General features: G+C 43.0%; 1 protein-coding gene and 1 non-coding gene across 7 annotated transcripts; one reads left to right on the top strand and one right to left on the bottom strand.

The window, feature by feature from the left end:
• Positions 1-43443: 43443 nt before the first annotated feature.
• PLD5 (phospholipase D family member 5) lies at positions 43444-254103 on the top strand. 6 transcript variants are annotated; one of them, XM_060259184.1, is made up of 10 exons: positions 43444-43672; positions 120707-120843; positions 149802-149970; positions 178270-178384; positions 212962-213089; positions 226586-226783; positions 230873-231012; positions 245122-245287; positions 251614-251728; positions 253414-254103. In XM_060259184.1, exons 1-10 carry the CDS (start codon positions 43484-43486, stop codon positions 253650-253652), a joined length of 1596 nt encoding a protein of 531 aa, XP_060115167.1. In that variant the 5' UTR covers positions 43444-43483; the 3' UTR covers positions 253653-254103. The 6 variants fall into 6 exon arrangements, with proteins under 6 accessions (XP_060115167.1, XP_060115191.1, XP_060115175.1 ...); XM_060259208.1 differs by having other exon boundaries at positions 43557-43672; positions 120707-120850; XM_060259192.1 differs by lacking the exon at positions 43444-43672 and adding an exon at positions 99507-99609.
• Positions 103394-103460, bottom strand: TRNAP-AGG (transfer RNA proline (anticodon AGG)). The gene has a single exon. It is a non-coding gene; the product is annotated as a tRNA-Pro (tRNA).
• Positions 254104-286085: the final 31982 nt, after the last annotated feature.

The following is a 286085-nucleotide window of genomic DNA, read 5'->3' as shown; positions in this document are numbered from 1 at the left end:
TATGTTGTAGGTTGTGGATGTGGATACCCTTCAGGCCTGCGCAGAGGAATTTTTAGGTGAGGCGCAGTGTGCGCAGTACTGGCTCCACCCTTTCACTATGGGGTCATCTGCCATGGCCCAGTAAGCCGGGACGCCGGCAGCGAGTCCTCCAGGTGGTAGATGTTACATTAACGAGCTCTGTCTGCCCGGGCTTGATGTTAAAGTTTTCCTTCTCTTGGCTGGCGAGGTTGGTGAGCCCAGCCTGCCCATCCAGTTATACCGCCGGACATTTGGTCGCACCATGACGTGGCAAACTCTGTGAAAATGGGGGGGACCAGAGAGAAGGTGTTGCCATGGATGCAGTAATGTAGGAGAGGCCATTGCAGTGACCATCTGCCAGGCATAGCCAGACAGTAATCATGCAGCGTTCACTACACCGGGAAAGGAGAGGCGATGTATTGCGTATGCACTTTCCCATGGGGGGCAGGACACCCAGAGGGAGCCCACCCCCCCACCCCCCACTGATAATTGATACATTGGTTAATAATGCATAAGGTTTCTGCACCCCAGCATTGGTTGTTGTGAGTCCTTAATTAGGAAGCAGCATGTAGAGGACTTAAAATAGCGGATACAAACACACAAGGGCACTCTGCATGTCTGTTTTAAAGCACAGTCTTTTTCAGTTACTCCAGTTAAATGGGTTTAGACTGTGTCCTAGGTTTTCCTTCTCTCCTGGGAAAGAGGAAAGCCCTTTTAACACAAGGCAGGGACAACATTTTATCAAAATCCTTCAGAGAGTCTATATACTCTCTTTAGGTGTAACTGCCACCAGGCTCTAAATTATTCCCAATAACTCCAGAGGAAGAGCCAACCTCTGAGCCTTCCAGGGAAATTATTCCAGAAAATCAACCCTGCAGCACTGAGTTTCCAAACCAAAACTTGAACATATGAACATATGAAGCTGCCTTATACGGAATCAGACCTTTGGTCCATCAAAGTCAGTATTGTCTTCTCAGACTGGCAGCGGCTCTCCAGGGTCTCAAGCCGAGGTTTTTCACACCTATTTGCCTGGACCCTTTTTTGGAGATGCCAGGGATTGAACCTGGGACCTTCTGCTTCCCAAGCAGATGCTCTACCACTGAGCCACCGTCCCTCCCCTACACCGTCCCTCCCCTAACCATAGGTGAGCAGGCTAGCAGGCTAAGCCTTCTAGATTTAGCTTTGAGATTCTAGAAACAAGATTCACACAAGTTTATATATATATATATATATATATATATATATATATATATATATATATATATATATATATATATATATATATCGGCTTGGCTTCGCGAACGAAGATTTAAGAAGGGTGCAATAGTCCACGTTTGCTGCAGGCTCGCTGGTGGCTGACAAGACCAATGTGGGACAGGCAGGTCCGGCCACAGCGGCTGCAGGGAAAAGTCTGATTTAGGGTTGGTCCTGTAGCAGTGCGATTCTTCCTCAATCTCCTTTTGTCCTCAAGACCAGCTATGCGTGTGTTCTCAAAGGAAGAGACAGCCTGGTGGATGGTGTGCCTCCATGCTTTGCGATCTGAGGCTAGGTCAGACCACTGGTGATGGTTGATGTGACAGGTGCTAAGGGATTTCTTCAAGGAGTCCTTGTACCTCTTCTTTGGTGCCCCTCTATTTCGATGGCCGGTGGAGAGTTCGCCATACAGGGCAATCTTGGGAAGGCGGTGGTTTTCCATCCTAGAAATATGCCCTGCCCAGCGCAGCTGCGTCTTCAACAGCAGTGCCTCGATGCTGGTAACCTCTGCCCGCTTGAGGACTTCCGTGTTGGTCACAAAGTCACTCCAGTGGATGTTGAGGATGGTGCGAAGGCAGCGCTGATGAAAGCGCTCAAGGAGTCGCAGGTGATGACGGTATAAAACCCACGATTCGGAGCCATAGATGAGGGTTGTCATCACAACCGCTTTGTAAACATTGATCTTTGTGCCTTTTTTCAGATGCTTGTTGCTCCACACTCTTTTGTGCAGTCGGCCAAATGCACGGTTTGCCTTTGCCAGCCTGTTGTCAATCTCCTTGTCGATCTTGGCATCTGAGGAGATGATGCACCCCAGGTAGCTGAACTGCTGGACTGTCTTCAGAACTGATTCACCCACAGTGATGCAGGGAGGGTGATAATCTTCCTGGGGTGCAGGCTGGTGGAGAACTTCTGTCTTCTTCAGACTAACTTCTAGGCCGAATAGCTTGGCAGCCTCTGCAAAGCAGGACGTCATATGCTGCAGAGCTGATACCGAGTGGGAGACGAGTGCAGCATCATCAGCAAACAGTAGCTCTCGGATGAGTTTTTCCATTGTCTTGGAGTGTGCCTTTAGTCGCCTCAGGTTGAACAGGCTGCCATCGGTGCGATAGCGGATGTAGACACCATCGTCCTCATCTAGATCTACTGCGGCTCTTTGAAGCATCATGCTAAAGAAGATCGTAAAGAGAGTTGGCGCGAGAACGCAGCCTTGCTTTACACCTGTGCCTATTGGGAAGGGCTCCGAGAGGTCGTTGCAGTGTCTGACTTGGCCTCGCTGGTCTTCGTGTAGCTGGATGATCATGCTGAGGAACCTTGGGGGACATCCTAAACGTTCCAAGATTTGCCACAGGCCTTTCCTGCTAACGGTATAGAAAGCTTTGGTAAGGTCGACAAAAGTCACATACAGACCCTTGTTCTGTTCCCTGCATTTCTCTTGGAGCTGCCTGAGAACAAATACCATGTCGGTGGTGCTCCTGTTAGCTCTGAAGCCGCACTGGCTCTCTGGGAGGAGTTCTTCTGCAATGGTGGGCACCAGTCTGTTCAGGAGTATTCTGGCAAGGATTTTGCCTGTGATGGAGAGCAGGGTTATCCCCCGGTAGTTGGAGCAGTCTGACTTTTCCCCTTTGTTCTTGTATAGGGTGATGATGATTGCATCGCGAAAGTCCTGTGGTAATTTGCCTTGTTCCCAGCAGGTGACAAGTACTTTGTGAAGTGAGCTATGTAGTACTGTGCCCCCATGCTTCCAGATCTCTGGTGGAATTCCATCAACTCCTGCTGCCTTGCCACTTTTCAGTTGCTTGATGGCTTTAACAGTCTCTTCTAGGGTGGGGATCTCATCCAACTCTGTTTTCACCGGTTGAAGTGGGGTGAGGTGGATTGCTGAATCTTGAACTACGCGGTTGGCACTGAAGAGAACCTGAAAATACTCTGACCACCGGTTCAGTATGGATGCCTTGTCTGTGAGGAGCACTTGGCCGTCTGCACTATGCAAGGGACTCTGAGCCTGATATGATGGACCATATACTGCCTTCAGGGCTTCGTAGAACCCTCTTAAATCACCAGTGTCTGCACACAGCTGGGTTCTCTCTGCAAGCTTGGTCCACCACTCGTTCTGAATGTCTCGAAGCTTGCGCTGGAGGTTGCTACATGCAGCGCGAAAGCTTGCTTTTTTCCCAGGACAGGAGGGCTGAGCAAGATGTGCTTGGTAGGCAGATCTCTTTTTTGCCAGTAATTCTTGGATCTCTTGATTGTTCTCATCAAACCAGTCCTTGTTCTTCCTTGTGGAGAACCCGAGGACTTCTTCAGAGATCTGCAGGACGGTAGTTTTTAGGTGTTCCCAGAGTGCTTCTGGAGAAGGGTCTGTGGGGCAACTGAGGTCCTCAATTCTTGACTGGAGTTTTGCCTGGAAGGCAGCTTTAACTTCGGCTGACTGGAGGCTGCCAACCTGAAACTTCCTCCGAGGGATACCTCCTCTCCTGGGTGTGGGTTTAAAGTGAAGACGGAGATTGCAGCGTACAAGACGATGATCCGTATGACATTCTGCGCTGGGCATTACTCGGGTGTGTAAGACATCTCGAAGGTCTCTCTGGCGCACCAGAATGTAGTCGATAAGGTGCCAATGCTTGGACCGTGGGTGCATCCAGGTTGTCTTCAGACTGTTCTTCTGCTGGAAGATAGTGTTGGTGATGGTGAGCTGGTGCTCCATGCAGAATTCTAGCAGGAGGCGCCCGTTGTCATTGCAGTTGCCAATGCCGTGTTTGCCAAGTACTCCTTTCCAGGCTTCCGAGTCTTTACCTACTCTGGCATTGAAGTCGCCAAGGATGATCACCTTGTCCTCTGTAGGGGTCTTCCGTACGAGGTTGTGTAGATCAGCATAGAACTTGTTCTTTTCTGCAGGATCTGCTTGAAGGGTTGGGGCATACACACTGAAGAGTGTTGCATGCTGCTTGTTTTGAAGTGGGAGGCGCATGGACATGATGCGATCTGAGTGACCTGTTGGAAGGTGTTCGAGTTTGGAGGCAATGGAGTTCCTGACCATGAAGCAAACGCCAGAAAGGCGGCTCTCAGCCTTTGACTTACCCGACCAGTAGAGGGTATAGCCAGCACCGTGTTCTTGAAGACTACCTTCCTCAGGGAAACGGACCTCACTGAGAGCTGCTATGTCGATATTCAACCTGAGAAGTTCGTGGGCAACTAGAGCAGAGCGTCGTTCAGGGCGACCACTGCCTACTGTGTCAAGCATGGTTCTGATGTTCCAACACGCAAGCTTTAGTCTTTGCACACTTTGTGAGGCAGGTGCATGCCTTTTCTTTGTTGTTATTTTTCGACCGCAAGTAAGGATGCCCGTTGACCGCGGCTAGCCAACTGGGGTGGGGGAGACGAGCTTTGTTTAGGCCACCTTTTCTAGGCCCCTCTCCGTGTGGAGCAAGCAGTGCTGTCCCTAGATAAGGCTGCTTGGTCGTTCAGGGTGCTGCCGAAAGATGCTTTCTTCTCCGGGTTAGCATCAGGCGACCAATATCCTGAACCGCCTACATGCAGGATCGGGACTGCGGCTTCCAGTGGCAACTTCCACCTGCCGTTTCGCCCCTTGCCTATCGCTGCAGGACTTGATGCGTTGTGAGTTATGTGTGTGGATATGCCCTTCAGGCCTGCGCAGAGGAATTTTTTAGGTGAAGCGCAGTGTGCGCGGTACTGGCTCCACCCTTTCACCTGGGGGTCATCTGCCATGGCCCAGTAAGCCGGGACGCCGGCAGTGAGTCCTCCAGGTGGTAGGTGTTACATTAACGAGCTCTATCTGCCCGGGTTTGATGTTAGAGTTTTCCTTCTCTTAGGCTGACGAGGTTGGTGGGCCCAGCCTGCCCATCCGGTTATACCGCCGGACAATTCGGTCGCACCATGACGTAGCAAACTCTGTGAAAACGGGGGGGACCAGCGAGAAGGTGTTGCTATGGATGCAGTAATGCAGGAGAGGCCATTGCAGTGACCATCTGCCAGGCATAGCCAGACAGTGACCACGCGGCGTTCACTACACCGGGAGAGGAGAGGCTATGTATTGCGCATGCACTTTCCCTGGGGGGGGTAGGATTCCCAGAGGGAGCCCACCCCCCACCCACCCCATATATATATATATATATATATATATATATATATATATATATATATATATATATATATATATATATATATATATATATATATATATTATATATCTTTTGTGAATCTTGATTCTAGAGTCTTATATTATAAAAGGTAAAGGTAGTCCCCTGTGCTTGCACAGTCATTTCTGACTCTGGGGTGACATTGCATCACAACATTTTCAGGGCAGACTTTTTATTAGGTGGTTTGCCATTGCCTTCCCCAGTTATCTACACTTTACCCCCAGCAAGCTTCCTCAAGCCAGCTCAAGGTTGACTCAGTCTTCCATCCAGTGCCTACCAGAAACTACTACAGACCAAGAAGAAGGTATTGGTCCATCTTGTATATTTATTTCCAGTCTTTCAGTGGTGGTTTCTCCTTAACTACCCATTTTTATTCCATAGAAGGACCCATACTTTTATCTCAACCAAGGCTGCTAAATAAACTTGTGCTTGGGAGTGCATGGGAGTTAATTTTGTTTCTGGGGCCTTCCCATATGCTTCAGTAAGTAGAGTGTTGCAGATGGACTGTAGAGTGTTGCAGATGTGGGGAAATGCAGTCGTGAGGTCCTGGAGGAGAAATTTAGGCTGCTAGGTGGGAGACTTAAGGCCAGGACCTCCAAGGTGGCCTTCTCGGAAGTGCTACCTGTTCCACGTGCAGGGCAGGAGAGACAGGCGCAAATTAGAAGTCTCAATGTGTGGATGAGACGATGGTGTAAGGAGGAAGGGTTTAAGTTTGTTAGGCACTGGGATGCTTTCTGGAACAAGCCGGAGCTGTACAAAAGAGACGGTCTCCACTTGTCTCCGGATGGAACCAGGCTGCTGGCGCTTAAAATCAAAAAGGTGGCAGAGCAGTTTTTAAACTAAATCTTGGGGGAAAGCCGACAGGAGATGGAATGTCTCTGGTTCGGGAGGACTCGTCTCAAAGAGATGAAGGGTTGGCTTCTATTTTTCTACCGAGTAACGGATCAGAGTTGTCCACTGTGATGGTGACAAACAGTATGGACTGTCTGCTAGAGTCTCGAGGCGGCAGGAGAGAGGTGGCGGGCCTAGCTTGCTTGGGAAATTATAAATGTTTGTATGCAAATGCTAGAAGTGTCCGAAGTAAAATTGGTGAATTGGAATGTTTAGTGTTGGGAGAAAACATAGACATTGTGGGAATTTCAGAAACTTGGTGGAATGAGGAGAATCAGTGGGACACGGTGATTCCTGGATATAAGTTATATCGGAAGGATAGGGAGGGAAGGGTTGGAGGTGGGGTGGCTCTGTATGTCAGAGAGGATATACGGTCCAGTAAGACTGAGGTCAGAGAATTAGATTCCCTTTTAGAAATGCTTTGGGTTGAAATAGAGGGCTCAAAAGGAAATTTAACTATGGGAGTTTGTTATCGCCCACCAAATCAAAAGAGAGAGGACGATTATAATATGATGGAGGGATTAAAGATAGCGGCTAAACGTAAAAACTGTGTCGTAATAGGTGATTTTAACTACCCGCAGATTGATTGGGTCAATATGTGTTCTGGTCGAGAGAAAGAGATTGAGTTTCTTGATGCTCTCAATGACTGTGCTATGGAGCAGATGGTCTCAGAACCTACCAGGGGTGGGGCGATCCTGGATCTGGTCCTAAGTAATGCCCAAGACTTGGTGAGAGACGTAAAAGTGATTGCGCCGCTTGGGAACAGTGACCATAATGTTATTGATTTCACCATTTGTATAAATAGGGAGTTGCCCAAAAAGACCGCCACAACCACATTTAACTTTAAAAGGGGTAAATTCTCTGAGATGAGGAGGCATGTGAGGAGGAAACTGAAAGGAAAGGTAAATACGGTCAAAACCCTTGGGGAAGCTTGGAGACTATTTAAAACTATAATCCTAGAAGCTCAGATAAAATACATACCACAAGTTAGGAAAGGCACAAACAGGTATAAGAAGAGGCCAGCATGGTTAACAAACAAAGTAATGGAAGCTGTAAAAGGTAAGAAGGACTCCTTTAAGCGGTGGAAAACCAGTCCAAGTGAGATTAATAAAAGGGAACACAGGCAGTGGCAAATCAAATGCAAGACTGTGATCAGGCAGGCAAAAAGGGACTATGAGGAGCATATTGCAAAAAACATAAAGACCAACAATAAAAATTTCTTCAAATATATTAGAAGTAGGAAACCAGCCAGGGAAGCAGTGGGGCCCTTGGATGACCATGGGGTAAAAGGATTACTGAAGGAGGATGGGGAAATGGCTGAGAAGCTGAATGCATTTTTTGCCTCCGTCTTCACCGTGGAAGATGAGAAGTGTTTGCCCGCCCCAGAACCACTAATATTGGAAGGGGTGTTGAAAGACCTGAGTCAGATTGAGGTGACAAAAGAGGAGGTCCTACAACTGATAGACAAATTAAAAACTAATAAGTCACCGGGTCCGGATGGCATACATCCGAGAGTTCTGAAAGAACTCAAAGTTGAACTTGTGGATCTTCTAACAAAAATCTGTAATCTTTCATTGAAATCTGCCTCCGTTCCTGAGGACTGGAAGGTAGCAAATGTCACCCCCATCTTTAAAAAGGGTTCCAGAGGAGATCCGGGAAATTACAGGCCAGTCAGTCTGACTTCAATACCGGGAAAGTTGGTAGAAACCATTATCAAGGACAGAATGAGTAGGCACATTGATGAACACGGGTTATTGAGGAAGACTCAGCATGGGTTCTGCAAGGGAAGATCTTGCCTCACTAACCTGTTACATTTCTTTGAGGGGGTGAACAAACATGTGGACAAAGGAGACCCGATAGATGTTGTTTACCTTGACTTCCAGAAAGCTTTTGATAAAGTTCCTCATCAAAGGCTCCTTAGAAAGCTTGAGAGTCATGGAGTAAAAGGACAGGTCCTCTTGTGGATCAAAAACTGGCTGAGTAATAGGAAGCAGAGAGTGAGTATAAATGGGCAGTCTTCGCAGTGGAGGACGGTAAGCAGTGGGGTGCCGCAGGGCTCGGTACTGGGTCCCATCCTCTTTAACTTGTTCATAAATGATTTAGAGTTGGGAGTGAGCAGTGAAGTGGCCAAATTTGCGGATGACACTAAATTGTTCAGGGTGGTGAGAACCAGAGAGGATTGTGAGGAACTCCAAAGGGATCTGTTGAGGCTGGGTGAGTGGGCGTCAACGTGGCAGATGCGGTTCAATGTGGCCAAGTGCAAAGTAATGCACATTGGGGCCAAGAATCCCAGCTACAAATACAAGTTGATGGGGTGTGAACTGGCAGAGACAGACCAAGAGAGAGATCTTGGGGTCATGGTAGATAATTCACTGAAAATGTCAAGACAGTGTGCGTTTGCAATAAAAAAGGCCAACGCCATGCTGGGAATTATTAGGAAGGGAATTGAAAACAAATCAGCCAGTATCATAATGCCTCTGTATAAATCGATGGTGCGGTCTCATTTGGAGTACTGTGTGCAGTTCTGGTCGCCGCACCTCAAAAAGGATATTATAGCATTGGAGAAAGTTCAGAAAAGGGCAACTAAAATGATTAAAGGGCTGGAACACCTTCCCTATGAAGAAAGGTTGAAACGCTTAGGGCTCTTTAGCTTGGAGAAACGTCGACTGAGGGGTGACATGATAGAAGTTTACAAGATAATGCATGGGATGGAGAAAGTAGAGAAAGAATACTTTTCTCCCTTTCTCACAATACAAGAACTCGTGGGCATTCGATGAAATTGCTGAGCAGACAGGTTAAAACGGATAAAAGGAAGTACTTTTTCACCCAAAGGGTGATTAACATGTGGAATTCACTGCCACAGGAGGTGGTGGCGTCCACAAGCATAGCCACCTTCAAGAAGGGGTTAGATAAAAATATGGAGCAGAGGTCCATCAGTGGCTATTAGCCACAGTGTGTGTGTGTGTGTATATATATATATATATATATATATATATATATATATATATATATATATATATATATATATATATATATATTTGGCCGCTGTGTGACACAGAATGTTGGACTGGATGGGCCATTGGCCTGATCTAACATGGCTTCTCTTATGTTCTTATGTTCTTATGGACTGGAGAGACCCAAGGTCAAATTCTCACTTGGTAGGCTTACCATTCCCCTGGTCTCAGTGGGGTGTCCCTAGGTTTTGCAGGCTCCTCCCTGCTGTCAGCCAGCTGGCCAGTGGGGGGAAGCCCCACCCCAACAGCCACTATGTGCCTTTCCACCTTGGAAGGCTTATAAGAAGTTTGAGGAAACTGCTTGTCTTTTGGAAGGTGTGTGTGCCTTTAACTCTCAGGAGGAAAGTTAGATGGGGAAGACAAGCCAGCAGAGCAATATGGCTCTTGCCAGGAATGTGTGAAGCATGGGAAGCTGATCTCTGCCATCTGAAGATCAGTTGTAAAAGCAGATCTCCTTTTGTTTCCCTCCGTTATTCTGAAGAAGTTGGTTACAATACAGCAGATAGTTACATTCAGCAGCTCCTGTGAATAAATTGTCCCAGTAAGATCACAAAAGCGTGGGCTTGCAAACAGTGCTTATTTTGTCTGCTTTGTGAGTGTGTTTGCTCTCATTTAGTAGAAATGCAGCAGATGGGGGACAAGGAAAAGAAGACTGTATTCAGGGGAACTGCACAGCGGTATTTTTATTTGTTTATTTTAGGGAATGGGAAAGTCTCCTGGCTCCACCCGCAAAGTCACCAGGTATTTTTTGAGTTGGACCTGGTACCCCTATCACTTGGGCACAAAACTCATTGGGAGACATTGCATTGCTAACACCATAGAGCTGAGGAGGAAGTCCAAAATATTGCCTGGCTTTGTGATGTCACATCTTAGGTTTCACCTGGAAGAGATAATGGCTCATCACACAAAGTCATTTTTGCACCTTGCCCTGCCTTCTGGCATCCCTTCTGTAATTCTGTTTAGAATTGCATGGTAAGTCAAATTAGTCATGATGACTAGCACATTTATATTCATTACAGGATTTAAAATCCACCTCTCTCAAAAAAACAAAACAAAACAAAAACAAAAAACAAAACTGCACAGAACTCAATAGGATTAAAGCAGAACTAATTTTAGCTGGATTGAGAATTCTGAGTTTAGAACAAATTTCTTCTCAACTTAAAAGTAAAGCTATTTTTGTAGAGCAAACAATGTTTCAGTCTTGTTAATTTGCTTTGTGATCTAATTAATCTAAAAATTCTATATATACATTTTACTAGCTTCATTTGAAGTCCTACAATTAAGAGAAGGGACCGGAAGTTTAAAAATTGTCAGAACAATTTCTTTGCCTTTTTATTATGCACATTCAAATTCCAATATCCACTCTGATTACTTTTAACAGTCAGTTTTCACTTTTTGTTTTTAATTTGCTTTTTCAAAAATAAGCAGTATGATTTAGCACTTTGCCATCTTCTTTCCATTTCTCATCTAAACTGAGATATAATTCATTTTATCTCCACCCTACCTTAAAAGAAATCTTCTTTTGCCATGCTACATTGCATCCGGTAATTCCTTATTCTGCTTGCACAGTTCCTTGTTGCTGTATTCAGCTCCTCTTCAGGGGCTTCATTAAAAGTACCATGTCTTCTAGTGTTTTTCCTACACTGTCATTCTGAAATAATTTTAACTGTTTGCTTCTGTTACTGGATCACACTTTGCTTTTTAGCCTCCATCAGCACCATCATTCATCTAATAGTGTAGGGGTCTCTGCCAACAAGTAAAGCTGTGAAGTTGGGGGCTGACTTCTGCATATTGAGAGCCACTCTAGGTATATATTTTATCATGAATGGGAAAAAATTGAAAGATCAAGAACTGCTCTCATTGTGAGCCCCTGGGTCAAGGACACAATCCTGGGTCCCTCTGAGCTGCCACCCCTTGGATTCAGAGATGTAGTTTCTCAAGGCTATATGTACACAAGAAACTAGACCTTGGTAAAATATGTGAAGATTTATTACATACTTAAAGAATAAGATAATACTTGGCAACACAGCCTCTACAGTCTTGCAGTAAGAAAATAAGAATGCTAACTTTTCTATCTAATACTTCAGTACCTGGTATTAGATGGCACACCTTTTAAATATCACTGCCTGTGTTAGAGGTTCAAGTGTAGCTGTTTATTGCAATGAGGCTTGACATAGTCAGAGCCACTGTCCTGTAGAATCACAAAGTTAGCATGGTTTCCCTCTCATCTATGGCTTAATCGTAGTATCTTGCCATCAGGTGTCGGGTAGTCCTTCAGTCCCAATCAGGGCACTCGCTCACTGGAACCCTCTTGAAAATTACATCACTTCTTTCTTCCCCACAGATTCTCATCATGAGCCAATTACCATATTCCTGAATCTGGCCTTGAAAGAAATAAGCACAGTGCAGGCAGTTATGGACACTGCAATTATGGACACTACAAACTGGACTAGGCCTACTAGTATTCACATTAATACTTGGGAAGAAACTGGGAGCTTAATCCTCACACCTAGGCAGAATGAAAACAGAGCTCAGGCATACAACTTCATTGTACTGGGTGAATTCTTCAGCTTCAGGCTAAAGGAGAGAGAAATTGGGATTGGGGATGTCTCCTCTCCAGGCTAAACATACCCAGTTCCTTCAACCTTTCCTTGTAGGATTTGGTCTCCAGACCTCTCACCATCTTCATCACCCTCCTCTAGACACATTCTAGCTTCTCTATATCCTTCTTAAATTGTGGTGCCCAAAACTGAATACAATACTCCAGATGAGGTCTAACCAGAGTAAACGAAAGGGATACCATAACTTCACTTGATCTGGATACTATACTTCTATCGATGCAGCCCAAAATCACATTGGCCTTTTTAGCTACCACATCACACTGCTGACTCATGTTCAGTGTACAGTCCATTAAGATCCCTAGATGCTTTTTGCATAAACTACTGCCAAGATAAGTCTCCTTCCTCCTATAAGTATGCATTAGATTTTTCCTACCAAAATGCAGAATATCACATTTATCTCCATTAAAATTCATTCAATTTGTTTTAGCCCAGTTTTCCAGCCTGTCAAGGTTATACTGTATTGTGACTGTCTTCTACCATATTTGCTGCCCCTTCCAATTTAATATCCTCTGCAAATGTAAATTGGCCCCTTCCCAGCCGGGCTGGCTTCGCCGGCTAGAGGCTGGGGGCTGCTGTTGCCCTCCCGGAAGGAGGGAAGGCTGGCCCCTGTCATCTCTGGCATCCGGGGATGTCTTGTTGGGTGTGGCGTCAGGGCTATAAAAACCCTGGCCCCGCCCAACTCCATGCACTTGTTCTTCGGCTCTCAGAGGGAGAGCACCTTCTGAGCTGCTGCAATCGCGCGAGGGCCTCGGCGTGGCGGTGCGTGTGAGGAGCATCGGGAAGATGCGTGCGAGGCGTTGCCAGCTTCTGTGCGAGCGGCGTTTTTTTCTTGAGCGCAGGTATTCCAGACGGATCCCAAGTTGGGAGGTGCTTTTAGGGGAAGGCTAGAGAGGGGTTGTTGGGCATGGACGCCAGGCCAGTGGCCTAGTCACCCCCCCCCCTCCCATGGGGGCAGGAGTTCCAGCTGATTGCAAGTTGGGGGGTGCTTTTGGGAGAAGGCGGGAGAGGGGTCGTTGGGTGCGGACGCCAGGCCGGAGGCCTATTCACACACTCCTCCCCCATGAGGGCAGGAGTGTATGCTCACTCCCACCCCCCCTCTTGTTGGTTAATAGGGTAGTGGGGCTTAGTTTAGGTGCCTGCCCCCCCACACATATAGCAGCTCTGTGGTGCAGAGTGCTTAAGCTGCAGGTCTGCAGTCCTAAACCCTGAGTTTATCCCGGGGGAAGCTGGGTTCAAGTAGCCAGGTCAAGGTGCTCTTTTTATATTAATTTCAGAACATTGGTTGCCCGTGTGTGGGGAGCTAGGTTACTCAAGGCGTGGACAGGTAAAAGGGAGGTTAATAAGGGAGGGATGGCTCCCAAGAAGGGTCAGGCCCCTCTAAGGGAAAACAGCCCACTAGAAAGAGGGGGCAGCAAGCTAGGCTGCCTGGTGACTTGGGTGAGGAGGCCCAGCTATGGCAGACCATAATTGGATAGCTGGACGCTTTGGAGCAACAAAGGGGTGCTGTAGGGGCTCCCACATGGGAAGGGTGCCGTAGGGCAACAGGCCATTCATCCAAGTTGACTTTTGAAAAGGAGGTGCTGGCTCGCCTTTCTGCGTTACAGGGCGTGGTTGTCGGCTTGGATATGCAGCAGGAATCGGATCTGGAAGCAGAGATAGACACGAGAGAGGCCCCCGGCAGGGAGCCTGTGGATCCTGGTGCAGGAGGGGTGGTGGTGGAGACAACCCCGGCGGTGGCGGTTGCTGTTACCCCTTCAGGGGTAGCGGGTAAGTCCCCATTGCAACATCAGCTTCCAACTTGGCCATGGGGCCTCCCCCAGCCGTCGGTTATCCACAATACACCATGTATGGTGGTGTCATCGCCTGGGCAGTTGCCCCCTTCTGGGCAATACAGTCAGGCGGGACCTTCTTGGGCTTGGGGTGCACCTTGTACCCAGCTTCAAAGCCAGAACACGGTCGGTTCAGCCTCACAGCCCCCTTTGCAGTCGTTGGCTATGCCGGCGTTGCAAGGCACCTCTACTTCACAGGCAACCCTGGGCATGCTGCTGTGGGGCGGGCAGCAGAAATTGCTGCAACAATGGGCGTGGCTGGGGCATCCTTGGGGTGTGTGGCATTATCCACCGAATCTTTATGGGTCCATACCGTTCAGAGTTCTGCCATATTGCAACACCGCATTGCCCTTGGGTGATCATTTGGCAATGGCCACCTGGGAGAAAATACTGAGGGGTGAATATGTGGATGTTTTCAGTCTCCTATTTAGAGAACTAGAAAAGAAAGACAAAGAGGAGCTAGACGACAAGGAGAAGGAGAAGCTGAAACGTAGAAAGGTGGACAGGACTTGGGCCAATTGGCTGCCAGGTTTCCTGATCTAACCTTTACAGGCTTCAGCCCTTTTCCAATATTGTGACATAGTGCACCGTGCATATACAGACTTCGTCGGGGCTGCGTGGTTGCAATATGACGAGGCCTTCAGAATGGGATCAAATTAATCAGCAGCTCTGGCTGCAGTTGATGTCCCCGACAAAGCCCAATATAGGTGATAGGGCAGATAGTGGGCATTTGGTGCACAGGCAGCAGAATACAGTTGGTGCCCGCAGTACGGAGGGCCAGTCGGTTCAACCCCGGATGCTATGCTGGGAATTTACCTCCAAGGGCGTGTGTGCTAGAAAAGCCTGTAAATTTAAACATGAGTGCCTGCTATGCGGAGGGTTGCATGCCTTCTCAGCCTTCAGCAGGTCAAAAACCAAGGGGAATGCCAAGCGCCCCAGTGGTGGGAGCCATCCGCAGCCGCCTGGAAAAGCGACACAGCCCCATACGTCTGAAGGTACTTAGACGGTGGTTGGGTAATTATCCCTTGGTTGCCAACAGGGCCTATTTACTGGAGGGATTTAGTTTTGGATTTTGGATTCCATATCAGGGACCTAGAGTCCCTTGTATGGCCCCTAACCTTCATTCAGTGGTTGGGATGGAACATGTGGTTAGGGCAAAAATAGCCAAGGAATGTTTGGAGGGGAAGGTCCTTGGCCCCTTTGACGCTCTGCCAGTGCCTAATTTAAGAGTGTCTCCCTTAGGGGTGGTGTCAAAAAAGGCCCCGGGGGAATACCGTTTGATACACCACTTGTCATACCCCAAGGGTGGCTCAGTGAACGACATTCTCTGTTCGGTCAGGTATACTTCCTTTGACCAAGCGGTCAAAGTGGTACGGGGTTGTGGTGTGGGGGTTGAAATGGCAAAATGCGACATTAAGTCAGCATTTCGCCTGTAGCCAGTACACCCGGAAGATTTTGATCTCCTGGGCTTCTCCTTTGAGGAAAAATATTACATGGATAGGGCCCTGCCACTCAGAGTCTGGTGGTATGCTTTGTCCCCTGCTGGGATAGAACGCGCCAGGAGCAAGGCCAATAGGGCCTTGCAGAAAGTCATGGAAGGGGGCTTAGGGATGTTTCTCCCCCATCCAGCCATACTAGATGAGGATGCCACCTTGTATAGGCCAGAAGGAGTGCATTTATCTTAATTGGGTAACCAGGCCTTTTTGGAAGAGATTAGGCTGGGGTTGCAGTCGGCTCTGGGCCGTCCGATGGGCGCTAATGCCTAAGCAGAGGCTTGGCATTGGCGGTGGCGGTGGCAGGATGAGGTATGGGCTACAGTGTTTGTTCAGGGGAGCACCTATGGCCCTGCACCAGCAGGTGCAGGTGGTCTGTATGAACTGCAGATGGGCTGTACGGCTCAATGCGGGGAGTGCAGATCACGGCAAAGCCTCACCAGGGCAAATCTTTCCAGAGGGATTGATGCTGGCCTAGGTGGAGGTGGAGTTTGGGCCTGGCCGCACAGCACCAGCCAGAATATTGGGCTCGTGCTGGGGGCAGTGTGGCTTGCCCTTTAAGGACAAGGCGGGGTCCTGTGGTTGACCCCAGGGCTTGTCCTGTTAGGCCTATACCCCTTGCCATTCTAGTTGATTAAGTTATCTTTAATAAAGCGACCCAGTTTATCCAACATACTATGTCAGCCTCTTTATTCCAACTTGGGGGGGGGGGGGGCAATAAGCATTCCCTCTATTCCTTCATCCAAATTATTTATAAAGATGTTGAACAAAACAGGCCCCAGGACAGATCCTTGAGGCATTCCACTGGTCTTCCCAAGAGGAACCAATTAACAAGTGCTCTTTGTGTGTGATCTGTCAACTAGTTACAGTTCCACCTAACAGGAACAGATCCAGAGGAGTTAGCCATATAAGTCTGTTGCTGCAAAATAGTAAAAAGTCCAGTAGTACCTTTAAGACTAACAAATTTTATTGTAGTATAAGCTTTCGAGAAACACAGTTCTCTTCATCAGGTGCAATAGTAACAGTAACAGGATCCAAATCACATTTTACTAACTTGTCAACAAGAATAGTATGTGGAACCTTATCAAAAACCTTACTAAAATAAAGAGAAACTATGTCTACAGCATTCCCTTGATCCAGTAAGGTAGTAACTTTCTCAAAAAAGGAGATAAGGTTAGTCTGACATGACTTGTTCTTGAGAAACCCATGCTGATTCTTAATTATCACAGCCATCTTTTATAAATGTTCTACGATTGACTGATGATTTGTTCTAAAACTATTCCAGGTATAGACATCAAGTTGACAGGTCAGAAGTTACTTGGATCCTCCTTTCCCTTCTTGAAGATGGGGACAACATTTGCCTGCCTCCAATCTTTTGGCACCTCACCTGTTCTCCAAGAATTCTCAAAAATAATGGACAAGGGCTCAAAAATTACACCTGCAAGTTCTTTTAGTACCTTTGGATGCAGTTTGTCTCACCCCAAGGACTTAGCTTCGTTTAAATAAACTAGGCATTTATGTACTACCTCTATGGTGAATCTGGGCTGTTTCTCCCTTCCCTCATTATGTGTTCTGTTTTTGCCATATTGAGCACCTTTTTCCTCATAAGAGAAGACTTAGGAAAAGTAGATACTGAGCAGTTCTGCCTTTTTTTCATCACCTGTTAGGATTTCACTTTCCTGTCCTCACAATGAGCCTACCATGTTCTTGCTCCTTACTTTGAACGTAAGAAAAGAACACTTTTTGTTGTTGTTTTAGCATCTCTCGCTAGCCTAAGCTCATTCTGAGCTTTAGCTTTCCTAACTCTTTCTCCACAAGTAGTCTGAGAAATTGTCTGTTTTTCTTTCCCTCTGCCTCCTGTTCTACCCCCTCCCTCACTTACAGAGCATCACAGTTTTTCATTGGCTGCTGTAGGAATTTGTATACACACCCTGGGATTGAGGCTTGTCAGTTACTTCTGAAGGATGGGACTGGAAGCTGTCAGTCACAATGGGATCAGACATTGAGTCTGAAGCGTAATATGAGCACATTCTTATGGAGTACCTTACTTTTGGGTGTGAACTAGTGGTTCTTGGACAAGTATATGTATTCTTAGAGAGACTTAGAGCTTCACAATCTTGTTTAAGCTTATCTAGGAGTTTATGGGAGGGCTCAATAGTCTGGAAGAAATGTGTTACTTATTACAATGGAATTTCATTTTGGAAGGAGTTGTTTGGATTGTTACTTGTTTTATTCTCTTACCTCAGCCTTGTAGCAGAAAAACCAGTGTGGATCAATGTTCCCTCTAAGCTGCAAAGCAAAAATTCTAGTTTGTGAACTACTGACATTAAAGTTGTGAGCTACTGGCAGTAAAGTTGTAAGCTACTGCATAAATTAGTGTGCTCTGGATCATCCTTCCTGAGCTAAGACAAAAATGTGTAAGCTGGGGGTTAAAAATCTGTGAGCTAGCTCGCACTAACTCAGCTTAGAGGGAACACTGGTGTGGATGTGGAAAAACATCAGCAAAGGAGGGAGTGTAGGGAATTGCCTGGAAAAAACCATCATGGCTGATCCCATGTCATGTCTATTGCTTTTAGCTGAAATAATCAGATTACACCAACAAAAATGAGACAGACAGTACCAACCTAACTGGTAAACAGAGCAGTAGAGAGTCATTTTTATGCAAGCTACAGAAACGTTTGACTATCTCAGACAGCCAGCTTGTTGAAGATTGATATAAAATGTATAGCTCCAATATATCCTACCTTTACTAACTCAATTGAAACACAGCTGTCTTAAGCCTATGATCTCACTGAAAATATAGTGGTACAAAAAGTTTTAGAACATAAACTTTCTGTTATGCTGCATTGGGTCTCTTTATTTGCAGTTTTCTATTCGAGAAATTCTGTTTGAAATTCTATTTCTTTATCTCAAACAGAGCGACGGATCCCTGGATCAAATAATCATTCAGAGGCATTTAACATGAAAACAAAAACATTTATTTCTACAGGGAAAGGGTACTGGGAGATAAAACAACAAACACTATTGAACTACATGCTTACACTAGAAGATCATGTGCTTAATGGAGGCTACTTCCTCCTTCTTCTTGACCTCTCTGCCTGAACAAAGAAAGTCACCTGACTAACTGACCAAACAGACAAAACAGGTTTTCCTGCTTCTAGACCTTGATTGACAGCAGTCAGTATCTTCTTCCTAGGTCATGCAGACAATAGGTAATCAGGCACAGTGTTAACCCTATAACGACTGGGACTTTAGAACATTGCAAAGGACATACAGATACACAACATTTTCCAACATTTTCAACTACATGTTACATGGGAGATCCATCATTTTCTTCAACATTAAAAATTATATGCTGATAGGGATTGCAACAAAAAATGGAATAAAAACCCAATCAGAAAAGACAGATTGATTAGGTAACCCTTTGTGCCCTGCTTGTGGGTTTCCTGGAGGCTTTTGATTGGCCAGTGGCCACTGTGAGAAACGTGATGCTTGATTATATGAGTCAGAATTCTGTCTCATTTTGTAATATGTAAAAAACTATAATTTCTTAGGTGAAATGTATAATTTCTTAGATTTTCCTCTGCTATTCTTCTACCATATTGGGAATAATAATTAAGCATGTGGTATTCAGACTGTGGTAAATTTCATACCCATCTCTTTCACTCTTTTTAGCTAGCAGTTTGGAGAAAAAGAGAGAGAAAAGCTAAATTTGGTACTCTGGCTGTAGACAAGAGCAAGAGTCCAGTACCACCTTAAACACTTTCATGAGCCACTTCTCACTAGCTTTTCAGTTTTGTTATTAACAGCTTATTTGAAATGTATAAGAAGGATACCAGAAACTGTTGTAATTCCTTATCTATATATTTTTTTAAACTTCCCATTCTTAATTTTCCAAAGAAATTGTGAACAGCAATACCTAGTAGGGGTTGATGCTCTGAAATATTGTGAAATAGTAAAAATCTAGAGAAATAACAGTATGACACACCTGACTGAAGGACAATCAACAGTCAACAAAATAAGATGAGAAAGAGAGGCACTGAAATGCAACTGAAAAGGTCAAAGCTCACCCTTTATCTTGAAAGGTTAGACTCTAACAGAAGAACACTGAACTGGTTCTAAAAGCTGAAATCCTGCCATATTTTAAAAGTAACAATTTATATCTATTAAGCACAAACTGCATTGATTAAAAAATAGAGCGACATAATAATCTCCTTTCACTGTGTATCTACAGCTGCTCAGGGCTGGCTTTAACATTATTTATTGCTTGAATCCACTCCCCTAAACACACTACTGACCTGTTCAACTTGTTCCAACCTCAGTGGTGGTAGAGGGTAAGGAAAGCATGTTAAAGACCTAACTGGAGGGAGAAAATAGAGCTGGTCAAATGTTTATGTCAGTTGTATACAACATTATGCAAGCACAAAGACTAGTTTTGGTGATCCAGTTGGGTGTAGTGGTTAAGAGCGGTGGTCTCTAATCTACAGAACCAGATTTGATTCCCCACTCCTCCACATGCAGCTGCTGTGTAACCTTAGGTCAGTCTTAGTTCTCAAAAGAGCTCTCTCAGCTCCACCATTTTCACAGGGTGTCTGTTATGGGGAGAGGAATGGAAGGAGATTTTATGCTGCTCTGAGATTCCAAGTGAAGTGTAAATCGAGTCTCCTCCTCTTTCTCCTCCTCCTCTTCTTCAATCTGCCATCTTGGATGTGCATCCTGTTCTCACCACCAGCTCAATAGCACTAGAGGTTACAGCTTTTATAGCAACAGAAGAATGCTGTGGAGTTTTGTGTTAGGGAGGCACAGTAATGTGTGATAAATTATGGGTGAATGCATCTTTATAGTCAAATTAATTATACTTTGACACATGACATGCACTCCATGCTAATGATATAAGTGCCATGGTGACTTTGTTGGTACAGTTAACTGGGGACTGAACGAAAACAGATGAGCAAGCATATTTACAATTAGTGTAAAAGGAGTGACAATATTTTAGTACAGGCAAGTGTATTCAAGGACAAACACCAGAGTGGTCGACATGTTAGTCTGTTGCAGTACTTTAAGGCTAACAAATTTATTGTGGCATAAACTTTTGTGGACATGAAACCCTTCATCAAATACATGAACTATTAATTTCAGAAGGCAGAGTCACACACATACACATATATTACTCATAAGTAAAATCCCCACTCCTGTCTTAATTCCATTTTGTTGTGAGCTAGTCTTTATCAGTCTCTAGTGAGCCCAGTTCTGAGAAGCAAACTCTAAACATGACTCAGGAGATCCATGATTAGGATCTCCTCCTACAATTTTTAAGAGCTAAAATAGTGGGGGTTATTTGTGTAAGAGCTGTTGTGCTAGGGGGGGAGTTAATTCTTTATCTGTATCATTTTTCTAATGTACATCCTCTCTACAAGCCACTAGTGACTGGTGACTGGTGGGAAATTGTTACTGAAGGAAATGAGGGGACCAAGTTGGCACTGAAACATACTGCAAGGCTACATCCTGGTTTTATCTCTTTTGGATGATCCATTATTGCTGGTGAATAGAAGCTTCAGAATTATAGAAGACTCTCTATAAGTAAGGAAGGCCTTCTGCTGCTTTCTTTGAGAGATGAGACAATTTTCTAGAACAGTCATCCCAAGGTGGTACCATGGCACCCATTTCCTGGTACCCACTTCCTTCTTACCTAAAGTATCTCTTCCCCAAAGTAAAGAACAAAGCAGTTCTGACTTTCCTTGAGCTCACTGGAGGTGTTTCAAAAGAATTAACTATCCATCTCTATAGGTAGCACTCAGTGGTCTCCATAAGAGGAGGATGCTTTGATTAGAACCAGTCAATATTTTGTGATTGGCCTCAGTCCCCATGATAGCCATTTTGTTGTTGACTATGACCCTCATGGCACCCATTTGATAAGATAAGGGTCAGCACACTTAACCACTCTGAGAAAGGCAGAGAGTGATAAGCCATCTTATCTCTTCAACCATAGTGGACTATTCATTTACTTGAAAGTTTATACCTCACCAATCCATATAAATATAAATAAGACAATTTAAAACAACATCAGCAGTAAAACTGGAAAGCTCTTAACCTCCAAAACAGCCATCATAAAGCTAGAAGGAAAGGAAAGGAAAGGAAAGGAAAGGAAAGGAAAGGAAAGGAAAGGAAAGGAAAGGAAAGGAAAGGAAAGGAAAGGAAAGGAAAGGAAAGGAAAGGAAAGGTAAGGTCCCCTGTGCAAGCACCAGTCGTTTTCGACTCTGGGGTGACGTTGCATCACGACGTTTTCATGGCAGACTTTTTTACGGGGTGGTTTGCCATTGCCTTCCCCAATCATCTACACTTTCTCCCCAGCAAGCTGGGTACTCATTTTACCGACCTCGGAAGGATGGAAGGCTGAGTCAATCTGGAGCTGGCTACCTGAATCCAGCTTCCGCCGAAATTGAACTCAGGTCATGAGCAGAGAGTTCAGACCACTCTGCACTACAGGGCTGCTAAAAGAGCCCGTTAAAAGATGGATAAAGGCAAGTAATATAATCTACAAGGAAGGGGGAATCTAAAAACCTTGGAAGAATAAAAAATGCCTGGTATCTAAAAAAAAAACTGGTATCTAAAAGTTTGTAAATTTGGCATGGGCAAATTTCTACAGGGAGCAGGGCTCTTTTTTTAGCAGGAGCTCCTCTGCATATTAGGCCACACACCCCTGATGTAGCCAATCGTCCAGGAGCTTAGAGTAGGTCCTGTACTAAGAGCCCTCTAAGCTCTTGGAGGATTGGCTACATCATGGGGCCGTGGCCTAATATGCAGAGGAGCTCCTGCTAGAAAAAGAGCCCTGACAGGGAGAGAGCATCAGAGCTTGGGCTACCAGCATGTCCCACTGCTATAGCCACCACCCCATCTTTAGCAGTGCATTGACAAATTGGTAGGGTGAGAGGTACTCCAAATGGCTTTGAGTCAAGTGGGCTTTGATGGGGAAAGTAATGCTCAGAAGAGAAGGTGTTTCCTGAATAATAAACACCTTACATCCTTCTGGGTCCATTGAAGTCAGCCAGCTTAGAAAGGGTGCAACTCTATTTAGGATTGCCCTGTAAAGCGATTTAGGGTAGACGAGTGTTATGTTTCATGTGCTTTTAAAGATCACGTCTGAGATCATGGAATGTGATAAACTTGAGCTCACATGTTTATAATAATAATAATAATAAGAACATAAGAGAAGCCATGTTGGATCAGGCCAACGGCCCATCAAGTCCAACACTCTGTGTCACACAGTGGCAAAAAATTTTATATACACACATACACTGTGGCTAATAGCCACTGATGGACCTGTGCTCCATATTTTTATCTAAACCCTTCTTGAAGGTGGCTATACTTGTGGCCGCCACCACCTCCTGTGGCAGTGAATTCCACATGTTAATCACCCTTTGGGTGAAGAAGTACTTCCTTTTATCCGTTTTAACCTGTCTGCTCAGCAATTTCATCGAATCCCCACGAGTTCTTGTATTGTGAGAAAGGGAGAAAAGTACTTCTTTCTCTACTTTCTCCATCCCATGCATTATCTTGTAAACCTCTATCATGTCAGCCCGCGGTCGACGTTTCTCCAAGCTAAAGAGTCCCAAGCGTTTCAACCTTTCTTCATAGGGAAAGTGCTCCAGCCCTTTAATCATTCTAGTTGCCCTTCTCTGAACTTTCTCCAATGCTATAATATCCTTTTTGAGGTGCGGCGACCAGAACTGCACACAGTACTCCAAATGAGACTGCACCATCGATTTATACAGGGGCATTATGATACTGGCTGATTTGTTTTCAATTCCCTTCCTAATAATTCCCAGCATGGCGTTGGCCTTTTTTATTGCAAACGCACACTGTCTTGACATTTTCAGTGAGTTATCTACCACGACCCCAAGATCTCTCTCTTGGTCAGTCTCTGCCAGTTCACACCCCATCAACTTGTATTTGTAGCTGGGATTCTTGGCCCCAATGTGCATTACTTTGCACTTGGCCACATTGAACCGCATCTGCCACGTTGACGCCCACTCACCCAGCCTCAACAGATCCCTTTGGAGTTCCTCACAATCCTCTCTGGTTCTCACCACCCTGAACAATTTAGTGTCATCCGCAAACTTGGCCACTTCACTGCTCACTCCCAACTCTAAATCAGTTATGAACAAGTTAAAGAGCATGGGACCCAGTACCGAGCCCTGCGGCACCCCACTGCTTACCGTCCTCCACTGCGAAGACTGCCCATTTATACTCACTCTCTGCTTCCTATTACTCAGCCAGTTTTTGATCCACAAGAGGACCTGTCCTTTTACTCCATGACTCTCAAGCTTTCTAAGGAGCCTTTGATGAGGAACTTTATCAAAAGCTTTCTGGAAGTCAAGGTAAACAACATCTATTGGGTCTCCTTTGTCCACATGTTTGTTCACCCCCTCAAAGAAATGTAACAGGTTAGTGAGGCAAGATCTTCCCTTGCAGAACCCATGCTGAGTCTTCCTCAATAACCCGTGTTCATCAATGTGCCTACTCATTCTGTCCTTGATAATGGTTTCTACCAACTTTCCCGGTATTGAAGTCAGACTGACTGGCCTGTAATTTCCCGGGTCTCCTCTGGAACCTTTTTTAAAGATGGGGGTGACATTTGCTACCTTCCAGTCCTCAGGAACGAAGGCAGATTTCAATGAAAGATTACAGATTTTTGTTAGAAGATCCACAAGTTCAACTTTGGATGTTGTATGCCATCCGGACCCGGTGACTTATTATTTTTTAATTCGTCTATCAGTTGTAGGACCTCCTCTTTTGTCACCTCAATCTGACTCAGGTCTTTCAATACCCCTTCCAAAATTAGTGGTTCTGGGGCGGGCAAAAAGTTCTCATAATAATAATAATAATAATAATAATAATAATAATAATACTTTTTATTTATATCCCACCCTCCCCGCCGAAGCAGGCTCAGGGCGGCTCACAACATATTAGTTCAATACAATACAATAACATCATATAATTCAATAACTACTACATTATAAAACCATCGTTTAAATCAACATTCCAATTAAAATTAACATTTATGGTGCTAAATTTCAGGTTTTTAATAAATTGATGGCGGAATACAACAGCAGCGAATCTATCATTAACTCAGCAAAGGCCATCTTAAAAACATTTAACACACAGACTACATTCCTCCCTCTCCCTCTCCAGAGGCCAACAGATGACATCTAAAGAAAAGCAAATAATGTTGAATCTCAATATTGTACTCTTCACAAGGTTAGAGTCAATTGATCAACTTGTCGTTTCTTTCCTAATCTTTGTATTACATCTTTTATCTTAAACCTTTCCTTTCAAATACTTATCAATTTTATCAGTGATATCACTTCAATCATTTAAATCACTGACTGAACTTCTTTGATTTACCGTAGTCTAGATTTTTTTCATTGTTTGCACAATTTCTGTAGAAGTAGAAATATTTTTTTCTCCCCACCAACAGCAGAATGATTAAACAATATATATTTTAGCAAAAAGGTACATGCTTGTTTACACTGAGAAAAGCATGGTGTAATGATTAGAATGTTGGACTGTTGTCTGGGAAGCCCAGACTGGAATCACCACTCTGCTGTGGAAGCTTGCTGGGTGTCATTTGGCCAGTCCCACACACTCAGCCTAACCTATCCCACAGGGTTATTTTGAGGATAAAATAGAAAGGAGAATGATGTAAGCAACTTTGGATCTGTAATGGAGAAACAAACACAGTATAAATGAAATAAATAAATAAATAAATAATACCTCTCAATTTATTTATTTATTTACTTTTGATTTATATCCTGCCTATTCCAAACGGACCCTGGGCAGCTAACAATCTCAAGACAAGCCTTTATTGGCATATATAAAAATATAAAGTAGAGGGTCGGGCAGGTTACAGATTAGGACAGTTCAGAATGCATACAGAATAAAATTAGAATTACAAGATATAAACAAGGTAGCAACATAGTAAAACCTGATACACAGTACTACTTAGCTCTATAAAGAAACTTTGCTACTATTTCAGATATTTCTGAACCAGAATTATCAAGCAGGAAAAGAACCTTAAAATCATCTGGAGTGTCTAAAATTTGTGCCAATATGGAATACAAAAGACTCCAGCGGGATGCCAAATAGAGAGAACACTGGAGAAGAACATGGGCGACAGTCTCAACACAATCCATCTGACATGGACAGTACCTACTTGAATAGGGAATCCCTTGAAATCTGCCAGATAAAATGGCTGATGGAAGGGCATTGAATCTGGCCAAGGAATCTGGAGCTATAAGTTGATAGAGGTACACAGCTGGAAGGTTTACATTTGGGACAATTCCAACAGATTCTGTTGGCAAGACTACAGAGAGTTTGAAGCTCTGAGCCCAGTAGACTAGATTTTATTTTTTAAAAAAGCCTCAGACTCAGAGAACAAGGATAAGGATTCTAAAGATAGATTCAAGGAACTTATTTTTGCTTCAATGTAAGATAGCCAGCTGGAATGATCAGATTCAGAAAATAGCTGTTATAGAAAACTAAGCGGGTCAGAGTTTAAGTGGAGTCATAACCAGAATTTACGAGTATGGACCCATGCCTTAGTAGCCAACAAATTCTGACCACACTCCAAACATAAAGTGGCATAAATGGCCATAAATATGATCTTTCTCAAAAAGATAAGAGTGGGGTGACTTCTGGGTTTTGGTGACGCGGCGTTGAGAGCGGCTCGGACCATCACATCCTTAGCCACTCTCAAATCGGCACTTCAGAGCAGTCGCCCACAAAGGACGACCCGATTCTGGGAGCCAGGAAGGTTTCCAGAAGGCGGGAGGATTGAGCAGTAGATCGGGGAGACCAGCGGAGGCGGCTACTCCCATGATCCTGCTTTCCTCAAGCCTCTTCGTGCCAATCACCATTTTTAAATGGCACAAGGGTCAGCCACCAGCTTCTTCTTTTACTTTCTTCCACTCTGCATTCTGGATCTTCAAGTTTTATAAAGGACAGAAGCTTCTTATTACTGTAAGTGTTTTTTCCTCACTTTTATTTTACTTAGGACTGGTAATGAAGGGAAAAAGAAAATCAGGAGCAGATTTTCAGTAAAGCAAGAGACTGAGAAAGAGGAGGGACGACCCTCCCTCTTTCTTTTGCAAGGCTTGAAAAAGTTTGCACAACCTGATATATGGCGAGTACATGCATCTAAGAGATCTCATCAATTTATAGTAGATGACTGAACTTAAATGGTTTCCTTTAAACCCCTGTGGGCGAGGAAAGTTCTTGGCTTCTGGGGAAAAGATCTCTGCTGATAGATCTGAGAGCTGGATGGTTTAGACGTGCTTTGAAGATCTAGTTCAATTGTTTTGATGGAATTTAGAAGCATGTCAAGAACTATTAAAAGCTGGTGGGGATCTGATATTGACTATAAGATACAACAGGATCTCTGGTGACAACAAGAATACTTTGCAAAACTTTTTGGGTTTTTTTTTCAAAAATAATAATTGCTTTTTGTATACTTGTGGCTGGATTATTTTTTGGATATAGTTGCAAAGATTTTTGGTTTGGGTTTTTATTTCTTGTGCACCTGTATGCTTTTATTTTTGGATTTATGGATTTTTCTTTCTTTATGTTTGGATCACTGATTTTTTATTTATTTTTGGGGCATCTGTTTGGATTACAAATAGGGCATTCAGCCCTGGATTACAGATCTATGGTTTCTCTACCTGGATTATTGAATTTTTGTTGGATGTATCTGTTTTCTTTTTACCTTTATTTTTGGGTGTTGATTCTTCTCTAATGTGGTCTGGTTTATTACAATTTGAATTTGGGTCTCACCTCTGGATAACAAATAGGGTATTCAGCCCTTGGATTACAGATTTATATGTTGCATCTCTTATACCTGAAATTTAGCTGGAAGATCGGTTGGTGACTTGGATTACAATTGAACTAGTCTAGCTTTACACAGCAGGCAATGGCTGCATCTTCAGAGAACTGAACTGAACTGTTTTTCCTACTGACTATCTATTGTGCTGAACTGAAAAGAGGTGTTTATTATTGTTTTTAGTATTGTTTTGACTAATGCAAATTGCTGATAGAAGCCAGAAAATTGTTTACATTTTTGAACTGTTTGATAGTAAGGATATGCAGTTTAGTTTATCTGATACAAACAAGAACAAAGAGTTCCAAAACAAATGTGGAAGAAGTGTTATTGGATTTTTGCTGATGAGTGTTTTTACTTTCAGCAAAAATGAGTGGGCCTCAGGACTCTGTAAAAAAAAAAAGACAACAAAGAAGGAAAACAAACGTTTCCTTCACCTAATCCTCCATCTGGACCAGATAAATTTACGGCCATGCAAGGAGATATGAAAGAGATGCAAGCTGCCTTAATGACTGCTATAGTACTACTAACTAGCAAAGTAGACAACATTGGTGAGCAGATGACAGAGATTAAAAAAGAGCTTGCAGAGAATACTAGACAGACAACTGAGACTAACAAGGCCTTAAAAATACTGGAGGGCCAAGTGGCAGAGAATACCCAGAAGGTGGAACATATGGGAAAAGAACAGAATATACAAGATTCTAGACTCCTCCAACTGGAAGTAGACAGAGCTGCTTATATGTTGAGGTTCCAAAACATACCAGAAGAAAAAAAAATGAAGATTTACAAAAAAATTTGAGGCTTTGGCTGAAACTTTACAGGTGACCCCTGAGAGGATGGAAGAAGAATTTGATCATTAGATGGGTACCCTCGAGCTATACAAGGCGAAACAAGCTGCCCAGCGAAGTACATCTGAAATTCACAAGAAAGAGGATCAAAGATGATATTTTAAAACAAGTAAGAGATAGACCAATGATGCTAGCTGGAAACATGGTGAAAATTCTGAGGGAGGTTTCCTGGCCTGTGCCAGAGGGCCTTCTTTTTACATACCAGGAGACCAGATATAGGATCAACTCCATCTTTAAAGCGCAGCATTTTTTGGAAAGAAGGCAAGGAAAAGAAGGATGAAGAAGAGGAGGAGGGTGAAGTTTCCGGGGAAGAAAATCCAAATGAACCACAGAGATATCATACAAGGCAACACTCCAAAAAAGATAAAAAAGATAACAATAATTCAAATCCATAATAGCTTAAATAGTCTCAATTAATGTGAATGGAGTTAATTCTCCTGCAAAAAGGAGGAAGACATTTAGATATTTGGCAAAATTGGAAATGGATATAATTTGTTTACAAGAAACTCATATTCTAATGAAAGACCAACATCTCTTGAAAAACAAAAAACAAGGTAATCTATTTACAGCAACAGACAACAAGAAGAAAAGGGGAGTGGCAACATACATTAAAGATAAATTCAATCCACAATTGACATTTGCGTCTGAAGATAGAATAATCCTACTAGTGGAAATCACTGTGGACAATAAAAAAATCTTATCGGCAAATATCTATGTCCTAAATGACCATCAAGAGAAATTTTTCCAAGACTTGCATTCTAGATTAACAAATTTGGAATATGCAGAATATTGTTTAATAGGAGACTTTAATGCAGTTCCGGATAGACAATCGGATAAAAAAAGTCCAAACAGATAAAATGTAAAGGTTCTCAGTTGCCAGTAAACTTTTGGAAATTAGCAGAAGAAATGGATCTGGTAGATGTATGGAGAACAAGGTATCCTAATTCTAAAGATTTTGCCTATTATTCTGCCAGACACCAAACCTTGTCAAGAACTGACATGTGTTGGCTTTCAGCAAGTTTGATTAAAGATTTAGTTGACACAGAAATTTAAACAAGAGTTATTTCAGATCATAGTCGTATAATGGTAAAGTTAAAAGGTCTACGGAAGAGAAAAGTATGGAATCTAAATACTTCAATTTTGAAAATTGAAGACTTTCTTAAAGAATTCAAGGCTGAAACTGAGTATTTCTTCAAACAGAATATAACACAAGAAGTAAAGATGCAGGTAGTTTGGGACACTGCTAAAGCTTATTATAGGGGTCTTGCAATTAGATATAGTAGTAAGAAAAGAAAAGAGAGAACTGAAAACTTTCAAAATTTAATGTCACAAGCTGGAGAAGCTGAAAGGAACCTTAAAAAACAACCAACAAAAGGTGAATTTAAAAAAAAAGTGAAAGAAATGCAACATAAATTGAATTTAATTCTTATGGAAGAGATGGAGATTAAATTGAGATATGCTAGACAAAAAAAATTGAACATGCCAACAAACCTGGAAAGTGGTTGGCTTATAGGATGAGAAAAGAGAAGGCCAAAAGAATAATTATGTCATTGAAAGATGAGAACAATGAAGAGGAAAGTCAAAAACAAAAAATATCTCAAATTGTGGAGCAGTTTTATAAAAATTATATGAAGAGAAGCAAGTTCAGAAAATAGTTAAAAGAATACATCAAACAAAATAATCTCAATAAATTTACAGAGGAACAACAAAAAATTTTAAATGAGCCAATAACAATAAGGGAACTTGGAGAGGCAATGACATCTCAAAAGAATGGTAAAGCTCCTGGTCCAGATGGTCTACCTGCAGAATTTTGCAATGCTTATGAAGACTCTTTGCTTCTACCATTCAAGCGTCTCATAGAAAAGATTCAAGAAGAAGGTCAAATACCAGTTTCATGGCAAGAAGCTACAATATCCTTGATTCAAAAAGAAAACAATGACCAGAAAGATATTAAAAACTATCATCCAATTTCTCTTTTAAATGTGGATTACAATTTTTTTGCTGCAATATTGGCACAACGTCTGAAGAAAGTTCTACAATCTATAATACATTATGACCAATGACAGAGTTTGAATGCGCAGGAAGGTGTGGTCCCCTGAGTGAGTAGATAGTTGGGTGCACTCCAGAACACTGTGGTAAAAACACAGACTCCACAACAGCCAGTTAACAGATATATTTTGGGATAAACGGAAGAGGCAGTCAAGACAGGCAATGGTCATACACAGAATAGCAGTCCTCCAATATGCAGCACCAAATCACAGTCCAATAGAGAAGTCAAAATCAGTCCAATACATTACATGAATCCAGCAAGTCAGTCAGTAAGTCACTCCTTCCAAGAAACAGTTCAACAGAGTTTCTCCTTCATATATGTCATTCATACAGCATCGCCCAAGGCCAAGGCACGGCATGTAACCAAGGCAAAGTGCTGTGGCTAATGCTACCACAGATATAGTGCAGCCACCCAATCCTAGGCCTGATTGGTAACATGGGCCACACCTGTGCTTCTCGTGACTTCCATTACAGCTGTATAGTTTTAGTTGCATAACCTTGACTCAGCAGTTTAGTTCTTAAAGGAACTCAACCACTGACATCCTCCCCTTATGGAACTAAAAACATTCTATACAGGTAACATAAACTATTTACATTCATAGTTCACATATATATCAACAACATGGCAGTAATATTGCATCTTCACTTCAGACCAAGTTTTATACAGTTGTCTTTATGTTTAAATGGTGTCTGAGCTTTTGTGAAAATGTCTGCAATATTGTCACTCGTTGCACAGTATTCTAGAGTGATTAGCCTGTCTGTTAAGCATTGCTTCACATTGTGGAACCTGACGTCTGTGTGCTTGGATCTTGATTTAACTCCAAGATTGGTTGCTAGCTTTAGAGCCGCCTGATTGTCCTCAAACACAGTGATAGGTTCTATGTAAAACAAACCAAGGTCAGCTAGTAGCTGTTTGTACCAGGTTAACTCACTACAGACTGTACTGAGTGCGGAATACTCTGACTCGCATGTCGAGAGAGCCACATGTCGTTGTTTCAGAGATCTCCACCCTACCAGGACACCACCCATGAAAATTGCCAGACCGGTGGTTGACTGTCGGGTGCTCTGATCACTAGCAAAGCTTGCATCTGCGTAAGCATGCACCTTTAGATCCTTAACAGGTGTTATATACAAGCTTAACTCTAGAGTATGCTTTAGGTATCTAAGGACATGTTTAGCAGCAATCCAATGGCATTGTCTTGGCTCCTTTACAGCCCTTGCCAATTGGTTAGTTGCCATAGCTATATCAGGTCTTGACCAGTTAGCTATATAAGATAAACTTCCAATCAAAGACTGATAGATGCTTTGGTCAAACAGTGGACTGTTACTATCATTTAAGTCAAAGTTCTGCAGCATAGGAGATTGCACTCCCCTGCATTGGTCCATTTTATAGCTCTTTAGCAACTGAGCTATTTTACCCTTCTGTGAGACACGATACCCACCATTTACAGGTTCTATGTCTAAGCCAACATATTGTCTGATGTTGCCCAGATCCCTCACAGTAAACTGTTCATTCAAAGTTTCAACAACAGATTTCATCATCTTTTCAGTTCTACAAATCAAAGCTAAATCATCAACAAAGACCAGGATTAAACATTGCTGCTCCCCTTTTCCTTTGAGAAATATACAGGGGTCAGCTATGCCTTGCCTGAAACCAAGCTTCTTTAAACATTCAGTTAAGAACTGATTCCATTGATGCCCAGACTGTTTTAAACCATACAGTGATTTTTTAAGTTTCCAGCAAACATTTACATTGTTATTTCCACCAGAAACACCAGGTGGCAACTTCATATACAATGTGTGTTCTAGAGGAGCGTGTAGGTAAGCGGTCTTAACGTCTAGATGTTTTACAACACAGTTATGCCTGGCTGCATAAGTCAGAGCACAAAAGATTGATGTAGCTTTGAGTGTGGGGGCAAATGTTTCGTCATAATCTTGCATGGACTGCAAGTACCCCTGTGCTACTAGTCTAGCTTTATAACACACGTTTCCGTCTGCCCCAGATTTTAATTTGTAAACCCACCTACAACCCAAGAGTTTATGATTAGGTGGTAGTACAGACTCTTCGTAGACTTGTAGCTCTTTCAACGACTCAAGCTCCGCCTTCATGGCTGCGTTCCATCCAGCCTGTTCGTCTTGCGTGAGATGCTTGATGCTGTCGTAGCAGGAAGGCTCAGCAAGGACGACACACGCCTGACCAGGACTGTAGCGATCTGGAGGATGAGTTTCTCTCGTAGATCGTCTGAGAACAGGTTCTGGTTCCTCATCTGACACTCCATGCTGGCCCACCGGCTGCTGCTGCTGCTGCTGTGACACTCCCGCTCCAGAAGACGCAGGTGTAACAGGTTCCGGCTTGATGGCTCTGCTGCTGGGTGAAGGACTCCGCCTCTCGCCTCCAGTTGGTAGTGGCGAATCAGTTTCCACTGCTGTAGGTAAGGATACTGTAGAGGACGTTCTCTCCCAACCGACAGAGGTTTCCAGGAACTTAGCAGAGCAGGACGTTGTTATCTTCTTGTCACCTACTTGGGAAAATCTATAAGATTGGTGATTGTTGGAATACCCAAGAAATAACAACTTTACAGCCTTATTACTCCCCTTTCGTTGTAGCTGTTTTGGGATGTTTACATAGGCTGGTATCCCAAAGATCTTTATATGGCTAATGGACACTTTCCTGCCGTACCAGACCTCAGCAGGGATCTTTCCAATAGCAGAAGACCAGGAATAATTCAGCACATGGGAAGCACTCATGATACTTTCCCCCCAATAACTCATGGGAAGGTTACTGTCTCTCAACATAGAGATACACATATTGTAGAGGGTGGCATTCCTCCTCTCGACAAAAGCGTTATGCTGTGGCCTATAAGGTGATGTCCGTTGATGGCTGATGCCATATCTCCTAAACAGAGAAGACATGCGGTCATTACAAAATTCTGTGCCGTTATCAGAAATAATAGCCCTTGGAACTCTCCCAGTTTTCCTGTTGACAAAACGAAGCCAGTTGCTGATGTTTTGGTAAGTCTCGGCCTTGGATTTAAGTAAATAACAAAAACCATAGCGAGAATAGTGATCTTCTATGTGTAAAGCAAACTTAGCTCCGCCCACACTTCTGGTTGGGAATGGTCCAATCAGATCCATGAAAACTAGGTCCAAGATTTCTGCAGACTGGAATTTTGATGGAGACACTGTGGGTGCTGCCTTTGATTTCGTTGCTTTGCAGATCTCACAGTCAACAAAACAATGACAGGCTCTGGGGGTAATTCCTGCAGCTTGCAAGGTTCTCTTGACAGCTTGGAAATTTATATGCCCCAGTCTCCTGTGCCACATGTGTATGCATTCATCATGAGGGGGTCGGTTCATACTCACATGTTGCACAAGGTTTTCTTTCTCCAGAAAATATAAGTTGTTTCTCCTTTTAGCCACCACTGAAACGCCATCACCACTAATCAAGCAGCTCTCAGCTGTAAAAGACACTTTAAAACTCTGCTCAGTTAAAGTGGAGACAGATAACATGTTGTACTTAATGCTGGGCACGTGAAGCATTTGGAACTTTCTCCTTAGACAAGGAATGCTAACAAGCCCAGTTCCTTCTACATTGGCACAAAGCCCATCAGCTAACATAACACACTGACCTTTAATTGGTGTGTAGGTGTTGAAGAGACTCTTGTCCTTGATAATGTGCACAGTCGCGCCGCTATCAATTAAAAACTGATTGCAGAAGGAAGAATAGTTAACAACAAGGTTCACATGCCTGCCTCCCACCGGAGGTACAGAAGACTGTTTCCTTTTGAAATGTTTACAGCTCCGCTTGAGATGATTAGGGCTGTTACATATAAAGCATCTCCTCACTGAGTAAGTTTTCCCAGCTGCTGCATGACTGTCGGCCCCTTTAAATTCCTCCCGGGCGGGAGACTTGGCTGAATGAGCTGGAGACACACCGAACAAAACTGTGTTCCTTCTCCTCATGTCCTCATTCAACAAACGTTGAGCGATGTTAGACATAGTTATCTCAGCTTTAGGCAAGATATCCAAACAGGATACAAACTGATCATAACTAGCATCCAGGGAGCAAAGGATTATGTAGGCTTTCTGCTGCTCAGAAAAAACCACCTCCTTCTCCTGTAACTGTTGCAAGGTACGTTGCATAAACTCTAGGTGGACATTCATTTCCCCACCAGGCACATATTTTGCACTAAGGAGTTTCTTCATTAAGTATATGTGGGAGCCCACACTCTCACTGACATAGAGAGACTTTAAAGCGTCCCAACAAGACTTTGCACTGCTGGAGGACTTTATGTGGATAAGCTGGCTGTCTTCCAACGTTAGACCAATTAGTGCGCAAGCTTTATCCTCATTACTCCTGTGTTTTGCTATAACAGCTGCGTCATCAGCAGCGTCTAACACGGCTATATTGGGTGGACTCGTCACGTACTCCCACAAACCATGATATTTGAGGATCATTGTGACCTTCTCCGACCAGGTGCAATAGTTCTCCCCGTTCAGCCTCTTGATGAGGAATCCGGAGACTTGGATACTGGACTCCATTCTGCCTGTGTAAAATACAAAAAAACTGCCACGCCCAAAAATGGCTGTTACTCACGAGTAGACCTCGAGTAGACCACAGGAACTGATGGCACGTAGCGCTCTTACTCTCCAGGAGACCTACGCACTGGGCCCATAACCGATGACAGAGTTTGAATGCGCAGGAAGGTGTGGTCCCCTGAGTGAGTAGATAGTTGGGTGCACTCCAGAACACTGTGGTAAAAACACAGACTCCACAACAGCCAGTTAACAGATATATTTTGGGATAAACGGAAGAGGCAGTCAAGACAGGCAATGGTCATACACAGAATAGCAGTCCTCCAATATGCAGCACCAAATCACAGTCCAATAGAGAAGTCAAAATCAGTCCAATACATTACATGAATCCAGCAAGTCAGTCAGTAAGTCACTCCTTCCAAGAAACAGTTCAACAGAGTTTCTCCTTCATATATGTCATTCATACAGCATCGCCCAAGGCCAAGGCACGGCATGTAACCAAGGCAAAGTGCTGTGGCTAATGCTACCACAGATATAGTGCAGCCACCCAATCCTAGGCCTGATTGGTAACATGGGCCACACCTGTGCTTCTCGTGACTTCCATTACAGCTGTATAGTTTTAGTTGCATAACCTTGACTCAGCAGTTTAGTTCTTAAAGGAACTCAACCACTGACATCCAAGCAGGATTTCTTCCTAAAAGGTATTTAAAAGACAATGTAAGGACAATTTGCAATGTTTTAAGAACATAAGAGAAGCCATGTTGGATCAGGCCAATGGCCCATCCAGTCCAACACTCTGTGTCACACAGTGGCCAAAAAACCCAAATGCCATCCATTCAAACACTTGTATACAGACACACACTATCCATACAGACCCATCTACACGGACACACACCTTCCACATAGACACACCAGGGTGTATCACAGATTTACACAGAGACGTATGCCAATGCAACAAAGACACTCCCAGGTTCAACAGACATGCATCTACAAACACGCATTTCCCAGTGTGCTTGTGAGCATACACACACCCAGGGGTGGAATTCTAGCATATTTTGGAATATTATGAGAGACATCTAGAGAAACAATTGGCCCTAATTTGTTTGGATGCTGAGAAAGCTTTTGACAATGTTTGTTGGTATTTTATGTTACAACAATTGAAAGGTATGGAGTGTGGTGAAAATTTCTTGAGAGTAGTAAAAGCAATATATTCCTCACAAAATGCAAGGATGACAGTGAATGGCAGGCATTATTAAAATTCAAAAAGGTACAAGACAAGGCTGTCTTGTACCTTGTCACAAAATGCAAGGATGACAGTGAATGGCAGACGTTATTAAAATTCAAAAAGGTACAAGACAAGGCTGTCCATTGTCACCTTTACTTTTCATTCTATCTCTAGAGATGTTGAATAACCAAAGAAAGATTCAAATATAAAGGGAGCTGTTATAAAAAATGAACAATACAAACTCAGAGCCTTTGCAGATGATTTAGTCTTCATATTAGAACAACCAATGGACTCAATTGACTGTCTTATAAATAAGATCAAACAATTTGGCCAATATGCAGGATTAAAGATTAATTACCACAAAACAAAATTTTTGGCAAAGAATATGACGGAACAAATTCAATCCTTCCAGCAGAAATCAGGATTTTTGTATGAAAAAAATTAAATATTTAGGCATCGTTATTTCAAATAAATGTAGCAGCTTAAAAGCAGACAACTATGACAATCTATTTAAAGAAATTAAAAAAGACTTGGAAAAAATGGTATGATTTAAACTTATATTTACTGGGAAGAATAGTTTTAGTAAAGATGAATATTTTACCAAGATTATTGTTTCTATTTCAAACTATTCCAATATTTTTAAATGGTGGATTTTTTCAGGAATTGAACAGGATGATCGCTAAATATGTCTGGCAAGGCAAAAAACCTAGAATTAAACTCAAAACATTGCAAGAGTCTAAGCTAAGAGCAGGCTTGGCCCTACCAGACTGGCAGTTATATTATAAAGCATCTGCACTGTTATGGGTAAGAGACTGGATACTCCGGAATGACAGGAGACAACTGTTATTACAAGGACATGATTTGACTATGCGATGGCATGCATATTTGTGGTATCAAAGACTTGAAGGCCACTCTTATTTTAAAAACCATTTGCTTTGAAAATCTTTGTATCATACCTAGTCATGGTTGAAGACGAGGATTTATCAAAAAATTCCAAGATGGGTCTCACCAGTAGAAGCATTTACCCATCCAAATCTTTTAAAAACAAACCAGAATTATAAGTATGATGATTTGTTGGGAAAAGATAATCAACTGAAAACCAAAGAAGAACTGGAAAACATGGGTATCAAAATGAACTGGTGGCTGAGAATGCAAGTTGAATCGAGATATGCCAAAGACAAGATGATAGGTTTTAATACAGAACAATACGTATTTGATACAATTTTGTTGGGTCCACAAGAAAAGTTAATTTCTAAATTATATGCATATCTACTTCAAATGAAGACACAAGACGAAGTTGTAAAGGACTGTATGGTTCAATGGGCAAAAATTTTTGGATATAATATTGCATTAGAAGATTGGGAAAGACTTTGGAAATTTAATGTTAAAATAACTAGGTCAGTAACTCTTAAAGAAAATCTATATAAGATGTTCTATAGATGGTATCTGACACTACAGAAATTGTGTAAGATTTATACTAATATGTCCAACAAATGTTGGAAATGTACCAAACAGACCAGTTCCTTTTTTCATATGTGGTGGACATGTGAGACTGTGAAAGGCTATTGGAAAATGGTCCATGAAATGTTACAGAAGATCACCAAGACACAGATTAATTTTAAACCAGAACTATTTTTATTGAACATATTTCCTGAGGACTATTCCAAAGAGATGAGACATTTGTTGGCGCATTTTAACACAGCAGCTAGGATCCTTTCGGCGCAAAGATGAAAATCTCAGGAGATTCTCACGAAAATTGATGTAGTGGGAAAGGTTTTGGACTTCTTATCCCAGCTGTTAACTGGGAAATCTAAAGAAGAAGCAAGAAAATATTGGATTAAATGCTATGTCTGGTTAGATAAACAAGATTCTTAAGATTCTCTGATGTAAACTAATTTTTTTCTTTTTTCCCCTGTATTCTATAGTATAAAATTTGTCTCTATTGGAATTGTCAAAATTATTGGTAAATTTTAACAAAAGGAGCATACTATAAAAGGTGAAATGGAGTTGGTGTAGTTGAGTTAAAACAGTAGAGGACAATTTATGATAAGTTACTGTAGAATTATAATTTTTGAAAGAATTTCTAGGTAAAATAATATCGGAATGTATTGTGTTTTCTATTCCCCAATCCCCTATTCCTATCTTTTCCTAAGGGAAATCAACCCAGACTGTTCCCTGGAAGGTCAGATGCTGAAGCTGAAGCTCAAATACTTTGACCCCCAAATGAGATGGGAGCACTCACTGGAGAAGATCCTGATGCTGGGAAAGACAGAAGGCAAAAGAAGAAGGGGACGGCAAAAGATGAGATGGCTGGACAGCATTACTGATGTAACAAACATGAATTTGAGCAGACTTCAGAGGATGGTGGAAGACAGGAGAGCCTGGCATGACTTTGGGGTTGCAAAGAGTCAGACTCGACTGTGCGACTGAACAACAAACTCATGTGACTACAGCCTCAGTTACTAGGAGTTCTAAAGGCAGCAAGTGTATAGGCTTTAGGTTCCTTCTCATGAGGTGAGTTTTGTGGTGTGCAAATATATGGAAAAAACTGAGGCAGAATTTTAAAATAAACAACAGAGCATATTTATTTAAAGGGTTCTTTCAAAGAACAGATCAACAGCACAGCTAAACCACTCTGCCCCACTATCAGGCAGGGCTGCCCTTCATTTTGCATGCTCTTTTTTTGAGCCAGACCTGAGCTATCACTGTGCTCTCCCTGAGGAAGAACACAGCTCTAATAAGAACATAAGAAGAACTCTACTGAATCAGACCAATGGTCTGTCTAGTCCAGCATCCTGTCTCACACAGTGGTCAATCAGTTCCTCTGGATGGCTCACAACAAGGCACAGAGCACAAGAACTTCCCCTAATGTTGCCTTCTGGTTCTGGGATTCAAAGGCTTATTGCCTTTGAATGTGGAGGTTCCCCTCAGCCACCATGGCTAGTAGCCATTGATAGACTTATCTTCCATGAATCTCTTTAATCCCCTTTTTAAATTGTTTATTCCTGTGGCCATCATCCTCTGGCAGCAAACTTCACATTTTAATAACTCTTTGTAAAGTAGTATTTCCTTTTGTCCATCCTGAACCTACTGCCCATCAGCTGAATTGGATGCCCTTGAGTTCTAGTATTTTGGGAGAGGGAGGAAAAATTATCTTTGTTAGCTGTCTCCCTGCACTCTCCATGAGGCAGACCTGAACTAACTGCTCCTGTGCTTCCCTCTAGCATTTCATCCCCCTTCTCAAAGATGATTGGATGCTGGAACAGCACTCCCATAAGCTCAGATGAGTGGCTGTTTTCCCCTTTCGGGGCAGGTCAGCCTCCTATTCATTATATGTAGACTTGATTATTAATATTATTAGTTTATTTATATTCCCCCATGGGGGCTCAAAGTGGAGTACATCAAAGTAGATTACATCAATATAAATAACAGGACAATCACAATAAAATTACAATAAAAACACAATAAAATCAGTTCCAATAACCAGTTAATAGTACAGCAGGATGGTCCATCCAGGTAGTATAACAAGACAGCCGTGCATATATGATATATGGGGGGGGAGCCAATCTAACATGTAGATGCCCGCCACCTCATCCGAAAGCCTGGCAGAACAGCTCCATTTTACAGGCCCTACGATAGGCTAACAAGCGAGGTAGGGCCTGGATCTCCATAGGGAACTGATTCCACCAGGTCAGGGCCAGGACTGAGAAAGTCCTGGCCCTGGTAGAGGCAAGACGGGCATCTCTCAGGGGATGGTCAGAAGATCTTGGGAGGTCATCTTCTTAGATTCTTAGACCAGTTTGTAATTTCTTTGCCCAACTCTGCTGTGTCAAATGGTGAATTCAGATGATAATTTTTCCATTGTGCCAGAAAGAATGAAATGGTAAAGTAAAAGGAATATTTGGAAATGTAGGGAACCATGATAACACAGATTTTCTGAGTTTTGAGATGATTAAGTACTGATGTTCCTCTGTTGGGAAACCCCATGAGTCATAAATAGAAAAAAACTCAAGTTCAGTGTCTGGGGTAGTAAACAATCATACCGTATATCACCAGCTGATATGATAAGCAAAATCCCTTGATATAAATGAATCTTTTGGCTGGTCTTATTGTATAGACTTTATTTCCAGTTTGGAATTTCACTAACCATACAATCCAGACATTATTCGCTCAAAGCTATTACTATGGATCTGAATCCTGAAAACATTTATTTTCAAACATATTTATAGGCCATAAATCCAGAAGTCACTTTAGCTGTACTACCCTGTTAGAATTTTACCTTCTTTCCCACTTCATGCCATGCTATTAAAAGCTTTTGAACCTCACTGGGTTTCAAAGCTGTTTGCCATGTTGAGTGGGAGCTGCTACATTCAAGAAATACGCCCTAAGCAGATTGAGCCTGCAGAGACAGTCATGCCTTTCTCAGCAGTGCCCATAGATATCAATGAATGCAGTCATTCAGGTGGTCTGCTAATAATGAACAGCTAAACTACAATGCTGTATCCAGATCACAAAATAAAATTGCTCCAATGATTACAAGCAGATCAGAATCCTCCATTACATGCGCTGAATAGCAATGACCACTAAATCGTCTATGATCCAGTGTGGCATAAAGTTAGACATAATAATTTGGAAAGAGCCCCACTATTCCGCAGTGGCCTTTATTTCTGAAATGTTGTTTTGTAGTCTTCTACTTGGCCTATTACACTTCATTGCCAGAAACATCTGCAGTTTTCAGTCTACTGGTCCACAAATAAACAATTTACAATAATGAAGGGGTGAAAAGACAAGCGGTTTGCTTTTGAATGGGTGGTTAGGGCTCAGAAAAGGAGTGGAATTGGAATTCATCCTGCTGGTTTTACATAGCATGAACTACAACTCTCTCTCTGTTTGTGTGTAGTGTTGTCACGTAGTTGCAGCTGATTTATGGCAACCCCAGCAATGACTTTTCAAGACAAGTGAGAAGCAGAGGTAATTTGCTATTGCCTTTTTCTGCAGAATCTTCCACAGCGGTCAACCTTTCAAGTGCTGACCCTGCTTAGCTTCTGAGATCTGACAAGATTGGGCTATGCCATGCAGCTTTCCCTCTCGAGAACTGTAACTACTACTCAGCATTTATGTCAGGCTCAGCCACATTGAGGATGCTCCTAACTGTGATGTCTTCAGCACTACAGAAAATCCCATTGATAGAAATTCATTGCAAAATGTTTGTTTCATCATTTTGGGACATAAAGGAAGAATTCTATCACATATTAGCAAAGAAAACTCAGTGAATATAAACCACTGCTGATGGAGTAAACCAAGTCAAAGAGGGTAAGAGAAACAGGGGGGAAGCCTCAGGGCTGTGAAAGAGATCAATGTGAGAAGAATGGGTGACAATGGGGAGCTGTTGAGAGGATTTGAAAGACCATCTGAAACTGGCATTTGAAAGAAATTAAAATAGTGGCAGGTTTTCATAGTTTCCATTCTACTATCAATTTTTGCCTCCGACTCCTCTCCTTCCAGCCTGCTGTCATTCCAAGTCAGTTTAATTTCTGCGTCTCTAAGGCATTCCCTCTGGTCCCATGGCATTAGGATTGCCACCCTACTTTGCTGGTAGGGTTGCTGTGCCTTTAATAATGGTATGCCCGCAACTTCAGCACATGAAACCTTCCACATCAGAGCAGCTTAGCACTAGAAAGAAGCTTTATTTGGTGAACTACTGACAGTCACATAATGTTTAAAAGCATAAAGAGCCCAATGCAAAAAAAAAAAAAGGCAATAGTACTGCAGCACATAGTCACTGATTTTTTTAACCCATTCACAATGGGTAAGATGTATAAGAATATAAGTTGGCTTGGATGCATGCAGAGTTTGACATGAAGTATAGAAATTGTGTGATTGCGGTTATTATTATTATTAATCAGCCATATATTAAATCCATGCTTGAACTGCCATTTCATTGTTACTTCAGGCAGCTTTGTAATCACAGGACTGCTTCATCCCATGCCACTTCATGGGAAGAACCACTTGCCTAGGAGGTTTGACATTCTGGCTGTGCTCCCTCCCCTGTACTTCCAGAGTCTCTTCTAGTAGTCCTAGAGGGCAGGCAGCTTCTGTCAGTCATCTGTTGACTGATAGAACCATCCTGCTGTCTGAGAGTTGTGACAAAAATTCATCATGTTGTTAATGATGGGAATTCCCAGATGGGTGTGAAAACCAGACAGATGGAGGTAAAATTATACAAGGAGCTGCAACAAATGCTCTAGCAAACCCCGAGAGAAATACACCTGCAACACAAGCAGAGCTATACAGGCCCTCTCTTTCTGGAAATGCATTGTCTGGAGAAAACCTCTTCCCTTTCCCCAGCTGAGAGAAGCCCTGGGGCAGTGCTGAAAGGATGGGTTTCCTTTGGACGAGAGACTGGGGTTTTCCTTTGAACTGGAAATCCATGGTGTCTTTATTTTATGTAACAACAGATATAAAAATCCTAATGGAAAACAGCAGACTCTTCAGAATTTCCATCAAAACTGGCGCAATGCTTCAGCTGAAACCTCTGATCCTGCCTCCAGATTCAAACTTCAAAACTGTTTCCCAAAGTTTTGGGATGGATGGATCTGGGAGAGCAGGTTTTAAATCACCACATGCTATGATGCCTCCTGGGTGGTTTGGCGTTAGCCCCCTAACTTAGGGGGATGTTGTGAAGATAAAACAGAGCCAGGCAGCACCCTGCGACGTGCCCTGATTGCTTTGTCCTGGATAGCAACAGCGCACACACATCCCCTGCCCATGCATCAGTTGTCTCACCTGACGGCACTCCTGGCTCATAAGCGAGCAAGGCCGCTCTGCTGCTTTTCCGAACCAAGGCAGCGGAGCGGACAGAGCCAGAGAGCCGCGGGAGAACGCCAGCGTCGGCATTGCGGGGAGCCTCTGGGGCCAAGCAAGATGCTGGCGAGGCGACTCTCGAGAGGACAAGTGTTGAGTTTGGTAGGACTCTAAAAAGTGCCCCTGGACTTAAAATGTGTTCTACTGCTTCAGAGCAACACGGCTGCCCACCTGGACGCGAGAGAGGGACTTTCAGCACCAGCTTCTTCAGCCTTTGTACTACCTGCGCGCTCGCACTTCGCCTGCCTGAGCAGAGGCCCTAAGTTGGGGCAGGCAGCGACTCTCTGGCAGCCGAGGGAAGCTTCCAAAGAGCAGGAAAGGACGCGGCGGAACTTCTCTTTAGCGGGGGCGGGGGCGGGGGCCGATGCAGGGAGGGAGAGGCCCGGTCTGGATGCGAGGGACGCAGCTCAGCCACTGCGCCAACCTGCAGGCGAGCGGAATCCGGGGAGGGCGCGCGCCCCTTCCTGCCAGCCGCCGCCGCCGCCGCCGCCGCGTGCACCCCTCCCTCTGGCTCTGCGCGCGCGAGTCGCTCCCCGCCAGTGCCGCAAGAAGCCGCTTTGCCCAGCAGCAGGCAACAAGCGAGCCCCGCCGCCCGCTCTTGGGCTTGGGCGCCTCCTTTCCCCCGCCCTCGCTTCGGACGCCGCTCCCCTTTCCTTTGTTTCTGGCCCCAGCCCGGGGGTCGCCCTTCCTTGGGGCTCGGCGCCCCCCTCGCCCTCGCCCTCTTGGCTTCTTCTTCTGTGGCTTCCTTGAGGGGATCGCCTTTCTTTCGGCTTCCCGCCGGCTTTGCCTGGACTTCGCCTTGTCATGTCAAGATGGAAGGGAGGAGCGACTGGCTCGCCTCCTCTTCCCGCCATGAAGGCTTCGAGCAGATGAGGCTGAAGAGCCGACCCCGGGAGCCCTCGCCCAGCCTGCCCCGAGTGGGCTCCAACTTCTACAGCGCTGTCAAGCAGCAGGACTACAGTGCTGGCGTCTGGCTGAGGCGGAAAGACAAATTGGAGCATGTAAGCCACTTTCCCCCTTGCTATCCTCTTGCCCGCAATCAGCTCATCCAGCAGTTGGCTCAGTCTCACGACAGCCCTGCTGGGCAGGTGAGGAATTAGACCCGTTGCACAAATGGGGAGCTGGGGAGAAGCCCGAACTTCTTGACCACTCCAAGGTTTTTTGGTTACGTAGGGATTTGGACTCCTTGTGGTGCAAACCCAATGGAATACCAATGGCTCTCTGCCTGACTCACCTAAAGTGTCCATCTCCAAACTTAGAGAGGAACAACAACATGTGGTATTCCTTTCAGGTGGGTAAAGAAAAAGACACCACAGACTGCAGTCCTATGCACACCGACTGGGGAGTAAGTCCCACTGAATTCATTGGGGCTTGCTTTCAGTTAAACATGCAGAAGACTGATCTGTGACACAGAGCAAAGTTAGCTTCTGAAGGCTATCATGAAATCCAAATGATTTAAACCTCCATATCTGATACTTCTGTATTTAGACATGCTTTGTTTCACATTGTTACATATTTGTGTGTGTTCAGTTTTATACTAATTTCACATTTTCAATAGTGCCTGTACCTGAAAAGAACAAATTCCTTATGGCTAGCTGGTTTATGTTTTATGATCTTGCAGAATTCCTAATGCATGTTGGAATAGTATAGTGGCTAAGAAGATAGGAGTGCCTTTAAGTTTGCAGTTGTTTCATTCCATATTTCTAATGGGGAGGTACAAACATTTTTAAAAATTATTTTTGACAAGCTTTTCCCTTCTTGTTTCCTGTGTGGGATTTTAAAGTAGTGTGAAGTAGATTTTTTTTCCCAACATCAATTTCTGCAGCAGCAATACATGACTTAACTAAGTGGTGTGGGAACCAGGGAAGAACTGCAGATGTGGCTGACTGCAATGAATATTTAATGCTTTTAAAAAGGTGCCTGGGAGTATTCCTTTGGTTCATGCATTTCAAAGCAATGGGATGTGTTTCTTCTTATGTCATTTGTAACATTAAGGAACTTGATCAATGATATCTTGGGCTGGAATTTTCTGAGTAGAGTATTAGAGGAATTCCTTAATCACATTTTCTCTCTAGCCCTAGTATGAAATTTTGCTTCATGTACACTGAGAGACAAAAAAGTATTGGCGGGTTTTGTAATGTAACAAATTTATTTAAGAAAATGTATAACTACATACCATTCAAAACTGACTTGGAACAACAGATAAAATTGTGCTTTTTATACTCTTCCCCTCCAAATATACTACTTTAAAGATAGGCCTCTTGAAGGAAATCACTGTATGAAAGCAAACACTCCTTTATTGCATGGAGCTTATTGACACATTGCTAGGAACTGAAACAGTGCCAAATGATGTAATCTAAAATAAGTGCAAGATTAAGCAGAAAAAATACTAAAGAGGTATTTTATTACTTGGCTACAATACAATAAAAGACTTTTTATTTTGAAGTGGGTGTTAAAAGAACCAGTGTAAATATGTGAAGAATTTGTAAGATTTGGTTGAAGTTTTAAAAATAAAGTTATAAAGATCAACTCTAGAAAGGGGAACTCTTACAATATTCTAGAAGTACTGATTTGGGGTTGCTTTTTTCCTGTACATGTCTATCTCACTTCAGCAAGGGCTCTCAATATAGTAGCCTTTTTTTAAATAAAGGAAACTGGTTTTAGGGATCAGTTTTCTGAAATTTGGCTTTAGTGTAAAGCCTATATATGTTGACAGATCAGCAGATCCAATGTCCTTCCTATATTTCATACATAGTTAAATAATAGCAACACAGATCTCAGAACTGAAGTAGCAAAACTGGCTTATTACATTACATTTGTTATACAACCTATTACCTTATGGCTTTATCATTTTCATCTATTTGGATTTATAATGTTCTGTATCTAAGGTTCTGAAAGTGGACAGAAATTTATGAGCATACTGTAAGACTGTTTGTAAAACTTTTTTATAATATTGAAGGCCAAATGTAAAAGTAGGTGCCTATAGAAGACAACTTTGGTCTTTGACAAGAAATTACATGCTAGAAAATTAAGAGAAGATTTCTTTATTTGTGGTGCAATCCTTTGTAAAGTTATTACACTCTAAATCCATTGAAATTAATTGTCTTAGACTGGAGTAAGTCCCCATAGGGTTGCACTGTTAGCTTGTAATCTTTGTACACTTATTTGGGAGCAACTTCAAATAGTCTAATGTTTGTAAACATCCATAGATTTGATGTGACACTGGTTATAGTATAGTAAAGTTTTAAATGAACAATTCCATCTGAGTCTAAAGGAGTAAGATTCCAGCCCAATAACAGGCAGAATTATTCATGCAAGTTTACACTGAAGTAATTGTACACAGGATTGCAATCATAGTTTAACCTTACATACTGCAGTTGAAAGATTGGCCTGAGATGCAAAATATATACATTGCAATGATATTTTTAAAAAACTGTTACAAATGATCTGTTTCAGATTGATGTATTAATTCTTTTAATTACACCGTAATAATCAATGCTGCTAAGAACATAATACTGTAACTTTAGATCACCAGTAACATCAAACATCTTATTGGAATAGGTTGATAAATACAGTGTGTACAGCTTCTCAATGTACAACTTGTATTTCTTGTGTTTATACAGTGTTATGCATGTTCCAGATGTTTATGTAATATGTAGTAGTATATGGTGACTGCATTGAGGCTGGCACTGAGCTACATTTTGGTGTCATACCCAAAAGGAACAGCGATGAGCCTTTTTAATGGTCCCACCCTGGAATGGCCAGCCTGGCTTGGGGGGTAAGGGTAAATTATATAAGTAAATCCCCCACCCCCAGCATTGTAGTTGACTAAAAACACCAGAGGAAGAAGATCAAAACCAAGTATGCTACATCATCTCTTGATCCACTCATTAATACATGAAAGCTGTACTTGAGACAACCAACTGATTGGGACCTCCCCACAGCAGTGATGGGAGTGGTAAGATACCCTGGGATATTTCAGGCATGGGTAATCAATGCCTAAGGTTTATCCACCATGTTAGATCTATTTATAAATATTATCCTGGACTTTAGGTGTGCCTGGAGCAAGGTTTGGGGCATTCTTCTTTTTCTCTCCCCATAGGGTTTGGAGGAAGACAGAAATCTTGGAGCAGATTCTGGCTGTTGTGATAGCATAGGACACAATGTCCTTGTGTTTATGGTGAAGCTACTGATGATGCATTGCTCCATGAATAGTAGACATGGAACCTGGTGGATTTCAAGGAGCTGCTGACTCTTGCATACAAGAGCAGGAATAAAACTGATACAATAGCAATTTTGCAATCTTCATATTATAAGAATAACAATTTATGTAAGTAAATAAACTATGACTTTGAATTACATGTAAATATATCTGCAGCAACGTACATTTGTAGTCCTTCTGTACTAGCATTCTGGTTCCATACAGACAAAGGTTGGGCCCTTCCATTGATCTGGGGAGATCATTATGGCCCTTGCAACACAGAGACACTCACATTTATGTACCTATATAACCTTCAGTGAAGGATTTCTGGATGACAGGTACATCTCTCTACTTCAGATGAAAAAAAGAAAACCCTCTGCAAATCATGGTCAGAGTAAGCTATTTTTAGATAATTAGGATGATTTATTGACCTGACAGGTTTTAGTATATAGCTTGCAATATGCTTATTGAATTGTGGGATCAATATATATTCAATAGAAGTACTTATCAAGCTATGCTTGCTACCTTTGGAAATCCGGGGCTGCTAATGCGAAATTGGATGGAAGCATCGGGGGGGGGGGGGGAAGAGCTCCAATGCCAGAACAAGCATAGTGGGGAATTGGTCAAGGACTATATTGAGGCCTGGTGGATCATCAAACATTATATGGACTGTATTTGGTTTGATGGTAAGAGTGTAGGCCTCTAAAATAAATGCCTACAAAGAAGCTTGAATCTTTCATCTTGGATAGGAACTTTTTTGGGGGGTCAAAGAGTCCCCCTCCTCCAACAGGCTAGAAAGCATGCCAGAAAGCAACCATTTGGTCTTGGATGCTATTCCTTGGTTTCATGAGCACAGGTTCACTTCTGCTGGCTTCATGAAGAAAGGGGCAAATTCACCTGCTTCATCTTCCACCCCCCAACCTATTGCATGAGGCTTTTGGTCCATATGGATTCCACAGTTCTTAGCATTTGTATTGGTTCCAAATAGTAAATACACTAGATATACTAAACATAAAAAATACAATACTGGGTTAAAATATTAAGACTGAGTTGTATGTTTCTGTCTAATTAGACATTGCCTGAGCATAAAACCTTTTAAAGCATTATTTCATTACAACAATCTCCAAGGAGAGGAGAAATATAAGATTGATTGGTTCTACCTGGGAAATTGGATAAAATTGGAGAAATATAAATGTTTTGGATATTCTGGTAGAATAAAACAGTACAATAAAACATGCTCAATTGTTTCTACCGTATCTGAGAGGCATGGGCAGAGACATTTCTCATATGGAATTCAAGCAAATCTCCCTTCAACAACAGCAGATGGAAGGACATTCAATTGGGCAAGGGTAAACCCCCTGCAATGTTACTATAATTGTAATGAAAGTGTTGTGATAATGGGTAGTGAATTAATGTAAACTAGTACTTTGGTGATTATGTCTTTTTGAATATATGTCATGAGTTTGGATTCTGGTTACTATGGGTCAGTTTATCCTATGGGCTGGCCCAAAGTGACCAGCCTGGGGAAGGCACAGCCAAATGGAATGGCAATGTTTCTTAATTATTATAGAAATTTCCTCAGTGGACATTAATTGTTAGGATATGGCTTTGTTCAAGCACCCATCAGGGCTTGAAAGAAGCTCCTCCGGAAGAAGTTCCTCTGTGTATGAGAAGGAGCAGCATAGGAGTAGGCAGAGACTGTTTTAAGTTGGCTGAAGCACCTTGGGTTTGCAGGATCTCTCTCTGAGATCTGGGAGGAGTGTGCCATATTGGATGCTCTACAGGGGTTCCATTTTGCATCTCCCTGTGCTCTTTAGATTTGTAAATCAAGCAAGTTCTAAATAGGAACTGTATGTGGCAATCATCCTAAGAAGTCTTGCCTCTCCTCAAGGGCTCTGAACCAATCACTGTGATGTAGGCCTCTTGCAAATCCAAGTGATTGTTAGCCAGTTGGAGCCCTTGGAACTCCTCTGGCTGGGAGGGGTAAGAAGAGTTTAAGAAGAGAGGGGTAAGAACAGTTTAAGAAGAGTAAAGACACTCCCCCCCCTTTGGATAGGGATTTTATGGCTTTGGGATGGAGTGTCATCTTATCCTGGATTTTATTTGGCTTTTTACCTTGGGCGTTTTCGCACTGACCTTCTAGTGGCGCGACCACCCTCTTCACACCGGAGGATCTGCCCGGATTTCGCACAAGACGCGCCGGCGCACCCAAAAGAGCCGGCGACTTCCGTCGCGAAACCCGCTCAAACGGAAACCGCCAAGAAGCAGGAAAACGTTTGAGCGGGTTTCGCGACGGAAGTCGCCGGCTCTTTTGGGTGCGCCGGCGCTTCTCGTGCGAAATCCGGGCAGATCCTCCAGTGTGAAGAGGGTGGTCGCGCCACTAGAAGGTCAGTGCGAAAACGCCCTTAGTGTTTGGGAAGTGGTTTAAGCAAAGAAAACGTATTTTAGTGTGAGAAATAGGCATCTTGTTAAGGACCCATCATTTCTAACTAGTGTGTGTAGGTTCTAAGGTAAGGTGCTCTGTGAGTGAAAAAAACAGCCTTGACCATGCAGAAATAACCTGTCCTAGAGAAGGGGAAATGAGATCTTCCCTCAGGGGTTATTTGCATTGAGAGTCAGCTTTACTTTATATATTTAAGTTATCCACACATCATTTGGATAATTAAGGTATCTCACATACATCTCCTGGTGTGTGGGGTTCCTCAGGGAGCAATCTTCTCCCTGATGCTGTTTAACATCTATATGTTTCCCCTTGCCCAACTGATGCGGAGTTTCAGGCTAGAGTGCCAGTTAGTATGCTGATGACACCCACCTATATCTGTTGATGGGTTGGCCAGATACCACCCCAAATGTTATGGCTGAGGTATTGAAGGCCATGGTGGGATGGCTGAAACAGAAACAGCTGAGAGTTAATCCAGTTAAGGTGGAGGGTCTGTGGCTAGGCAAAGAGGATTCAGTGTTGGGGTGCCAACTTCTGGCTCTTGATAGCATGCCTTTAACACTGGCACCAACTGTCAAGAGCTTGGGTGTGATTCTGGATGCCTCCTGAGTTCTTATCAATGGAGGCCCAGATCACAAATGTTGCCAGGCTGGCGTTTTCCCAGCTACACCAAGTCAGGCAATTGGCCCCCTACCTGTCCAGTCCTGACCTTTCCACAGTAGTCCATGCAATGGTCACCTCCAGACTGGACTACTGTAACTTGCTGTACATGGGCCTACCCTTGAAAATGACTCCAAAGCTTCAACTGGTCCAGAATACAGCAAGGTGGGTTCTCACAGGAATCCTGTGATCGGCACAAATTCAACCTGTGCTGTATGAACTGCAGTGGTTACCAGTTAGGGGTCCCAACCCTCCCGCTCTAGCGGGGGACCCCAGGTTTTCGAGCCTCTTCCCCCGCTCCCCCAAAAAACGGAAGCGGGGGGGGAGAAGCGGCGTCCTCCTGGTGCTGCTGCTGGCGGCGTCGGCGGCTGCCGAGGAGGATGCTGGGGGTGAACAGCATCACCGGCGGGGGTTGAGGGGGCCGCCTGCGCTCGCGCTCCATGTGCTCCTCGTCAGCGGCTGTGCTGCTGGAGGCGGCTGACCACGCGGTCGGTGTAAAGGACGGGCTTGAGGGTGCACGAGCACTGCGGCCAGCCGTAGCAGAAGGTCTCCACGCCCCGCCCGTTGCGCCCGTAGCGCTCGCGCACCCTCAAGCCCGTCCTTTACACCGACCGCGTGGTCAGCTGCCTCTAGCAGCACAGCCGCCGCCGCCCCCGCTGCGGTGCGTGGTTTGGGGGGCAGGATCGTGGGCCCTCCGGAAGTGCAGGGCTGGGCCGGGGAGGGAAGCCAGCATCAGACCCTTCAAGGGGGCAGACCCTCCCCACCCAGCCCCGACCCAGGAAGGGCAAGCGGAGGAGGTCTCCCCGGGAGTCAGGGGGGCAAAACATGCGCCTCCTGCCCCTGAGCACCACTTACCAACGGGGGCTGCCCGAGCAGGCAGACGGCGGGGCGCAGGTTCCGGCCCGAAGGGGCATCCAACTTGGAGCAAACTTTCCCTGGCGCCGCGCGCCTCCTTCTCCGCCAGGTGATCCCTTTGGCCCAGGTGAGCCCTTCCTCTCCCGCGCGGCCGCCTCCTGGTGAACCCCTTCACCTCTGGGCCCTCCCTGGAGAGCCTGGGAAACTCCCCGAGACCGGGCAGGCCAGCTGGAGCCGAGCCGCTCCCCTGCCTGCCCCCCCCGCCTGAGTTAAGGCTTTGGCCCAGGGCTGGCCAAATTGTGGCCACGCGTGGCTCTTTCGCACATAGCGTGTGGCTCTCAAAGCTCCCCGCCCCATCAGCCAGCTTGGAGAAGGCATTTGTCTCCAGAGGCTCGGAGAATGCATTTAAAGTTAAAGCTGCTTTCTTTCTGCCTGTCTCCCCCATAGGGTTGCCAATCCCCAGGTGGGGGCAGGGGATCCCCCGGTTTGGAGGCCCTCCCCGCACTTCAGGGTCATCAGAAAGCGGGGGGAGGGGAGGGAAATGTCTGCTGGGAACTCTGCTATTCCATAGGGAGATTTATTCCCATAGAAAATAATGGGGAATTGACTTGGGGGTATCTGGGGCTCTGGGGGGGCTGTTTTTTGAGGTAGAGGCACCAAATTTTCAGTATAGCATCTAGTGCCTCTCCCCAAAGTACCCCCCAAGTTTCAAAAAGATTGGACCAGGGGGTCCAATTCTATGAGCCCCCAAAGAAGATGCCCCTATCTATTATTTCCTATGGAAGGAAGGCATTGAAAAGGTGCTGTCCCTTTAAATGTGATGGCCAGAACGCCCTTTGGAGTTCAATGATGCTTGTCACAGCCTTGATCTTGGCTCCACCCCTAATGTCTCCTGGCTCCACCCCCAAAGTCTCCTGGCTCCACCCCCAAAGTCCCCAGATATTTCTTGAATTGGACTTGGCAACCCTATTACCAGTTGAGCACTAGATCAGGTGCAAAGTTTTGGTGATTACCTTTGAACATATGAACATATGAAGCTGCCTTATACTAAATCAGACCCTTGGTCTAGCAAAGTCAGTATTGTCTACTCAGACTGGCAGCGGCTCTCCAGGGTCTCAAGCTGAGGTTTTTTCATACCTATTTGCCTGGACCATTTTTAGTTGGAGATGCCGGGGATTGAACCTGGGACCTTCTGCTTACCAAGCAGATGCTCTACCACTGAGCCACTGTCCCTCCACCTTTAAGTCTCTTAATGATTTGGGACCCATGTATATTTGGGAATGCCTCTCCCAGTATACCCCTTGGTTTCCCTGGCAAGTCAGTTGGCTGGTGGTGGATAAAAATATGGAGCAGAGGTCCATCAGTGGCTATTAGCCACAGTGTGTGTGTGTGTGTGTGTGTGTGTGTGTATATATATATATATATATATATATATATATATATATATATATATATATATATATATATATATATATATATATATATATATATATATATATATTATATATATTTGGCCGCTGTGTGACACAGAATGTTGGACTGGATGGGCCATTGGCCTGATCTAACATGGCTTCTCTTATGTTCTTAAAAGGCCCCCCCCCCCCCAATTCAGGATTCGTGAAGAAGAAATAGAGCATTAATATGAAGTCTGATTTTCATGGCTGGACAATTACTAAAATAGGAAGATGCAAAAATGCAAAAAAGTTGTTGGTGGATAAATTATGGGAAATTATGTGAAGATTATAGAGAAACAAAGATATGTTGAATACATGAGAGAAAAACGTATAAAGCTTTCTGGTACAAATTAAGTGTTTCTGGTACAAATGTATAAAACTCTTATGCTTACAAATGAGTTTCATACATTTGTAAGGATAAGGAATTTTGAGCACACTGTGTTTTTAAAGTATTTTTCTGATTGATTTGACCAGGGGTCATTTTGTAGAAAAATAGGTGGTTGAGCTCATTAGCATAACTCATTAGCATATGCCACCTCCCCAGCCAAAAGCAACCCAATGCAACAAAGAAGAGGCCTGGGCGAGTGAGGTCTGCTTGGGATGGCTAGAGATCTAGCCAGCCCAAGCAGGCCACACTCTCCTGAGCCACTCCCCCAGTCAAAAAGCCAGCAAGCCACCTACTGCCCAAAATCACATAAGAAGTGGAGAAAGGGTGGTGTGGGCTTCTCCAGGGGTTATTGAGGGCTGCTGGGGGCATGGCAAAGCCCCTGGTGGCTGGCTGGCTGCCAGTTCTCCTAATCCAGGCATTGTTATGCAGTTGTACCTACTATTCAATGGACAAGGTAGGTGGGGAAGAAGAGGAGGAACCCTCATAAAGGTTCAGGAGGTGTGCTCCTGTGAGCTCCTGCTGAATCTGAGACCTGGATTTGACTGAGATGTGTTAATTTGTACCAGAAAATGGTTCCAGCTCTGAGAAAGCTTTTGTGAAATGAGGTTTTCAGTGCCAGCTTGCACATTGCTGCTACTGAAGCCAGAAATTGTTCAACTGAGATCACTGGCTAAGAACTTTACTACTTAAGGAAATGATTATTCCTTGTTGATTCTGCTAAATGGGATCTCTGATCAAAGTGGACTTTGTATGGAAGACTTTTTGCATTATTGCCTGTCATAGGTTTTTTTTTGTAGGAAAAGCCCAGCAGGAATCATTTGCATATTAGGCCACCCCCCCTGACATCACCATTGTTTCACACAGCAGAAACTCATTTGCATATTAGGCCACACCCTCTGGCACCAAGCCAGCCAGAACTGCATGCCTGTGTGTTCCTGCTCAAAAAAGCCCTGCTGTCTGTTTGCTGATTTGATATATGCATTTGTTAACCCTTGTATTTGCTATGTATTTAGTAGCTGAACTTGAAATGATCTATCTTTATAAATAACACAAACCGTATTGTTTTGCATAATTCCTTTATTGCTTGTATGATTTATTTGACTTTTTTGAGGCATTGTGGCATTTTGTTTTCTTTTTCTAGTTGAATCGCAGCAAGCAGGCAAACCTGGGTGACTGATGCAAGTTGGGTGGTAGCAAAAGTTGGGTGGTTGCTGCCAGGCCTGGTCCCTGAGTCTCCCCTCAAAGGTCAAAAGAGCCATGGAAAGGTTCCTGACCCCCAGGGCTATAGAGAACCACCATAGGCCCCTGGACAAGATTCCATATGATCCTGATCCAAACAAAATATTATAACAAAACAAATCACTTGGCTGGCTGTGACTATCCATCTATAATAATAAAGGAATCCACATGTCTATCTGTTCATTTGTGACTGGCATACTTAATCAGAAAATAAAACTAGGAATCTCAAAATTGGCCACCAGTTTCAGGAAGATCACAGGAGTTCCAGGGTCCAAAATGAAAGGAACCAGAATAGTCAGGCCCAGGTTATCTCTAGACACTCCCCCATGCTATTTGCAATGGAAGGTAAGCTAAGTTCTAACTTCTGTTTCTCATATATTGCCACTAAGATAGATTAACATTCCATTACTGGGGGGTGGGGGGTGGGTCGTAGGATCCTGTTAGTTCTCTGATAGATTATAGGGAAATGTTAACCCCCGTCTTATGTTCATACTAACAAAGGTTTGCTACTATATTACCATTAAATACATTCTAAATTGCTAACCAGGATAGATAAGAAGGAGCTGAGACAAAGATTGAAAAATAAAGGAGAGACACAGAAAAAATTAGGTGGGGGAGAGAAATGAAAGCAGATCATGAAAGAGAACAAAATAAAGGAAGAAAAAAGAGAGAAGAGGAGGGAAAGAAATTAAGAAAAAGAGAAAGAAAGATTGTTTTATCTTGCTGCAACACATTAAGTACCACTTTGCAAGATGCAGCTGGACAAAGTTATGAAGCTGGATGCAAAAAGGAAGAGGGAACACAACCTTGTTAGCGGGCTGCAGCCTGGTAATTACTTTAGCAGTCATCAGTTATCCTGGCTTTAGTCCTTTTTTTGGCCTTATTCCAGTGTTGGCTTGGTTGATGGGCTTAGCCAGGGTCTTTTTTGAGCAGGAACGCACAGGTACACAATTCTGGCTGACTTTTTCTCCTAGAAAAGCCCTGGGCTTAGCTGACCTGTTAGGTGAAGGTTTACTTCAGCCTAATGGAAAGGCAAGGTTAGCTGACAGCAGGGCATTTTGGGTAGAAAAAGCACAGCAGGAACTCATTTGCATATTAGACCACACCCCCTGACACCAAACCAGCCGGAACTGTGTTTCTGTGTTCCTGCTCAACTCCCCCCCCCCCCAGGCTGACAGAATGAAAGCCTTCTACTGTGGCCCTTTTCACATTACCATTGTAAACTAGATGTTGTTTGTTGTTGGCCCAATTTCGAGTAAAGCAATACAGGGACAAGGGTTTTCTATAGTGATTTTCCTTCCATTAATGAGCTGTCTCTGAAGAGCTATGGTAAATAGTGCCAGTTTCCCAACCTTGCCCTTTTTAACCATGTGGGCTTCCTTGGGCTTCTAAATTTTATTTTAATGTTCTAAGTTTAGTGATATAGTGCTAAACCCATATAGCAGTTCAGTGCTATAGCGGCACTATTGAGATACCTTTATTTCAGTTACTCTTGGTGGCCCTGCTGACCTTTCTCCCTTCCTTTTACTGACAAAAATCAAGGCTTAAAGGCTGGCAATACTGTTGTGGTTGCCTAGCAACAACCAAGGAGGGCATCTGTTTCTTAAAGCTACAGGCATTGCTTTTATCATTTGGGGGTTTATCCCCAAATGTTGCTTTGGGTCTTCTTTAAGATTTCAGACTTTTCTCCAAAACTGAGGCTTTTCTCAGGTTTCTAGAAATATTTGACTTGTCTGATCATGTCCCTGATCTCTGGATTTAAGTATACGCAGATGGGGCCATGTTGAGAATGCTAAGATGTTCATTCTTTTTATTGTTGGATTGTAGGAACCATGAAGAGAATGGATTTAGGGAACTGATCTCTCAGCTTCTTCTCTTCTTGATGTAATGTATGCCTCTCCAAAGTTGTTCCTGTGGTTGGGAACAAAGTGGGATGTGGCACATGAACCTGCAGTTTAAGGGGAAAACAACAGGAATCAATCGCACCTCTTTTGTGTGAACCCTTCTCCAAACAGAGCAAGAGCTCACAAAAGCATGTGAAGGAGTAATTTCTGCAAATTCTCCCTATTTGCTGTAGCCACTATAGCATACCCTACTTTTCCCCCAAGGATGCCCCAACTCTCAGGAATTGCTTTTTAGAGGTGCAGGAGGCTGCAGAGGAAGGTTATGAACATTAGATTTGTGAATTATTTGTGTCATAACACCCCACTATACACTATTTGATTTTGTGTGTGTGGATATTACTTAATAATAGGAGAAAAGAAAATGATTTTTCCCCTTTACTAATTATATTAGTCCTTAACTTTTTGCAATTGCTTCTTCTTAAAACATCTGCAGCATATTTCATTTAGAAAGTAATGTCTTGGAAGCAGTTACAGTATTCTCATTTTTATCAATGATTTCTCATCACTCTGACTTGTATTCATAAAAAAAAAAGTCATAAGACAGTCTTGGACGAGAGTGCTTCTTTGAAACATCTAATGTGCAGGGCTGGCCCAAGCCCTTCTGGAGCCCAAGGCAGCACAGCTCTGCCCCTGAGTCCCTGGGCCTGCCACTTACTTGTGAGTAGACTTGTGAATCAGTGAGGAAGAGGCAGGATAGGCAAGCGGAGGATGGGGAGGAGGAGAGGCAGGTGGGAGGACGAAGGGAATTGGTGGGAAGGAGGCAGAGTGGGCAAGTGGAGGACAAGAAGGGGTGGGTGAGAGGACGAAGGGAATCAGCGGGGGGGAGGCAGGGTGGGCAAGCGAAGGATGAGAAGAAGCAAGCAAGGAGGAGGGGAATGGGTGAAGGAAGAGGCAAACTAGCATTTTGTCTATGGCATGGGGAGGAGGGAGGGCCAAATTCAGCACCCCCACCCTGCCGGCACCCTAGGCAACTGCCTAGTTTGCCTAGTGGAAGGGCCAGCCATGCTAATGTGTGTCCAAGATATTCTACCATGTTCAAGAAATTAAAACAAGCAGCAGACTTTATGTCTTTCCATAACGTCTTAATATAATAATGACCTTTTCTGCAAGTAGCAGTTGCTCTGCCTTCAGGCGTCTGCTTTCCTCAGTTCAACCAATCAATTCCCATCAATTGCAGCATGGCCACATTTTGACTCATGACTCAGTTCCCCCTGTGTCTTCCTGATCTTGTTTTTTAAAGATCTTGTTTCTTTAAAGATCAGGAAGATGTGGGAGGGGGAATTGGAGGGAGATGCGAGTCAAAATGCAGTTGTGCAGCAACTAGCAGTGAATTGATCAGCTGAGCCAGGAAAAGGAGAAGCCCAAGAGTGAAGCAGCTGCTACTGTGGAAAGGTCTTAATCACTTTTCCATCTCCCCATTTTTTGTATTAACCCAGGCAAAGTTTGCCAAGTCCCTGCTGGTTGCCAGACCATCCTAGGCTAGTCTGATCTTGTCAGGTCTTGGAAGCTAAGTAAATTTGGACCTGGTTAGTACTTGGATGGGAGACCACTGAAAAAGTTCAGGGGCATGATGTGGAGGTAGGCAATTACACACCACCACTGTTTGTCTCTTGCTTTGAACTCTCCCCAGCTGCAACTGAGTGGATTAAAAATCTAGATATTAGTATTCAAGATTGCCCAATCTGTCTGCAAACACATTGTATTAACTTGGTTACATATTTTATATTATTATATACTTCCTGTGTGTAATTCTGCCACATGATAAATAATATGTGACTGCCATAACTGCTATGACTTGATGGCACTTTACGCACATACACTCACACTTAGCATGATGAAGAGTTTTGAAGAACTCAGAAGCATGCACACTTGTATGATATTTTGGTTGATCCTAATAAAAAGTACTTATCTGATACCTACAATATTTGTCTATACAGATGGCAGACACTGTAGTTCTGCCAATTTTTGAGTTAATGTATTTAAATTCTTTCTAAAAGACTCACAATTTTGTGTGGATTGTTAAACCAATGTAGACAAAGTCTAGGTTTGTTTAAATTGTTAATACAGTTTAATAGATAATATAAGAATAATAAAAACCAGGACAACTATAAAAGAAAGGTGAGGAATATATTGCCTTTTCAATGCTAATTTAATGACAGCCTGCTGTTCTGATAAACTAGAGATACCTGCTCTGATCCAATGCCTTCTTGTGGATGCAGAAATATTAATGCACATGTATAGCATATCACTTTGGCCAGCATGGTGTAGTAGCTAGGGAGTGAACTAAGATTTGGGAGACCCAGGTTTAAATCCCCACTCTTCTATAGAAAGTTGCTGGGTGACTTTGGGCCAGTTACACACCTTCAGCCTAACCTAGGCTTGCCAGTCTCCAGGTCTGGGTGGGGGATCCCCCAGTTTTGCAGGCTCCTCCCTGCCAGCAATCAGCAGGGGGGAGCCCCCCCCAAAACTTCCATGTTAATTTAAATTTTGGCAGAAACTCTTTCTGAATATGTATGTGCCTTTAAATCTCAGCCGAGAAGAGTTGCAGTTGCTGTGTGAGCAGACAGAGCCATGTGGCTGTGAATCAGCCTTTGAGAAAGTCAGAGGAACCAGCACAGTCCCTCTGTTTGTTTTGGATTTGCTTCAGAAGTCGTTCCTATAGTAATGGATAGTAAGGAAGTAGCTAAAACCTGATTATGGGAGGGAGGAAAACTCCATCCCTTGGGCTGTTCTCTGTTTGTGTTCCAGTGTTTGAAGAAGCTGGTTGAAATGCTGCACACTATTACATTCAGCAAATCTCGTGATGAGTAAATTGCCCCAGTGAGATCACAGAAGTGTGGGCTTGCAAACCACCACTGTTTGTCTCTTGCCTTGAACTTTCCCCAGCTGCAACTGAGTGGATTGAAACTCTAGACATTAGTATTCAAGATTGCCCAATCAGTCTGCATACCCATTGTATCAATGGGTATGATTTTGGCTGCTTTGCGAAAGTGTGTGTGCCCCTTAAAAAAGCCATGCTTGGAAATGATTCCAAAGTCTGACAAGGGGACTTCTGGGAGTAAGACAAATTTCACTTTCGTTTGGTGGATGTGCAGCTGCCAGGGTAGGCAAAAAAAAGAGGATGAGGAAATTAAGACTGTATTCAGGGGAAATGCACTGCTATATATTTATTTTTTTTAGGGAATGGGAAAGTCTCCTGGCTCCACCCCCAAAGTCCCCAGATATCTCCTGAGTTGGATCTGGCAACTGTAGTTTAACCCTATCTCAAAGGGATTTTGTGAGGATAAAGTGAAGCCGAGAAGAATGATGTAAGCCACTTTGGGTCTCCACTGGAGAGAAAGGCAGGGTATAAATGAAGTAAATATAGAGCCTTTCAGTTTATGATTGCTACGGCTTTAATATGCTCAGACTCAGACTAATGTGTATATGAACAACTACCCTGAAACCTGTGCTTCACTCTGGCATTTAACTACCTTTAATTTTTGTTTGTTTGTTTTAGGTAGGAAGAGTGTTTCAGTTTCAGAAGATTTATAAACTCAATTGCCAAATGAAAAATACTTATTCTGGTTTAGAGCTGACTTCCACTTTTGGTTTGCGCAACAACCCGGTGAGGCTGAAAGCATGTGAGTGGTCTGAAACCATAATGTGGGGGATCAAAGCAGGAGGAAAGCAAATTGTAGGCCATTAAAGCTTTGAATTGTGCTCCAAAACAGATACTACTCGAAAGTTCCATCAAGTTGCAACAAACTTAGTAACCTCTTGCAATTTTTAAGACAAGAGATGTTCAGAGGTAGGGGTGTGCATTCGGTTCGGCTGAACTGAATCAACCGCCGAATCACCCCTGATTCAGCTGTATATGGAATCGCATACAGCCGAATTCAATTGGGGCCCATTATGCGGGAGCCGAGTATGGCTCCCCGTATACTTTTGTATAGCTATTTGGAAGTATACAGAAATCCATGGAAAAGGTGGGAAAGGGGCTTCTGCAGCCTCAGGGGAGCTGCTTGCCTCCTTTCCCGCCTTTGGTAGCCTTTTCCCGCCTCTCCCATAGCCTCCCTGGGATCAAGGAGGGGGGGAGGGGGAAGAGGAGCCCCAGCAGCCAATCCAAAGCATGCATTTGCAAAATGCATTGCAAATGCATGCTTTGAAGGGCTGTTGTATAGCTGATCCCCCAGCCATCAGCAACATTGTTGTTCTTTTGATCTTTTGCTTACTTGGGTATCCAAGTAAGCACTGTTGTCTGGCCAATCACAGAGCAGTGCTATTTTTTGAAACTGCTTTCTGTAGGGTCAGAGAACCTTTTTAAGGAGTCTGCCTGGCTGGACTCCTCCATTGCTGCTGTGTTGGTGTGTGTTGGTGTGAGAGAGAGATTGTGCTGTGCTGGCCCTCGGCCTCAGCTGCTGCTGCTCTCTCTCAGCCTTACCAGACTTGCCTGGAGTAGAGAAGACATTTAAGGTAAGACAGTCTTGGGGTTCTTGTTTTTATTTTAGTTGGTAAAAGGACTTTTAAAGACAGAGTCCCTTTACTTATCCAGATTTGGGTGGTGGGTAGCTTATTTGGGGTAAGGTTAGGGGGTTCCGCTGGGGGAGGGGGCCTGGGGTAGCGGGATTTTTGCCAATTTGCCCATATCTTACTTTAGTGAGAGGACTTTTAAAAGTGCAGTGTCCTTTTACTTTTCCTGATTTGGGTGGCTTGGATTTCTTGGGGTTAGGGTGAAGGTTTTTTTTTGGGGGGGGGAGGGGTTGGTAAAGTTCCTGTATTGTTAAAAGTTAAGTTTTTCACTATTTTAAAAGGATTCTGTGTTTGATTTGTTGCTGCTGTGTTGTGCTGCTGTTGTTCCTTTTCTCCTCTGGTTCTGGTTCTTGGGGGGGGGGGTGCTGTTTGGCCTAATTTTCATTGTTTAAAATGCCACTTTTTAAACAGTTGAGTTTGTGTTGGCCTTCTGTTTGGATCTATTCTCTGTTGCTGCAGGTTTTGCATCCTCCTGTCCTGTTGTCCCCCTTTTCCTGGTTCTGGTTTTAGGGGGGGTGTTGTTGACTGATTTGACCTGAGGTTTCTTATTGGTGAAAAGGCCACTTTTTAACAGTTGAGTTTCTTGGCCTTCTCCTGTTGTCCCTTTTCCTGGTTCTGGTTTTTTTTTGGGGGGGGGGGAGCTGGCACCTGGGTGAGAGACCCAGAACCAGCAGGCTTGTTTTGCTTGGCCAGCTCTCCCCATGTTGTTTGGGGCAGGGCTGGAGAGCTGGCATCTGTAGATTGTGTGTTCTGTGGCAGGGAAGCTGGCACCTGGGTGAGAGACCCAGAGCCAGCATACTTGTGCTTGGCCAGTTCTCCCCGCGTTCTTTGGGGCAGGGCTGGAGAGCTGGCATCTGGGTTTGCTGCAGTCAGGTCTGCAAAGCAGACCTTGAGCAGATTGTGTTTTGTGTGGCAGGGCTCATAGAGTAGATAGATGTATATAGTGCATTTGGGTCCTTTAGAGATTCTCTGGTGTGAAGTTAGGTTTGGCTTTGGGTGCCCCAGGAATTGGACCCCTGGCCCAATCTTTTTGGGACTTGGGGGGTTTGTAGGGGAGAGTCCCCTGCAGGTCCCCTGCAAATTTGGGGGCTCTCCCTCAAACCCCCTCCCCTCCAGGCGGCTTCAAATATACCCTATTTGCCATTGATTGCAATGGCCCATAGGGTATAATGGGGCCGTATATTCGGAAATAGCCGCACATCTACCATATATGTGGCTATTCCGACTACGGAATTCAGAAATATACTGGATTCCGTATCCCCACCCCCCACCCCGTATATTTCCAAATCCGTGTACTACCGAATTTTTTTTTTTTGCACATCCCTATTCAGAGGTGGTTTCCCATTGCCTGTCCCTACATATCAACTCTGGACTTCTTTGTTGGTCTCCCATCCAAATAGTAATCAAGGTTAACCCATCTTCATTTATAAGATCAAATGGAATTTGGCTAATTTGGGCAATCCAGGACAAGGTCGATAGGCCAATGGTTATCTTTTGCCACAGGGTATAATTCTTGCACACTGCCGCAACAAAAATCTGGCTACTGTATCCTGCATTACAAGTAAACTAATCTAGATGTGATCAAAGCATAAATCACCATCAGGGCCAGATCTACACATTTTTTGAGCGGGGGCAAAACTAAAAAAAAAATGGCGGCCCCACTAAAAAAAGGTGTGTGGGGGCCACCCCAAGCAAGGCACCCTCACCTCCACAAAGCAGCCCGAGTCTTCTGCCCCCCACAGGTGCCTGCCCCCTTTTTCCTTCCTGGGTCTGTGCATAGACCTGGGAAGGAAAAAGGGGGTGGGAGGTGGCACTATGGCATTTGCTCCATCCTCAGCTCTGAGGACGGCACATATGCCGCTGGGACACCCTTTCTTCTCCCCAGGTCTGTGCACACAGACTCAGGGAGGAGAAAGGGGTGGAGGCAGCGTTTGTGCTGTCCTTCGCTCCATGAATGGTGCACATGCTGCTGGGGCACCCTTACTTTCTCCTTCCTGGGTCTGTGCACACAGACCTAGGGAGGAGAAAAGTAGTGGGTGGGGTGGCTCCCAGGGTGGGTGCCCCCTCTGCCTCCCCTAGATCCGACCCTGATCACCATTACCAAATCAGGTATGAGGCAGACTCATGCAGCACATCTTGATATAATTCTATGGTCTATTGCTGAGTATTATGAGTTATTTTTGGTATGAGTTGATCAGCTGCAGTGTTAGAAATAATTTTGTCTTTGACATGATTATGGGGACGACTCTAGGTTTCCCCATGCAATTCAATGTGAGTGTTTTAATGTTTGCAGTTTAATATTATGCTATTGTCAGAGTGATGTGGACCCCAGAATTGTCATAGGATTTTGTCTCTTCCATTACTTTCCCATTGTGCCCCTCTGTCAACTTTTTTCTGCTTGTGCTGCCAGAGTTGTATTACTATAACTTCCATACACAGTTAACACTATGCCACCATAATTTCTTCTTCCAATACTATCCAATACACAGAGATTTTATAGCAATCCTGCCTAGTGGCCATAACTCAAGGAGAGGAATAAGCCTACACATGAAAACCTGGTATAATCAGGAATAATTAACCTCTCTGAAGGCAACAGGCAAAATGAAAGCATGAAAGAAAAACTGTGATGAAAGAGTGTACCACTGTGAAGGACAAAAGAATTGAGGAGAGGCAGATGTTTTGATTTCCACATGGGAATTGCATTTCTTTTATTACTGCAGTTTACTCTCTGTGACTGATTAATTAATGGGTACTTAAATTAAAATGCTACAGTAAATATTTACTGATAAAATTACAATTTACTCTCTCTGCTATTCTGGTTTAACTTCTCATTAAAAAGTGATTGTTGGATGGAAGTATTGTCTTTACCCTGCCAAAGCAATAGATGGTTGCTTCTACACTGTCCAGAGCTTACATACTTTGTTAGTTTTCATGTTTTATTCTCTTTAATTGGAAATGAGCACCTGCTCATACATTACTTAAGCTCCCAGTAACAAACAAATAGCAGATGCACTGTTTCCTCTTGCGATGAATAAATTATGTTAGCAAGTGAAAGAATGCGTATGTGTGTGTGTGGCTGCACAGCTATGTTTTTTACTGAGTGATATAAAAGACAAAGCCTCTGCAGTTAAGCTTCTGTTTCATGCTGTTGATATCATAAGGGCGGGGGAAGGTGAAGAAACATATTCAGTGAGGGAAGGATGGAAGATTTAAGATTCTAAATGCCTGATTTGGTCCCTTTCTGTAGCTGTGTGGCAGAAGCAAAGAATTCCAGCAGTATTCCAGCAGTGAGGTATGGTACTTCCCTTTCTGTGTGCAGAGCAGAGCAGAGATGGACTTCTGTGTTAGTGTGAGCCTGAAGAGGCAGTACAGAGGAGTAGCCATATGCTGTCTTTGCTGCTTCTCTGCTCCCCCCTCCAAATGCCTGCAGAGCCATCTCATCCTATGGTAGGGATACCAGCCTCCAGGTGGGGCCTGGATATCCCCTGGAATTACAGATCATCACACTACCGAGAAAATGGATGCTTTGAAATGTGGACTCTGTGACATTGTACTCCACTGATATCCCTGTTCTCACCAGGCTCCACCCCCAAATCTCCAGGAGCTTCCCAACCTGAAGATGGCAACCCTTCTCCCCCCATCAGTGGTTGGGGGGACCAGGCAACCCTAAGCTGTGGTACAGTTCCTCCTGCTGTTCTGATTGAAGCAACAGTTTGCTCTGGTTTGCAGGGAACAAAAGCTCCTGGTTGATGATATTGGGTGCCCTGGTCTATTCCTGTGCTCTGGGCAGAGAGCACAGCCAGAGACCCTTGTTTAAGATCCTTTTTTAATGTTGTTTCATGCTCTGGCTATGTTTGAATGTGTGAATGGATCCTTGAGAGCAGGGCTTTTTAAATTCTCCTTTGGAGAAACTGTTTATACTGAGATAGACAAATAATTATGTTGTATCTTTTTAATTTGTTAAGGATAAAGATATGATTTTATGTGCTTATTAAGGATATTGTTAAACCAACAAATTAGTTTGTGCTTTTAACATGGTTAGGCTAAATCAGCCAGCTTTGTGTTGAGATGGCTTTGAATTTTTTTTTATACTTAATTGTGTTTAAGAAGAATTGTTTAGATTTATATTGCTAGTAATAGTTTAGTAAAAAATTTCTATAATGAAAGACAAGGATGGTAAAATATATGGAAAACTTCATACTCGCAGGTAGAATGATCTGGGTATTTTATTTGGAGGTAGAATTATAACTGAAATATTTGTACTTTTCTTTGTTTCTGTTTTTCCCTCTCTGTACATGTCCTTTCCCCCCTTTTATGTATCTTTGCTCTTGCTTCTCCCTTTTGTAGTTAAAATCAATAAAATTATAAGATCTGAGAGCAGGGCTTTTTTTTTTTTTTTTGAGCAGGAATGCGGTTCTGGCTGGCTTGGCATCAGGGGTGTGGCCTAATATGCAAATGAGTTTCTGCTGGGCTTTTTCTACAGAAAAGCCCTGTGTGAAACAATGCTAGTGTCAGGGGGTGTGACCTAATATGCAAATGAGTCCCTGCTGGACCTTTTCTACAAAAAATGCTCTGCTTGAGATCAAGTAAGTAGCTACATTGGAGGGGGCATTTGGAACAGTCCTCTACCAGAAATATGTTTTGACCCATCTTTGAATTTCCAACTTTCATTTGTAAAAATGAAAGTCTCACTCTTTATATTGCAGAGATACAAGGGATAACGTGCAAGTAGTTTTTGTCCAGATTGCCTGGAAAGAATGGAGCCAACCAAAAGAGGCAGTCTTGTAACTCATAAGCCAGAACAGCAAAAAAATACGCACAGTCCCAACGCCTATAGCTGTTGTTCAACATTTCTGGGCCTGCAGTGGGCAAGGGCAGGGGAGTCAGCAAATGGGAGGCCAGAGACACTGAGTGAGCAATAATGGGCCAATTATTTGTTGAGTGCATGGAATGCACCTGGAAGGAGATATTAGATTTATATCCCACCCTATACTCTGAATCTCAGAGTATCAGAGTGGTCACAATCTCATTTACCTCCCTCTCCCCACAGCAAACACCCTGTGAGGTAGGTGGGGCTGAGAGAGCTCTTACAGCAGCTGCCCTTTCAAGGACAACTTCTACAAGAGCTATGGCTGACCCAAGGCCATTCCAGCAGCTGCAAGTTTAGGAGTGGGGAATCAAACCCAGTTCTCCCAGATAAGAGTCCATGCATTTAACCACTACAACAAACTGGTAAGCCAATTGGAGAACTCCATTTGGCCACCACCATAGGGGAATTATATATAATGATTTAAGAATTATAGGCATGACTGCTTGTGATAATTACTGCACATTTAAATCGGAGATAGGAGGCAGTAACTGACACTAAAAGCACAACTACAGGTTTCATTTAGAACATAGTTAATTTTCATTTTATTTTTTAGTCTGGTAATTAATCCATCTCTTCAAAGCTACTTCATAATAATTCTATATAGATACCATGTGGTGAATAGCTAATGGTGTGTGTGTAAATATTAGTATAACTATTCCATGTGACAGAAGGTTCCACTCAGTAAGTCTCAGGATTTAGGATGATGTACACTTGAACTCTAAGCCCTGCTCCTCTGTGTACACATGCATCCTCACTATGAGGGACAGTGGCTCAGTGGTAGAGCATCTGCTTGGTAAGCAGAAGATCCCAGGTTCAATCCCCAGCATTTCCAAAAAAGGGTCCAGGCAAAGAGGTATGAAAAACCTCAGCTTGAGACCCTGGAGAGCCGCTGCCAGTCTGATTAGACAATACTGACTTTGATGGATCGAGGGGCTGATTCAGTATAAGGCAGTTTTATATGTTCATGAAATGTCTGTCTGTGGGTCTACTCCAAACTTGTTTCCAACAAACATCTTCCTTTATCTGAACTGGAAGTGAAGATTTAAATCTTTACACAGGCTCAAAAATATATAACATTTAATTTTAATTCTTTTTTAATAAGTCAATAAGTCAGAGAGGAGCCTCTATTTCTACAATAGTACTATTATTTTGGTTTTTCTTTCAAAGCGTATGGATGATCCCACCTTGGGTAGTAACCTATTAAGATTTAATACCATATGACCCTAGGTTAATAACACAACATGTTGAGGCTTTGTATGGAATGTAGATATTCAGAGACTGCAAAACACCTTAGCAGCAGCATCTCTAAAGAAGAAACATTTTGTAGCTGCTATTTTAACCTCAAAGGGTTTTCAGATTTGTTTTTTTTGCCAGACTTTATAGAGTTATCATCTCTGCACATTTATTTGATTATACTTTATAACACTTTATAGAGTTATCATCTCTGCACATTTATTTGATTAAGCTATAAGAAGCTAATGGACAACAATACCATTTAAAATAAAGTCCAGTATGCACTCTAGTCCCATTTACAGGTATTTGCATAAAGATCAAACTTTTTTCAGTACTTTCATTTTCCTGTGTAAGTCTGAAGAAGTTGATTGAAATACAGCAGATTGCTACATCCAGCAACTCCTGTGAGTAAATTACCCATTTCATTTTTAATTTTATTTTATTTATATCCTGCCCTCCCCCCCGAAGCAGGCTCAGGGTGGCTCACAGCATAAAATCACAAACAAACAATAGATCAAAACATTATAAAATTACGTTACATATAAAACACATTCTGTAATTAAAACAATCAAATTAATTCGATGCTAATCTCTTTGGTAATACATATTTCTCCAGTGGCAATGATATGTCTTCAGCTTCCTACAGTATAAGCGCCACATCAATTAAACACCAACTGGAAGAGAGCAGTCTTGCAGGCCTTGTGGAACTGGGCAAGGTTCCACAAGGCCCTCACTTCCTCTGGCAGTTGATTCCACCAGTGGGGGACTGCAATCGAGAAGGCTCTCTCTCTGGTGACCTTTAATTTGGCCTCCTTTGGCCTGGGGATTACCAATAGATTTTGAGATCCTGAATGAAGTACCTTCTGGAGAACATATGGGGAGAGACGGTCCCTAAGGTAGGCAGGTCCTAGGCCATATAGGTAATAACCAGCACCTTGTAATGAATCCAGTATACTATTGGCAACCATTGCAGTTCCTGTAGCCTTGGCTGTATGTGCTCCCAACTGGGAAGCACCAATAGCAGCCTGGCTGCCATGTTCTGCACTAGCTGTAGTTTCCGGGTTCAGCACAGGGGCAGCCCCAAGTAGAGGGCATTACAGTAGTCCAATCTCGAGGTGAACATTGCATGAATCACTGTTTCCAGGTCACCACGCTCCAGGAAGGGGACCAACTGCCTCACCTGCCTAAGGTGAAAGAAAGCAGAGTTAGCAGTGGCTGCTATCTGGGCCTCCATTGTCAGGGCAGGCTCCAGCAGCACCCCCAAGCTCTTGACCTTGTGCCCCATTGTTAATGACACGCTGTCAAATGCTGGTAAGGGAAATTCCCTGCGCAGGCCGCCACGACTCAGGCAAAGAACCTCTGTCTTCACTGGATTCAACTTCAATTAGCTCAGCCTAAGCCATCCTGCCACAGCTTGCAACACCAGATCCAGATTTTCTGGGACACAGTCAGGTCAGCTGTCCATCAGTAGATGGAGCTGGGTGTCATTAGCATACTGGTGGCAACCCAACCCATACCTCCGGGCAATTTGGGCAAAGGGGCACATGTAGATGTTAAACAACATCGGGGAGAGCACCGCCCCCTGAGGCACCCCACAATTAAGTGCGTGCCTCCAGGACAGTTCTCCCCCAATTGCCACACTTTGTCGCTGACCATCTAGGAAAGAGAAAAGCTATTGCCAGATCAACCCCTGGATCCCCGCGTCGGTGAGGCAGTGGGTCAGTAGCTGATGGTTGACCATATCAAATGCAACCGATAGGTCTAACAACATGAGCACTGCCAAGCTGCCTTGGTCCAGATGCTGCTGGAGGTAATCCACGAGGGCAACCAGCACTGTCTCCGTCCCATGACCTGGGCAAAAGCCGGACTGGTGGGGGTCTAAAACGGAAGCATCATCCAGAAAACTCTGTAACTGTAGTGCTACTGCCCTCTCAATAATTTTACCCAAAAAGGGTACATTCGAGACCAGCTGATAGTGTGCCAATTCGGCCAGATCTAATGTAGATTTTTTCAGGAAAGGGCGGATCACAGCTTCTTTAAGAGGTGTTGAAAAAAACCCTTCCAAGAGGGATCTATTTACAATATCCCGTATAGGATATCTGAGCTCCCTCTGCAAGCTTTAATTAGCCAGGAAGGGCAGGGGTTCTGATCACAAGTTGTTGGGCATACAGTGTAGAGGATTCCGTCAACGGGCAAGCCAAAATATACTCACCGCCTAAACGGGCTTGGGGTGAGACATCCACACAAGCCTTAAGGGCATAGTGGTCCAACCATGGCACTGCTTCAGCAGCAATACTGTCCACTAAAACCCCCGCTGCAAAGATGAAATCTAGCATGTGCCCTGCCTGGTGAGTGGGCGTTGTAACAAGTTGGGAGAGTCTCAGTGTTGCCATGGATGACACTAGGTCCATCGCCTGACTGGAGGTTGCGTCATCGGCATGGACATTGAAGTCACCCAGGATCAAAAGCCTTGGGTACTCCAATGCCCAGCCTGTTATGGCCTCTATCAGGGATGGTAAGGTGCCAGCTGGTGCGTTAGGCAGACGGTACACCAGCCATATCGTCAACCCCTCCCCAATGTCCCACGCCAGAATGGCACATTCAATGCCGTCGATCTCTGGGACCAGGAGAGCCCAAAAGGAGTAAGCCTCTCGTATGAATAGAGCCATCCCTCCCCTCAACCTGCTAGTCCATGATTGGTGAAAGACTGAGTATCCTGAGGGAGCCATTTGGGAGAGAACTATAGTCTCCCCGTCTTGCTTCCCGTCTCGCACCCAATGAGATCACAAAAGTATGGGCTTGCAAACTGTTTATTTTGGCTGCTTTCATTTAGTGAAAGTGCAACTCCTGGGGAACCCTTTGGGGGTTCCACTTCCAAGTTCTCAGATATTTCCTGAGTTAGACCTGGCAACTGTAATGTATAATTGGTGTTTTCTAGTATAACATGGTATAACATTAAGACTTGGCTACTAATGTTAAATTGCACTGTATAAATTAATCACACAGGGTAGATTTAAATCCCTACTTTACTCTGTTGGCTGTAACTCCTTTAAAGTTTTGCATAAAAACCCAGATCACTTGATTGCTTCATCATTTTTGCTCTTCAGTCGCAACCCCCATAAGTCAGACCAGCTCCAAGGAATTGAGAACATAGTGACAGCATTAGAGTCCAAAGCAACACCTTTCACACTCATCAGTCATGGACTGGCATGCCAGCAGCACACTCATGTTTTAGAAATAGCCAACCAGTGTGCAATATTGCTGACACACATCCCTGATGTCACTTTGCCCTCCCGCACAGAACACTAGAAAAGGAATAAAGGAAACCCAGAATACTCACAATATATTCACTGTGACATGCCCAGTAGACACCCTGTATTTACCACGTTCCTGGGAGTTCCATATATGGAGGTTTAAATCCTGTTTTGCAAATTTTGCATCATTTTTACAGGATGGGGAATGAAACATGGCCAAACCAACACTTACTCAGAGATCTTCACAAGTCATTTGGCAGACAAAACCGGATACTCTGCAGATCTTTCATGTAACCATGAATTGAACTGGGGTAACAGGAGAAAAACCACTTCATTTGGAAGTTTCTGTTTGGGCTGCTTCAAGGGGCAGTGAGTCTGCAAGACAAATGGGGTAATGAGCATTTGACCCACAGTGGCAGTGGTTGGAATGGTGTGGTGGTAGTCATCCAGAAATGTGATTGTGTATGTTTTCCCACTTGCATATGGGATTGCTGATTTTTTTTTTTTTTTAAGTTACATGTATAGTTGAGGTATACAGGGCCAGGAACTTCAGATACATATATGCACACACACACACACATTTTTAATTTCCAGCATTTTTACATGAGGAGTACACAATTACTATGACTCATATTAAGTAGATTCTTGTAATTTTGTCTGCATTTGATATAATGGTATCTAACTCTCCAAATGCTTTTTTGTTGTTGTTGTTTATTAAAAAGTTATATGTATAGTTGAGGTATACAGAGCTAGGAACTGAAAAGATTAATTTCAGTTGATGCACAAATTAGTGTAAGCAAAATGGAGATAGTTTTATCTAGTGAGTATTCATATGAACACACATAAAGTGGCTTTATCAGACTTTTGGTCCAGAAAGGTCAGTATTGTCTACTCAGACCGGCAGTGACTTCCTAGGGTATCAAGCAGAGGTCTTTTACAACACCTACTACCTTATCCTTTTAGGTGGAGATGCCTGGGATTGAACCTGGGACCTTTTGCATGCCAGGCATATGCTTTATCTCTGAGACATGGCCTCTCCCCCAAATTCCCCCTTTCGTCCAGATCGAGAGTTTCTTTATCTTCTATATTCTGGTATTTTCAAAGAAGGCAAGGGGCATGGGTAGTTGTGTTAGTCCAAAAATCCAAAATCAAAAGTCATGCAACATATTAAGAGCATCTCAAATAAACTCATATTACAAGCTCCAATTGTACCATGCAATTTGGAGTGTCTGGGAATGAGAGCTTATACTCCTGCAAGACTATATAGTGAGTTCTTCAGAGAGTAGAGGTGGACATTTTAAAATTCAGAATGAAACTAATATCTTTGGGAATTTCCATCCAATTAACTAACTCAGCTTTCATCTGCCTCAGCCTCTGTGCTCTTAGGTCTTTCTGATTAATTGCTTCAGCCTGTTCTGCTGGTGTAGTGTTTTTAAATTTTTGTGCTGATACATTTGATGCGGGATTCACCATAGAGTTATGAGTACAGTCTTCCCAGAGCTTCTGTTTCACAGGACTAACAGTGTCAGTAGAAAGGATTTAACACAAAGTGGCACTTAAAATAATCAAACCACTAAAAACAAAAACTGTATGTGAAGCTTTATAATCACCTAAACATCATCTTTAGAGCATGAACAAGGAATCAGATAATTTTCTTTCACCAGAAAACAGAAGTGTTTATCTTCCTGACATTTCTGCTGTGTGAATTTGCTTTTTAAGATAGATGATGGGTCTTTATTCATTAAAGGTCAGAAGGATAGAGACATCCCAATATTTGTTAACAATAGGACTAGGTGCCTAAATATTTTAAACACATTAGGAAATCTCACCCTATAACCATTGAATCTTCCTCTTAACTGCTCTCTCCATTTTCACAATGTGATATTAGTATATTAGTCTTTGACACTGCACAGTGTTTCTGTTTGTATATGGTAACAGTAGGAGCTAAAAATTACCTGTAATTCCTGTCAGCTATAAGCTTCATGAACCTGTAATTAGTAGGGTTGCCAGCTGTAGGTTGGAAAATACCTCGAGATTTAGGGGGTGAAGGCAGGGGACAGTGGAATCTGGGGAGGGGCCTCAATAGGGTATAATGCCATACTGTCCACCCTCCAAGGCAGTCATTTTCTCCAGGGAAACTGACCTTGGTCATCTGAAGATCAATTATAATAGCAGATCTCCAGGTGCCACCTGCAGATTGGCAGCCCTAGTAATTAATTATGCTTGATCACCCAGTAGTTCACCTTGCATCCTGCTTTTTGGTTATGATCAAGGATCTGAATTCTTGAGAGGTGTTCAAGTGCATCAGAAGGAATTTGATTTTGTCCGTTTGTCTGTCCCTACTATTTGATTGTCAAAGCATAAATCTGAAGGTTCTGTCACAGAGATGTAGATACACAGATAACTAAAAGGAGATGCCCATAAGTTCTACAGTTGTTCCTCTGAAAGAAATTGTGACCAAAAGACAGAAAAGGAATCAGAGTCACAAAGGATATAGATGTGGTGATGAATGTGATGGTAGTGCAACATAAAACTTTATTCTGTCAGTTGATAGTGGACAGGGCAAAACAAAACTTTGCAACTGGGTGTGATGCTAGTAATGATTTAGGTATTACATGGGGAAGAAATACAAACCTCTGCACCCCTTGGATGTATTATGCAATACCAATAATTGCCTAAGGGCTATGAGACAATTCAAAGACATGGACTTTAGGAATCAGAATAGCGAAAGCATGAACTTTCCCAGCTATTACCTTGCTGTACAAAAATTGCATAATCATTCAGAATGATAGTCTTATTAATAGTTTAATTGTGCTGCAGGCTGCAGACAAATGCTTATTCTACTATTGATCATCCAAGAATTACAGGGCAGCCTTAAGCAGAATTACACACTTCTAAGCTCATTGGCAGCAATGGACTTACAAGGTTGTACTTGTAACTTTAGGACTGCACTGTTAATGACACAAACGAGATACTAAGAAATCTTTCCATAGAATAGTAATTTGATTCCTTGATGGGAAACTTGAGGGGAAATTGAAAAACCATTATTTGCTTGAATTCTAACAGCAGCCATCCTCACTGAGAAACTGACGTTGTTGTCATCGTTGTTGTCATCATGATTGTAGTTATCATCATCATCTTAAATTTATGAATCGTCCAGTTCCTGCTACTGCAGAGCTCTGAATGATTTACAACATACAATAAAACACCAGCTCATAAAAACAGAATATGCAAATAGAACTAATACAACAACTCTAAATGTCAGATGGCAAATTTTATTTCCCATTCTGAACTGCCAACCTCACAGGCAGGGAGAAAAAGGAAAAAGTAAGTCTGGAGGGTAGGGGGGTGCTAGCCAGTTTGAAAACCATTGTTGCCCTCAATCAAAAGCCTGGCAGAACATCTCTGCCTTACATGTCCTGTGGAATTGCATAAGATCCCTCAAGGCCCTAATAGTATTTGGCAGAGAATTCCACCAGACAGCCAGATGTCCTTGGGACCAGGGACCACCAACAGATTGCTATCTGAAGAGCACAATGCTTCCCTGGGGATATACTGGAGGAGATGGTCCTGTAGATATGCTGGTCCCAGACTACTCAAGGCCTTAAAGGTTAACACCAGAATCTTGAACTTGACTCAATGGTACGCTAGGAGCCAGTGCAGCTGGCACAGCTCAGATTGTATATGTGCCATCCATGACTTGTGCTACGGCATTCTGGATCAGCTGGAACTTGCGGGTCAGTCTCAAGGGCAGGCCAGGGTAAAGCTAGTAGTCTAGCCTGGAAGTGACCATTACATGGGCCATTAAATGGAATTCACTGCCACAGGAGGTGGTGGTGGCTGCAAGCATAGACAGCTTCAAGAGAGGACTGGATAAACATATGGAGCAGAGGTCCATCAGTGACTGTTAGCCACAGCATATTGTTGGAACTCTCTGTCTGGAGCAGTGATGCTCTGTATTCTTGGTGCTTGGTGGAGTGGGGGGCAACAGTGGGAGGACTTCTAATGTCCTGGCCCCACTGATGGATCTCCTGATGGCACCTGGGTTTTTTTGGCCACTGTGTGACACAGAATGTTGGACTGGATGGATCATTGGCCTGATCCTATATGGCTTCTCTTATGTTCTTATGGATTACTGTGGCCAAGTCCAGGCATGACAGCAAAGGGGCCAGTTCCCAAGCCTGGCATAGATGGAAAAATGCCAGCCTGGCAATATGTACAACTCGGGCCTCCAGATTCAAGGAAGCATCCAAAATACACCCAAACTCTTGATGGACTGTGCTGGTGTCAATGGTGATCTGTCAACAGCAGGAAGTCTGTGCCTCAGCCTTGAAGCTCCCTCCACCACAGAACCTCCATTTTAGCTGGATTCAGTCTCAACCTGCTCTTTTAAAACCATCCCACTATGCCCTCCAAACCCACGGTCAGATTATGTGGGGCAGCATTTGGGTGGCCATCTAATAACAGATACAGCTGGGTGTCATCAGTGCACTGGTGACACCCATGTCCAAAATTCTGTGCCAACTAGGTGAGGTGATGCATAGAGATGTTAAATAACATTGAGGAAAGAAGTGCCCCTTGAGGGGCATGACTAAAATAACACTACTGTGGACTTTATATGATTTTGCAATTGGCAAAAAGAACACAAAAGCAAATATCAAGAATTTTTGATGCTTCCATTTAGGAATGGGCACAAACTAAAAAATGAACTGTGGTTTGAGCATGAACTGGGCTGGTTCATGGTTTGTTTTGAACTGGTTTGTTTGGCCATATCATTTTCAAACTAACATCCCCCCCCCCTTGCATTTTTCCATGGTGATTCATTTGTTTTGTTTTTACGGTTCATTCTCCAGTCTGGAGCCAATTCAATCAATTCCGAGGTAACACTGGGGGTGGACTTGTGGAGAGCCCTAGAAACACCCAAAGCAGTGGTCCATAGCTTGATTGGCAGCTCTGGGAGCTAACTCTGGGGGCTCCCATTCTGCTCTATGGGAGCAGATTATATACTAGTTTAATACAACACCCTGCCTCAGCTGCTTTCACTTTGCAGCACAAAGAGAGAAGAGTTAATTCAGTTGTTTGCTGTGTGGTTGATTTAGGGGAGTCTTTGAAGGACTCTTCCGCCCCACCACCACACACAATGGGACAGTTTTTTAAATGTGTCTCCCAGCTGGGAAGGTGTTCATTGCTGTGGTTTCAGGGACCTAACCTGAAGCTAGATCTGAGTTTTCCTGAGGGCACCTGTTTTTTGGGGGGCTATAACTCAGACATCCCAAATTTAATCTTTGCTGAACTTGGAGGACTGGTAGAGGAGAGCCTGCAGAAGTCTTCCTGTGAGTTTGGCATCTTTATTCTGCAAGGGGGCTGTTCTACCACCTCCAAAACCAAGTGTACTATGAACCAGTTCAGGAAATCAAATGAACCTCATATCAACATGAATCACCAGTTCGGGCAATAAAATTAACCATGAACCAACACAAACTATCATTTTCCTGGTTCGTGCCCATCTCTACTTTTAATAGCTTGAAAATGAGATTTTGTCTTTTTGCTTTGAACAGCAGAATTTGTGGGGGAAATTGCTGTTCAAGTAACATACAGTCCACAGTTGCAGAGTTGGAAAAAGTACAAAAGGGGGTAATTAAGATGACTAAGGGGTAAGAACACTTCTCAAGTGAGGAAAGACTGGAAACTCTGGGCCATTTCAGGGCAGAAAAAAAACTGCTAAGGGGAGACATTTTAGAGGAGATGTGTTCATGGTTTATAAAATTATGCATTATGGTAGAGAAAGTTGATAGAGGAAGCTTATTCTCCTTCTCCCCTAATACTAGGACTAGAGGACACTCAATGATATTGTTGGGAAATTGGTTAAGGATAGACAAAAAGTAATATTTCTTTACTAATGGAGTAATTCAACTGCAGAATTCACTGCCAGTGGAGGCAGTGATGGCCACAAGAATAGATGTCTTTAATAGTTGTCTAGACAGATTCATGGAGGAGAGATCCATCAATAACTACTGGCTGTGGTGACTGAAAGGAGACTCTACTGTGGCAGCAAACCTCTGAATACCAATTCTGGGAGGCTGCAGCAGGGGAGGGCCTTGGCCTGTATGCCTTGTTTTGCAACTGGAGAGCCACTGTGTTAAACAGAATGCTGGACTAGATGGACCACTGGTCTGATCCAGCATGCTGTTCTTATGTCCTTGGGAGCTGAATATTTATTTATTTCATTTATATGTCACTTTTCTCCCCAGTGAGGGCTCAATGGGGCTTATGACATTCTTTCCACCTCCATTTTATCCTCACAACAACCCTGTGAGGTAGACTAGTCTGACTGTGTGCGACTGGCCCAAGGTCATCCAGCAAGCTTCTATAATTGATTGGGGATTTGAACCTGGGTCTCTCAGATCTTAGTCCAACAGAACTCAAATTAGGGTTGCCAAGTCCAATTGAAGAAATACCTGGGAACTTTGGGGGTGGAGCCAGGAGATGTTAGGGGTGGAGCCAAGATCAAGGCTGTGACAAGCGCCGCAGCCGCAGGTTCCCGCGCCGCAGCCGCCGCCTGAGGAGGAAGCTGTCCCTTCCTCCTCCTCCCGCTCGTCCTCCCCGCCCCTCGGCCCTGCCTGAGGCTGGAAGCCTGGGTGAAGCAGGGCGGTGGCGCAGGCATGGAGAGTGGGGCCGGGGGCTCGGGGCCTACTCCTCAGCCTCCGGTGCTGCCGCGCTGGTGCTGGCGGGGCTGTGCTGCCAACGCCGGAGGCCGAGGAGCTGCCTCCGGCGCTGCCGAGGTGCTGCCTCTGGCGCTGCTGCGCTGGTGCTGGCGGGGCTGTGCTGGCGGGGCTGTGCTGCCAACGCCACCAGCCAGCGAGGCCCTTGGCCGACAGCTCCTCCGCCACCGCCGCCTCCTCCTGCTGCTGGGCGCCGGCGGGCCCGCCGCCTGCGGCCTCACTGGGCGGGAAGGGGGCGGCAGCGGCGCGGCGCGGCGGCCTCGCACGCTCCGGGACGGGGCGGCTCGCCATTTCCCCCCTCTCCCCCCGCTTCCATTTTTTGGGGGAGCGGGGGAAGAGGGGGGAAATCCTGGGGTCCCCCGCCAGGGCGGGAGGGTTGGGACCCCTAACTCAAATCCTAACTACTACACCATGGGCATTTTTATCTGGATCCATACAAGTAACCAATGTTCCCTCTAAGCTGCAGAGTCTTGTGAGCAAAAGTTCTACTTTGTGAGCTATTGGCATTAAAGTTGTGAGCTGCTGCATAAACTGGTGTGCTCTGGGTCATCCTTCCTGAGCTAAGACAAAATGTGTGATCTGGAGGCTAAAAATCAGCTTAGAGGGAACATTCAGTTTAGAGGGAACACTGCAGGTAACATGCCCTTATTTTAACTCTCTGGGCCCATATAAGTAAGATGCACTTATTGTAACCCAGATGGGCAAATAATGTTTTTATTCTCTCATTAGTGAGCTTAAAAGCAAACTTCTAAATTCTACATACAAATATTACATACATTAAATATTTAAATACTATACATGTTAAGTATTAAATTATAGGTGTCTTTCTTGTATTTTTCCTCTCTAAATAACCAAACATTAGGATCCACTTTCTATTCCAATAGCTAACGTCTAATACTTTGACCATGTTGTAACGTAGCTAATGTCAACAATTTTAATGTATTGGCACCTGTCAGTGCACTATTAAGTTATTTGTAAGCCAGATGATGTATTGATTTGAGATGAATGCATAGATTTGAAAGGAACTCAGGAGTGACATATCTTACTGATACATCAATACATATATAACAGTTTTAATCTGTGGCAGCATAATGCAACACATGCATTGGATAATACAAATATATTAATTCTTCCCATTGTTTACAGTAAACCATGAATTTCCTTTAAGAATAACATACATCCCTGGTATCTCCTCTCCCTTCTCATCACTAGCATGCCATAAAATACGACTGCCTTCATTCCATCCGCTATTTAACTATTAGCCAAATTGGTAGGCACGTGTTGAGGTCATAACATGCAGAGGCTTCCCTGGGCTTTCATGGAACAAATGTTTGTATCTGGGGCATTTAAAACACTTGGGATTATTTAGCATATGTATATAGAGGTGCAGATTCAGATCCACAGATAAATGAGGGAAATAAAGGATTGAGCACTGGGTAGCCAACTTTCACCTGAGAAATTCCTGGAGATTTGTTGGTAGTGCCTGTATAGGGGAGAATTGGAAGGGGGTTTGTCCTAGAATTTATGCTATACCATAGAGTTTGCCTCCAAAAATGCTATTTTCACCAGGGGAACTTATCTCTGTATTCTGTAGTAATTCCAGCAGAACTCAGAGTTCCAGGTAAAGTTCCACCTGGAAGTTGGCAACCCTTGCTGAGCAGCATCTTCTGCTGTCACTCCACTGCTCTTCCATTCCAATGGCAAATGTTGAGCCTGTTTTATTTTTACAAAAAAACAAAACAAAATCAGGGTGTGCCTTTGAGGGGTCATATAGAACCATGTTTATATTCTGTTGGCAAAGAAGCTGCTGGATTGTGAAACAGGTCCTTGTGCCACCTTGTGGTCTTTAGATGCAATTTCAATTTTGAGGGGAGGAAGCAATAAAAAGTTGCAAATTGAGTGGTGGCTCCTGTGTTCTTACATCATGTTTTCTGTCACTGTGTTACCGGCAAGGCTTTTAAGTCTCTTATTTTTAATGAGGAAATTAGCTAAGAGACTTGGTAGAGCGAATTTAGGAGCGAGGTTCTTTGCTTTCAATAATACGGAGTTCAGGTTTTCAGCCAAGAATAGTCCAAGCAATTGTATTTTATAATGTTTTACTCAAATAAACGTACGTGTTGCGATACAATAATTCCTTTACACATAAATAATATATGCACACATACGAGACCTAAGAAATAAAGAGGTGAGATATAGCAGAGTCAAAGGGAAGACACACAGGGCATACTACCTTTCCAGGTGTGCAGAGGTCCATTTGGGACCTTGAAGATGAAGGCATGCACGGTCATTTGCCATGACTGAAAGAGCCCCCCCCCCTTTACTTAGGGTAATGGAGGGGGATCAACCTGGTTACATGGTGTCCAGGCAGGAAGAGAGAGAGCAAGCATGGGTTGCAGTCCTGTATAATCTTTGGAGGGGGTGAGACCAACCCAGAAAAGGGGCTGGCTTGTGTGGTGGCAGTGGTTAGTCTATTCTGGGTATCTGATTGGGTGCCCACCTTAAGCCAATTAGTAGAGCAGACTCTGGTCACCTGGATGGATCTTCAGGTAACAGTAGTGGGGCTGATTTACCAGTTTGGTGTAGTGGTTAAGTGTGGGGACTCTTATCTGAGGGAGCTGGGTTTGAATCCCCACTCCTCCACTTGCACCTGCTGGAATGGCCTTGGGTCAGCCATAGCTCTCACAGGAGTTGTCCTTGAAAGGGCAGCTGCTGTGAGAGCCCTCTCCAGCCCACCCACCTCACAGAATATCTGTTGTGGGGGAGGAAGGTAAAGGAGATTGTGAGCCGCTCTGAGATTCTTCGAAGTGGAGGGCAGGATATAAATCCAATATCTTCATCTTCTTCTGATTTAGTAATATCCTCCCAATAGGTTACAAAAAGTCAGGATGTGTTAATGGTTTGGGTGGTTCAGCAAAGATACCCCTGGGGAGAGGCAAGCATAGAAAATGAAGAATCTGCCCAGATGTCAGACATTAACATAGCAGTAGACAAAAATAAACCGATTTGCAGGAAGAACCAAGGAGATGACTGATTGATCAGTAGCTGAGGATTAGGGTGTGAACAATACTTACTAGCAATTCCCATGTTATTATGCATCCTGTCTGGGCGGAGGTGTTGTTGGGGAGGGGATAGGCGAGACTACACTGAGAGACAGAATTCAGGCGCCTACCAGAACAAGCTCTCTGCAGGGTCCACTCCACCTTTTTAGATGGAGTGTATTCTTGGCCTGTTTTCAGTCGGATTCCACTTTGTTTAACAGAAATAGGAGACCCACTCTCTAAGCACTGAGGTGCTCCATTTTATCAGGCAGCGCCTCTCAGTAACAATTGTGACAATCAGTTTTAAAGCAAAAGAGGTTGATATTATTTAGTATACAAATATTAAGCATGTTTCAGAGAGTTGCTGTGTTGGTCTGCAGAAGGATACTTAGATTTGAGTTCAATGGCACCTAAGAGACCAACAAGGGATTTTCAGATACCTGGAAAAGGGAGCTTTAACTCTTGAAAGCTTATTTTATTTATTTATCTAAGATTTATATCCCGCCCTTCCCACTAGGTGGCTCAGGGCGGCTTACAACATATAAAACTAACATAAAATCTAAGATTAAGCATTAAAATTAACATTTCATAATTTACAGTTAAAAATCTAAACATTTGTTATATACATACACTTTAAAATCAAACGGCGGTCCTACAGCTACACTCATCGGTTACAAGTTCAGTATTTGATGTTCAGTATTCGGTGTTCAGTACTCAGTACTCAGTGCTCAGTGCCGATTAGTTGTGGGCCAGCCGGAAGAGGGATGTCTTACAGGCCCTGCGGAATTGGGTAAGGTCCCGCAGGGCCCTTACCTCTTCCGGCAACTGGTTCCACCAAGATGGAGCCATTACAGAGAAGGCCCGGTCTCTTGTAACTTTCAAACGGGCTTCCTTTGGCCCGGGGACAACCAGAAGGTTTTGGGTTCCTGATCTTAGTGCTCGCTGGGGAACGTGTGGGAAGAGACGGTCCCTCAGGTAGGCAGCTCCTAGGCCATATAGGGCTTTAAAGGTAATGACCAGCACTTTGTATCGAACTCGGTAAGATATTGGCAGCCAGTGCAGAGCCCGAAGTCCTGGCTGAATGTGCTCCCACCTTGGGAGCCCTAATAACAACTGGGCGGCGGCGTTCTGCACCAGCTGCAATTTCCGGGTTCAACACAGGGGCAGCCCCATGTAGAGGGCATTGCAGTAGTCCAACCTCAAGGTGACCGTAGCATGGATCACCGTTGCTAGATCGTCGCGCTCCAGGAAGGGAGCCAGCTGCCTTGCCCGCCTAAGATAGAAAAATGCGGACTTGGCAGTGGCTGCTATCTGGGCCTCCATTGTTAAGGAAGGCTCCAGAAGTACCCCCAGGCTCCTGACCCTATGCGCCGCCTTCAGCGGCGCACCGTCAAAAACCGGAAGGGGTATTTCCCTTCCCGGACCCCGTCGGCCCAAGCAAAGGACCTCTGTCTTCGCCGGATTTACCCTTGGCCCGCTCTGCTTGAGCCACCCAGCCACAGCCTGTAATGCCCGGTCCAGATTTTGTAAGGCGCAGACCGGCCGGTCGTCCACAAAGTTTTTTCATTTTTTGTGTGTGATAGTTGATATGTTGTCTCAATCAATAATAGATATTGTATCCGTCGATCAGATTCCTCCAAAGAATTCAGAGAACTACACTTGGTTTTCTCCTTCTTCATGATAATTCCTGCATCAGCTTTTCAAGATGGGCTAAGTTAAGACAGTGACTAGCTCAACACCATCCAGTAAACTTCATGGGCATTCCCTGTCATAACATTCTAATAATTACATTACATCAGTTGTCTGTTATTTCATTGTTCTGATATTTTATTTACCAGTTAGCCACCTACATGGAAGAAAAATATTTTAATCCTTTCTATAATAAAAGCCCTGTGGTGAGGCCAAATCCAGATCTCCCATTGGCTTAGGGGTGCACTCCATAAACCATTGGCCAATCACACATCAGTCACCACCTCTTGACTCCCCTCTCCCTCACCCAGGAGCAGATGAGGATTGGGCCACTGGGTAAGCTACTAGGCAGTACCTGTTGCTAGGCAATCAACAGAAGCTGTTGCTTCAGTCAGCAAAATGCAACCAAGCTTGGTTCTTTCTGTAAAAGATGAGGGGGAAGGCCCTTTCCAGGCCCACTTTGGCCTTTGAGGGAGAACTCATTGGGCCCAGTCCTGAATAGGGCTGCCAGTTCCAAGTTGGGAAATTCCTGGAGATTTTGTGGTGGAGTCAGAGTTTGGGGAGCGGAGAGACCTCAGCTGAATATAATGCCATAGAGTCCACCCTTCAGGAGGAGAGAGATCTGTTGTCTGTTCAGTTGTGATACCAGGATATCTTTAGGCTCCACCTGGAGGTTGGCTACCCTAGGCCTGGCAACACCCTCTGGATTACTTGATGCCACTAGCCTGGCATGACTTAACTAGGCTTGGCTGCTTGCTCGAGTTCAGCAGCAACCCCCCTCTAACAGCCAGTGTGACTTAGCATTTGCCAACTCCAGGCTGGGAAATTCCTGGAGGTTTGAGGGGTGGAGCCTGGAGGGGGTGGGTTTGAGGAGGGGTGGGACCTCAGACAGATACAATGCCATAGCCTCCACCCTCCAATCAGCTATTTCCTTCTGGGGAACCACTGTTGCCAATCTCCAGGTGGTTGTCTAATCTCCAGGTGAGGGCTGGAGATCACTCAGAATTACAACTGCTCTCCAGATGGCAGAGATCAGCTCCCCTGGAGGTGGGAGGGGAGTGAATGTGTTCACTTGGGTGGGTGGGAAGACTGCAAGAGTGAGGGGGGCACTCGCCAAGAGCCTCTTTCTAGAGCCTGTTGTATTTTTCTTCCCATGGGCCTTATTCCTAGTGTATACATATAGTGGCTTAACAGTTTAATAAAGCAATTAACTTTGAGTAGTACTGGTGACTAGGAAATAGCTAAAATTGTACTTTAATAGTTGTGTGCTAATTTTAAGGGAATTTCATTTCTGTCAACTATTTCACCATGAATGTCTATCCCATTTGGGAGAAACTGACCCCCAAGATAACTTTGGTTCCTTGGAACTTTTGTAAAAATGGATCTTGTACTAAACTCATTGTATTCATCCTCACAACAACTCTATAGGAAAGGTAGGTAAGCTCAAGCACTTTTCATTCTATAAATAGAGAAATGAACTGTGATCTGACAGTACCTATTGCCTTTCAGGTTCTTTAGCATCAGTATTAATAGCTCCTACTCAGGTATTTCAGAAACCATTCTCCTCTCCTCTTTCCCCACCTTCTCTGAAGCGGAACTTGCAATGGTTGGGAGGAGTGGAAAATAGTCCATGTCACCAGTGTTACCTCTAAGCTGAGTTAGCATGAGCTAGCTCACAGATTTTTAGCCTCCAACTCACACATTTTTGCCTTAGCTCAGGAAGGATGGCCCCAGAGCACACTAATTTATGCAATAGCTCACAACTTTAACGCCACTATCTCACAAAGTAGAATTTTTGCTCACAAGACTGTAGCTTAGAGGGAACATAGCATGTCACCATGGCTTTTTTTTTTTTGCAGGAATGCAGTTCCGGCTGGCTTAGTGTCAGGGGGTGTGGCCTAATATGCAACTGAGTTCCTGCTGACTTTTTCTACAAAAAAGCCCTGTGTGAAACAATGGTGACATCAGGGTGCCTGGCCTAATATGCCAATGAGTTCCTGCTGATCTCTCTCTCTCTCTCTCTCTCTCTCTCTCTTTCTATATATATATAGAAATGTCACCATGTCTATCTTGCTACTTCAGAGCTATTAAACTACAACATTCATAATGCAAAAACTCAGCAAGGAAAAATACCACTGAGGATATAATTTTGCTGGCTGCAGCTCCTGCACAATTAACATTGTCTGGCTTTATAAAAAGGGGGTTGAATATTACTGACTCCATACCAGTGGAATTCAAATCAGAAAATTATTTTGGGTAGCTTCCATAAGAACTAACTTTAGACCCCTTAAAAAACTGCATGATTAAAACACTAATGAATTTTAGCTGTGTTCTGAGAAGAAGAAGAAGAATGTAGATTTATATCTCGCCTTCTCTATGAATCAGAGTCTCAGAGCGGCTTACAATCTCCTTTATCTTTTTCCCCCACAACCCTGTTGAGGTGCATGACCAGTTCATATCATTGTAGAATATTAAATACATAATCACACTGCACACATATTATCAAACTGCAAAAATGATTTTGTTGATTAAATATTTTATGCAAATATCACAAAGGTGAATTTAGATGATACCATGCAAATTAATACTTTCACAATATTAAAAAGTTAATGATGACTAACTATTGATACTGACATATACTGTGATTTTTGATGTTGTTCTGAGGGGGAAAAGCAGAGTTTAAAAACATGATAGAGAAAAATGTACTTTATTGATTTTTAAATTATATATAGTAAAACATACAAATATGCAAACACAAAATATGAATTTTGGACACAAAATTATACTTGAAAACATTTGGTAGATCAATTAAGAAATTTTGCAGCGCTATATCTCCCCCTAGTGGCTGAAAAGAAAGATTTATCAATTTCATATCTTGACATATATCTCATCAGACAAAAAGAGCTGTTTTTTGAAAGCTTATGCTACAGTAAAATTTGTTAGTCTTAAAGGTGCTATTGGACTCTTTAATATCTTGACAAAAGATCAGTGAAAAAAGATACAAAAAAGCATTGATTAAGGAATGTCAGTTTAAAAAAATGCTATATTGTAGCTTTAAAAATATGGTATCAGCAGCTGAGATCAGTGATCTGCAGAAAATGCAGCTTTATTAGCCAGTTTTCATAGCAATTACACAAAGCTCCCTGCCTGATACTATAACAGTATACACTGCAAAGTGAGAAATATCTTCAGGTCAGTTTCTGCAAGTCCAAAATTCTCATAAACCTAGGAAATACCATAGAGCTTACGTTAGTTGTGATGGGGTTTGGAAGGTTTGTTTGCTTGCTTGCTTGTTTTTTGCAAGTGTGCCACAAGCCAAGCACACAGTATGAAGTCTACTTTCATAATACATCTCCTTCCCTCCAACTAACGACCTGAATGATTTCTATGTAGGCTGCCAAAGTTTTCCCATTTGTTCACATATATTCTAACACTTCAAAAATAAAAGTAAGAATCCCTTTGTACATGGATGGTTGGGGTTGTGGATGCGTCTGGCACCCCCATAGTATCATTTGGTGGACAATGGCAAGGTGAACATAATGTAGATTTGATATAATTTATATTTCACACTGAGCCTTTGAAAAAAATACTTTGGAGGAAAAAACAGTAATTGCATTTATAAGATTGTGAATGATTTACATGTTATAGTGAATGGAATTAGCTATTTGGGGTCCTCAGAGCCTACCTAGCATCAAAACACAGGTAGACATATACACAGGGCCAGCGTGTGGGAGTAGGCCAAGAGGTGGCCGCCTGGGGTACCACTTGGCTGAGGGGTGCCATGAGGCGCCCCCTCTCCCCACACTCCACGTCCACCCTAACTTGGCAAAGTCTGGACTTTGCCAAGGCCTCCTGAGGCTTGGGCGACCTTGGCAAATTTGGGGGGGGGGGCGTGGCAGACAGCGAGCGCACTCTGAGCACGCCCATTGCCTTCCGGACTTTGCCAAGGCCTCCCGAGGCTCAGGTGGCCTCGGCAAAGTCGAAGGGGGTGTGGCAGGCACCGAGTGTGCCCGTTGTCTTTTGGACTTTGCTAAGACCTCCCAAGGCTCGGGCATCCTTGCCAAAGTTGGGGGGTGGGGCAGGCAGCAAGCATGCTCTGAGCATGCCTGCTGTCTTCCAGACTTTGTGGAGGCCTCTCGAGGCTTAGACAGTCTCAACAAATTGGGGGGGCATGGCAGTGATGTGATCGTGATGTCATTGGCATGCGCACTTTGCGCGCACACATTTAGCCATGGTGGGGGGTGGAGAATCCGACATCAGGTGCAGGAACCCCTAGCACCGGGCCTGCATATACCGTATTTTTCGGACCATAAGATGCACTTTGTGCGTCTTATGGAGCGAAGGTATGTGTGTGCGTCTTATGGAGCAAAGGTATGTACCTTCCGGGGGGGGGGGGCGATCCGCTGCCTCTGCCTCCGATTCGGCGCTTCCCCCGCGCCTCCCTGTCTGGCTCCATCTTCTTCCAGCAAGCGCTGGGGGCAGCGTGGTTCCTCCTTGCCTGTGTGCCTGGCTCCACCTCTGATGCTTAAAGCAAGCGCTGGGATCGCTCCCTCCGCCCTCCGATCCCAGCGCTTGCTTTAAGCATCACAGCTGAAGCCAGGCACACAGGCAAGGAGGAAGCATGCTGCCCTCTCCACAGCCGGCGCTGCTTCCTCCTTGCCTGTGTGCCTGGCTTCAGCTGTGATGCTTAAAGCAAGCGCTGGGATCGGAGGGCGGAGGGAGCGATCCCAGCGCTTGCTTTAAGCATCAGAGGTGGAGCCAGGCACACAGGCAAGGAGGAAGCACGCTGCCCCCAGTGCTTGCTGGAAGAAGATGGAGCCAGACAGGGAGGCGCGGGGGAAGCGCCGAATCAGAGGCAGAGGCAGCGGATCGCCTCCCAGGAGGAAGGTGCGTCCTATCGTCCGGAGCACCTTATGGTGCGAAAAATACGGTACATCTTTGTAAAACTGTTTTTATGTGGTGACTGAGATGTCCTTAGGCCAAGACTCAGAAAACAAAGCTGCCCTGTCTGAAATGGGATAGTTGGAGGGTAAGGACTCACCATATAAAATGTGCAATCCTGGAACTAGAAGGAATAAGCAAACTCACTACAAATTACACAGAGAAACCAGAAGTGGAGGTAAGATATTGATCTCTTGTGCAACTAACTGACACCCAACCAGTATTTTCTCTAAGCAGAGTTAGCATGAACTAGCTCACAGGTTTTTAGCCTTCAGCTCAGACATTTTTGTCTTAGCTCAGGAAGGATGACCCCCAGAGCACAGTAATTTATGCAATAGCTCACAACTTTCATGCCAGTAACTCACAACTTTAATACCAGTAGCTCACAAAGTAGAATTTTTGCTTACAAGAGTATGCAGCTTAGAACATTGCGCTCAACTAGTTTTCTTTTCAGACATTTCCGCCAAGGCTTATACATTTGGATGGACCATGACTGTCTGAAACAGAGTTGTTGACAGCTCATATGCAGGAGTTAGCAACTTTACCTAGCACTGAGGCTACAGCATGTAGAATTAAGTATGTCTCCACAGAACAAAGTTTGAGGTCTCCACAGTTGAACCAGACTGGGGCTGTTAAGGATTGCTACCTTGACAGCTGGTTGAAGTCAATAATTTGGCACTGTACATGAATTTTATGACTATAATAGCCCACATTTATCTCATTACATATACTAACCCACTTTCCACTATACTTTAATGCACCCTGTTTTTCTAAGGGCTAACTTATATTATTTCTCTTTTAGAACAGTGTATCAGAATATTTGGAGTTTTTGTTTTTTTGTATTGACATACTCAAATGGAGGATATTGGCTGTTTGTCTTATTGCATATACCAACCCATCCTATGGCAAACTCCTGAATGGATGTTATGATCTCTTGAGAAACCATGCCCTCTGTTTAAATTAACAAGGCCAGAATGTTACCTAGATTTTTGGCACCCCTACAACAGCAGTCTGCTTTTTATCACCCTTCACTCCAGTGTTTTTTCAACACAGATCCCTATTTGTGATTCTTTTAATCTGCTAATAACATTCCCATGATTCCACACTGCCCAATCATATTAAGAATTTCTGCTTCCATTCCCACTTGTCTGATGAAGTCTGCTTAAGAGCATTCGAAAGCTCACATTCTGAATAAAACTTAGTTGGTCTTAAAGGTGCACTTGTCTACTGCTTTGTTCTATTGCTTCAGACCAACATGGCTGCCTACTGAGAGACATAGTTTCCTTGATTTAGTCAATCCATTTCCATTTGAGTCTTCCTTTTTTCCTGCTGCATTCAGCTTTCCAAAGCATAATTGTCTTTTCCACTAAGACTTGTTTTCTCATAATCAGGATTTTTTTTTCTGGAAAAACAGGTGCCAGAACTCTGAAAAGAGAAACACATAGGTGCCCCTCATGAACTTTTAAACATTTTTTTTTTAAGAATTGTTTCAACAAAGAGGTTCCAGAACCCTGTTCAACTGTGTTCTCTCAGAAAAAAAGCCCTTCTCAAAATGTGACCAAGGTATGGTGGCCTCAGCTGGTCATTTTAGCTTCCTGTCAGCTTTCTTCATTGTCCAACTTTCACAGCCATACATAGGGGTCATTTTGTAGAAAAATAGGTGGTGGAGCTCATCCAGGGTTTGTTATGCAGCTGCACCTACTAGTCAATGGACAAGGTGGGAAGGAGAAGATGGAACTCTCAGAAAGGTTCAGGAGCTGCACTCCTGTGAGCTCCCACTGAATCCGAGGCCTGGTAATAGGTAAGAAGAAGAGATTGGATTTATACCCACACTTTGCTAACCAAAGGAGTCTCGGAGTGGTTTACGAATCTCCTTTCCCTTCCCCTCCCCACAACAGACACCCTGTGAGATAGGTGGGGCTGAGAGAGCTTTCCCGGAACTGCTCTTGAGCACAACAGCTTTGAGAGAACTTGTGGCTGACCCAAGGTCACATCTGCAGGTGTATGTGGAAGAGTGGGGAATCAAACCCGGTTTTCCAAGATGCACTTAACCACAACACAAAACTGGTAATACAGTAATATGAATTATCTTGATTTTAGTTGCCAGCAATACATCCTTATGCTTAAGGATCCTTTAAAGCTTTATTATGGCTGCCCATTATATTTTCAATCTCCTGATTTTTTGTGTGCAGTTTCCCTTTTAGTTGATGATTGAACCAAGGAATAGACAATCTTTATTCCATAGATTCAGGTGTGTAATCAAAATATAGGTTCTTGTGTGCCCCTGGTCCAATAAGACACAAACATGAGGTTTTTTAAAAAAACAAAAACAGCAGGAACTTTTTCAAAATAAGGGAAACACTTAGCAGCAAGAACCAAGCAGTTCATCCAAATAATGACATTTGCTTGTATAATAAGAAACAAAAGATTCCTTCAAGCATGTGCGCTACAAACTTTGACACCCTTTTATAGGCCCCCATTCTCTTATCTACTCTGCTTTTGCCAACAGAAGTTATTGTGTCTTTTAGGATGGCTGCTACGGAACAATGGCTTCAGTTTTCCTAGTATGTTTCTATTTGAAAAAATAAGAGGAGGAGGAGATCGGATGTATACCCTGCCCATCACTCAGAGTCTCAGAGCAGTTTACAATCTCCTTTCCCTTCCCCTCTCCACAACAGACAGGTGGGTCTGAGAGAGCTCTTTTGAAAACTACTTTTGAGAGAACAGCTCTGAAAGTGCTTGCGACTGATCCAGGGTCACACCAGCAGCTGCATATGGAGGAGTAAGGAATCAAACCCAGTTCTCCCAGATTAGAGTCTGTGCTCCTAACCACTACACCAGACTGGCCTTCTTACATGTCAGTGGGCCTAATGTTAGCTGCAGCAGCTTTAGAATCAATGCGGTGTTAGTTTTGCTCATAAACTCCAAACAGACAGATCAGCTATAAGTCATAGAGAAATAAAACCATAGATAGATAGATAGATAGATAGATAGATAGATAGATAGATAGATAGATAGATAGATAGATAGATAGATAGATAGATAGATAGATAGATAGATGATAGATAGATGTCTGTCTCACAGGTGGATAGCTGTGTTGGTCTGAAGTAGCAGGACAAAGCTTAAGTCTTCATGATGTACAGCTGTAATCCTGCTTTGGCACTTTCTGCTTTAAACTTTATAAGTAGATATTTCAAATCTTCCTTACTTTCTGCTAGTAATTTGAGTATCTGAGTATCTCAAATTCTTAATGTTCTTTCCACCAATTTTCACTTCACCTGCATGAAGCTTTCCTTATGATGTGTTCTGCATATATATTGAACAGATGGAGAGATAAAATACAACCTTGTCTGACATCATTGTCTGTTGGGAAGCATTCTATTTCTCCATGTTCTGTCCTAACAGTAATCTCTTATTGAGATAACAGGTTATGTATCAGAACAATCAGATATTATAGCACACCGGTGTCGTTTAAAAACAATCATAGCTTTTCCTTTTTGGGAATTAGGGCTGGATTGAGCTTCAGGCCCCTGCTAAACCTAGTACTTTATATAGTAAATTAGCCTCCTGTCGTTGAATCGTTGGTTCTTTTTCCTGGGAGGCTGCAGAACTGCTGGTGCTGTTGCCTTCTGGTACTGATAACCCTGTACATGATTTGTGCCTTAAAGGATGCTTATACATTCCAGGAGTTAGTAGAGCCACTGTCAAAGTTTAATTAGATAGAGTATCAGAACCTAGCTTCCTTGACGTTCTGAGAGCTTCCTTTCTCCAGTGATAGAAAGAAAGGGAGGGATTTGAATCGATACATCAAGTCAGTTCCAGCTTATCCTGTGTCACATCTACCGCAGCCAGGCCTCATTTTGGGCAGAAGCTCACAGGAGCAGAGCTCCAGAACCTCCAAATTTTATTGTGCTTTTTCTTTCTTACCCCTCCCCCCCAATAATTGCTTCTGGGCTCCATTGTTCAAACCCCCGTGAGAATTTTGATAAACTTTCTAATATTTTCCCTTCCAAAAAATGGGGGAATAACCAAAATATATAAAGCAAACAGATGGAAGTCTTCATCGTGCCACTGTGGCCACATAGGAGTGTCACGTTCTCAGGGTGCAGGCAGGCAGGAGTCCAAAGCCAGTTCAAAGTCCAGGAAGTCAAGCAGGAGCCAAGTCACCAAGGTAGAATCACAAACTGGAATCAGAAGTCAATGTCCAGAAGCCAAAAGGTCAGGGTGCCAAGGAAATCAAGCAGGTCAGGATCAGAAAGGAGTGTGGATGCAAGCCAGAGAATAGACTTGTTGCTGCCACAAGGTTACCAGGTCCTGGGATGTCTTTGCTCTGAAAATTCTTTCCGGAGCCTGCTTCGAACTCTTGAGATGGGAGAAGGAGAGCTTGGAGGAGATTGATCGTCAACAGCTGACACTGGTGCCTGGAGAGTGATTGATGGGCCAGCTACTGTTTGCTCAGCTGAGGAACTGGCTGGCAACTCTTCCAGGTCTGCTAACCCTTCCAGCTCCTCCTCATCAGGGCTCATGACAAGGAGATAGTAATTTAAAAAGTATTATGAGAGTAAGGTTTTATTACGACAATTATAATTCAAGAAACATTTCAAGGTAGATGCTGAGCTGATATAATTTAATGCACGTTCTGGTGATATCAGGGATGTGTGGCATATGCAAATGAGTTGTGCTAATGAACTCTGGCACCTCTTTTTCTATGAAATTACCCCTGACCAAAGCTATACATCAGTAGGTACATTAGCAGCTATAGGTCCAAGAAAAATATATGCCTCTGGTTTACTAATGGTTGAGGGTGCTCATCAGTGCCACATGTTGACACTGGGCCTTTTTGTGTAGCCAAACTATATTTCTTAATCTTATTTGTCTAAGTGTACATTGTATATATTTTTATACGTTCTGTGTCTTTATAACGTTCTGCTTGGAATCTAATAAACTGAATTCACAAAGTAGCATTGGCTTGTGTATGTCTCTCTCTCCCTGGCAAGGAGAGTGCCCAGCCAGCCCTCCCTGCCAAATTGAGTCTGGGAACTGAGGAGTTCCCCAACATTCATGATCCACACAGTCAAAAAGCTTGGCTGTAATCTATGAAACTCAAGCTGATTTTCTTCTGAAATTCTCACATATGCTCCAACAACCAAATCTGCAATATGATCTTTAGTGCCTCCTGCTTTTCTGAATCCATCATGGATGTCTGACATTTTTGTTCCATATATAGTAAGTCTTTGCTGTAAGTCTTTGAGCATTATTTTACTCTCATGAGAAACCAATGCAATGGTCCAATAGTTGCTGCAGTCTTTGATGTCTCCTTTTAAAATTAGAATGTAAATTGAGCATTTCCAGTCTATGGGTCATTGTTTTTTTTCCATATTTGTTGGCATATTGAAGTTAAGATGCTGTTGGACTAAATCTCTTTGGCTTGAAATAGCTCTATTGCTATCCTATCTACTTCTGGTGATTTGTTTCAGTGAGGCTTTCACTTCACTTTCTAAAACTGCATATTCTTAGTTAAAAATTATTCTTTGAAGGAAACTATCATCCTTTCATATCTTCTCTTGTATGGTTTTCATCTTTTCTTTTCATCTGTTCAGTGACTGTGTTCCCATGTTGATCTTTCAACATGCCTAAGCATGCTTTAAATTTTCCCTTGACTTCTTGGACATAGTGGAACAGATCTCTTGTTCTTCCTTTTTTGTTGCTGTGTGGTTATTATAATAGTTCTCTTTGTCTCTGTATGCCAGTCACTGGAACATGGCACTTAGACTTCTGATTCCGTTTTTGTTACTTTTTGCTTTAGCAATTTTACGAGTTTCATCAGTCATTAATCAAGGTGTTGGCATAGCTCAAGAAGTAATTCAATTCCATGCTTGGGAGTCTGCTTTAAATGACCTTTACTACTACAGGATTTGTGAAAAAATAACAGACTGCAGGCCACTGATATAACAGACAGGCCTTCAGAGTACAAGCACTATAATGCACAGCCGAGAAAGAAGACAAGAGTAAGCTGAACTGCAAGAGAAAACATCCAATAAACAGGCTTGGCGCTAGGGGTTCTTCTGACTCAAGCAGAACCTTGCCTCCGCCCTCCCAGGTTGCTAAAAGTGATGTCATCGCTTGACCTGCCCCTCGCCCAGCCTTCTCCCCCCTTCAAAAGGAGCTGTCTGGGCAACAGCCACCCGTGTGCTTTTTCCTGCGTTCCCAATCGGAATACAGGAAGAAGCATGTGGGTGGTCGCTGCCCAACCAGCTCCCTCTGAAGAGGCAGAGGGCTGGGCGAGGGCTGGTTAGGTGGGTAGCCTGCCCATCGTCAAGCCCTCTCCCCCCCTTCAGAAGGAGCTGGTAAAAGCAGTGGCTGCCTGTTAGCCTTTTCCTGTGTTTTGATTCGGAATGCAGGAAGAAGCGCACGGGCAGCCGCTGCCCAGCCACCCCTCCCCCAGCCCTCTGCCTCTTCAGAGGGAGCTGGCTGGGCAGCAGCCACCTGCATGCTTTTTCCTGCATTCCGAATTGAAATGCAAGAAGAAGTACTCAGGCGGCTGCTGTCCAGCCAGCTTTCTCTGAAGTGAGCTCCCTTGGTGTGAGCGGGGATGGGGAGGGGGCACCTGCCCCCGTGGCAAGGTGGCACCCCAGGCAGTCACCTAACTCACCGACTCCCATGCGCCGGCCCTGCCAATAAACCCTAAACATTAGAGAATACATCACAGCTCCCCGTAGGGTAGAATGACTCAATGGACTAAATGACTCAACAGTATTTACATAAATTAGACTCTTAGCAGGCTGTTACTTCTCCAGCATGAGGCTTTTTATTTCTTTTGGCTACCGGTATAGTCTTCATGCCTTCTTCCTTGATGATATCTCTGGTTTCAACCCATAGTTCATCCAGTTTCAGTTTTGGGGTAATAGACTTGCCAGTCCCTAAGTCCTAGTGGGGGATTCCTCAGTTTTGCAGGCTCCTCCCCAGCACCTGCCAGGAAAAGCCCGACCATAACAGCCACCATGTGCCTTTCCACCTTGGAAGAAGCTTGGAAACTCCTGTTTTGAAAGGTGTTTGTGCTAGAGAAAACTGTATGGGAGCAGTACTAGCAGGCAGAGTGACATGGGTCTTTCTTGTGAGTCTGTGAAGCTGTGAGAAAGAAAGGAGCCCAGTTCCTCCATTTGTTTTGCATTCATTTTAGAAGTCATTTGCACAGTAAAATAGATAGCAAAGAGTAAACTAGAACTTTTTGTTTCCTATAGTCTGAAGAACTTGGTTGAATTACAGCAGATGGTTACATTCAACAACTCATGAGTTGCAAAACTTTTTGTTTTGTCTGCTTTGTGTGTGTGTGTTCAGTTCATTTAGTGGAAGTGCAGATAGTGGGAACAAGGAAATGATGACTGTATTCATGAGAACTGCACTGCTGTATTTTAGGGAATGGGAAGTCTCCTTTATTTTAGGGAATGGGAAAGTCTCCTGGCTCTACTTCCAAAGTCCCCAGGTATTTTTTGAGTTGGACCTGGGAACCCTAGGGGTAAACTTGAACAATGGTTAATTTGATAGGCTTTCTGTGAAGTCTATTGATATTATTTAGTCAAACTTTGCATTATAGCTCCTGATTGCTCATGCTATATCTTGCTGCACTATTAAAGCAACTCCATTTCTTCCGTGCTTGGCATTTCCAGAGTAAAACACTGTATTTTTATGGCTGAAAATTTCATAATCCAGTCCCCTTTAGTTCACTCATTCCCAGGATTGCAATGTTTAAATCAGAGGTGTTGAACTTGTTACAAGGGCTGGATTTGACATAAATATCACTTTGTTGGGCTGGACCATGTATACCATAAAATGAAATGTGAGGTACTGGAGATATAAACTTTATAAAGGTGATGTTGAATGGCAACAGCAGGTGAATGACAATAGCAGGCTTGATTGGATTGGATTAAGTGTGATATACAGAGGGCTAGTAGGTGGGAAGATACTAGTGTTGGTAATGAGACAGAAAACCTAGGTCTCAATTCAATCCCAGAGGATTCAGTCCAGGAGGATCCAAAGAATAAGTGGTCACAAGCAGGGCTTTTTTGAGCCAAAACGCACCGGAATGCAGTTCCAGCTGACCTTGGCAGCATTCCAGCTGTCTTCACTAGTGTTCCAGCTCTGTCCTGGCTCCTGTCGGGGGCAAGCTAAGCTCACAGGGCAGCATCCCAGTGCCTGGGTCATCTGCTGCATTGGTGGGGCCCAGCTGCACTCAAGCAGAGGCCACCTGCACCCAGAGTCACCTGCCACCTTCGGGGGGCCCAGATGAGTGGCTGCCTCCCAGCACCCAGATCATATGCAGCATACTGGGGGTTCCTTCCTTCCTTCCTTCCTTCCTTCCTTCCTTCCTTCCTTCCTTCCTTCCTTCCTTCCTTTCCCCCCTTCTTTCAATTTCTTTTCTGCTCGTTTCATTTCTCCCTCTCTTTCCCCCCCTCTTCTTTCCATTTCTTTCATTCAATTTCTTTCCCCTCCTGGTTCCATTTCTCCTCTTTTTACATTTCTCCTCTTTCTATTTACCATTATGGTATGGTATTGAGTTGATTCCTACAGCATCACAGAAGGTTGTGATGACACTTCAGAGTCTTCACTGGGACATGATATCACAGCATCAGCACCATTATCCCTCCCCCATTTTTTCTCCCTCTGCTTACTGGATTGAGTGTAGACAATGGAGGGTGGGGTGGTTGTTCTCCTTAGGTAGAGGAAAGTGGGTTGTAAAAAAACAGTTCTTCTTCCACATGCCCATTTGTTTTTTTCACATACATTATTATTTATCAGCATTATTTTTTAAAGTGGAATGCCAAACCAACTATAGTTTTTGAGGGGTTTGTACATGCAACTGCTTGATAGTAAAAAGCATTTAACTTGCAGTACTGTGATACCACCAGGGCTTTTTTTGAGCAGGAATGCACAGGAACACAGTTCCAGCTGGCCTGGTGTCAGGGGTGTGGCCTAATATGCAAATGAGTTCCTGCTGGGCTTTTTCTACAAAAAAGCCCTGGATACCACTAATCTGATTTGGCACCAGAGATAAGAAAGTTGTACATCTGCAAGATCAAGGAGATGTTGGCTTCTTATGAAGAAACATTTCTCTGTTCCACTTACAAAACAAACAAGAGATTGTGCATTTCTGTGATGGAGTTTTTTTTTTAAAAAATGGCGAAATGGTATGACATATTGAGGCAGTATTGTGGAAATGACTGGGATTAGCCTTGCTTATGTTTTCTACAGTTTTTAAAAAATGCTACATGAACTACTGTTTAGTAACAACAAAAAAAGCATATCAGGGGAAACCTTAAAAACTTCCAAAATGATGTGGGCATGATGGGTGAGGGTCATTTTAGCTTTTATTGTCCATAAAAGCAGTCCTCAAATTCAGCAGGAGCTCACAGGAGCGCAACTCCTGAACCTTTCTGATGGTTCTGTAAGCCAAAATGCCCTCAAAACCGAGGTTGGGGAATTGACAGGTGGGCACTTGACTTTAAAAGGAACAAGAGTCTATATATACAGGCTCCATGTCCAGAAACTATTGCTCAAATATGCCAGGGACACTAATTAAGTAAAAACAATTAAAATTTATTCCAGAAAAATATAGATCACACACACAAGATCAAAATACTCATAAAATCATACATACAGTCCTAAGAAAATTAGATAGAGATATAGAGAAACACATGGGTAGACGAACAGGGTGATATTTACCGATCGTGGTCCTCAAGGAAGGCTCCAATGGCGACGAGCGAGGAAGTGGGAGAGGGGACCCGAAACTTGGCCTTAGAATCGGGGATGGATCTAGACAGTGGAATTGGGATACTGCTAGAAGCATACCTGTGGGTAGCTAGTCCACAGGTTATAAGGACTATCTTGAGCCCTTAGGGGATGGGGATCAGCTGATGCATGACCTCACAAAAAGGGGAGGCTTCACAGTGACCATAAGGGCTGGACTACTTTGATAGCCAATAGCAAGTTAATTGGTGGCACCTAATTGGGTGCCCGTAACTGACCAATGAACAGGCTTGGGTCCTGGTTACCTGAGTGAACTTTCAGGTTGAAATGGATCAGGGTGGGGATGCTCCAAGGTGACAGTCCAGAGAAGAATGGGGAAAATCACTGGGGTGGAGGATCATGGGAGTGGTTTGAACTAGGCCAAGGTGATGACAATAGATGGCCAAATTGTTATCTAAGGTAACACCCAGTCGGTAAAAAGACACTTGGCTCCGGGTAAAGATGCTCTTCCACTTCTTCAATCTTCTATTGTCACCAGTGTTTTGTCCAAGGTTTCGCTGGACATTGAATTTCCCAACAGTGATCACCAGCATTCTATGTGATGTCCGGTGGCAGCCCTCTTTCCGTCAAGCATTGAAGGCCTGCTTGAACAATTCGCTGGACAAAGACAGTGGTGGTTGGACAGTTGTCCACTCCTGGGGTGGGTCGATTGCCTACTGTTACAGGTGACCAGATACAAAGTTGTAGATCTACTGGGAAATTAAAGACCAACACGTCTTCAGGTCCTGATGGGACACACTCCAGAGTTCTTAGGGAACTCAGATATGAGATAGTTGGTCTACTAGCCTACATATGTAACCTATTTGCATCCCTTTGAGGCAAAGGAATGTTATACTGACTGACCTGTAATTTCCTGGTTCCCCTCAGGATCCCTTTTTAAAAATTGGTATAATATTTGCTAATCTCCAGTATTTTGCTACATCATCTGAATTTAGTGATGTTGTTGTTTTGTTGTTGTTCAGTTGCACAGTCGAGTCCAAACTCTTTGTGACCCCATAGACAAAGTCACACCAGGCCCTCCTGTCTTCCACCATCCTCTGAAGTCTGCTCAAATCCATGTTTGTTACATCAATAACACTGTCCCACACCTTGGCAAATAGAAGTGGAAGACATGGAAGCAGTGACAGACTTCACATTTCTGGGATCCAAGATCACTGTAGATGGTAATTGTAGCCATCAAATTAAAAGACATTTGCTCCTTGGGAGGACAGCTATGGTGAATCTGGGCAATATAATAAAAAGTAGAGATATCACCCTGCCAACAAAAGTCCGTATAGTCAAAGTGATGGTATTCCCAGTAGTTATGTATGACTGTGAGAGCTGGACCATAAAGACGGCTGAGCGCAGAAGAACAGATGCTTTTGAGAGGCTGCACCATAGATCCATACCCCATAGATCTACTAACTTATATATGTATGGAATTTAGTGATAGGATACTTATATAAGTTAGTAGATCTATGGGGTATAGATCTATGGTGCAGCTTCATTTGGAAAATTGTGTACAATTCTGGTCACTGTATCTCAAAAAGGACACTGCAGAGCTGGAAAAAGTACAGAAGAGGTTGACAAATATGATTCAGAGGTTGAAGCTCCTTCCCTATGAGGAAAGGCTAAAGAGTCTGGGAGTTTTCATTTCAGAAAAGAGATGACTAAGAGGTGGATATGATAGAGGTTTATAAAATTATGCATGAGGTAGAGAGAGTTGACGAAGAGATAATTTTCTCCCTCTTCCAAAATATTAGAACTCAGGGCCATCCAATGAAGCTGATGGGCAGTAGGTTGAAGGCAGACAAAAGGAAATACTACTTCACACAAAGATTGATTAAAATGTGAAATTTGCTGCCAGAGGATGTAGTAATGGTCACAGGAATAGGTAGCTTTAAGCGTGGATTACACAGATTCAGAGAAAGTAAGTCTATCAATAGCTATTAGCCATGGCTTTTGAGGGGAACCTACACACTAAACCTCTAAATCCCAGAGCTGGGATGCAACATCAGGGGAAATTCTCCACCTCTATGCCCTGTTGTTGTTGGCCATACAGGGGAACTGTTTGGCCACTGTGTGAGACAGGATGCTTGACTAGATGGACTATTGGTGTGATCCAGCAGATTTCTTCTTATGTTCTTATTTCTCAGGAAACTCAGAATAGCAGATTTCTGTCCTACTCTGCACTCAAGCAGAAGCCCCTGCCAGGAGAAACTTCTGCTTCTAGTACTCTCACCAAAAGCTGAATGTGATCCACTTGAGCCCTGTGGTGGGGAAGGTGGTGCACAGAAGGCAATGGTGGGAAGGGGCTTATGGCACAGGGTCTCTCCTTTCCTTTTTGGTGGGCTGGGGACAAACCCATTTTCTGGGCAGCTTTTTCCTCCAAGACATCATGTGGACCTTCTCAGGTAGGCTGTTTCACAAGGTGGGGAGCAACCACAGAGAATGTGTGTGAATAGGAAGTTGCAGATCATACCTTTTTGGAAGGTGCCACCTTCTAATGATTTTGTTTTGATAAGTGGAGCTGTTGTAGCAGAGCAGAAGGGATGGCTCTGCAGAAATGTGGGTCCAAGACCATTAGGGGCTTTGTAGGTGATAACCAGAACATTGAACTGAACCTCATAACTGTGTCTGCAGAATCTGTAAGACTTTCAAGTACTGCCTAACACTTGATAGTAACACAAGGCAAGTCCCACATCAGCAACAATTGTCCGGAGGTATGGGCTGGGTTGCCATCAGTATGCTGATGACACCCAGCTCTATCTACTGATGGATGGCTGGTCTGGAATCATCCTTGCTGTCCCATTGTGCATTCCGTATGCTTTGGTCATAAATGTGCAAAATCAGTTTACATAAGTCTGCTGCTTTGCAGTCTAGTTGCTTTTTAAAAATAACCTATTCTTCATATTTCCTTGTGGTGTAATGCTGTTGTTTTGCACCCAGACTCTTCCTGTATATATTAGGCATCTAGCTGACTCTGAAGTTTCCAGAGGAGAAATGTGATACAGTCTTACAATGCCATTTGGCTTTGTACAGCTAACATGCTATCTCATAGCAAAAGCAGTGAATTGCATCCAAAGTTGTTTGGTATTAAAGTTATTTATTGTTCCTTAAATTTCTGAGTCACCTAATTGCTTTCATTTGTCCTGAGAAATATGTTTATATATTTGAAACTGACGCGCATTGCAAAGAAAAGAGATTCCCCCCCCCCCCCCTTGCCAGCACCTTGATGTACATTTTGCCTGCAACATAAGCCATTCTGTTTTATCAGTTACAGGCACTAGGGGTTTAGGAGAAGCCCATGATTGGAATAACAAGTATTGCAAGTCAGGAATCAGGTAGTGTGGAAGACCTTTGTATGTTACATAGTATAGTGCACATCTGCAAAATGCCTGTGGTTTATCTAGCCTCAAAATAAGCTTCAATGCTACATGTAAACACCTTTTGAATAAAGAGGGTTTTATTTTCTACTGCTTAGAGATTTAAAATGTATCTAAGACAGGAATCTTTTTACAAAAAAAGCTACGAGAACAGTTGGTTTCATGTTGCAAGCCCTCCTTTTCCCTTGCTGGGATTGGCTGATAATTTCCAAAGCTTCAAGGCTAGCATTTGACTGACTGAAATGTAAGCAGTAGTGATACATTTTCCACACACAAAACACTCCATTCGTCCAAACCTGCTGGTGTCTCCTGTAAGCAGTACTACAGCCACAGCTCCTTTGGCACTGCTTGCCTGTACAGGACCAGAATGGTAAGAAGCTCTTTGATTTTCTTAAAAATCAGATTAAGGGAAAATGTTGCTACTTGGAGATGAAAATGATGCATGAAACCTGCTGATGAAGTCAGCAGTGTAATATTTGGATCAGGCTGCAAGTGGCTAACAATAGGAGTGTCAATATTTTGCTAAAAACAAAAGACCAGATGGTGAGAAATATCATTGGTTCTGATAAAATCGTGCAGTTTAACAAAAGCCTTTTGGTTATGACTCCTGATTAAATAGAGAATCTTTGCTGTCAGTAAAGAGAGTTGTGTCCATGTTTTCATTAGCATAGTCAGGGGCAGATGTGCATTCAGATGTAAATAAAAGAGGTGCTCCAAGAATAGTGCAGATGTAGAATTGCTCAACAGCACTATATGGATCAAATGGCCATGTATTTGCTATCCTCCCCTTTTTTCTAAAGAATTAAGGCAAGATATCCCAAAAGCAGGAAAAAAAATACTGTTTTGGATACATGCATTAAAAATGTTCAAAACCTGAAATCAGTGTCTTTCACAATGCAGGAGATGTTAGCCTTCTTTGTTTTTGTTTTGTTTAAATTAAAGCATCACATTGTTGAGATGTTAAATAATTACTAATGGCAGGAGAAGGAAGGCTGCACAGCCTTTATTGTTAGCATTTGGATTCATCTTGGGTGGAAAAAGAATAGGCAGTATTTCTCAACTAAACATACAAGTCAGTGTTTGAGAACTAAACCCTTCATTTTAACCATTTATCTGAATAAAAGGTTAAAATGATAATGGAAATAATGAGTTCACCAAGGCAAAAGAGGGATAAACTTCTATTATGTGCCTTTTTGACTGCTAATGAGTGAAGTATTGTAATTTACATTAAAGAAGAAATTACATGACTTATTTTTAAAAATCTGAGCAAGTTGTGTTATATAGCCCACAGACAACAAGTCTTTTAAAGAATTTTTTGATTCTGACAAGCTTTTAATTTTTAATTTGGAGCAAAAAAAAAAAGATAGAATACAAACACACACACACTTCCAAATGTGTTTTCAACAGATACCGGAAATGTGATGCCCCTTCTCATATCCTGCCTTAGCTTATACATGACAAGGTATGACTGAGTTCAAGAATCATACTTGTAGTATGTAGCACAAGCAGAGAAATCAGTGACAGACTTAAAAGGTTGCTGATGTTCCAACATGCTGTTTTGTTAGAACTTAAGTTTTTTAAATTGTTGATTCAGAGTGAGGAATGAATATGGAGAGTGTTTTATACTTAAGGCTTCATGTTTCCAGTTCCACAACAGAATTTTACATGGTGAAGATTGGCTACTTATAAACATGTTACTCTTCCTGAGTGTTGTACTTGATTGTTGTTCTAAATAAACAGCTAAACTCCTACAAAGTAAGTTAAATAAAATACATATTGATTTGGATGCAGAATTAATTTTGATGCTATGCAAAAAGTAAGGTGTGACTCTCAGAGGTAAATCAAAGGAAGAGAAATTCATGGCATGGACAACATTTAAAGGAGCAATGCTTACAGGATCAATTTTGGCAGTAAAATTAATATGATATACCATGCCAGTAAATCAGGGCCACCTGCGTACAGTATCAACCCTGTCAATGTGTACAATAAAAGGAAAACATGTGGACATGAAATCATCAGAATCCAAATGATTTTTTTACACATGTGTCATAAGAGATAAGAAATTATGCATAATGAGGAAATCCCAAAGTATTTCAAATCGTTAAATTCTATGAAAAATGTTTTACTATGCTATGACTGTTCACAGCAAAAACAAAATAAGTTGGAGCCTGCTGCAGTGAAGAGAAATTCCCTTCCTCTTCCACTAGGAGCGAGCTTGCTCTGCTGAGCTAGCTTGGTTAGCAGAAGGGGGTGATTTTGTCAGATCCCCCCTTCCTCATTGCAGGCCACCTGTGCCATACAGCCTAAGGTCCATTAAGTTCTTCTTTCTGTGTTCAGCTTTAGAATGGTCACAAGGAAGTGCTGGAGGAAGAGGAAGATGGAAAAGCTCTGCTTCCTCATGCTCCTGATTTATAGGATCCAGCCCTATGGATGATGTAATCTTGCAAATTACTGTATGAGCATCACAGAGGAAAAAATGGTTACATTTTATTATATAATATAGATACAATTTTCTGAAAAAGAAATGAAGAGGAGGTTTTTATAGCCTGCTTTTCTCTGCCTGAAGGTGTCTCAAAGCAGCTTACAATCACCTTCTCTTCCTCTCCCCACAACAGGCACCTTTGAGGTAGATGGGGCTGAGAGAGTTCTGAGAGAAGAACTGTGACCGGCCCAAGGTTACCCAGCAGGCTTCATGTGGAGGAGTGGGGAATCAAACCCATTTCTCCAGAATAGAGTCTGCCATGCTTAACTATACCATGTTGGCTCTCTTTCTTGTACCTTAAGCAGATTTAAATGTCTATGGCTGTCCAGCAAGAGATGAATTTAGGGGATGGATTGCCTTCTGGTTAGAATTACAGTATGTGCGGAAAGCCTATGAAATTGTCCCTGCTCTCATGGCTGCAGTACTCACATACTGTCTTGTGTGAGAGTCAGCATGGTGTAGTGGTTAAGAGTGGTGGACTGTAATCTGGAGGACCAGATTTGATTCCCTGCTTCTCCACATGGAGCCTGCTGGGTGACCCTGAGCCAGTCACAGTTCTCTCTGAACTCTCTCAGCTCCACATATCTCACAAGGTTCCTGGTGTGGGAAGAGGAAGGGAAAGCAATTGCAAGCCACTTTGAGACTCCTTAGGGTAGAGAAAAGCAGGGTATAAAAACCAACTCCTTTTCTTCTAGTCCTATGGGACTGTATCATGTGGTGGTACATGTAACAGGGGCCTATGGTTCAGCTTGCGTTGGAAGTCTTAAGCTATTTGAGTGAGATTTAGGTGGCTCAGTTTTTAAATGGGCTTTTAAAAATAAATATTAATTTTCCTGAGTTTTTAAAAGCTTAATTGGATGTTTACTGTCCCTTTCAGTATTCAGGTTACAATGCCATAAATAAAATATCTATCTATCTATCTATCTATCTATCTATCTATCTATCTATCTATCTATCTATCTATCTATCTATCTATCTATCTATCTATCATCTCTTTTTTATTCAGAATTTATTCTTGGCAGGGGTGGAATTCTAGCAGGAGCTCCTTTGAATATTAGGCTACACCCCCTGATGTAGCCAATCCTCCATGAGCTTACAAAAAAGAGCCTTGTAAGCTTTTTGAGAATTGATTACATCAGGGGGTGTGGCCTGATATCCAAAGAGTTCCGGCCAGAATTCCACCCCTAATTCTTGGTAAAATAGTTGTGTTGAAAATGGTACAGCTATCATATATTAAGTTTCATAAGTAACTTACATCATAGCAGTTATTTATGTTTATTTATTGTCTGTCTTTCTCACTGAGACTCAATGCTCATTAAGATAGGAGAAACTCTTCTTTTTTCTTCCTTATATTTTGTGTTATAATGAGTTATAAAAAGTTGCCTTATAAAGCAGTCCAGCATAATAAGCTGTAGTACTTCGGACCCTTGCCCCTCCTGGCTTATTAAATCTTGCCAGAGGGAGCTTAGGTATCCTATACGGGATATCATAAATAGATCCCTGATGGAAGGGCAATTTCCAACACCTCTTAAGGACATATGAACATATGAAGCTGCCTTATACTGAATCAGACCCTTGGTCCATCAAAGTCAGTATTGTCTTCTCAGACTGGCAGCGGCTCTCCAGGGTCTCAAGCTGAGGCTTTTCACAGCTATTTGCCTGGACCCTTTTTTGGAGATGCCAGGGATTGAACCTGGGACCTTCTGCTTCCTAAGCAGATGCTCTACCACTGAGCCACCGTCCCTCCCCCTCTTAAAAAAACCAACACTGGATCCGGCCGAATTGGCACACTATCGGCCGGTCTCGAATTTACCCTTTTTGGGTAAACTCATTGAGAGGGCAGTGGCGCTGCAATTACAGAGTTTCCTGGAGGATGCTTCCGTCCTTGACTCCCATCAGTCTGGCTTCCGCCCGGGTCATGGAACGGAGACAGTGCTAGTCGCCCTGGTGGATGATCTCCAGCGGCATCTGGATCGAGGCGGCTCGGCGGTACTGATGTTGTTAGACCTGTCGGCAGCGTTCGATACGGTCGACCATCGGTTGCTGACTTGCCGTCTCACCGACGTGGGGATTCAGGGGTTGGCTTTACAATGGCTTACCTCTTTCCTCAAAGGTCGGGGACAAAGAGTGGCGATTGGGGGTGAATTGTCCCAGAGGTACCCGTTGGATTGCGGGGTTCCTCAGGGAGCAGTTCTATCCCCGATGTTGTTTAACATCTATATGCGCCCTCTTACCCAGATTGCCCGGAGATATGGGCTGGGCTGCCACCAGTACGCTGATAACACCCAGCTCTATCTACTTATGGACGGCTGGCCTGCCTGTGTCCCAGAAAACCTGGACCTGGTATTGCAGGCCGTGTCTAGATGGCTCAGGCTGAGTGGGCTGAAGCTAAATCCGACGAAGACAGAGGTCCTTTGCCTGGGTCGCTGTGGTCCGGGGAGGGAGATTCCCTTACCGGCCCTCGACGGTGTGCCTCTGTCAGCGGCGCACAGGGTTAGGAGCCTGGGGGTGCTACTGGAGCCTACCCTAACTATGGAGGCCCAGATAGCAGCCACTGCCAAGTCCGCATTCTTTCATCTTAGGCGGGCAAGGCAGCTGGCCCCTTTCCTGGAGGACGGCGACCTGGCAACAGTGATCCATGCAATGGTCACCTCGAGGCTGGACTACTGCAATGCCTTCTACATGGGGCTGCCCCTGTGTCGAACCCGGAAGTTGCAGCTAGTGCAGAATGCCGCTGCCCGGCTGTTGTTAGGGCTCCCTAGACAGGAGCACATTCAGCCGGGGCTTCGGGAACTGCACTGGCTGCTGATAACATACCGAGTTCGGTACAAGGTGCTGGTTATGACCTTTAAAGCCCTTTATGGTCTGGGACCTGCCTACCTTAGGGACCGTCTCTCCCCACATGTTCCCCAGAGAGTGCTGAGGTCGGGGTCTCAGAACCTCCTTGTAATCCCTGGGCCAAAGGAGGCCCGTCTGAAAGCGACCAGGGACAGGGCCTTCTCGATTGCAGCTCCCTGTTGGTGGAATCAGCTCCCGGGGGAGGTGAGGACCCTGCGGAACCTGGAGCAGTTCCGCAGGGCCTGTAAAACAACCCTCTTCCGGTTGGCATATAATTAATTGTGATCAGAATGCCGAATACTAAATCTCAAACATCAGATTACTGAATATTGGAAATTGAAGGACTGATTTAAGGAAAATGTAGCATAGTGTATACCGATGCGAGTTTTATGTATTTTTAGGTTTTTATGTTTTTATTGTATAATTTTAATCATATTTAAACCGATTTCTGTTAGCTTTTACTGTTGTAAGCTGCCCTGAGCCCACCTCGGTGGGGTAGGGCGGGATATAAATAGAATAAAATAAATAAATAAATAAATAAATACTTGTTCTCCAGGGTTCAATAAAAGAATGCTCTCTGAGAAAAAAAATGTGTATAGTTTGAAATTGAGTTCTGAAATGACATATCTTTCAAAGTAATAATTCTGTTGCATTGATTACTTCAATTTCAGATTCATTCTTTCTTACCTTTCCTAGTTTTCATACATGAATCAAGTTTGTGCTATGGTACTATGAGAATATAGAGTCACTATGGTAACCAACACTTACCTATTGTGCTGGGGCTCCTTTTAAGTCCATTCTTAGGGTACTAGAAAAAGAATAATAAAGTTGAGATTGGGGTCAATAAAAACAAGATTTAAGAATACATCTGTGGGTAGGAGTCAATTATCTTTGTAATTTAAATAAGTTGTTATCACAATTTGCCCTACAATGTATTTTAAACTACTTGCACAAAGTATTTAAGATGTGAATTGAATGGTATGATGGACTGCTCCTTTAAGAAGCTTAGAAGTGCTGTACAAACAACTGAAGGACTGTGAAGGGCTAATGACAGGCTGCTCCAAGGAATCTGAACTGGATTCTGAGGAGAATTGAGTCTGATTTCAGTCCTAGCTGAGAAGAGTCGAGTACTGACAGTTTTGGAATTTAGCCCTGACTGAGAGTAGTTTAACACAGGCAGTAGAACTGCAGGAAAGTTGGTAAGGAAATTTGGGAACTAGGCAGAGACTCCCATTCAGGCCAAAGAAAGGGGATAAATCAGGAGTGTCAAATTTGTTTGTTATGAGGGCCAGCTCTGACATTAATGAAATCTTGGGTTGGGCCATGTGTCATCATAATATGTAATGCCAGTTAGTGGAGATGTAAACTTTGACTGATTTCACACTAGGCTTGTTCTGGATGGAGAGCCATTTTGTCCCAGGTGCTTCTCTCCATTTTCACAAAAGCTGCTGTGGAGCTGCAAGTTGGCGTGCTGCTTTCCTGCAGCAAGCAAGATCCTCTTACAAGCGGTTTCTGCTTTCTGTGGGAAAGCAGTGTGCCAACTCGCAGTTCTGCAGCACCTTGTGCAAAGAATTTTTCAACAAATCAAGGTGGTTTCCATGGGAAGCCCTTTTGCCCTGAGTGGTATTTTTTTTAATGGCAGCTCTGGAAAAGCAGTTTTTTTGCAACCCTGAAGTGAATCCATTTTATGGCAAGGTGGTATGTTATTATCGTTTCATTAATGATGTGATGGCTGTGTATGAGGAAAAAGAGACTGTGGAGGAATGGATGACATGGTTGAATAGTGTACATGAATCTATTAAATTTGAAGGGGGTTGGGATAAGAATGAGGTTCAATTTCTGGATATGATGTTGTTCAGAACAAGACACAACACAATGGCAGGAAGTAATTTTAGGAAAGTGACGGATAGGATCGTGCCACCCTTTACATTTGAGAAATAATCTGCCATACAGTCAATTTTTAACACAAAAGGAATTTGACTGAGGATGATTTTAAAATGGAATGTGAGAATTTAAGTACTCAATTTAACAGTAGAGGTTATTCTGATCATGTGATAATGGCAGCCAAACAGTGAGTGGAGAAAGTTAAAAGAGAAGTGTTTTTGAAATACAAGAAGGTAGACAGATATGGAAGGTTATAACATGGGCTATGCAATTTTCTCCAGTAACTCAAATAATAAGCAAAATCATTTAAAAACATTGGTACTTAGTGCGTGATCTTCCAGAGTGCCAACAACCACCAACTACAGGGTATAAGAGAACGAGGAATTTAAAGGAGATGTAAGTTAGGGCTGACATAGTGAAAAAAACACTGCGGAGATGACATTTTAACGGGAAATTTTAAATGTGAATCTTGTCTTGTGTGTCAATTCTGCTTGCAGATAAAAGAATTTGATGGCCCACAGACTGGAATTAGAGTAGTATTGAGACATCGGGCTAACTGTTCTATGAAAAGAGCAATTTACGCAATAATCTGTCCTTGTACATTTGTCTACATAGGCAGTACAATGTGAATGGTAAAGATATGTGTCTTGGAACACAGGTCGAGACTTAGACATGGTGTGGCAGAGGCTCCACTAATGGAGCATTTTTCAAGGTTCCAACATGATCCAGAGTCAATAAGGTTCTTTGTTTTAGAAAGATTTATTTCCAAGGAGTGGAGTTCAGTGGATGTAGAGAAATTCCTCAGGTGTCAGGAAATGTGGATTTTCAAACTTAGGACTCTGGAACCTAATGGTCTTGAATAATGAACGGGACCTTCGATGCTTCCTGTAAAATTATTAATACATTTATGATCTATATGTGAGGTAGAAATGAGAGATGTGTGTAACTTTAACAGGTATTGGGACAAGTTAATTTAATGCACCTGGAGAACCATATTTCAAACAGCATCTCTTTGAATTATTTTAAGTGTAAGGATAAGCGGGAAGCATAGTGCTATGGAATAAGTGGAAAGTGCATTAAATTATTGAGAATAGAGGTAAGAATTCAAAAGGAGAATACGCTTGGATATGGGGTTCTTGGGTGCATGTAATTATAATGAAGTAATTTGATGTTTTATAACATGTTAACAGAAGTTGGAAAAAGCTGATGTGTGAAACAGGACATTTTTGCCTGTTGCTATACAGGTTGAGTGGAATAAAATTATTGGATGTCAATGGGATTAATATTATTGCCTTTGGTGGAATATCACTGGTTGAATACGATAAACGCTGGGATTGAAATTTATTCTTTTTGAGGTGATACCTGTGTGCTTGGGCACATTGAGAACATAAGTAAAACTTTATTATTGGCATTGAAGAGTCTTTGGTGTATTATTGGAAGAAATTGGCTGATGTCTTTAAGAGGTTGTTTATATGCAGAGCCTTTGGGTTTTCTCCCCAGTTTCACCTGGGAATTGGCAACCCTACTGGTAAGCTGTTTCTAAGAGAGGAGAGCCTGTTTGCCTGGAAGTGGTTGCTGGCCCCACCCGCTACTGTTGCTCTGGCTGTTGAGTCAGAAGTGGGTGAGAGCTTGAGCCTTTAAATTGCAAGGCTCCTCCTTGTCAAAGGCAGAAGTGGTTCAGTTTCATTAGAGGAAGGTGCTTGGAGCTGGGATAGAACTGTTGGTAAGGTGAGTGTTGATTTGTTTTTCTAAAACTGCTGGGGAGCATTACCTAGGGTTGCTGTGAGAGGGAACTGTGTGAGTGGTTAGTGCCTTCTGGAGAGTGGTTTCTGATTGCTTTTGTGTAGCTGTTGCTGAGAGAAGAGAGCCTGCTTGCCTGGGGGTGGTTGCTGGCCCCACCCTCTACTGTTGCTCTGGCTGATGAGTCAGAGGTGGGTGGGGGCTTGAGCCTTTAAATTGCAAGGCTCCTCCTTGCCAGAGGCATGAGCCAAACGGCTCTTGGCCTATGACTCTTAGCCTGGAGGTTCTATAGGAAGGTGGGTAGTTCCTCATGAGTGGTCTCAAGTGGCAGTTAGTAGTGGAATGTACAGGGGTCAAAATAAAGAGAATTTTGAAATGGATTGCAGAAGCATAGCTGGTGAGGGAGCTGATTCAGTGATGTGTAAAGACTGTGGGATGTTTGTATTTCTACCTGAGTAACAGCAATTACACTTGCAGCCAGTGTAAGTTAGTAACCCTGCTGGATGAGGAGATACGGGGACTGGAAACACGATTGTCCATACTGCGGTCTATAAAGGAAGGTGAGGATTTTCTTGCCAGAACCCATTCGTAAGACTTCCTGGTGCTGGGCGCAATGGGTAGACCTATTGCTCTGCAGGCCTCGGCTCTCCAATCAGCCATAGCTCCTGGGGCATTGGCACCGGCTCTCTGTCGGCACCTGGGGCAAGCTGATGAAACCTCTCCATCTGTTTATGAGATAGAGCGTCAGCCACCCTGTTACTCACCCCAGGAACATGCTTGGCTAAAAACAAAATGTTAAGCCGCAAACAGCGCAGAGTGAAGGCCCTTACCAATCTCATAACCCGGCCAGATTTGGATGAAAGGAAATTAATGACGTGGACCACCGCCATATTATCACACCAAAAATGGACAGTGTGATTGGCCATATCCTTCCCCCACAGCCAAACCGTGACTAAAATAGGAAAGAACTCGAGAAACGTAAGATCCTGGTTCATACCAACCTTTACCCAGGAGTCAGGCCAACTATCTGCGCACCAATGTCCATGGAAATAGACTCCAAAACCCAAGGAACCAGCAGCATCAGACATGACCTGAAGCTCAGCTTCGAGCCTCAAGTAGTCCCTCCAAAAAGAGACTCCATTAAAGGACTCCAAAAATTCCTGCCAAACCCTCAAATCATCCCTCATGCTGCAGGTGACCCTAGTTCTATGCTGGGGCAAGCGTAACCCTGCCATAGCATCGCACAGCCTTCTAAGAAAAGCCCTCCAAGAAGCAACCACTTTGCAAGCAAAGTTGAGGTGCCCAACTAGCTGCTTCAACTCCAACAAAGTAACCTTCCTTTTAAGAAGGAAGGTAGAAATCCTAGCCCTCAGCTCCACTATTTTCTGAAGAGGCATCCTAGACAACTGCGCAATAGTGTCAATCTCAATCCCCAAAAAGGTCAACCTCTGGGTTGGACCTTCAGTTTTCTCAGGTGCTAAAGGAAGCTCCAAGCTCCACCGCCAGCTCCACCCAAGCTCCACCCAAGCTCCACCGCCAGCTCAACAAAGCCAGACAGCAACTGCCCACAACGCCCAGTCCCCTCGGGACCCACAAAAAGGTAGTCATCCAAATAATGAACGACATCCTGCAAACCCACTTTCTCCCGCACAGCCCATTCCAAAAATGTGCTGAAACGCTCAAAAGCCGAACATGACACAGAGCAGCCCATTGGCAATGCTCTATCCATGTAAAATTGACCCTCAAAAGAAAACCCTAGAAGTTCAAAATCATCAGGATGGACAGGTAAAAGGCGAAATGCAGACTTAATGTCGCATTTTGCCAATTCTGCCCCCACCCCGCAACGCCTCACCACGGCAATAGCTTGGTCAAAGCTGGTGTACCTAATAGAGCATAAGTGCTCCGGGATCCCATCATTCACAGACTTCCCCTTAGGAAAAGACAAATGGGGAATCAAACGAAATTCACCAGGCGCCTTTTTAAGCACCACACCCAAAGGTGAGACTCTAAGAGTACTCACTGGAGGATGGAGTCCTATGAAGAAAGGTTGAAGGAGCTGGGCATGTTTAGACTGGAGAGGAGGCAGCTGATCACCATCTTCAAGTACTTGAAGGGCTGTCATATAGAGGATGGTGTGGAATTTTTTTCTGTGGCCCCAGAAGGTGGGACTAGAACCAATGGGTTGAAATTAAAACAAAAGAGTTTCCGGCTCAACATTAGGAAGAACTTCCTCAGTGGAACAGGCTTCCTCAGGAGGTGGTGGGTTCTCCTTCCTTGGAGGTTTTTATACAGAGGCTACATGGCCATCTGATAGCAATGAGGATTCTGTGAATTTAGGGGGAGGTATTTGTGAATGTCCTGCATTGTTCAGGGGGTTGGACTAGATGACCCTGGAGATCCCTTCCAACTCTGTGATTCTATGGATTCTGATTGGTTGCTGCTGCAACCATTGCACATACCTCTAGTTTTAGGTATTGTAAGCAGGGCTTTTTTTTAGCAGTAAGGCACAGGAATGCAGTTCCGGCCGGCTTGATGTCAGAGGGTGTGGCCTAATATGCAAATGAGTTCCTACTGGGCATTTTCAATAGAAAAACTCTGCGCAGAACAATGGTGATGTCAGGGGGTGTGGCCTAATATGCAAATGAGTTCCTGCTGGGGTTTCTTGTATTAAAAAGTTCTGATTGTAAGTCACAGCTGACGTGGAAGTGCTATGTACAGCATGTGGGTGGCCACCACAGGTACACAGGCTAGGGCTGCCTAGTTGATGCTATGGCTTCTTTCTTTTGTTTTCTCTCTCTTGCCCTCTGTAGATCAAACACCTCTCCATGAGCACTCTCCAACAGTGCTGACAAACAGTATATAATCTCCTGGGTGAGTGGACACATGGAAATTGTTGAGCTATATTGATGACCTAGATTTAAAGCTGGTTGGTTTTCACTGTTCTGAAAATATGATCTACTAAAGTTAGATGCCAGAACAGGAAAGCTTTACTGTTTTTGCAGGGTGGCCAACGGTAGCTCTCCAGATATTTTTTGCCCACAATTCTCATCAGCTCCAGCCAGCATGGCCAATGGCTGGGGCTGATGGGAGTTGTAGGCAAAAAACATCTGGAGAACTACCGTTGGCCACCCCTGCCATATTGTAAGTGATTACTGCTTTAAAGATTGTCCCGAAACTCAGAAAAAAAACGCACCTTTCATATAATATACAGATTATCACTGGGATACATGTATTCTGTTGTTGTTATTGTTGTTAGATACATGAATGTTCTGGAATGTTTAGGAGCACTGAATTGGGGATGTGTGCACAATAGGGATGTCTGTTATTTACCCACACTTTTTAACCCTTGGAAAGAGTTATCTCAGATAGTAAGAAAAGCATCCCCTTCCTGAGCTAGCTCTCCCTTGAACAGAAATTACACTGATCCCATCCAGGGCCTACTATATGCAAGTTCTCAAGGCTCCCTCCCATTGATCTGTGGTGAAACTCTTCAAAAAATTGCATACAAATTGTTCTGTAATTGCCTTGTAATTTAAAAAGTCAAAGATAATGGCACTGGTCACTGCTTGAGACAGGATATGCAGCTTAAAGAAATGCCAGTCAAACTCATTCCAGTTCATGTTCCTAAAATAAAGTAGAAGGGTGATTAAAGGTTACAAAGATTGTGAACAGATCCTATATGGAATGAGCCTAACTGTAAAACTATTTATGGCAACTGCAACTGCACAGACTTATCTTATTGTAAGCTAATGGAATATTTGAATTTTCAAAGGTTCACTTTCTTGCTCCAAAAGGGTGCTTTTACTGTAATCTATTTCAAGGCCGGGGGTGGGAGGGGATGCAAACTAATATTTAGGTTGGGTGAAGATAATTAAACCATATTAGAATTGATAATGAGTAAATAAACTATTCTGTAAGTTATTATTCAAAAAACCTTTGTTAAAGAATTGTGCAGCTGTTGGCACTGAAAGTTGGGAGAAGAGAGTCAAGCCATGAGCTAAGATCATATATATTTTTTTCTATAGATATTACACATGACAATTTTCATCTAGAAATATTACTTCTAAGGAAAAAGAGAGAGTTGTTTTTTCTGTGAGTTGACCTGTACGTACATAAGATATATCACTATTGTTATATATGGTAGGATACATACACAGTTTATATGAAATTTTCTATATGGAAATGAATAGGTATAAGGAATCTTTCAGTATATTGAGGTTACCTTATATAATTATTTTTATATAATTGTGCATTTTAGCAAGAATAGTGCTGATTTTAGATCACCATTGTGACGTTACAGTAATTCAATATTCTTGTAGTTTTATGCATTGTGTCTTCATAAATATGGTACAAGATTAACATCTTTTCATCTCCTAGTGAAGTCAATCAGGAAACATCTGTTGAGTTCACTGAGATCCATAGTCCCTGGAATTCCTGTCTAACGTGCACCTTTTACTATACTGGCTAAAGTGAATGGATATGAATATGAGACACTGGCATTCTGAAATTTTCCTTACGTTAAATGTGTTTGATTTTGACTTGAAGTCTTTCTCATCCCCCCCACCCTTCCTTTCTCTTTTGCACGGAATGACATATTTGATTGCCTTTGCATCTATTTTATCCACAACCACCATGTAAAATAAAAAATGAGTCAAATAATTTTGTTTATTTATTTATTTTTATTTTATCCAATTTATATCCCGCCCTCCCTTAAAGGGCTCAAGGCAGCCAGCAACAGTTACACTTTAATAACACCTTAAAGACTAACAAAATCTGCTTCAACACACTTAATCCAGTTTTTTATGAGCACACTTAATCCAGTTACGAAGTACATGTCCATAGCACGTATATTTATAACTGAAGTCAACAAGCAACAGAAAAGTATTACAAAGAGAGGCTAGTGGCATAAAGTGCCATGTAGACGCAGCTGATTTATGGTGACTCAGTAGAGTTTTCTAGGCAAGGAACAAATAGAGGCACTTTGCCATTAGCCTGCCTCTGCATAGCAACCCTGGACTTGCTTGGTGATCTCCCATCCAAGTACTAACCAGGGCCAGACTGCCATAGCTTCTGAGATCCAACAAGATCAAGATCAGGACAATCTGCCATTTCTACGCAAAAGTGATTGTGAGGGCAGTAGCAAACTAACTCCAGGTCTTCTTGAATAACTCATCTGCTGTAGACAGTGCCGCCCAAGGGTGTGTGGTGCTCCAGGCATGCACCCACCACCCCATCAGCCCCTCCTGCGGTGCTGCAACACAGCGCCATGCTCCATTGCACTCCCTGTGCCACGCGGCGAGGTGCCGGCATCCCCTTCCCTTCGGTCCCTCCCCCTGCGTGTTCACAGCTAGACGAGGCGTGAATCTTATCTTTAGAATGACAAGGCTGAGATGAAGCCTTGGCTCCCTCCTCCTTTCCAGAACCAGAAGGGAGGGGGAGCCAAGCCCAAATTTCAGCCCGGTGGTTGTAAAGATAAGATTCACCCACGTTGGGCTGTGAACACGCGGGAGGGGGGAGTGAAGGGGGTACTGCCGCCTCGCCATATGCTGTGATCATGGTGGTGGGGCAGGGAAGGGAAAGGAGGGGTGGGCCGTGGGGGAGGCGAAGGAAAGGGGCAGGCGGCAGCAGCAGTGGTGGTGGGTGGTGGTAGTGGCTGGTGGGCGGAGGAGGTAGACAAACTAGGTGCTTGCTGGAGCACCAGGAGGGGGTGGAGAGCCCAATTTGGTGCCCCCATCCTCCCAGCACCTAGATTGCCTATTGGGTGAGCTGGCCCTGGCTTAAATCAGATTTCAGGCAGGACTGCGCTTTAGTTAACAACCTTTGTAGACAAAGGCCATGCCTCTGTTCCTCCTACTGGATTTGTCTCCAGCTTTTGACGCAATGGACCGTGCCATTTTGTTGGGATGTTTGGAGGCAGAAGTAGGTATCAAGGACTAGCCCCACAGGAATTCTGAGTCTTCCAGATATTAGAACGCCACTCTTAACCACTATACCACACTGGCTCTCATATTCATGACAGCCAACCCTGGAGCAGGAAATCAGTCAGAGAAGCATTGGGCCTTTGGATGATGGGGAGATGGTGGAGGGACTTCCTGGTGGGGGGGCAGCTTGTGTGTGTGTGTGCAGAGGTTCCATACCTGCCCATCTGCTATATCAACTACAACAGCTTGCGGGTTTCACTTATACCATACATTTTTTTAAAAAAAAAGAATGAAACAACAGAATCACATTGTTGTAGGATCCAGCAACCTTCCATAGCAAAATGGTGATTCAAATCTGGGTCTCCCAGCTCTTAGTCTTTCCTGTTGTAGGAAATTGTACTCAGTTTGCTGCAGAGATGTTCCACATAGTTCTGTCATCTTCTGTAGTCTCTTAGCAACTGTAAGCATCAAGAGATGAAACCAAAATTCAGTTTTTAAATTCCTGTTTCCGTTCTGATGCCTGACATGTCTCATGTTGTGCTGTTCACAATGCAGCAGTTTAAAAATGCTATAGAATAAATTTGTCTTTGGAATATTAGTTTCAATTCACAAACACATCTGGCAGCACAAAGCCATCCAAATTAAAAATTGTATTTGTATTTAATAAGTATGGAAGCATTTTTTAGAGCAAGAATAATTTGTATCAAAACAGGACATAAAATATATGAAACTGGAAAGGTTTCTTTGTGTATAAATAAATGCCTTGATCCAGGTCTCACCATATGTCATGACTCGGGGGGGGGGGGGTCTTACCAATTTCTGCCACCACCCTGGGTTAAAGGTCTCTCTTGAGAAGGCCCAGAGTACCCTCCCAAGCCCTTCCAAGCCTCCTGTAGCTTAGGCCAAATAATAGGCGTGAGGACCAGGCAGAGTGAACAACAACAAAAAGGTTTATTTTAAAGTCAGTGCAATATAAACAAACAAGGTGCATAAAACAGTAAAAGGGGTGAAGGGAAAAATAACCAAATACCCTAACGCGTCTGAACTTACTGTTCCTAACTGTCTCAGTAGGGTTGCCAAGTCCAATTCAAGAAATGTCTGGGGAATTTGGGGGTGGACCAAGGAGACATTAGGGGTGGAGCCAAGATCAAGGCTGTGACGAGCATAATTGAACTCCAAGGGGGTTCTGGCCATCACATTTAAAGGGACGGCACACCTTTTCAATTCCTTCCTTCCATAGGAAATCATGAAGGATAGGGGCACCTTCTTTTGGGGCTCATAGAATTGGACCCCCTGGTCCAATCTTTTTGAAACTTAGTGGGTATTTTGGGGAGAGGCACTAGATGCTATACTGAAAATTTGGTGCCTCTACGCCATAAAACAGCCCCCCCCAGAGCCCCAAATACCCATGGATCAATTTTCCATGATTTTCTATGGGAATAAATCTCCATAGAGAATAACAGAGTTCCCAGCAGACATTTCCCTCCCCCCCCCCGCTTTCTGACGACCCTGAAGCGGGGGGAGGGCCTCCAAACTGGGGGATACCCTGCCCCCACCCGGGGATTGGCAACCCTATGTCTCAGTCAGACCTGGGCCTACTCACCCTACCTCACAGGATGAGGGTCTCTCCCTGGCAGCAGCTCTTCCTCAGCTCTGCCTCCTAGGAAAAGAACCCCCACTTCCTGGGTTTGGCCTTTATATTCTCTTCCCAGGTCCCACCCCTCTCTAGACCTGTTTCCCTCCCAAAACCATCACTACCCAATCAGAGGGACAGAGGGAATCCTGGGAGATGTAGGCTTTCCCCAGTAACTCCTAAGCAGGCTTCCCTGGGGCCTGCAGGCCTTGCTAGGCCCAGGATCATGACACCATAGTTTAAAAATTAACAATTGAGTAACCCTCAATGACTTGCAGGGGTCACTTCATTTCTCCTGACACCGCCTTCCCTACACTGTTTATTCTTTCTCTGCTCCTTGCAATACCTGTATTCTCTCTTTCCCTGTTTCTTTATCTCCTTACATTCACTAACCAACATTTATTTTATGTCCCCCACCTCACTATTTTCCCCAGTGGGTACCCACAGAATCTATATCATTCTCCCCAGTGTTATCCTCACAACAACCCTGTGAGATCATTTAGGCTGAGAGAGAATGATTTGCCCAAGACCACACAGCAACCATCCATGGTAGAGTGGGGATTCAAATCTGGGTCTCCCAGCTCTGGGTCTGATAGTTTAAGTACTTAACCACACTTTCTCTCCGCTTTCTCTGCTTCCCTCCTCTGGAAGCTTCTCCTTAGGAAGAGTCTGCTGAAGTTGCAAAAGTCATGTAGTGGCAAGTCATTCCGGTAAGTTGTGTGGTGCCATAACTGGCACTCATCCCTTGCAAGAACTCTCAAGAGTGAAATGAAGGAGAAACACAGGGGTGCCCCTCCTGAACTTTTAAACATTTTTGAGAATTTTGTTTCCACTAAGAGGTTCCAGAATTCCATTTTGCCACATTCCCCCAGAAAAAAAGTCCTGTAATGTGGTATGCAACCTCAACAATATTGCCACCCTTCAAACCTTTGTTCCATGTCACACTTTTCTGTATAATACCGTAATAATAATACAGGATATTTATTTATTATTTATTTAATTCTATTTATATCCCGCCCTCCCCACCGAAACAGGCTCCCTCAACCCCCCTCCCCTCCAGGTGGCTTCCAATATACCCTATGTTGCCATTGATTTCAATGGGCATAGGGTATAATGGGGCCGTATATTCGGAAATAGCCGTATATGTGGCTATTCCGAGTACGGTAATAGGAAATATACGGTATTCCGTATCTTTTTGGCCCCGTGCATTTCCGAATCTGTGTAATTCCATTTTTTTTTGCATACCCCTAACTGTCACGTGGTCATTGCATTGTCTTCCAATTTTCTAATTTTTTCTAAATACACGGCTCACATGGTCATGCGTATGCATGAGTATAAAACATACAATGGACATATGCATTTGTATCATGGCAAGAAAGGGGAATTTTTTTTTTCTCATAGGACTTCATTTTTCTGTTCTGTGTGTCCTGAATTTATTATAAAGTTCAGGATCAAACAGAACTGATTTTAGTTAATTTAATTACTTCATTTGTAGCACATGTTTTACTCTGAGGCTAAAGGCAGATTACAACTAAAACAATGCAATAAGAATATAATACAAACAATTAGACCACAGTAACACGGTTACTGTGGGAGTTACAGGACTGGAGAACAGTGCAATACAATGGGTTGGATCCAAACTAAGATTTCAGTTTTCAGAAGGCATTTTTATCAGTGGAATAGAGCTTTTCTGCCATTCTCTCACCCACTGTAGCCCATTGATCTACCTGAAATACTGTCTTGAGAGATAATTGACCGTCAGGAATGGCAAAAGGGGCAACCTGGGGGTCTGCAACAGGAAGCAAAAAACTGTCAAAATTACACCTTCCCTTCCATTAGTGACAAATTTAGTCTGGATCCAACTTGATAGCTAAAATAAATAGTGTGATACAGCTGGGCTACAAAAATTAGAAAATTGGAAGACAGTGCAATGACCACGTCACAGTTAGGGGTGTGCAAAAAAAAAATAAATGAAATTATACGGATTCGGAAATACACGAGGCCAAAAAGAACATAAGAACATAAGAGAAGCCATGTTGGATCAGGCCAATGGCCCATCCAGTCCAACACTCTGTGTCACACAGTGGCCAAAATTTTTTATATATATATATACACACACACACACACACATACACACACACACACACACACACACTGTGGCTAATAGCCACTGATGGACCTGATGATACGACCTGATGATGGACCTGATGATACGGAATACCATGTATTTCCTATTACCGTACTCAGAATAGCCGCATATACGGTAGATGTGCGGCTATTTCCGAGTATATGGCCCCATTATACCCTATGGCCATTGAAATCAATGGCAAAATAGGGTATATTGGAAGCCACCTGGAGGGGAGGGGGGTTGAGGGAGAGCCCCCAAATTTGCAGGGGACCTTCAAGGGATGCTCCCCTACAAACCGTCCAAGTTCCAAAAAGATTGGGCCAGGGGGTTCCATTCTAGGGGCACCCAAAGAGGTTGTCCCTATCCCACCATTATACCCTATGGGCCATTGAAATCAATGGCAACGTAGGGCATAATTAGAGGCTACTGGGGGGCAGGGGGTTTGAGGGAGAGCCCCCAAAACTGCAGGAAAACCGCAGGGAACTCTCCCCTGTAAAACCCCCAAGTCCCAAAAAGATTGGGCCAGGGGGTCCCTGTCTTTGGGCTCCCCAAAAGGCCCATTGCCACCAATGATGGTGAAAGCCCAAGTAGCCACTTCCTCCACTATAATTGCTGTGGGGAAGGTGGCTCTGGCCAGAGGGGGGTTTGAGGGAGAGGCCCAAAAACTGCAGGGCAGCTTCCGGGGACTCCCCAGCATGAAACCCCCCGGCCTAAAAAGACTGCACCCATCAGTGGGCACCCCAAAAGGAACACTGCTCCCAATGGTGAGAAAAAAACAATTAGAGCCACTTCCTCACTGTAATTGTCGTGGGAAAAGTGGCTCTGGAGAGCAGGAGGTTTTGAGAAGAGCCCCCCAAACTGCTGTGCAGCTTCAGGGCACTGTCCCACACAAAACCCACAAGGCCAAAAAAAAAAAAAAATTGGACTAGGGGGTCCAATTCCTGGGGCACCCAAAGCCAAACCTAACTTCACACCAGAGAATCTCTATAGGACCCAAATGCACTACATCCCTCTATCTACTCTATGAACCCTGCAGGCCTGGAACCAATATAAACCCAGTTGCCAACGTCACCGCCACACAAAACACAATCTGTTCAAGGTCTGTTCTGCAGACCTGGCTGCAGCAAACCCAGATGCCAGCTCTCCAGCCCTGCCCCAAATGACACAGGGAGAGCTGGCCAAGTACAACAAGCCTGCTGGTTCTGGGTCTTCCCTGCCACAGAACACACAATCTACAGATGCCAGTTCTCCAGACCTGCCCCAAACAACACGGGGAAAGCTGGCCAAGCACAACAAGCCTGCTGGTTCTGGGTCTCTCAGCCAGGTGCCAGCTTCCCTGCCACAGAACACACAATCTACATATGCCAGCTCTCCAGCCCTGCCCCAAACAACATGGGGAGAGCTGGCCAAGCACAAGAAGCCTGCTGGTTCTGGGTCTCTCACCCAGGTGCCAGCTTCCCCCCCTCAAAACCAGAACCAGGAAAAGGGACAACAGGAGAAGGCCAAGAAACTCAACTGTTAAAAAGTGGCCTTTTAAACAATGAAAATTAGGCCAAACAGCCCCCCCCCCCCAAGAACCAGAACCAGAAGAGAAAAGAAACAACAGCAGCACAACACAGCAGCAACAAATCAAACACAGAATCCTTTTAAAACAGTAAAAAACTTAACTTTTAACAATACAGGAACTTTACCAACCCCTCCCACCAAAAAAAACCCTTCACTCTAACCCCCAAAAATCCAAGCCACCCAAATCAAGAAAAGTAAAAGGACACTGCACTTTTAAAAGTCCTCTCACTAAAGTAAGATACGGGCAAATTGGCAACCCCCCCACCCCAGCCCAGGCCCCTACCCCCAGCAGAACCCCCTAACCCCAAATAAGCTACCCAGTATTCACCCACCCAAATCTGGATAAGTAAAGGGACTCTGAGTCTTAAAAAGTCCTTTTACTAACTAAAATAAAAACAAGAACCACAAGACTGTCTTACCTTAGATGTCTTCTCTTCTCAAGGCAGATCAGGAAAGGCTGAGAGAGAGCAGCAGCAGCTGAGGCCAAGGGCCAGTGCAGCACAATCTCTCTCACACACCAACACAAAACACAGCAGCAATGGAATGGAGTCCAGCCAGTCAGACTCTGACCCTACACAGAGCAGTTTCAAAAAATAGCACTGCTCTGTGATTGGCCAGAGAACACTGCTTACTTGGATACCCAAGTAAACAAAAGAACAACAATGTAGCTGATGGCTGAGGGATTAGCTCAGCCATCAGCTATACAAAAGCCCTTCATAGCATGCATTTGCAATGCATTTTGCAAATGCATGCTTTGGACTGGCTGCTGGGGCTCCTCTCCCCCTCCCCCTCCCTCCCTGATCCCAGGGAGGCTATGGGAGAGGCGGGAAAAGGCTTCCAGAGGCGGGAAAGGAAGCAAGCAGCTCCCCTAAGGCTGCAGAAGCTCCTTTCCCACCTTTTCCATTGACTTCCATATACTTCTGAATATCTATACGGAAGTATACGGGGAGCCATATACGGCTCCTGTTCAATGTCCTGAAAATGGAATCGGAAGTATATGGTGCCGTATATTTCTGAATCAGGGGTGATTCGGTGGTCTATGCGGTTCGGCCGAACCGAATGCACACCCCTAGTCACAGTATATACCATGAAGACTACCTTTCTGCATTCACATTATAAGAATGCCTTTTAAATAATTCCATTTAGCACATTCTTCACAAAACTGTTCTATAAAGGATGTTTATGACGTTTATGATAACAATTCAAAGGTAATGTATAATGTCAGAATATCACTTTGCTTTCTAGCATTTTTATCTCTGTTTTAATCTTTTTCAGTCCCAGCAAAAATGCATTGTGATCTTTGCCCTGGTATGCTGCTTTGCAATTCTGGTAGCACTGATATTTTCAGCTGTGGATATTGTAGGAGAAGATGAGGATGGACTTTCAGAAAAAAGCTGTCAAAAGAACTGTCGGTAAGAGGTAACAAACAAAGCTTCTCTTTTGGGGCAGGCAGCTATTATAATGCAATTGAAAAATTCGCAATGTAACAATTTGGGAAAAGCACATCAGAATATAACCAATTTGCATTCAGTAGTTCAGCTGAGCCAATACAAGACTAAAAAAGTTATGGTTGTACTGTTTGAGTATAAAAATAGAACTCTAATTACTGCTAGAAAATAATCCCTGTTCAGTGCCAGACATTTACTGTATAAAATCTGTCATGAGACAGCCTGATCCACAAATTGTTTAAACTCAGCATATATGGATTTATGCTGATTGAAAATGTTTTTACAAATGAACTTTATTTTCTTTTAAATGGAATTGTCTATACTGGCCACTAGGGGTGTGAACAGACTTTTTTATGGCTAAATTCGGATGTGGGGGTAAAAGTATTCTGGGGGAGGGGGAGCAAACATCCCTGAATATCAGGTTTGGTGCCTGAATCTGATTCAGGAGATATGCAGCTATCCTCATTATAAGACTCCATTATATCCAATGGACCATTAAAGTCAATGGCCTGAAAGTTTGTTAAGAATAATTCAAGGTGCAATTTAAAAGTTTAAAATGTTGTAAAGATGTAAGAGTATTTGTGTAATATTATATAGCAAGGTTTCTAGATATTTTTAGTTATTAGTATATTGTAATAACATAATATAATTATTGTTTTTGAAAGTCATTAAACAGAAATGTAAAATAGGTAGTTGGGAATATATAAATTAAGTTTGTGTTTAAGCATTTGGTGTCAAGAGGAAAGAGGGTGGAGCCTCCCCACAAAAGCCTCTCTAACAGGAGTTCTCTTGGCTCCAGCATGAGAGGCAACAGTTTGGTTTTCCTTGTCTTTCTTTTTCTTTTTTTGTTATCTAGGTGAAGCTGACTTCTTGGAACAAACGTGAAAATAGATAGTGGAGGGAGTTTAAACTAGAAGACATAAAAGTAAACAGGTTGACATGAGGATTGTTAGTATGATGATTAGGATAAGATGAAATTGGGGAACTGAATGGTGTAGAGGAAACGGGTGCTACAAGATAATAAAATTCAGAATAGAAAATGACTCTTCGTTAGTATATATGTATATTAAATTGTATGTGGCAGATAACTTGTATTAATGTTCACTGTAGATTTTAATTTAATAAATTGTTAATGCATTATTTTAAAAAGTCAATGGCAAAACATAGGGTATAATGTATGGGGACTGGAGGAAGGGTTTTTGAGGGAGAGACATCAAATCGGCAGTGCAGCTGCAGGAGCTTCTCCCCCAGAAAATTCCCAAGATTCAGAAAGATTGGACCAGGAGGTCCAATTCTTATGGCACCCAAAGAGGGTGCCCCCATTCCTCATGTTTTCCTATGGCAGGGGGAAAAGCTGTCAATTTCCCTAAGATGGGAAAATTGACACTGGGGAGGAGGGGGTTTGAGGGAGAGGCACTAAATTTGCATTGTACCTGCAGGAGTCTTTTCCCTCAGAGAACCCCCAAATTCCAAAAATATTGGACCAAGGTGAAAATAGTGGGCACCCTGGATAGTAGTGACCATGTGATTTTGGAATTTACAATCTTGGAGAAGGGAAAAGCTGTACATAGTCAGACATATACCTTGGACTTCAGGAAAGCAAATTTTGACAAACTTAAAGTTATGCTAGATAGAAGCCCATGGCCAGAAGTATTTAAGAAGAAGGGAGTTTCTTAAAAGTGAAATATTGAAGGCACAATCACAAATGATTCCTTTGAGAAGGGAAAATGGGAGGAGCCCGAAGAAGCCAAGGTGGCTCTATAAAAGCTCTCTAAAGACTTGAGGAATGAAAAAGACTTTTTTAGGAAATGGAAGGAGGACCTAATAACCAAGGATGAATACACACAAAATAACCAGTGCTTGTATAGAAAGAGTTAGGAAAGCTAAAGCTCTGTATAAGCTTAGGCTAGTGAGAAATGCTAAAAACAACAAAAAAGGGTTCTTTTTGAAAAGAAAAAGAGCAAGGTCATGGTAGGCCTGTTGCAGGGACAGGAAAGTGAAATTGTAACAGGTGAAGAGAGGGCAGAAGTGCTCAATTCCTACTTTTCCTCAGTCTTTTCTTGTGAGGGAAAAGGTGCTCAACATGGCAAGAACCATGGCTTTTTTTGTAGCAGGAACTCCTTTGCATATTAGGCCACACACCCGATGTAGCCAATCCCCCTGGAGCTTACAGTAGGCCCTATACTAAGAGCCCTGTAAGCTCTTGGAGGATTGGCTACATCAGGGGTGTGTAGCCCAATATGGAAAGGAGTTCCTGCTACAAAAAAAGCCCTGGCAAAAACAGAACATATCATGAGGGAAGGGAGTTGCAGCCTAGGATCACCATAGGAGTAGTACATAAACACCTAGTTTCTTTAAATGAAACTACACTCTTGGGGCCAGATGAGCTGCATCTAAAGGCTAAAAGAACTTGCAGACATAATTTCTGAGCATTATTTCTGAGAATTTTTGGAGAACAGATGAGGTGCCAGAAGATTGGAGATGGGCAAATGTTGTCCCTGTCTTCAAGAAGTGGGGAAAGGAGGATCTGGGTAATTATCAATTCATCAATTTAATGTCTATACCCAGAAAAGTTTTAGACCAAGGCATCAAACAGTCAGTCCTTGAACATTTAGATGAGATGGCTGTAATTACTAAGAGCTAGGCTTCCCAACCCTCCCGCCCTGGCGGGGGACCCCAGGATTTCCAGCCTCTTCCCCCGCTCCCCAAAAAAACGGAAGCAGGGGGAGGGGGGAAACAGCGCGTCCCCAAGCTTCGCCTTCAGGGAGGAGACCCAACCCAAGAGCAAGTGAAGTAACTGCTTCACCTCAGCTACTCCTCCCCATGAAAGGGGCGTCGCGGCACGGGTGCCGGACTCTGTAACCAGCCCTCCAAAGCAATGGTCCCTCTCTTCTGCACCAGGCATGAGGGCAGACACACCAACTCCTCTCAGGATAGCAGGAAGAAGAGTGAGATGGCCTCAGTTGCCCCAACCGACCCACCCACATCCTAATTAGCACCGCTCGAGCCCCTCCACTCACCGCACTCAGGACGCGCACCACCATCTGAGGCTGCTGCAAAAAGCGCCACAGGTCAAAGGTACCGCCAGCTTTGCTGGCTCCGTAGGCGCCCCCACCGCTCTCCATGATCCTGACGCTGCTTTCCAACACTCTCCCAGCCCGGAACTTGCTGTAGCCGCCTCGCCCAAACTTGTGCCTGCGCATCCCCAAGCTTTGCCTTCAGGGAGGAGACCCGACCCGAGAGCAAGTGAAGGAAGCTGCCTCACTGTTGGGTGGTGTAGGTGCCGAGTCGTTTCATCTGTGCTCAGTTGTGCCTACGACACAGCAGCCCTGCTTCGCATCTACAGCAGGCAAAACAAAGGCAGGTGTCCGGTTCCTTAATGGTTAGGCTTTTTTTTTCATTCGTTGAAGACCCCACTGGTGAATACCGATGTTGTCCTAAGCAGACTTACAACCCTTCTATACCCATTGGGCTTAGATTAGATGTACCTGTTTAGCAGTGGCTGTTGCTTCCCTGGCCCTTTCACCCCACCCTAGGGTTGCCAATCCCTAGGTGGGGGCAGGGGATTTATTCCCAAAGAAAATCATGGAGAATTGATCTGCGGGTATCTGGGGCTCTGGGGGCCCCCCCTGTTTTTTAGAGTAGAGGCACCAAATTTTCAGTATAGCATCTAGTGCCTCTCCCCAAAATACCTCCCAAGTTTCAAAAAGATTGGACCAGGGGGTCCAATTCTATGAGCCCCAAAAGAAGGTGCCCCTATCCTTCATTATTCCCCATGGAAGGAAGGAATTGAAAAGGTGTGCCGTCCCTTTAAATGTGAAGGCCAGAACTCCCTTAGGAGTTCAATTATGCTTGTCACAGCCTTGATCTTGGCTCCGCCCCTAATGTCTCCTGGCTCCACCCTCAAAGTCATAAGAACATAAGAGAAGCCATGTTGGATCAGGCCAACGGCCCATCAAGTCCAACACTCTGTGTCACACAGTGGCAAAATTTTTTATATATACACATACACTGTGGCTAATAGCCACTGATGGACCTGTGCTCCATATTTTTATCTAAACCCCTCTTGAAGGTGGCTATACTTGTGGCCGCCACCACCTCCTGTGGCAGTGAATTCCACATGTTAATCACCCTTTGGGTGAAGAAGTACTTCCTTTTATCCGTTTTAACCTTTCTGCTCAGCAATTTCATCGAATGCCCACGAGTTCTTGTATTGTGAGAAAGGGAGAAAAGTACTTCTTTCTCTACTTTCTCCATCCCATGCATTATCTTGTAAACCTCTATCATGTCACCCCGCAGTCGACGTTTCTCCAAGCTAAAGAGTCCCAAGCGTTTCAACCTTTCTTCATAGGGAAAGTGCTCCAGCCCTTTAATCATTCTAGTTGCCCTTCTCTGGACTTTCTCCAATGCTATAATATCCTTTTTGAAGTGCGGCGACCAGAACTGCACACAGTACTCCAAATGAGACCGCACCATCGATTTATACAGGGGCATTATGATACTGGCTGATTTGTTTTCAATCCCCTTCCTAATAATTCCCAGCATGGCGTTGGCCTTTTTTATTGCAGACGCACACTGTCTTGACATTTTCAGTGAGTTATCTACCACGACCCCAAGATCTCTCTCTTGGTCAGTCTCTGCCAGTTCACACCCCATCAACTTGTATTTGTAGCTGGGATTCTTGGCCCCAATGTGCATTACTTTGCACTTGGCCACATTGAACCGCATCTGCCACGTTGACGCCCACTCACCCAGCCTCAACAGATCCCTTTGGAGTTCCTCACAATCCTCTCTGGTTCTCACCACCCTGAACAATTTAGTGTCATCCGCAAACTTGGCCACTTCACTGCTCACTCCCAACTCTAAATCATTTATGAACAAGTTAAAGAGCATGGGACCCAGTACCGAGCCCTGCGGCACCCCACTGCTTACCGTCCTCCACTGCGAAGACTGCCCATTTATACTGACTCTCTGCTTCCTATTACTAAGCCAGTTTTTGATCCACAAGAGGACCTGTCCTTTTACTCCATAACTCTCAAGTTTTCTAAGGAGCCTTTGATGAGGAACTTTATCAAAAGCTTTCTGGAAGTCAAGGTAAACAACATCTATCGGGTCGCCTTTGTCCACATGTTTGTTCACCCCCTCAAAGAAATGTAACAGGTTAGTGAGGCAAGATCTTCCCTTGCAGAACCCATGCTGAGTCTTCCTCAATAACCCGTGTTCATCAATGTGCCTACTCATTCTGTCCTTGATAATGGTTTCTACCAACTTTCCCGGTATTGAAGTCAGACTGACTGGCCTGTAATTTCCCGGATCTCCTCTGGAACCCTTTTTAAAGATGGGGGTGACATTTGCTACCTTCCAGTCCTCAGGAACGGAGGCAGATTTCAATGAAAGATTACAGATTTTTGTTAGAAGATCCACACGTTCAACTTTGAGTTCTTTCAGAACTCTCGGATGTATGCCATCCGGACCCGGTGACTTATTAGTTTTTAATTTGTCTATCAGTTGTAGGACCTCCTCTTTTGTCACCTCAATCTGACTCAGGTCTTTCAACACCCCTTCCAAAATTAGTGGTTCTGGGGCGGGCAAAAAGTTCTCGTCTTCCACAGTGAAGACGGAGGCAAAACATTCATTTAGCTTCTCAGCCATTTCCCTATCCTCCTTCAGTAATCCTTTTACCCCATGCCTCCCTGGCTGGTTTCCTACTTCTAATATATTTGAAGAAAGTTTTATTGTTGGTCTTTATGTTTTTTGCAATATGCTCCTCATAGTCCCTTTTTGCCTGCCTGATCACAGTCTTGCATTTGATTTGCCACAGCCTGTGTTCCCTTTTACTAATCTCACTTGGACTGGTTTTCCACCGCTTAAAGGAGTCCTTCTTACCTTTTACAGCTTCCATTACTTTGTTTGTTAACCATGCAGGCCTTTTCTTATGCCTGTTTGTGCCTTTCCTAACTTGTGGTATGTATTTTATCTGAGCTTCTAGGATTATAGTTTTAAATAGCGTCCAAGCTTCCCCAAGGGTTTTGACAGTATCCTGGTCCTGGCTCCACCCCCAAAGTCTCCTGGCTCCACCCCAAAGTCCCCAGATATTTCTTGAATTGGACTTGGCAACCCTACTAAGAGCCAGCATGGGTTTCTCAAGAACAAGTCATCTCATCTTATCTCTTTTTTGAGAGAGAGTTACTACCTTGGTGGATTACTTTATTCTGATTTCAGTAAGGTTTCACATAATATTTTTTTGACAAAGAAATTGTGGTTTGGATCCTATTAATGTTAGGTGGATCTGTAACTGGTTGACAGATTATTCTTCAAGAGTGCTTGTGAATGGGTCCTCTCCTCCTCTTGGAGAGGAGTGACAAGTGGAGTGCCTTAAAGATCTGTCCTGGGACCTCTTTTGTTTGCTGTCATTACAAATTATTTGGATGAAGGAATAGAAGGAATGCTTATTAAATTTGCAGATGATACTAAATTGGAACAGGTAGCAAATACCAGTTGAAGGATGCAGGATGATCTTGACAGGCTGAAAAACTGGGCTAAAACAAACTGAATGGATTTTAACAGGGATAAATGTAAAGTTCTGCATTTAGGTAGAAAAAATCAAATGCATAATGATAGGATGGGGGGAGACTTGGCAGTAGTTTTTGTGAAAAGGATCTAGGGGTCTTGGTGGACCATATACTGAATATGAGTCAGCAGTGTGATGCAGTAACTATAAAGGCAAATGCAATTTTGGGCTGTTTTAACAGAAGTATAGTGTCCAGATCAAGTGAAGTGATGGTATCGTTTTACTCTGCTCTTGTTAAACCTCATCTAGAGTACTATGTTCAGTTTGGGGTATCACAATTTAAGGATATAGACAAGCTGGGACGTGTCTAGAGGAGATCGACAAAGCTGGCGAAGGGTATGGAGACTACTAGGAAAGGTTGAAGGAGCTGGGCATGTTTAGCCTGGAGAGGAGACAAGGTGATATGATCACCATCTTCAAATTCTTGAAGGGCTGTCATTTAGAGGATGGTGTGGAGTTCTTTTCTATGGCCCCAGAAAGTTGGACTAGAACCAACGGGTTGAAATTAAATCAAATGAGTTTCTGGCTAAACATTAGGAAGAACTTCCTGACAGTTAGAGCAGTTCTTCAGTGGAACAGGCTTCCTCAGGAGGTGTAGGCTCTTCTTCTCTGGAGGTTTTTAAACCAGATGGCCATCTGACAGAAATGCTGAGTCTGTGAATTAGGCAGATCATGAGAAGGAGACCAGGAAGGGTTGCATCAGTGCTTAGTGGCCGTTTCTTACCTGCCCAGGGAATGCTGTTCACCACTTTGGGGTCATGCAGCAGTTTTTCTCCAGGCCAATTTTCTGTGGATGCTAGAGTTGTTGCGGGGGGAGGGGGTGCCATCTTCTGGGCATGGAGCAGGTGTCATTGAGGGTGTGTGCAGGGGAGGTATTTGTGAATTCCCTGCATTGTGCAGGGGGTTGGACTAGATGACCCTGGAGGTCCCTTCCAACTCTATGATTCTATGAACCTAGTAGCCTTAGCCTGTCATCCTGATTAGCCAGTCCACACCTGATACAGTGTCCTGTTAAAGCTTCTTTGTCTCTGAAGACACACTCTTTTAGCAGCATCAAGGCATTCTGCACCTTCAAGGCAAGGGTTTGGCCATCTAATGGGATTACTTGCCCCTCTAGTTGGAGAAGCTTCCCCTGACACCTTTTGTGCAGGAGGAGTGCTGCCTACTATAGGGCATGCAGCCTGGTATGGTGGCTCCAGCTTTGGCTGACTCACTCAGCAGCTGCCTGGGGTGGCCCGGATGCACCGAACTGCCTGGTGCATAGGGTCCATGTCCATCTGGGACTGTGTTCCAGCCCCTCTCAGCTGCCAAGTGTAGGAGTGGAAGACACCATGTCCAGTGTGGTTCAGTGCCACTGCTGTTGGCTGTGGGGGGTGGGGTTGGGGGTTGGGAAACACTTCCTTGCTTATCTGTTCAAATGTAGATGCTCCTTGGGATCCTGGCAGATGAACTGCTGTACCTGTGGGGACAGAAATCTGGGTGAGGTCAGCCAGTGGTGTCTTCCCCTAAGTGCTCACTCAGCAGTGCTAGGTGCTCTATGTTTTGCCGCCACTGAGGTGCATCTGTGCTAGTTCTGAGTTTTGACAGCAGGGAGTTGCCAGACAGTTGTGGGGCTACCTCCTGGAACCATTTGTAAGGTGGGGCAGGCTGTCATTGGGTGCCAGGGTGTGTGCTGGTATGGGGGTGTGCTTGTGTGCACTTAGTCGATATCCTAAGCTGTTGGGTTACTGAGGGCATGACCACAGCTGAGTGGGGTTAACATGGGAGTTACAATGGCCATTAATGGGCTGCACCAGCATTTTTGATGGTGCAATTTTGTATCTGTTCTGGGGGACATCCCCATGGTGAAAATGCTTTGGGAGTCAACTGACTGTGCAACACCACTTGGCACACAACCCATTTCTGCCAGCACACTGGTTCGCGATATCATTCCCATGGTGTGCAGCTGCAGTGCAGCTGCGCCAGTGGAAGTGTGTTGTGAGAGAGAGAGAGAACTAAATTAAAAGCATTAATTAGTTGTCAGTAGTAGGTGTGAGGAATTGTGCAGTCAGAAGATTCAAAATTCTGACCATGGTACGGGGTCTTTTATTACCTTAATTTTAAGCTTTTAAATTATTTTGACTCTCTGCAAAACTATGTTCACTCACAGTGCTCTTATTCACTTGGAGCTTTGAGGACTGAAAAGAAAATATTAGTTGGCTATTTCTGTTGCCTTTCCTCTCTCATTTGCACTCTGACATTGCTGTTGTCTCTTTGCATTCCCCAAATCACCATCTCTCCCTCTTTTCAAAATTTGTTGTTGTTCAGTCGCATAGTCGAGTCCAACTCTTTGCGACCTCATGGACAAAGTCACATCAGGCCCTCCTGTCTTCCACTATCCTCCGAAGTCTGCTCAAATTAATGTTTGTTACATCAATAACGCTGTCCAGCCATCTCATCTTTTGCCGTCCCCTTCTTCTTTTGCCTTCTGTCTTTCCCAGCATCAGGAACTTCTCCAGTGAGTGTTCCCTTCTCATTTGGTGGCCAAAGTATTTGAGCTTCAGCTTCAGCATCTGACCTTCCAGGGAACAGTAAGGGTTGATTTCCCTTAGGACTGACTGATTTGATCTTCTTGCAGTCCAAGGGACTCTCAAGATTCTTCTCCAGTACCACAGCTCAAAAGCATCTGTTCTTCTGAGCTCGGCCTTCCTTATGGTCCAGCTCTCACAGCCATACATTACTACTGGGAATACCATCGCTTTTACTATACGGATTTTTGTTGGCAGGGTGATGTCTCTACTTTTTATTATACTGCTCAGGTTTGCCATAGCTGTCCTCCCAAGGAGCAAACGTCGTTTAATTTCATGGCTACAGTCACCATCTGCAGTAATCTTGGATCCCAGAAATGTGAAGTCTGTCACTACTTCCATGTCTTCCCCTTCTATTTGCCATGGTGTGATGGGGCCGGATGTCATTATCTTAGTTTTTTTAATGTTAAGTTTCAAGCCTACTTTTGTGCTCTCCTCTTTCACCCTCAACAAGAGGTTCTTTAGGTCCTCCTCACTTTCTGCCATTAGAGTGGTATCATCTGCATATCTGAGGTTGTTGATGTTTTTCCCAGGAATCTGAATTCTGGCTTATGCTTCATCCAGGCCAGCATTCCGCATGATGTACTCTGCATATAAATTAAATAAGCAGGGTAACAATATACATCCTTGTTGAATTCCTTTTCCTATTCTAAACCAATCAGTTGTTCCATATCCCATTCTGATGGTTGCTTTTGGACCCTTACACAGGTTTCTCAGGAGACATGTGAAGTGGTCTGGTACTCCCACCTCTTTAAGGACTTGCCACAGTTTGTTGTGATCCACACAATCAAAGGCTTTAGCGTAGTCAATTAAACAGAAATAGACTTTTTCTGATACTCCCATGCTTTCTCCATAATCCAGCGAATGTTGGCAATTTGATCTCTAGTTCCTCTACCTCTCCAAAACCCAGCTTGAACTTCTGGTAGTTCCCGATCTACATACTGCTGAAGCCTAGCTTGTAGGATCTTTAACATGACCTTGCTGGCATGTGAAATGAGTGCAATGGTGCGATAGTTTGAACATTCCTTGGCATTACCCTTCTTTGGGATTGGAATATAAACTTACTTTTCCCAATCCTGTGGCCCCTGTTGCATTTTCCAAATTTGGTGACATAATGTGTGCATCACTTTAACAGCATCATTTCTTAGGACTTTGAATAGCTCAACTGGGATACCATCATCTCCGCTCGCTTTGTTGTTAGTAATGCTTTCTAAGGCCCATTTGATTTCACACTCCAGGATGTCTGGCTCAAGGTCAGCGATTTCATTGTCATGGTTGTCAAGGACATTGAGATCCTTCTTGTATAATTCTTCTGTGTATTCTTTCCACCTCTTCCTGATCTCTTATGTTTCTATTAGGTCACTACCGCTTTTGTCCTTTATCTTGACAATCTTTGCACAAAATGTTCCCTTGATTTCTCCAATTTTCTTGAAGAGATCTCTTGTCCTTTCCTTTCTATTATTTTCCTCTATTGCTTTGCATTGTTCCTTCAGGAAGGCCTCCTTATCTCTCCTTGCTGTTCTCTGATAATCTGCATTCAGTTGTGTGAATTTTTCCTTTTCACCTTTGCCTTTCGCTTTCCTTCTTTCTTCAGCTATTTGTAAAGCCTCATCAGACAGCCGCTTTGCTTTCTTGCATTTCTTTTTCTTTGGAATAGTGCTGATTGCTGCCTTCTGTACAATGTCACAAACCTCCATCCATAGCTCTTTTGGCACTGTCTATCAACTCTAGTTCCTTAAACCTATTTTTCACCTCCACTGTATATTCATAAGGGATGTGATCAAGGTCAAACCTGAAAGGCCTAATGGCTTCCCAGTTTTCTTCCATTTAAGCCTGAATTTTGCAATGAGTAGCTCATGATCTGAGCCGCAGTCAGCTCCAGGTCTTGTTTTTGCTGACTGTAAGGAGCTTCTCCATCTTTGACTGCAGAGTTTATAATTAATCTAATTTCTGTGTTGCCTATCAGGTGATGTCCGTGTGTAAAGTCGGCTTTTAGGTTGTTGGAAGAGGTGTTCACTATGACCAGTTTGTTCTCTTGACAAAACTCTAATAGCCTTTGCCTGGCTTCATTTTCTCCAAGGCCAAACTTGTCAGTTGTTCCGGTTACCTTTCGACTTCCTACTTTGGCACTCCAGTCCCCGGTGATGAGGAGGACATCTTTTTTTGGTGTTAATTCTGGAAGGTGTTGTAGATCTTCACAGAACTGGTCCACTTCAGCCTCTTCTGCATCAGTGGTTGGGGCATAGACTTGGATTACTGTGATATTGAATGGTTTGCCTTGGATACGGACCGAGATCATTCTTTCGTTTTTTTAGATTGTATCCCATTACTGCCTTCCTCACTCTCTTGATAACTATAAAGGCCACACCATTTCTTCTACGGACTCTTGCCCACAGTAATAGATGTAGTGATCCTCTGAGTTAAATTCACCCATTCCCGTCTATTTTAGTTCACTGATCCCCAAGATGTTGATGTTCAGTCTTGCCATCTCTTGTTTAACTACATCCAGCTTACCTTGATTCATAGATCTTACATTCCACATTCCAATGCAGTATTGTTCTTTGCAGCATTAGACTGTTCTTTCACCATCAGACACATCCACAGCTGACATCCATATGTCTTACTATAAATCTTAAATCTGTTAAATCTTTAGATTGCTTGGCATTAAATCAGATATGGTATGAAAGCATCCATTACAGTGCATATGTCTATATTAATGGTATACTAAATAACCCTTGAAAAATCATTGCCATGTATAATCGCTTGCAAATTTAAAAACAAAACAGTTTGAATTTTGAGCTTTAAAAATACCATCAATGTAAATTTGTATTGTCATAAATGTAAAGGACAAATTTCACTCAAAGAGTTGTTGATTTTCCATACTCATAGACAATGTTCCCTCTAAACTGAGTTAGCATGAGCTAGCTCACAGATTTTTAGCCTCCAGCTCACACATTTTTGTCTTAGCTCAGGAAGGATGACTCCAGAGCACAAAAATTTATGCAGTAGCTCATAACTTTAATGCCAGTAGCTCACAAAGTAGAATTTTGCTCACAAGACTCTGCAGCTTAGAGGGAACATTGCTCATAGATGAAGTATCTATCCAAACTGATTTATAATTCCACTCCAAGAATATTAAACAGGAGTGAAACTAGATGCAGTCTGACTCTTTGCCAACTTCTAATAACAGTCACGTGAGAACCCATGTTGAGTTGTGGCAGGGCTAAGGGTTGGGTAATTAGCAATACATATCTTCTTGTCCCCTGGCATGGAACACAGAGATGCTGGCATTAAAAGGCCTTTAAAATCATGGCCTGAAACATCTCTTTTTTGCCCATACCCATTTTTCTTTTTTACTTTGTAACATCCAGCCTAAAGAAGAGTTCAAAAGCTTGCATGCTGTTTTGTGTTATTGTAGCTGCTCCTAATAAAAGGTATCATGTAGACTGTACTTTGTCTTTCCATTTTGATTTTGGACCACTACAGCTGTAAACAACTTTCATAATCTTTGGGAACCAGTGAGGTGTAGTTATTAGAGTGCTGAACTAGGATTTGGGAGACCAAGGTTCAAATCCCCACTCTGCCATGGAAGCTTGCTGTGTGACTTTGGGCCTATTACACACTCTCAACCAAATCTATCTCATGTCGATAACATGAAGAAGAACAGATTGGATTTGCCCTTCACTCAGAGTTTTAGAGTGTCTTACAATCTCTTTCCCTTCCTCTCCCCATAACAGACACCCTGTGAGGTAGATGGAGCTGAGAGAGCTCTGAGAGAACTGCTCTTGAGAGAACAGCTCTGAGAGAACTGTGACTGACCCAAGGTCACCCAGCAGGCATCATGTACAGGAGTAGGGAATCAAACCTGGTTTGCTCAGATTAGCGTTCACACACTTAACCACTACACTTGACCACATGGAGAAATGGGGTACAATGTAAGCTGCTTTGGACCCCAATGGACTCAGGTACTTAGCCTGGAAGCTGAGAACAGCTTACAACGATTGGCTGGGACACATTCGATGATGTAGCGAATTGAGAGAGGCTTGGAGGGAAGAAAAACGTCTCAGAGTTGTGGAGTGGGAGCTTTGTACTGAACAGTGGAGTAGAGACTGGGTACTGAAGCTGAAGAGTTGCTGTATGGAGCAACTGGACAAGGAGCTAAGAACAGCCAGTGGGGCTGAGTTCCTTGGGAAGAAGATATTGGATTTATATCCTGTCCTCCACTCCGAAGAGTCTCAGAGCGGCTCACAATCTCCTTTACCTTCTGTCAGTGAGCGAGTTTCTGGTCAGAAGAGGGTCGCAGCCAGGCACCTTCTGTGAGGCAAAACCCTCTGTGGGGTTCTGCCAGCACAACAGGGCAGATTCCTAGTTTAAACGGAGAACACTCTGAAAGGGGGATTGGATTCTGGTGGCTAGAAGGGAATCCCAAGATTCAGACTAGGGATCTAGCTGGGTGGGTCACACAGGTGTGGGAGATTGGAAATTAGCTCTCAAGTGTGAATCCTGTATGCTAATGTGTATATCTGTGAGGGAAAAGTTATCTTTTTTTTTTAGGCTTCAAACAATTTTATTAGTAACATATGGTAATAAATTTCAATTTCTTACATCATTAATAATTACTTTTTTATCTATCCCATATATTATTTTCTACCCACCCCTCCCCCCCGTTACTTGACCCCCGCTGGTGTTATATACTTAAAATCTTAAAGGTACCCTTAATTAATAAGAACCAAAATTAATATCCTCCTCCCTCTTGTACTTAGTCATTATCAAAACTTGTCCAATGTCCTTTTATTTTCCACTCTTTTTCTACGTATCTTCTGAACCTTTTCCACTCCATCTTAAAGACTTCTAAATCATAGTCTCTTAAGGTTCTTGTTAACTTGTCCATTTCACTCCATGTCATAACTTTTATAATCCAATCCCATTTCTCTGGTATTTTTTCTTGCTTCCACAACTGCGCATACAATGTCCTAGCAGCTGAGAGCAAGTACCAGATTAAAGTTCTATCTTCTTTTGGAAATCTTTCCATTTGTAATCCCAACAGAAAAGTCTCTGCAACTTTGTTAAATTCGTATCCCAAAATCTTAGAAATCTCTTGTTGAATCATCTGCCAATACTTTTTTGCTCTTTCACAAGTCCACCACATATGGTAGAAAGAACCTGTGAGGGAAAAGTTATCTGGCACGTCAGGAGTCCTCAGTGTGTGTGGGAAAGAGTGAATGTCAGTTTATTATTTTTATGATTTGTGAAGCCTGAGAACAGGGCTAAACCATCAACTCTGCAGTGTTCCTAGTGCCAAGAAGGCACTGCCTGCCTGTCCAGAGTTTTTGTATAGTTTTTGTATAGTTTTTGTATAGTTTTAAAGCCTGCCTGTTTATAATTATATTAGTATCTCAGCCTGACAAACCTCTAGTGTTTAGTGATTAGGGTTGCCAAGTCCAATTAAAGAAAAATCTGGGGACTTTGGGGGCGGAGCCAGGAGACTTTGGGGGTGGAGCCAGGAGACCTTGGGGGTGGAGCCAGGAACAAGGATGTGACAAGCATAATTGAACTCCAAGGGAGTTCTGGCCATCACATTTAAAGGGACAGCTCACCTTTTTAAATGCCTTTCTTCCATAGGAAATAATTAAGGATAGGGGCACCATCTTTTGGGGCTCATAGAATTGGACCCTCTGGTCCAATCGTTTTGAAACTTGGGGGGTATTTTGGGGAGAGGCACTAGATGCTATACTAAAACTTTGGTGCCTCTACCTCAAAAAATAGCCCCCCCAGAGCCCTCAATACCCACGGATCAATTCCCTATTATTCCCTATGGGAATTGTTCTCCATAGGGAATAATAGAGTGCCTAGTAGACATTTCCCTCCCCCCCCACGCTTTCTAAAGGAAGGGGGAGGGCCTTCATACCAGGGAATTCCCCCCTCCCTGCCCCCTCCCTCTCTCACACACACAAACAAACACTTACCGCACTTGGTCTTCTTCCCTCTGCCTGCTCTGAAAACGAAAGCAAAGAAAGGGCGGGCCGTTCTCCGAAGCCCTTCCTGTTTCCTCCTTCCTGCCCAGCCTTAAAGGGGCAGAAATTTTACAAACTGCTCAGGACTCAGGAGCTCTACACCAACATGAACGCTTCAGGTATGTTCTCCCCCCCCCTCCACCCCCCCACCCCCCCGCTTCCTGATTTCTGGAGACCGGGGGATGAAGCTGGGAACCCAGGAGCCTCCCGGAAAAGCGGGGGGATTGGGAAGCCTATTAGTGATTGATTATTTTGCCAACCATCTGCCTTCCAACTGATTTGTTTTTAATATTATTTTATCCCTCCTTCTTGCCTTTTGTGAACCAAAAAGTATTCTTTTGTGGTTTTTGAAATTTAAAAACATTTGGTGCCTACTCTGCCCTTCACTATTTTTAATACTTCTGACAGGATTTTTGTGTGGGTGCCTGAGGTACTGAGGGAAAGTGACAGAAAATTTCTTAGTGGTCACCCTCCCAAGCTGTCTCTGACCGGTTCTTTACAGGGCCTCATTGGAGAGAAGGGTGGGGTAAAAAAATGAAATAAATAAATAAAATTGCTCCTGTGCCATTTCTGTTATCTGCTGTTTGCCTTGCAGGAGGAAAAAGTAAACCTGCATTCAGGAGGGAATTCACATTACAAAATACCATGGGAAAGTTAAGTCCCCCCCATTTGTCTCTGCTGAAGCTCTGATTTGAATTGAGGCACTACATAGCTGCTATTTAAAAAGACAGCTTGTCATTGCATCTACTTTTGCCCTGAGTGTGACACATAAATTAATGTCTAAAATCATTTGTGCCTACATAATGAAATTTTACTGAGACTATGTAGAGATACTAAGGGAGAGGCCAGAGCTCAGTGGCAGAGTATTTGCTTTGAATAACTTAACTCCCATGATTAATTCATGCACACCAATTTCAGATGGTGGAGGTGTGGAAAAGATCTTTGCCAGAGGACTTGGACAGTCATTGCCAATTAAATTGGACCTGGTAAAGTTTAGGAGACTAGGTGATCCTGCCTCTACCTGGCTACAGTTTTTAAAAGGCTACCTTGAGATGAAGGCAATCCTTGTTATAACCTCCTAGTGAAATTTCTCCTAACTAGATCCTGGGTCAAACCAGATTTCCTTGCAACTAGAAATCAGGTGTCCCCTAACTTGAGAGAAGCTGTGGTTTACTCTATGGAAATCTAAGGATGCACCAGCTTTCAGTGGCTGAAAGAAAGATGGACTGCAACCCTAGTCTCTTTAAAAGGGAGTCTGATGTGGCCTAGTAGTCACGCTGCCTTTTATGAGAAACCTAAAATCTTTTTAAATCACCCCTATCTGGCCTAGTTGAATTTTGAAAGAAGATAAAGCCCTAAACTGGATCAGTCAACAACACCCCCCCCCCCCAAACCCAGAACCAGGAAAAGGGAAAACAGGAGAGGGCCAAGAAACTCAACTGTTAAAAAAGTGGCCTTTTCACCAATAAGAAACCTCAGGCCAAATCAGTCAACAACACCACCCCCCCCCCCCCACACACACAAAAAAACCAGAACAGGAGGATGCAAAACCTGCAACAATAGATCCAAACAGAAGGCCAAGTAACACAACTGTTAAAAAAGTGGCCTTTTAAACAATGAAAATGAGGCCAAACAGCCCCCCCCCCCCAAGAACCAGAACCAGAAGAGAAAAGGAACAACAGCAACACAACACAGACAGCAGCCACAAATCAAACACAGAAACCTTTTAAAACAGTAAAAAACTTAACTCTTAACAATGCAGGAACTTTACCAACCCCTCCCCCGCCAAGAAAACCTTCACCCTAACCCCAAGAAATCTAAGCCACCCAAATCAAGAAAAGTAAAAGGACACTGCACTTTTAAAAGTCCTCTCACTATATGGGCAAATTGGCAACCCCCCCACCCCAGGCCCCCACCCCCAGCAGAACTCCCTAACCCCAAATAAGCTACCCAGTACTCACCCACCGAAATCTGGATAAGTAAAGGGACTCTGTCTTAAAAAGTCCTTTTACTAACTAAAATAAAAACAAGAACCCCAATACTGTCTTACCTAACATGTCTTCTCTTCTCCAGGCACTGTCTGGCAGATCAGGCAAGGCTGAGAGAGAGCAGCAGCAGCTGAGGCCAACGGCCAGCGCAGCACAATCTCTCTCTCACATCAACACACCAACACAACAGCAATGGAGGAGTCCAGCCAGGCAGACTCCTTAAAAATGTTCTTACAGAGCAGTTTCAAAAAATAGCACTGCTCTGTGACTGACCAGAGAACACTGTTTACTTGGATACCCAAGTAAACAAAAGAACAACAATGTTGCTGATGGCTGAGGGATTAACCCAGCCATCACCTACACAACAGCCCTTCAAAGCATGCATTTGCAATGCATTTTGCAAATGCATGCTTTGGATTGGCTGCTGGGGCTCCTATCCCCCTCCCCTTCCCTCCCTGATCCCAGGGAGGCTATGGGAGAGGCGGGAAGGCTTCCAAAGGCGGGAAAGGAAGCAAGCAGCTCCCCCGAGGCTGCAGAAGCCCCTTTCCCACCTTTTCCATTGACTTCCGTATACTTCCGAATATCTATACGGAAGTATACGGGGAGCCATATACAGCTCCCGTTTAATGGCCTGAAAATGGGATTGGTAGTATATGGTGCCGTATACTTCCGAATCAGAGGTGATTCAGTGCTCTATGCGGTTTGGCCGAACTGAATGCACACCCCTAATATGTTATTGACACGTTGTGGTGTTTTTGTTGCATTAAATATTATTTTGTCACAGACCCTGTTCCTTTCTCCAGAACTTGAAACTGGCCCTGCCTCATCTTCCCAAAGTGAACTAGGAATGGGGAGGGGAAACTGAAAACAAGTATAAGAAGTATACATGAAGCAGAGTGTTAAGTTTTAATGAGCTCAGTGAACTATGCTTCCAAGTATATGAATGAGATTAGAGGAATAACACTGCCCATTAGAGCTGTCTAGGGGGAGAATGGTGGGGGTGCTTGCCTCACTTTGATCCCTACGTTTAGTGATCTACATCAGCTGGTCTGCAGTTAAATTATATAGATCTTTTCTCCCTAGAATTATTTCTGTGGGCTTCCTTGTTCTGACAAACAAGTGCTTTATTAAATTGCACCCCTTCCACTAGTTGCTCCTTTATATTTCATATTGGGTTCAGTAAGCTTTACCTATGCCTAACAGGACTGCACTCGTAACATAAAAATATCATTGTGAGGGATGGGCATGAACCACAGTTTTGCAGTTCAGTTCATGGTTTGTGGCTGAACTACAAACTGATAGGCTAGTTTGCAAACTGAAGTAGTTTGTATTGGTTCATGAGCCATTTAAAGTTTAAACCCCAACTTCCTGCTCCTAGCAAAAAGTGATGGGGAGCTGACCTGGATCCAGGCCTTTTAAACAGAGGTTTACATGGCTCTGGGCCATTTAAACCAGACAGCTGAGTGTTGGGTAGCTCCAAGCCATTTCACCTCCAGCTTTCTACTTGTCACAGCTTTTGGCTGCAAACAAAAAGCATGGGGTGAAATGGCTGGGAGGCATTTTACTCCTTGCTTTCTGCTGTCCATGACTATGATGATGATGATGATAATGATGATGATATTGGATTTCTATCCCGCCCTCCACTCCGAAGAGTCTCAGAGCGGCTCACAATCTCCTTTACCTTCCTCCCCCACAACAGACACCCTGTGAGGTGGGTGGGGCTGAGAGGGCTCTCACAGCAGCTGCCCTTTCAAGGACAACCTCTGCCAGAGCTATGGCTGACCCAAGGCCATGCTAGCAGGTGCAAGTGGAGGAGTGGGGAATCAAACCCGGTTCTCCCAGATAAGAGTCCGCACACTTAACCATTACACCAAACTGGCTTTCTGCTGGCTGGGGCATTTCACCCCCTGCTTTCTGCTTACTGCAAAAAGCCATGGTCAGCAAAAAGCAAGGAGTGAAATGCCTCCCAGCCATTTCACCCCGTGCATTTTGTTCACCACCAAAACCCACGACAAACAGAAAGCTCTATGTGTGTGTGTTTGGAATGGCTTAAGCCATTAAAACCTCTGCTTTCTGCTTGCAGTGAAAAGCCATAGGCAGCAAAACGCATAGGGTAAAATGCTTCCCGTCCATTTCACCGCCTGTTTTTTGCTCATTGCCCAAAGCCACAGCAAACAGAAAGTTGGAGGGTGAAATGGCTCTGAGCTATTTACACCCCTGCTTTTGTCTACCCATGATTTTTCACAGGGAGTAGAAAGCTGTGGTTAAAATGGCTCTGAACCATTTAAACCAAAGAGCTGAGCCATATAAACCAAATAGCTGTTTTTCATGAAGACCAGAAAGCAGCCGGTTCATGCCCTAACCACTGTGTCATATGCACAAAAATGAAAACCAGTGGTTATGAAAACTCATGTTTATATGACTGATGCAGGGTTACCAGCCTTCCTTCCCATTTCCTGCACCACTCAGTGGCAGAGGAAGAATTTTTTTTTTAAATTGTCGTTGGGCCCAAAGCATGACATCACTTTAGGGAAAAGCCCATGGTTCTCTAGGACATGCCAGACAACCCAAGGACAACTTGGAAGTTTTCTTTGTAGGAAATGCAGGCTACTCTATGGCACGAGTGGCCAAACTGTGGCTCAGGAGCCACATGTGGCTCTTTCACGTATGTTGTATGGCTCTCAAAGCCCCCGCCATCCCATCACTGGCTTGGAGAAGGCATTTATCTCTTTAAATCACTTCTCCAAGCCGAGCCAGACCCCACCCCAGTTTCTTGCTGGCTGCCAGGCTAACCCTGCAAGCTCTAGCCTGATGCATTTTTGCTACTCTGGGTTACAGGAGTCCAAGATGTTCTGTTCCATACAATTCAATCATTGCATGAACTCCAGTGGTTTTAATTGGACTTGCTCTGTGGTAAGTGTGCATTGGGCTGCCCCAAGTCACAATGGGCCCCAAGATAAAGGTTCCATTTGCTTCTCATATGATCCTGATCCAAGCCAAATATATATGTAAAAAATCACTTGGCTTGCAGCTACCATGAACGCATAAAAGCAACTCTGATTTTATTTTTTATTTATTTATTTTATTGGATTTATATCCCGCCATCCCCGCCAAAGCAGGCTCAGGGTGGCTGATGGGCAATTGTGTGATAGGGAAGTGTTATGTGGGCAGTAGTCCTCAATCCCAAAATCAATATATGCTACCTTAAAAATGAAAGTGGTCCTGTACTCAGTAGGAGCTGTTTCCTGCCAAAATATATATTAGTGCCCACTTGTGTCCCCCCCCCCCCACTGCCACAGCATCTTTAAGCAAAAAGTCAATTCCACCATAAAGTCTTTGTAATTGTTTCTGAGAGCTTTTAGGATTATTTTTCATCAATATCATGGGGGTAAAATCAGTGGTAGGAAATCCCCTGTCAGTGTCTTCCATGTTACAGCTACAAGTAGAGACTGGTTTTGTTCAGATTATTCTCAGTCTGTGTGTCCCCTAGTTTTGAGATTCTAATACTAGCCAAGCTTTTAGAATTCTTCACAACTTAAAATATGAGGGTTGTTTATCTCATGAGTGGCTTATTTCCTCTGGCCAAGGAAATTTCAAAATACTGGTAATAAATACTGATGCACAACAATCATGCCATGTCTGATGTGATAAGATATCTTGTGGGTAGGGTAAGATACCTGTACTGACCACCTAATGCATCAGCCAGTGCCTTACTGTCCTTGATGGAGGCTGTAGCAGGCTGGGTGCTGGAGTACCCACGGTTTTTAGTCCTGGGTGATTTCAACGTCCATGCCGATGATGCAGACTCCATATGGGCAACGGACCTGGTGTCATCCATGGCAACCCTAGGACTCTTCCAGTATGTAACAACTACTACCTATCAGGCCAGGCACATGCTGGATTTGATCTTTGTAGCAGGAGTTATGGTGAACCGAATCACTGCTGAGGCAGTGCCATGGTTGGATCACTATGCCCTGAAGGCATGTATAGTTGTGCCACCAAGCGTATTTTGGCTCGCCTGCAGAGCCTTTGTGACTTCAGATGGCTTTGCGGGATCCTTGACCCCCTGGCGACTCGTTGGATGAACTCGCAGAGATGTGGCATCAACATCTCTCCACAGCCATTGACGAGATTGCACCCTGGCACCCTCTTCACTGCTGCTCACAGCTTGTGTCATGCCTGCCCCTGCTGACTCGGAGCAGGTGCCTGCTTCAGACCCAGCCCCTGCTGTGCAGATGCCTTTACCAACATCGGACGTAAGTCCCGAAGGAGCAAGCCAGCAGCAGGGGCCACCTGGAACCGATCAGGCTACACCAAGCACTAGCTCATCCCCTCCTGAATCACCACCACCTGGAGACCGGCTACGCGAGAGGAGACGGCTGGAGTTCAGGAACAGGCGTAGAGAGGCACGCAGGCGTGCTAGGAGGGATCTGAGCCCAGAATACTAACAAGCTAATTAGCCAGCACAGTATATCTGGAATCCTGGCCTCAGTACAAACTGTGCTGGCAACAAATGATCACCCTCGGACGTGACCGCGCCCTGCACCCTCTTGCCTGCTGAGCAAACCTGTCTGTTCCCGACCCGGCTTGACTTTTGGACTGGACACTGGACCCTGCTTTGACTCTGCGACTTGGCTAAGTACTTTGGATATATTCGGCTTGCTTTCCCCGGTTATTGACCCTTTGCATTCCTGACACCGTGCTTTGCTACTCCCTTCGGCTGGACTGATTTATGGTGAAGACCAATTAGGACTGTTAAGATAACGCTTGAGCTCCCTTTGCAAGCACTACAGACGGCAGCCCGCGTCCTGGCCGATTGCCAGGGCAACAGAAGCTGCCCGTCGCTGCCTGCAGGTCTGGGTCATGACAGCTTGAGCCATGGTATACCCCGGAATTGCGGCTGATGAAATGGCAGTTTAGACGGGTAGAGAGGCGATGACGGCGTGCTCATGACGAGGTATCAAAAACATCTTATAGGCTGTTTATGAAGTCCTATGAGATGGCAACCAAGGCTGCAAAGAAGACTTACTTTGCGACCCAGATTGCATCTGTGAATTCCCACCTGGCCCAATTATTTAGCACAATTCGGACACTTACAAATTTGCCACAGATCAAACTAAATGATAGGGGATTGCAAATCGGCTATGAGGCTTTTGCAAACTTTTTAGCAGGTAAGGTCCTGTCGTTTCACCGTGACCTTCCCGTCAATTTGGATACAGTCAAGGCACCAAATGTATCTTTGGATTTGACCCTGGATCATTTCACTCCACTCAGCTTGGGAGAAGTTGACAAGGTCCTTTGCGCTGTACATCCCAATACCTGCAACTTGAACCCGTGTCTATCCTGGCTGATACGTGCTTGCTGGATGGAACTATGAGTCCCGTTGCAGGAGATTATCAACAGGACCTTGACTGAAGGAACCTTTCCCACTCTTTGCCCTCTCCTCAAAAAACCGTCCTTGGACCCAACCACACAGGACCAGTATCGGCCGGTGTCAGACTTGCCCTTTTTGGGTAAAGTTATTGAGAGCACGGTGGCAGTACAGTTACAGGGGTTTTTGGATGACGCTTCCATATTGGACACATTTCAGTCTGACTTCTGGCTGGGTCATGGGACAGAGATGGTACTGGTTGCCCTCATGGATGATCTCTTGAGATATCTGGATTGGGGCGGCTCAGCAATGCTGTTATTAGACTTGTCAGTTGCATTTGACACAGTCAACCACCAGCTACTGTTTCACCGCTTTGCCAATGTGGGGATTTGGGGGGTCTGCCCTTCAATGGCTTACCTCCTTTCTCCAAGGCTGGGGACAAAGGGTGGCTATAGGGGAGCAGCTGTCCAGAGACACCCACTTGTATATGGCGTGCCTCAGGGGGTGGTTCTCTCCCCAACATTATTTAACATCTACATGCGCCCCCTTGCCCAGATTGTCCAGAGATATGTGCTGGGTTGCCATCAATATGCGAATGACACCCAGCTCTAGCCATTGATGGGGGGGGGGGGACAGTCCAGCTGCACCCTGGGAAATCTGGACCTGGCATTGCAAGCTGTAGTGAAATGGCTCAGGCAGAGCAGACTGAAGTTGAATCGAGTGAAGTCAGAGGTCCTGTGCCTAAATCATGGCGGCCTGGGTAGAGAGATCCCTCTGCTGGCCTTTGATGGGGTGCCATTGGTGCCAGCTTCACAAGGTCAAGATCTTAGGGATGCTCCTGGAGCCGTCACTGGTAATGGAGACCCAGGTAACAGCCACTGTCAAATCCGCATTTTATCATCTTAGATGGATAAGGCAGCTGGCTCCATAGCTAGAGCGCAACAACTTGCCAACAATGATCCATGCAACAATCACCTCGAGAATTGACTACTGTAACGCCCTCTACATGGGGCTGCCCTTGACTCAAATTTGGAGGCTGCAACTGGTGCAAAATGCAACAGCCAGGTTGTTAATGGAGCTGCCTGTATGGGTACACATTCAACCTGTGCTGGAAACATTGCACTGGTTGCCTGTGGCCTTCCGGATTCGTTTCAAGGTGCTGGTCACATAACCTTTAAAGCCCTATGTGGCCTGGGACCTGCCTACCTTTGGGACCGCCTCTCCCCATATGTGTCCCACTCCATTCAGGGTCTCAAAATCTCCTTAAGATCCCCGGACAGAAAGAGGCTCAACTGTCCAGCACTAGAGCCAGAGTGTTCTCAGAAATAGCTCCTGCTTTGTGGAATGTCCTCCCTGAGGACATCAGGGCCTGTGGGACCTGCCACAGTTCCGCAGGGCCTGTAATTATTTAAACTTGCCATTAACGGTTGAAGGGAGGTAGCTATTACTCCACAGCACCTACAATCCCACTGAATTTTATAACTGAAACAAGAACATCAGAGAAATTAGAAATGCACATCTTGGTTTTAGAATTGTAAATTGTATGAATGATGTTATTACGTATTTTGTTTTTAATGTTTATAAGGTTTAATTTGTTGTTGTTAGCAGCCCCGTAGCCAGAAATTTTGGGGTGGGGGGGGGCCCAGGACATAAAATTTTGGGTGGGGGGGGGCTGTGGAGTCTTGGCTGCTTCTTCCAGTCTCTGGGCCCCAGCTCTGTCTCTGTCACACTCTTGGGGGTGGGAAGAAGAGCCTAGAAGAGTGGTGGCGGCGAAAATGGGGCTACAGGGAGAGCTTGGGAGGCAGGGGAGAGCCCGGGGAGAGCAGTGGCAGCAAAAATGGGGCCGCAAGGAGAGCCACACAGGTGGAAGTGGGGGTTGAGTGGAGGGGCTCTGCCCCCCCTGGGCTCCACCATGGCTATGGGCCTGGTTGTTAGCCACCCTGAGCCCATCAGGGGAGGGCGGGATATACATTTGATTACATCATTCCAAGTCCATTGACTTCACTGGAGAAACTCTCTTTAGTATTTCATTGCAAGTATGTCCATAGACAAACTGGGGATGTAATGTGTGTTTCCTGATCTGAATAATACATCACAATAATTGCAGCAAACAGGCACTGATAAATTTTAGTTTAACATTTATTAACCTTAAATTTGGGAGATCCAGTTTGAATTCTGGATTTCTGTATACTGTATGTGCTTTGTATTTATTGCCTTCGACATTATTAAAATGCCCAGAATCTCAAGAGATTACTTTGATAATGTATTATTTTATTTTTATAGTCCTTTTGATAATTATTAACCCTTTGAGATGATTATAATATTAATTCAATATGGATTGAAAATATCACAGCCCAAGGCAGCTTCCTACTATTGTTTTGCTTTGATTCCTAGCAAACATTCTCTTCCCAGAAAAAAAAAAATCTGCGGGAACTTCTACTGATTCCATTTCAAAACTGCTATGACAAAAATCTCATCAATCTCATCAATGAACAAGTTGTGTTTTGATGTTCCTCATTTGCCTCCCATCCCCCAAACAAACAAAACAGAATGTGCTCAGGTGGATCAGTGCCTTGGAGATTTTTTTTTGTAGGAAGTGTGTTATATATTTGAATGTGTCTAAATTACTCTGCAGTTACAGTTCCCTGAGTAGTTGGTTCTGTTGAATCTGCCCTTCTGTATCTTGTTAGTTTTACTTGGTGGAAAGTTCCATCAAGTCATGGCCAACTCATGGCAACCCCATAGGTTTTCTATGCCTGCTTCTGCGTAGCAATCATAGACTTCCTTGGTGATCTCCCAATCAGGGCCTGTTAAGTTTCTGAAATCTGATGAGACCAGGCTAGCTTAAACTATCCTAGTCAGGACAGTTTTACTTAGTAAGTTTTATACTTGAATATGTGCAGAAGATGGAGGAGGAACAAGTGTTGGAGGTTTGTGCCCCTTTGAACATGGCACTCTGCCACACAGGGGTCACTGGGGAGTGCGTGAAAATGTTTGCAAACTGTGGGCTGGAAATGGGGCCCCAGGACTGGCAAGGTAGGAGGGACAGCTGCTTTCTGGTTCTAGGCTGGGAGGGGCCATGGAGGCATGTATTCAAGGTGGTAGTTGGGAGTAGGAAAGGGGAGAGTAGTTCCCCCCACCCTCTGAATCACAATCAGGAGGGATAGGAGGTTATAAAATGTGGGTCCTTAGCTGAGGCATCCAGTAGATAAGCCCCTCTGCTCAGCATGAGCAGAGAGATGGTGTGGCTCAGAGCCCTGAGTCCATCTAACACCCAAACCCCACCAGAGCAGAGGTGTTCACAGTCAAGAATAAGTGAATGTGCTCTGCTTTTATCAAGTTCCCTGAATCTCTAACTACCAATACACCCAACAGAGGAAAATGTGTGAAGCTGAGCTGAGGGTATATAGAATATTCTGTTCTCATAGAGCAGAATGGGTATGTTGTTACTGGCAGACAACAGTGCCTATCAAGCTTTGGAGGGCAGCTATTTGTGTTTCCAAGGCTCAAGAATTCTGTTCTCCCCTTGTTGCTTTGAAGTTTCCGAAATATTTTGATTGAGCAGAGACAGTCTGTCTGGAAATGTATCTATTCTCTAGCCCTAACAGGTGTTAATTAAGAAGTCAGCCCTGCAAGGTAGGAGACCTGAAAGCGGAGTTCCACAAACTGTTACTTGGTAACTGTAGCCAAAATAGGTCAAAGTGCTCGATTTAAACTGAAGCCCCCAAACCCAGATAACACAAAGTATAATTATAAGGTTTATTAAAAGAAATGTGCAAAAGTATATAAATATAGACCAGTGCAAAACAGAGAAGAAAATAATAAAACGAAATAATTATCACAGGATATTGGTTCTGTCTTTAGGTTTCTGATCCAGATGTTACCTGGTCAGACTGAAGGTACAGGGTCCAGATTAGGCTTGCCCATCCCCAGGTCCCAGTGGGTATTCTCCCACTTTCCCAGGCTCCCTTCCACCCCCAGTCAGCTGGCTGGAGGGGGGAAGCCCCGTCCCCACAGCTACCATGTGCCTTTCCACCTCCGGAGGCTTCAGACTCCACTTGGAAAGGCTTCCTCTTGGGATGGTGTGTCTGTGTTTTTAAGGCTGATTGGGGGTGGGGGGAGCAGGCAGAGCAACATGGCTGCTCCCAGTGGCTGTGAAAGCAGCCTAGACCCTCCATTTGTTGCTCAATCTTTTCAGAAGTCATTTGCATAGGAAAGGTAAACTTGAACCTTTGGTTGCTCTGTGTTACTTTGAAGAAGTTCAAAGTTCAGCAGCTCGTGAGTAGAGATGCCAATCCCCAGGTGGGATTAGGCCCTCCCCCACTTCAGAATTGTCAGAAACAGGGGCAGGGGGAGGGTGCCATAGAGTTTTCCCTCCCAAATGGCTAGAGCATCCAGGAAAAACATAGAGTTTTCCCGGAAACACCTACAGCAGCCACAAGTGCTGTCGCCGGTGTGATGACGTCACTTCCGGGTGATGTCATGCTGACGTTGGGGGGGGGAGATTCCCCCCAACGGCGCAAAGTGGGCTGGCAGGTTGGGAACCTCCCAAGTGGGGGAACCCCACCCGGACCAGGGGCTTGGCAGCCCTAATCCATTGCTTGATGAGCTCAAGACTGGACTATTGTAATCTACTGTCCAGGTCTGCCCTTGAAGTCAACATAGAAATTTTAGTTGATATAGACTGGGTGCTAGGCAATGTATATTCCACCCACTCTGCAATCACTCCATTACTTACCTACCATTTACTGGGTTCAGTTGAAGGTCCTAGTAATCAAATACAAAGGGGCTATGGGGAGGGACTGTGGCTCAGTGAAAGAGCCTCTGCTTTGCATGCAAAAAGTCCCACATTTACTCCCTGGCATTTCCAGTTAAAAAGTCCAGGCAGAAGGTGATGGAGACCCTGGGCCTGGAGAGCTGCTGCCAGTCTGAGTAGAAGGTGATGGAGACCCTGGGCCTGGAGAGCTGCTGCCAGTCTGAGTAGATGATACTAGGGTTTCCAGGTCTGACTCAAGAAATAACCGGGGACTTTGGTGGTGGAGCCAGGATGTGACAAGGACAATTGAACTCTAAAGGGAGTTCTGGCCATCTCATTTAAAGGGACTGTATTCCTTTTAAATGCCTTCCCTCCATTTGGAAATAATGGAGGATAGGGGCACCTTCCTTTGGGGCTCATAGAATTAGACCCCCTGGTCCAATCATTTTGAAACTTGGGGGAATGGTTGAGGAGAGGCACCAGATGCTATGCAGAAAAATTGGTGCCTCTGCCTCAACAAACAGCCCCCCCCAGGCCCCTCAATACCCACTGATTGATTCTCTATTTTATCCTATGGGAACTGGCCTCCATAGGGTATAATGGAATGCCCAGGAGACAGTCCCCTCCCCCCCACTTTCTGATAACCTTGAAGTGGGGGGTGGGCCTCCAAACCAAGAGATCCCCTGCCCTCAACTGGGTATTGGCAACCCTGATGTTGATGGACCAATGGTCTGATTCAATATAAAGCAGCTTCATGTTTTTTCACGTATGTCCTTCATAGCCTTTGGCCCTCATATCTGTAGGACTGCCACTCCTGTTATGGTTCACTGCAACAGCTTCCCTTAGCTAAAAAAAAAAAAATTCTAAAGGTGCCACTCTGTAAATAGGTCAGGAAGTAGTCAGGAAGACTCCCACACTTCTATTATTCCACAAACTGTGCAAAACACTAAAGAGAGGCAGGGCTTAGCAGTTTCATAGGACATAATGAATTAGGGGAGAGGGCCGGTTGTGCATACAGACTTTTCACAAAGATGGGTCTGAGAAATGGAAAACAGAGAAAACAAGATTACCTACTTTCCATCATTGATTCTTTCATTTTTTTTCTACAGAGAACAGGGAGAAAGTGTAGAAAAATGACTCGCAGTCCTAAAGATAGCAGTGTTCTTCAAAAAGCAATTGTAAGGGAAGATGTTATAGAAAGTCTAAAGCTTTCCCAATGAAGGACAGTATTCACTTGCTATAACACATAAAGTAAGAAAGTAATACTATTGCTGTAATAAGATATATGGGAACTGGATGTAAATTCTTTAAATGTCCATGTTGATATTTCAGAATTTATTTTTATGGGCTGATAGTCCCAATTCTATGATTATTTTGGCATCTTAGGGAAATTGGTGGAGAGTTTGCAGGAATTTCAGATATTAATACCAACAATATTTCTTAATCTCAAATTGTTAGTTTATAGAGGGGGGAAATGCAGGAAGCACTAGAACATGCCCCTCATCTTGCATTTAACAGGGGGAAGTCATGCTCTCCAAGGATTGCAAGAGATACCTTAAAAATAAATCTAATAATGCCTTCTGAAACACACACACTCATACATAAATTAAGTAAATAGTTTTGTAAACTGTCTTGTCTTCTTTGTGTCTTCTCAGGGTTGCACTTGTGGAAAATATTCCCGAAGGCATAAACTATTCAGACAGTGCACCATCCCATTTGTCTCTTTTCCAAGGCTGGATGAATTTACTTAATATGGCTAAAAAGTCTGTTGATATAGTTTCTTCCCAATGGGACCTCAGTCCCAGTCATCCATCTGCATACCAGGTATGCTTTATTTTAAACTTTCATGTCTTTCTTCATCAGCTTTGCATTTTTCTGCTCATCCTCTTCAGTCTCTGAAATCTTGAGATATAATTTAGAACATCTGTTTTGCTTGCTGTGAATATTAGACTTTCTTATTGTAAAAGTTGTTTATCTGTAGAATGGTCTCTCAAGGTAAGTCATAGGAAGTAGGTGACATGAAAAGTTTAGTGCTAAATTTAATGGATAATGAAAAAGCTCTCAAATTAGCCACAGCAATATTTTCATATTGTTATATAAAGAGGTATACCCCATTTGTCAGGATCCAAATAGCTAACATAAGCATTCCTGAAAGTTACTATGACTCCCATTGTGTTTCTGAGGCTATTCCCAGAGAATCTTTTTCCCCCAATAAAAGGTGCATTATATTCCACTTTTCTGTGTTTAATTTCTGAGCAACACAAAAATTTGGTAATTTGTAGCATTAAAAACAGAAACAACCTTTTGAACACAGAGGAAGCAGCCTTATTGTGAATCAGGCTATTGGTCCATCAAGTTCAGTATTGACTACTCAGATTGGCAGTGGCTTTCCAGGGTCTCAGGAGGAGGCCTTTCACATCACATAGAGCCTGGTATTTTTAACTGGAGATGTTGGGAATTGAGCCTGGGACCTTCTGCATGCAAAACAGAGGTTCTTCCACTGAATGACAGCCCTTCAGATAGACATATTTATAATGTTTTGAACTATATGATTCTGAATGTTTTGAACTATATGATATCAGATACAGATTAGTGCCAGTACCATTCAGCTGATATGGAATGAGTTAAAAGGTGGCATATATCTGAAACAAAAAATTTAGCTCTAGAGAAATTTGCATTGTCCACTGCTGGTGATCTTTGTTGCTTGCTTCCTAAAATGATATTATGCTTGCAAAATTTGTTTGTTGGTGGAAAGTGCTCCCAAGTTGAAGATGACTTTTGGTGACCCTGTAGAGTTTAAAGGCAAAAAATGAACAGAGGTGGTTTGCCATTGCCTGCTTTTAAGTAGCAACCCTAGACTTTCTTGCTAATCTCTCATCTAAGTAGTAACCAGGACTGGTCTTGTTTGCTTTCTATGATCTGAAGAAATTTCTTTAGATGTACATATAGTTCAAATAAACAGTAGCACCTTCCATTGTTTAATGTTTATTTATTTCATTCACAAAATTTATACCCCACCTTTCTGTCCTAATCAGGGCCACCAAGATGGCTAACAGATTTAAAAATTGTGATAAAAACACATCTTGTGTAAAACAAATTTTTATTAATACGCAACATATTGTTACTATACTCTACAGAAACAATAAAGACATTACATTATAAGAACAATATATCGCACTTTTCACCCTCCTCCTCTCCCCCTTTTCTTGACCCCTGCTGGTGTTACTTAAACTTAAAAAAAAAAAACCAAGGTAATTTTATCAAATCAAGAATCTTTGTTTTAAAGTTCTATAAAAAACAAGGAGAAACATAAAAAAAAATTGTAGTCCATTATTCCATCACAGTTCAGCTATTATCAAAAATCACTGTATCCCTTTACCTTCCAGTATTTTTCAACATATATTTGAAATTTCTCCTATTCTTTTCTGAATTTCTCCATATCATAGTCTTTTAAAATTCTTGTAAGTTTATCAATTTCACTCCAAGAAATAGTTTTTAAAATCCAATCCCATGATAAAAACACATCTTAACATCATTAAAATTAAAGAAATTCCTACATTATTTGAACCATTAAAACCAAAGCTAAAATATACATACAAAATACAAAGGGTTGAAATACACATACACAAACATTTTTAAAAACCCAACAATTACAACATAGGATGGGAAGGAGGGATCACTGAGGGGACACCAGTCAACCAAAAAGAAGACTGCAACAGAAGAAGTCAGGAGAGTGTCCCTGGGGAGAGAGTTCCAGCATTTTGGTCCCATGATCAAGAAGGGTCTCTTCCATGTTGTCGCTCATCTAGTCTCTGGTGGTGACAGCACCCAAAGCAGAGCCTCCAAAGATGACTATCATGGTTGGGCAGGTTTGTAAAGTAGTAGGTGGGTATGCTGGTCCCAAACTACATTGTAATTTAAAAGTCAAAATTGGCATTTTGGGGGGGGGGGGTATTTTTGTAGGAGTGTGTGTGTGTGAGTGAATTAATGAGTGAATGTGTGCACCTGGAAGTCACTGCAACTTCTGGGGCCCCAGAGGTTATTCAGAGAGGTGACTGAATAAATCCTCCCTCTGCCTCCCGACTGCTGGTATTCCAAGGAGGTCTCCCATCCAAGTACTTGCCAGAGTTGGCCCTGCTTAGCTTCCAAGATCTGGCAAGATCGAGCTTGGCTGGGCTATCCAGGTCAAGGCAAAAAAAAAAAAAGGGGCATTTTGAATTATGTCCAGAAACACATTGGGAGTCAGAACTGACACTGAAGTGTTATAGTCCCTACAATGCATTCAGTTCAACATCTTGGCTGAAGCTTCTGAGCAGTGAATTACAATAATCCTGGATGTAACTGGGGCATCCAACACAGGGGCCAGATCTTTTTTAGCTGGGACAGATCACAGCTGGCTAACCAGTTGAAGCTGGAAAAAGGTATTCCTGGATATAGTTGTCACCTGCCTATCTAACAGTAGGCCTGGGTCCAAGAGCTCCCCCAAATCATGGACCTGTTCATTCAAAGGGAGTGCACCCCAATCCAGAATAGGTGATACTTTATGTCCTGGGCCAGACATTCCACTCACCAGTAGCACTTCCAACTTGCTGGGATTAAACTTGAATTTATTGTGCTCCATCCACTCCAAAACTGCCTACAGGTACTGGAACCAGTCGACAGAGCAGCGTGTCATCTGTGTATTGGTGACAACCCAGCCAAAATCTCAAACAACCCCACTCAGCAGTTTCATGTGATATTGAAATGCATAGGGCACAAGATGGAGCCTTGCAGGACCCTACTGGCCAAAGGCCAAGGGGCTGAGCAGTAGAACCCCAGCACCACCTTCAGTTATGACAGGAACCATCTCAAAATGGTACATACAAATTCCAACCTGAGAAGCTTGTGTTATGGCTAGGATTACCACCCTGTCTGTCAAGGAGGCATTAACTATTTCTTGGGCCTATTTAGTCAGCTCCGCCCCCCCCCCCCCAAGAAGATTTAAATATCCAGGAAGGGCCTTTCTCCATTGTAGATCCCTTACTTAGAGGAAAAGTGTCAGTTAATTATACCCTTTTCTCATTGCATTGTGGTCTGTTTTTTACATTTACTAAGAGTAACAAAAGATTACACTTAATAAATAATGAGAACAAACCTCTTAAGCATTTTAAATTTCCATTGGTTTCATCTGAAGAACGAAGTGCACAATAATATGTTCTTTGGATTTATGTCATTTCCCCCCTGCTTTCATAAATTCACTGTGGTATGACCAGTTTTCAGAAAACATCACATAGAGCAGTCAAATATTGTTTTACTTAAAAAGCAGTCTCTGCAGAGTGCTGTACTGCTTCCTATTTAAGACAACTATTTAAAACCTGCTGAGAGTAGTGACTAAACTTGATCAGCAAAATATCAAAACTTGCCATTTCGGGGGAGAACACCTGGTGTGTTTCTCCTAGAAGCTGGTCAAGTTAGGGTCAAGCCAAGACACAGCACTGGGAGCCATGTTTGGGTGTTAATGTGCCTGCTGCATTCATGTGTATCATGAGTGCTTGAATGTCCAGACACAGGGTATGCAGTGAGAAGAGCGATTCCTTTCCTGCTTTGCTTCCCTGCTATACCCATATGTTTGTGTTCCTTGTGGTTCACTTCTAGTGTCAGATAGGGATGTGAGGAAAATTCAGGTTCAGTTCTTATGAAATTTTTAAAAGTACAGTTTGAGTCTTTGGTTTCAGTGGGAAGCATACATCTTGATATAGCTTCACTCCACATCCAGTTGGATTGAAATTCTCAGGGATTCTCACTCAAGGGGGCCTCCCTGTCAAATTTCACGGAGGTAGGAGAAAGCACTACCATTCTATTCAAATTCAGTTGCAGTGAAAAGGGCAAATTTTATGCTAAGAGTTATCAGAGAAGGAGTTAAAACAGTCAGTATCAGAATGTCTTCAGAGTTACTACTTGGTTACCTAAGGGCAAGAGGTGAAGGCAAGGAGGGGAAAAGGGAGAACAGAACAACAGAAAAATCCAAATGGGGTAAAATCATGTTCCTTGTGAAGCACAAATACTGGATGGGGGATGCACTTTTGGGAAGTAGTGTGTGCGAAAGAGATCTTGGGGTACTAGTGGACTACAAACTATGAGCAGTCAGTGTCATGCTGTGGCAAAAAAGGCAAATTCAATCATGGGTTGTGTCAAAAGGGCTATAGCATCAAAATCACAGGAGGTCATAGCTCCGTTGTGTACTGCCTTGGTCAGGCCACACCTGGAATACTGTGTGCAGTTCTGGAGGCCTCACTTCAAAAAAGATGTAAACAAAATTGAGTGGGTGCAGAAGAGAGCAACGAGGATGCTCAAGGGCCTGGAGGAAGAACCCTATGAGGAAAGGCTGAGGACCTTGGGAGTGTTCAGTCTGGAGAAGAGGAGATTGAGGGGGGACATTGCTTTCTTTAAATATTTGAAAGGCTGTCATTTAGAAGAGGGCAAGGAGCTATTCCACTTGTCAGCTGAGGATAGGACCCGAAGCAGTGTGCTCAAATTACAAGCAGAAAGGTACCAGCGGAATATTAGGAAAAAGGTTTTACAGTCAGAATAGTTCAGAGGTGGAACCAGCTGCCTAGGAAGGTAGTGAGCTCCCCTTCATTGGCAGTCTTCAAAATGCGGCTGGCTGATTATTTGTCAGAGAAACTTTAGGCTGATCCTGAATGGAGCAGGGGGTTGGACTAGATGGTCTGTGTGGCCCTTCCGACTCTATGATTCTATGAAAATAGGCCACAGATTACAACCATTGGAGCACTGGCACAGCATAGGGCATGGATCCAGGTATCAGGCGACCTGCCTGTCAACTGATAGAAGCTTTCCCCAGTTTGCTTGTGGGGGAAACCTAGAATGGCAAGTCCTGTGGTCCCTTAGAGGTACAAGCCCACTCATTGCCTCCATGAGGCTCTGAACCACCACTGTGGCTGCAGGGAGGAATCTCTTTTTCCTGGTGTTGATCCTTGCATTGTATCCACAAAACAGCCCCAAGTAAGTCTGGGGGCACTATTAATGAAATACTTTGTACAGTTCTAGTTCCTTGTCTTAAAAAGTAAAATTAGAAAATGTGCAAAAAGAAGCAGAAGGAAGGGAATGTGTACTTTTATCAAGAAGGAAAGCTAAATTGTTTGGAAGCTGTAGAATTCAGGGGAAAAAGACTAGGGGGGATGGGATACCAGTTTAAAAAATATGCATGACATTGCCTACCTATCATAGTGGAGTTGGGGAAGCCATAGCCTCTGCATCTATTTCATTCCTTGCCTTTCAACAGATATGAATAACCCTTTCCCTCACTTGGCTAGCAAATGCACAGATAAAGGTAACAGAAGAACATGGGGAACCAGAACCTGTGCTTACACAGAATCAGAAACCCCTCCCAGACAATAAAAGATGTGATAACTGACAGGAAGCAAAATACTGTGCCATGAACATAAGAACATAAGAGAAGCCATGTTGGATCAGGCCAATGGCCCATCCAGTCCAACACTCTGTATCACACAGTGGCCAAAATATATCACACAGTGACCAAAATACACACACATACACACTGTGGCTAATAGCCACTGATGGACCTCTGCTCCATGAAATGCTTATTTGGTAGGAATAGAGGCTAACTGCTGTATCTCAATGACATACCTGTACATATTTGCTGAGTCACTCCCTGATTACTGTTGCCAGGCAAAATGAAGCCAGTCATCACAATGCCATGGTGGTTTTAAAGCAAAGACATTTCAGAGTTACCTTCCAGCCTCAGATGTATCTGAACTTTTCCACAATTAACATTGCTGTGACTAATATATAGAAGAATTTATTTAGATTTCACCATCATAGGATTCATTTATCATAGGATTCATTTATTTAGATTTCACCATCATAGGATTCAAAGTCCCCTTATCTTATTTACTCTCACAACTGCGTGAAATAGGCTAGCATGAGTCAGAATCCCATGGTTATAAATACTTAGGAAGAAGGGGGTTCAAGAGGGGTGGAAATTTCTTAAAAGCGAAATACTGAAAGCGCAATCACAGACAATTCACAACTGTGTAAAATAGGCTAGCATGAGTCAGAATCCCATGGTTAGAAATACTTAGGAAGAAGGGGGTTCAAGAGAAGTGGGAATTTCTTAAAAGTGAAATACTGAAAGTGCAATCACAGACGATTCCAATGAGGACAAATGGAAGAAACCTAAAGAAACCGAGGTGGCTCCATAAACACCTCTCTAAAGACTTAAGAAATAAAAAAGACTCCTTTAGGAATTGGAAGGAAGACCTTAATAATAATAATAATAATAATAATAATAATAATAATAATAATAATAATAATAATAATAATAAGCTTTTATTTATATCCCTCCCTCCCCACCAAGGCAGGCTCAGGGCAGCTCACAAGACATGGTGTGTATCATGATTACAATAAATACAATTCATATAATAAAATGCAGTTAATAAAATACAATTAAAAGACAGTTACATAAATATTTAAAAAACCACAATAGATTAGAGGTGCTACAGCACAGTAATATGTATATCCAGATGGCCAGATGTCACTTTCAGGGTTCCACTTTATAGGCTTGTTGAAAAAGGACAGTTTTACAAGCCCTGCGGAACTGGTTAAACCAAGGATGAATATAAACAAATCATCAGTGCTTGTAGAGAAAAAGTTAAGAAAGCTAAAGCTCAGTATGAGTTTAGGTTGGCCAAAGATGCTAAAAACAACAAAAAAGGGTTCGTTTCTTATGTTCAGGGTAAGAAAAAGAGCAAGGACATGGTAGGCCCATTGCGAGGGCAGGAAAGTGAAATTGTAACAGGAAATGAAGAGACGGCGGAACTGCTCAATTCTTACTTTTCCTCAGTCTTCTCTTCTAAGGGAAGCAGTGCTCAACATGGCAAAAATAGAACATATAATGAGGGTATGGAGTTCCAACCTAGGATCAGCATAGGGGTAGTACATAAACACCTAGTTTCTTTAAATGAAACTAAGTCCTCAGGGCCATATGAAGCGCATCCAGGGGTTCTAAAAGAGCTTGTGGATGGAATTTCTGAGACCCTGACTATTATTTTTGAGAATTCTTGGAGAACAGGAGAGGTGCTGGAAGATTGGAGGTGGGTGAATGTTGTCCCCATCTTCAAGAAGGGGAAAAAGAAGGATCTGGGTAACTATTGACCTGTCAGCTTGACATCTATACCTGGTAAAATTTTAGAACAAATCATCAAACAGTCCTGGAACATTTAGAAAAGATGGCTGTGATTACTAAGAGCTAGCATGGGTTTCTCTAGAGCAAGTCATGTCAGACTAACCTGATCTTTTTTTTTTTGAGAAAGTGACTACCTTGCTGGATCAGGGGAATGCTGTAGGCATCGTTTATCCTGATTTCAGTAAGGCTTTTTTATAAAACAAGTTTTATTACATTTTTACAGGGAAGGTTAGGAAATTGGGGGAAGGATTAGGGGGAAGGTACAGAAAGTAAAAGAACAGATTACAATTATTACAGTTATTACTACTTCAAGAAAAACAAAAGAAAAAAGTATAATTCATTATGCCTGCAAGTTCTCAAAAATAGTACATAGATATTACCTTTAAAGTCTACAAACATTTTGATATTACTATAAAATCCTACTATTTAGTGGGAAATTTCACTAAGGCTTTTGATAAAGTTCCACATACTATCCTTGTTGACAAGTTGGTAAAATGTGGTTTGAATCCTGTTACCGTTAGGTGGATCTGTAACTGGCTGACAGATCTCACCCAAAGAGTGCTTGTGAATGGTTCCTCATCCTCATGGAGAGAAGTGACAAGTGGAGTGCCTCAAGGATCTGTCCTGGGACCTGTTTTGTTCAACGTCTTTATCAATGATTTGGATGAAGGAATAGAGGAAATGCTTATTAAATTGGCAGATGATACAAAATTGGGAGGAGTTGCAAATACAGTAGAAGACAGAAACAGGATACAGGATGATCTTGACAGGCTGGAAAACTGGGCTCAAACCAATAAAATGAATTTTAACAGGAATAAATGTAAAGTTCTGCATTTAGGTAGGAAAATCCAATGCATGGTTATAGGATGGGGGAGACTTGTCTTAGCAGCAGTATGTGCAAAAAGGATCTAGGGGTCTTAGTGGACCATATGCTGAACATGAGTCAACAGTGTGATGTGGTGGTGGCTAAAAAGGCAAATCCAATTTTGGGCTGTATCAACAGTAGTGTCCAGATCACGTGAAGTGATGGTATCGCTTTCCTCTGCTCTGGTAAGACCTCACCTGGAGCATTGTGTTCAGTTGGAGCACCACATTTTAAGAAGGATATAGACAAGCTGGAACGGGTCCAGAGGAGGGCAATGAAGATGGTGAGGGATCTGGAGACCAAGTCCTATGAGGAAAGGTTGAAGGAGCTGGGGATGTTTAGCCTGGAGAGGAGGTGGCTGAATGGTGATATGATCACCATCTTCAAGTACTTGAAGGGCTGTCATATAAAGGATGGTGTGGAATTGTTTTCTGTGGCCCCGGAAGGTGAGACCAGAACCAATGGGTTGAAATCAAATCAAAAGAGTTTCCAGCTCAACATTAAGATGAACTTCCTGACTGTTAGAGCAGTTCCTCAGTGGACCAGGCTTCCTCAGGAGGTGGTGAGCTCTCCTTCCTTGGAGGTTTTTAAATAGAGGCTAGATGGCTATCTGACAGCAATGAAGATCCTGTGAATTTAGGAGAAAGTATTTGTGAGTTTCTTGCGTTGTGCAGGGGGTTGGACTAGATCACCCTGGAGGTATCTTCCAACTCTTTGATTCTATAAGGGAACAGAGATGCTTTGCCAGTTTGGCTCATGTCCCATTCACCAGTTGTAAACACAGATCTGACTTTTAAAAAATAGTTTGTTAATCTGCTTGTGAGGACCCCCCGTGGTGTAGAGTGGTAAAGCTGCAGTACAGCAGTCTGAGCTCTCTGCTCACGACCTGAGTTCAATCTTGGCGGAAGCTGGGTTCAAGAAGCCAGCTCAAGGTTGACTCAGCCTTCCATCCTTCTGAGGTTGGTAAAATCAGTACCCAGCTTGCTGGGGGGGGGGGGGGGGAGTGTAGATGACTGCGGAAGGCAATGGCAAACCATCCCGTAAAAAGTCTGCCATGAAAACGTGATGTGATGTCACCCCAGAGTCAGAAACGACTGGTGCTTGCACAGGGGACTATCTTTACCTTTAATCTGTTTGTGGGTTTCAGCAGGTTGTTTCCTGTATTTTTACTATGTAGTACAGCACAACAGTTTTTTCACATATGTACATTGTAATGCAACCAGTTGTTCTATTCTCATGCCCCTACCACCATTGTTGCTGTATGATTGTTCCACTCAGCAGCAATTGTTTGAACAATTAGATCACTCACAGATGATAGGTTTCAATAAAACACTGTCCTCAAATGCTCATCTAAGTAGACCTTGGTGATGCTATTGGCCACCAATCAATTTGAATCAGCAGCATCTTTGCACATGTGCAGTTTCGGGGAAATTGGATGCAAACCAATTCAGCAGGTGTTTGTGACTGCTTGGGATGACCCAGACAGATTGAGTGATCAGCTCAAACATGCTTGCAGTGAAATTTGTAGCACCTCTAGTAAAAACAAGATCCATTTTTGAAACAAGTATTTCTCATTTACGTACTGAAACATTATATACATTTATTATATTTCTGTTTCAACAACCCACATTATTAATCTTCAGGATCCACGACAAATATACATATACTAGCAGTAAAGCCCATTATAGAAAGAAATACTTTGGGCTCTATAAAAATATGGGGGGATGATTGTGTAGGTGGCAGGAAGAAAGGAAGATAGACAAACAGACTGAAAGTAAAAGAAAGACAGATAAAGAATGAGAGAAAGAATGGTAGGAAAAAGATGGGGAGAAAGGAGTGCGAGAAAGAAAAAGGAAAGGAAAGAAAGTAGACAGAATGAAATAAAAAGACAGAAAGACAGAGATACAGAGACAGAATAAGAGAAAGAACAGAAGGGAGAGGTAAAAAGAGGGGGAGAAAGGAGTGAGAGCTTTCCAGTGGCTCCCCACCTCTTAAAGCAAGCAGCTGACAGGCTGTAAGAGGCAGGGAGCCATTGCAAGTCTCCCTTTCACTCCTTCCCGCTTGCAGGCAGCAGGAAAGTGAAAGGGAGTCCATTCCATCTCACAGGGCCCTATGGCAGAGCAGACTCCATTCTATGCTATCAGCCCACAGGACAGCATAACTTCATTGTATTTTATGAATCCATTCCATCCTATGGGCCTATAGGATAAAATGGAGTCCATTCTGTCCTATGGGCTGATAGGTTAGAATAAGAACATAAGAGAAGAAAAGAACATGTTAGATCAGGCCAATGGCCCATCCCGTCCAACACTCTGTGTCACACAGTGGCAAAATTTATACACACACACACACACACACTGTGGCTAATAGCCACTGATGGACCTCTGCTCCATATTTTTATCTAAACCCCTCTTGAAGGTGGCTATGCTTGTGGCCGCCACCACCTCCTGTGGCAATGAATTCCACATGTTAATCACCCTTTGGGTGAAGAAGTACTTCCTTTTAGCCGTTTTAACCTGTCTGCTCAGCAATTTCATCGAATGCCCATGAGTTCTTGTATTGTGAGAAAGGGAGAAAAGTACTTCTTTCTCTACTTTCTCCATACCATGCATTATCTTGTAAACCTCTATCATGTCACCCCACAGTTGACATTTCTCCAAGCTAAAGAGTCCCAAGCGTTTCAACCTTTCTTCATAGGGAAAGTGTTCCAGCCCTTTAATCATTCTAGTTGCCCTTTTCTGGACTTTCTCCAATGCTATAATAACCTTTTTGAGGTGCGGCAACCAAAACTGCACACAGTACTCCAAATGAGACCGCACCATCGATTTATACAGGGGCATTATGATACTGGTGGATTTGTTTTCAATTCCCTTCCTAATAATTCCCAGCATGGCGTTGGCCTTTTTTATTGCAAACGCACACTGTCTTGACATTTTCAGTGAGTTATCTACCACGACCCCAAGATCTCTCTCTTGGTCAGTCTCTGCCAGTTCACACCCCATCAACTTGTATTTGTAGCTGGGATTCTTGGCCCCAATGTGCATTACTTTGCACTTGGCCACATTGAGCCGCATCTGCCACATTGACACCCACTCACCCAGCCTCAACAGATCTCTTTGGAGTTCCTCACAATCCTCTCTGGTTCTCACCACCCTGAACAATTTAGTGTCATCCGCAAACTTGGCCACTTCACTGCTCACTCCCAACTCTAAATCATTTATGAACAAGTTAAAGAGCATGGGACCCAGTACCGAGCCCTGCGGCACCCCACTGCTTACCGTCCTCCACTGCGAAGACTGCCCATTTATACTCACTCTCTGCTTCCTATTACTCAGCCAGTTTTTGATCCACAAGAGGACCTGTCCTTTTACTCCATGACTCTCAAGCTTTCTAAGGAGCCTTTGATGAGGAACTTTATCAAAAGCTTTCTGGAAGTCAAGGTAAACAACATCTATTGGGTCTCCTTTGTCCACATGTTTGTTCACCCCCTCAAAGAAATGTAACAGGTTAGTGAGGCAAGATCTTCCCTTACAGAACCCATGCTGAGTCTTCCTCAACAACCCATTTCCATCAATGTGCCTACTCATTCTGTCCTTGATAATGCTTTCTACCAACTTTCTCGGTATTGAAGTCAGACTGACTGGCCTGTAATTTCCCAGATCTCCTCTGGAACCCTTTTTAAAGATGGGGGTGACATTTGCTACCTTCCAGTCCTTAGGAACGGAGGCAGATTTCAATGAAAGATTACAGATTTTTGTTAGAAGATCCGCAAGTTCAACTTTGAGTTCTTTCAGAACTCTCGGATGTATGCCATCTGGACCCGGTGACTTATTAGTTTTTAATTCGTCCATCAGTTGTAGGACCTCCTCTTTTGTCCCCTCAATCTGACTCAGGTCTTTCAACTTAGGTCTTTCAACACCTCTTCTTGGGCGGGCAAAAAGTTCTCATCTTCCACAATGAAGACGGAGGCAAAAAATTCATTCAGCTTCTCAGCCATTTCCCTATCCTCCTTCAGTAATCCTTTTACCCATGGTCATCCAAGGGCCCCACTGCCTCCCTGGCTCCTTTCCTACTTCTAATCTATTTGAAGAAATTTTTATTGTTGGTCTTTATGTTTTTTGCAATATGCTCCTCATAGTCCCTTTTTGCCTGCCTGATCACAGTCTTGCATTTGATTTGCCACAGCCTGTGTTCCCTTTTACTAATCTCACTTGGACTGGTTTTCCACCGCTTAAAGGAGTCCATTGTGTCCCATAGGACAGGATAGAGTCTGTTCTATCATATCTAGCCTAATTTGAGCAGAAAGAGAGAAGAGTATTTGCAGGTAGAAAGGAAGCTTGACATATTATATAGTGTCAATCTGTTTATCTGCTACTGTTGAACTGGCCCCTCCCTGCTGTAAACAAACAGAGCTTTTTTGCAGAAAAAGCCAAGCAGGAACTCATTTGCATATTAGGCCGCACACCCTTATGCCAAGCCAGCTGGAATTACGTTTCTGTGCATTCCTGCTAAAAAAAAAAAAGCCCTGTGAATGAACATTCCTTTTGTGTCAGTTGAAGAGAAGTAACTACTACTACTGTTTGTCTCATGAACATGTATCTCACAGTTTACTGTTAGCTTCACAGCAGCATTGCTTTTGGGGGAGAGACTGTCCCAGACTTCCTACAAGAGGCCCTGAGGAGAGACAGTAGTGATCTGAAAGCCCCCAGGAGAACTTGTCAGCAGATAACTGTCTCCCTCAGAGGTCAGTGGCCATCTGGTGGAGTTCTTACCTGACAGGGCCAGCAGTGGGCAAGGGAGAGAAGAATCAGCCAATGGCATGCCAGAGAGAGAGTACAAGCTAATCCTGTGTAGCCCACAACCAACCTATGAAAATGCTCAGATTTGCCACCACAGTAGGGCTTTGTTATATAAAGGATGAAAGTGTTTGAAAGATTTAGAATGTCAGAAAACATCACAAATAGAAGTGTGTCTTATCATCATTTGTAGTGGAAATATGCTGTTCAGTATGGATAAATACTGAAGGAGAGACAAGGCTTAGCTATAACTATTAGTATATAAACACATGAAGCTGCCTCATACTACAACAGACAATTGGTCTAACAAGATCAGTACTGTCTACTTTCAAGGTCTCAGTTTGAGATCTTTCACATTACCTACCACCTAATCCTTTTAACTTGAGATGTTGAGGTTCAAACATGGGACGTTCTGCATGCAAGACTCTACCTTTATTATATAGTAATCTATCTGGCATCATAATGACCACCAGTTCATTGTTACATGCATTTTTATATCTGGGTTTTGCTTTCAATGTAGTTTAGTATGGATGTGTATATTTTTTAAATTTAATGTCTGATTATGTTCTTAGTTTTGCTATTAAAATATCCAAAATAAATATTTTAAAAACCCATTGATGAAGTTCTCTGGCAAAGCTGATGGACTGAAAGTTTTCCTTTATTGGATTCTTTGCATTGTGGCACACAGATTCACTAAGAGTTATTTGAAAAGTATGTTTAAGAAAGAAATTTAAAAATGCACTCATTTAATATGCTCTTTCCCTTGGCATTGACAGTGCTCATTCATAAGTTCCATGCCCTTGTATAACCTCAGCATAGCCTTATCTGATCTTTTACCTTTATTCCTTCAGTGTGAATACTGAATCAATATTAAATGCATAAGAGAAATAATATTATCACAAAGGGATACGTGATTGATGTAGAAAAGAATGTATTCCACCAATCAAAGAAGAAATCTGAGACTCATGTACAAAGGTTGAACATTCTCCTACACCTGCTTGGTGAATACAGGGGATGCGCAGAAAGGCCACTTGTGTCTAAGCACACAGTAGCAGTTCAAAGTAGTTGGATACGTTAACCCTGATCTGGCTTCCCTGTTGAAATACCTGCATGGAGCCCCCTACCATCATGCTGTGCCACCTCTTTCTCTCTTTCCAAGTATCAAAAGCCAGATTTTTGTCACCAGGATGCTCATCCATTGTGATTCCCACCTGACAGAGAAGGTTGGGAAGTCTTTCACTCTCTTGGCTTTCCTCAAACTATGCAAAACTGAATTATTAAAGAGGGTTTTGCTACCCAGGAAAGAGTTGTACTGTACTAAATGATTCACAAAATTACTTGGATAAATTATTAGGGAACGTAGTCTATACTGCTGGGTACAGCTTGCTAAAACTAGGATCCTACTATGTAATTTTTGCATCATTTAATGTGTAATGTTAATACCAATGCTTCAGTTCTGTTTTTAGACTTTTTGTTGGTTCTACAACCGTACTTCCTATTGCACTGTTCATTGAATGTATTGACTCACTCTGAGTAATCTACCTTGAATCCAAGTGAAAAAGGTGGACTATAAATAACATAAGTAAAATAATAATTTAAAAAATACTTGTGATGTTCTGCTCATGGTTATGGTCTGTAAAAGAAGAAAGTACAGTCAGAGCCTGGTATGCAACTTATTACTGGGCAAGGCCGGACCATCCATTAGGTGACCTTAGGCCATTGCCTGGGGTGCTGGTCTTGCAGGGGCACCAAATTGGATGCTCCCCATGTGAGCTGCCCCTTCCTCCTCCTAGTGAGCCGCTCCTCACTTACCCCATCTGCCCTGGCATGACTGACCCAGCAAGTGACTCTTCACACCTCCCCCCACCCCGTCCAGCCCAGGCTCTGCTTGGTGCTGTGGGAGGAGGAGTCCCACCTTACCCTGGGCTCTGCCCCCCCCCCCTTCCTGAGGCCAAGGTAAGAAGAACGTTTCTCTCCCACAGGGCTGTTCAAGAGTTGGGGCCATGTGGGAGAGTGAGGGCAGAAAAGGGGAGAGGCCGCACAAGTCCTTCCCCTCAGCAACTGGCCAGCCAGCCAGTGCTGCCAGGGGAAGTTATGTGTGTAGGTCTCTCTCTCTCTCTCTGTGTATAATAGGATCTAGTGCCTCTCCCCAAAATACTCTATAGGTTTCAAAAAGTTTGGGCCGGGGGATCGAATTCTATGAGCCCCCCCCCCCCAAAAAAGATGCCCCTATACATTATTTCCAATGAAGGGAAGGCATTTAAAAGGTGTGCGGTCCCTTTAAATGTGATGACCAGAACTCCCTCTGGAGTTCAATTATGCTTGTCACACCCTTGCTCCTGCTCCACCTCAATGTCTCCTGGCTCCACCCCCAAAGTCCCCAGATATTTCTTGAATTGGACTTGGCAACCCTAGCTCCTCTCCCTGCAGCTTCACTTCTCCTGCCTCAACATTCCTCACTCTTGCCTAGAGCTGCTGCTGTCACCGTGGTCTCTCCATTCCCAACTCCTGCTGCTCACTGCAGTCCATCCCCACAAACTTTTTATAAGTGTGTCCTCCCTCCCTCTCCCCCCCCCCCTTACTCACAGCCTGGCTTTTCTTCGTCTCTCTCTCTCTCTGTTCTTTTTGCATCTCCTGGCTAATCTTTCAGCTCAGCTTGCTAGAAAGAAGCAGGAAGTCACCCCAAGAGCAAAGGCTCCATGTAGTTTCTTTAAAGCCTAAAGAGCAGTTTCAGATTGACTGGAGGCTGCCTTTTTGACTCATCCCCTTAAAGACGTGGATTTGTTAGAGTAAACCTGGCAGGAACTGTGCAAATACCTGGCAACTGCTCATGGCTTTGGCAAAGTGGGGGAGAAAAGGATCAGCAGGCTTGCCTGTTCTCTCTGTCCCAGTCTTTATCTTGGCTTGGATTGGAACAGGCAAAAATACTACATTAAGAGGAGCAATCAGGAATTGTAACACTGAAAGAATGGCAAGAAAAAAATGAGTGGCATAAACAAAACTAAGATGGGAAAAGCTGTCAGAGGAAATCAAGGGAATCTGTGTTGCAGCAACCTGTCAAATGTATCTATTTATCACAGAGTAATAGGAGTGGTAGGTCTGACAAAAGGAAGGTATCCCAAAGGTACTGGTATTCACTGAGGGCTGAGTTTGACCAGTGGTTCAACCACTATCATAGAGTCTGAACTGGATACTAAAATAACATGATGGACAAAGCAAGAGTCCAAAAAACTTAATGTATGAGTGGCTTCCTTCATCTAGTTCAATGTTTTCAGCTATGATTGGTAGTGTCTTTTTAAACAGGAAATGCTAGGGGTTGTATCTGGGACTTTGTATATGCACCACAGGTGCTGTGCCATTGAAATATGGCCCTTCAATTGAGTTCATTACTGCAGAATTTAGTAAGGAGGGCTGAGTTGTGTCAAGTTGTGCTGCCTACAGTTGTGTATGTAACTTGAGTATGTTTTCTAATGTACAACTTTTTTTCCAGGAGTGACATTATGAGAAACCATCTCCCCCTCCCTCCATTTCTTTCCACTTGCAACTGAAGTGGTGTGTTGATAACACTAAATAGTTGATATCACTGAATAGCTGACCTCTATGATGTCATGAGATTTCCTGGAGCAGTATTAATTATTTTTGAAAGTTGTCTATATATGTAGCATAAGATGTTGGATGACTGGGTATGCTGAACTCTGAGAGAGAGCTCTGAGAGAATTCTGAGAGAGAGCAGAGAAGCTCTGAGATAGAGCAGAGAATAACTGATATAAGGGTGAGCAGCTGGGGAAGTTGCTGAGAATTTCTGAGTTTGTGTGACTGCTGAAAATTCTTAGTTTGTGGTTTGCTGGGGAACTGCTGTTTGTTTGGTTGAATGGGCTAAAGGTGAAGGTGAACGAAGGTGATTGTTGCTGATTGATTAGGATTGGTTGTGTTCCCCACCCTCTTTGCATTTTAAGCTGCGCCTTGCCAGAGGCACGAGCCTTTGGCATGAGCTGAAGGGCGAGAGCTAAAGGGCTCTTGGCCTGGGGGCTGTGTAAGGACCAGGAATCCAGATCCCTATTTTCCTTGTGTTCCTAATAAGGTAAGTTGACCCTCCAGAAGGGGGGCCACATAAACAAACAGGATTTAAAGGGGACTGCATTTTTTTTTAAAAAGCTACCATGAAGGTAGAATGCCAGCAAGGGGGGGGGGCTTTCCAGTGTTTTGCACTGAGTGTCACATGTATGACTATCTGCCCACAGGACAGAAGTCTTGGGTGTGTGCTCGATGCACAGAGCTCCTGGTCCTCAGGGAATAAGTTCGTACCCTTGAGGCCGAGGTGACTGACCTGGAGAAGCAGAGACAGTCAGTTAGGCACTTGGAGAAGACTCTCAGGGACATATTACATGAGCCTCACTCTGAACGTGGCAGTCCCATTGCTGCCAGGGAGCATGAGGGTCGAGAGGGAACAGAGCACCATGCTGAGGATAAGGGGAATGCGCCCTTAGAAGGGACCTTTTCTTCAGTTGGTGAGCGGGAATCCTTTCACGCCAAGGAACCATCCCTAGGCAGGGAGAGAGGGGGGGGGGGGTTCTTGGTAGTTAGTGATTCGATCCTTAGGCAAGTAGACAGCTGGGTGGCAAAACCGCGTACTGACCATATGGTGACTTGCCTGCCTGGTGCAAAGGTAGCGAACATTGCGTGTGCAGTGCTGGGGTGGAGCCAGTGGTCGTGGAGCATGTTGGCACCAATGATGTGGGGAAATGCAGTCGTGAGGTCCTGGAGGAAAAATTTAGGCTGCTAGGTGGGAGACTTAAGCCCAGGACCTCCAAGGTAGTCTTCTCAGAAGTGCTACCTGTTCCACATGCAGGGCAGGAGAGACGGGCACAAATTAGAAGTCTCAATGTGTGGATGAGACGATGATGTAAGGAGGAAGGGTTTGTTAGGCACTGGGATGCTTTCTGGAACAAGCGGGAGCTGTACAAAAGGGACAGTCTCCACTTGTCCCCAGATGGAACCAGGCTGCTGGAGCTTAAAATCAAAAAGGTGGCAGAGCAGTTCTTAAACTAAACTAAAGCCGATAGGAGATGAAATGTCTCTGGTTCGGGAGGACTCATCTCAAAGAGATGAAGGGTTAGCTGTTACTTTTCTACCGGGTAATGGATCAGAGTTGTTCACTGAGATGGTGACAAACAGTATGGACTGTCTGCCAAAGTATCGATGCGGCAGGAGGAAGGTTGCGGGCCTAGCTTGCCTGGGAAATTATAGATGTTTGTATGCAAATGCTAGAAGTGTTTGAAGTAAAATTGGTGAGTTGGAATGTTTAGTGTTGGGAGAAAACATACATATCGTGGGAATTTCAGAAACTTGGTGGAATGAGGAGAATCAGTGGGACACGGTGATTCCTGGATATAAGTTATATTGGAAGGATAGGGAGGGAAGGGTTGGAGGTCAGGTGGCTCTGTATGTCAGAGAGGTTATACGGTCCAGTGAGACTGAGGTCAGAGGATTAGATTCCCTTCTAGAAATGCTTTGGGTTGAAATAGAGGGCCCAAAAGGAAATTTAACTATGGGAGTTAGTTATCGCCCACCAAATCAAAAGATAGAGGACAATTTTAATATGATGGAAGGATTAAAGATAGTGGCTAAACGTAAAAACTGTGTTGTAATAGGTGATTTTAACTGAGCCTGCCTAGGCGGGGAGGGCGGGGTATAAATAAAAGTTTATTATTATTATTATTATTATTATTATTATTATTATTATTATTATTATTATTATTATTATTATTATTATTATTATTATTATTATTATTATTATTATTATTATTAACTACCCACAGATTGATTGGGTCAATATGTGTTCTGGTCGAAAGAAAGAGATTCAGTTTCTTGATGCTCTCAATGACTGTGCTATAGAGCAGATGGTCTCTGAACCTACCAGGGGTGGGGCAATACTGGATTTGGTGCTAAGTAATGCCCAAGACTTGGTGAGAGATGTAAAAGTGATCGCACCGTTTGGGAGCAGTGACCATAACGTTATTGATTTCACCATTTGTATAAGTAGAGAGTTGCCCCAAAAGACCAGCATGACCACATTTAACTTTAAAAGGGGTAAATTCTCTGAAATGAGGAGGCATGTGAAGAGGAAACTAAAAGGAAAGGTAAATACAGTCAAAACCCTTGGGGAAGCATGGAGGCTATTTAAAACTACAATGCTAGAAGCTCAGATAAAAGCTTCTAAATAAGTTTCCACAAGTTAGGAAAGGCACAAACAGGTATAAGAAAAGGCCTGCATGGTTAACAAACAAAGTAATGGAAGCTGGAAAAGGTAAGAAGGACTCCTTTAAGCGGTGGAAAGCTAGTCCAAGTGTTCTGAAAGATCAAAGTTGAACTTGTGGATCTTCTGACAAAAATATGTAATCTTTCATTGATATCTGCCTCCGATCCTGAGGACTGGAAGGTAGCAAATGTCACCCCCATCTTTAAAAAGGGTTCCTGAGGAGATCCAGGAAATTACAGGCCCGTCAGTGACGGTCAGTCTGACTTCAATACCGGGAAAGTTGGTAGAAACCATTATCAAGGACAGAACGAGTAAGCACATTGATGAACATGGGTTATTGAGGAAGACTCAACATGGGTTCGGTAAGGGAAGATCTTGCCTCACTAACCTGTTACATTTCTTTAAGGGGATGAACAAACATGTGGGCAAAGTGTCAGAACTTGTAACTTTCTTACATGATGTTAGCCATACTGACTCCATATTGTAACCCAATACTAACGCATAATGCTTTGCCTCTGTAACTAACACAAAATGCTCTGCATTTCAAACACCCTGTGATCACTGGAGGGTGACAGATAACCCCTGGTCAACATCTGCAGGTGGCCCTTTGAAGCCAGGCGGAGCAGGCCCTCTCAGCGGGACTACATCCTCCCTTCTGATAACAACTCCTGAGAACGAGACACTTGTCTGTAAACCGTGTGAAAGATTGCTTTATTGTTGCTGTCTTAACCGCATAAAATGTAACTAGATGCCAGGCTCAGGCATCAGTGTTATCTTGAAGCTCCAGCACTGTAGTTCTCGAATAAATGCCTATACTTTGCAACAAGTTTTGGGTCTTGTTTGACGTTCTGCCAGTTCTGACATTATAACACTGATCCCATTATTCTGGGACTTATCCGAACTGGCAACCTGGCCGGATGGCAGCAAAGGCTCCAGACAACGGAGAGCCCAGCACACCCCCGGAGGAGAGGCCGTTAGAGCCCGGGGTGAACGCGGTGAGACGCAAGATCAAAGACCCCGTGCACTTCTCCACAGACGCCTTCCCCTCGCGGAGTTGGAGCCCGAGAAAATCCACCGCCGCCATGGACGCCGCGGACGTGAGATACCGGGCACTCGCCACCGGCACGGGGGGAGACGAGGAGGATCCAGGCTGGGACGAAGGTACTGTCCCCGGCGGAGGGACCCCATCCGAGCCCTCCGCAATGAGTTGTTCGACTGGGTGAGAGGCATCCATGACCAAGTCCACATGTCCAGGGTGCAGATGGCGGAAGAAATGCAGCAACAGATGGGCGCGCTGCGCGACCAGATCCGCACCTTGCAAGGGGCTCTACCGGCCGCCCTGGCAGGCCCGCCCAGAGGGGGGGCCGTGCCACTACCAGCCCCAGCACCCCCGGCCCCTCCGCCTGCGGGGCCGGGTGACGAAGGGGGAGGAGGCCCCGCAGGGCCGCCAGCCCCGGCCTCTCCAGTGCCAGCGCCGGCCGGGCCCCCACCACCGGCACCGGGAGTTCCAGGGGGCCCTGCCGCTCCGGCCCCAGTGGGACCGCCACCCGCCGCACCCGGGGGTCCAGGGGGAGGCGAAGGAGGGGGAGCCCGGGAACTGAAGATCACCTTTGACGGAGACGGGGACGAGGTGGAGTACTTCACCATCCAGTGCAACAACTTTTTTACGCACTGGGGAGCAAGTTACCCCATGGAGGCGAGCCGCATGGATCACATCGCCTCAAAACTGAAGGGGGCCGCGAGGAAGTGGTACGTAGGGCTGTACACCGGGCGCAAACCCGAACTGGCTACGGTGGCCGACTTCCTCCAGGCGATGCTCCGGCAGTACGGGGACCCCCTCCGAGAGGAGAAGGCCATCGAGGCTCTCCAGAGGATCGAGCAGGGAAACCGTACCACCCGCGAGTATGCTACCGAATTCATGGGCTACTGCGCGGCAGCGAGAGGATGGAGCGAAGTCATGAAGTACACCGCCTTCAAGAACGGGCTGAACGCGAACATCCTCGACAGGTGCTACCACCAAGGACGACCCGACACCTTGGTCGGCTGGATCCAACTGGCCGGGGAAGTGGAAACCAACCTGCAACATGTTGGGATGCGCCGCCAGCAGCAACTGGGGAAGAAGGGGGGGGAAGCCGGCCCAAGCCACCAGCAAGCCCAAGGGGAAGCGGTCCCCCACCACCTCACTCCCGTGGCGACCAGCAGGAAATGCTTCAGGTGCGGAGACCCGGGGCACATCGCTGCCAACTGCCCCGTGAAGCCCCCGCCAACCCCCACCCCGTCCAAGCCGTTCGCGGGCACCCCGAAGAAGGGAGGAGGCCGCATCAAGGAGCCCAGTCGGGGCGCCGTCGCCGCTTCCATGGCGATTGACGAGTTTACCACCGTTGCCGAGTCGAGCGAGGAGTCATGGGACCAAGAGTCGGTGGAAAACGACAACGACCTGCTTTAATCGGTGCCGCAAAGCAGGTCCAGGAGATGCCGGCACCAATGACGGTGAGAGTTACCGGGGAACTTTTATTCATGGCAGTGACAATGTTGAACCCCAGTCTAAAGCGCTTTATGCACGCCCGAGCCCTAATAGACTCCGGGTGCACCAGGGACATCATCACCCCACGGCTGGTAGAGGCCCTCGGCCTAACCCGGTCCCCCCTGCCCCACCCAATCCTATTCGAACAGATGGACGTGTCAGTAATGAAAGGGGAGCCGTGCACCCATGAGACCCAAGCCGTTCCAGTAGGGACGGAGGACCACTGGGGGATAGAAACTTTTGTGATAGCCCCTTCCTCCTCCTTCGACATAGTAGTGGGGGCGGGGTGGCTAGTGCGGCACCAGCCGGACATACGATGGGAAGAACAAATCGTGCGCTTCCCCGACTGGCGGTGCGAGCACCACCACTGGCGGCCCGAGTGGGGACCCAAGGCACCGCCTCGAAACGAGAGGCTCTGCCTCATGATAGAAGAGGTGGGATCGATCCCGGCGGAATACAGGGATCTGAGGAAAGCCTTTAGCGAGCAAGAGGCGGATGAACTCCCCCCGCACCGCCCCACAGACTGCGGCATTGAACTGATACCAGGGCAAGAACTGCCAAAGGCCAAATTGTACTCCATAGGTTGGGCGGAGAAAGCGGAACTGAAAAAGTTTATTGACAAGAACTTGAAACGGGGGTTCATCAGGCCGGCCACGGCCCCCCACGCTGCCCCCGTCCTATTCCGCAAGAAGAAGGATGGTAGTTTGAGACTTTGCACAGATTTTCGCGGGATAAACGGGATCTCTATGTCCAACGCCTACCCGATCCCGCTGATAAAAGACCTGCTGAGCACAGTGGCCGAGGGCAAGGTGTTCACCAAACTCGACCTCCGCGACGCGTACTTCCGCGTGCGGATCAAAGAGGGCGATGAGTGGAAAACGGCGTTCAACACGCCAATGGGACAATTCGAATATTTGGTGATGCCGTTCGGACTGCAGGGGGCACCCGGGGTTTTTATAAACTTTATTAATGAAGTGTTAAGAGAATACTTGTACAAGGGGGTGGTGGTTTATCTTGATGACATCATTATTTACTCAAAAGACCTGGAATCACATGTACCGTTAGTGAGAAAAGTGTTAACCACCCTGTATCAAAACAAACTGTATGCTAAGCTAACGAAGTGTGAGTTCCACAAGACGGAACTGGACTACCTGGGTTTCCGAGTGTCGGGGGAAGGGTTAGCGATGGACCCCGCGAAAATACAGGCGGTCCTAGACTGGGAACCACCCCGAACCCGACGGCAGCTACAATCATTCCTCGGGTTCGCAAATTTTTACCACGGGTTCATCAAGGGGTTTGCCCAGGTCATGCTGCCCCTTACGGAACTCCTCAAAACAAAGGGGAAGGGGGAGGAAGCGAAAAAACCCGGCGCGCGCCTCACTTGGTCACCTGAGTGCCAACGCGCCTTCGATGAGCTCAAACGATTATTCACTTCTGAGCCAGTCCTCACCCACCCCAATGAGCTAAAACCCTTCGTGGTACAATGCGACGCTTCTGACGTTGCGGTGGGGGCCATATTAATGCAGAGGGACGACGAGGGGGGGCTCCGACCCTGCGCATACATCTCGCACAAATTCTCGAACGAGCAGAGAAACTGGTCGGTGTGGGACAAGGAAGCGTTTGCGGTTACGTTTGCTTTAAAAACATGGCGATCGTGGTTAGAAGGGGCGCGAGTCCCATTTGAAATTTGGACTGTTCACAAAAATCTAGAAGCCCTGACCGGCCGCCGCAAACTAACCGCAAAACAGATACGATGGGCGGGCTTTTTCGCCAAATTTGACTTTGTGTTGAAACACATTCCTGGAACAAAAAATTTCTTAGCCGACGCGTTGTCGCGCATGCCCCAACACGACAGCCAAAAAGAGGAAGTAATAGACTCCCTCATCCCCCCTTCATCAGTGGCAGGGGGAGTCACAACCCGATCCGGAAAGCAAACAGGGGCCCCTGAACCGAAGGAGAGAGAACGATTCGTGGCCGAGACGGAAGCGGAGGGAGGGGACCGGCCAGAAGGAATAGAGAAGGGGGAGGGGGGACTTTGGTTCTACAAAGGGAAAATTTACGTGCCCAAAAGCCTTAGAAAAGAAGTGCTTGAGCAGTGCCACTCCAGCCGCCTAGCGGGGCACTTTGGCTATGTGAAAACTTTGAACCTACTAAACAGACAGTTCTGGTGGCCCCACCTAAAGAAAGACGTGTCGGAGTTCGTGGGCTCCTGCCCAACATGCATCATGGCAAAGTGAAGGGGGGGGAAACCACCCGGCCACCTAGTACCCCTCCCCACGGCCACCAGACCCTGGTCGGTCATATCAATGGATTTCATAGTCGAACTGCCGCCCTCGCAAGGGAAGACAGTAATCCTGGTGGTGGTGGACACATTCTCCAAACAGGCTCATTTCATCCCCTGTAAGAAGTTGCCCAATGCCAAAAAACTAGCGCAGCTATTTTTTAACCACGTGGTCCGCCTACACTCGTTCCCCAACAAGGTCATTAGCGACCGCGGGCCTCAGTTCGTTGCCAGCTTCTGGCGGGAGTTCTGTAAGATCACCGGGATGGAACAGGGGCTCAGCTCCGCCTATCACCCTCAAACGGACGGACAGATGGAGAGGGTGAACGGGCTTCTAGAGCAATACCTCCGGTGCTTCATCAACTACCAGCAAACAAACTGGGTGGAACTATTAGCCTTCGCAGAATATGGGTACAACAACAGCCTCCATAACTCCACCAAAACTTCCCCTTTTCAGATAGTGAGCGGGTATGAAGGGAAGCCCGTTCCACACCTCCCCTTGCCAGCAGGGTCCCCCGAGCAGACCTCCTGTCAACAATGGTGGGAGGGAATACGTAAAGGGTGGAAAGTGATTCAAGAAAACCTGGACGAGGCCAAGGAAGAGTATAAGCGGCACTTCGACAAAAAGCACTCCCCCCAGTGGGAGTTCAAGGAAGGGGAGAAGGTATTTCTGTCAACCAAAAACCTCCCTCTCCGTCAAGCGTGCCGCAAGCTGGCCTACAAGTACCTGGGGCCCTTCAAAATAAAAAGGGTAATTAACAAAGTGACTGTAGAGTTGGAATTACCCAAACTACTGAGTAAGATCCACCCTGTTTTTCATTGCAGCCTTCTTCGCAAAGATCCTGGAGCTACATCCTGGCACCCTCGCCCTCCAGAGCCACCTCCTACTCGAGTGAAGGGCCAGAGCCACCATGAGGTGCAGGAGATACTGGACTACCTCATCAGGTGGAAGTACTTTCCCCCAAGCTGCGACGAATGGGTCAAAGCTAGCGATGTATCGGCTCCCCAATTACTCAAGAAATTCCATCTGCTGTACCCGCACAAGCCCAAGGCGAAAAGCTTAGGGGGGGCAGCATGTCAGAACTTGTAACTTTCTTACATGATGTTAGCCATACTGACTCCATATTGTAACCCAATACTAACGCATAATGCTTTGCCTCTGTAACTAACACAAAATGCTCTGCATTTCAAACACCCTGTGATCACTGGAGGGTGACAGATAACCCCTGGTCAACATCTGCAGGTGGCCCTTTGAAGCCAGGCGGAGCAGGACCTCTCAGCGGGACTGCATCCTCCCTTCTGATAACAACTCCTGAGAACGAGACACTTGTCTGTAAACCGTGTGAAAGATTGCTTTATTGTTGCTGTCTTAACCGCATAAAATGTAACTAGATGCCAGGCTCAGGCATCAGTGTTATCTTGAAGCTCCAGCACTGTAGTTCTCGAATAAATGCCTATACTTTGCAACAAGTTTTGGGTCTTGTTTGACATTCTGCCAGTTCTGACACAAAGGAGACACAATAGATGTTGTTTACTTTGACTTCCAGAAAGCTTTTGATAAAGTTCCTCATCAAAGGCTCCTTAGAAAGCTTGAGAGTCATGGAGTAAAAGGAGAGGTCCTCTTGTGGATCAAAAACTGGCTAATTAATAGAAAGCAGAGAGTGAGTATAAATGGGCAGTCTTTGCAGTGGAGGACGGTAAGCAGTGGGGTGCCACAGGGCTCAGTACTGGGTCCCATGCTCTTTAACTTGTTCATAAATGATTTGAAGTTGGGAGTGAGCAGTGAAGTGGCCAAGTTTGCGGATGACACTAAATTGTTCAGGGTGGTGAGAACCAGAGAGGATTGTGAGGAACTCCAAAGGGATCTGTTGAGGCTGGGTGAGTGGGCGTCAACGTGGCAGATGCGGTTTTATGTGGCCAAGTGCAAAGTAATGCACACTGGGGCCAAGAATCCCAGGTACAAATACATGTTGATGGGGTGTGAACTGGCAGAGACTGACCAAGAGAGAGATCTTGGGGTCATGATAGATAACTACTGAAAATGTCAAGACAGTGTGCAATTGCAATAAAAAAGGCCAACGCCATGCTGGGAATTATCAGGAAGGGAACTGAAAACAAATCAGCCAGTATCATAATGCCCCTGTATAAATCGATGGTGCGGTCTCATTTGGAATACTGTGTGCAATTCTGGTCACCGCACCTCAAAAAGGATATTATAGCACTGGAAAAAGTCCAGAAAAGGGCAACTAGAATGATTAAAGGGTTGGAACGCTTTCCCTATGAAGAAAGGTTGAAACGCTTGGGGCTCTTTAGCTTGGAGAAACGTCGACTGTGGGTTAAAATGATAGAGCTTTACAAGATAACGCATGGGATGGAGAAAGTAGAGAAAGCAGTACTTTTCTCCCTTTCTCACAATACAAGTACTCATGGGCATTCGATAAAATTGCTGAGCAGTCAGGTTAAAACAGAGAAAAGGAAGTACTTCTTCACCCAAAGGGTGATTAACATGTGGAATTCACTGCCACAGGAGGTGGTGGCGGCTACAAGCATAGATACCTTCAAGAGGGTTTTAGATAAAAATATGGAGCAGAGGTTCATCAGTAGCTATTAGCCACAGTGTGTATATATATGTTTGTGTGTGTGTGTGTGTGTATGTATGTATATATATATATATATATATATATATATATATATATATATATATATATATATATATATATATATATATATATATATATAATTTTTTTGGCCACTGTGTGACACAGAGTGTTGGACTGGATGGGCCATTGTCCTGATCCAACATGGCTTCTCTTATGTTCTTATGCTGTGCTTTATAGTGTTTGGACGAGGCAGGGGATCTGGGGATAGATCTGTCAGGACCTCAAGTCAAGGAATAACACAGTCCAATATTTCAGCAGTTTTTTCCATAAGCATCATAAGGCAGTACACCATCTTTGCTAAGACTAAAGTCTTATCCCAGTGACTCTCCTTTTAACCCCTCGTCCCAACCGTTACATTTCAAGTGCAAGCGCAGGAAAGCAAAGCCGAAATAGGGGGTTTTGGCAGAACCCCCTCCCACCGCAAGTCTTAGAGTCCAGGTGTCTAATCTATACTTCATTAGTGCCTAACCTTGAGCTCGGTGGAAGCTGCTTGAATAATAAGTTTCCAAGATAAGCTTGCAGAGAGATGAGCTAAGGAGGAATGCACCCAGGCAAAATGGTTACAGTACAAAAACATGGCAAGAGGAATACAGAAGGGATGAGTCTTGACAAGATCCTGCAGAGAAGAGTGACTATAGTGGGGTATAAACTGCATTTAAGCATCACTTGGATTTCAGTCAATGGATTATTCAAAATTATGTGTTATTTGTGTGCTAAAACTGTTTTCTGTTTGAGAAAGAAAATTAAGATAGTTGTATCACTCTAACAATTTTTTTTTAAGTAGCAATTTCAAGTTGGTTCATACAATTATTTTTTTTAAATAGCAATTTCAAGTTGGTTTCTTTGGTATTGTTTGTGTGTGTGTGTGTACATGTGTTCATACCCCTGGAAGTCATGTCAGCCTCTGCTGACTGATCTCTACTGGGGGCCTGGAGGTGCTCCCAGTTGCTGCTGTTCCAAGGAGGTCTCCCATCCAAATACTTGTCAGAGTTAGCCCTGTTCCACTTCCAAGATCTGACAAGATCAGGCTTGCCTGGGCTATCCAGGTCAATGAGCAATTCAAGTTTTGTGCTTTTCATTTTCCCCACAATTCATCTGTTTTTGAAAACTGCTTATCAGTGCAGGGGTGGGGAGGTACAAGTTGTTAGCCTTGCCTACAATGCCAAACGGTTTAGGTCCAGCCATGTTACTGGAAGAGGGGATTGTCCACTTCTGGAGGCTATAGGATGATGCTGCTTGATTAGGAATGGACATTCTTATGGACTTTAGAATGCTGAAAGCTGATAAATCCACTGCGGGGGGGATGAAGATGAAGAATATATAGAATCCAATAGGGTGAGATTTTTCACATTGGGGGGGGGGGTTCCCGTTCATTTATCAACTATCTCTCAATTCCCCAAATTTTAGCATTATGATAACATAATACAATAGGAAATTCAAAATACATATTGTGATTTGTCTTATTCTATGTATTATTTTATGTGTCTAATGTAATAACAATTCACAGACATGTTTCTTTGCTATATTCTACAGGGACAACATCTTTTTGAGAAATTGCAAGATCTCTTATCTGAAAATATTGAGGTCAAACTGGTGAGCGATATTCTTCCAGTGAAATCAAAGGTATTGCACAACTTGAAAAAAAAGGGTAAGACCAAGTTCTCCATGTTGCTTGATATTGACATGTCTTATTTGCTCTTTTTAAAAATATGGTTTTTTTTCATACACATTAAATGGCAAAGAACTGAGATCGCACTGCAAATATTAGCACTAAATTCCACTGAGTTCTGTGACAGAATTAAGCACATCCTTATATTTTCCCCATTTTAATAAATAAAACTCATCAACATTGTCTGGAAATGCCCACTGAGATTAAATAGAAGAGCAGTGTTGCTGGAATTAGAATTATTCAATATTATGCTAATGACAAGCAAGTCAACTTGGAAGAGTGCAATTACATTATCTGAATGTATTATACTTTCCATACATATTATAAAAGCCTCCTCTGAACAACATAGGTGCAGTTTTCCTCATTACTATAAAGTTGATGCAAAATGGTGCTGTTGCCAGTGTTCTGTCTCTGTCACATTTGTATCATGTCTTCTCCACAAGGCTCTAGCTGTTAACTAAACTGTTTCATAGACCAAACTCTTTAAACCAGGGATAATGAGCTCTGTAGGAAATGCCTAGGTCCCTTATGTTAGCTATCCAAAACATCTTAAGCATCCTGAGATAACCATGATAAGGGAATTATAGACATCTCCCCTGCTTCTTAATGTTTAACTGTGTCTTGGTACAGAAGGTCAGATCAAATGTGTGACTTGCACAATGTGTGAGGACTGAGACATGGATGAAGTCCTTGAGGACAAATAGCCTCAGGGACTTCAACACCAGGTTTAAAATTGGTGGAGAGAACGATAAACAAGGAAATTGGGAGGATCACCAGTAGAATTTCTGACCTGTTCTCTCCAAAACCAGGTACATGCATTGAAACTGGAAGTCTGAGTAACTGAGCATTTGGGGAAGGCAGAGTCTAACAAACTGTAACATTTTCTTCTCCCTAACCATCAAGTCTGAGCTTGTTCTTGAATGTGAACACCAGAATGTGACTTGGAAATTAATTTTGTCCTACCAAGTTTGAGTAATATATGACAGAAAAGGGCTGTACCTTAGTAGAGGAGATTTATTTATTTATCAAATATACATCCTGCTCCCTCTCCCTGGACCAGGTCTCAGGATGTGCCTCAGTGGAGGAACCTCTGCTTTGCATGCAAAAGGTTCCAGATTCAATTCCCAGCATCTCCAGTTAAAAGGACCAGGCAGTAGGTAATGTGAAAGATACATGGGATCCTGGAGTCATATGTGTTCATATGTGACAGGTTGGCATTCTCCTTCAGGATCAAATTCTGGATAGCATTTGTTTTCCCATAACTAACCTGGCATTCACCAGGTTGACAGGATTAACATGATCTTGTTGTCTGAAAGGGATCAGAATGAGGGAGAGATACTGTCTGACATGCCTTCTTCTTACCAGGAAATACCTGTCTCACCCTCATGACGGTCTCCACCACTGCTGGTTAGGAACCTAGTGGTGATGCCTTCCCTTTCCCCTGCAGCTTTGGTATCCAACCGCATGCTAAAAGTGTGTGTGACAGAAAATTGGTAGAGAAATAATTTATTTATATAAATAATAAATAATACACAAAGTTCCTACCACCAAGCACCTAAAAACTCACAATATTACACAAACTCCTTCTGTTCAACTTTCACTCCTTTAAGTTCTTTTACAGTTCTGTTTTTTTTAAAAAAAATGGGGATACTTTCTCCTATCTGTCTGAACTTTGGCAGGAGGAAAGCCTTTGGCTGAAGGTGCAGCCCCTAAAAATACCACACCAAATGGATTGGAAATTAATTTCCTGTTGAATCCAATGGAGAATGACTGATTTCCTTGTATAACCTTTAAGACCAACAAAGTTTTATTCAATGTGTGAACTTTTTGTGTGCACACACGCTTCTTCATACAAAGTGAAATGTAACTTAACCAGTCCATACATATAAGGCAGAGGTTGAACAGTAGATTAGTATACAAGCATACAATATAACAAAATGTTTTAACAGATGCAACCAGGAATAGCAAGCTAAGTTTAATTCACTCACATTTGCTAATTCATCACCTTGCAGCAGGTTTGAGTCAAAGTTGCCAACAATTTTGCTCTCTTTCCTGTTCTTTTGAACATAGGAAAAGCACTATAGATATCTTCATAGTATGTTTTTCTAGGCACTGGAGAACCATTTTCCGTCTCCATGATTTCATGAACTCCCTTGACTGCCTTTTTTTTTTCTAATTTCACATGCTTCTTCATCCAGGAGCCTTCCTAAGGATGGCTGTTATAAACGGGTCATTGTTGTGTTTGTTATGTATAATATCCAGTCTACCCTTGTAACATTCAAAACTAATGAGTTTTTATAAGTTTAGGGAACAATACACATGTTTGCATTAGTAACTGACCAGTGATGAATTCTGCTTTACTATCAGTTTCAAAAAGAAGATGTGTTTCATAAATAAATAGAAATATTTGAGACAATATGTTGATTTTACCATTTCTATTGCAGTTATTCTGTTCAGGTAGTAATTTGCTGAGGGAAACATCTGTATGTGAATATTCTTACAGTTGTCATTTTTACTTGAGAACATAATCACTTAAGAATATGGCACCACCACTTGACTGAGTGGAACTTAGACAGCATTTAAAACTAGAACAGTCTTTTCATCATCTCTTGAGTTCAGTATCATAACTAGAATTTGAAATAATTAAAAGCATTAGAAAAGGTGAGAAGATATTTGGACCGCATATTTGATCAAATTTTATTGGAACTACTGGACTACCTGTCATGAGAATAAAAAATGTGCAGCTGTCCCTTCTGTATGATTGTTTTTGTATTCATTAACGTATCCTTGTGATCTGCATTGTTTCTCTTTATAGAAAAGTAATAGGTATGAAGACCATAAAGAATATTTTCTCTTTAGGAACTGTGTGCCAAAAAATTGTATGTGATTGTTTTTCAAGTGTGCTTTTTGGCTTCACATGAACATATAAAGCTTCCTTATACTGAGTTAGACCTCTGATTTGTCAAACTCAGTGTTATCTAGTCTGATTGGCAGTGCCTCTGCAAGGAACCTTGCCCAAAGTCTACTATTCCTAGTCCCTTTAACTGGAAATGTTGGAGTTTGAACCTGAGACTTTCCACATTTATTTCCATGGAGGCCCAGATCACGATGGTTGCCAGGTCTACCCTTTGTTATCTTCAGCAGATCAGGCAGCTAGCACCATATCTATCCCCCCAGGACCTGGCTACAGTGATCCATTCAATGGTCACTTCCAGACTAGACTACTGTAACTCGCTCTATGCTGGCTTACCTTTGAGACTGATCTGAAACTACAGCAGGTGCAGAATGCGGTGGCTTTACGGGTGGGCATTCGGCTGGCACTCCGCAGTCTGCACTGGCTGCCCATTGAGTACTGGATCTGCTTCAAGGTTCTAGTGCAGCATTTAAAGCCTTACGAGGCTTGGGACCAACATACCTGCTGGACTGTCTCTTTCCATATATGCCCAAGAGGTCATTACGTTCAGCCTCCCAACATCTGTTGGCCGTCCCCAACCCAAGAGATGCCTGCCTCGCCTCAACTAGGGCCAGGGCTTTTTCAGTCCTGGCCCCAACCTGGTGGAATCAGCTCCCTATTGAGATCCGGGCCCTACCTGGCTTATTAGCCTTCCATAGGGCCTGTAAAACGGAGATGTTCCTTTTAGCAGAGGCTGCAGGCGTCTATTCTTGATCTGGTTGGCCTCCCCAGTCAGCACTGTCATCTGTGCTAGGAAATGGAATAAAAACTGCCATCCCTATGAGATATCATGATGTGAGATGGCTAGTTTGGGCAATATGTGATGTCATGGTAATCTGAGTGCTGTTGAGTTGTCTGTTTATAAAATGTTTTTATTGTATTTTATTGTTTTATATATGTTGTACTCCACCCTGAGCCCTACAGGGAATGGGCGGAATGGAAATTTACTAAAATAAATAAATAAAAATAAATATGGGCTCTTCCATTAAGCTAAGCCCCCTCTTTCATCTTTCTTTCTATGTGTATATGAGTGATTATTATTTCATTTATATTCAGGTTCATTTCTTCCTCCAGACACATGAAGAAATATTGGAAATAATCTAAATAATAATGCAGTTATTTTTATTTATTTATTTATTTAGAATTTATATCCCGCCCTTCCCACGAGTGGCTCAGGGCGGCTTCCAACAATAGATCCCACATAACAATAGGCAGTAATTAAACATGTGAGGGAATAACAATTAAAACAGATAAAACAGATAAAACTCTAAAAATTAATAAAAATTAATAAATTAATAATTAATTGTCAGTGGATTTACTGTTATTTGTGAGAACAAATCCCTATGTTTTATGAGATTAAAAACTTAAAATTTGTGTACGGAATCCTTTACAAGCTTTTTATTTTCATTAAAAGTATATTGCTTATCATTAAAAGTCAGATAGTTTCTGGATAAGCTTTGAAGAATGAGAAGGAAAAAATCAAAATCATCATTATAGCATGGGGGAGACTAGTCTTGTCAGTAGCATGTATGAAAAGGATCTAGGGGTGTTAGTGGACGATACACTGAACATGATGCAGTAACTAAAAAGGCAAATATGATTTTGGGCTGTATTAGCGGAAGTATAGTGTCCAGAGCAAGTTAAGTAATGGTATCACTTTACTCTGCTCTGGTTAGACCTCACCTAGAGTATTGTGTTCAGTTTTGGGCACCACAACTTAAGAAGGATCTAGACAAGCTGGAACATGTCCAGAGGAGGGCAATGAAGATGATGCCCTCATCATCTGGAGACCAAGTCCTATGAGGGAAGGCTGAAGGAGCTGGGTATGTTTAGCCTGAAGAAGAGACGACTGAGAGGTGATATGATCACCATCTTCAAGTACTTGAAGGGCTGTCATATAGAGGATGGGGCAGAGTTGTTTTCTATGGCCCCAGAAGGATGGACAAGAACCAGTGGGTTGAAATTAAATCAAAAGAGTTTCTGGCTAAGCATTAGGAAGAACTTCCTGACATCTAGAGTGGTTCCTCAGTAGAACAGGCTTCCTTGGGAAGTGTTTTTTAAACAGAGGCTAGATGGCTATCCGACAGCAATGCTGATTCTGTGAAGTTAGGCAGAATGTAGGAGGGAGGTATGAACTCAGGAGGAAAGTATTGTGAGTTTCCTGCATTGTGCTGGGGGTTTGACTAGATGACCCTTCCAACTCTATGATTCTAAGCTGCATTATTTCCAATTTATTTTCTAGAAATGTAATATAGGCACAAATTCGAAGGGATTTTAATCTTCCACAGTGATTATATGATAAACATGACAGTTTCTGAATTGTCCCTATTTTACAGAAGATAATATATAACCTCGTGTAAGTGTGTTGTTTCCCTCTTATACTGTTCATGTGGATAGACCCTCATGTGAGCAGTGTTCTTGCATAAACTGGCCTCCCAGCATAAATTTGAACTGACTTAAAGCCATAAAGTCCCTTGTCTTATTTGAAATGTGATGTCCATGAGGGGACAAATTGTTTGAATCTGCAAGATTTTTCCCTGGTCAAGTGCAGCATCACCATCATAAAATGTTTCATTTTGATCAGCAATTCCTAACTATGTTTGACAGCAACAATAGCTTAGTCTAACATTTTAAAAAGTGATTGAGGGTAGAGAAAGTATGGCTGAAGTTTGATTATAAGAAATAGCAGATTTATACAGAACAAGCCTAAATTCATTTTCTCCATAGTAGAAGAACTTCATCACTCCTGCTTGTTATAAATTAGTTATTTGGTTGGTATTTTTTCTGAACTGATGTGTGGTTATGTTTTTACTAGATTTAAATATTTTGCTTTCAGAAGTCCTCCTACTTCTTGTGTATTGTTTATGTAAATTTATTTCTCAGTTGTGTGGGATATTGTCACAATTTAGTAGTAAATGATGTCTGTTGTTCATATGCAGTCCTTAAGCCTCAAGATAATAATAATTTATCATGCCTAATAAAACTTGGGAATGAGTTGATAAAAGAGTATACCAAGTTTCTTCATGGGACCATGGATTTTTTTCTATATTATTTGTTACATTTTATATCAATGAACAATGCACAGACAATAATAAAAACAAAGCCTATTAATTAGCTAGTTGAAGCCACTGCTCAGATACTGGTGTCCTGATTAAGAACATAAGAGAAGCCATGTTAGATCAGGCCAATGGCCCATCCAGTCCAACACAGTGTGACACACAGTGGCCAAAAAAAAAAAATTATATACACACAAACACTGTGGCTAATAGCCACTGATAGACCTCTGCTCCATATTTTTATCTAACCCCCACTTGAAGGTGGCTATGCTTGTGGCCGCCATCACCTCCTGTGGCAGTGAATTCCACAAGTTAATCACCCTTTGAATTATGAACTAATCAAATGTCATCATAAATTAAAATGTCTGCAGTTTTATTTATTTGTTTGGATTGTTGCCTCCTAAAGATCAAGAGTGAGGGGGCAGGCACACCTCCCTGGGAAGATTGTTCCATAATTGTGGGCTTGCCACTGAAAAGACCCTGTCTCATGTATTCACCAGATCACCTTCTTTGGTTGATGGGACAGTCATCACATCCTATGATCTTACTTCCTGGGCAGCAATGTAAGGGAGAAAACCGTCATGGCTAATCTTTAATATGTCGTGATTATAGGTTTAGAGAGGGGTGAACTATTGCATTATAGTTTTTATGTTTTTATTAAATCAGAAGGTGCATCATTATATTAACCACATTCTTTATTTTTTGGCAACCTTTCTCTTCACTGTACATCCTTTGAATCATTCTCTCTTATTCTCTCATCTCAACTCTCATCCTATCATCTCAGCTCATCTTCCATTTCTCACTATACTTCACAGTATATCTTCTGTTTTCTTTGCAAACACAGTACAATGTTTATCTTTTGTTACCACCCTCCTCATTTTAATTTTTCCCAAACTCAGGGCTTTTTTTGTAGCTGTACTTGTTGGTACCTTGGAGGGGGAATCTCTTATGACCTGATGGAGAGTTTTGCGGAAATCAGCAGAACCTTATGTATCAGTACCAGCAGGTTTTTAAAAAACAAAAACAGCATTACCCAAACTCAAATGTTGCCACCTTTTCTCTCTCCATTCCTTAGAGTGCTCTCACATCTCACAGGCCTCTGTACACATCTATTTCTCACTTCTCTTTTTTCTTTTACTACCTCACAGGTCTCTCTACACCCTGTGTTTATGCCCTTTTATTTCTATGTAATTTATTTATTTGAAACTTTTCTGTGTTGCCTTTCTGCCAAATGATGCTCAAGCTTGGACATAACCAAACTAAATATATATCCAAAAATACCTTATTAGTATTTTTGTCCCAAATATATCTGGGATTTTTCATGATACCAAAAAATGGGTCCTGGAAAATCCTGGAAATATTTGTGATTTTATAAATATAAAATTTAAAAAAAATTAAATATAATGACAACTCCTTTTAACATTGGGAGTTAACCCTCTGTGTGCGTGCGCACGCGCATGCATGTGTGTATTAGATTTCAGATTTTTTATGTAACCTTTTCTCAGGTTTGTGGAAAGTTCTGTCTATCCATGGCTCCAGTCTCCAGATTTAAGCCATCCACTCATGGGGCCATGTTGAGAAATAACTTTTGATTACTTTGGAAGGGGCATAAGGTAATACACTCCACCCATTCAGCATCTTGTCCCATACATTTTTAAACAAAATTTCACATAATGTGTATATTTTAATATTGGTTGTTGGGGCAGATGCAGCAGTTATCACATACATAGAATAATGGCTGTCTGTGTTGGTAATCTGCTCTTGTGTGACTTCTGTTTTTCCTCTTGTAATCACTATGCCCAATTTTACATGAATTGACAGCATATGCTATGATGTTTCATACTCAGCAAGATGTTTTGGGGCCAGCAAGGTGTTAGCAATTGTGGTGTCAACATTCAATATCTGAGATACTCTATGGGAATGTATATTCTTGCAAGGCAAAGTCCCACTGTTGTTAGAGGCATATTCTGTTTTGTCTGCTATTACTCCATCATTTCTTCTGAAGACCATACAGCCATTGGGTCTCTTTGGGAGGTGGGAGGTGAAATATAATGTCAACTCCCATTTTAGATATATTTTAAATTCGCCAGCAACATCAAAACCAGGCTCATTTTCTCATTCACTTTGCAGGAAATGGGAAACAAGATCCTGTGATGAGGTGTTCAACAGAATAAGGGTAAGTCACCCTGGAATGAGGAAACAATATAGAAAGTTAGATAAACAATATTAATTATTTTAAAGAGAGGTAAGAGAAAAGTTCTAAAGAAAAAAAATGAAAATAATTCCTACATTCCCATGGAGCTTCCATATTTGAATGTTGACACTTTTTTGTGATTCACTGAATTCTGTATTGTGCTTGTATATGTGTGGTGGACTATGATTTTCATCCCAGCTCTCCCATAGACTGTGGATGTTGTGGAACCTGTTATCTAGGAACCTCAGATGAAGCAGAGCATTAGCTAGAGATGTGAAGGTCCAGAAACAAGCCAGAATTATTCAGGAGAATAGTGGGCATGTTGAGGGGGGGGAGGGTTTGCTAAGTTTTTTTTCTGTAACATTTCAGTTGAAAGAATAGGAGCAAGACCAGGAAAATAACAAATCCCTCCCCCCCCCCCCGCCCCAGTTGTCTTCCATTTCTTTTCCCAGGCATTCATATCTCTACCCTGGCTCACATGAACAATAAGCACAGGAAAGGCCTACTGAAACTGAATGAGCATAGCAGGTGCTCCATGCGACAAAGCACTACATTTTTCCCACTTAACCAACAACTGCAGAAATAAGTATTTTACAGTACTAAATTCATATGGTCATACTCAGGGCTGGCCCTAGGGCGCATGGCACCCCAGGCAGCCTTGCCGCCTGCTGCTCCCCTCCGCTGCGCCACAGCAATCACGGGGAAAGGAAGGAAGGAGGAGACAGCAGAGGTGTCCGCTCTTTTATGTGTGTGTGTTTCAAAAGATTTATTGAATTTTTAGATGAAAAGGAATCAGAAAGGGAAATAGAAGAGAAGGGAAGAGGGTAGGGTGCATGAATTAAAAGCTTGTAGTATTTTTACTTCCACATTGTTCATTTTGTATTATCATCATCAATCATTTTATAATATTCTCTGCAAGTACATCTTATATTTCAGTTTCAATAATCATTAGTATCTTTTAAAGCTTCTACTAGAACAAGAATATAACTTTACACAGCAATAGTTATCGTAAATTACATTATTATCTTATTTTTGAAGTTTTTGTAGAATCCACATTTAATCTAAGTACCATAAATTTTGCAAAGGCTTTGTGACCTTTTATGATTTTCTATAAATCCAGTCCATTTATCCTTAGTACTTAAAAAAGGGAGAAAGAAGAGGAAAAAAGAAAGTAAGAAAGAAAGAAAAAAACTTAGTCTATCCTATAGGCTTATCTACTACCAAAAGAGAAAGAGCCTCATATTAATGTCATCCTCTAGCTTTATCTATAATAGTAAGAGAGAGTTTCAAAGCTAAATGAGAAAAGAAAGAAGTGAGCAGATCTTTCACATTATCAAGTAAAATGATCTCCAAGTTAATTCTAATTTGACAACAATAATATATAGATGTAAAAAGTTATTCAGAGTTGTTTAAAAGTTTTTAAAACCAATATATAGCCAGACATCATATAGAAAGGAGAGTATAATGGAAAAAAAAAGAAGCAGCCTAATCTACCATACCAGTTTATATATTGCTCACCACAATTGCTAACACCTTGCTGGCCCACTGTTACTCCACCTCCGGCGGATTATTTTAGCTAAATTAAAGAAGGGAAAAATCTTGGTTAACAATAGCAAACAAGTTTTCCAGATTATAGAGTTCATATGACCTTTTAATTAATATATGTTCTTAAGAATAAGATATGTACGTAAGGGGTTATTCAAATCATCTAAAATAATTATCATCTAAAATATCTCTGAGGGGAGGAGGTGGAAAAAAGAGCACAACTCCCCCCCCCCCCCGCTTATTAAGCCTTACATGTAATTTTTGAACCAGTGATTCTCAAATCAAACAAATTGGCCACCCCTTTCCCTATTTTAAAATTACTGCCCACCTAATAGTAAAAAAAACCCCATTAATTTAAGCTTCAATTTTGTTTACAACAAAGCCTAAAGATCCAAATTTCCATTCCAGAAAAGCCTACCACTTCCATTGTCTTGTACCAATGTTAGCAATATACCAAGGAAAAGGAGCTTATAGTCCATTCTTTTTGAAAGCCTTCCAAGTCTTGATTCTTTTAAAATTTGCCAAGAACCTGTGGATTTTTGTAGAATCCAAAAACATTCCCCTTGGATCACTCCTTGGTTCTAGGGAAAATATAATAGCCAAATAAGAGTCACTCCCCTTTTTGTTAATCTTTTAACGGCTCACTCGTCCTTCCTGCTGCTGCTGTCCCCTCAACCCCACACTGATCCTGATCGTGCCAGATGCCCAGCATAGGAGCCATGAGCCTCTGGTGTGGTTTTACCTACTGATCAGCTGGTGGATGGGGGATGACCTTTAAAGATCCCAGGGAGCACGGTGCTCCACTGCCCCTTCCCGGACATTGAAATTGTAAGGAAGAGTGGGAGGAGGAGGATGAACAGGCAGATAGGGATTTGCCTTGGGGGAGGTGGGCTGAATTTGGTGCTCCTGCCTGCCAGCACCTTAGGCAAATGCCTAATTTGCCTAGTGGGCGGGCTGGTCGTGGTCATACTAATGGTGAGTCACCATACATATTAGCATCCCTGCACATTCTGTTTCAAGGGCTGTTCACTCTGCTTGTTATGTATATGAAAATGGCCAGCGTTGCTTGTGTTGCAGCAGTAAATTGTAGCTGTGTATATGTGCGTATGTATGTATGTATATGTGTGTGTATACACACAAACATTCACACTTTATTTTATGTTATTTCTTTATGCCACAGTTCTCCTTAGTGGGGACCGAAAATGCCTTAATAACATTCTCACATTCTCAATTTCATCCTCACACCAATCCTATGAGATAGGTTAGGCTGAGAGTCAGTATCACCCAGCAAGCTTCAGTGACAGACTGGAGATTCAAACTTGGGTCTAACACTGTGGCACAGAGTGGTAAAGCTGCAGTAATGCGGTCTGCTCACAACCTGAGTTCGATATCAGCAGAAGCTGGATTCAGGTAGCCAGCTCGAGGTTGACTCAGCCTTCCATCCTTCTGAGGTCAGTAAAATGAGGACCCAGCTTGCTGGGGGAAAGTGTAGATGACTGGGGAAGGCAATGGCAAACCACTCCGTAAAAAAGTCTGCCGTGAAAACGTCGTGATGCGACGTCACCCCAGAGTCGGAAATGACAGGTGCTTGCACAGGGGACCTTTCCTTTCCTAACACTCTTATGACTACGCTATGGGGAGTACAGAGAGAGGAAACCCAAATAATGAAACACATGGAAACAGCAAGTTCAATCAAATATATGCTTGCCAGCTCCAGGTTGGAAAATTCCTGGAGATTTTAGGGCAAAGACTAAGGAGGATGGAGTAGGAGAGAGGAGGGACTTTAGCATGCAATGCAATAGAGCCTACACTCCAAGGCTACTATTTTTTTCCAGGGGAAGTGATTTGTATGGTGTGGAGAGTCTTTATAATTCTAGGAAATTTCTAGGATCCATCTGGAGGCTGGCAACCATAGATACCTTGAAATGTGTTATGTAGCTTCTAACATCTTGATAGGATATTTTCAACTGAATTCTTGATAGCATCAGGAGATCAATCAGAGTCAAAATGTCCTTAATACATAATATTGTCAGCTTAACTTTTTATTTTTTTTCCTTTTCATTCTAATCTACTTCCTGGAACGTTAGCATTATCCTTATCAGTGTACCACTCTGAGTTGCCAGCCACCAGCTGTCAATCAGCAGGAATTGGGCAGCAGAGAAATGGGGGAGTGTTGGGGCATGTCAGAAGTGACATCAATTCACTTTAGGAACCCTAGAGGTTAGCACAGACATCTGGGTTTTCCCCAGAAAAGATAACACATTAATGATAACAGCAATTTATTTTTTTTCTGGACAACTGTCAGAGAAAGAAACAGGAGCTGGGGGGGGCAGGAAATCCCCCCACCAAAAACATTTTTATTAATTTATTTTTAACTGATTTATATTCCGTCCTCTCTGCAAGCAGGCTCAGGGCAGATGGCAGTCCTAGTACCACTATATCTCCATATTAAAAATTAATATTTTGACATAAGTTCAGTTTATTTCAATAGAACTTCTGTCCAAGGGTATTGCAACCTTGGTTATAATATCCAGGGCTTTTTTTGTAACAGGATTTGAATATTAGGCCACATACCCCTGATGTAGCCAATCCTCCAAGAGCTTACAGGGCTGTTCCTACAGGGCCTACTGTAAGCTCTTGGAGGATTGGCTACATCAGGAGTGTGTGGCCTAATATGCAAAGGAGTTCCTAATATACAAAAAAAGTCCTGATAATATCAAATACTGTGATATAGCTGATAATGATGAGGACCCCATTCAGAAATATAATATTATTCACTGTCCTAGATCTTTCTTTTGAACTTTGTTGTTTTCTTTCACAGAGTTTTGTGAATTAATATTTTGCTTGCAATTCAAGTAGTATACTTGTGTATTATATCACACCATAAGCGTGTATGTTTCCTCATGTTTTCAGGCTGTTACCTTGGCTGTGTCCAGACCTGCATTTTGAGCTGGCATATGGATGGGAGGCAGGTGAAGCAAAAAAGCACAACCAAACACATACATCTGCTGTCCGCCCTGCTCCCGCCCCCAGGCCATCCAAGTCGCACCAAAAAAAGCTACCACTTCCGAAGTGGTAGCTTTTTGTGGTGCTATGGACGGCCCTTGGACAGGTTGGGGGTGGAAGCGGGACAGGAAGCAGATGTGTGCGTTTGGTTACAGTTTTCTTTGGTCCACCTGCCTCCTGTTCCTGTGCCATTGCAAAATGCCCATCTGGACCCAGCCCCTAAGTGGTTGTGAGGATCTCCTGAATTTGTTGGGGGAATTAGCTGGGAGACCCATATAAGTGAGAGGGGGTAACAAGCAGGATCTCCACCTATGTTTACTGGGATTTTTTCCTTCAGTAGAACTCTCAAATGAACAGACCTTAATTAATGGAATTATTTTTATTAATAAAAGTTAAAGAAATAAGAATAAAAACTTAACAGTTGAAGAGCATCTAAACACACATTCAGGTTCAGAAAATAAAGGAAGTAGTTTATAGAGACAAAAATTAACTTATTCTATGGGTCTTTATTGCCTATCCAAAGAACATAGATCCAAGTAGAAGGATGAGCAAAACGAGTACCCAACCTTGTGGCTGGGATGTAAGTCAGTGGACAGCCAAACACACAGACACTCTCTTGAACAGGGTGGTTGATATAACTTTGAACAATAACATGATTGCTCCTAGAACAATGCTGTGATGGTGTGAATGAAACAATATATTTGAACCAGGGAAGCTGCATAGCTTTCTCATGGATTATGAATGCAATGTAATTCTCATGTGAAAATGTCTATTGTGTTTGGTGACCTCTAAATAGACAGGACAAGAAAACTGTTACAAAAGGTGTTATGGGATTAGCATGGTTTTGACTATAGACTCACATAGGATGAACCAGGTAAGGAAAATCAGGCAAGGTTGGGGAATGAGTTAGTTGTACTGCCTTTTCTGGAAATTAATATTTGGTACTGATGAATTTAAAAGAGGGAAGAGAACTGCCAAAAGTTCTTTGCACCTTTAGGATCACATTTTCCCAGACAAGCCTCTGGCCAGTATTTGATGACACACATTCCATGTGATTGTAGGACCTATTTTGCTCATTTATAACAATTTTATTATACTGTAATATTTTGCAATAATACTTATCATCTATTATTAAAAGTTCATACAAAAACATTACATTTTTCTCCTCCCTCCCCTCCCCTTTTCTTGACCTCCAACGGTGTATTTTAAGTAAATTGCTAAAACTAAAAGGTAATTTTTTCAAATAAAGAATCTTCATAAAAAATCTTACAGCAAGAAGATAAAAAGGAAAGAAAAAACCATATATAATAATTATAATTTATCTTCATTATAATCCTTTAGTCCTTATCAAAAGAAAATTAAAAAGAAAGTATATTATATTCCCGCTTTTTGACTATAGTCCATATATACTTCCTCCAAAGTTCAACTATTGTCAAAAATTGCCAAGTATCCTTTAACCTTCCATTGTTTATCAACATATATTTGAAATTTTCCCCATTCATTTTTAAACTTCTCTAGATCATTTTCTTTTAAGATTCTTGTAAGCTTGTCCATTTCACTCCAATGCATAACTTTTAAAGTCCAATCCCACTTTTCTGGTAGTTTATCCTGCTTCCACAACTGTGCATATAATGTCCTTGCAGCTGAAAGCATGTACCAAATTATCGTTCTATCTTGTTTCGGAAATTTTTCCATTTGTAATCCCAACAAAAAGATGTCTGGTGCCTTCTTAATATTATAACCCAAAATTTTTGAGATCTCTTGTTGAATCATTTGCCAAAAATTTTTTGCCTTTTCACAAGTCCACCACATATGGTAGAAAGATCCTTCATGTTTTTTACATTTCCAGCATCTGTCCGACACCTGATTGTTCATTTTTGCCAGTTTCTTAGGTGTCATATACCACCTATATAACATTTTAAAACAGTTTTCTTTAATGTTATAACATGTCGATATCTTCATAGAGTTCTTCCATAAGTACTTCCATGACTCCATCTGTATTTCCTTATTTATATTTATCGCCCATTTTATCATTTGAGATTTGACTACTTCATCTTCCGTAGACCATTTCAACAATAATTTATAAATTCTTGAAATCAGTTTTTCGTTATCACCAAACAGCATTCTCTCCAGTTCTGTTTGTTCTTGTCTTATTCCATCATTTTTAATGTCCTGTTCAAGCAAACTTTTAATCTGTTGCAATTGAAACCAATTATATTTATATTGTAATTCTTCAGCCAATTTTAATTCCACCTTCCCTCCATGTATTTTTAACAATTGTTTGTATGATAGCCATTTCTCTTCATTGATATCTGAATATAATTTTATTACTTTTGTTGGCACAATCCAAAGCAGTTTCCTTTCATCTCCATATCTTTTATATTTTAACCATGTATTTAACAAATTGCTTCTTATATAGTGATGTGTGAAAAAAACCATCCATCTTACTTTTCGCATAACACATATATGCATGCCAACAAAAAACTTTTCCATGACCTTTTAGTACTAGTACTTTTCTATTTAATAACATTATCCATTCCTTAATCCGCACTAGGCATACTGAACATAAGAACATAAGAGAAGCCATGTTGGATCAGGCCAATGGCCCATCCAGTCCAACACTCTGTGTCACACAATGGCTGCATCATGGTACACCTTAAAATCAGGCAGTTCAAAACCTCCCCTTTCTTTTGCATCAATCAAAATTTTCATTTTAATTCTTGGTTTTTTTCCCGGCCCATACACATTCTGAAATTTTCCTTTGCCATTTACTAAATTGTTTATTATCTTTCACTATTGGAATTGTTTGAAACAGGAACATAATTCTTGGTAAGACATAATAATAATAATAATAATAATAATAATAATAATAATAATAATAAACTTTTATTTATACCCTGCCCTCCCCGCCTAGGCAGGCTCAGGGCAGCTAACAGGACATGGTAAACCATGATACAGATAAATAACAGATAATATAATTAATAATTTAGACAATAAAACCAATAAAACAGTATGACATTAAAATACAATCGAATGGCGTATAAGATGGCTCGGTATTACTGATCTTACATTCATTTTAATTGCGGAAATTTTGCCCAGTAAAGACAAATTCAACTTGTTCCATTTTATCAAATCTCCATCAATCTTACACCAAAGCTTCTCATAATTATTTTTGTACAAATCAATATTTTTGTTGTGATTTCCACACCTAAGTATTTTATTTTAGAAGTAACTTCACATTCTGATAAATTTTGTAGTTCTTTCTGTTTACTCTTTGACATATTTTACACAATATTTTTGATTTTTCTTTGTTTATATAAAAACCTGCCAGTTCTCCATACTCTTGTATCTTACGAAGCAACAATGGTGTTACATGAGTGGGATTTTCATTTATAAACATTACATCTTCTGCAAACGCTCTGTATTTGTAAGAAAAACCTCTCAGTTTCAAACCCTCTATCTCCTTATCTTCTTGAATTTGCATAAGCAAAACCTCTAAAGTCATTATAAATATCAATGGATGTAGAAGGCAACCTTGTCTTGTTCCTTTACTAATTGTCTTGTTCCTTTACTAATTGTCATCTTTTCCGTCAAATCTGCATTTATACAGAGTCTTGCTTGTTGTTCAGTATATATCGCCTTCACCATTCTTCTCCCAATCTCAGTTTCTCCATCACTGCAAACATAAAATCCCATTGCACATTATCAAATGCTTTCTCTGCATCAGCAAAAAATAATGCTACTTCTTTTTCCGGATGTTTCTCATAATATTCTATAATATCTACAACTGTTCTAATATTATCTCTAATTTGCCTCCTGGGAAGAAATCCTGCTTGCTCTTCTTTAATGACATTGTTCAAATGCTGTTTGAGGCATTCTGCTAAGATCCTAGCATATATTTTGTAGTCATTGTTAAGTAGTGAAATTGGTCTATAGTTTATTACATTCGTGGCATCTCTGTCTTCTTTCAGTATCAACGAGATAACTGCTTCTTTCCATGTATTAGGTATTTTCCCATCTGTTCTTATAATATTCATCAATTTCTGAAGTTTTGGTGATAGCACTTCCGCAAGCACTTTATAAAATTTTGCCGTAAAACCATCTGGACCAGGTGCTTTCCCTAATTTCATTGAATTAATTGCCGCCTCTACTTCTCCTCTTTCAATTGGTTTAGTACCTTCTCCATATATTCTGTTAGGGGGTTTACTTTAATTTTCTGTAGATATACGTCAATTTTTCCCTTGTCCACCTTTTGACCTTTAAACAACTTAGCGAAGTATTTATAAAATTCTCTTTTGATTCCCTCCTGGTTGACAATGTCCTTACCTTCCAATACAATTTTGTTAATAATTTTATTCTCTTTTTTTTCTTCATTTGCCAGGCCAAATATTTTCCAGGTTTATTCACTCCTTCAAAAGATTTCTGTTGAAGTCTTTTTAAATTCCATTCCACTTCTTTGTTTAACAAATGTCTCAATTGACTTTGTAATATTGTAATCTCCCTTATAATTTTCTTCTTCCCAGGTCTCTTTTTAAGCTCCTTCTCCTTTTTTCTAATCTCTCTCTCTTTTTTCTAATCTCTCTCTGAATATCCAACATTAGCTTGTCTTTATTGTTCAGTGTAAGTAAAATACCTCTCATTACCGCTTTATATGCATCCCACACAGTTTGAAATTGAATGTCCTTTTTTCATTTATTTGAAAGAAAGACTTGGTCTCCTTTTCCAGAGACACCACTACTTCCTTTTTCTGTAGCAAATCTTCATTTATCCGCCATCTTAGAGTCTTTTTCATGGGTTTTGTAAACCACATTAATGGATTGTGGTCTGCCCCCACTTTAGGAAGAATTTCTATTTTTTCGGTATAAATCCAAGATTTTTTGTACTCCACAGCATATCAATTCTTGAGAAAGAATTATGCCTTGCTGAAAAGAAAGTATAATCACGTTCTTTAGGGTTAAATTCCTTCCATACATATTCCAGACTTTCTTGTTTTACTAACTCAAAAAATGACTTTGGTAATTTTCCTTCATTTTTTTTCCAAGATCTGTCCAGAATATTTTTAATTGTTCCATTAAAATCCCCCATTAGCATGATTTGCTCATACGTCACTTGGTCTAATTGTTGCATAATGTTGCATAAAAGAAAGGGTCTTTTGCTCTGTTTGGGGCATAAAATCTGTCAAGCATGCAGTTTCAATGACGAGTCGGGTTTGATACAAGACTACGTTTGATAGACCGATACTTTCAGTGTAACAGATTCTTGAGAGTGATGCTAAAAATACATTGATACAATACTTTTAAGGCTAACTTCAAAAGGATTCCAAAAGGTGGGGGCGAGGGATGCGCTCTCACACATAAACTATCATAAATGTCTACATTCTCATGGCGTTATCAGGACTCCGTCCTTGCTTTCCCCAGATGTTTTAACACTCCCTAACAGGAATGTATGGGAAGGTGCTGATTACTTTTTCTCAAATTAGTTTCGTTTCTCCTACTTGGAAGTAGAGAGCCAGTTTGGTGTAGTGGTTAAGTGCACGGACTCTTATCTGGGAGAGCCGGGTTTGATTCCCCACTCCTCCACTTGCACCTGCTGGCATGGCCTTGGGTCAGCCATAGCTCTGGCAGAAGTTGTCCTTGAAAGGGCAGCTGCTGTGAGAGCCCTCTCCAGCCCCACCCACCTCACAGGGTGTCTGTTGTGGGGGAGGAAGGTAAAGGAGATTGTGAGCCACTCTGAGACTCTTCGAAGTGGAGGGCGGGATATAAATCCAATATCTTCTTCTTCTTCTACTTCTTCTACTTTACAAGCAATAAAGCAAAAAAGGGGGAGAGGAAAGAATAACAGAGCTAACAGACCTTGGTCCTCCAGGATACTTCACAGACCAGTTTTATGGAAGACCCTAAAACAATCAATTACCAATGGAATTTTACCATGCTTGACATAATCCCAATAACAAAGTTCTTTTGTAGTTCAATGTCACTTTCACCGCAATATATCTGCCATCATCTTCCTTGAAAATCAATTTTGGGTCCAATTAATTTCATTTTATTTGATTTATATATCCCGCCCTACCCCACCGAAGCGGGCTCAGAGTGGCTTGTTTAACATAGAAAACAACTCCCCTTTTTTCTCCTTAGCCAATGAACAGAATTCCACACCCAGTTGTTTATTCCATAAAAATTTATAATCCATTTTTTTAATGTGTACTTCTTGTAGGCAAATTATATTACATTTTTGTTTCCCAATTCAATGAAACATTGCCTTTTTTGTATGGTGAATTGTCCATTTACATTCCAAGATATTAATTTGTAATCCATCATGATTTTCTATTTTTAGTCTGTACTCTCAAACTCCTTATGTTCATTCAAGAACTTTGTCATTTCCTGGGTGCTTGTAATTGTAAATCACTTCCCTTTATGTTCAAAACTTAAAGCCTCTGGAAGTATCCATCTGTATCTCATTTCATTTTCTATCAGCTTTTCAGTCAATTTTTTGTATAATCTCCTGTCATTTATAAGTTTCCTTGGCAATTCTTTCATGATTCTTACACTACTACCATCCACCTCCAATGCATTTTCAAATTGTTTACTTAGAATCTTTCCCACCATGTCTCTTGTCACAAATCTTACAACCACATCTCTTGGTAGTTTGTTTTTTCTGGTATACTCTGTATTAACCCTGTAAATTTAGTCGTAAAAATAACTAGTTTCATCAGGGTCATCCCCCAAAAACTCAGCAATGATTTTTATTATGTATGTCCTTAAATCAGTCTCAATAGATTCAGGCACCCCTCTCAGACGAATCTGATTTTCCATTAGTTTACAGTCTTGTAGTACTGCTTTCTCTTGCATTTTTTTTATAGTGGAATCCACTGTGTCAATTCTTGAGTCTTGATCTTTCACCTTCTCTTCAACCTCCTGCACTTTCTTTAACGCTGCTTGGGAATCTTTTCTGAGATCTTACATTTCTTTTTTAAATTCTTTTTTAATCACTTCTGCACTGGATTCAATGTCTTTTTAAAATTCTTTCTTACTCTCTGTTATTGAATCCTTTATTACTTTTACCAGTCTTGCCTCCATGGCCTCTATTGCCTCCTGCCATTTAGACATTTTTGCTTCTTCAAGTGTCCTAGCCCTTGTACGTAACTCCTTTGTTCCTGCTTTGTTCACAGACATCACTGTCTGCCCATTGCTGAAAAAGGCTCAAAAGTTGACCTCATCAAATTAATTTTAATATCACAGTCTTATAGATTAAGGCATGCCCTTTTAGATGAGCCTAAAATCGCCGTTCTCAGAGGCTCCTAAGTCAAGATATTAATTTTTTAAAGTTTTATTTTCTTCAAAATGGCATCCGCAGCTTTTCTGTTCCTTTAAAAAAAATTTCCTTTTTTCTCCATAAGTGCTCCAAAATTGAATCAAAACATATAGTCCAATAGATCTCACCTTTTAATGATGATATCTGCTGGCTCCACTATTTTTTAAAGTCCTGTTTACTTTAAAAATTTTTTTAAACTTTTGACCTTCTTTTAATGGCCACCGGTACTTCTCTATGATTTATAGTCCCAGAGAGGGCTAGGAGGCTTGCACTACTCATACGGGAGGATTACTCCTTTCGGGCTCTCCCGGATCCAAAGATTGATGGGATTGAATGCACCGGTCTGGCATGGGATGTTGGAGAGGGGTTGGCGGTTTGGCTGGTGTACCGTCCGCCCAACGCACCAGCTAACGCCTTACCATCACTATTGGAGGCAGTGGCGGGCTGGGCGTTGGAGTACCCGAGGCTTATGGTCCTGGGTGACTTCAACGTCCATGCCGACGACACGGCCTCCACTCAGGCGATGGACCTAGTGTCGTCCATGGCGACACTGGGACTCTCTCAATTTGTCACGACTCCCACGCATCAGGCCGGGCATACATTAGACCTGATCTTTGCAGCCGGGATTTTGGTGAACGATATCGCCGGAGAAGCGGTACCATGGTCGGATCACCTAGCCCTTAAGGCCCGTGTGGGGATGCCGCCCCAACCCTGTATGGGCGGAGAGCCTATTTTGGCTCGCCCTCGGGGCTTGATGGACCCGGAACGGTTCCAAACGGCCCTAAGGGATCCCTGGCCCACTGGCAATTCCCTCGATGACCTGGTGGAAATCTGGCAGGGCCAGCTGTCCAGGGCTATCGACGAAATTGCACCCCGGCGCCCTCTGCGCCCTCGCACGAAGCTGGCTCCATGGTATACCTTGGAGTTACGCCAGCTGAAACAAGGGCTCAGACGACTAGAGAGGCAGTGGAGGCATACTCGGGACGAAGCAACGAGAACATCCTATAGAACGTTTATGAAGTCTTATGAGGTGGCAGTCAAGGCTGCAAAGAAAGATTACTTTGCAACCAAGATTGCATCTGCAAACTCGCGCCCAGCACAATTATTTAGAATAATTGGGGATCTTACAACGTTGCCACAAGGCAAACCAAATGTTAGAGAATTAGGAATAGGCTGTGAGGCATTTGCGAAATACTTTGCAGATAAATCTCGCTGCTCCGCCAAGACCTGCCTACCACATTAGATACAGTGAGTGAAATTGAGGCTCCGTGCCTGTCTTCAGGTTTAGTGCTGGACCACTTCGACCCACTCAGCCTGGAGGAAGTCGACAGAATCCTCTCTGCTGCTCGCCCGACAACATGTGATCTGGACCCTTGCCCCTCCTGGCTGATTAAATCTTGCCAAGGGGAGCTTAGATGCCCTTTACGGGACATCATAAATAGATCCCTTTTAGAGGGGCATTTTCCAACACCTCTGAAAGAGGCTTTGGTCCGCCCTCTCCTGAAAAAAGCTACAGCAGACCCGGCCGAATTGGCGAACTACCGGCCGGTGTCCAATTTACCGTTCTTAGGTAAAATTATTGAGAGGGCCGTGGCGTTGCAGCTACAGGGGTTTCTGGATGACGCTTCTGTCTTAGACCCATGTCAGTCTGGTTTCCGGCCGGGCCATGGGACGGAGACGGTGCTGGTCGCCTTAGTAGATGACCTCCAACGGCAACTGGATCGGGGCGGCGTTGCGGTACTGATGCTGTTAGATCTGTCGGCTGCATTTGATACAGTCGACCATCGGCTACTGACGCGCCGCCTCGCCGACATTGGGGTCGAGGGGTTGGCCTTGCAATGGCTTTCCTCCTTTCTCCTAGGTCGGGGACAGAGGGTGGCTATCGGGAGCGAGCGGTCCCGGAGGCGCACACTGGATTGTGGGGTGCCCCAGGGAGCAGTTCTCTCCCCGATGCTGTTTAACATCTATATGCGCCCCCTTGCCCAGATTGCCCGGCGGTTTGGGCTGGGTTGTCATCAATATGCAGATGACACCCAGCTCTATCTACTAATGGATGGCTGGCCCGGCCCCGCTCCAGGGAATCTCGACCGGGCATTACAGGCTGTAGCGACATGGCTCAGGCTGAGTGGGCTGAAGTTGAACCCAGCGAAGACAGAGGTCCTATGCGTGGGTCGCGGCGCTCTGGGAAGGGAAATAGCTCTCCCGGCCTTCGATGGTGCGCCATTGAAAGCAGCGCGCCAGGTAAAGAGTCTGGGTGTTTTACTGGAGCCTTCATTATCGATGGAGGCCCAGATAGCAGCCACTGCCAAGTCAGCATTCTTCCATCTGAGGCGGGCAAGGCAGTTGGCCCCTTTCCTTGAGCGCCGGGACCTCGCAACAGTGATCCACGCAACGGTCACCTCAAGACTAGACTACTGTAACGCCCTCTACTTGGGGCTACCTCTGTGCCGGACCCGGAAATTGCAGCTAGTGCAGAACGCGGCGGCCAGGCTGTTGTTGGGACTCCCGAAACGGGAGCATATATGGCTGGGACTACGTGAACTGCACTGGCTGCCGATTATATACCGGGTCCAGTACAAAGTGTTGGTCGTTACCTTTAAAGCCTTATATGGCCGAGGACCTGCCTACCTGAGGGACCGTCTTTCCCCATATGAACCCCAGAGAGCACTGAGGTCAACGGGGAAAAACTTAATGACTATCCCTGGGCCGAAGGAAGTTAAATATCAGAGCACCAGAATACGGGCCTTTTCGATCGCGGCCCCTACCCTATGGAACCGACTCCCCGAGGAGGTGCGGGCCCTGCGGAGCCTTGAACAGTTCCGCAGGGCCTGCAAGACCATCCTTTTTAAATCAGCATATTCGGACTGCTAAGAAAAATGGTAATTAAAGATCCGCCAATGCGGTCCAAAGATCTATACCGCAGTATAATTGTATCTACTAGACTGGTTTTTAATTTAATGTTTTAATGTTTTATTGTTCTATAATGTAATTCTAATGTTTTATTTATTATGGTGTGTTTTTATGGATTGCTGTTAGCCGCCCTGAGCCTGCCAAGGTGGGGGAGGGCGGGATATAAATGAAATTAATAAAATAAATAAATACTAGAGTTGTATTAAACAATTCTCTTGTACAGCTTATTTTTGCCAAAGATGTCATATAAAAGTGTCCTTCATGTTTGAAAGCTATATTTCTAAGGAAAAGGGAGGGAGCCTGTTTCCATTATTGTTCAAGCTAAGAATATAAAGCAAGCAGTTTTCATATGGTTGCCAATTTTTAATTATATATTTTATTTATCTTATTGAAATTATTTTTATCCTGTCCCTCTATCAGAAGATTCCTGAGGCACTGTACAAAGTTAAAACCATCAGTTTGTTAAGCTTTTATTTATTTTCATAGATGTTCTATGTTAGATTTTGATTGACACACTTAAATAGCTTAGCTGTTTGAAACACATGCACAACATTATCATGGCAGACTTTTTATGGGGTGGTTTGCCGTTGCCTTCCCCAGTCATCTACACTTCCCCCACAGCAAGCTGGGTACTCATTTTACCAAGGATGTAAGGCTGAGTCAACCTCGAGTCGGCTACCTGAAACCAGCTTCTGCCGGGATTGAACTCAGGTCGTGAGCAGAGCTTAGGACTGCAGTACTGCAGCTTTACCACTCTGTGCCATGGGGCTCTCCTAGAAATCATTAGTATTTATCATTTTGGAATTTAAAACTGTGCTTCAAGCATATTCCTGAAAAACCCAAAATAAGTATATTTTCCAGTACAAATAAGTACATTTGAATAAAAAAATTTACAATAAAATAGCTTTGTATTTGTTGGAAAAGCACTCAGGGTGCTTTCGCACAAGAGATTTGGCCCGACCTAGCCCTGCCTCCCATTTGGATTAAATGTGCATGATCACCCAAGCACATCTACCCTCCGAGCTGCACCTGTTCTCACCCTATCTCCTATTCCAGTTAAAAAGCCACCTGGTTCTTCTCAGTAGTTTCCCCTGAATCACGTTTAGGTCACATATTCACTGGCCACCTGAATGCCCGGGCGCGACTCATAAGCAAAAGAGCAGTGTGATCATGCCAAGTTGTCTCTGGTGCATTCGGGGTTTTTTTCCTTAAGCACTTTTCTGCTTGAGCACACACACCGGGGGACCTTTTTTAAAAAACAATCCTTTCTGCAACGTGTCCATGGTTGAGGTACACTAGCTGTCGGAATGGCAACTGCGGACTGCTGCCAGGATCCTGTTGCTTCAATGGTGGCTGTCTGATAGCCCGGAAATGGGCCAAACTCAAGCAACTTTTTTGAAGCTAAGATAATATTGCATCAATTCACAGTGTGATAGCACCCTCAGTCTTACCTCTCTATCAGATGTAGTTGTAACCTCTCTCTGTCTCCCCTATTTCCTATCAAATATGTTAATTCCTAATTAAATCTTTATCTACTCTTTTTATCAGATTGTACAATTGCTGTGTTAATTACTCTGCCAACAGTATTGTTAATGTGTGCGCTCCTGCTTTTACACCTGGGCGCAGAGGGACTGTATTAATGAAACTTTTGGAATACCTCCAACAAACAACTAGGAAATGCCAAATCTCTGGAATGATTAATATTTATTTGAATGTCAATGGAATATATCCAACATGAGATGATTAACCTGTATTTATGAATGCATAGTTTCTCCCAAAGATAATGTTTTAAACCTTCACTGCATTTCTCTAACATGTGGCACTTTTAATAAGGCCGCTAATCATGATCTTAAGCACCACTGAAATCAGTGAAGAATATTCCAAGTTATTTATGTATTTTATTTATACCCTGCTTCTGTTTTTTCCTCACATCACCCCATGAGGTAGTTTAGGCTGAGAACATGTGACTGGTCCAAGGATATCCAACAAGCTTTCATAGCAGAACTTGCTTTAGTGTGACATATCAATCAACATCCCTTATATGGCCGTAGACCCATAAGTTACATACATGGCAGCAAGAAAATATGTACAAAAGTGGTGTCTGAAATGTAAAATCTGTAGTTTTATCATTGGTTTTAATTGTGTGTCATCTTATCTTGATGACTGTTTTTATTCTTCCTATGTTTTATCTGTGCTTTATTTAGACCAACTTTTTAATGGACTTTGGCTATGCACAGTAAATATTCAAAAATACTTTATTGTGACAAATAATCATCCTATCATTCCTAACTTACGCATACTGGTTCTGTGGAAAGGAGCTCTTTGTGATAAAAGAGCATCCTTGAACCTGCTGAGGTAACCTGTCTGGAGAAAGAAGAATCAGCTCTCCCTTCAAGGTTTATTTGTTTTACTTGATGCTCAGTGAGTAGTTACTCTCACTGCAGAAAGTGTGTAACCTCTGTGGGCTAAAGATGAGAACCCATTTTGCTTTTATATTGAAGTTATTCATACCAATCATTTACCTTATTAAATATTTTATTTTCTGTTAAATAAATCTTCATCTGTGTCTTGGCTGTCTAACCAAATATCTAGAAAATAGTGATTTCTGTTTACCTCATAAATGGTCAGTTTAGCAGGTTTCCAATCAACAAATCTTTAGGGAGCACAGTAGCTTACATGCTACCAATCCTTTAATCAAAATTTGTGTCCTCCCCTCTTTATTTGATTGTTAGTGGTTGGGGTTTTATGTATGTATGTATGTATGTATGTTAGATTTATGGATTGTCCAATCCCTGCTACTGTTGGGTTCTGGGCAATATGCATCATTTCATAAAAACAATAAGATAATATAATCACACACAAAAACAGTACCCAATACAAAATTTCTAAAGGGTCAGATGACAAAATTTCTTTCAGTTTTCCATTTCAGATGACAGCCACCTCGTTGGGAGGGGCAGAAAACAGAACAGCCTGGGGAGGAGGAGAGGGTGCCAGACAGAGTGGAAACCATTGCTATCCTAAGCCAAAAGCCTAGTGGAACAGGGCCTGTGGAATTGCATAAGATTCTGCAGGACCCTGGTGGTATTTGACAGAGAGTTCCACCAGGTTGGGACCAAGATTGAAAAGGCCATAGTCCTTGTTGAGGACAGTCAAACATCTTTGGGGCCAGGGATCACCACCAGGTTACTATCTTGGGAGTGTAACACCCTCCCAGGTACATACTGGAGAAGACGGTCCCACAGATACAGTGTTCCCTGACCACTTAAGGCCTCAACACCAGAACCTTGAACTTAACTCGATACTGCACTGGAAGCCAGTTTAGCTGATGCAGCAGAGGGTTGTATATGTACCACCCATGATGTTTTCCTCGGAATTCACACTGCTGCATTCTGGATCAGCTGGAGCTTCTGGGTCAGTCTCAAGGGCAGGTCAGCGTAAAGCAAGTTACAGTAGTCTTACCTGGAGGTGACCATTGCATGGATTACCATGACTACCTCAGGGCATGACAGGAAAGGGGCCAATTGCCAAGCTTAGTGGAGATGGAAGAATGCCAGCCTGGCAATATGAGTGACTTGGGCCTCCATGTCAAGGAGGCATTCAAAACTACATCCAGACTCCTGACAGATTGTGCTGGTGTAAATAGTGCCCCATTAAGAATGGGAAGTCTATGCCCGAGCCCTGAGCCCCCCTACCTCCCCAGCTACAGAACCTCTTTGCTGGATTCAGTCTCAACCTGCTCCCTCTTGGAGGAGGGATGGTGGCTCAGTGGTAGAGCATCTACTCGGTAAGCAGATGGTCCCAGGTTCAATCCCCGGCATCTTCAAAAAAGGGTCCAGGCAAAAAGGTGTGAAAAACCTCAGCTTCAGACCCTAGAGAGCCGCTGCCAGTCTGACTAGACAATACTGACTTTGAGGGACCGAGGGTCTGATTCAGTATAAGGCAGCTTCATATGTTCATATGTTTTAAAACCACCCCACCACAGCCTCCAAACCTGGGGCTAAATTTCACAGGGTAGTATCCAAGTAGCTGTCTAATAACAGATATAGCTGAGTGCCATCAGCATACTGGTGAAAACCAAGCCTGAAATTCTGTATCAGCTGGGTGAGGGGGCACAATGTAGATGTTAAACAACAGGGAGGGAAGTGCCCCCCACATATTAAGAGGTGCCTAGAGAACACAATCTCTCCCTGTGCCACCCTTTGTCCCCAACCACAGATAAATTAGGTAAGCCATTGAAGGACCACCTCACCAACCCCCATGACAGTGAGGCAGTAGGTCAGAAGGTCATAGATGACCGTATTAAATGCTGCTGTAAGATCTAATAACAACAGTGTGACCTGCCTTGAATCTAAAAGCAAGGCCAGAGTGGAGATTGGATGTATTTGATCCAGAAGGCAGTTGCCTCAGAGCCTTCCACATGCCTGTTTCTCACCCCACAACCACCACATATAGCAATAGATATTATTAACAGATTTAAATTAAACTAAAGATATTTACTTTAGTTTCCCTTGGAGGATCCTGTGGCTTCTGAGCCATAATGGTCTTACATATACATAAGAAACTTCCTCCCCTCTAAAATAGCAGAGAAATTTGCAGTAGTGCTTGCTGTGACCAGGAAGACCCATGATATCTGCAAAAAATATGGATCTACTCAGAATCTCACTTAGGAATAAGAACATAAGAACATAAGAGAAGCCATGTTAGATCAGGCCAATGGCCCATCCAGTCCAACATTCTGTGTCACACAGCGGCCAAATATATATATATATATATATATATATATATATATATATATATATATATATATATATATATATATATATATATATATACACACACACACACACACACACTGTGGCTAATAGCCACTGATGGACCTCTGCTCCATATTTTTATCTAACCCCTTCTTGAAGGTGGCTATGCTTGTGGACGCCACCACCTCCTGTGGCAGTGAATTCCACATGTTAATCACCCTTTGGGTGAAAAAGTACTTCCTTTTATCCGTTTTAACCTGTCTGCTCAGCAATTTCATCGAATGCCCACGAGTTCTTGTATTGTGAGAAAGGGAGAAAAGTACTTCTTTCTCTACTTTCTCCATCCCATGCATTATCTTGTAAACTTCTATCATGTCACCCCTCAGTCGACGTTTCTCCAAGCTAAAGAGCCCTAAGCGTTTCAACCTTTCTTCATAGGGAAGGTGTTCCAGCCCTTTAATCATTTTAGTTGCCCTTTTCTGAACTTTCTCCAATGCTATAATATCCTTTTTGAGGTGCGGCGACCAGAACTGCACACAGTACTCCAAATGAGACCGCACCATCGATTTATACAGAGGCATTATGATACTGGCTGATTTGTTTTCAATTCCCTTCCTAATAATTCCCAGCATGGCGTTGGCCTTTTTTATTGCAAACGCACACTGTCTTGACATTTTCAGTGAATTATCTACCATGACCCCAAGATCTCTCTCTTGGTCTGTCTCTGCCAGTTCACACCCCATCAACTTGTATTTGTAGCTGGGATTCTTGGCCCCAATGTGCATTACTCTGCACTTGGCCACATTGAACCGCATCTGCCACGTTGACGCCCACTCACCCAGCCTCAACAGATCCCTTTGGAGTTCCTCACAATCCTCTCTGGTTCTCACCACCCTGAACAATTTAGTGTCATCCGCAAATTTGGCCACTTCACTGCTCACTCCCAACTCTAAATCATTTATGAACAAGTTAAAGAGGATGGGACCCAGTACCGAGCCCTGCGGCACCCCACTGCTTACCGTCCTCCACTGCAAAGACTGCCCATTTATACTCACTCTCTGCTTCCTATTACTCAGCCAGTTTTTGATCCACAAGAGGACCTGTCCTTTTACTCCATGACTCTCAAGCTTTCTAAGGAGCCTTTGATGAGGAACTTTATCAAAAGCTTTCTGGAAGTCAAGGTAAACAACATCTATCGGGTCGCCTTTGTCCACATGTTTGTTCACCCCCTCAAAGAAATGTAACAGGTTAGTGAGGCAAGATCTTCCCTTGCAGAACCCATGCTGAGTCTTCCTCAATAACCCGTGTTCATCAATGTGCCTACTCATTCTGTCCTTGATAATGGTTTCTACCAACTTTCCCGGTATTGAAGTCAGACTGACTGGCCTGTAATTTCCCGGATCTCCTCTGGAACCCTTTTTAAAGATGGGGGTGACATTTGCTACCTTCCAGTCCTCAGGAACGGAGGCAGATTTCAATGAAAGATTACAGATTTTTGTTAGAAGATCCACACGTTCAACTTTGAGTTCTTTCAGAACTCTCGGATGTATGCCATCCGGACCCGGTGACTTATTAGTTTTTAATTTGTCTATCAGTTGTAGGACCTCCTCTTTTGTCACCTCAATCTGACTCAGGTCTTTCAACACCCCTTCCAATATTAGTGGTTCTGGGGCGGGCAAACACTTCTCATCTTCCACGGTGAAGACGGAGGCAAAAAATGCATTCAGCTTCTCAGCCATTTCCCCATCCTCCTTCAGTAATCCTTTTACCCCATGGTCATCCAAGGGCCCCACTGCTTCCCTGGCTGGTTTCCTACTTCTAATATATTTGAAGAAATTTTTATTGTTGGTCTTTATGTTTTTTGCAATATGCTCCTCATAGTCCCTTTTTGCCTGCCTGATCACAGTCTTGCATTTGATTTGCCACTGTCTGTGTTCCCTTTTATTAATCTCACTTGGACTGGTTTTCCACCGCTTAAAGGAGTCCTTCTTACCTTTTACAGCTTCCATTACTTTGTTTGTTAACCATGCTGGCCTCTTCTTATACCTGTTTGTGCCTTTCCTAACTTGTGGTATGTATTTTATCTGAGCTTCTAGGATTATAGTTTTAAATAGTCTCCAAGCTTCCCCAAGGGTTTTGACCGTATTTACCTTTCCTTTCAGTTTCCTCCTCACATGCCTCCTCATCTCAGAGAATTTACCCCTTTTAAAGTTAAATGTGGTTGTGGCGATCTTTTTGGGCAACTCCCTATTTATACAAATGGTGAAATCAATAACATTATGGTCACTGTTCCCAAGCGGCGCAATCACTTTTACGTCTCTCACCAAGTCTTGGGCATTACTTAGGACCAGATCCAGGATCGCCCCACCCCTGGTAGGTTCTGAGACCATCTGCTCCATAGCACAGTCATTGAGAGCATCAAGAAACTCAATCCCTTTCTCTCGACCAGAACACATATTGACCCAATCAATCTGCGGGTAGTTAAAATCACCTATTACGACACAGTTTTTACGTTTAGCCGCTATCTTTAATCCCTCCATCATATTATAATCGTCCTCTCTCTTTTGATTTGGTGGGCGATAACAAACTCCCATAGTTAAATTTCCTTTTGGGCCCTCTATTTCAACCCATAGCATTTCTAAAAGGGAATCTAATTCTCTGACCTCAGTCTTACTGGACCGTATATCCTCTCTGACATACAGAGCCACCCCACCTCCAACCCTTCCCTCCCTATCCTTCCGATATAACTTATATCCAGGAATCACCGTGTCCCACTGATTCTCCTCATTCCACCAAGTTTCTGAAATTCCCACAATGTCTATGTTTTCTCCCAACACTAAACATTCCAATTCACCAATTTTACTTCGGACACTTCTAGCATTTGCATACAAACATTTATAATTTCCCAAGCAAGCTAGGCCCGCCACCTCTCTCCTGCCGCCTCGAGACTCTAGCAGACAGTCCATACTGTTTGTCACCATCACAGTGGACAACTCTGATCCGTTACTCGGTAGAAAAATAGAAGCCAACCCTTCATCTCTTTGAGACGAGTCCTCCCGAACCAGAGACATTCCATCTCCTGTCGGCTTTCCCCCAAGATTTAGTTTAAAAACTGCTCTGCCACCTTTTTGATTTTAAGCGCCAGCAGCCTGGTTCCATCCGGAGACAAGTGGAGACCGTCTCTTTTGTACAGCTCCGGCTTGTTCCAGAAAGCATCCCAGTGCCTAACAAACTTAAACCCTTCCTCCTTACACCATCGTCTCATCCACACATTGAGACTTCTAATTTGCGCCTGTCTCTCCTGCCCTGCACGTGGAACAGGTAGCACTTCCGAGAAGGCCACCTTGGAGGTCCTGGCCTTAAGTCTCCCACCTAGCAGCCTAAATTTCTCCTCCAGGACCTCACGACTGCATTTCCCCACATCGTTGGTGCCAACATGCACCATGACCACAGGCTCCTCCCCAGCACTGTCTATCAGCCTATCTACTACACGCGTAATGTCCGCTACCTTCGCACCAGGCAGGCAAGTCACCATACGGTCAATACGCGGTTTTGCCACCCAGCTGTCTACTTGCCTAAGGATCAAGTCACCAACTACCAAGACCCCCCCTCTCCCCCTGCCCAGGGATGGTTCCTTGGCGCGAAAGGATACCCGCTCACCAACCGAAGAAGAGGTCCCTTCTGAGGGCGCATTCCCCTTATCCTCAGCAAGGTGCCCTGTTCCCTCTAGACCCTCACGCTCTCTGGCAGCAATGGGGCTGCCACATTCAGAGTGGGGCTCATCTAATACGCCCCCAAGAGTCTTCCCCAATTGCCTAACTGACCATCTCTGCTTCTCCAGGGCAGTCACCTCGGCCTCAAGGGTACGAACTCGTTCCCTGAGGACCAGGAGCTCCTTGCATCGAGCACACACCCAAGACTTCTGTCCTGTGGGCAGATAGTCATACATGTGACACTCAGTGCAAAACACTGGAAAGCCCCCACCCCCCTGCTGGCATTCTACCTTCATGATATATATATTAAATATACAGTCCTCTTTAAATGCTGTTGTTTACGTGGCTCCCCTTCTGGAAGGTCAACTTACCTTATTGGGAGAACAAGGAAATCAGGGATCTGGGTTCCTGGTCCTTAGGAAGCCCCCAGGCAAAGAGCCACAGGCCAAGAGCCCTTTAGCTCTCGCCCTTCGGCTCGCGCCAAAGGCTCGCGCCTTTGGCAAGGCGCAGCTTAAAATGCAAAGAGGGTGGAGCAGACCACTCCTAAGCAATCATCAACAATTACTCTCAATCAATCAATCAATCAATCACTTTCACCTTTAGCCCACTCACCCAAACGTACAGCAGTTCCCCAGCTATCACAACTCAGCCTTTTCAGCAGTCACCCAAGCCTCAGAATGAAGTCTTTCAAAACGCAGAAATTCTTAGCAACTTCTCCAGCTGTCTCAGCTTATCACAGCTGCTCTGCTCTGTTCTGTTCCTCTCAGGCCTCTCTGAGATGTGCTCAGCCTTTGGCAAGGCGCAGCTTAAAATGCAAAGAGGGTGGAGCAGACCACTCCTAAGCAATCATCAACAATTACTCTCAATCAATCAATCAATCAATCACTTTCACCTTTAGCCCACTCACCCAAACGTACAGCAGTTCCCCAGCTATCACAACTCAGCCTTTTCAGCAGTCACCCAAGCCTCAGAATGAAGTCTTTCAAAACGCAGAAATTCTTAGCAACTTCTCCAGCTGTCTCAGCTTATCACAGCTGCTCTGCTCTGTTCTGTTCCTCTCAGGCCTCTCTGAGATGTGCTCAGCCTTTGGCAAGGCGCAGCTTAAAATGCAAAGAGGGTGGAGCAGACCACTCCTAAGCAATCATCAACAATTACTCTCAATCAATCAATCAATCAATCACTTTCACCTTTAGCCCACTCACCCAAATGTACAGCAGTTCCCCAGCTATCACAACTCAGCCTTTTCAGCAGTCACCCAAGCCTCAGAATGAAGTCTTTCAAAACGCAGAAATTCTTAGCAACTTCTCCAGCTGTCTCAGCTTATCACAGCTGCTCTGCTCTGTTCTGTTCCTCTCAGGCCTCTCTGAGATGTGCTCAGCCTTTGGCAAGGCGCAGCTTAAAATGCAAAGAGGGTGGAGCAGACCACTCCTAAGCAATCATCAACAATTACTCTCAATCAATCAATCACTTTCACCTTTAGCCCACTCACCCAAACGTACAGCAGTTCCCCAGCTATCACAACTCAGCCTTTTCAGCAGTCACCCAAACCTCAGAATGAAGTCTTTCAAAACGCAGAAATTCTTAGCAACTTCTCCAGCTGTCTCAGCTTATCACAGCTGCTCTGCTCTGTTCTGTTCCTCTCAGGCCTCTCTGAGATGTGCTCAGCCTTTGGCAAGGCGCAGCTTAAAATGCAAAGAGGGTGGAGCAGACCACTCCTAAGCAATCATCAACAATTACTCTCAATCAATCAATCAATCAATCAATCAATCACTTTCACCTTTAGCCCACTCACCCAAACGTACAGCAGTTCCCCAGCTATCACAACTCAGCCTTTTCAGCAGTCACCCAAGCCTCAGAATGAAGTCTTTCAAAACGCAGAAATTCTTAGCAACTTCTCCAGCTGTCTCAGCTTATCAGAGCTGCTCTGCTCTGTTCTGTTCCTCTCAGGCCTCTCTGAGATGTGCTAGTCCTTAGGTGGGGGCAGAGCATCCCCCAATTTCATGGGCTCCTACCTGCCACTAGCTGGCCAGAGGGGGGAAACCCCACCCCAAAAGCAGCCACCAGTAGGCACCCTTCTCCCTCCCCCCTGTGAGATTTAAAGACCCTCCAGCTGATTGGTGGGATCACGTGGCCTGCTAATCAGCTGGGGGGCCCTTTAAATTTTGCAGGAGGGGAGGGAGAGGGACTGCCACCAGCTCTAAGCGGCGAATTCACCTCTTGGAGTCCAGGTGTGCACGGCCCCTTAAGGATTCCTTTAAATGCTTTTTTGCAAGTGGGGGCCACATGCACATAAACAGTCTGGTTTCACACTGTGAAATTGATCTGATGTGCAGGGGTGGCCAACAGTAGCTCTCCAGATGTTTTTTGCCTACAACTTCCATCAGTCCCAGCCAGCATGGCTGTGGCTGATGGGAGTTGTATGCAAAAAAACATCTGGAGAGCTACTGTTGGCCACTCCTGCCATAGGGAAAAAATTCACTTGAGTTTGGTCCATTTCTGGGCTATCAGACAGGATCCCAGCAGTGGTCCATGGATGCTCATTCACACTGTTAGTGCAGCTAACCATGGATCTGCTGTGGAAAGGGCCGTTCTTTTAAAAAAGTTCCCTGTGTGTGCGTTCAAGCAGAGAAGCACACAAGTGCTCCTCTGAGTGGGGTTGGGGGGGGGGGGGAAACCCCTACCATGCTGGAAATGGCTTAGCACAATCACACAGCTCTTCCGCTTTTGAGTAGCCCTGGAGCATTCAGACAGCAGCCGATTATGTGACCTATATCTGATTCAGGGGGATGCTACTGGGAAAATCCAGGTAGCTTTTAAATGCGAATAGGTGTCTGGAGATGGGATGAGAATGGGTGGAGCTCGGAGGGCAGATGTATTTGTGTGATTGTGCACTTTTAATCCAAATGGGAGGCAGGGCTAGGTCGGGCCAAATCTTTTGTGTGAAAGCACCCTGAGTGCTTTTCCAACAAATACAAAGCTATTTTATTGCAAATTTTTTGACTTGGGCCAAATCTTCTGTGTGAAACTACCCTTAGTCTCTGAAACCTATGTGTGGTGTGTTACTATATAAAAATGGTTTAAATTATCTTTAATAGCTTTCTTCTTCTTCCCTAGGTGCAGAAGTGATGTATATAAACATGACTGCTTATAACAAAGGCCATCTTCAGTCATCATTCTGGATTGTGGATAAACAGCATGTATACATTGGAAGTGCTAGTTTAGACTGGCAGTCGCTGAGACAGGTATTTTAAACTGTAAAGTCAAAAGTATCTTAAAAACACAATATGAACTTTTATTATGGAAATCATAGTCACTTGCTCAAGGAAGACTGCAAAAATTTCCTACTTAAGTTTGCTAAATGAATATTAACTTCTTTTCTTAAATTTCCTTGATAATATAAGAAATAATATTTTGTTGACTTTAGCTGCTGAAAATATGGTTTATAGCAAGAGATACTACAATTTCCTCTCCTTTAACACCCTCAGGGCTTTTTGTAGCAGGAACTCCTTTGCATATTAGGCTACACCCCTCTGGTATACCCAGTCCTCCAAGAGCTCACAGTAGGCCCTGTAAGAAGAGCCCTGTAAGCTCTTGGAGGATTGGCTACATCAAGGGGGTGTGACCCTAATATGCAAAGGAGTTTCTGCTACAAAAAAAAGCCCTGAATACCCTAATTGACATACGTCCTTTTTGAGAGGCTGGAAGCGTAAAGCAGAAGCTGCTTACTACCCCCTTTGTGAATTTTGTTCCATTCACAGAAGACCTTATTATGAATCTGTGTATTTGTGTGTGCATGAGTGATTCCCCCCCCTTCACTGTGTCCCATATAATTTCCAAAAGTACTTTGACACATACAGGTAGCTTTGGGGTTGGGATTCAAGTAGCTCCATTGAGAAGGCAGAAGTCACAAAGATCCCTTCCTTGAATATCATTACCTCATTATAACAAACGGGGTCCATCAAAATCTTACCAAGAACATGGCAACAAATATGGAAAAACAATGGCCAACAAACTGGAAATGGTAAATTTTCATTCCAAGTCCAAACAGCAACTATCAGATCATTGCAGTAATTTCTCATGAGTGTAAAGTGATGCTCAAAATCTTACAAAAAGACTGTTATATATGAAATGAGAAATGACAGATGTTCAAGCTGGATTCAGAAAAAAAAAAGGCACTAGAGATCATATTGCAACTTTACATTGTAGAATGAAGTATGAGTTTAATGGCACATTTAAGACCAAACAAAGTTTTATTCTCTGCAGGGCTATTTTGTAGAAAAAGCCCAACAGGAACTCATTTGTGTATTAGGCCACACTCCCTGATACCAAGCCAGCTGGAACTGCATTCCTGTGCATTCGTGCTCAAAAAAAGCCCAGATTCTCTGTATGAGCTTTTGTGTGCAAGTACAAATTTACGTTGATTACTGGAACATATGAGGGAATTTCAAAAGTTTCATAGATTACAACAAAGCTTTTGACTGTGTGGCAGTGGCGTAGGGAGGGGGGGGGCGTGAAGGGCGGGTCGCCCCAGGTCCGGGGGGGTCCCCGCATTGCCAAGGGGGGTCCCGACAAGCGACAACGAAGCTCCCGAGGCGAAAAAAAAAATAACACGAAAAATCCTCTCCGTGCTAGCGGGAGGCGTGAAGGAGCACGCTTGACTTAGGAGGCGGTGGCAGGAGAGAGAGGAGGGGCGCGCGCGCGCGTGTGTGTGAGAGAGAGAAGGGGGGGATTAATGTGTGCGGTGATCTGCAGCCCTTAGCCCCGCCTACCTTTCCTCTCCTCCACGCGCACCCCTCTTCCCTCCCCCCCCAGCCCGACTGCTGCACTTGGGCGGCTGCTGCGCTCGTCGAGCTGCAGTGCCAAAGGCGCCGGCGGCCCCTGTGAGCAACGAGCCCTTCAGCTGTTCGCACGCCCACTTTCCCTTGCTTCCCACCCTCGTTCTGAAATAGAGCAACAACTGCTGTCGCCGAGGAGCCAGCTCCGGAGAGCCTCGTGGGGAGCTGAAGCATCGAATGGGTGCCCAGACGGGGGCATAAAGGAAAAGAAGCCATCTGAGGCAGGCAAAGCTGAGATGCCCAAGGGAGTCATTTGTGCAGGGGGGGGGGGAGAGGATGTCAACCCCCCAGGAGAACAAACTGGGATCCTGCCAGGTTTTTAACTTCCTTTTCTTTTCTTTTTGTTTAACTGTCGATGGCAAACATTGCACCAGAACCCACCTACTCCGATTCCACTAAAGGCGGCGGTCTTTTCACAGCCTAACGAACTGGGCTCACTCTAGATAAAACTGTCCCTTACACTTGTTGAATTGGGCTCAGCCTGAATCGTGTCATCTTCTTAGACCCAAGGGTGTGGGTAATAAATTACACCTTCTGGGGACAGTCACAGCACTGCAAATAGCTCAGAGTCCACATACGTTCACTTGAGTGTGCAACCCAGTTCACTACTTGTATTAGCTGTTATGCATAACCTGTAACCAAATAAGCAAAGTCACTCGCCCTCCTCTCCTTGTTTGCTCTCAGCGGGAATGCACCCTAGTGCTCAAGTATGAGGAGTGTTAGAGTCAGTTTCACACATGGCACTTAAATCAGCCTTTTTAAAAAAATAATCTCTGGACACAAACGATGCATGTCATTTGGCATTTTCATACATTGCCTTTTCAGCTCCAAAAAAGGGTCCAGGCAAATAGGTGTGAAAAACCTCAGCTTGAGACCCTGGAGAGCCGCTGCCAGTCTGAGAAGACAATACTGACTTTGATGGACCGAGGGTCTGATTCAGTATAAGGCAGCTTCATATGTTCATATGTTCAAAGGAAAAGTATCACTCTAAGTCTGTAGGGCAAAACCCTTGCATTGTCTCCTATGCTTGTTCTATTTTTCTTCTACATTTTCTTCCTCGTCAAAAGCATTCACAAGCGCAACTGCCTTTCCCTGCTCCACTCCTCTTGAAACCACATCCCGAGGGAGGCAGCATCCCAAGTGACCTTGATGGTGTTCCCTATCCCCAGAGCATCCTTCACCAGCAGGTGAAGCATGTGGACCAGGCAGATGATGCCCTTGAGGCACATAGCCTTCACCATGGCCAGCATGTTGGTGCTGGTGTCCGTGACCATATAGCCATGGACGATGTTGCCACTGCCCACCCACTCCCTCAAGCTACTCTGTATCATGCCAATGATGTTTTGCTCCTTGTGGTCTGTATCCATCCCATGCACATGGAGCAGAACCAATTGTAGTCCAGTGGCAGGCTGTCCCCTCCTGGAGCCTTGGATGTGCCCTGACGGTCCTGCTGGCTTCTCCAAAGGTCTAACAAGAACTGCACGATTCTGCCTTGCACTAGAGAGCTGAGCCCTGCCCATCACCACTGCAAGCTGGCAAAAGGCTACACCCTCCACAAGGGAGAAGGGTTGGCCATCCACAGCAGTCATCTTGCTGACAAAGAAAGTGACTTCTTCCTGGGCCCTCCATATAGCCCTTTTGACCTCTTGGAGGTCTTAATGTCCCACCCACAGTAGGTCAAATGTGGAGAGCCTTTCTTTTTTCTCTAGCTGAGAGGGAGTAGACCTCTTCTTCCTCTTGATGGCTGCCACATTTTCCTTTGGCGGCAATATAGTTGGATGCACCCTTTGAAAGTGCCTGTGAAGAACGGGGGAGAACAAGTGTTGGGGGTTTGCACCCCCCTGGACATGAGTGTGGCACACTTGGCACTCTGCCATACAAAGGTCACTGGAGAGGATGCAGAAATGTTTTCAACTGTGGGCTTCCCCTCCCCACCCTCTGAATCACTGCTGTTAGAGTAATCCTCTGCAAAGCGTAGCAACTGCTGGTGTTTCTGGGCAGCACTAAGAACTGTTTTGCCTCTGTGTGGAGCCTAAGGAGGAGGGAAGGAGGGGTGGGAGTCTTTAATTCAGAAATGCAATCTGTCCCCAATCTGGAGAGATTGTAGAGGAGCTGGAAGCAGGATGAAGTTCCCTGTGTTTTTGGCATGTGTAGGTTGCAGGAGGCCCATTCTTGTGGCATTTCTCTCTGTCACATGGTGTGGTGGGGTAATCAGGTTATCAATCACGTGACCTAGATTGCACCAGCAGTGCCATCTTGGGGGGGTGCCGCCCCCAAAGTGACACCACTTCCTGTTCCCCCCCACACAAGTGGTGGCCATCTTGCGGAAGTGACATCACCAGAAGTGACATCATATCCTGTTTCTGGCGGCGTGCACACACATAGGGGGGCCCACATAAATCTTGGGCCCCAGGCCCACAAAGCCCTAGCTACGCCCCTGCTGTGTGGATCATAAAAAGCTATGACTAGATTTAAAGAAATCAGTGTGCCACAGCATCTGATTGTTTTGATGCACACCTGTACTTGGGGCAAGAGGCTACTGCTTCGGCAGAATATGGGGAAACAGAATGGTTTCCAACTGGCATCATACAAGGAAGTATTTTATATACCTATCTCTTCAGTCTATATGTAGAATGTATCATACGGAAAATTGGATTAGTTTTAGTTGAAGATGGAGTGAAAACTGGTGGAAGGAACATTAACAATTTGAGATATACAGATGACACCACATTACTGCAGGAAATAGTGAAGACTTGAACAACTACTGCTGAAGGTTGAGGCAGAAAATGCCAAAAAATGGATTACAGCTGAACATCAATAAGACAAAAGTAATGACTGCTGGGAATTACTCAACTTTAAGGTTGGTTGACAATGAGGAAATTGAAATTGTTCAAGATTTTCTATTCCTTGGCTCCATCATCAATCAAAAGGGAGACTGCACCCAAGAAATCAGAAGGATATTGAGACAGGGAAGAGCAGCCATGAAGGAACTTGAAAAGATCCTTAAGTGTAAAGACATGTCACTGGCAACCAAGATCAAGTTAATTTATGTCATAGTAGTCCCCTTTTCTATGTATAGGTGTGAAAGTTAACAAAGAAGAAAGCTGATAGGAAGAAAGTAGATTCCTTTGAAATGTAGTGTTGCTGGAGAGTTTTACAGATACTGTGGACCACCAAACAGACAAATAAATGGGCCTGAAGTCTCCCTAGGATGGGGGAGGGAACCTCTGTCCCGAGGGCCATATAGGTCACTTGGTGTGACCCTCGGAGATTGCTGGACAGATACATAGATTGCCGTGTGGGGCCTGGCTGGCCAGTGAGGATCGTGGGGCCCACCCACGTGGTGCAGCAGCTTCCTCGGGGCCAGGCAGGGATCACAGGGCCCAGATGTACTGTGCAGCAGCCTCCCTGGGGCCTGGCTGGCTGGCCAGAATTTCTGCAGGGCCTGGAAAAGTTACTGTCACAATTCAGTTTGCACTTGATTATGCCAGATGGTGTGGCCTAATATGCTAATGACTGTGTGACCTAATATGCTAATATTAGGGGATGTGGTCTAATATGCTACTGAGTTCCTGCTGGGCTTTTTCTACAAAAAAGCCCTAGACCTCTCCATTTGCCTAGGGCGGTGGGCTGTGTGTGTGTGCCAGATTAGGCTCTCCCCACATGACTTCAAATAGAAAAAAACATTTATTTGCATTAATTTTGCTGGCCTGAATCATTCTCCCCGGTGGAACACTGTTTTTTTAGTTGATAATTTTTTATGGCCCGCAAATGATGTTATAAATATCCATATGGCCCTTGGCAGAAAAAACGTTCCCCACCCCTGCCCTAGGAGCTAAAATGATGAGAAGACAAGAGTCACTGGAAAAGACAATAATGCTAGGACAGGTTGAAGACACCAGGAGAAGAGAAGACCCAACATGGGATGGATTGACTCAATCAAGAAAGCCACAGCCCTTAGTTTGCAAGATCTGAGCAAGGCTATTAATGATAGGATCTTTTGGAGGACATTAATTAATGGGGTTGTCATGAGTTAGAAGCGAGCTCTCTCCACATTTTCCTACCTTGTACTGTTGTTTTGAGTTGTTCTGTATGCTGATTTGGGGGGTGGGGAGAGAGTGGGCTGAGGGAGGGGAGGGAGGAATGGCTACCTCTGGGAAACTGCTGGGAAACTTTCCACATAGAAGTCCCACTGCTGCTGTGCTATGCAGCTACACCAGCAACAAGGAAACCACTTTTGTGGGAAACACTTTTCTCTTAATAAAGAAGCTTGAACAGACATCTGTATTGCCTGGTGACATTATAAACTGAGCAGTATGAATCTGCTTAATGTGCAAAATGTGTTCTGAACTGGCATATTTAGTAAGAATTATGCTATAAATAACAGTAAAAGGTTTCGGTATGAAAGCTCACACATAAACAGAGTTCTACCCAATATGAACTCTCACACACAGAGTTTTACCCAATAAAAGATTTACAATTGAAAATTGTGATATTTCAGCAACCTACCTTCAGTCTTTGGGATAGGTGGAGCTCTAAATATATACTGATAAATAATTCATCTCTCTATAGTGTTACCAAGCAAGTATTTACCAGAACTTGGTAGCTCAGGAAGGATCTGTTCATTGGCATATCTCTTGATGACAGCTGCATCTCATCATTACAGAAAGAACACTGCATCATTCTCACTCTTTGAGGCTAATGAATTTCTCAAAGTTATGAAAAGGCCCATCTGGCTCTTTAAGATAAGATGTATGTGACATTTAATGGAATAGAGCTCTTTTATTTTACATGAAACAAAACCTTGAAGTTGGGTTAATGTTAAATCTGAACTGGATACATTTAGGTCGTTATGACATGCTTGCAAAACTGTTAAAAGTTCTTGCAAGGATTAGCTCTACCTCCTCCTCAGTTTTGGGTCCTTCTTTGTAGTTGCCCTGTTGTTAAACTGAGCCCCAAAGTCAGTTCCATGTATACAGCCCTGTAATCTACATACTCGTTTCATTTTTCAGAGTTTTGAATATTTTCCCTGGGCATTCTGCCTTAACCTTTTTAAACGGTTATATAGGCTCAAAAGACCTTTACAGTGCAATCTTGAGAAAAGTTACACTCTTCTAAGCCCATTGACTTTAATGGACTTTGCTTAAACTTGCAATGTTAGATAAATCTCCACCACAGTTTGCTCCAATGACAGGATGTTCTGTCTATATGATATGTATCATTTTGTACTATACAACACACTCAAGTATTGGCTGTGAATTGTTCAAATGTGGAACTAAATGAATTCATTAGATGCAACAAAATGGCTGTTAGACAAAAACTTATTTTCTTCCTGATGCCTCTTTGTGTTAATTGAAATTGACAAGCTGTTGCGAATGAGAGCTGTTGTCTGAGCACTGGTTCCCAGTTAATTGATGCGGCCAAGTTGAAGTTGGAATGAAACCGGTTTCGTGTCGCCACCCCGGTTGGACTAGAGGAATTCTGCCTGGAAAGAGAATTTATTTCCCTATGGTATCTCCTGCATCTGAGAAAGAATACACAGATACAGCAGGGATTGGTACCTTATTGTTTATTTTTTCAAGCATCCGGAGTGGATAATTATTTTCATGAACTTTGGACTTTGAATGATACAAGAAAACTGGAATGTATGAAATGTAATGACTGTATCAAGATAAATGTGTAATGATTCACATAGCATGAGTTTTTGCAATGCTTTAACACATTCTGTATTGGTTTCTGTATTGACAATCCCCAGGTGGGGGCAGGGGATCCCGCAGTTTGAAAGCTCTCCCCCCCCACTTCAGGGTCATCAGAAAGTGGAGATGAGGAGAGAAAGTTCTGCTGGGCACTCCATTATTCCCTATGGAGACCGATTCCCATATGGTATAATGGCGAATTGATCCACGGGTATCTGGGACTGGTGGGGGGGGGGCTGTTTTTTGAGGTAGAGACACCAAATTTTTAGCATAGCATCTGATGCCTCTCCTAAAAAAAACCACCCAAGTTTCAAAAAGGTTGGATCAGGGGGTCTGATTCTATGAGTCCCAAAAGAAGGTGCCCCTATCCTTCATCATTTCCAAATGAAGGCAAGGCATTTAAAAGGTGTGTGATCCCTTCAAATGTGATGGCCAGAACTCCCTTTGGAGTTAAATTATACTTATCACACCCTTGCTCCTGGCTCCACCCCCAAAGTCTCCTGGCTCCACCCCCAGAGTCCCCAGATATTTCTTTAATTGGACATGGCAACCCTAGTCCTAGGGTCATGAATCTCCTGGTGGTGGCAGGATATCGCCTGCTATTAGAGCTGATCTCCAGGTGACAGAGATCAGTTCACCTGGAGAAAATAACCACTTTGGAAGTTGGACTCTGGCATTATAACCAAACTATACACTCCTCAGGCTCCGTCCCCCCCCCCCAAATCTCCAGGAATATCCGAACCTGGAGCTGGCAACCCTAGTCAGTCCTGGTTAGTCTTTGGATCATGGATATACTTAGAAGCAGGGCTTTTTTTTAGCAGGAATGCACACGAATGCAGTTCCTTCTGGCTTTGTGTCAGGGGTGTGTAGTCTTTGGATCTTGGATATACTTCGAAGCAGGGCTTTTTTTTAGCAGGAATGCACATGAATGCAGTTCCTTCTGGCTTTTGTGTCAGGGGTGTGGCAAATGAGTTCCTGCTGGGCTTTTCCCACAAAAAAGCCCTGCCTAAAAGTCCAGGGTCGCTCTTCAGAGGAAGGCAATGGCAATCAACCTCTGAACATCTCTTGCCTTGAAAACCTAATGGGATGGCCATCAGTTGGCTATGACATGTCAGCAAAAAAAGATAAAAAGAATAGCTCTTACTCTCAGTGACAGGGCAGAGGAAGCCAAGTAGTTGTCCAAGAGTACAATAATGAAACTTGAAGTTGATTAAAGTTTGTAGAAGGTCATTTTCCTGCTTAATACCATTTTTGTAACTGCTGTTATGAGGTTTCTATAGCCCTCTCTTTCTGTTTGTGCTTACGCCTTGCTTGTGTGAAACCAAAATTAGCATTAAGTGTGTTATCCTAAAGCTGAAAGAGAGTGCTTGCCTTTACATAACCAGGAATGACCATAGATTCACGTGGGTAGCAATGTTCCCTCTAAGCTGCAGTTTTGTGAACAAAAATTCTACTGTGTGAGCTACTTGCATTAAAGTTGCGAGCTACTGCATAAATTATTGTGCTCTGGGGTCATCCTTCTTGAACTAAGACAAAAATGTGTGAGCTAAAAATCTGTGAGCTAGCTCACTCTAACTCAGTTTCGAGGGAACACTGGTGGTAGTCATGTTGGTCTGAAGCAGCAGTGTAACATTAGATCTGCATACTCAAAAAGATAAGCGTTTCTGAATTCAACATGTTTCTGGAAAATAAATCTATTTAGTATATTTATATGCTGCTTTTGTTCTGGAACAAAGGCCTCAAAGCCACTTACACATTTTAGGAAGACTACCTAAGGTAAGAGTAGAATCCCATCCTAATACAACCAAACATCCAGTGCCTACGCCCATTAAAAATAAAAACTGGACAAAAATACCAGAAAAAAGCAAAAATTAAATAGAAATAAAAAATCTGCATGGAAGCTTGCTGGGTCACTTAGTGCCATTCACACACTCTCAGCCTAATGTCAGGTCTCCTCCAGGGAGAAAGCCTGGGTATAAGTGAAGGTAGTAAACAACTAAGCAGCCTCTCTTAAGTATCAAGAATTAATATAAATCATTTCCACAGAAGTTTTTTTTTACCTTGAGTTCCCTGTTTTTGGGGAAGAAGCGCCCAGTACTCAGTCTTTATTTAAAAAGTAGATTTCTAGACCTTTTCTTCCAGCTTACAAGGAAAAGAGTAAATTTTTGCAAGGGAAGGAGCCAGTCTTACTTTTTTTTTTTTAAAGGGAGAATTCAGAGAACCTGCTACACATATGGTTTCAGTAGTATACCAATATAAGGATGTTCTAGTGCAGGAGTTGCCAAACTGCAGCTTGGGAACCACACTTGAAGCCCCTCCCACACCATTGGCTGGCTTGAAGAAGGCATTTCTCTCTTTAAATCACTTCTCCAAGCCAAGCTAGTTGGCAGCTTGGAGAATGCATTTAAAGTTGCTTTCTTTCCACCTCTACTTCTCTCCTTCCTCCTCATCTATTTCCTTCCTTCCTCCCTCCCTCCCTCCTTCCCTTCCACTCTTGTGACTTTCAAACATCTGGTGTTCATGTCTTACAGCGCTCAAACATCTGATGTTTATTCTATGTGGCTCTTACGTTAAGCAAGTTTGGCCACCCTGATCTAAGCAATATCCCTAGAATTCTACAATTTCTCCAGTCAATAGGAAGTACACAATTCCATTCTCCTTAAGTTTCACTAAAACATGGTTTGTTATCAGGTATTTTATACTTAACATTTATATTGTAATATTGTAATGTTTACTCCTTATTATTTCTATCTTTCCTGCATTGAGTTGGATTTATTATTCTATTGGCTGAAGAGAGACAGTCATTTTCATTGCTTTTTGCCCTCCTGCTGCAAACCCATGCTTTGCCACCCGGTGTTCCTGAGGGCCTTGACCTCCAGGAATGGAAATTTAGGGAGGGGGACCTCAGTGGGTTGCCAGCTGTATTTAAGATGCAACTTGATGTCTTTTCCTAAACATAATCTTCAACATCATTGAACTTGAACTAATTACAAAAAAAACATTTTGTCACATATTAAAATCCATATCACCGTATTAATGTTTTTGAACCATATGTATGAAGAAGAAACTTTGTGGAGTACATATAGAGTACTCATTATTTTGGGAGATATTTATTAAAGCAGGTGTGTAAAACACAATTCAACAGTGTATATGCGAGGTAGCCAACATCTGTTACCCACTACAATAAGAAAAGTAGTATAAAGCTTCACTAAATCAAATAAATGGACTAATGTGTAATCTAGCTGCTACAAGGAACCTAATATATGTTTATTAGTACAAAGCTGTGCATAACGGAAATGCTAGCTGAATGAAAATTAGTTTGACAGTATGGGTATGTTCAACTTATCTAATTTTTTTCTCCATTATCTCCATGGGTACTGAGGAGACAAACAAAAAGATGCACTCAAAGTTCCTTTCAATGGACCTTATGTGAAGGAAAAAAATATAGTAATTTTTTCTCCAGGAACTAGAGAGGGGAATGTGTCCTTGAAGCTGATGTTAGTAGCACAGCTTGTAACCATGAAACACTGCTGTGAAGAGGCTTCCGGTTTTGAGTCATGGAGGATTGAGGTGCTTCTTAGTAGAGGAGCAGACCAGAGCCTCTGTTCTGGGCAGAGAAGATGATTCTAACACCTGCTGCTTACTTCTTCCGGGCAAGGAGAAGGCCAAGACATGCATATTAAATTCTGAGGGGATTTACTCTGGCTAACGAGGAATCCCAGTGGGGTTCCTTTTTGGCTTTGAAGAGTCCCTGGAGAAGGATTGCATTCTAATGTCTACAGAGGACCTCTGAGGTCATTAAATTGATTTAAATTCACCAGGATTCAAAGCTTCTTTGGAAATGAATAACGTCTATCTTTGAAAAGAACGATGTTGAAAAGGATCGCAATTCTAAAGGTAAAAGATCTTTATCTATCACTCCAGGACTAAAATAAGACTTATCTGAAATAAAGATAAAGGTCTGGATCCAACTACGTTATCTTAAAGTAAGGAAGATAAAGGAGGGGGTAAATTTGGGACTTGGAGAAATAAGGTTAAAAGAAGGAAAACAACTGTAGTTTTGAATACCTGTGGTCGGGCTAGACAACCTTCTCCAAAACAGATGTGCTGACTTGTGGGATGGCACAGGAAATGATGTTATAGAACTAATGTGAGATTTCTCAACAATCGAAAATGAGACTTTGTGGCAAGAAAGGAAGGAAGTGGCCATTAAGAGAAGGGGAAATTGCAAGCCTCCTAGCCCTCTCTGGGTTTATAAATCATAGAGAAATACTGGCAGCCATTAAAAGAAGGTCAAAAGTTTAAATTTTTTTAAAAAGTAAACGGGACTTTAAAAAATAGCGGAGCCAGCAGATATCATCATTAAAAGGTGAGATCTATTGGACTATATGTTTTGAATTAATTTTGGAGCACTCCAGGAGAAAAAGGAAATTTTTTTAAAGGGAACAGAAAAGCCCCAGACGCTATTTTGAAGAAAATAAAACTTTAAAAAATTAATAACTTGACTTAGGAGCTTCTGAGAACGTGATTTTAGGCTCATCTAAAAGGGCATGCCTTAATCTATAAGACTGTGATATTGAAAATTAATTTGATGAGGTCAACTTCAGAGCCTATTTCAGCAATGGGCAGGCAGTGATGTCTATGACTAAATCAGGAGCAAAGCAGATTTGTACAAGGGTTAGGACACTTGAAGAAGCAAAAATGTCTAAATGGCAGGAGACAATTGATGTCATGTAGGCAAGATTGGCAAAAATAATAAAAGATTCAATAACAGAGAGTTAGAAGGAATTTAAAAAAGACATTGAATCCAGTGCAGAGGCGGTTAAAAAAGAAATTGAGGATCTCAGTAAAGACTCCCAAGCAGCATTAAAGAAAGTGCAGGAGGTTAAAGAAAAGGTGAAAGACCAAGACTCAAGAATTGACACAGTGGATTCCACTATTAAAAAAATGCTGGAGAAAACAGTGCTACAAGACTGTAAATTAATGGAAAAACAAATACATTTGACAGGGGTGCCTGAATCTGCTGATAACATCAAGAAAGCATCAGACATCTTTTTGTTGGGATTACAAATGGAAAAATTTCCAAAACAAGATAGAACAATAATTTGGTACATGCTTTCAGCAGCACGGACATTATATGCGCAGACGTAGAAGCAAGATAAAATACCAGAAAAGTGGGACTGGACTTTAAAAGTTATGCATTGGAGTGAAATGGACAAGCTTACAAGAATCTTAAAGAATATGATCTAGAGAAGTTTAAAAATGAGTGGGGAAAATTTCAAAAATATGTTTAAAAACAATGGAAGGTTAAAGGATATTTGGCAATTTTTGACAATGGTTGAACTTTAGAGGAATAATAAATGGACTACAGTCAAAAAGCGACTATGTGAACATTTTTTTTCAATTTTTTTTATAAGGACTAAAGGATTATAATGAAGATGGATTATAATTATAACATATGTTTTTTTCTTTCCTTTTTCTTCTTGTTTTAAGATTTTTTTAATGAAGATTCTTTAATTGATAACATTACCTTTTATTTTTAGCAATTTAATCAAAATACACCGTAGGGGGTCATGAAAAGGTGGGGAGGGAGGAGAAAAATGTAATGTATTTGTGTTAACTTTTTAATAATAGATAAGTATTATTACATTATACTGCAGTAAATAAAATTGGTTTAAACAGAAACACTGCTGTGAAGAGAGGTGATCCTTATAGAGAAGTAAATTCAAGAGTAGTTGTTCTAAAGACAACAAAGGCAAGAAAAATAAGTAACATAAAATCATCTTTTTTACTCAAGGGCAGAATTCTTTTCCCCAGCATTCAGTTTCAAAGGACAGATATTTAATCAATGATGAATACTATTTATTGCAGTACATACTTAAAGAAGAAAAATTAATCATAGACATCACTTGTTCTATTTTGTTAAACCAGGGATATAGTTTTAACTGTGTAGGCTATTTTTGCACTTATCAGCATTACCACCCACTGTTCTTTTCTTTTTATATTATAGCCCTTTTAAAGATAGGTGTCACTTAATGCAAATGACATCACAGACAAAGCAGTTGCACCATGTTTTAAGTTTGGATACCAACTGCATGAAATATACTGTGATGATAATATAGTGTGTTCACATACTGAAAAAACATACCATTTCAGACATATGTGCTAGTCAATGAACTTTTGATGATGGGCATTTCTGCTTCACAGATGAAAGAACTTGGTGTTGTTGTCTACAACTGCAGCTGCTTGGTGGCAGATTTACAAAGAATATTTGCCTTGTACAGCTCATTAAAGAACAAGAGTAAAGTGCCATCTTCTTGGTCTAAGAGACTATATGCAGTATATGACACACAAAAGAAACTGACTCTTAACTTGAATGAAACTCAGTCAAAAGCCTTTATTTCGGTGAGTTCTTTTGGAGAATATTTGATCTTTGTTATGTTGAAGGGGCATGTTATTTATCAGGACCATGAAAATAAATATTGATTGGATTGAATTGATGCTACTGATCCAGCTCAGCCTCTTTTTTTATTATATGCTTTCATATTTCCATTTTATAGTTTGCCTTTATCTAAAGAAGTTTAGAACAGGCCAAGATCATATAGATACAAGTGGAAACACACAAAGACTTGTAGGGGACATTTCATTTTCCCTTCCCCAACTATTTCCTCTTTTCCTTCCCTGAAAATCCTCATAGCCTCTCCCAGGCTTTTTTTTGCAGAAAAAGCCCAGCAGAAACTCATTTACATATTAGACCACACCCCCTGACATCACTGTTGTTCCAGACAGGGGTTTTTGTAGAAAAAGCCCAGCAACAACTCAGTTGCACATTAGGCAACACCCCCTGATGCCAAGGAAGCCGGAACTGCATTCCTGTGCGTTTCCAAAGCCGAAATAGCCCTGCTTCCTCCCCCTTTCTAAGTGCTTCTGTTGTTCAAAGCTACAGGTATTCCTTTTTTAATTTTGGTGTTTTAAACCCCTCAATGTGTTTTATTTAATTTCAGATTTTTCTGCAAACCAGGGAATGTTCAGGTTTGTAGAAAGCTCTGTTCATATCCCCAATCACTGGATTTAAAGTATCATCACATTAGAATGTACAAGTGGGAACCTGCAAAGGCTTGTGGGAGGCATCTCACTGCCACCTCTCCCACTACTTCCTCTCTCCTCTTCCTTCTCTCCTTCTAAGATTGCCAAGCTCCAGGGAGGGACTGGAGATTTCTTGGAATCACAATAGATCTCCCAGCTACAGAGATCAGTTTTCCTTAGGGTTGCCAGATAGAGGTTGGGAAATCCTTGGAGATTTCGGGGTGAAGCCTTGGCAGGGGAAGATTTAGAGAAGGAAGCAGCTATGCAGCACAAATTAGATTATTAATTTAACCAAAAACCTAACCAAAAAAGCACATGAATATTTTTTCTTTATTCATAAGAAATTGCATAACATATCTCAAGTATAATCAAATACTTTTTCAGTCTTTAACTAAAACATTTCTCCTACAAACATGTTAAAACAAATCTACCAGATCTCTCTAAATAGGCAGACTGTCAATATTTACCTATTCACCAGGAAAAAAAGAAAGAGAAAGAGAACCAAACATAAAAAAGACCCACATTCCAAAATCCTTCTTCCCCAGCATTAAAAACTTTTAAGTTCCTTTAGTTTCTACATCCAAGTTATATCCAAGGCAGCCTGTTTGTCCATAACTTATTTTCTATTGGCATCATACATTTCTTAATCAAAGTTCCTTATTCAGCCGTTCACCCAAAATAGAAAAAAAGATTCAAAATCCTTTTTACGGATTGTTTTCCAACACCAGATTAGAAAATTGAAGTACAATTTGCGTCTTCTCGACATGGGCCGCCTCCTCAACCACAAAAAAAAAGTTCTTTGCCATCTCCCCTTCTCCAGTTGATCTTGTTGAAGGTCAGCATCTGGTGAAGAATTAAAACTGCGTCAAACGGGGCCATTTTCTTTTCGTTTGTTTCGCATAATCACCGTTTTCCCTTCTGTTTTCACTGCCACTGATTCACTCTTTGTAATGCAAGGCTCCTGTGGATTTGCCCTTTCATTAACTGTTAGATCCTCTTCGCTCAAATAGTTAGCTGTAAACATGAAGTAATCTTTAAGATGCTGCTTAAGTGAAATAAAATCCTCCTTTAAAGATCTGAAAATTGCACTGGTATCTTTTCCATGTGCCATTTCATTAAATGATGCCAATTTAAAATTCAACTTGTGCATAAGTTCAGTCTCTCAAATCAGGTTATTTTTCACTTCCCTCTTGTAAATTCTTGTTCTACAGCAACTTTAACAGAGCTTGTTAAGAGACATTCTTTCAGTTACAAACAGATAAAGGAGACAGAACTTTCTGTGTTTCCCTTTTATAATCAGATCATTTTGCAAATTCTTGATAATCTTTGTACTATATGTCCAATTAAAGTCCGGGTCTATTTTACTGTTTATATTCAAGTCAGTTTGAGTAATTAAGACTGCTCAACACATTGCTGGACCTTTTGAAGTAATCTGTGAGCTAGTCTATTAATGGTATGTTAACTGGCCCATCAGGGGGTAGAATTGGAGAAGATAAAACACCTACTTGTTAGGCAGAGCTGTCGCTTTTGATGTGGAGGAATGTTGCTTTAAAGAGTGTACTGTAGAAAGAGAAAGCCAAGCATTTGGGAGTCTTTCTTTGCTGATTTCAGCGTTCAAAGCCACAGAGCTTCGGGAAGCATGACAGGTCTCGGGGGTCATTGCCTTTGGCCCCCTCCCCCATCCGTGGAACTCCCATGCCAAAGAGAAAGCTCAACAAGCCCCTCCTTTTGGGGGTATCACTTCTGTGATACCCCTCCAACAACCAGAATCAGAATTGCTGCGGAGAGCATCCGCAAGCAACCTGAAGCCAAGATGACGGATCCCGGAAGTCTCACATATGGACATTTTAAAATGTAAGTTATTCTCCTGGACTCACAATTTGTAAACTGGTTTAATTTTCTGTTAATTTTTGATAAATTGCAGCCAGAAGCACTAGAGAAGTGGTTTTTTTTCTGGTTTAGAATCACATGCTTACATTATCACATCATAAAATCTGTTCCTTTAAGAAAATTTAGTGTACCCTTTTCTTATTTAGAACATATCCCTACAATCTTCATGCCTTCTTTTCATCAAGTATCCATAGAATCATAGAGTTGGAAGGGACCAAGTATTATAGCATCGTTGCTAAGTAACAGAAAATTTTTAAGGTAGATCTGGGTGGGCAGCCATGTTGATCTGAAACAGAACAAAGTTGGAGTCCAGTATCACCTTTAAGACCAACAAAGTTTTATTCAGAATGTAAGCTTTCGTGTGCATGCACACATCATCATTGTACCCCATTTCATTGTCTAATGAAGTGTACATGCACATGAAAGCTTACATTCTGAATAAAACTTTGTTGGTCTTAGAAAACTCTTAAGTTTGTAAAGCTGAAAACTACAAAAAAGGATGCACTTTTCTGAATGCTGCTTGACAGCCTGCTTTCAAGTATTAATAACTTCAGTGATGTTAATTGTTATATTTGAATTATTTATAATTGTACCTCACCTACATGCTGCATGACAGATTTAATATAATTTTTGCACTCATATGGGAAAGGAAAGGGAATAGATCTTAGAAAAACAATGGAAAAACTAAAATAGTGATGGCTTGGTTTGATTTGTGTCTAACCAGTGTGTGCTGCATATGGTATTTGAAGATTTCACAAAAAAAAGCAGCAGCAATGCCAGAGAGCCAGTTTGGTGTAGTGGTTAAGTGTGTGGACTCTTACCTGGGAGAACCAGATTTGATTCCCCACTCCTCCATTTGCTCCTGCTGGAATGGCCTTGGATCAGCCATAGCTTTCACAGAAGTTGTCCTTGAAAGGGCAGCTGCTGTGAGAGCCCTTTCAGCCCCACCCACTTCACAGGGTGTCTTTTCGGGGAGGGAGATAAAGGAGATTGTGAGCCGCTCTGAGTCTCTGAGATTCTGAGTAGAGGGCGGGATATAAATCCAATATCATCATCATCTTCTTCTTCTTCATCAATAACTGTAATTATCTTGTAGAACATGCCTATGCATATATAACATTTAGTCCACAAGAACTAATTTGGGAATGATGGACCTTAACAATGGTATAATTTAAACCGTTTTAATATAGTGATGCTAAGGAAACAAAGAGGTGAGTGCTTTAAAAGTGTACGAAGTATACAAATTCTTTCTCTTTGTGGAAGTCTCTGAAAATTCTTTGATCACTATTTTTTGCATTACAGCAATGGATGTAGTAATGGTTACTTTCCACTCTTATTTTCAATGTTTGGCTTGAATCCAATGGAGTAGTTTAGAATAAGTTTCTCAAGCTAATTTGCTTCATAGATATGGAAGTTTAATAGCTTTGTTCATTAATTCTACACTGAAAGATGAGGAAAAGCAAATCGTATTTCTAAGATAATTTTTTTAATACAGGATTTTGTCTTTTACCTGTACAGATTTCGCCCAAGCTTCTGTGCCCTAAGGACAGAGTCTTGGATATTGATGCTATCTACAGTGTTATTGATGATGCCCAGCAATTTGTGTATGTAGCTACTATGGAGTACCTGCCGATTGTCAGAGACCATAATGAAACAAGGTTCGTGAACGCCAGACATCTAGCATTTTTGTGGTAATTTGCTAAGAGGAATAAACTTTTAAAGAGGCATGTTTCCATTCATGTAGAGATTTTTAGAGGGACAAATTTCAGTGGCCTAACTTTTCTTTCATGTCAAAGAGATTGTAAAATGTGAGATTGAAGGCTGCCCTAAAACTGAAATTGTTAAGAATCAGGATTGCTTTTAAGTATATAAAACACAAACACTGTATGGCTTTAATAATAAGCATTGGTCCACACCTGTTGTTCAGGTGTGCATCTGTAAGTTGCAAACCTATTTTTGATTTATTGACATTCATTTCAGAAATCTCAAGGTCAATGCTTTGAGCCTAAGACCCAGAGGAAAACATGAAATGGCTGGGTATTGCAAGCTTTTGTACAAAAGTTGCTTAACGTGCTGGTCAAGAACATGTAGCCAGGCAGAAATTCATACCTTGAATAAAACTTTGTTGATCTTTCTTTGTATTTTTCCTGTGTGGTGGAGGGAACTGAGCAAAGTAAGCTCTTGCTCTTTCCCTCCTCAGGGGATGAGAAGGGGGAGGAGCTTCAGCCAATGGTGGGAAGAGAGTCTTGGCTCAGTAGCTCTGCTGTGTAAATGAGAGAGTCTGGCAAAGCAAGCTTTCTTGCTCTGCAAATCCTGTGCAGTTGAGAGAGCCTGGCAAAGCAAGCTGCAATGCAGAAGAAAGCAAGAGAAAGGGAGAAGGAAGCAGATGACAATGAGTTGCTCATGGGCTGTATACAAGCCCTGTTGGGGACGGATATGGTCTACAAGCCACAAATGGACACCCCTGCTCTAGGAGACTGGGTTGGCCTCCTCACTCACATTATTTTCCTTAAGAGGGACTAAGTAAGCTGATCTCATGCCAAGATTTAAACTGGAAGTGAGGTAATGACATCGGGGAGGCCCTATCAGATTAGCCAAAAACTCTACGGATTAACAATACAGTTTTGGTGACTCTTAGCATGTGCCTCCCTCCAGTGTTATGTCACGACATCACTTTCTGTTTTTGCTGGAAATGACATTGTATGCCAGGGTGATGCTATCTCTGCACTCCAAATTCTTCTAGAAATCCCTACCACTGTGTTAAGATCTTTTTTGTTTTGACTTTTTAAAATAAATGTTTTAAATATATTATTTTTTATTATTACTTTGATTGTAAGTTGCCAAGAGTGAATTTAAAGTAGAAGATTAAGCCATACATTTTATAAATAGTTGCCAGTTATGTGCTTATATTTAAGAAGTCACTGGGTGTTTTCGCACTCACCTTCAGCCGGCGCCGCGACCCTCTTGACGACGGAGGATCTGTGCTGATTTCCCACACGAAGCGCTGGAGCAACCAGAAGAGCCGCCAATTTCCGGCGCGAAGCCCGCTCAAACGTAAATCGCCAAGAAGCAGGAAAACGCTTGAGCGGGCTTCGCGCCGGAAATTGGCGGCTCTTCTGGTTGCTCCAGCGCTTCGTGTGGGAAATCAGCACAGATCCTCCGTCGTCAAGAGGGTCGCGGCGCCGGCTGAAGGTGAGTGCGAAAACACCCACTGATTTCAAGACACAGCTGAGAAACAGAGTTTTTCTATGCTAGTATATACTAAATCTCCATATCATAACTTCCCTGTTAATGATCACCAGCTGGGAAGAAAGTTATTTCTTGAGTTAGATGTGAAGTCTTAAAACAATGCTACCTGCCTTCTGTAGGCATTGTGAACGCTTTTGACTTGAGAACCCGAAGAATTTCTACTTTTTCAATAATTATTGTGTTTTTACTTTACATTTTAAAATTCCTCAATAATCCCCCCCCCCCAGAAAGGAATTCCCTTTTTTACATGGACTCTGTGTCTTCAGATAGTTATTCTGGTAGGTTTAAGCTTTTCTGCTGGTCAGTACTTTCCATGGAGATACTAAAGAAACTATCTGCCCCTGTTACTATCTTTAAGATTGGATTTGGAGGTTAATACAGTAGAATCTTCCCAATCTATGAAGGCCTCTGAGAATGTTCTAAAAAAAATTAAGTGGTCTCCATCCCTTGAAAGGGATTTTTCTTCCCTCCTTGACTCTGAAACATTGTGCAGGTTAAGGGATTCAATTATAAATACTGATTCTGATTATACAATCCTTTCAGGATTCTCATTGACTATTATAGCACTAAAGCCAAACCCTTGACTTTGTGCAGGTGCAATTTCTCTAGATGGTTTGATATGGACTTTTTAGCTCAAAAACAAAAATTGAGAGCACTGTTTAAAGAGTGCTGACACTCTGAAGGCCCAACAAAAATTAAGACCTACATTGATTGTAAGAAAGCCTACTTGGAGCTTACTGCATCCAAAAAGAAAGTTTTCTTTCAGAATAAATGGGACCAACTTTACCACTTAATAAAATCTAATGATAATAAGGCCTTCTGGAGAATCATTTCAGATAATCTAAATATCAATTCCGTTATTGACCCAACTATCACTGTGCAAGCATGGGTTGATCGCTTCTCTAATATATTTGCTGCTCCATGTGTATCCCCTCCTAATTTAGTAAACTCCATTGTTACCGATATGCCAGTCAGGTCTCCAGTAACTCCAGATGAAATCAGTGATTTATTGAGGCATTTAAAAGTGGTAAAGCCCTGATGACCTTCCTGCTGAGGTCTTTATAATGTTTGCTGACTGATGGCTCTTGCGCCTTGCAAAATTGTTCATTTTCCTTGATATGCATGGCTTCATCCCACACTCTTGGCTTCATCATATAATTATCCCAATCTACAAAAGGGGGGGGGGGGGGGGGTTGGAGTCACCAGAAAATTTCTGCCCCAGTTTACTATCTATAGTGGGCAAATTGTATGCCAAAGATTTGGAACTCTGTTTAACTCTGGATGCACCTAGATAACACAATAGGACCTGAACAAATTCCAATAACCTTTAATGGCATAACAATAGCTTACAGAAAGGAATGAGCATACAATTTGCCCATATGTCAAGATAAAACAATATAGATACATGAAATTGTAACGCCAGTTGATAATTAATAATAATAGGAAAAAAAGAACAATAATTATCACAGACAACAAAAATGTATGAAATTTTACAGTAAAAGGGCTTAACAGGGGACATGATTAAACTTTTTTTTTAATCCTTTAATGGAATAAAACATAGACAGGATCCAAAATGGGTGAAAACGAGTAAAAAATTACACTGGCCAAAAAGGCAGTCAAGACAACACCACAGAAAACCAATCAGATATTCATTGTCCTTACCCAAAATTATGATAGCCCCTATTCAATACACCAGCCACACACCCAGCCACCAGCCCCATCAATCTGGGCAACCAGCAAGCAAATACTGGGCAACTCCCACTGGAGAGCCGGAAAGGTCAGAAGTAACAGGATCACCAGTTGCTGATGAAACCCACAGAACACAGGGCAACGGAGCAGTGAGCATAAAAGCCCAATGCTGTCAAGGGCCAGCAAGGCCCCGCATGCAAGCAACTCCTTGGCTTGCAATGGGCAACAAACCATAACGGAGCCTCTGACAGCCCGCCGCATCATGGCGTGGCTGCCGGAGAGATTTCCCCCCCCCCCGGAGGGAGAGCGGGCTGTTCAGCGTGCTTCCGGCGTGTCTGGGAGGGGAGGGGCTTCCGCTCTTGCTCGGAAGCCTCCACTTCTGTCCTTTCAGTCCTCTTCAGGTGCTTGGCCCTCCCGCCCGCCCTGTTTGTTATGTAGGCATTTGCTGGTCGCCTCTTTTATGAGGGGCCGGGTAGGAATTTTTTACTCCCTGGCTATTTGGCTGGTGACTGGGGGGTGTTTTTTGCCTACCCTGCATAGCATATCAGTGGATTGAGGAATTGGCCTCGGGTTGGTGCCTTGTATAGATTGGTCACTTTTCAGGCAGGTTTTACGGGGTTTATGGCACCATGCGGCCCGGGGAGGACCGGTTAGCCTCCCCCGTTTGGGGAGTTAGGGGTCTGGCAGGATCAACCTTTGGGTGTGGCCCGAGGTGTGTGAATGCAGACTGTCCTGGAGACTCGATTGGATGGGTGCTTTTCGCTGAGACTCGCATCTGGTCTCTGGGCCCTCCGGTGCAAGCCTCCCTGCTGGGCCTGCCTGACGGGAGCTGTGACACACAGCTCCGGCTGGGGGGCCGGGTCTCTTGCCCGCGGAAAAAGGCAGGGGAGCGGTCTGAGGAGACCCCTGGCCCTGACCTGGCCGCAGTTCGGTTGCCCTTGCCATTGCAGTGTTATTCAATAAAGTGGCCCATAGTTTCACCAATATAATTGTGTCCGCCTCTTTATTCCGAGTTGGGGGGGCAAAGACATGGAGAACAAGATGGGATAGGAAAGGGTAGGATAGAAAAGTTTATATAAAATGGTGTGGGATAGAAAGGTGAAACTGGAGATGGAAGAACAGATAAGGTAAATAGAGCAAGGTAGAGAAGGGAGGGAAAAGATGTACCACTGAGGGTGGAAAGGGCAGAGACCTCTGGTGGAAGCAGTGGGACAAGGGGAGCAAAATAATGGAAAGGAAGGAAAGGCAGGAGTCCAGAGTTCCTTCGTTTCATCTTACCTGAACAAATTGGCTTTTCCAGAGGTAAATCTACTATGGACCATTGTTGCACTCTGGCCTTCCTTGCAGAAAAATATATGAACACTGGGACAAACAAACTATATGCTGCCTTCATCGTCCTGAAAAGCGCGTTTGACTCAATAGATAGAGCTCAATTATGGATCAAGCCAGGAAACCTGGGAATGGACCCTCACTTGCTGTTTCTTTTGAGGAAACTTCATTCTAATAGATTTTGCCAAGTGAAATTTTCTTCTAGTGGTGACCTGACTAGTAAAATTCCAGTGTTAAAGGTTTTTTTTAAAAAAGTTGTGTGCTGGCCCTGCATCTTTTAAACTTATTTCTAACTGATTTGGCACAATTTTTGAACCCTATTAATTGTCATCCACCCAAACTAGCAGGCCAAGCAGGCCCTTTTTTACTTTATGCTGACAACACTACCATCCTCTCTTGTATAAGAGTGGGCCTGCAAAGGTATCTGAATGCCTTCTATGACTACTGTCACTCTAATTCACTCTCTATTAATTATGCGAAATCTAAAGTCGTTGTCTTTTCAAACTGCTGGTACCCACAGAAATGGTTTATCAGCAACTCAACAACTGGGCAAACAAAAAAAATTAAATACTTGGGGAATCACCTTTAGCCACAAGTTAAGCTGGCTACTGCATCATAATAAGACCATTAACTTGGCTAAATGTTTGGTTGTTCAAATCAAACAATTTTTTTTTTTGCAAGAGGCAACCAATTAGTTCTGGCAGCAATTAAAAGTGTTTAAAGCTAAAATTCTAGTCCAAAATCCTTCTGGTATCCCTATATGGATCTCAGCATTTATTAAGAAAGTGGAGGACATCCAAGCCTCATTCTTGGTATGCCAAAATGTGTCCTACTTTGCTCTCTCATGGATTGCTGCCTTGATGTGGCGAGAGGGCTTGCGCGGTTCAGTGAGGCCATGGGCTATGCCATGCAGGGCCACCCAAGATGGACAGGCCACAGCTGAGAACCCAGACAAAATGTGATCCACTGGAGAAGGAAATGGCAAACCATTCCAGTATTCTTGCCAAGAAAATTCCATGGACAGTAACAAAAGGCTAAAAGATATGGCGCTGGAAGATGAGCCCCTCAGGTCAGAAGGTGCCCAATATGCTACTGGGGAAGAGCGAAGGGCAAGGCCAAGAGTGAAGTGGCTGGGCCAAAGTTGAAAGGACACTTAGCTGTGGATGTGTCTAATGGTGAAAGGAAAGTCAGATGCTGCAAAGAACAATACTGGATTGGAATGCGGAAAGTAAGATCTATGAATCAAGGTAAGCTGGATGTAGTCAAACAAGAGATGGAAAGACTGAACATCGACATCTTGGGAATCAGCAAACTAAAATGGACGGGAATGGGTGAATTTAACTCAGAGGATCTCCCATAGCACAAGCTCTATTAATTCACTTAACTAATTCTATGCTGATTCTGATAAATGTTTATCTTCCTCCACCTGAGGACAATTTGATGCTTTTGAGCAGTTGGAACAAAATATCTGATTTTATTATTTCTTTGCTTAAATGTTTCCCATGTACCCCACTCCTTATAATGGGTAATATGAATGCACAGATAGGACCAAGTAACCAAAATCTTATTTCCCCTTTTGGCTTTGAAGGATTTGACCACTTACCCCTACCACTTGCCAACATACGAATTTCTAAAGATACGTTATATAATGATGAGTTTAGAACTTATGGAACTTCGTATTACTTATGATCTTAATATTCTAAATGGGTCACCCAATTTCCCAAATGCAAATAAATTTGCCTACTCCTCAACAAGAGGTAGTAGTGTTATCGATTATTGCCTTTGTTCCTCAGATCTATGACCACTAGTTAGCTCTTTCTCCACCGGAATCTGCACTGAGAGTGACCATCTGCCCCTCCTGCTGACACTTCATGGCAACTCTCTTATAACTCATATGCCAGCATCTATATCCCCTAATAGTGTTTCCCAGGGCTCTGTTAAAAGAATCAAATGGACTACCCAAACTGACAAAGTTACTCTGCTTATTTCAATTAGACAGAATGTTGGAGTTTAGAACAATTATTGCCAAAATCTGTTCTATGGAGAAGACCAATTTAGCCTATGTTCAGATAATTGCTTCCTGTAATTCTGTAGCCAAACAAATTTGTCCTCCTAATCCCACCTGTAACGGTTCGACTCAGAATGCAGGATTATGAAAAACTTCTCAGGGACTCATTTAGAACTTTTAGGCAAGACAATAATTCCTGCAACCTAAAAATTTACTCTGCACACAAGGAGATATATCATAGCCTTATCACCGGGGGGGGGGGCAGTTTTATAAACAAATGGGACCATTTGCTGAATACAATTAAAACCAAAGACTGTAAACTATTCTGGCAAATGGTCTCTGGTTACTTGAAAAATAATTCAGCCCCGGCTGTGATTACACCTACTCCTCAAAAATGGGTTAATTATTATTTTGAAATATTTAATGACCAAGATATTTCAATAGAGTGCAGAGAAGAATTTACCTTTTCAACCAATCCAGAATGGCCTCCTATGAGTCCCGAGGAAATAATTGATTTAATCTCTGAATTGAAGACTGGCAAGGCCCCTGGTTTAGATGGAATTCCAGCTGAACTCTTTAAGAAGTATGTGGACTGGTGGGCCATTCCACTAGCAAACCTATTTACTCATCGATCAGAACGGAAACATCCCTGAGTCCTGGTTAAGATCATGAATATGCTCAATATATAAAAAAGGTAATTCGGCTTCCCCTGGAAACTATCGCTCAATCAGCCTACTCTCCATCTCATGTAAGCTGTATTCTAAACATCTTGAACGTTGCCTATTAAATTGGTTAACTAAAGAAAAATCATTGGCCCGGAACAAATTGGTTTCCTCAAAGGGAAATCTACAATTGATCATTGTTCCATCCTTGCCTTCTTGGCAGATAAATATATGAAGCCTAAAAGAGGGAAATTGTATACAGCCTTTATTGATTTAAAGGGCGCTTTCAACTCAGTCACCAGAGATCTGCTATGGAAAAAACTTATAACTCTGGGGATGGAACCACGCCTACTTTTCTTAATCAAGAAACTACATGATGCTACCTCAGGTGTTATTAAAGTATCCCCTGATGGTCAACTCTCTTCCAGTTTCTCAATTACTAAGGGAGTAAAATAGGGCTGTGTTCTTGCCCCTTATCTCTTTAATCTGTTTCTGAATGATTTGAACCAACATATGTCCATTGTGAATGGCCACCCTCCCTTCTTAGAACAATTAGCAGTGCCTTTACTGCTATACCCTGACGACACTGTTATTCTTTCACGTACCAGAATTGGCCTCCAAAAATATTTGAAAGCCTTTCATCAATACTATAGATTAAATCGACTGGTAATTAATTATGAAAAATCAAAAATCCTGTTTTTTTCAAAGAGATGGCTCCTGTGTAAATGGTGCATTGGTACAGAAGAAATTGAACAAGTGAAGGCTTACAAGTATTTGGGAATTACCTTTAACTACAACCTTAGATGGCCAACACATCTTAATAGAGCTGTAAGTCTAGTAAGATATTCTCTGGCGCAAATTAAAAAGTTCTATTTCTTAGGAGGTAAGCAGTTCATTCCAGCAACTCTGCAAATTTACAATGCTAAAATCCTCCCTCAGTTGCTATATGGAATACCTTTGTGGATTGGAGCCTTTAGTCCCTGCGTGGAGAATATGCAATCATCATTCTGCCGTCAGATTTTAGGTGCTCTCAAATGTGTCCCCTACTCATCCATTTGTGCAGAACTAGGTTTACACCTTCTAGAAACCAGAGCCTGGATTATGGCTTTTAAGTTCTGGTTAAAAATTCATTTCAGAACAGATTCAGTAAGTTTATTACACTACCTGATGAAAGACAGGCATAGCATTACTTGGCTCTCTACATTTACCCACAAACTACGAAAACTTGGTATTGAGGTGGTCACTCTTTTCTTATGTGACAAATTATATATCTTAAGAACAATCCAACTAAGGCTTATGGATCATGAATACCAAAAAGTGTTCCCCTCACATTCCCCTGTTTGCTCTGCATCCAATCTAGGTATACCCCAAAGACATGGGAAGATACCCCATTATTTTTTTACTTTAGACTCCCCATTCCATCGTCGGACTTTTACTTTGGCGCATTTAAATGCCTTCCCATCAACAGTTCTCTATGGTAGGTTTAGACAGATACCTCTCCAAAATAGATTATGCCCATGTGAATTAGGAGTCCTTGATTCTATATCCCATATTATTTTAGAATGTCCTCTCCTGGCCTCACAACGTAGACAATTTTTAGCTGAATATCTCCAACACAATGTATTTACTGAAAGGAAAATTCTATCCTACCTTTTAGAAGATGTTAATCCCCATATTACTACATGTGTTGCGAACTTCTTAGTAGAAGCCTATAAAATTAAATCTAGGCATACTACAGTATTTTAATTGCTGGGTGTCTACTCTTGATTAGTATTATTGGCTGCTATTTTAATTGATTATTTATGTATTGTTCTTACTATATTTCAGGCCTTTGTACCTACTTTTGATTGTGAATCATTATTGCCAGTCTTATGCCAATAAAGGTCTGAACTTTGAACTCAGAGGATCACTACATCTATTATTGTGGGCAAGAGTTCTGTAGAATAAATGGTGTGGCTTTCATAATTAACAAGAGAGTGAGAAAGGCAGTAATGGGATATAATCTCAAAAATGACAGAATGATCTCGGTCCTTATTCAAGGCAAACCATTCAATATCACAGTATTCCAAGTCTATGCCCTAACCACTGATGCAGAAGAGGCTGAAGTGGACCAGTTCTATGAAGATCTACAACACCTTCCAGAATTAACACCAAAAAAAGATGTCCTCCTCATCATAGGGGACTGGAATGCCAAAGTAGGAAGTCAAAAGGTAACCGGAACAACTGACAAGTTTGGCCTTAGAGAACAAAATGAAGCCAGCCAAAGGCTAATAGAGTTTTACCAAGAGGACAAACTGGTCATAGCGAACACCCTCTTCCAAAAACCTAAAAGGCAACTCTACACATGGACATCACCTGATGGGCAACACAGAAATCAGATTGATTATATACTCTGCAGTCAAAGATGGAGAAGCTCCTTACAGTCAGCAAAAACAAGACCTGGTGCTGACTGCGGCTCAGATCATAAGCTACTCATTGCAAAATTCAGGCTTAAACTGAAGAAAACCAGGGAAGCCATTAGGCCATTCAGGTTTGACCTTGATCACATCCCTTATGAATATACCATGGAGGTGAAGAATAGGCTTAAGGAACTAGAGTTGATAGACAGAGTGCCAGAAGAACTATGGATGGAGGTTCGTGACATTGTATAGAAGGCAGCAATCAGCACCATCCCAAAGAAAAAGAAATGCAAGAAAGCAAAGTGGCTGTGTGATGAGGCTTTACAAATAGCTGAGGAAAGAAAGAAAGCGAAAGGCAAAGGTGAAAAGGAAAATTCACCCAACTGAATGCAGATTTCCAGAGAACAGCAAGGAGAGATAAGAGATAAGGAGGCCTTCCTGAAGGAACAATGCAAAGCGATAGAGGAAAATAAAAGAGAGGGAAGGACAAGAGATCTCTTCAAGAAAATTGGAGAAATCAAGGGAACATTTTGTGCAAAGGTGACCATGATAAAGGATAAAAATGGTAGGGATCTAACAGAAGCAGAAGAGATCAAGAAGAGGTGGCAAGAATACACAGAAGAATTATACAAGAAGGATCTCAATGTCCTTGACAACCATGACAGTGAAATCGCTGACCTTGAGCCAGACATCCTGAAGTGTAAACTCAAATGGGCCTTAGAAAGCATTACTAACAACAAAGCGAGTGGAGATGATGGTATCCTGGTTGAGCTATTCAGTCCTAAAAGATTATGCTGTTAAAGTGATGCACACATTATGTTATACGCAACAGTGGCCACAGGATTGGAAAAGGTCACTTTATATTTCAATCCCAAAGAAGGGTAATGCCAAAGAATGTTCAAACTATCGCACCATTGCACTCATTTCACATGCCAGCAAGGTCATGTTAAAGATCCTGCAAGCTAGGCTTCAGCAGTATGTAGATCGGGAACTACCAGAAGTTCAAGCTGGGTTACAGAGAGGTAGAGGAACTAGAGATCAAAGTGCCAACATTCGCTGTATTATGGAGAAAGCACGGGAGTATCAGAAAAACGTCTATTTCTGTTTCATTGACTATGCTAAAGTCTTTGATTGTGTGAATCAGAACAAACTGTGGCAAGTCCTTAAAGAGATGGGATTACCAGACCATCTCACATGTCTCCTGAGAAACCTGTATAAGGGTCAAGAAGCAACCATCAGAATGGGATATGGAACAACTGATTGGTTTAGAATAGGAAAAGGAATTCAACAAGGATGTATATTGTTACCCTGCTTATTTAATTTATATGCAGAGTACATCATGCAGAATGCTGGCCTGGATGAAGCACAAGCTGGAATTAAGATTGCAGGGAAAAACATCAACAACCTCAGATATGCAGATGATACCACTCTAATGGCAGAAAGTGAGGAGGACCTAAAGAACCTCTTGTTGAGGGTAAAAGAGGAGAGCACAAAAGTAGGCTTGAAACTCAACATCAAAAAAACTAAGATCATGGCATCCGACCCCATCACACCTTGGCAAATAGAAGGGGAAGACATGGAGGTAGTGACAGACTTCACATTTCTGGGATCCAAGATTACTGCAGATGGTGTAGCTATGAAATTAAAAGATGTTTGCTCCTTGGGAGGACAGCTATGGCAAACCTGGGCAGTATAATAAAAAGTAGAGACATCACCCTGCCAACAAAAGTCCATATAGTTAAAGCGATGGTATTCCCAGTAGTAATGTATGGCTGTGAGAGCTGGACCATAAGGAAGGCTGAGTGCAGAAGAACAGATGCTTTTGAGATGTGGTGCTGGAGAAGAATCTTGAGAGTCTTTTGGACTGCAAGAAGATCCAATCAGTCCTAAGGGAAATCAACCCAGACTGTTCCCTGGAAGGTCAGATGCTGAAGCTGAAGCTCAAATACTTTGGCCACCAAATGAGAAGGGAGCACTTGCTGGAGAAGATCCTGATGCTGGGAAAGACAGAAGGCAAAAGAAGAAGGGGACGGCAAAAGATGAGATGGCTGGACAGCGTTACTGATGTAACTAACATGAATTTGAGCAGACTTCAGAGGATGGTGGAAGACAGGAGGGCCTGGCATGACTTTGTCCATGGGATCACAAAGACTCGACTGTGCGACTAAACAACAACTTTGCTCTCTGCTCTGAAGTGGGTCAGTCCTTGGTTGAGAAAAAAGCCTGGATTGAAACATTTAAATTCTGACCTAAAATTCATTTTAGAACTTATTCTAACAGTCTTCTTGATTATCTGAAAAAATATTCGTATATCTCATCCTGATCAGCGATTGTCTGAAAAAATATTCATATATCTCATCCTGATCAGCGGTTCTTATGTCCAAACTCAACCAACCAGGGATAGCAGTTGATTACTTTTTTACTTCTGATGAGTCATATAGCTTCAGATGCATTAAACAGAGACTGTTGGAGTTGGAGAAAATGAAACTATGTCCAACAAACTCTTACATTTATTCCCCAGCACTGTTAGGTCTCAATGTTTTTTTGTGGTAAGATGCCCCATTATTTATCGGATTTAACAATCCCAAATCATTACAGGGCTTTCATGGTGGCTAGAATAAACACATTCCCTTCCAACGTTTTACAGGGGAGATATCATCAACTACCTTTGTTCCTGTGGAACGAATAGTTCTGATTCAAGTCAGCATATATTGTTTGATGGTTCTATATATGATAATCTCCATAAATAACTATTTAGCAAGCTGTTTTTGTCTTTAGATCACTGGACTACTCTGCCCCCCAGGGCCAACTCACCCACTAGGCAAACTAGGTGGTTGCCTAGGACACCAGGAGGGGGGGCACCAAATTGGGCTCCCCCCTACCAGTGCCCAAGACAACCGCCTAGTTTGCCCCGCTGCCACCACCACTGCTGCCACCACCAGCCACCTCCCTTCTGCCGTGCTGCAATGAGGCTCGGCCCTACCGGCTTCGAGGCAGCCGCACATTTTTTGAAGACAGCACTGGAGGAGGCTTTGCTCCCTCACATTTCCAGTTCCAGAAAGTGGGGGGAGAAGGCTCCTCCTGCACTTGCTTCAAAAATGTTCAACTGCCTTGAAGCTGGTAGGGCCCAGCCTCATTACAGTGAGCCTCGGGGGGGGGGGGCACACGAGCGTGACGGAGCATGGCATGGTAGAGTAAGGGCGGGAGGCAAGGGTTGCTGAATGACAGAGAGCCAGTTTGGTGTAGTGGTTAAGTGCACGGACTCTTATCTCGGAGAACTATGTTTGATTTCCCACTTCTCCACTTGCAGCTGCTGAAATGGCCTTGGGTCAGCCATAGCACTCACAGCAGTTGTCCTTGAAAGAGTAGCTTCTGTGAGAACTCCCTCAGCCCCACCTACCTCACAGGGTGTTTGTTGTGGGGCGGGAGGTAAAGGAGATTGTGAGCTGCTCTGAGTCTCTGAGATTCAGAGTGGAGGGTGGGATATAAATCCAATATCTTCTTCTTCTTCTTCTTCTAATGAGGGTATGATGTTCCATCCTAGGATCAGCATAGGGGTAGTACATAAACACCTAGTTTCTTTAAATGAAACAAAATCTTCAGGGCCAGATGGACTGCATCCAAGAGCTTGTGGATGTAATTTCTGAGCCTCTGGCTATTATTTTTGAGAATTCTTGGAGAACAGGAGAGCTGCCAGAAGACTGGAGGCAGGCGAATGTTGTCCCCATCTTCAAGAAGGGGGAAAAGGAAGATCCGGGTAACTACCAACCCATTAGCTTGACGACTATACCTGGTAAAGTTTTAGAACATATCATCAAACAGTCAGTCCTGGAACATTTAGAAAGGATGCCTGTGATTACTAAGAGCCAGCATGGGTTTCTCAAGAACAAGTCATGTTAGACTAACCTGATTTCTTTTCTTTTTTTTGAGAAACCTTGGTGGATCAAGGGAATGCTGTGGACCAGGGGTGGCCAATAGTAGCTCTCCAGATGTTTTTTCCTACAACTCCCATCAGCCCCAGCCATTGGCCATGCTGGATGGGGCTGATGGGAGTTATAGGCAAAAAACATCTGGAGAGCTACCGTTGGCCACCCCTGCTGTAGACACAGTTTACCTTGATTTCAGTAAGGCTTTTGATAAGGTTCCACATACTATCCTTGATGACATTGCTTAAAATATTGTTTGGATCCTGTTTTAGGTGTACACTAAATTTTTCACCACCATCTTTCTCCAGAATTCTACCTTGTGGCCAATTACATGATTCAATGGTCCCATGGATCTTGCATTTGCTACATGTGGATTGTTCCTCAAATGGTTCCTAATCTTTTATAGCTTCATAGCCTCTTCTGTAGCCTCTTGAGATTTTTCTGAGTTAAGTAATTTTGGCATTTGTTAATTTGTAGATTATAACTATTTCTTCTCTCTCCACAGGTACTGGCCATATTTGGATGGGAAAATAAGAGAAGCCCTAATCTTACGCAAAATTAGAGTACGACTCCTCATAAGTTATTCAAAAGAAACAGATCCACTCACATTAAACTTCATTTCCTCTCTTAGAGCAATCTGTCCTGAACTTTCTGGCTGTAATTTGAAAGTTGTAAGTATTCCTCCTTTCCCCCCCTCATAAATCTTTGCCCAGCTTCTTCAACACCATATCCAACATCAAATAACTGTGTGAAATAAATGTAATACATTGTTTTCTTTTCTGTGAGCTCAATACAATGCACCCTTGTGCCAAACATTTAAGATTATTCCTATATTGTTCTACCTCTATTCAATATGCTTTCTTTCCTTAGACAATATTTGGTTTTCATCTTGTCAACTCAGCACATACTTTGTGCTGCGTATACATAGATGCTGAATGGATTCTGTTTGTTATTAATTTGTCACTATATAGCACTTCTTCATGGAAAAAAACCTTACTTTTCTAAAGCAAGTTACAATTAAAGCATCCAAGAAATTATATACAATCAAAATTTTAAACTTAAGAATATAATATAAGCAATTATCAAATAAAACAAAGAAAAAGCAGTAAACTGAGTATCCATAGCAGAAGGCAGTGTATCGATGTAAATGTGTATTCCCTGAAGGATGGCATAACTTGGAACATGTTGGCTCATAAACTTTTTGTTGTCTCAATAGATCTTCTGTGCACCTTTTATAGTCTTTTTATTACATAAATGTGAAATTTCTCCACTGCTTTCTGCCATTTCTCACACACTTTTGAAAGTGTAGCTATCAAACAAGTTCTTCATTATCCCCTACATAATTTTTGTTTCATCTAGAAAAAAAGTAAAATTCTTGATATGTTAAAAAACAGAGAACTTAATTTTCATTAATAGGATGCGGTTATATAATATGTTGCAAATTAATTGCTCACAATATTTTGTCAAGTCATTCTGGTTCTTCATGTACTACCAAATTAGTAAGTTATTTGAGGGAAAAGTAAGGTAATTACTTTTGAAAATGCAGTTAGGGCACAATCCATCCAAAATTAATCTAAAAACCAAATGGGATAGAGTCAGTACAAATTTAGCACTTCTGATGAAATAATGGGACAATTTTGTCAAAGTACATAATTTTGCCAAAATTATGCCCTGAAACAGGAACAATAATTACTATAGAGTTATATTGAAATGAATCAAACCTCCTCCATACTCTTTCCAGAGCCTGAAGCTCTGCAGATTTGCCTGTTCTATTGCAGCCCCTTACGCAGCCACATCCCTCGCCATTCCAAAATCCCTTGTCTTCAGGGTTTATTATCTTATAAAATGAACTTGATTACCTGTTTCATTACTTTGATACAAGATGGAATCTATCTGTACCTCTGGCTGCATAGAGAGCTCTGGGAAACATAGTGCTTGGCAGAGCAGGGTATGTGGATAAAGAGGGTGGGGAATTACACACAATACCATATGAATACATGTCCTCCCCACCCCCCCACACTGACCTTGGTAGAAGTATACTTTTGTTTGAGTCAGTAAGTACTATTACACCATGACAGCATACTAGTATCACACTGCCTACCTACTTTTTTCTTCTCAGAAAGTAAATGGTGTAGTCCTGGATTCCACAAATCTTACACAAGCTTTTTTGCAGCTATTCCTAACTGTTCCAGATTTATTCGATGATATTATCAGCTGCTACAAAACTAGTATGGAGCAGGAAAAGAAAAAAAAATGAAAGAACTGTTCACTTTACTGAACAACTGAAACTGGCAGTTTCACTGCTGAATTTTCTCTTCTCCCCAAATATTAAGGAGACCTCTAGGACTGTGCACACACACACAAAAAAATGGTAATATCCAGATATGTTTGGTGATTTTTTTTTTGTATTCTGGATATTTCTGAATAGTAGTATCCAGTATATCCAAGTATACAGAGATATTTGGATATATCTGGATATTCGGGTCCATTATACCCTATGGGCCATTGAAGTCAATGGCAACATAGGGTATAATCAAAGGCAGCTGGAGTACAGGGGGTTTGAGGGAGAGCCTCCAAAACTGCAAGGCAGCTGCAGGGGACTCTCCCCCAAGGAACCGCCCAAGGCCCAAAAAGATTGGTCCGGGGGGTCCCTATCTGTGGGCACCCAAAGAGAGTGCCCCCATCCCACCATTATACCCTATGGGCCATTGAAGTCAATGGCAACATAGGGTATAATCAAAGGCAGCTGGGGGACAGGGAGTTTGAGAGAGAGCCCCCAAATCTGCAGAGCAGCTTCAGGAGACTCTCCACCAAGGAACCCCCAAGGCCCAAAAATATTGGACCAGGGGGTCCCTATCTGTGGGCTCCCCAAAAGGCCCATTGCTCCTAATGCTGGGAAAAACCCGATTAGCCACTTCCCCCACTGTAATTATTGTGGGAAAAGTAGCTCTGGGGAGCAGGGGGTTTGGGGGGGAGTCCCCAGAGCTGTCCCCACACACAACCCCCAAGGCTCAAAAAGACTGGACTAGGAGTTCCTCTGCCACTACCACACAAAGTCAAACCTAACTTCACATTTGAAAATCTCTATAGGACCAATGCACTACATCCATCTACTCAATGGGTCCTGCTGGCCTGGCACCAATAAGTCCAATTACCAACTTCTCTGTCCATGAAACACAATCTGATCAAGGTCTGCAGACCTGGCTGCAACAAACCCAGATGCCAACTCTCCAGCCCTGCCACAAACAACACAAGGGGAGTTGGCCAACCACATCAATCATGTCAGTTCAGGATTTCTCACCCAGATGTCAACTTCCCTGCCACTGGACACACACCACAATCAGGTGTTCAAGTCACTCAACAATGGCCTGTGGCAGAAGAAGAAGATGATATTGGATTTATATCCCGCCCTCCACTCCGAAGAGTCTCAGAGCGGCTCACAATCTCCTTTACCTTCCTCCCCCACAACAGACACCCTGTGAGGTGGGTGGGGCTGGAGAGGGCTCTCACAGCAGCTGCCCTTTCAAGGACAACCTCTGCCAGGGCTATGGCTGACCCAAGGCCATGCCAGCAGGTGCAAGTGGAGGAGTGGGGAATTGAACCCGGTTCTCCCAGATAAGAGTCCGCTCGCTTAACCACTATACCAAACTGGCTCTCCAAAGCAGGCAAAAGCCAAAACACACCACAGACACTAGGAAGGAACCTGTTGCCCAAACCTCACAGAATCAGGGAAAAACAATAACGCCAGTCCACCAGCAGTCATACACAGTCTGGTCTAGGAAAAACAGGAAGGAATTCAGCAGTGTACATACGCAACCAAAGAAACTGAACAGGCAGTTCCAAAAGAGTTTTAAACACCCAAATTATAAAATGATTAAAGTAAACACCCTAAGCCAGGCCAGGCCAGAGCCCCTCCCATCCCCCCAGCAATCCGCCACCCTAACAGAAAACCAATCAGATATCTACCCACCCAAAGCAGGAGGAAAACTCAAGCTTTCCAAAAAGTTTAAAAGAAAAACCTGCTTCTAAAAATTTCCCACAAAAAAAGATACAAAATCTGAGTTATCTCACCTGTTGGATGAGGTCCAGTAGTCCAGGAACACCACCAGCCAGGCCACTGAGAGCAGAGCAGAGCATGGCCAGATGGCACAAGCTCACTCACACAGTCTCTCTATGGCAAACACAGCAGCAGCAATGGAATCAAGGGGGGAAGAGATTATTAAATACCCTCTCTTTGCCCATGGACAGAACAGAACAGTTTGAAAATAAACTGTTCTGTTCTGATTGGATTGAAGCGGGGGCGGGAGGAACACATGCAATTCAATTGGAGAATTACAGTTCCTCCCTTCCCCCTCTCTTGCTGGAGTAGACACAACAACAACAGCCCTGCAAAGTCCTCCCCCCTCCCCTTCACCCCAGCCAGAGGTGGGAAAAGCCAGGGTAAAGGCGGGAAAGGCATTGGTTTTCCCTGCCTTTGCTTTCCCCCATTGTTTTCTATGGATGCCTGGGGTTTACCAAATATTTCCGAATACTATCTGGAAATTCAGCTATTCGAAATTCCAGAATAGGCTTCTGGGATTCCCTAATTCCAGATATTGCCAAATAGGCTGGTATTGGGTAAATATCCATTAAACTCTTTACTGAATGCACAGCCCTAGAGACCTCCTAGTGCAGCCAGGACACACCTCACCCGTTACCCGTTAGATACTATGCAGGAGTTATCTAATATAATATAGTAGCAACTTGTAATAGCGTGACAGCAGTAATACTAAAAATAACAGTGACCACAACATCATCCCAAACAATTTTGTGACATAAAAACATACATCAGCTTAAGAACATGGTGAAATCTACACACTACATGGATTACAATGCTGTATTCCACAAAAGCAAAAGAAAATGCTGTAAAAGGGAAGGAACAGGAGAACAGCAAACTGATGACATTATCAGGAGCCCCCATTATTATGGTGCGTACAATTGGTGGTAATTGCACCACCTTCCACTAATCTTGACTCCCCTACTCACACACATTCTTAGCAGAAGGTAATAGGGTTGCCAACACTGGGTTGAGAAATTCTTAGAAATCTGGGGGGGGGGGGGGTGTGAAGCCTGAGGAGGGTGGAGTTGTGGGGGACACCTCAGTCAGATATAATGCCACAAAACACATACTCCAAAGCTGCCATTTTATCCAGAGAAACTGTTCTCTGTAGTCTGAAGATCAGTTGTAATTCCAGGCCCCACCTCGAGGCTGGCAACTGTAGAAAGGAACCTTGCAGTGCCATCCTAAGCAAAATCTCACTAGTCTAAGTCCACTGAAATAGACAGACTTAGAAGAGTGTGACTGTTTAGGATTGAGCTGTGAGCATTCCACTCAACATATAATACAATTCATTAAAAAAACTGGACTAGAAACGGCCTATATATCTACTTTCTCTAACACCAATTTCCTTTGTGCTTCTTAGGGTTGCCAAGTCCAATCCCAGAAATATCTGGGGACTTTGGGGGTGGAGCCAGGAGACTTTGGGGGTGGAGCCAGGAGACACTGGGGTGGAGCTAGGGGGAGGGGGGAATGGCGCTGGGGAGCATGGCGAGCCACCCCGTCTCAGAGAGGGCGACGCTGCTGCACAGCTGCCGCCTCTTCTCCACTCACTGTGGCTGCTCCTCCGAGATGGGGTTAGGCTGAGCCCATCTCAGAGGAGCAGCTGCGGTGGGGCGGGGGGGGGCAGCAGTGGCGCGGCGGCCTCACCCGCTCCGCCTCTGGGGTGGAATCGGAGGGGGGTGGAGGCGGACCGGGGGCGTGGCGAGCCGCGAGTCCGGGTCCTAGAAGGGCCCGGATTCATGGCTCGCCATGCTCCTGGCCTGCCTCCGCCCTTCCCTTCTCTGGTTTTGCCTGCGCTGCTGCCGCCTCTTGGCTGCTCCTCCGAGATGGGCTCAGCCTGGGCCCATCTCGGAGGAGCAGCTGTGGTGGGAGGGGGCGGGGGTGGCAGCGGCACAGCGGCCTCGCCCGCTCCAGGATGGGGCGGCTCGCCATGCTCCCCGGCGCTGTTTCCCCCCTCCCCCGCTTCCTTTTTGGGGGGAGCGGGGGAAGAGGGTGGAAAACCTGGGGTCCCCCGCCAGGGCGGGAGGGTTCGGAAGCCTAGTGCTTCTTTTATTCCTGTTGGGAAAATTTATGAGCACTGTTATTTCTCCCTTCAATTTGTAGGTGGTGTGGAGAAGTAGCACCAATGGGAGTAAAGCAACTCCTCTACTCCCCTTCTAGTATTTCAAATTATAGCCCCAAGATCCATCAAAAATCAATGAAACAAAAGAATAATTGATCTACACTTTTAAAATAAGTTTCTCACAAACAACAAATACAGTAAAAATAATAAAATTAAAAACCATCAATAGTGTCCACTAAAAGTACCTACCTTAGTATAAAAGCAGTGGCATTGAAATGGAACATTACAGCAGCCGGGCTCAAACTCAACACAGACAGAAGATGAAATCATGATTTAAGTAGCAGAGGTTTACATTGATGTTTGGCTTTAAAAAGTAGACAAATTGGGACGGCGAAAGGCAAGGACAGAGTTTTCCACAAGCAAAAACCTCTGTCTTTCATGGCTATAACATGTAAGTCTACCTTCTCACACCCTAATTCAAGGAGCATGTCAAATAAATATTTTTAATTAAAGTACAGAGAGAGTTCACGTCTATGACAGTGTAATTCCCACCCACTTGCCTTAATGAAAATATGTTCTATTGCTTCAGGCCAACAGGGCTTCCCACCTGAATCAGGCAACAAATTAGTTCCTTTGAAATCTTTCAGAATGTGCTCAGCATTTAAACAAAGTTGTGTAAAACATGGGTTTTCATATTACCCCATTATAAATCAATTTATTTCCTGAAGCTTTCTGCTCTTTATTTTCGTTTTAAAAGAAATCTTAGATTATAATCTTTTTCTTTTGCATTGCTGTAAAAAAAACAACTTTCACTAACTAGGTGTCATTTAATGCAGAAATTCTTTGATCTTCAAGAAGAAAGTGCTTGCTTTTTCAAGGAACAGAAAAATACTTCCCTTCTTAAAATCAACCGCAATAAATATGTAGTGACTGACAGAGCTGCTTATATTGGTAAGTAAAATAAAATTCGATTTCAGACTGTACATAGCTTCAAATTTAGAATGATAAACAATTTACACAATGAAGAATTTAAGAACCCAAGGGCCAGTTTATACAAATCCATGGTATATTATTAATATTTTCATATGAAGTTAGAAGTATGTGGTATAACCCAACCTCCATTGCCTGATACTATTTTTCAGGATGTGGTAATGTGACTTTAACATGATTTTAACCAATCCCATGTTACATCCTGAAAACCAATAGGGGAAAAAGGACTACTCAGAGTATCATATGTTTCTTACTTTCAGGGTAACTTCAGGCAGCTCCAAGTCCTCAAGGAGATTCATTCATTTATCTCACGGTTTACTAAAGTTAGTTTGGTAGGGTTGCCAACCCCCAGGTCCCCGCTGGGGTTGCCATCTATTGGGGGCTTTGATCCACCACCAGCCAGTTGGCTGGCAGGGGAAACCCTACCCCCCCCCCCCAAACAGGAACATTACAAGGCAACACTGTTCTGAGCAAACTCTTAAGTTTTTGAGAACAAAATCCCATAGAGTTTTGTCCCAAAACCAAAGCATCGCATACAACAGTGCCAACATGCCACTTTCAGGTGATGTCATCACATAGGGAGCATCACATGTAACATCCCAGCCACCCTAGAACACCCTCCAAATCCCCCTACCATGATGGCAAGGGGACCTGGCAATCCTAGTTGCTGGATAATCTCAGATGTATTTCTCTCTAAAATATTATACCTATCTCTGGGAATGTACCACTTAGCTGTAGCTAATATGACTTGAATTATATTCCATTTTTAAAAATCCTATTTATAGAAAACTAGATACAAGGCTTGTCCTGAACATGCTTATTTTCTATGTACAAAGGATTTTTTTTCCCTAAAGAGAAGACTAGATTCAAGTTTTGAGAGCCACCCTGCCCCACAAACTGAGGCAGGTACATTCTAGATGCAGGTTTACAACTTTTGTAAGAATTAGGACTTATTGTTAGATCCTAAGGCAAACAGCCCTACCCCTTTCGCAAATTATACATTGGAATTTCTATACATGTGTAATAATCCAAATTTTATCTCGTCTCTTTAACTCCTCTCACTAAATCTGTAAAATTACAGATCCAGTCCCCTTCAGCAACTCACTCTGTCCTCCCCTTGCTTCCGCTTCCTAGCCCCAACCCACTTGGAACTGCATGGCAAAACAAGGAAGCACTGAGATTTTGTTGTTGTTGCTGTTGCTGCTTAATTGGAAGTTTGCAGTTCCCCATGCACTAAACTGATTTATTCAATTTTTAGTGCCCCTTCTCACACACACACCCCAATTTCTTGACCATAACAACTGTAGGGTTTTTCTAGCCTTAAAACTCACAATAGGAGAAGTGTAGTACTCATTAAATTCCTTTCCAATACTTACTTCCAACCCTGCTGCTGATAATGGTAACGAAATGACAGAGGCCTGCAGGAAGATAATCAGGTATCTTCATTCCAAAGTGGGACTATAGCACATATGAGTCAACCTGAGCAAAGGAGAAGACTGTGCAGGAGTTATATGCTTTTAATGTCACTAGTCAAATGCAGAGTGTAAAGTAGTTCTCCAGGCATTATGGGGGGCAACATTTTTTTTTAAGAAATCTGCTTGTTTCTAATGTTAACACTTTATTGCATATACCTTCATTTTTAATAGGTAATTTTGACTGGGTTGGGACCTATTTTAATCAGAATGCTGGAGTTGGTCTTGTTATCAACCAGGAGACAGACAACGGGAACAAAACCAACATCATCAAGCAACTTAGAGCTGTGTTTGAAAGGGACTGGTATTCACATTATGCTAAAAGTTTACCACCAACAAAACATCAAAACTGTTTAAGCTACAAGCATAACAAAGCAGCAGCCAATAAGACTGCAATGAATTATGAAAACTGAAGACTGTTTTACTGCTCAAATGGAGAAACAAAATGGGACTGATACCCATCTCTCCTTTCATATTTATGAATCATAGACTTTTTTAAAAACAAAAACATTTATAGGAAAAGCACACTTATATAAAATGTTCTTTCAACTATATTCTCTATATTACATTATTTACAAATGTTAGATTTGTTACTGCAGACACTGAATGTCATTTCTGCTTTACTGCTGGTTTGAAAGTTTCAAGTTTAAATTTAAAAGCATGATCTGATCCATCAATTTTAGAATTATTCCTACCTCTCTTTGCTGATTTACATAAGCCTTGAGTCAGTCTGATAACGCAACAAAATTTTTAGATTGGCTGATACCTAGTAAAGGCAGATTTTAACCCAAAAGAAAAAACACAGGTATAAGCAATCCTTTTTTCATACAAATTATATATCCCCGGTGCATTATCATCTGAACCATTTTTGGTTTAAAATATAATTTGAACGTTTATCAATGTATTATTTAATGATATTAAAAGGTTTGTTTTTCTTGTTCTATTCCAACCATAATGCAAAGGGCATAACTGATTCAACTTTAACTTTTCTGCCAATGAGGCTTTTTTCGAATTAATTTTGATTTCAGAAGAAAATATTTTGCTATGAATGTCTTGCTTTGTTGGCTGCAAGAAAATATTTTTTCCTGTATTTTTCTATTTTAAAAATATTTATCAGCAATAGCTTGTATATAATTTTGTCCTCTTTTAAAGTAACACATCTGCCAGCTTGCTGGAAATGCTCATCATTATACACACCTAAAACAGTAACATTCTTTCAGGAGGCTTCATAATACTAAGTTTGCTTTTCTACTTGTGATAAAAAAATTTTAAAATGAAAAGGGGCACAATTAAACTGAGGAGGTGATACCCATGCACAGAATGCCCACATCTGTGTCTGGGCAGAAATACACAGGCGAACAGACAGAATAGGAGAATGGGATATCTGTGTGCTTCCAATTTCCATACACACCCCAGCCCTCCTTCACATGTTACTTAAATTCCTAGCATACAAGAGGGCTAAATTGGGGATATAGGAGGGGTACACAAAGCCATGCTATCCCTTGTAACATCCATATTTGCTGCTTACAGAGGTAGAAAGAGGAGGAGAAAGTGCCATATTGGAATGCTTTGTGCATCAGTACTGCACTTTTCAGTGCAAGTGGACACAAAATCTTTTCAAAATTCTTAATAAGGTAATGAATCAAGAAAACTAAATTTGAAAACTACAATTATTTTGCCCCTTTGGAGGAATATTAGATCGACAAAGAAGTTGATTCAGTAAAAGGTAACTCTATAGTGAGAAGTTCTGCTGCATTAAAAATTCTACATTTTACAATTCAATACTGAGCAAATTTATTTCAGAGAAATCCCATTAATTTCAGTTCAGCTTTCTTTGAGGAATTCATTCCTAGGCTTATACTTCTAAACTTCAGACTTGCTCCTTTTTTTATATAGAATACGGCTTCTTTTGTTTCACAATTTCTATAATGACAATAACATAAATTCTGTACTTTTCCTTAAATAACAGGCTTCTTTTGTAAAATCTGGTGCCATTGAAGATAAGGAAGTGAGGAAGTTGCTACTAAACATCAAGAATTGATTTAAGAATTCCAGTTTATGGTGATAATTGGGAAGAGAGGAATTTAGCTGGTTCTGACACTCTGCATAAAGAACCTATCTTTTTCTGCCACCTCCTCCTCTTCCTTGCTGCAGTAGATGGCACTGTTCAAAATACTGCTTCCTCAGGCTTGGAGAGGGGCTGTGGCTAACTGGTAGAGTATCTGCTTGGCATGCAGAAGGTCCCAGGTTCAATCCTTGGCATCTCTAGTTAAAAGGATCAGGTAGAAAGTGATGTGAAAGGCCTCTGTCTGAGACCCTGAGGAGCTGCTGCCAGTCCAAGTAGACAATATTAGCTTTGATGGACCAAGGGTCTGATTCAGTATAGGGCAGCTTCATGTGTTTAACTCGAAGGAAAGAGAGAGAGAGAACAAATAATGGGAAAGAAAGTTGAGAGGCAGTATTGTCTTGTGATGATGCTGAACTAACTACAGCAAGATGTACACAAGCCACATTCTGCTGCACTTGCTGGGGCTAATGTGACTTGAATATTGTACAGCTCCAACACAGGAACCATAAGTCCAGGGCCAGCCCTAGACTGTCTGGCACCCTAGGTAAGGCTAATTCTGGCACACACACCCCTGCACTGATAACATCACTGAGCTACATGGGGGGTGCCCAATTTGGTGACCCCAGAAGCCAGCACTCTAGGCAATTGCCTAGTTTGCCTAGTGACAGGGCCAGCCTTGCATAGCCTGTTTCACAGACTAGGTCCCTTAAAGCAAGCAGACAGCCAGTTATCTCACTCAAGCATAAGAAGAGAGTCACTTATCAGTGCAGAGAGGAGAGCAAATAAACTGTTAATTCCAATTTGAATGTTTTGCAGAAAATTAGCTTATACCATGGACTCTATAATTAAATTGTTGAGGATTTTCCAAATTCTTAAAACATTTAGTATGGATTTAAAACAATTTCATTTTTCTAAAGTTTACTTATTTGTATTTTACCATAGTTCTAAAGATGTACCATATTTATGTTTACAGTGAGGTTCTACAGGTATTTCTAAGAGAAATACTGTGGGGGGAAAGCAGTTAGAGAATCGATATACAATTATTTCCTTAAGGCAGAGTTCCTTAAAACCTCTTCAGTCGTAAGAGAGCAAACATTTATTTTCTTCTTCCAGCTCAATAGGATTGAAAATTTTTACTGCTAGGATAGCTGCAGTGTCACAAATACTTGTGTCACTGCAAGATAGTCAGATTAATGCTTCAGGCAGGTATAGCAATTAAACACCAAAACTAACAAAGCTTAATGTTTCTCTTGAACTGCTTTCCTAAATACTGTTATTTGCTCATCCTCTGCTTCAGTGGACTTTCAAGTAAATACATTGTTTGGATCACAGTTTTCAGTAGCATAGCAATGATTTCTGCAAAAAAAAAAAATTAAATTGCAACTGGTCTAAAATCAGATGTCTTAGAAATATTAGCAAAACCTCAGTCAACATGCGTAGCGTGGAGTGTTCACCCCACTCCTGCACGTGCTTGGTGTGCCTGGGCCAATCACATGGCCAGAAATGCACGATGGAGGTGAGGCAAGGACTTTTAACACATATGGGAGTCATCCTACCATGCAGTAAGGATAAGTAGGCCATGGAGAGCAGATGTGCACAAGTGATTGAACACATTAAATCCAGGGGTGGGGGTTGGCTATGGCAGGCCAGAAAGCCCATCTGATTGCAACCATTGTTATACTGTATAATCTGCCTTGAGACTCAGTAAGAACATAAGAACATAAGAGAAGCCATGTTATATATATATATATATATATACACACACACTGTGGCTAATAGCCACTGATGGACCTCTGATCCATATTTTTATCTAACCCCCTCTTGAAGGTGGCTATGCTTGTGGCCGCCACCACCTCCTTTGGCAGTGAATTCCACATGTTAATCACCCTTTGGGTGAAGAAGTACTTCCTTTTATCCGTTTTAACCTGTCTGCTCAGCAATTTCATCGAATGCCCACGAGTTCTTGTATTGTGAGAAAGGGAGAAAAGTACCTCTTTCTCTACTTTCTCCATCCCGTGCATTATCTTGTAAACCTCTATCATGTCACCCCGCAGTCGACGTTTCTCCAAGCTAAAGAGTCCCAAGCGTTTCAACCTTTCTTCATAGGGAAAGTGTTCCAGCCCTTTAATCATTCTAGTTGGCCTTTTCTGGACTTTCTCCAATGCTATAATATCCTTTTTGAGGTGCAGCGACCAGAACAGCACACAGTACTCCAAATGAGACCGCACCATCGATTTATACAGGGGCATTATGATACTGGCTGATTTGTTTTCAATTCCCTTCCTAATAATTCCCAGCATAGCGTTGGCCTTTTTTATTGCAAACGCACACTGTCTTGACATTTTCAGTGAGTTATCTACCACGACCCCAAGATCTTGGTCAGTCTCTGCCAGTTCACACCCCATCAACTTGTATTTGTAGCTGGGATTCTTGGCCCCAATGTGCATTACTTTGCACTTGGCCACAATGAACTGCATCTGCCACGTTGATGCCCACTCACCCAACCTCAACAGATCCCTTTGGAGTTCCTCACAATCCTCTCTGGTTCTCACCACCCTGAACAATTTAGTGTCATCTGCAAACTTGGCCACTTCACTGCTCACTCCCAATTCTAAATCATTTGTGAACAAGTTAAAGAGCATGGGACCCAGTACTGAGTCCTGTGGCACCCCACTGCTTACCATCCTCCACTGCGAAGACTGCCCATTTATACTCACTCTCTGCTTCCTATTACTCAGCCAGTTTTTGATCAACAAGAGGACCTGCCCTTTTACTCCATGACTTTCGAGCTTTCTAAGGAGCCTTTGATGAGGCTGGGTGGGAGGGGAAGGGAAGGAGTGAGGAGAAGCTGCTGTGATGGTGCTGGGTGGGAAGGGACGGGAAGAGGCGAGGAGAAGCTGCTGCGATTGGGGCTGGGTGGGAGGGGAAGGGAAGGGGTGAGGAGAAGCTGCTGCGATAGGGGCTGGGTGGGAAGGGAAGGGGCGAGGAGACGCTGCTGCGATAGGGTTGGGTGGGAAGGGAAGGGGCGAGGAGAAGCTGCTGCGATCAGGGCTGGGTGGGAAGGGGCGAGGAGAAGCTGCTGCAATGGGGCTGGGTGGGAAGGGAAGGGGCGAGGAGATGCTGTTGCGATGGGACTGGGTGGGAAAGGAAGGGGCAAGGAGAAGCTGCTGCGATCGGGGCTGGGTGGGTAGGGAAGGGCCGCCATTTTTTCCTCGCTTCCAGATTTTTGGCGAGCGAGGGAGGAGGCTCCAAAACGGGGGGTCCCCCACCCAGGGCAGGGGATTGGGAAGCCTGGTACCCAAGTATATAATTCTACTGGATTGAGCCAACATGGTTTAACATGGCAATGTTAAGATTCCAATGAGTTTTTCATCCAGCTAAGATTGTTCAATTATTTCCATGGTTGTCTTGGAAAACCAACCAATCCACTGCGAAGTTCAAAGGTATCTGATTTCCAAGATAACCATGGAAATAACTGAACAATCCTAGCTGGATGAAAAACTCATTGATATCTAATTTGTGTTCAGTTTTCATGAGTACAAGTCTCTGTATGATATGACTTCAGACTATAGAAGCATTTTGAAAACCAGTACTCCAAGGTAATGGTTTGAAAGTATTTGAAAGCAGGATCCACTTCTAAACTTGCTGTACTTTTTGAGGCCTACTTGCAAAGTAAGCCTGTACCAGTTTCCCTTCCCCAACATAAAACACAGGAATCTCACATTCTTTAACCAGTGAGCAATCTTTCATGTTTAGAATGTATAAGCAGGCCTCGGATTTAGCAGGAGCTTACAGAAGCACAGCTCCTGAGCCTTTCTGAGGGTTCCCCCTCCTCCTCACCACCTTGTCCATTGAATAGTAGGTGCAGCTGCATAACTATCTCTGGATGAGCTCCAACACCTATTTTTCTACAAAGCGACCCTTGTGTATAATTATATGTGGATCTGTAACTGGCTGACAAATTCCACCCAAATAATGCTTGTTAATGGTTCCTCATCCTTTTGTAGATGAATGTATCAAGGATTTGTCCTGGGATCTGTTTTGTTTAACATCTTTATAAATGATTTGGATGAAGGAATAGAGGGAATGTTTATTAAATTTGCAGATAATACTAAATTGGGAGGTGTAGCAAATATGGTAGAAGACAGAGTCAGGATACAGGATGATCTTGACAGGCTGGAAAACTGAGCTAAAACAAATAAAATGAATTTAACCAGGATAAATGTATCCTTTTGCATTTAGGTAGAAAAAAATCAAATGCATAATTATAGGGTGAGGGAGACTTGTCTTGACAGTAGTATCTGTGAAAAGGATCTAGGGGTCTTGGTGAGCCATATATTGAACATGAGTCAGCAGTATGACACAGTAACTAAAAAGGCAAATGTGATTTTTGGGCTATATCAACAGTACTATAGTGCCCAGTTCACACAAAGTGATGGTATTGCTTTACTCCACTCTGGTTAGACCTCACCTAGAGTACTGTGTTCAGTTTGGGGCACCACAATTTAAGAAGGATATAGACAAGCTAAAACATGTCCAAAGGAGGGTAACAAAGATGGTGAGGGATCTGGAAACCAACTCCTATCAGAAAAGGTTGAAAGAGCTGAGTATGTTTAGCCTGGAGAGGAGACAACTGAGAGGTGATATGATGATCACCATCTTCAAGTACTTGAAGGGGTGTCATACAGAGGATGGTGCAGAATTGTTTTCTGTTGCCCTGGAAGGTCAGACCAGAACCAACAAGTTGAAATTAAATCAAAAGAGTTTCTGACTAAACATTAGGAAGAGCTTCTTGACAATTAGAGTGGTTCCTCAGTGGAACAGGCTTCCTCAGGAGATGATGGGCTCTCCTGCTTTGGAGGTTTTTAAACAAAGGCTAGATGGCCATCTGACAGCATTGCTGATTCTGTAACTTAGGCAGATCATGAAAAGAAGAGCAGGGTGGGTTGCATCAGTGCTTCGTTCTTGTGGCCCTTTCTTACATGGCCAGGAAAATGCTGTTTGTCACTATTGGGTGAGGCAGGAATTTTTCTCCACACCTGTTTAGCCAGAGATCCTGGAGGGTTTTTGTTTTTTTGCCATCTTCTGGGCATGGAGCAGGTGTCACTGGGGTGTGTGTGGGGAGAGGTATTTGTGAAGCTTCTGCATTGTGTAGGGGGTTGGACTAGATGATCCTGGAGGTCCTTTCCAACTCTATCATTCTCTAAATACTTCAGTTTGATTTTATATCTGGGAATGGATCTGTATAATAGACTTCAAAAGAGATTGATATTAGAACTGCAAATGTTGTCTAAATGGGATAGGTCATAGCAATTTCATTTAGCTCCATAGTCTGGACAGCTAATATCTTTCATCATTCTGTTCTCAGAGATTACATATTCCAGTTATATTTCCAGGTGGGAAGTCATGTTGGTCTGAAGCAGGGGAATAAAGTTTGAATCCAATGGCACCTTTAAAGACCAACAAAGAAGTGTGCATGCAAATAAAAGCTTATACCTTGAATAAAATGTTGTTGGTCTTAAAGGTGCCACTGGACTCAAACATTCTAATTATGTTACTAGCTCTGTTTTCAAATACCTCTTTCAATCTTTGAACCTATGCATTTCTGCTTCTGTAGTACAGATTTCTAATGTGTGCCTTTTGCTGCATTCGGCGATTCTGTTAGTTATTGATTCTGTTTTGCTTCCATTTTTATGCACCTTTATCTTCAAATATACCTCTGTGCATGAAAAATGGTATTTCAGTGCAATCCCTAAAAAGGTATAACTCTGCTTAAGATAGAAATATTAGTCTATGACCTTCCTCAAAGAACAGTCATAATGTTGAGCCTTTTGAACTATAAGCAAACTAAGCACTAGGCCTCATCCTTCAGCTATCTCTACAGGAGACTTTCTGGTTGCTTAGAAATGTGTGCCTTTTTCTCTATTGTTCCCTTCTTAAGATGCTTCTTTGCTTTTATTTCATGTGAGATTTTATTTCTAATCTTCCTAACTTTAAACTCTAGAGGAGACTGGTCTCTTGGATGTGCATCTGACATTGTGATTTTTAAAAAAAAACAAAAAACCCAATTCTAAAAAGGATTGGCTTTTAAAAACTTTCAATAAAAGGGTATAGAAAGGGATTTGCTTTCTCTTACTGTAGCATTTGTTTTGTTGTAGAATAATACTGTCTTTTAGAACTCCCATTTTATTAATTTGCATCACATCTGTAAATTATTTTGTAACTACTTGGAAGTAATTCAGATCTATCGGGTCTTAGCTCCAACAAAAGATTTCTGTGGATGGAAGAGGGATTATTTGTGACAAGAGCTTTCCCCCTATCTTTCTTTTTTTGGAGCAGGAACGCATAGGAACGCAGTTTCGGCTGGCTTGGCATTGGGGTGTGGCCTAATATGCAAATGAGTCCCTGGTGAGCTTTTTCTACAAAAAGACCCTGTGTGAAACAATGGTGATGCCAGGGATGTGGCCTAATATGCAAATGAGTTCCTGCTGGACTTTTTCTACAAAAAAGGCCCTGTTTGTGACAATTTCCCCCTCATGCTACAGACCTCCAGTTTTGGCCTCATGCTATTCTTGGTTCTCCTGTTTCCAGGAGTAGCATTTTCGGGGACAATTTGGGCTGCAGTCAGAGGGGGAAGGGAAGGAAGCTGCATGGAAATCTGTTCTGTCTGTGGAAGTTACCTATGGATCCAAAACATTTCGCATTTCTTATTTTGCATCTGCTCTTTGAATTTAGACTAAATTTTACAATTTTCTTTGTTGAGCATGTATTTATAATTGCCAAATTGCATTGAAAATTATCCAGATATATAAAGTAGATTCAGCTGAGAAGATATTGCAAGCATACACAAGAGGTTCCAAATGTTTCTGCAGGGAACTAGGGAGTAACTAGGAGGGTTGCCATCCCCCAGGTTCCAACTGAGGTTCCCCCGGTTTGGGGAATTCCAACCCACTGCTGACCAGCTGACAGGCAGGGGAAGCCCTGCCTGCAAGCCATACTGCCAGTGGCCGCCCCCTCTTCCTCCCCTCCTGCAAGATTTAAACAGCCATTCAGCTGATCAGCAGGGAGCACGTGGCCCGCTGATCAGCTGGAGGGACCTTAAAATCTTGCAGGAGGGAGCAAGAAGGTGGGTGCTACCCCTTCTTATCAAAGAATCCCTTTAAATAATTTTGAGAAGTAGCTGCTGTGACAGCATCACATTTGGGCTGTCCATGCCCCCTCCTGGAATGCCTCCCCCAAAGACCCCTGCTAAGGACTCAGAAGAACCTGTCAACCCTAGTAACCAGTAGCCAGTAACTGCTTTATTATTTTTCTCCTGCAGGCATATCTGGGGCATATCCTGCAAATTAGAAGCCATGGCCTTCTCAGAGAACTCCACATTTAAAGCAAAATGAAACTCACTTGGTACTTTATTGATTGATTGATTGATTGATTTGATTTGATTTGATTTGTATCCCGCCCTCCCTGCCGAAGCAGGCTCAGGGCGGCTCACAGCATAAAACCTCACAGAAGTAAAACAATACATATTATAAAATAGTACCTTCTATAAAATTATATATTTAGAGATGATTGTATTGCTAATCACATAATATTGGACTGTTTGACATGAGTTCCTTCAGACTAAGGGGCAATAATTCCCATTATAATTTCTAAAGGGCAGATTTTAATAGACTTTTTAGTCTCAACTTTATATAGTGATGTGAACATCAATTTCACGCTTTCTTCCCCTCTTTCTTGTCTATTCATAATTATAATTTCATGTTTTATAAAGGCCACTTTACTGAATTTTCTAACAATTTCAAATAAGTATTTTTCAACCTGTATTATTTTATAGAGAACCCGATGACATGACCCTAAAGACCTTAACCATTTTTAATGGGCATTGCAAAGTGGGGGTTTTGTAATGTCACTCCTTGTGCCCTCTTATCCTGGTTCCTTTTCCTTCTGGCATGACACATACACAGAGCCGGCACGTCCACTAGGCAACATTTGGCAGCTGCCTCGGGCACCAGATCTTCAAGGGCTGCCGCCACCACCTCTGCACAGCCGAAGACGCTGCCCACCAGCGCTCCACGGCCCTCCCATCCCATCCCAGCTGGCTCCCTTTGAAGCACGGGGCAGGAGGGCCACGTGGAGTGCTGGCAGGGAGCACGCACAACCCGCCGCCATCACACAATCGAAGATGCTCCCCACTAGTGTTCCGTGCAGCCCTCCGGCCCTTCTTCAAAGGGAGCCAGCTGGCTCCCTTTGAAGTAGGGGGCGGGAGGGCCACGTGGAGCGCTGGCGGGGAGCATGCACAGCCTGCTGCCACCGCACAGCTGAAGACACTCCCCACCAGTGTTCCATGTAGCCCTCCCACCCCCTGCTTCAAAGGGGGTGGGGGCCCACTTCGGCCTGGGGCACTGGAAAGGCCAGTGCCGGACCTGCACATACACTAATCACACACTAACTAATATAAAAAGAAAGTAATATATGTGGGAGATATATATACCAGAATCATTTTGGCTTGTTAAAATGCTTTAGTAGGTACCAGAAGTGAGAGTCTTGTAGATATGTACACTATTTTGGCAAAGAACCCTTATTCATTTTCTTAACTTTTTAATGTGTAAAAAGTCAATTCCAAGGTAAGTCTTTCAAAATGGGTTTATACAGCTTGTTATATCTTCATAATGAGGTTACTATTGCAGTCATTGCATGATGTGATTCACATGGAAAGTTGTTTGAAAACATCCAATGAATGGCAGAGTTTAATACCATCATGATTTTGGTTGAAAATTCTTGTCTGCTCCATTTTTTTATTAAAAAAAATCTTGTAGAAATTGCTACACATTTTCTAGCCCAAAAGAACTGAAAAAACTATTGTACCCCTATTCTGATGAAGAATGCCAGAAATTCCTTCCCAAACATTGTAAAGCCTATTTTTACATAGTATTTTCATTATGTAATTGCTTACTTCGTCTAGTCAAGTCTGGAGAGGAACAGCATGGGGCAATGATTTTTAAACTTGAAGGGTTTTTTGTTTGCCATAATTATTGTCTGAGAATAGCAGGCATAATCCATTGAATTTTCATAGCTATAATGTTTTATACCATGCTATGTAATGTATATTGCTTTTACAAATTCTTTGGATGTTAGTGAACAAAAAATCTAAACTCTCTTTGTAAACTGCATGGCTAGTTTATGCAGTAACTATATGCAATGAGGATACAGTATTATTTTCTAAGGCTTGGTTTGGAAATATAACTTGGACATGGGTCAGGAACTCAGACTGGGCTGCTGAATATGCCCATGTCCTCAAAACAAGTGACAAACTTTCGTGACAAACCTGATTTTAGTTTAGCCTGGGGTTGTAAACAATCTTATTGAACCCTCTGAGAACAAGTGTGGGGGAGTGGAATGTCACAAGTAGGGGGTAAAACATACATTGTTATTCGGTCTGTTCTCAGTCATTGCTCCTTATACATCCAATCCAGACCTCAGAAAACAATCATTGTGCTTTTAAAAACATTCACTTTAGGCAAGCCTTACATGGTCTCTAAGCAGGAATATCTTGCAGTTTTCATTCCCACCCTTAGCTATCCTTCAGAGATATCTAAAAACAAATGCACATGCACAATACAGGTCTGTTGCTTAGGTCTGTTGTATAAGGTCTATTGTATAGATCCATTTTCTATTTAGTACGTGAAACTTAAAATTTGCCACTGCAAGGAAGCTGCTGCAAAATATTTTGAATTACCCAATTTATATTTGAGCAATGCTCTAGAACTCTAACCATTCCCCAGCCCCCACCCTCCATAAACAAAGGGGAATTGCTGCATGGTGATGTAACTCATTAATTTTCTTATATAATAACCGTATATGAATGTCTATGCATTGTAAATGCTTTAATACCAGCATATTAAATATTTTGTACTTTTTTGGGTTCATGATGATGCTATACTAAATGCATGAGTTCATCATTGTTCTGTTGTTGTGTCAGCAAAAATGCAACCAAAGTACATGAGGTACTAATAACATCCTAATTAAAATAGTTAATTTCAACCTGCTGTTAAAAATGTCAGGAAATGAACTTCTTAAAGACAGTGGGGGTTAGGTGTGGCTCACAACAATACATGAGTCAGTGATCTGTGTGTTTATAACATCAATTTATATTAACAGGACTAGAAGCCTTATCAGAACCTGGAGAAACTTGCACAGTTGAATAGGGCTGCATGAGAGTGAGCATGTGCAGAATTAGAAGCGTTAACTACAAGAATGTGGGTCCACTGAATAATCAATTCAAAATACAATGTATGTATCAGGAAAAATGGTCTAGTTCCATTGTGTAGGGTTGCCAACCTCTGGGTGATACCTGAAGATATCCTGGAATTGCAGCTGATCTCCAGACAACAGAGATCAGTTCCCCTGGAGAAAATGGCTGCTTTGGAGGGTGGGCTCTATGGCATTATGCCTTGCTGAAGTTTCATTCCTCCCCCAAACCCCAGCATCCCCAGGCTCCACCCCCAGAATCTTCAGGCATTTGCCAACCCAGAGTTGGCAACCCTACATCATGTAATCATGACCAATATAAAATCTAAATTGTACAAGCAATATCCTTAGCAACTGCCACAAACAGGAAACCAGAACTGCCTTTGTCTGGTATAAACCCTGTGCATATAATGTGAGGGAGATAAAACACTATTTAGTAGAAAGAAGTCTATCAGGGATCTGCTAAAGTGGTTTTATTTCATTTATAATGAAAAATAATCCCAACACAAGGAATATTCTATTTGATCTCTTTAAATATCTGAGGCATTTAAAGAAAAACATTCACAAGGATTCAAAGGGTTGTGTTGGTTTCTTGCAGAAGGCTTGTGCTTGGAGGAGGGATCTTTGATTCCCATTTGGTATCAACAGTTGCTTTTGAGACTCCCTTCAGTTTCAAAAGCAGTTTACCAGGCAGCTTGGGGCTGTTGCTGAAATTGTCTAAACCCCTGACTCTTGGACTCACCGAACTACTTTTGCACTGTTGACCTTGACCACTCTGTTTTTTTCTCCTTAACACGCTCATACTGGTTAGGTGAGAGAGATCTGTGAGCACAAGGGTGGGGGGGGGGTATAACAGGGGCTTCTTATCTAGTGCTTGGGATGCATTGCAGAGGGTTTGTAACATGGCAGATGCATCATATAGCCAATGAATTGTGCAGCTATAATCACAGCAAGGGAAACAGAAATGGGAATTGGTTTGCTTTAGATGCCCCTTTCTCTCTCCACATGCCTGAAATAGGGTTGCCATGTCCAATTCAAGAAATATCTGGGGACTTTGGGGGTGGAGTCAGGAGCAAGGTTGCAACAAGCCTGATTGAACTCCAAAGGGAGTTCTGGCCATCACAGGGATCACACACCTTTTAAATGCCTTCCTCCACTGAAAATAATGAAGGGATAGGAGCACATTCCTTTGGGGCTCATAGAATTGAACCCCCTGGTGCAATCTTTTTGAAACTTGGAGGGTATTTTGGGGAGAGGCACCAGATGCTTTGCTGTAAAAGTTTGTGCCTCTACCTCAAAAAACAGCCTCCTGGAGCCCCAGATACCCACAGATCAATACTCCATTATACCCTATGGGAATCGGTCTCCATTGGGAATAATGGAGTGACCAGCAGACAATTCCCCCCCCCCATGCTTTCTGATGACCCTAAAGCAGGGGGAGGGCCTCCAAACTAGGGGATCCCCTGCCTCCACCTGGGGATTGGCAACCCTAGCTTGAAAGGTAATTAGTGCTATCTTAACAAAGGACACAAATAGTCTCAAAGAACTCTTGGTTCCCTGGTTCTGGGCCAGAAGGTAGAATCCTCATTCCACTAAACTCACAGTGAATTGACTGTGAATTGGGCCCTTTGTTTACAGTGTTACTAAATGTAACCAAAGATCAATATACTTGATTGCTTGTATAAACAGGAACAGGTTGCCAAAAACAATGGAAGGGATCAACTGATACAGAAATACCTTTTTGCTGTAGGAGGAGATCTTCTGTCTTAAAAACCATTCAGTGATGTAGGTAACCATGATATTGGTGTGGAATTTTGCAAAGAAGTGGGAGTGGAAAATATACTGCTGCAAATTAAGTTACCAATGATATAACACAATGTTTCAATTTAGTGTAATGTATTGTTTTAAAGCTTTGTAAATATTAATTTTAATACCAAAGTAAACTCATCAAATTTTCCTGATGCTGCGCAGAATGTATTTTATTCAGCCAATTGTTTGGGCCTCTGTTTTATTTTTAAATGCAAGTTTTCATGCCAATCACAATAATTTTCTTTTTACTTCACAGAAATAAAAGAATCATGTTTCAGTACATCCTGATGACTTTTCATTTCAATGCAAAACTCTTGTGCTCCTATGGCCAGTCCTCAAATACAGAGTTTTAAAAGCAGCAGCAGGGTTACTTAACAGGGTCTTCATGGGATGACAAAGAATTGTTTTCTTGCACTGCAAAATGATGGCTATTGGAAAGTCCACCAGCAGGCTACTTGCAGTTATTAGATGAGTTGAATAATTCTGGATTATACTTTGTGCAATCATTCGCACTTATTTCCACTCACCTCTGCATGTAGACAGACATTCCCTGGCTCAGGAGTTTAAGGCGGCAATGGAAAAGTTTAAGTGAACTATTGAACTGACAGCAAGCATATGCCCTAACTGCAAGACAGAGACAGCAGGAAATGTATGTTATGGTCGTGTTTAGAAAAGTACCTAGTGGATGAGAATTCTGCCACCTGGCTTGAAAGGTCAGTGTTATAGAAATGAGCCCACGTAGAAGCTTAGAAGTAGACAGGGAGCAAGATATGTCTCCATGACATGTTACGTTTCTACTGAAAAAAACCATTCTTGATTCACAAAGCTAACCACCTGAACAGGAAATATTGGTGGTAAACCACATGCTAATAAGCTGCTTTTTGTAAACCCACTCTGAAGGTATATATGCTTGTGTGTGAAGAATTAGAGATAGCTCAATTCTTTTGGTCACTAGACAGTTGAGCTCTGATGCGTCAATAAAATCTGTTTTAAGCTTGACATGTATGGTTTCCTTCTCGGTGGTTTTTTTCCTGGATTTCCTGCTACAAGTTCAAGCTGCAAACTTTTGTGTTTTTCCCTGCTTCACTAGAACTATCTCAAAGGCAATTCACATCAATAGCTGCTATCTTTTTTTTTTTTTAGTTAAAGAAATCATGGAAGCCCACATAACTGGTAGCCTAAACTTCAGTATTCCATTATGGTGGTGCTGGCTGTCTTGAAGGTGCTAATCATATTACTGTTTACATTGTCAGATATTCCAGGTACATGTTTCCTTGCTTGTCCCTCTTTAAATAATTCCACCTATTTCCTTTAACAAGTCGTAGGTGAAGTGTTTTTGATGTAGAAACAGCAAATTGGCAGCATAGCTGCAGGTGTCTCTCCTCAGCGCCCCCCCCCCCCCCGCTCCAAGTTTCAAAAAGTCTGGACCAGGGGTCCAATTCTCTGAGTGCCCAAAGAGGGTGCCCCCATCCTCCACTAGTTTCAATGGAGGGGGGAAGGTATTTAAAGGGACTATGGTCCCTTTAAATGCCTTCTCCCAGCCACACAAGCAGTGTGACTCCAGGAATGAACTCCAAAAGCATTTAAACAGATCACAATCCCTTTAAACACCCCCACACTTTGAGTTCACCTGGAAGGCTTTTAAAGGGACTGTGATCTCTTTAAACATTTATTTAACTTCAACTATCCAGAAGTCCTGAAAAATCCTGAATATTTTTGATGACCGGCTATTTCAGATAGCTAAAAAATGGCCGCACTGATATTCAGCTGAAAGAATGTCATATTTTTCCGGCTTGAATTTAGCCAAATGCACACTGCTATTAAGAAAACATGATGTTCACTTGCATGCATGTTAGTGTGTTTTCCTATAACTGACCTTGTAGAGGAACGAACACATGTCGAGGCCAACTGGTAAGTAGTGTAGTGTGGCAAATATTCCAGTATCTGCCCTACATTTCAATATCAGGTGCATCAGCATGAACATGAAAGCAACTCATCCCTGACATGCAATAATGAGATAAATGAATATTAAGAGAGAAAAGCAGGTTTAAAGAGAAAAACATCTCAGATGCCTGTAACATCTTCAGGTGTGGTCCACAGAGCATCTTAGGTACCGTTTCACCACTAACTCCTTGGATTACCATCGTTTTCCACAAGTGCCACTACACCATCTGCATTGCCCTGAACATCTTGGAAAGAACAGCACTACCCATCTTAAAAATGTCTTTTCCTTTAGTACTTTGCTACTGCTCTGTCAGCAACTGCAAAAGATCAGACACTCACCACTACTCTCTATAATTAGATTACAGGTCCATAAAATGCCAAGAGGTTTTTTTCCTATAGTTTTAACTATAGTAGGTGAACTACACAGACTTCCATAAAAGCAATAGAAGTTACTCAACTGCTCTGAATTCCAATATCTGTTACTCTTGGCATCCACTTGCAGAAACTAAGTGTTAAACAACAGCTGTAGCATTTAATGAGCTTTATGTATTTTTTTAAAACCCACCCAAGTGCTCATTAGCTGTTATTTCAGTCTTTCACAGATCAATGAGGAAGACCTGAGTTGGCAGCAATTGATGTTTGCAGCCAGGTGCTGCTCATATCCCAAGCTGCTGGAATCATCTGCAAAGTGTTACACACCTCAGATACTCAGATATGCAGTGAAGACAAGCAGGCCTATTTGTATTTCAGTAGCAGTGCCAATGTGTGAAGTGCTGCATATAAATCAAGAGATATCATCAGCTCTTGCAAATATCTCATGGTGGTCTAATCTGCTTACATGGTGGGCACACACCAGAGACAACTGAAAGTGTTCATTGCTGTCAATGTGACTGAAACCATCAGATTGCTTAACATTAAGTACAAATTGCACTCAGCAAGGAAGAACATGGCCAGAAGTAGGCATCTGTGCACAGGTTTCCATGCTTGACAAGAAGCCATAAGCATAACTAAGAGAGAGCCAGTTTGGTGTAGTGGTTAAGTGCACGGACTCTTATCTGGGAGAACCGGGTTTGATTCCCCACTCCTCCACTTGCACCTGCTGGCATGGCCTTGGGTCAGCCATAGCTCTGGTAGAGGTTGTCCTTGAAAGGGCAGCTGCTGTGAGAGCCCTCTCCAGCCCCACCCACCTCACAGGGTGTCTGTTGTGGGGGAGGAAGGTAAAGGAGATTGTGAGCCACTCTGAGACTCTTCGGAGTGGAGGGCGGGATATAAATCCAATATCTTCTTCTTCTTCTTCTTCTTCTTCTTAACTAATTGATGTCCATCCATTTGGGGGAGAGAGGATGAATAGACTCCAAAGAGTTCCCCTGGTTCTCCCATTTTCTAAAACAAGTTATTGGTGCTATTATTCATTATCTGACTTGAAACATGTCCACACAGCCCAAACAGCAGCACACAACAGTACATCAAAAAGATTTACAAAGAAAAGAAATTAATTGCCTGGGCTTGCAAGATGGCTACAAATATCACAACTTACAAAAAATGGATTAGCTATAAACATCTTTGGATTTATTTACATTTTCTTGTGTTCAATTTTTGACTAAAATCTGTTCTCAAAGTAATTTACAAAAAAGAACAATGCATTGCCATTACCAGAGTTTAACAACCTCAGTGGAACAGATAGTTGTGCAACAGTCCAGGAGGATAACCCTCCTGGCTTCTCTGGAAGATGGTAGCATTCAAGAGCCATCTGCTGTCTCCTTCTCACAGTCACAAGAGGAATGGTTGAGGGCTCAAGAAGCAGCTCCTTTGCATTACACTGAGCCTCCAGATAAGACAGAGGTGTTGGTGGTGGGCTAGAAACAGCGATGGGTACAAACAAGGAAAATGTGATTAAGTTTGTGGTTTATGGCGTGTCACGAACTGTCACAAACTTTTAGTCCCCAAATGAACCAGTTCAGTTCATGAAGTTTGTGACATGGTAAAACACCTCCTGGGCACGCTAGAAACACCAAACTCACGGGAGATCTCTGGTTGACTCTTCTGTATCTACCCTCCATGTTTAGTGATGATTGGATTTATAGGGTTTAAATTAAGCCCCCCCCCCAAAAAAAAGAATATGCCCCATCCTCCATTGTTTCTTATGGAAGAAAATCAGTAAAAAAACAACCAGCAATAAAACCCCAGCAGAACAGAATCAAAGTCCCAGAGAATCTCTGAAGGGGGGGAGGCATTCTTGCAAGCCCAGCAGAACTAGTGGTAGGGTGGCACTGAAAACCCAACAGGATTAAGGTCAAGCCAGAAAACCTCTGCAGTAGAAATTGAAGGTGGTGGTGGGACATTTCTGCAAGCCCAGCAGAACCAGTGCAACGTACTGCATGCCCAGCAGTACCAGTGCAATCAAAGAGTGCTCAGCAGAATCCAGTGCTATTATGGCAACGCCAGCTCAACAGGACTGATGTCTAGTACAGAATCATTCAAAATGGGGGGGGGGGGTTGCAAGCTCAGCAGAACCAGCACAATGTACTAGTGCCCAGCGCAATCCAGTGCCACCAAGGCAATGCAAGTAAAAGAGGACTAATGTTAACCTAGAGAAACCCTGCAGTACAAACTGAAGGTGGATGTTTTTTTCAAGCCCAGTAAAACCAGTTACAATGTGCAGAATGCCCAGCAGAACCCAGTGCGACTGGCATTGCAAACTTAAAAGGACTGCTCTCAAAGCACAGATTCACAACAAATCCAAGGCGGGGGGGGGGCGGGTTGCAAGCTTTGTGCAAGAAAATGGGAAGAGAACACAAAGGAATGCCTGCAAAGGGTGGGGGGGGTGGAGAACCCTCTTGAAATTGACAAAGCTAGTTTGAAACTGACAAGTGTGTTTCCAAGGCTGAGAAATCACACCACCACTACCCCCTTGCTTTGAATGTTGGTAAACATCAGTTTGAGCAGAGACAGTCTGTCTGGAAATATATCCATTCATAGACCACTATGAACCTCCACAAATTGCTTGGAAGTTCATGGAAAGTTTGTGCCAATTGACCTGCCACAAACTTCAGTTTGCAAACCATGAACCAGCCAAAATTCATCACGAACTTTAGTTCATGACCAGTTCATGCCCATCCCTAGCAAGAAATCAACTACAAAGCTTTTTTTAAAAAATAAAATTTGACATGAGATAGAGCTTACTTGAATTCCCCTGGGTTTGGGCTCTCTCTTCTCATTCCCACTGCTTTTCCGTAGCTTAACAGTTAAGTTATAGATAAAATGTGAGGCTTTGGAACATATTTTTCTGAGTAATTAGGAGAGATTGTCTGGGGGCAATTTCTTCTAAGAGTATATACAGTAACTGAAAAATAAAGGCAAGGTTCTACCTATTCATCACCAAGGAAAGGCCCATCTATTCTATTTTCATTCAGTCAACACCATGTCAGCAAAGCCTGAGGTTGCCAGGTCCAATTCCAGAAATATCTGGGGACCTTGGGAGTGGAGCCAGGAACAAGGTTCTGACAAGAACGATTGCTCCCCAAAGGGAGTCCTGGCTGTCACATTTAAAGGGACAGCACACCTTTTAAATGTCTTCCCTCCTTTGGAAATAATGAAGGATAGGAGCACCTGCTTTTGGGGCTCATAGAATTGGGCCCCTGGTCCAATATTTTTGAAACTTGTGGGGGTGTTTTGAGGAGAGGCACCAGATGCTATGCTGAAAATTTGGTGCCTCAAAAAACAGCCCCCCAGAGCTCCAGACACCTATGGATTGGTTCTCCTTTATACCCTATAGAAACCAGTCTCCATAGGGAATAATGGAGCACCCAGCAGACATTTACCTCCCCCCCTGCTTTCTGATAACTCTAAAGTGGGGGGAGGACCTCCAAACTAGTGGATCCCCTGGCCCAACTGGGGATTGACAACCCTAGCAAAGCCTCAAATATATATATATATATATATATATATATATATATATATATATATATATACACACACACACACACACACACACACACACACACACCAGTCTGGTAAATAAATGGAATATTGACAAAAGCTTGCATACCATAGTCCCATTTATATAGGCTGAGCAACATTGTGTTTGGACAACAGAATAATGCTCCAATAAAGATAGAAGGGCCTTGACTCAGACAGTGAATGAAGAGGAGCACAAATCCACAGGAAGTGATTGTATAACTTATAAAAGAGACAAAAACACATCTTGAACAGAGCCAAGCAATCCACTCTATGGTGAAATTACTTGACAGTGAAGACAGCTGAAAACATCTCTTCAACTGAAAATATTTTCCATCTTGTCTTTCTACTCAATTTGTGCCCAATGATTTTTCTTACCTTGGTCATAATTCACATCTGTCCCTCTTTCCAAATTACAGTGAAATTAATATTTGAAAATATTCATTTTTGAATATTGCCTCAAAATCTGACTTTGGAGGGCAGGCAGTTATGGGCATTTGGTAGGCAGAAATGTGAATTCTCACAGGCTATCAAGTATCAAATACAAATTTTTAAAAACTGGCATATACTGTTAGATTCCATGGCATGCTAGCTATCATACAAACATATAACACAGCCTTATACTGAGTCAGATTACTATTTCATCCAGCCCAGTCGTGTCTATTTTTAATGGCTCTCTGGAGACTTAAGCAGAAAGAAGGGTTTCCTAACCCAAATTTCTCCCTACAGATGCCACAGATTGAACCTAGGACCTTCCTCAAGCATGTGCTGTATCACTGAACAATCCTCCCCCGCCCCCGAAATTCATTCCACATTCAGTTCTGTAACTATATATCAGAGTCAAACATCAAATATAAACAGCAAATATTCACAAATATAAACAGCAAATATTGTTGTACTTGAATATCCAACAAATGTTATCAATTGGCATTTTCTGAGTATGTTTTTAAAAAACGTTTTCAGAAATAAATTAACTTCATCTCTGAAAAAAAATGTTTGTGGTAACTGTTAAAACCTGTCTGGTGAGAGAAAATAGAGGGGAAGAGAATGAAAAATGTCCATGCCAAGCCAGAAAGGGGCCTCACAAATATTTGTAAAAGCCTCCATTACTATAATATCTGAGTGGCCCACTGACTATCAGCTAAAAAGGAAAGCAGTACTATCTGCCTACTGCCAAAAGAGAAGCAACACACAAAGAGGAGAGTGGAACTGATCCAGGCTATGAATCATCTTTGTCCCAGACTCAAATACTGGCTCCTCTTCAAATCTAAGCAAAGGGGACAGACAGATCACAGAGCAAGAATGGGAGATTCTGCTGTAACCAGAATGTGGGTCAAGTCCAGGTTTCTACTGGGATATCACCACAATTTGACATATCTCCTGTCTTTGAACTTTCTCTTTGTTATTCTCGTCTTTCAGAACCGGTATTATTCTTTTGTCATTCTCTTTTCTCATTCTATAGACCAACCACCTTCCAGGTTTATTAGCATGTTCAAAAAAGTTTTGTCTTGCAAATCTCATTTTTATCTCCATCTCTATAAGCAATAAATTGAGTTGATGTGTTTTTTTGACCTTATTTTGAAACGTCTTGTCGGTTGTGCTTTTAAATTCTTTTCAGCTTGTCCTGCTTGCAACATTATTTTTTGGAAATTTTCAAGTTCTTTCTTTCTTTCTTTCTTTCTTTCTTTCTTTCTTTCTTTCTTTCTTTCTTTCTTTCTTTCTTTCTTTCTTTCTTTCTTTCTTTCTTTCTTCTTTGCACTATATCTGATTGCAAGGCCCCTGTAGTATGCTTTAGCTGTATCCCAAGCTACTTGCATCTTTGCGTCTTGAGTTATATTCTGTTTAAAAAAAGATTCCATTTCAACCTTAGATTTTTAAGAAAGTCTTTATATTTCGAGATAGAAATATTTAACCTCCACAATCTTCTCATTCATTTACCTTTGAGTTTCACCATAACAGGACTATGTTCTGATATAACTCTTGTTTGAATTTCTGTCTCAACTAAATCTTTAACCAGATTTGCTGAAAACCAGCACATGTCTATTCTTGACCACGTTTGATGACTGGCAGAGTAATAGGTAAAATCTTTCGAATTTAGATATCTTGTTCTCCATACATCAACCAGATCCAGTTCTTCTACTAGTTGAGGACTTTTGCTTTTACCATGTTTATGTATGTTTTTGTCCAATTGTCTGTCAGAAACTGCATTGAATTCTCCTACTATGCAATGTTCTGCATATTCTAGATTTGATAACTTAAAATGTAAATCTTGAAAAAATTTCTCTTGGTGGTCATTTGGACATAAATATTTGCCAGTAGAATTTTTTTATTGTCCACCGTAACTTCCACTAAAAGAATTCTTTCATCTTCCGAAACATACTGTAGTTGTGGGTTGAATTTATCCTTAACATAAATTGCTATTCCCCTTTTCTTTTTATTCATGTCTGTTGCTATAAACAAACTGCCAAGTTTTTTTATTTTTCAGAAGGTGTTGATCTTTAGCTAAAATATGGGTTTCATGTAAGCAAATTATGTCCATTTCCAATTTTGTCAGGTATCTAAAAGTCTTCCTCCATTTGACAGGAGAATTAGGTTCATTCACATTAATAGAAATTATTGATGCCATTATGAATTTTTCTTATCACTATCTTTTTTTATCTTTTTTAGTCTGTAATCTTGTCAGGTATTTCCTTGGTTCATTTGGGTCCTCTTCACCAGAGCTTTCTTCTTCCTCTCATCATCCTTCTTTTCCTTCCCCTCTTTTTCCTTCACTCGGTCCAGAAAATTCTGAGCTTTGAAAATAGAATTTATTGTATACCTGTTCTCATCATAAGTAAAGAGGAGGCCTTCCGGCATTAGCCATGTATAGGGTATTTCTCTTTCCCTCAGAAAGCTTGTCAAAGTTTGGTATTCTCTCCTCTTTTGTCTCACTGGCCATGGTACCTCTCTCAAGATTTTCACCGTATTTCCTGCTATGATCATTTGTTTATCTCTTGCTTGCTTCAAAATATCATCTCTGGTCTTCTTTCTTATAAGTTTCAAGTGAATTTCACTAGGCAGTTTGTTCTGTCTCGTAAAGCTTGATGGTACTCTCTTGACTTGATCAAACTATTCTTCCATCCTTTGGGGGAGTCACCTGTAGAATTTCAACCAGGCCTCACTTAGTATTTTCTGTAAATCTTCATTTTTCTCTTCTGGTACATTTCAAAACCTGAGCATGTAGGCAGCTCTATCTACTTCCAGTTGCAGGAGTCTGGTATCATGTATATTCTGTTCTTTTCCCAGTTGTTACACCTTTTGAGTATTTTCTGTCACCTGGGCATCTAATACCTTTTAGGCTTTGTTGGTCTCTGCTGTCTGTTTTCTGTTCTCTAAAAGCTCGTTTGATCTCTGCCATCTGCTCCCTTACATTATCTACTTTACCAGTCAGCTGTGCTATTAGTAGAGTATTTTGCATCTCTTTCATATCTCCCTGCATGGTCGTAAATTTCCCTGGACCAGATGCAGAACTGGGTGGCGGGATTGGTGGTTTACCTTCTCGGTTGTCCTTTTTAAAAATTGTTTCTTTAAAGTCAATCGTGGCTTTATTTTCCATCCTTATTAATATATTTGCACTCACAACCACAGGGACCTTATACTGCCTCTTGAAGATTTGTTTTGGAACTCAATATTCCTGCGTATATTAAATAAGCTAGTATCTGCCAAACAATACCAGTGCTATACAATAATTTTAGGAGAACAGCCTTCTAGTTAGTATAAACAATTCACCAAACCCAAAACAATGATAACACTTATAATAAACAAGATCTTTTTAACACAACATCCTTAGTGCCACCTCACTTTTCTCCACAATGGGGACCCAAAGCAGTTTACATCATTCTCCATTTTTTTCCCTTGGAACAACTCTGTGAGGTAAGTTATGCTGAGTGGCCCAGGGTGATCTGTTCAAGCAAGCTTCCACAGCTGAGTGAGGATTCAAACCTGAGTCTCCCAGATCATATTTCAACATTCTAACTACTACACCACTCCATCTAAGAACACATGAGGATCAGGGCATGCTAGTTTTTGTAATCCACTTCAAGTCACTGCTGATTGTGTGAAAGGTACAATATACATGTTTTTAAAAGATAGGTCTCTGTGCCAACACCCAGTTGCATAGGATCCCCATTCACTCAGTTCCTCCCCACTCATTGAGATTCGAGCACCTGAATGGAGCATTTAGTTTTCTCATAAAGGTAGCCCACTCTTCTACCTCTCTTCTTCTGTTGCTGACAGTAACATATGAAATAGGCAGAGTTAAATTCAGTGGATTTCATTGCAATTAACTTTGTGTTATGCTGTACTATTGTCCATGCAGACCGATACACAAAGACATTCAATCAGTAATAAAAGGCAAATGATCAAAGTTCATTGCAAAGTCTTGCATTGCAGGCCTATCTTGTGTTTTTCCAGCTTGAGTAAAATATTACTTAGATGAACAACTCCACTCTCTGTCATAAATATCTGCAACAAGGAAATGAATATACAGTATTCCTCTTTATGCTCCATGAGTCTCAGATCTGAATTTCTCCATATCAGTGTGAACTGAATTAATCAGGAGCTCAAAGCCTAGTAGCCTCCTTTAAATATAAAATCAGTTCTATGTGGTTCTCAAACCATCGAACAATTACTGCACCTCCAATAATTGCATTTTATCTCTGTGCATGAGCATTCAAATTATAATAAGCCATGGAATATTATGAGAAAACTAGTAATAAATCCCACTGTGAAGAAAAATACAACGGGCTCTAGAAAGAGACTCTGGGTGAGTGCCCCCCCCCCGCTGTCTTCCACCCACCCAAGTCAAGGCGTGCACTTCTCCCCAACACCTGAAGGGGAGCTGATGTCTGTCACCTGGAGAGCAGTTGTACTTCTGAATGCTCTCCAGCCCTCACCTGGAGATTGGCAACAGTGGTTCCTCAGGAGAAAAGGAATTTGTTTTATTTGTTTTAGATGTAGGCTAAATGTAGGGTCATGAATGGTTATTTGTTTTAGATGTATTTTAAATGGTTTATGTATATGTTTTTTCTTTAGTGTTGATGTGTCGGTATGTTTGTGGAAGAGCATCTCATTTCGTTGCTCTCATTTTCCTTTTTTGAGAACAATGACAATAAATTTATCATATCATATCATATCAAAATGGCATTGAATCTGTCTGAGGTCTCATCCCTCCTCAAACTCCACCCCTTACATCTCCAGGAATTTCCTAACCTGGAGTTGACAACCATATCTCCTTCCCCTTATTTGTCCCTCTTTCAGCTTTCCATTGCCTTCCCCCTCCCTGCAGCTTCTACATAGAAAAAGGGTGGAAGACCAAAACAGTTTACATCATTCTCCTCTCCCCACTTTGATCTGCACAGCCTTATAAGTTAGGTTAGGCTGAAAGTTTGTGACTGGCCTGAAATCACCCAGTCAGCTTCCACAGCAAAAACGTCAGTTTGGCAGACCTCGCTCTGAAGCCCACCCTCCCCCCCACAAGCCTGGCTTTCACTTACCTTTTTACCAATGTTCTCTCTAAGCTGCAGAGTCTTGTGAGCAAGAATTCTACTTTGTGAGCTACTGACATTAAAGTTGTCAGCTACTGCATAAATTATTGTGCTCTGGAGCCATTTTTCCTGAGCTAAGACAAAAAGGTGTGAGCTGGGGGCTAAAATTCTGTAAGCTAGCTCATGCTAACTCAGCTTAGAGGGAACACTGCTCCTCATCCTTGCTGTCTTCCCCACCACCACCCTGCAGCTGAAACAGACATCAGCTTTCCATTCCCCCCCTCACGTGTGTGTGTGTGTGTCCCCCTGTCTGTGGTGGCTCAAAGCCCTGAAACAGGTCCAGAATGTCGAGAAGGAAGAATAATTGGGGATGTGTGTGTGCAGGGGGAGCATAACGATGATCACACAGACACTGAAGTGCATCATTCCTTTTGTTTGCAGTGTATTGTTGCCACTTTTTCCTGTCATATCCCGCCTGTCATATCAAGCTTTGTGGTGTTTAGCATCAGTGTGATCTTGTGGCATGATTTTTTTTTTTGGCCTGGCCTGGTTGAGTTATAGAGTATGAACCTCAAGGCAGGTATTTTCTATAAGGGAATTTATCTGATTTCAGTTTTCCATCTGCTCCCCCCTCCCTGCAGCATCTACCTAGTAAAAGTACAATGGGAACAAAAGCAGAAAGCAAGTAACCTCAGCAGGGTACAATGACACAGCCCTCACTTGGAGATTGAGTAAACCAAAAATGAGAACCATGGTAATGAGTAGCAAAAGAAAGCCAAAGCTTCCAGATTACCAGCCTCAACATAAACAAATTCCAAGAAACTATCAAGATTAATATAATGTATACCTAAAATTGGCAAAAGTCAATGCACTCATTTAAACAACGCAGAACAGCTAAGAAAGCCATCAGAAATAAAGTCCAACTCATAAGCAATCCAATGCTATCTTCTCATGAGGAAATCCGATGGTAAGAAGAAGATGATATCCAAATAATCCAATTTAGTTTTATACAGCAGCCAGCAGTCCAGTTATTGCAACAAGGCTGTATTAATGTCCTTGTTTCGCAGTTGCTTCTTCAAGCGTCACAAATCCATTACAGATAACATGTAAGAATGTCAGAAATTCTTTCTCAATTCACTTTGTAGCAAGTAAATGGCATAAATGGCTACTCACCTGGAGATTGGCAACAGTGGTTCTCCAGGCAAAAATTGCTAATTTTGAGAGTGGATTCTATGCCATGGTACCTGGCTGTGGTCCTAGCTTTTCTCACTCACCCTCTCCAAGACCCACCCACCAAATCTCCAGGAATTTCCCAACTTGGAATTGGCAACTGCTAATTCACATTGGCTGTCATAGAGGGGCTGCTGCTGAACAGGAGCAAGCAGCCTGGCCTAGTTAAGTCATGCCAGCTGGGGGGCATCAAGTCACCCAGAGGGTGCTGCCAGGCATAGGATAGCCAACCTCCAGGTGGAGCCTGAAGATCTCCTGGGATCAGAACTAAATTCCAGACAACCAAAACACTTTTGTGGAGTTTTACATCTACATTTGCAAAAGAAGGAAGAAAGCCTGTAGGCCCTCACCCCTTACAGAGGCTGGAGATTCAATTCAGCTGTCTCTCAAGATTGCCCAGTCATATAACTGTGTGGGGTTTTTTGAAACTCCCGTCAAGGTGCCGCTGTCACGCATACACTCCCAACCAATCAAAATGGGCTTTGCTTTGGGTCTTGTTGGGACTGGGCTTTTATTCCAGGAGGGGGGAGGAGAAATGGGCAGATCCACAAACAACCTGAAGCAGGGGAGCGATGCTGCCCCAGGCAAAGACCCCCGCCCTCATAAGAGAACATAAGAGAGAACAAATCCAACATAAGAGAAGCCATGTTGTTCTCTCATAAGAGAGAACAAATCCAACATAAGAGAAGCCATGTTGTTCTCTCATAAGAGAGAACAAATCCAACATAAGAGAAGCCATGTTGGATTTGGCCAGTGGCCCATCCAGTCCAACATTCTGTGTCACACAATGGCCAAAAAACCCAAGTGCCATCAAGAGGTCCACCAGTGGGGCTAGAAGCCCTTCCACTCTACCCCCCCCCCCCCAAGCACAAGAATACAGAGCATCACTGCCCCAGACAGAGAGTTCCAACAATAAGCTGTGGCTAATAACCACTGATGGACCTCTACTACATATGCTTATCCATTCCCCTCTTGAAACTGTCTATACTTGTAGCCTCCACTACCTCCTATGGCAGTGAATTCCACACATTAATCACCCTTTGGGTGAAGAAGTACTTCCTTTTATCAGTTCTTTTTGGTTAAAACAATTTTATTGGTAACATATGGTAACAAATCTATTTCTTACATCTTAATAACTTCTTTTATCTACCCCATATATTACTTTCTACCCACCCCTCCCCCCGTTACTTGACCCCCGCTGGTGTTATTTACTTAAAATACTAATATTAAAAAGGTACCCTTAACTATTAAAACAAAAACTTATATTCTTCTTCTTTCTAAAACTTAATCATTATCAAAAATTGTCCAATGTCCTTTTATTTTCCACTCTTTTACTACATATCTTCTAAACTTTTTCCACTCCGTCTTAAAAACTTCTAAATCATAGTCTCTTAATATTCTTGTTAATTTGTCCATTTCACTCCATGTCATAACTTTTATAATCCAATCCCATTTCTCTGGTATTTTTTCTTGCTTCCACAACTGCGCATATAATGTCCTAGCAGCTGAAAGCAAGTACCAAATTACAGTTTTATCTTCTTTTGGAAATTTTTCCGTTTGTAATCCCAACAGAAAAGTCCCTGCAATTTTTTTAAATTCATATCCCAAGATCTTAGAAATTTATTGCTGAATCATCTGCCAATACTTTGTTGCCCTTTCACAAGTCCACCACATATGGTAGAAAGAACCTTCATGTTTTTTACATTTCCAACATCTATCTGGCATCTTATTGTTCATCTTTGCCAATTTTTTAAGAGTCATATACCATCTATACATCATTTTAAAACAGTTCTCTTTAATACTATGACACGTCGAAAGCTTCATAGAATTCTTCCACAAGTGTTCCCAAGTTTTCATCTCTATTTCTTTATTTACATTAATTGCCCATTTAATCATTTGAGATTTCACTACGTCCTCTGTAGACCATTTTAACAGTAATTTATATATTTTTGAAATTAATTTTTCATTATCTCCAAGCAGAACTTTTTCCATTTCTGTTTGTTCTTTTCTTATTCCTTCAGTTTTGATATCATTATCCACCAAACTCTTTATGCATTTGGAACCAATCATATTTATTATTCAACTCTTCAGCAGTTTTCAGTTCTATTTTGCCATTTTGTATTTTTAATAATTGATTATATGACAACCACTTTTCTTCACCTATCTCAGCCGTTATTTTTATTACTTCAGCTGGCACTATCCATAACGGTTTTCTCTCATCCCCATATTTCTTGTATTTCATTCATGTATTTAGCAAATTATTTCTTATATAATGGTGAGAGAAAAAACCATCCATCTTCTTTTTTCCATAATACAAATATGCGTGCCAGCCAAATTTATTTCTGTGACCTTCCAGCACTAAGAGTTTTTTGTTTAACAGTGTTATCCATTCTTTTATCCACACTAAACAAACTGCTTCCTGATATAATTTTAAATTTGGTAGTTAAAATCCACCTCTCTCTTTTGCATCTGTCATAATTTTCATTTTGATCCTTGGTTTCTTCCCAGCCCACACAAATTCTGAAATTTTTCTTCGCCATTTATCAAATTGTTCACTTTCTTTCACAATGGGAATAGTTTGAAACAAATACATTATTCTTGGTAGAATATTCATTTTAATTGCAGCTATTCTACCCAGTAGCGGGGGGGAGGGGGGGCTCCCTCTTGGGTATCCTGCCCCCCCAGGGAAAGTGTATGCGCAATACATAGCCTCTCCTTTCCCGGTGTAGTGAACACCGCGTGGTCACTGTCCGGCTATGTCTGGCAGATGGTCACTGCAATGGCCTCTCCTGCATTACTGCAGCAGAAATCTTTTGAGAGAGCAAATAAACCTGGAGAGTATTTGGCTTGGCAACTGAAGAAAAAGAGAGAAAATAAAATTATTAATAAAATTGTGGTAGATGGAAGAGAGGTGTTTAGTCAAGAGGGAATAAAAAGATAATTTTTTAAGTATTATCCCAAGTTGGGGGGGGAGGGGTGGGCTCCCTCTTGGGTATCCTGCCCCCTCCAGGGAAAGTGTATGCTCAATACATAGCATGGAGGCACACCATCCACCAGGCTGTCTCTTCCACGTCTGCTGCAGGCTCGCTGGTGGCTGACAAGACCAATGCGGGACAGGCAGATCCGGCCACAGTGGCTGCAGGGAAAAGTCTGATTTGGGGTTGGTGCTGTAGCAGTGTGATTCTTCCTCAATCTCCGTTTGTCCTCAAGACCAGCTATGCGTGCAATCTCAAAGGAAGAGACAGCCTGGTGGATGGTGTGCCTCCATGCTTTGCAATCTGAGGCTAGGTCAGACCACTGGTGATGGTTGATGCGACAGGTGCCAAGGGATTTCTTCAAGGAGTCCTTTAACCTCTTCTTTGGTGCCCCTCTATTTCGATGGCCAGTGGAAAGTTCGCCATACAGAGCAATCTTGGGAAGGCAGTGGTTTTCCATCCTAGAAATATGCCCTGCCCAGCACAGCTGCGTCTTCAACAGCAGTGCCTCGATGCTTGTAACCTCCGCCCTCTTGAGGACTTCAGTGTTGGTCACAAAGTCACTCCAGTGGATGTTGAGGATGGTGCGAAGGCAGCGCTGATGAAAGCGCTCGAGGAGTCGCAGGTGATGACGGTATAAAACCCACAATTCGGAGCCGTAGATGAGGGTTGTCATCACAACTGCTTTGTAAACATTGATCTTTGTGCCTTTTTTCAGATGCTTGTTGCTCCACACTCTTTTGTGCAGTCAGCCAAATGCACGGTTTGCCTTTGCCAGCCTGTTGTCAATCTCCTTGTCGATCCTGGCATCTGAGGAGATGATGCACTCCAGGTAGCTGAACTGCTGGACTGTTTTCAGAACTGATTCACCCACAGTGATGCAGGGAGGGTGATAATTTTCCTGGGGTGCAGGCTGGTGGAGAACTTCTGTCTTCTTCAGACTAACTTCTAGGCTGAATAGCTTGGCAGCCTCTGCAAAGCAGGACGTCATATGCTGCAGAGCTGATACCGAGTAGGAGACGAGTGCAGCATCATCAGCAAACAGTAGCTCTCGGATAAGTTTTTCCATTGTCTTAGAGTGAGCCTTTAGTCGCCTCAGGTTGAACAGGCTGCCATGGAAGTGATAGCGGATGTAGACACCATCGTCATCATCTAGATCTACTGCGGCTCTTTGAAGCATCATGCTAAAGAAGATCGTAAAGAGAGTTGGCGCAAGAACGCAGCCTTGCTTTACACCTGTGCCTATTGGGAAGGGCTCCGAGAGGTCGTTGCAGTGTCTGACTTGGCCTCACTGGTCTTCATGTAGCTGGATGATCATGCTGAGGAACCTTGGGGGACATCCTAAACATTCCAAGATTTGCCACAGGCCTTTCCTGCTAACGGTATCAAAAGCTTTGGTAAGGTCGACAAAAGTCACATATAGACCCTTGTTCTGTTCCCTGCATTTCTCTTGGAGCTGCCTGAGAACAAATACCATGTCGGTGGTGCTCCTGTTAGCTCTGAAGCCGCACTGGCTCTCTGGGAGGAGTTCTTCTGCAATGGTGGGCACCAGTCTGTTCAGCAGTATTCTGGCAAGGATTTTGCCTGCGATGGAGAGCAGGGTTATCCCCCGGTAGTTGGAGCAGTCTGACTTTCCCCCTTTGTTCTTGTGTAGAGTGATGATGATTGCATCGCGAAAGTCCTGTGATAGTTTGCCTTGTTCCCAGCAGGTGACAAGTACTTTGTGAAGTGTGCTATGTAGTACTGTGCCCCCATGTTTCCAGATCTCTGGTGGGATTCCATCAACTCCCGCTGCCTTGCCACTTTTCAGTTGCTTGATGGCTTTAACAGTCTCTTCGAGGGTGGGGATCTCATCCAACTCTGTTTTCACTGATTGAAGTGGGGTGAGGTGGATTGCTGAATCTTGAACTACGCGGTTGTCACTGAAGAGAACCTGAAAATACTCCGACCAACGGTTCAGTATGGATGCCTTGTCTGTGAGGAGCACTTGGCCATCTGCACTACGCAAGGGACTCTAAGCCTGATACGATGGGCCATATACTGCCTTCAGGGCTTCGTAGAACCCTCTTAAATCACCAGTGTCTGCACACAGCTGAGTTCTCTCTGCAAGCTTGGTCCACCACTCGTTCTGAATGTCTTGAAGCTTGCGCTGGAGGTTGCTACATGCAGCGCAAAAGATTGCTTTTTTCCCGGGACAGGAGGGCTGAGCAAGATGTGCTTGGAAGGCAGATCTCTTTTTCGCTAGTAATTCTTGGATCTCTTGATTGTTCTCGTCAAACCAGTCCTTGTTCTTCCTTGTGGAGAACCCGAGGACTTCTTCAGAGATCGACAGGATGGTAGTTTTTAGGTGTTCCCAGAGTGCTTCTGGAGAAGGGTCTGTGGGGCAACTGGGGTCCTCAATTCTTGACTGGAGTTTTGCCTGGAAGGCAGCTTTAACTTCGGCTGACTGAAGGCTGCCAATCTGAAGCTTCCTCCAAGGGATACCTCCTCTCCTGGGTGTGGGTTTAAAGTGAAGACGGAGATTGCAGCGTACAAGACGATGATCCGTATGGCATTCCGCACTGGGCATTACTCGGGTGTGTAAGACATCTCGAAGGTCTCTCTGGCGCACCAGAATGTAATCGATAAGGTGCCAGTGCTTGGACCGTGGGTGCATCCAGGTTGTCTTCAGGCTGTTCTTCTGCTGAAAGATAGTGTTGGTGATGGTGAGCTGGTGCTCTGTGCAGAATTCTAGCAGGAGGCGCCCGTTATCATTGCAGTTGCCAATGCCGTGTTTGCCAAGTACTCCTTTCCAGGCTTCCAAGTCTTTACCTACTCTGGCATTGAAGTCGCCAAGGATGATCACCTTGTCCTCTGTAGGGATCTTCCATACGAGGTTGCGTAGATCATCATAGAATTTGTTCTTTTCTGCAGGATCTGCTTGAAGGGTTGGGGCATACACACTGAAGAGTGTTGCATGCTGCTTGTTTTGAAGTGGGAGGCGCATGGACATGATGCGATCTGAGTGACCTGTTGGCAGGTTTTCGAGTTTGGAGGCAATGGAGTTCCTGACCATGAAGCCAATGCCAGAAAGGCGGCTCTCAGCCTTTG

The sequence above is a fragment of the Heteronotia binoei genome, chromosome 1 (assembly GCF_032191835.1).
Source record: "Heteronotia binoei isolate CCM8104 ecotype False Entrance Well chromosome 1, APGP_CSIRO_Hbin_v1, whole genome shotgun sequence".
Lineage (NCBI taxonomy): Eukaryota > Metazoa > Chordata > Lepidosauria > Squamata > Gekkonidae > Heteronotia > Heteronotia binoei.
The sequence above is the reverse complement of the archived record's forward strand: the minus strand, read 5'-3'. Positions and strand labels throughout refer to the sequence as shown.

Bases quoted from the DNA above. Each gene is read 5' to 3' on its own strand.
- PLD5 (XM_060259184.1), top strand. From the start codon at position 43,484: ATGGAAGGGAGGAGCGACTGGCTCGCCTCCTCTTCCCGCCATGAAGGC. The intron at 226,784-230,872 runs GTGAGTTCTTTT...TTACCTGTACAG, and splicing joins AGTCAAAAGCCTTTATTTCG to ATTTCGCCCAAGCTTCTGTG. The intron at 251,729-253,413 runs GTAAGTAAAATA...CATTTTTAATAG, and splicing joins TGACAGAGCTGCTTATATTG to GTAATTTTGACTGGGTTGGG.